Source organism: Hippichthys cyanospilos, chromosome 19 (genome assembly GCF_059441005.1).
Source record: "Hippichthys cyanospilos isolate Australia breed blue-spotted pipefish chromosome 19, RoL_Hcya_1.0, whole genome shotgun sequence".
Classification (NCBI taxonomy): Eukaryota; Metazoa; Chordata; class Actinopteri; order Syngnathiformes; family Syngnathidae; genus Hippichthys; species Hippichthys cyanospilos.
In genome coordinates this window covers 3,795,194-4,083,551 of record NC_142387.1, presented here as the reverse complement: position 1 = coordinate 4,083,551, position 288,358 = coordinate 3,795,194, and the positions used below count along the sequence as shown (strand labels likewise).

General features: G+C 38.9%; 3 protein-coding genes and 1 long non-coding RNA gene across 6 annotated transcripts in view; 2 read left to right on the top strand and 2 right to left on the bottom strand.

The window, feature by feature from the left end:
• The window catches only part of zfhx4 (zinc finger homeobox 4), a 92,096-nt gene extending 942 nt beyond the window's left edge, over nt 1-91,154 (top strand). The window contains exons 1-12 of one of the 2 annotated variants that reach the window (XM_088401649.1): nt 1,805-2,180; nt 23,042-25,577; nt 25,722-25,934; nt 26,144-26,438; nt 28,336-28,877; nt 46,331-46,565; nt 71,016-71,114; nt 79,122-79,255; nt 80,181-80,381; nt 80,627-80,744; nt 80,887-86,247; nt 86,725-91,154. In XM_088401649.1, the coding sequence (XP_088257775.1) occupies nt 23,088-25,577; nt 25,722-25,934; nt 26,144-26,438; nt 28,336-28,877; nt 46,331-46,565; nt 71,016-71,114; nt 79,122-79,255; nt 80,181-80,381; nt 80,627-80,744; nt 80,887-86,247; nt 86,725-88,283 (11,247 nt within the window). In that variant the 5' untranslated portion in view covers nt 1,805-2,180; nt 23,042-23,087 and the 3' untranslated portion in view covers nt 88,284-91,154. Of the gene's footprint in view, nt 1-1,804; nt 2,181-23,041; nt 25,578-25,721; nt 25,935-26,143; nt 26,439-28,335; nt 28,878-46,330; nt 46,566-71,015; nt 71,115-79,121; nt 79,256-80,180; nt 80,382-80,626; nt 80,745-80,886; nt 86,248-86,724 lie in introns of those variants that run through there. The other variant, XM_088401650.1, reaches the window with a different exon arrangement.
• A 27,735-nt stretch (nt 91,155-118,889) lies between these two features.
• pex2 (peroxisomal biogenesis factor 2) lies at nt 118,890-130,435 on the bottom strand. 2 transcript variants are annotated; one of them, XM_088441883.1, is made up of 2 exons: nt 130,365-130,435; nt 118,890-121,622 (listed from the first exon to the last, which is right to left on the bottom strand). In XM_088441883.1, exons 1-2 carry the CDS (start codon nt 130,366-130,368, stop codon nt 120,655-120,657), a joined length of 972 nt encoding a protein of 323 aa, XP_088298009.1. In that variant the 5' UTR covers nt 130,369-130,435; the 3' UTR covers nt 118,890-120,654. The 2 variants fall into 2 exon arrangements, with proteins under 2 accessions (XP_088298009.1, XP_088298010.1); XM_088441884.1 differs by having other exon boundaries at nt 118,890-121,619; nt 130,365-130,413.
• A 21,272-nt stretch (nt 130,436-151,707) lies between these two features.
• On the top strand, nt 151,708-261,241 carry LOC148407660 (uncharacterized). Its single transcript, XM_088402018.1, is given in 19 exon segments — nt 151,708-151,731; nt 171,781-171,864; nt 197,254-197,433; nt 204,504-204,734; nt 204,814-205,044; nt 207,486-207,587; nt 207,762-207,838; nt 208,166-208,310; nt 212,184-212,400; nt 222,128-222,212; nt 226,374-226,421; nt 228,444-228,534; nt 244,978-245,087; nt 245,774-245,866; nt 247,457-247,550; nt 247,620-247,660; nt 255,163-255,265; nt 259,687-259,815; nt 259,817-261,241. Coding segments are annotated over 17 exon segments (2,046 nt in total). The 5' UTR covers nt 151,708-151,731; nt 171,781-171,864; nt 197,254-197,271; the 3' UTR covers nt 259,904-261,241.
• Nucleotides 261,242-267,905: 6,664 nt separating this feature from the next.
• On the bottom strand, nt 267,906-284,946 carry LOC148407659 (uncharacterized). Its single transcript, XR_015863693.1, has 3 exons — nt 284,860-284,946; nt 284,463-284,600; nt 267,906-268,276 (listed from the first exon to the last, which is right to left on the bottom strand). It is a non-coding gene; the product is annotated as an uncharacterized LOC148407659 (long non-coding RNA).
• Nucleotides 284,947-288,358: the final 3,412 nt, after the last annotated feature.

The following is a 288,358-nucleotide window of genomic DNA, read 5'->3' as shown; positions in this document are numbered from 1 at the left end:
TTTAGCCCATTCGCTCAAAATAAAACACCAGTGTTAATACTTAAAGATACAAATATCATCAGCGCTTAGTAATGAAAAGCTGACGACTATATATAGTTTTACGTATCAATACAAATGAGATCTATTTATTCTAAACTTCACATTATAGCCTATATCGAACGCGCATGTTTTATTGGAGCAGCGTTTGCAGATAAATTATGAATTATGAATTGAGGATGCTAAAAATATGCAGTTATTTTTTAAATGCACACCGGAGAACGAGCATCGTCAGCAGGCAGAGAGAAAGCAGACGAGGAGCAATCGGGTGGGAATGGATTTGTGTTCAAGATCACTTTCCTAAATTATCGATATGTCCCCTCTTTTAATGGAGGAAAAAAAAAACCCGAAAAAAAGTCGAAACGAGGAGCGAAAGGAAAGACCACCGTTTACCTAAAGGATGCGCCTTTAAATTAAAGGAGAAATCGATGTTTTATGACTATACCGTAATCCTCCGTTTCGCTGTTAAATTTATGCAATGAAGAATAAGTCCACGCTTGACAAGCAAACCAACGGTGCGCTATACTTGAACATCCATCACACGAGCGATTCCACTGGACTCTCGGGGCCGATTGTGAAGGTAGCGTCGCTGGGCTTTTGCAGGCTGCGAACCCCCCTGGAGGACAGGGAGGCAGCTGCAGCAGTAGCCTCGGTTCCGGTGAGAAAGTGACAGCTAGCCCCCCCCCCCTCTCTCTCCCTTTTGGTGTCAAAAGACCTGTCTAAAGACAGAATAACCAAGCCTGAGGTCGTGTGGCTTCTTAAGGGTCCGGTCCGGTCGGTGCATGGCCGCAAAGTGGAGCAAGTATAGTTCACTTGCCAGTAGCAGCCTTATCGTCACATCCCAAGCCCCAGTTCACTTCACCCCCCAGCTTCGATTTTTCTCCCCCCCTCCCTCCCCCCGAACCAAGGAGAACCAGATCTCTTGATTTTCTCCTCTATAGAGAAACTCTCGCCTATAAGCCGACATTGTGCAAACTCAAAGTAAACAGTTTGCATTGAAACGCTCAATAGGGGTACTTTGTGTTGCATCTTCGAATGAGGGCGGGAGGAGGGATTGTAAAACTTGTACAGTATTTTTTTGACTCTTGTGAACCCACACGGGCCCCTTGATGGTCCTGAAGGGGCGACACGTGTACGTACAGTTCACACACACAACCCTTGACACATAAAACACAATGTTTGGCATATGAAAATATGTCTAGTGTCTTCGGACATATTTTACCCACGCAACATTGTGTGCATTTTCAGTCGCGGATCCGTCTTTTTTAAAAACGCATCATATTTACTCACAGCAGGTGCTAAAACATGTTTCATATTGCTAAGCCTCTTCCAATTTTTTATTTTCTCAAGTATCATTATGCATGTCGCCTATTCTTGGCAAAACACGTTTTATCAGTATAAAAATAAGCCTTTGCTTGTCCATCCTGTTTATTTCTTCTATTGTTCTGCCTGCGCATGTGTCATACTGTACTTTGGATTAATATACACCGATGTTATTTAGTTTTGCTGTTGGATCTATATTTCGCTCCGTTTCCTCTCCGTGGACCTTCTGCGGTCGTCTCATTTGCATTGCGGGGACTGTTGATCAACTCACTAATTACACTTCTTTTTTCCTCTCTCCGCCTCCTCTTCCTTAGCACCCTCCCTCTCTCTCTCTCTCTCTCTCTCCTCTCTCTCTCTCTCTCTCTCTCTCTCTCTCTCTCTCTCGCTCTCTCTCGGTGTCTCTCGACCCATTCCCAGAGTGCATATCGGGAAATGGACACACAAAGACATGCGCACTCAACTTAATCAGCCATTTTTAAAAAAAAAACAGGGCTAAAACGATAATAATTAGCAGAATAAAGACATATCGGATTTTCATTTCCTTCTCAACCTCGGCTTTTGGTGAATCTCCGTCCACAGGAGAGACCGCGTTAGCAAGCCCCGTCTACACGTCGACTCACCGCCACCGGAACCAAAATAAGGGACTCTAAGACCGCTTGACGTTTGTGATTTTTACCCCTCTCCCCTTTCCCCATCATCAAGTGGGAGGATTATTTCAATTTCACCTGTTTTTCGTAATTGTCTCCGTGAGCTGGATGTGACTGTTTTGTACGAGCAAGAGCGAAGAGGAGCGGAGGTGGCGGCTTTGGAGGGGGAAGAAAGTAAGTTCTCTCCTTTAACTTTTATTGAGTAGTTGGCTCGGTGTGTGCGCTCCATCTACCGCTCGCCTATCGATTATCTATCTGGCTGCTGGTTCACTGACATCGGGTCAGTTTGGAGAACAGGTGTTGGATGCCGTGTCATTTTTGTTCTCTTTTTACGAGTCCACAGTGGAGGCGAATGTGGACGCCGGTGTTGTCCGTGCATCTCCGGCAATTTGGCTGCGGTCACTCTGGGTGACTGCCAGCTTCGAAAGGGCTCTTTACGCGCGGCTCTGATACCACGGCGGACCTCTTAAGGTCCGATCCCAAGCCTTCTGGGACTAGAGCCGGACGAATTACTCCCGCAACTGAGCCGCTACACCGGAACCCGAGCAAACGTTTCGCCGCTTTTCTGAAACATTTTTTTTTCAATTCATCGGCTTCCTCGGCTCTGATTCCCTCCTTCCCTTCTCTTCCTCACGTTTGATACCTAATTTTGGACGCTATCGCGAAAAGCGTCTCCCGATGACACCGCGCGAAAAAGTGCACAATTTAAACATTTTTTTAATAACAACCGCGTATACAACCTCATACGTTCACCTGCTACGAATAAAGTACACGAAAAAGTAGGATGCTTCCACTATCGCGACTTTGAGCTGCCTGTGAAGGAGAAGCGATTGTCCGGCTGCCGGGGGAAGAGCTCTCACCACCCCGGTGTCAGCGTGAGGTAGATCGGAGACAACCAAGCACTGTCCACAGGCTTAATTGTAATCATTTTATAAAATAAAACATTTTATCTACTATTCTCCTTAGGTTGTACTCGTAATTAAATTCTAGTCTGCGTATTCATTTATAATCTCACAGAGCATATTTTGTAAAACTGTCCTTTTATCAGTTTGTTTTATTCTTACGTGTTTTTTTCAATTAGTGTTTTTTTTTTTTTTCTTGTAAAAAGACGTCTCAGAATGGGACACAAGTGACAGGTCGTGGGATTGGGTGGAGGTCATCGATCGCACAGAAAAAAAAGATCAGGGCCAAGGGGCCAGTCTGTCTCCAAACCGAGTTTATAACCGTGTAGCGTGTGTGTGTGTGTGTGTGTGCACGCGCGCGTGTGTATGCGTGCGTGCATGCGCGCGTGTGTTCTAAGTGTATTTTTCAATGCAGGAAAATCTTTTTTGACCTAAAATCTATTTCGGTGTCTTGTTTGTCTTTTCTGAATTTAAGCGTGATTTATTTTAGATTTTAATTGGGATTATTCTATTTCTAATACGTTTAAACGGTTTTGACTGAATATTACTTGCAAAATAGTATTCGTACAATTTGCTCATTTAGTGTGAATTAAGACAAGGGAGGACTAATGCTAAAATAAAATGATAGTATCTTTATTTATCTTTGTAAAAACAGGTTTTTAAATAAAAAAAAACAATGTCAAAAACAATGTCATATTAATTGCTGACATTAATTATATTAATTTGTATATTCAAATACACATTTAATTGCCCGTAATATAATTTTTTAAATATATTTTAGATATTACATATAATAAAGGCCCATCTGGGTAAAAAAAAAATCACAGTATGACATGAAATGCTTCTCTAATTGCACTGAATTTCATCAGTTAATGATTCCATTGTATCACTTATTTCCTCGTCTTGCAAATGAGTTCTTTTTTAAGGTTTGTTTGCAAAAGCGAGTCCCTTGTTTTTGTTTTTCCTTTTTCTGATGTCTTAGCTCTATCAAAGGATTGAGTGTGTATGTCTGCATGTTAGTTAAGCTGCTCACTGTATTCATTTTACCCATAGAAGTGGAAGAGAGCAATGAGGAGGGGGCAGAATTAAAAAAAAAAAACAGTGAGAGATGGGCTGAGGACAATAGCTGTTGGCTTGAAAATGCTTCTTGATTATTAAAAGCTAATGCATTTGCAGTATTGCAGCCTTCATTAAGGGTGCACACGCCAGGGGAGGAGGGGTGGGGTGGGGGGATGAGAGGTTACAGGGAGGAGGAGATGATGGGAGATGGAGAGAGAAAGAGCAAGAGAGAGACAAGGGGGGGCCAGTCTGTCCTATAACTCCTGGGCCCGAGACACATGCAGCAAGAAGATTGGCTCGAGCCTCTCCTAGGGGTCGACAATGTGTCATTTCCACCCAGCTAGATTGCCCTCTGCCTATCTGATATTAATGTGCAAATCAATATTTCAGGGATTAAATTTCCCTTCTTCATTTTTTATGGTTTCTACCTCAATAAGTCTCCCGTCTAATAGAGGAGGCAGGATGATTTAGAAGCCTTTGCTGCTGCTGAGAGAGAGAGACAGAGAAAAAGAGTGAGAGAGGAGCTTTGCAACAAGGCTATCGCTGCATTTTAATGTTCATCTCAGTGAATCCCCATAGGCCTCCAGTAAGGAGGGCTATATCACTGCTTTACACTGTAAAGACACCCAATTTGCCTAAAAAAGCAGAAAGAGAAAATATGAGTCTGGTTGAATACATAAGACGCCGTGTAATCCAAGTAGCAGGTATTAGTAAAAGAGCCCCCCCCCCACACACACACACACACGCACACACACACTCACCTTCTCTTTTCCTATAGTGCTGCATCCAAACTGTCATGGCTGATCGAACACTATAGCTTACCACACGGCGGCAATGCAATTCTCCATCCTCTCACTCATCCTCTTTGATATTTGCATAGAATAGCGTGTCAAGAACAAGCAACATCTGGCGTATGTGCCCGCTGCCACACAATGACCACAACTGGTGATTAGTGAATAGAGGGGCATATTATTACTCGTCATAATGCTGCATCTCAATGAAAGTCAACTAATGAACCTTTGACTTCTTACAGACATCCGTTAAGGAATATATGCGCCTATAGGTGTGTGTTTATTCAATCCTCCTTCCTCTACCATCTGCTGGTTGGATGCATATATATGTGTCCGGCACAGTGTGGGGGGCAAATATTTTCTCCCTGCTTATTCAGCCTTTTTTTTTAAACATTCACTTGATAGGGAGTGAGAAAGCAACAGAGGAAGAGGCACAAAGGAGCTCTAATTGTAGCACGGCAGCTTGGCTTCCTCCCGATTCACGGCTATTACATACAATGTGAGAGGCACAACCGCCTTGTCCTGCATTATCAAAACGCAGAGCCACCACATAGGTACACACAAACACACTCAATTCCAACCGCTTTTTTCTGGACTGTGTCACCCAGACCCAAATGTCAGCAATTCTCACTTAAATAGACAGAAGTTGAGGTTAATTGAACACTCTAAAAACAGCTGGGTCAAAAATGAGATAAATTGGGTGAAAATGGTCAGACTCAGCATTTTGGGTTGAATGAATGACCCCAAAATGTTGGAGTGGTCACTTTTCATGCAATTTAGGATGCTGGGTTAATTTATGTTCGGTTACATTTTGACTCATTCATAAAACCCAAAAGGATATGTATACATGGTGAAAAAATACAATATAAATTACATTTTTTTCACTTTGTTGCTTTGTATAAAACAATCCCATTATTTGAGAGAAAATAATTGTATTAAAAAAAAACAGTGTCTGGTCGCTTTATTCAGAACAATTCCCAAAATTACAAAATCCAATCACATTTTTCTGGGTTGTATTGTTGGTTATAAAAGCTTTATTTTTATTTTTTTTTTTACATAGAAATTATTTTTGGGGGGTTTGTTGAGCAAAATACTAATTGACAGTTTTATTTTTTTAATCTTTTGGCCCAACTATTTGTGTTAAATGAATGAACCCAAAAATCAGTTGAACCCAAATAACCCAATATCCTAAATTGGGTGACCTGAACCACCCAAGTTTTTTTATGGTCATTCATTTAACCCTTAAAGTTGGGTGTGTCTCTTTTTAACCCAATTTGGGTTATTTTTTACCCAAATGTTTTTAGAACATAATTGTCACTAAATGGCAGTTGGGCTCAATGAGGTGTGTGTTATACTGCAGGACTGTATGCATTGTATTTCCTTGTTGTGAGGGGCAGAGGAAGCTAAGAAGTGTGCTGCAACTCAGCATTACATTGCAAGGAGGGGAGGGCTGGGGGCGGCGATGGTGGTGGGGTTTCCTGTGTCAGGCCTGGGGCACCACCAAGCGAACACACATACACCCACGCACACGTTCTCCCTATCACTGAGGAGGGTTAAAGACTTGGAATAAGATCAAGCCTCTCCGTAGCTCCTGGGGAGGGTGCTTGTGAATATGCGAGTTTTAGTGTAATTAGCACTTAATTATATTAACATATGCAAATTGTCAGGCGTGAGGAGGGCTTGTAGCGCCAGTGGGTATGTGGGCTGGGATACAAGTGGTTCTATTGTAGTGCCACGGCAGGGAGAAAGAATAATGGCGAGTACATAACCAGCTCGCTTATGTAAATCTCTGGCTGGCCGCTTTGCCAAATTTCATTAGTCGCCATGACAACCTGCTTAATTGTGCTGACTAATGTCCCATGATCTGCTGCCAGTCAGGATGGATGTCACCCTCACCCCCCACCCTGACACACACAAACATGGGAAGGTTAGAGTGCGAGAGGCCCAACTGTCCAGATTAAAGCAACTCCTATTTGCACACACGCTCTTGTACGCATATTTGCATATTCCAAAAAAAAAAAAATCCCCTACCATGTCTGCTTGTCTGTGCGTCGCATGTGGTGTCAATGTGTGGCGGGTGGGTTTTGGGGGGCGGGGGGCTTTGGTTGGACGACAGCGGTTCAGTGGTGTGTCACATGTGTAACGTCTGCTCAGACTGGCACTGAGACATTGCTGAGTTTGTTTTTGATTAGGGGACACGACTGGGATTCTGTCAAGCCAAACAAACTCGCATTAAAAACAACACATGGCATTCTGCCTTTTACAACTTTGATTCCATACAAATATATCATTGCGACACATTTTTTAAGTGCCCCTGACTTTTCTTTGGTGGACAAATATAGAAGCCAAAGGTGGCTAAAGATTGGACTTAACTGCTGCTACTAGTAGTTGCATGCTAATCCTGTTTTTTTGACAGCAACGTAAACTGATATAATTGCTTTTTAGAAGCAGGATCGGCAGTTTATACAAGTGTGAAAGCACGGGAAAGGGGATTAGCATTATTTTGCATAATGCTGGCCGAGCGCTGAATGGGGCATTGAATGCTTGACTGGGTGACAGAGATGAAAGGGAGATGAAATGCTCTACCCCTCTCCTCTCCGCGCCCCCCCTCCCCCCCTTTCCCTCAGTCCTGCTGTCTCTTGACGCTGTTGTCGGTCAAGTGCTGGCAACATGGAAATACCAAACCAGCGTTGTCTGGTCTCTTCCTGATGCCAATAAACGTAAGCTGTCATGTAAGGCGTGTATTAGACACCCTTTTTTAAAAGCTCTTGTGCAATTATGTCAAGTCTCAGGTAGCATTTACATGAATGCAACGTTCTACGATAGATTCCACTGTTGCCTCATTGAGGTGGATTTGTTGGGATCTTGCCTTGTTACTGTGGACGAGAGAAGCAGGTGTGTTTTATGTGAATACCGTATGTGTGAGCGCTTGTGGTGGAGGGGGGGGGGGGGGGGGGGGGACTGTCACAGCTTCAAATTGCCACTGAGACTTCCATGTGACCCAACATGACTTTTGTGACTAATTTATGACCAACCGTCATCATCGGCCATTGCGTCTGCGGTATGGAAATAATCTTGGGATGGCGGGGGGGTAATATGGTGGAGAACATGCAACGGCACAAAGGCCGATGCGGCCTGTTTTTGTTGCCTGTTATTGGACAGGATCCTCTTTCTTTGACCTTTTGCACGCCTATGCTCGCCTTTCATATGCAAATGGGGGCCAGGCCAGAGGAGGAAACATGCTGGAGCCGAGTGGAGGACAAAGACTTCCTCTCTCTCACTCTTTTCTGCATCTCCACTTTTCCCTGCCTCTTTCCCTTCTCAAGCAACTTGACAGACTTTGGCGTGAAAGGAAGTGAATTCTGTTCGATAGCAATCTGGCTGTGACCCTTTTGCTAGGATCAAGTAGGCTGTAGATACCGAGTGTTTTAGGTGGAGTGGGCCCTTGTTGTGTGCCATACACACAGGTGACCCCTTAAACCATGTCACCAGTAGCTGTATGGTTATGTAAAAGAGCAAGGGCTGAAGTATTTGAGCTATCATACAGGCTGATAGTAATCTCTCAGTAGTGTGTAATACTGCAGGAAGACTTTGATATCTTCACTCCTGAGTCCTAGCAATTTTTTTTTTTTAATCAGCAATAATAAAGTTATAATTTTATGTGGTGATGGAAAAGTTGTTTATTTATATTTTTTACTGATGTCATTATTTGTTTTTATAATGTAATGTGAAGTAAATAATGCCTCAGGACTGAGATGTAATTTCCATACGAATGCAGATATTGTTTGTTTAAAACATACTGTATATTTTTGCTGTCATTTTGACTTTTACTGAAACACACAAAAATATTCATAGAGTAAAATCACACATATGACCCCCATCATACATTAACAGTTTGAAGTTTATGTATATTATTTTGGCATGTCTTAGCTTTACTTTCAAATGAAAACATTTTCATTCTTTTTTCTGCCGTTACTCATGTTGGATCTCCAGTTCCTCATTGTTGTTCATCCAAGTGGTGATCAAACTTTTTTCAGTGAAATGTTTTTCCTGCCAAGCACTTCCTAACCAGCGCTAAGTATTTTTGATTGAAAACAAAAATGACGTAAATCACGTGATGTGCCAACATAGTCTGAGCCATTGGAATGCAGTTTAGTGCTCTCTTCTGAAGTTGTTGAAAATAAAAAGAAATGGCAAAAAAACAAAACAAAAAACAAAACAAAACGGATTTAATAGTAAAGATTTGTACACATAAAAAGTATAAACATAAAGTGTCCTTTGGGATGATAGTAAAAAAAACTCAGAAGAAACAGAAGTCCATCCATCCATTTTCTATAGCTGCTTATCCTTAACCTAACTTTAAATAAAGTTGTCAAATGACTGACAGGTGATGCTATTGATGGCATTTGACAGATTTTATAAGTTCAGCTTTCACAAAATATTTACTTAATTTATAAATTATATTTAAAAGACTCTTTTACTTTTGAATTATAATTTAAAATCCTTTGTATTACTGGAGTCTCTTCCCCATGTGAAAACCACATTTTCTTCTGGCTTCTGATTGGCCAAAATGATCTTTTTTGGGTTTATAGGACTGCTTGTGGCCCAATACCCCTTGTTGTAAAACACCACTGTGTTGAAAGGGAAAAAAAAACACTTATTATGTGTGGACATAGCCTAAATCACATTCTCTAGTGGGGTAAAAGGATACTAATGCAGTTAAGACAACGGCTTGCTAGCTAGCATAACACGCCTGCACAACGGTGTTTAGCGTGACATAGTTTCAGGACTCCTTTTCAAGGCTTTGTTATGGGAAGGGGGCATGTTATCTGTAGGAAATGTAATTTTTGTCCTCATTGAAATCGTACATTATTGAGCCCGGTTATCTAAATGTTTTTGTTGCTGTTGGTCTCTCGCCAGTCAGGATTGTGTTACCCCCTTCTCTCTCTCATCTCACTGGGCCTTCATCAATCTCTTCAGGGAAAACAGAACGAGGGGATTTTTTTCCCCCTCCTTTCCTTCTCTTGCACTATGTTCTCTGTCCTTTTTCTCAGGCTCTCCTGCCTGCTCAGCATCTACTCCAGGATATTAGCTATGAGCCTGGCTATTTAATGCAGAATAATATGCATGATTCTTTGCGTCTCAAAGTGGAAGTGGGGAGATTTCATGGACCCACTGAGCTGTGGTTCTTAGTTTTTGGTTAAACAAAATGGACTACTGTGAGGCAAAAAAAAGTGGCTTCTCCCTTTATTGTCTATTTGCTGGTCTATTTCCTGGTGTCTGTCGCATGTTTGTTGTCATTTTTCATTCCGTGCCTTGCAAGTTTTTCCCCCTGTTGACAGCCATGACATGTCACATTGGCAGCGGCTGTTAATGGCAAACACTCATCCACTTCTCTCAACTTTTTCTTCCGTGCTGCACATTTGGCAGACTGCTTTTCTCACTGTTTGCCTTTCGCACAACAGACTACTTTTAAAGAAAATGTTAATTCAGAATCTCCAGCTGTTGGGTAAAGGTCAAGCCAACAGAGCCCCGGAAAGATGCCTTAAATTAGAATGGGAAAGAAAAGCTGCTGAATGAATGACTAAGTTTGCAGAAGGTTGGATGCCACAATAGCACAAGATTTCTCATGACAAATGGTACATTCTCCTCCTTGTTTGCCAAAGACAAAGACGCAGATTGAAGAGCACAGTCACAGGACATTCGCACATTAGCGAGGAGAAGATTGCGTTGTGTATCAAATTAATAGAAAATCCACACATTTGTATATGCCATTCGCGTGAAATCAGTTAACCTCTCTGCGCGTTACTCTGTTCTTGTTCTACAGTGTTAATGTAAGTGGCCACCATGATGATTGGCGTTTGCTATTCCTGCAGGCGATTGCACTGGAATACCAAGGCCTTCGTCAGGGAATAAGTGGCTAATTAATTATGCATGACTGGTGGGTTTAAACAACAGTGTAATGAAAAATGAGTCAAGTTTACAAACGAATTTACCCTGAGCTGCATGAAGACATTACCACTAATAATGATAAGAGTATGAGAGAGGTAATTAAAAGCAATATTTCCTTCAAGGAGTTTTCATTGAAATATACACTATATAGAAAGAAAAGTTACTGCCAGTGCCATTTTGTTGTGTTAAAAAATGCCAGAAGATGTCTTTTTTTTCTTCTTCTTGTTTTTTCTTGTGGAATGATCTAAAACAGGCAAGCATGTGTCTCCACATCTCCCCTAGGGAGACTCCAGCCAACACTATCCCTCACAAACCCGGACTTTTCCTGCCTGGCACCGGCCATGGAATAATCTTTAATTATTTGCTTTTTAAAGGGAGGAAAAAAAATTGAGGCTTTTTGTGTGACTGGAGAAAAAGAAGAAGAGCAGAGCGGGCGCAGGAATGTTCCTGTGTATGAAATTGTAGCTATTAACAGGGGTGTATTTTGTCAGTGGTTTTGGCTGATGAATCAGCTCTCTGCCCCTAGACTAAATAAGAGAGGGGGAGCTTTGTCTTGTTTCATCCCTGTGTGGATGAGCAGATAGAAGAAGGCTGTGCAGGAATTGTTAAAAAAGCAAAGCGTTTCTTTTTTGTCGAGCCCTAAACCAAACAAGTGTCAGGAAGTGTTGATGGATCGCCCTGAGTTTTTATAATGTTATTATAAAAGAAAAAGCTGCCATTATTACAGGGTAACCTTTTAGAATTGTATTATTTTTATAACCATTTCCAAACATTTTCTTTTTTTTTTTTTTACTAATGTTTCGTAAATATATTGGAAAATGTACGGCAAACTGATAGGTTGACCATTGTTTCTATTTTTGTCAATATATCAAAAAATAGCTCATCTTGTGTTTCTTTTTCGACATTTAATACATAGTGAGTAAACATACATATTTTTTATGTCAGATGCCCGTACTTTTTCACATTACTTGTACTTAATAGCATAATTTCTCAGAACGTGCTGAAAGGTAATGGCTCCATTTCATTGAGGTTCTCCTTTCCGCTGGCTGGCCCTCGATTTTGCGTGACATGGTGTTTATTTGATAAAGGGATATTTCGACGCTAATCTACAAACCACACTTACTGCATCTGACAGTTGTTTGTTTGTTGTAAAATCAAATTAAAATGTATTCCTTTTTTCCATCTCAACCTTCACCTCTGAAATTCTCTTTACTCTCTAATGGTAACCAGAAAATGTGAAAATGTAACCATGATGGACTAAATAACAACTGTGCTTTCTTGTGTTTTTTTTGTGTGTGTGTGAGAAGAAGGCAAACTAACAACAGCTGTCAGAAAGAAAAAGAAAAAAAAAAGGGAGGGGGGCATCGGGTTGTTTAAAAAGCAAATGGCTTTGGTCTAAAGTTCATTTGGAGACCTCTCTAATTAAATATAGAGCCAAAAGCTTAAGTTAATTAGTAATTCCCTGGGTCCAGAAATTAGACTTGTCACGAGTATACCAGGCAAAAGGTTTATGTTGTTTTGTGCGGTATCCTGTGCTGTGAACTATCCAGCAATTCATGTGAATTGTTTTGCTTAATTTCTTTTGGATTCAGATTTTTAAGTTTAGTGTGCATAGCTTTTGACATTGGTAATGGTTCCATTATTGTATTCATGAAGAAAATAGCAAGAACTGAGCAAAGGCAAGGGTGGTTGTTGAACCAATATTAATGATAACATGGAAAATAAATAAGGATTCATCACTAAGTATGAGAGTTAGTGCTAGGGCTGCACAATTAATCGAATTTTAATCGAGATCATGAATTGGCTGCCACGATTAATTAATCTGATCTTTGGCGATGATAACGTTTAAAAAGCCAACACTATATGTCAAATCAAGCACTTTGTCATCCTACCACAAGGGGGCAATGCTTCCCACATGTTTGCATGACAAAAGCTTCTGCTTTACCAGTGTGAAATGGCGTTCAGTTTCTCACCTGATCCCTTGTATATATATATATATATATATATATATATATATATATATATATATATATATATATATATATATATATATATATATATATATATATATATATATATATATATATACAGCTAACTGTCAAATGAGACCAATTTTGGAATTGGAATAAATTTGGTTTAAAATGACGGAAAATTACATTTTAACTGCTAATTGATTAAAAGTTGCTTAAAAGTAAATAATGTTCTTGGTTCTAAGTAGGCTTCATTTCTTTTCATTGGTTTGCACTCAGTAAGTATGTTAGCTGTTTTGCCCTGTGTGTTTTTGCCATAATTATTATTTACTTTATTTGTTTATTTTAATTTATTATTATTATTTTTAGGTATCAAGTCTTGTTTATAAACTGCTTGTTTAAAAAGGGCAATAAATAGACATTTGCCAAGAAATGATGAATAATCATAATTAATAATAATAATTTAAATATTGATCAAAGTTACTGTGATTATTATTTTGGCCGTAATAGTGCAGCCCTAGTTAGCGCTAGAAGGATTTGGACAATAGCTGTCTTTTTGTATGTTTTATTTTGCTTTCATATAATACTCTTGTATCTTGGATTCAACATAAATTAATCAAGATGTGAATGCCAATTATAATTTAAGCGTTTTACCGTTGAAGAATTAGACTAAATTTGCAGCACCTCAAACGGATTTGTACAATTGATTTTAGAGCTTTCTGAATAAACCAATGAATCAACATGTAATGTGCAATTGACAATTATTTTAATAATGTAGTAATCAGTTAGAGCTCATTTTTTAATTAAAAAATGTCCAAATCGTGTGGTTTCAGTCTCTCTTCAGCATTTTTTTTCCAATGACTGTAGTGTTTCATGCTCAGAATTTTTAAAATCTCACACCTTTGTGAAACCTCTTAAATTCAGGAACTCTCCACACCAATGACAGGATTTTAAATTCTTTTTAACAGGGTATGAAGCCTAAAAGTTATCGTCCAAATACTTTTGGACTCAAGTCTACTTACCTATACTGCTATCTCTTTTATCTTCTCAGGATTTTTCCACTCTTAAAAAAATGCTTTTTATCTTTTTTTTTTTTTTCTTCACAAATCAATGAGTCAGAAATATGAGTTGTTTCACAAGTGGGCCAGTTGTGATAGCACAAAACAAGCAAAGAATTTGGGGCTCTGGCTAGTTGATACAGTATAACCGGCCTTTTATATTTGCCAGGTGGATGTGAAATGCCTGCGTCAGAGACTGCTCTCTGTGTCTGTCTGTGAGTGTGTGCTATCCTTGACTGACGTGGACACTGTTTGCTTAACCTCTTCTGCGCTGCGCTGCCATGGCCTTGTCAACTTAAGTGTGTGTGTGGGTATGCATGTGTATTTGTGAGAGCAAAGGTAGTTTTCATTTTTTTTTTTTTTTAATTCCCAGCAGTTTCTTCGCTAAACAAACCTGCTGAGAGGCTGAGTGAGAGTGTGAGAGGGGTCTGAATCAACACAAATGAGTGATATATGTTGTTTTTTGTTGCTCCCCCTCGTGCTGGCACATAATTGTGTGCATCCACACACCCAGAAACAAACATTTTTAGAGATTTTTTTTCAGCCTCTGTATTTAGCAGGATTAATAATTTCACTTGACAAATAATCCCAGTATGGGGTATGTGTGTGTGTGTGTGTGTGTGTGTGTGTGTGTATGTTGCCCCTGGTTTTGCTTCATCCAAAAGATAAGGCCATGATTTATGTAACGGCTAAGCTCTTTCATATTGTGTATGTTGTACCTTACAAGAGCATGATGAGCATGCTAGATTAATATTTATTTAGTACGGGCAAATCAAGGATTAAGCAGTCATCGTTTTAGCACTAATCCACATCTCTGGTGAGATACAGAGACAAAGCCAGGCAGATTACCAAAGACAACGCACCACCAAGTCACAATTAGTTGTCGACTATAACGAGAAATGGACAGAGGATGTGCCAACGCATGCGAGAACACAATTTGCCATTTTGTGTTGTGATGCTTCGCATTCTTTTTTGTTCTGTGCCTCACTCATTAATAAGATCACATTGACATCAGCAGTCTTTTGCCTGATTCACACTTATATGTGTCTCATGATCTTTCCACTGTTGGCGCATAGACACTCACACTCTCAGGCTGACACACATGCATGAGCAATGAATACTTCTTTCTTAGCTGCAAGCACGTGGGAGCAGAGGGATAACTCGCTCGTATAGTGTGAGAGTGCAGGCGAGTTGCTAAGTTTCATGTTGAGTCTGCAAATCAAATTACATTCTTTGCTAATTTAGTTAAACTGCTGTGGTAGAGAAATGTTGAAAAAACTGAGATGAAAGTAATGGGTGTGTTTTGTATCTGTATTTTTTTTTTCTAGCTGCTAATCTTGTTAGCGCTCAGCACTCTAAGGTGTTATTTTTGAGAGGTCCAGCTAAAAAAGTGACATTAGTTGCTTGTTTGTATAATAACAGCTCAGTGAGTGTACAATGTGTTTTCATTATGTGTTCAATGTGTGTACAATTTGTTTTACGTATACACACACTGACTGGAGCTATTAGTACTGGAACTGCAATGTGGAATAAACATTTTTGACTGGCAAACTCGTTCAAACATATTTGCAAACTAATGACGTCACACATACTGTATGTTCAACCGTATTTAGATATACATTTGAGCAGGTGTATTTGCAAATACATACATACATGTAGATTAAATGCTAAGAACATTGCATTTTTTTCTTTCTTGTAATGCCACATGGTATTGGCATGCATGACTTGCATGCATGTTTTTGTAGTATTTTAATTACATTATACTGTACTATGTTTTTGAAAGTACCTTATAACATATTTGCAAGTAGGTTTGAACATATGTACAAGTGCATTTTTGGGTATTTGTAAGTTTGTTTGAACAAATCTGTAAACTAAATGCTAAAAACAGTATTTGTCCCAGAATGCCACAGTATATTGTCTGACATATGTGCAAGAAAAACAATGCTAATTTTAGCATTCATCCTACATCATACCAGTACATTTCTGCAAGTACATTATGAGATCATTATAAGTATAATTGCACATATTCATATAAGTACACATATACTTGGAAATTCATTTGTATATAGTATATCGACTATATGCTAAAAACAACACAATTTCCTTTAATGCCATTGCAAATTCCTTGTGCATGCTCAAGTGAAAACAAAAACAATATTGCATTTGTCCTAATTTAGACAAATCTGTTTGAAAGTTCAGTATACATAAACATTGCTGAATTTTCATTTTGATTGTGTCATTATTTCAGTATGTCTATTGTACATGATATCTATCTTTCATTTTTTCAACTTAATTTACAAGTCAAAAGCACATGGCATTGTGGAAAAAAAAACAAACAAACTACACAACAGATTATAACAGCCAACCTGTCCTGGTGAGGGCACTGTTTTTTGTTTTGTTTTGCTTTGTTTTTTCAAGTATATACGACAAGAGGAACATCCTTGTAAAGTAGGCACTGCTTGAACAAGGAGGGTTACTCCAAGGAACAGTAAAAGGGCAAAAACATGACCGTAGGGCAGATGCTGTGTACAAGGGAGGGGGTGCAGGATTTGGGATGGAAAGAGGGGGTTCCAAAGCAGATGTGAGCGAAGCCTTAAAGAAGTGAGACACACAAAAAAGATGCACAGACGAGTCTTGCTGCGATTAGAGAATAGACGGGGAGAGCAAAAGAAAGAGAGAGAATGCCATCCTTACTTCCCCTTTGCCCTCTTTCCTCTCGCTCACCCGGCCGCTGAATGTTAATGGATTTTCTGCCCCCTCATCCAAACACATACACACACTCTCCAATCCCTCCCCATGGACACTGCTGCATTGTTTGTGGTAGTGCCTCTATTCTTTCAAACTTAATTACCTTCTTGCCTTTTGTGGCATCAGGGGCTGGAAGTTTTTTTTTTTTTTTTTTTTTTCTCTGTGGCAGTGGAGGTCGTCACACATTCTTTTGGCTGTGCATTCCCTTAATCTGGGGGTGGGTGGGCGGTACAAGTATGGCGGGGGGTTATCAGGGTGAGGGTCCAAAGAGGGTAGCTTCTTCTCTGCTCCCGAGGTGGCTAAAGCAACCCCATACACCCCCACCCTCATACACGCGTGCATACATGTGTGCAAGTCATAATATTCAGGGCATAGGCTGCCCTTTGTTTGTGCGGTTCATTTCCAATCAACCTTAATTAACTGGAGAGTGTTTCCAGATTGCCAGCAAAAGAAAAATCCCCTCTTCCACCCCCCCCCCCCCCCCCCCCCCCCCCTTCATTCCACCTCCCTTTTACCCTCAGCCTCTGCTGTTTTGAGTTGGAGGACGGAAAGGGGAAAAAAATTGGAGGCATTAGCTATGTAGATTGGCTTCTCCTTTGATGCTGAAGAAAATCTTTAGCAAGGGCCATAATTGCAGACTGTGACCCAGCAGTGTCTAACTATTTATTTTAATATTTCAGTTTGGGTTCAGTTAGAAATAATAGAGTTTTATATACATATTTAGAATGGTCTGTGTAAGCCCATCCGAATACAAAATGAAATGTAGTTAAAATTGTCTTGTATCTGTTCAGCCACCATCCAAAATATCTTAACAGTAATACTTTGGACAGAGCTCAGATTACAAACACAAAAGTGATTTTGGTTGTTACTCTTAAGCAGTAACTGCTGGACCAAAGAAGTATTTTCCCACCATAATGGTTAATTTTAGGTCGACAAATGAAAGGCTCGTGAAATATGACCCCTGGTCAGCTTTTTCACCTTCTATCTCCTAATGCATCTACATAGCCACTGGTCATCAAGTTTAATTTTGAGTCTGACTTTTTTAGACAGAGGAGGTTGGGGGTTATTTCCGACATCAGCCAGGTATTGTTTTTCACTAACAATGACTTATCAGGTATAGACCTGAGGGCAGTTTAGTGTATTGTTACCTGAGCATTCTGTCAGGCCAATCTACCTGTCATCAAACTGAGTGATAGGTGCTGCATACTTGCTCCAGGGGGAAAATAAGGATCCCCTTTGACCACTCAATCTTCTTTTGCTCCCTATCACTCTCAAAAATACTTAATTTATGGCCTGTTTCCCCTGCATGGTACTTGAAAGTTGACACTTTTCTAGTGCCGAAAGCAGATAACTAGGGTTCAACACATGCAGATTGGTATTGTTGACATAAAACCCAGCCGGTTTTAGATTGGTTAAGCTTATTTATTTGTACATTTTGGCATACACATCCTGTTGTCTACTTCACTCTAATATTTTTTTTTTACGATTGCCAGTATGTTGAGTGAATAAACACCCTTATTTTCTGCAATTGTTTTCATTTGTTGTGGATCTTGTTCAAACCTATGCACTCAGGGAAGTATGGTTTTTCCTATCTAACATTTTGAAGTTGACAATCTGATCAGAGCAGTCTACACTATACTACTGCTACAGTACTAGTGCTACTTTACAGTGGAAAAGCACATCAACTGTGGCATGTCACCAGCAGGGTCACGATCAAAGATTCAGCTACTTCTTTTGTTACACTAATGGCCCTCAACTGTAAAAAAGCTTGTAAACATACATCTAGCGAACCTGAAGTCAAGTAATTAGCTCCAGATTGTACCTTTAGCAAGACTCATTTCGCATCAGTTTGCTTGGTGAATTTTGGATTTGGTGCCTCAATAATCACATGAAATAATTAAAACTGAAAATCAAATGACTTTCGACGCTCCCAAATGGTTTTTGAGCAACAGTTCATTTATGTCCAAGAGTGCAAGTTTTCTTAGACTTAATGCGTTATCCGAGTGGAACAATCACTATGGTTCAGGCCTTATATGGTTCAAGGATTGCTCAGTTAAAAGAATGTGTGCCTTCTCGAGAAGGATGCATTTTCATTTGTCATTGCACATTTGGTGTCGGAGTAGGAGTAGTCATGTAAAGCACAAGTAGAAAGAAACAATCTTATGTCATTTATGGGAGGGTTTCAACAACTATGGGTGAAATGAGTGGGTAATGTGATATACAAGGATTTTTTTCAATTTCATATTCATGTTTCTTATTGTTTATGTTTATTTGATGTGCACTGACATGCCAAGCAAGCCGCAACAACATGATGTCATAACACACTAACGCGCTACATAAGCCAACCTTAAAATAATTACACCAAATGACATGCATGTCAATGCAATAGCTTTATCAGGCTTTTATTTTGAAGTTTTTCCTTGGGGCTCTTTTTGACTATATCCCAAATTATTGCCATCACATTGCTTAGCTACCAACAACAACACACCGCAAGTAATAAATCATAATCAATCACTGATTAAGAATGCTAAGAAACTGCTTACTGTAGTGTGAGATGAGCCATATTGTTCATTCAAATGCTGTCTAACATTTTGAAATTAGACAGAAAAAAAAAATCATTGGTGCACTAAACATTAAAAGCTGTAATAACAACAACAACAACAACAACAACAACAATAATAGTAATAATAATAATAATAATAATGATGATGATAATGTTATGTTATTATTATTGTCTAAGCAAAAATCATTGCTTCAGATCTTTGGAATTAACCAGCAAAAAAGCTCCACAAAATTAAAAAAAAACTGCTCCTCAAATTTAATCAATGATTCATTAAAGTGCACTGCACTTAAAAGCTTTGCACTATGATCTGACACTAATGTTTCTTTGGTCAAGATATGTACAGTACCCGAAAGAATGAGAGATAAGTCATATGTTTAATAATATCAATAGGTGTCTTTTTTATATGAAGACTTTGCAAAAACACAAACAAACAAACAAACAAAAAACAAAAACAAAGAAAAAACATTCCCAAGCTCGAGCTATTTTGTTAATCAAAGATTTGCGGTGCATCTCCAATAACTAGGTTGTCTAACTAGTTGCATGCAAATTAAAAATATTTGATCAAATTAATGCCATTTCAATTTCTAATTTGCCAATGGTTTCACTTTAAGACATGAGAACTAGACATCATACATGCACGTGTTTGTCTATTTAGCCAAAGGAAGATCGTTCTCTTCCGCCTTCATCCACTTTGAGCTCCGTATTTACGCATGGCAACAAATAAACTAGCCTAATTAGACTAGAGTTGGCCTATTCATGCCAGTGTCAGTGGGAGATGGATGCATTGGGTTTCATAGCAACCTTGGCCTTTGTCTTTGGCTAACACTTTTTGACATTTTGATAGAAGGTTTGGTCCTTGATTGTGGGGCCACATGGTGAGAAAGGATGACCTTTTGGAAGACGTCATCCATATATTTTCTATGGCGGCTTATCCTCACTTGGGTCGCTGGCGTGCAGTAGGAGGGGGGACACTGAACTTTTTGCCAGCCAATCGCAGGGCACATGGGGATGAACAACCACTTATGCTCAGAAATACACCTAAGGGCAATTTGGAATGTCTAATTCACCTACCTTGCATGTTTTTGGGGTTGTGGGAAGAGTACCATAAGAAAACCCATGCAGGCACAGGGAAATCACGCAAACTCCACACAAGAAGGCCAAACTGGAATCAATTGATATGTCTTCTTGGAAGATGTTAAAGATTGTATATATGGGAACTACTTTGACTTTTTAACTTTTGGAATCAAATGAACAAGGAAGATGTTGCCACTGTTCACCACAGTTTAAGTTGTAAATGGACAATTTGGGCGTAAAACTGATTTGCACACATGCAGAGGTGACTGTGTGGCGGCAATGTAATTACAGGTTTTGTATGCAACAGGCTGAGACTGCAACTTAGCCATGATTGTGTGACAGGAGGACAAACCGGAGGAGACTATGACATCAACAGGAACTCAGTTAGTCAAGTCTGAAATTCACTGTTATCTTTTGGGTTGTTTTTGGGTTTGTGCTGTGGTTACATGATGTGATTTATGGCAAGCCTCGTAACAAACAGATCACATCCTTTTGCCAACTTTTGTGAAACACGTCTTCTATGTTTTGAGTTTGAATTGTGACTTTACTAAAAAAAAAAAAACAATATTAATAATAAATAAAAGAAAAGAAAAGCTGGACAAAATAGGGAATTAATAAAAAGAGACTGACTGTCCCAGAGATGTACAGAAAGATGAATGGAAATGACTTGAGAAGTGAGGAAGAGAGTGGGAAAAACAATACAGCCTAAAGACTTGAAGCCCCTCTCTCTCATTAGAACCTTTAGTATCTGAGGCTGAAATTCCTGGCCTATTATTTGCCTCTCACTGGAGTTGATCTGCCACTTTAATGACCTGAATGTACTGTACTGTATGTGTGCATATGTGAGCAAAAGACAGAGGTTGGTTGTTGTGAGAGTATGAAGGCATAATTAAAGAAAACAAAAAAAAAACAACATATATATATATATATATATATATATATATATATATATATATAAGCAGATGCAGGCATGCATGCATACAGTTGTTTTATAAGTTACTTTGATTGCAGGCTTATAAACAGCTGTTAGCCTTGGAGGCTGCCAAATGATCAAAAAGGCACTGGCTTATTCACAAGACATAAGTCCACATTCAAAAGTAAGACATACATCTCATGTTGGAAACACAACACAAGCGGTTGAAATGACAAAGTTTTAATACCAATTCGTATGTTTTTCCAACATTCTTACACGTATATACAAAGCTTGCAAAGAGCTGAAGACATTTCTTTTTTTTTCTTTATTTGTCAGTACAGCAATTTCAAAATTAGAATTTGTGAAATCAGTTTAGTTTTTTACTCTACTAATTTGTTTCATATGTTTTTCATTACACCAAACATATTCAGTGATGTTCCATAGCAGCATTTATAAGTTCATTACATTTATTATTCTTCCACTGTCTAATGCATGTAAAACACAAACCATTGAAAAACAGCTTGTTGCATGGTTTGAAAACGTCATACATTCCTAACACATATTTATGGCCTGTTTTAACTTGTGGCTTGTTTAGAAGGTAAAGCTGATTGTTACTAATTTTTTTCACAATTACAAGGGTGCTCTCGTTGGCAGACGTGTGCAAGCTTGTAATTCATTTTTATTTGCAGCCTTGTGGAGGTCAGTGTGAGAAAGTGTTGCTTCTCATAAAACCAAACCACAATTTGAAGTCTGAGATAAAATAATAAATGCATTTTCATAATCAATAGGCTCAAAATTTCACCATGGCTCAAAATACAGATGAAAAATGATTAATACTTAAATTATTCAATTTCTCCTTTCCCCTTCTAATCATACACTTTGTTTAAAATGGCAGAATCTGAGTGAGACACACAGAATGAAAAGATAATTTCTCTTTTTTAATCTATCACTATAGTCCCCATGGAATCATCTCTTGGATATGTCAGATTAGAACTGATTATAGCGTGTGCACATGCACATGCACTTACATGCAAACGCACACACAAACACACACACACACGCACATGTTTGATTTCATTCCTCACGCTTTCACTGTCCCTCCTACTGGCTTTGTTTGGCCTTGGATTGGTACAGATTAATCCTCTAATTGCTTTGTAGCTTTGTTGTGCAGCAGGGAGAGTAGCAAAAGCAAGTCAGAACTAAGCGGCAGGTGGATGGGGGTGAAGGTCAACATAGCCTTTTAAAGCGTTCTTTTAATGTCAACTCATTTACTTGTAACCTACCTGAGGAGCTGGTACTGTATCAAGTAAAACTACACACTACTGTTTCTCATATAAAGCTTTTGACTGATGAAGACAGCAGTTTCTATTAATTAGGAGTCAGTGCCTTTTTGGATGTTATTTTTTTTTTTAATATCTTTCTGATTACAAAATTTAACAGCTCCAAGGTCTGCCATTACAATTAATATGTTACTCATACAAACACGAAGAAACAAAAGCACTTGGGAGTTTTAAGGAGCTTCCACAGATTTGAATCAAGACAAGTTTAACCCAAGAAAGATCTCATTGCACAACAGTATAAATGGATGACGGAAAATTAACGTACAAAAAATGACGATCTTGTCAAAATGTTGTCACATATCGACTTTGTCAGTGAAATCTGGTCTTATTTATTTGAACGCAAATCTACGGTATCAGCACAAAGTCATGATCTATTCTATTATACAAATGGCAGCCGGTGGACACGCACGTTAAATGTACTTTCTACCATCTAAAGGGAGATCATTTCATTTTTCTGCCTCACTATATCTTGCTGAAATAGCTAGATGAAGGGATATATGCATTTGTAATTAATGAATCACTCAATAAAAATAATTTTCAGAACAGTTATGGTAATTGAATTTGACAACTTTTGGGTTTACTCCCGTTTTAAGTTTTGAAGTTTAAGTATTTTCTGATGATTTATACCTTACCTGTTTTCCTTTCTTCTTTTTTCTCCAACTCAGGTCCCTGCTAGGCTGGATGAGATGAGATCCCTATGTAGTGGACGTCATGGCAACTTGTGACTCTCCCCCAATGGTCTCGTCACAGCAGCAGGAACATGGTGGCCAGAGGCTCAGTGCTGCTGAGGACAACTCCGTTGTGGCCATGGAGACTGGTGTCGCCAACAGCAACAATGCCAATAACAACCAAACGTCACCTGTAGCCAGAGAGATGGAGAATGGCCTTAGAGAGCCCACTGTCAGTCCACTGAGGTCCACAGCTACCCTCACCTCTGTCAGTTCAACCATTGACTCTATTACAGACCAGAGTCGGAGAGAAAGCTTTACAACCAGTAACAAAGGGAGTGTTACTGGGACTTTACCAGGAGTAGGAGGAGGAGCAGCTTTGGGGTCAGACTGTTCTGCCCCTGCCACATCCCCTGTGGCACCGGCAAAAGAGATCCCCTGCAACGAATGTTCCGGCTCCTTTTCCAGTTTACAAAAATATATGGAGCACCACTGCCCCAACGGCCGACTGCCTACCACCGGAGGTCAAGATGTTGGAGAGATCGAAGGTATGGTAGCGGAGGAGAGTGAAGACGATGGAGAGCGTGGGGGGCGTGGGGGGCGTGTGGGCGATGGAGGGGAACTAAACAGCGAGATGGAAGAGGAGAGCGATGTGGAGAACCTGTGCGGTGAGATCATTTACCAGCCGGATGGCTCTGCCTTCATCGTGGAGGACTCCAAAGAGCAGCGTGGCAACCAGGAAGGGCTCCCTGGGGCTCTCCATTTCAGGGGCCTGCTATCCTCCCAGACCTTCCCCAATGCCCAAACTACCACTGGCCAAGGTGGTCTGGGGCAAGGGGGGGAACGTTTGGAGCAGCCTGCTGCACCCATGTCCTTCTATCCCCAGATCATTAACTCCTTCCACATCGCATCAACCTTGGGAAGTAAATCGTTGGTGTCTGACCCCCCCTCCATGTCAAATACCTCATCTGGAGGGCGGGCTGGGGCGAGTCCAGTGTTGCACAGTTTTCGTGTTTATGACCTCCGCCACAAGAATGACAAAGACTATTTGACGGGGGACGGTGCAGCCAAAAACTCCTGTGTGTCCAAAGATGTCCCCAACAATGTGGACTTATCCAAATTTGAGGGCTGTGTGGCCGACGGACGGCGAAAGCCAGTGCTCATGTGTTTCCTGTGCAAGCTCTCATTTGGTTATAGCCGGTCATTCGTGACACATGCTGTCCATGACCATCGTATGACTCTGAATGAGCAGGAACAGAAGCTGCTGAGCAACAAGCGCGTTTCTGCTATAATACAGGGCATCGGCAAGGACAAAGAACCTCTTATAAGCTTTCTGGAACCAAAAAAAACCCCTGTATCTGTGCTATCCCACTTTCCCACACCTGCCAACTTCCTAGGGCCAGACACTGGGCTCCGCGGCTTGTGGAATGCTTTCCACAGTAGTGGGGAGAATGCTGAGTCCCTTCAGGCAGGCTTTGCGTTCTTGAAGGGCAGTGCCAGTAGCTCCTCCAATGACCAAAATCCCAGATCCCAAACCATGCCAAAGGCTGAGACCAACCCAAACCTCGGGGGTGGGGCTGGTGCCCTTAGAACCTCCAGTGGAAGTTCTGCTGCTACTGCCACTGGTGGCAACCTGGATGGCCGGAACTCTGATCCCGACAGTAAGGGCCACATTAGGGACACATGCACTTTGCAACCCAATGGGTCGGACCTGAGCCACTATCCACCCATCAAGCGGGAGCCCGGCGCAGTGGGAGAACAAAGTCCAGAAGATGATGAGGACAGTTACTCCAATGGTGGCGGAGAAGAAATTGAGGCAGAGGATGAAGAGGAGCAGGCAATGAGTGTAGTTATCAAAGACCAGAGGGCCAACAGCACCAGTAGCAAAGATTTCCCTCTTTTAAACCAAAGTATTTCCCCCCTTTCCAACAGTGTGCTAATGTTTAACAGTGACAGCAAAGGTCCTGCATCCACCTCCTCTTCTTCCCTGCCTATATGTGAGAAGCTGGAGATGGAAAAGAATCGTCTGTCCATTGCCCTGGCTGCTGCCAGAGAGCGGGAGAGCAGTAATGACTCGACCACTGAACTTCTAATGGGGCGGGATGGGTCATCACCATCCTCCCATCCCCTTGACATGATATTGATGCGGAGGGATGATGAGAGTCCTGGACCTCCTCATCCGCACACTGGAAATCCTAGTACCCCTGGCACCCCAGGTACACCTGGTACCCCAGGCCCAGGTGAAGGGTCACCAGGAAGTGGTGTGGAATGCCCAAAGTGTGACACAGTCTTAGGATCCTCACGTTCTCTTGGGGGCCACATGACTATGATGCATTCACGGAACTCCTGCAAGACGCTTAAGTGTCCCAAGTGTAACTGGCACTACAAGTATCAGCAGACACTGGATGCCCATATGAAGGAGAAACATCCAGAGTCCGGAGGATCATGTGTTTACTGCCGTACAGGACAGCCTCACCCTCGTTTAGCCAGAGGGGAAAGCTATACCTGTGGATACAAGCCTTTCCGCTGTGAGGTCTGTCTAACTTTACCTCATTGTCTTTTGTGTATCTGACAAGGACATAATTACAAAAATCAATCTTCATAAATTGCACATAGTGTGAATTGTGTCACTTTTCGTGTACAGTAGTTGCATATTCTAACAAATCTTTCATTTTAGGTATGCAATTACTCAACTACCACCAAAGGCAACCTTAGCATCCACATGCAGTCGGATAAGCATCTGAACAATGTCCAAACACTCCAGAATGGTGGAAGCGAGGCACAGTACAACCACAACCATGCCAATCCAGTAGCTAGTGCAGGCCTTGGGGGTGGCTGTGGGGCACCATCGCCATCCAAACCCAAACAGAAGCCGACTTGGCGATGTGAGGTAACTAAATGATGGTGCAGCAGTGGTAGCAACATGGATACTTGCAATGCAAAAACACGATCATTTCTCCCCTTTTCATTGAATTTTTTGCCTCCACAAAAGTCATGTGACCTGATTTAAAATTTGTCAATTCTATTTGTCACGTTTATTTGCATCTGGATGAAATCGATGTAACCACATGTTAAGAATGCAATGCTTTCTTTCTTCAGGTTTGTGACTATGAGACAAATGTGGCCCGAAATCTGCGAATTCATATGACGAGTGAGAAACACATGCACAACATGATGCTGTTACAGCAGAACATGAAGCAGATCCAGCATAGCCTTCATTTGGGTCTGGCACCAGCTGAGGCTGAGCTTTACCAGTATTATCTGGCTCAAAACATTGGCCTGGCGGGTGTCAAACTGGAGAACCCCAGTGGCGCAGGAGGCCCAGATGCCCAGATGATGATCAACCCATTCCAGCTTGATGCTGCAACAGCAAGTGCTCTTGGATCTGGTCTTGGTAAGTGACCCTTCATTCATACTAAATAAGTGATTGCTTTAATAATGTAATAAAACTTTTTGAAGCCTCTTTACAAAACAACCGACCCTACTTAAGTCAGTAAGAACACTCAAATGCCTAGTTTTGAGTCTGTATAGTAGCATGTGAGTTCTCCAAGCCAAGCAGTGAATTTTTAATATGGGAGTGATTTTCATATATTGTATAAAGTCAGAGTTAATGTAAACGTTCAAATAACCAAGCTAGCTTGGCTTCACAATTCACACAGCAAATTTACCTGCATCTGGCAGGTGAGGCTAAACGTAGTTTAGATAGATTGATAATCCTTGATAATGAATGTATTCATCTTTGGAGCCTCTTCCATGGTTTGTTGTTTCCCACACCTGCCAACTTCCTAGGGCCAGACACTGGGCTCTGCGGCTTGTGGAATGCCGGTAAACTGTGCCATGGTGGATGCACATTTTTGACAAGCAAGTTGCAATTCATAAAATGAATGGGGGGAAAAAAAAACAAAAAAAACAATTAGTCTTCCACCTCTGATGTATAATACGTATAATAAGTGCTAAATAATATAATAATAAAATTATATATATATATATATATATATATATATATATATATATATATATATATATATATATATATATATATATATATATATATATATAAAGCTTTGTTTCTTCCCATTGTATCTCAACCCTTCTTAACATTATTTACCACTCCCATTCTCTTTTCACAGTTCCCTCTTAGGTCCAGCTCTTTTTCTTTCCTCTTATCTCGCCTCTCATATTGTGTCTCTGTCAATGTCTCCTTGCTTTGACCCCACACTGATTAAAAAGATGATTATGAGACACCACACGAGAATTATTCTTAATCTTTCATTTGTAATTTTCTTAAATCAGCTTAATCCTCGCCTTCATACGCGCTACCCCACCTTTCCACACCACAGAGAGAACACACACACACGCACACACACACACGCACACACACACACACACACACACACACACACAGTGGCACGCAGCAGGAAGTGGATTCCCGTAGGAGTGAGGGAGATTTAACAATGACCCTGCAGAGTTACACACACTCCCTCTGCCAGTGTTGAGGTCACAGCCCAGCCAGCAGATGTACTCACAGTGATTTACACCGATAACACCCAGCTCCCTATCGTGAGCGCAGCTGTACATAGGTTTCGATGGTGCGAGTGTGATTGTTTTATATTCAAATACTGAAGAGGCTCATTGGGAATATGCCCTGCTATGTGGCATAGACCCAGTGATTAAAACAATAGATTTCCCTAATATAGTTCAATCAATCGTTTTTGGGCACCAATCAAAGTGGCAAATTAGGTAAAAAAAAAAGACAGACATTTTATGCTTTGATATCATAAATGCAGGGTCAATGAAGGAATCAAACAAAATACTGCAGTTTGATTTCTATGGTTGGCAGACTTTTTTTCATTCCTCCCAGGTCTGGGTGGGCAGAGAAAGAAAATATTCATTCTTTTCACATCTTTGTGTGTGTGGCTGAGAGAAAATCCCGCGCTTTAAAAGCGTTGCCCCACCACTGCTGAGAGGAGTAATTAAAGCTACCTGATGAGCGAGTTAGCAAGTTGAAAAGGATGATTGTAATTGATCCTGATTCAATCCTATTAGGGCTTTTTTATAGACGAGACTTTGTAAGGAGCCCTAGTCGTCTGTGAGGCTTTATTTTATCAAATCCTTTTGTGTAAAAGAAGCCTGAATGGAGAACTTTATTCTACCGCAGTGTCTTTTTCTTCAATGCTTTCTCCAATTTCATTTTCATGCCCTTTACAAATTTTTGTTGTTATACATGATCCTCCCAGTCTCACCTTTATCTCGTTAATACTGTATCAACCTCCCATTCACTTTCTTTGCAGTGAACAGTGACCTGTCGTCGGACTTGCGTCTTGCTGGTGGCCAGCTGATGGCTGACGACCTCTCGCTGGTGTCCTCAGGTGGAATGGGGGCCATGTCCTCAGTGGACCCTTCCCTCTCCTCCCTGTCGCCGCCTATTAGTGACCCCTCGCTGCGCCTCTACCAGTGCGCCGTGTGCAACTGCTACTCCACGGACAGCCTGGAGGCGCTTAATGCCCACGTCAACACGGAACGCTCGCTGCCGGAGGAGGAGTGGCGTTGTGTGGTCGGCGACGTCTACCAGTGCAAGCTGTGCAGCTACAACACGCAGCTCAAGGCCAACTTCCAGCTGCACTGCAAGACGGACAAGCACATGCAGAAGCACCAGCTGGTGGCCCACATCAAGGAAGGAGGCAAGGCCAACCAGTGGAGATTAAAGTGTGTGGCCATTGGCAACCCTGTGCACCTCAAGTGCAACGCTTGTGACTACTACAGCAACAGCGTGGATAAGCTGAGGCTACACACCACCAATCAGAGGCATGAGTCTGCCATTCGACTTTATAAGGTAAAAATACTCTTATCCAATCTCAATGTTTTTACACATCACATAGCAATCATAGTGGTCCTATTCTTATCCATTGTGGGGGGGAACTTGATGTGTATTAAGTTTACGTTCTGCAGGTTTTTGTTCATCAAAAGTTTGACTCATAACTGAGACTACCACTGCCATAAACCGTTCCCATGATAATGAAATTAATAACTTTTATCATTGAAAAAATGTCTCTTTGGATTGATTCCAATCAGATATGGGCAGACTGTATTTCCTTAGTATCAGCTGACATTACTATTGCTGTTAATTGCTCACATGCTTCAAATTCTTCAGCTTAATCTTTCAGATGTAAATAATTTAGGACTTTGTTTTTGTTCCAATAGCTCACAGTCATTTAAGACTCTTTGATGATTATTAAAAGAAAAAAAAAGAAAAAGTGTTTCGTAAAAGTGGTTCAAGGTAAAATACAAATGTACAATATTTCATTTTATAAAAGCCAAATTTTATTTTAAACACATAGTTCAACAATTATATTAAATATATTACATATTCGCACATGCATTTCCGTGGTGGTTTTAAGAGGTAGATTGGAAGCATGGTGGTGTGGGATTTAACTCTGTCCCCCTCCTCATCAAGTAGATCCTAAGCAATATGTTCCTAAGGTTTGTTATATTGCATCATTCCACTGAGTGTATCACATGCTGATTTGATATGCTGTGATGACGTAGAGTGGCATTAGAGATTAGGACAAACAATAAAGTTAATAAATACCATGAATAAATAATTACAATGACGCAATTTAGACAATGGGTCTGTGCGTGTCAAGGCATGCGTGTGCTCCTGTGTGTGTTTAAAATTGTGCCACTCTGACCCACCTCCACGCCCACCACCACATTAACTCATCCACTTCCAATGATAGCTGGCACTAAATGCGTTGATGATATAACAAGAAAAGTTTAAAACTTTAAGTCATTAAACCTTTGAAATATATTGTCATTAAAGATGTAGACTCTGAAATGATCACGAATGCATTTCACTATAATCTTCTCAGAACTTTCTTTAGAAATGTAGGGCAAATTCAAATTTACTGTGCTCAGGATACAAATTATTAAATATGTCTCTGTCCTTAGGAAAGCCAGTTGACATTAACAAAGGACTGTATTCGTTGCAGCACAGGCTAGGTTGAAGACTAGATTATATTGGTTTACATTCATTTTATAGAAATTGCTGTTTTTTTAAAAATGACCATATTTCTGGGTAAATTTTACAATAACGCGATTATAGAGACATTAATGGTTACAATTGGATGTCCAATTGTAACACTTGGTGTGTCTTATTAAATATAATAAGTCATATAGAAAAACAAACAGGACAATTGTTTGACACAAGAAGAGCTTTTTGGTAAAAACACTTCTATTCTAGTCCTTTTTTCTCCCTCAAGATAGTCTACAAAAGCTAGGTCTTTTAACTATGGCAAGTGAGGGCCAGCCCAATGCCCGCTCTGTGCACCCTGAGCTCCGCAATACCTCATCTACCCACCCACCGACCCCTACAGGCCTCAACAAATGTGTTGCACAGATGAGGTTTTTAATGCCTCTGGCACAAGTCCCAATATTTTACCCTTTAGACATGTGGTACATGTGCTAGTAAAGCCAAGCAAGTGGGAGAGAAGGCAATGAGTGGTAGAACTGTTGAGGAAAAAAAATCATTTCTTTTATTTGACCAGAAAAAAACACCTCCTCTTTCATGTATTGGCAGAGGTGAAAAGCACATGGGAATGGAGGTAGCTTGGCCCCGTGCATAAAAGATCCGAGTGTTGACGACTTTACCATCTGTTTTTTTGGAAACACAGAAAATCTTTATGGCACGGGAAACCATTTGAAGACACAAAACAAAAAGCATATTCAGGAGATTTTATGACCGCTTTGTAGCAGAGATGGAGCACTTCTAAGGGGAATTTGAAAGTGTCTTATTTTCCAGACTTTGTAAAAGAGAGAGACAAATGACATTTGCAGCACATAGGCATGAAGTAAACGGGTGTCTCGGGACCGGCAAGTGTCAAAAGTCATAGGCCTTATTTGAAGGAAAAAAAAAAAAAAAGCCCTCTCAGCTGGTGCTTGGAAGAGAAACAATTCTAACTACTGTACAATTTAATACGCTCTCATGTATAATACAATCACCCTAAATCACTCCTCAAAGGCCATAGTTTCTATTTCCCCATTGTATGGACTATATGCTGAATTGTTCGTACAGCATTTTGTAACAAAAGGGTGTAGCAAAATCGGTTTATGAAGGGGAGAATGTTTTGTTTTTTTTCTTTTAAAAGCTGCAACCGCATCTAACTGAACCAAATCTGATTGCTCCACTTTGAAATATATCAAAATACGATTGAATCGTCTTCTACTGGACCCATATTATTTTAGAAGGACATGTTAATTTAAATGTCGGTAAAACGAGGACAAATAATAATTGCATCATACCCGCTCCAACTGCTTCCTTGTTCCTTGGCCTGATACATTTGGGACCCTATTATTGTGATGAATCCATTCTTAACACACTTCAAGCCAGCTAAAGTTATGCTATTATACATACATTTGTAACACTGAATATTATACTGTATTTCCTTTTGGAATAAAAGTACATTTATTTTTTACTATCACAAAGTATCAGCACGCATTAAAACAGCAAACATTTTCTTCTTTCTTCTTTTTTTTTGGTTGCACTCACATAAACCAATAACCAAAACCAAAAACGACAAAGGATTTTTTTTTTTTCCTTTTTATTACCCATACATTTATGGCTACAACTTTATATTTATGACGATAGTCAATAGGAGACAAATGCTTGAAATAATATTCATGCTTCAAACAGTTAATCAATTATTGAACAACAATTATCATAATATTTATTTAACTCTGAAAACGCTACAACTGATGCGGCAATCAATACTTGGACTGAATGGTTAGTAAGGAAGGCCTACAATCCGCGGTAAGTAAGCATCCATTTAATAATTTGGTGTGTGGATATCCGACAGAAAATTCAAATCAAATGTCAAGTATTCACATTAGCAACACATTGTTTTCCTCTGTCGAAACATTATTTTCTATACAAATTTCTTCCCATTAATTTTTGTCACTTGAGACGGTACGACTTCAGAACATTTTTTTTTTAAAATTCGGTGCGGCAACGTTTTGAAGTAAAACTATGTTAACGCCCATCTTTTTCTTTCTTTGCGCCAATGTCTTTCTGCCACAGAACGTTGATCGAATTGAATTAACTGACTTAATTTAATGAATACTTTATAAAATTGAAATAAATACTGTATATGAAATTCCTGTATCAAACAATTATGTATTTCTATAGTTATGAAGTTATAGGTTTAGTTATAGTTTATAGTTCAGTTATTATAAGTTACAGATATACTGTCCAAATACAGTATTAGCACAGCTGCTGCGTGTAAATCTTTGTGCACACTGTGCCAGTAGCCTGTGTGGTTAGCATAATATTAAACACTGTCATAGCATAGCATGTCTGTCGCTGACCAGAGCTTGTGTTTAGCTTAGCATTGAATATGATGATGTATGGTTTCGTTTATGATTTCTAATAACAAACAGTGGCCTTTAATACGCACATGAGACAGGAGTAAATCTGTCAGTGCCATTCACTAGTGTAGCAGGGCTAAGTAGGGGGGGTCAGTTTGTAGCCAGTGCATGTGTGTGTCCACTGGGCTTTGAGGTTGCGATCAGGGCTGTGCCCTTGGGTCATTAGGAGTGGAGAATGTTCATGGTCAATGTTGCATGGTCAGGGACCACACACACACACACACACACACACACACACACACTCACATACACATCCAAACACAGACATTCTGTCTCATAGGCCATCGCACCTGTTTCTCACATGGCTGTCTGAATAAATCTTCAACTGTCCTCAGTCGCCATTACCCCTCCCCCGTACGTCCCGCTGTCTGCCTTTCTGTCTGTCTGTCCAGTTTTCCATCATTATTCAAGCAGAAATGGACATCCGGGATCCACTCTGCATTTCCATATTTCTGTTTTTCTTTTCATTATTTTCCCACTCGTCTCTTTGTCCCCTGTGTCCTGCCTTGAACTCTGCTTTGTAAAAAAAAAAAACGTCAATGTTTTTATGGGCACTGTTAAACGAGAGGGCAGAGGACACCTAGCTTGAACACCCTATGCTATATCAATGTCTCCATACGTGTTTGCTTCCAATACTCATTTTCCCATCTTCATCACTTTAAGAAAGTGCAGATAGGCTTTCTCTTTACTCATAATCTCCCTGGCAAGCAAAAGGTGCCAATTAAACAAGCAAATGCATGCAGTGAAGTCTCTTAAATCACTCTTTTTTAATTTTCTTATCAACTCTCCTTATTTCATATATAGTTTTGCCTTTCTGTCATACATATTGTATTCTGACCATCTCCTTAGTATGTAAGTCAAGTGTGAAGATAAAAGATGTATATTTTTTTTAAACGGTCAATTTTGAAAGTGTCAGCCCAATTGAAATGCTGTAGTTCCTTCTTTAAAAGCCTTGGTTTTTATATATATATATATATATATATATATATATATATATATATATATATATATATATATATATATATATATAGAGAGAGAGAGAGAGAGAGAGAGAGAGAGAGAGAGAGAGAGAGAGAGAGAGAGAGAGAGCGTAGCTTTGCATTTATCCATGGAGACATACAGTAATATATCTACTGGTTTAACCGTGGTCTCCAATATAAAGTTTTACCACTTGAGCCGTATCCCTTTCGCCCATTCACTCAAATAGTTGTTCCCTTCCTCAAAACGGAGCGCTCACCGATTGAGCATCGCATGAAGGCCCCGTTAACTGACCTACCTTAACTTCTTTCCCTTCATTTTTCACCTGCTCAACCCTGCCTTTCACCTGTCGCCATTACAATGGATATCTATGAGAGCTTTGGGTGAAATGGGAGGGGGGTGGGAGCTAATTAAAGTGTAAATGCAGGTGCTTGTGTGTATGTGTGTGTACACTGTGGCTTTGTGTGCTTGAGTTGACAGCCTTTATTCCTCAATAATCCTCCTCGATATTAATAAGAGTTTCTCCTTTCCAGGCTTCAACCAGATGGTTAGCAGAGCTTTAGTGCTCATGAGTTTTAAACATATGGTGTGTGCAATTCAGTTTTTGCTCTGATGACTAATTTTTACTCCACTTTTGCCTTTCAACATGATATGATAATGAAGAGAGAATTTACAGTCACTTATCTTCGTCAAATATATGCTAATTAGTAGCATTGAAATTTTCTTCCCATTTTGCAATATAGGTATTTAGCACCTCACTCTTCTACACTTTTCTCCTCTTGTGCCATAAGATATTGATGTGGACAAAGTTGAGCTGAAATACTCCTCACCGCCCGGACCAAATCAATAATCAATCGATTTGGAGGTAATTGTGCCTCCCTTGGACCGGTCCCAAGTCTCTCTCTCGCTCTCTCCGTCATTATCAGCATGTGTCCCAGTATTCGGCATTTCAGCATTCCAGCTCTAATTGATTTTAACCATTAGGTGCTCAGTGAATAGATAAGTACTGGGAGATATTCGATTATATGGTGGAAGCGAAGGCTAGAAAGAAAAGAGAGCTAGAAGGATTGAGGAATGGTGTTGGTGGGCCAGTGGAAGGAGGGGGAAGAGGAACCAGCTTGTCCTGTGGTCCATCCACCTTTACCCGTTGGCCCCCTATGCTCCCAGCAGCAGTACTATTCTCCTGACCTCCTGTGAGTTCAAGCAGCTTAGGTTCTGTGAGGTAATCCCTAATGCTTTGAAATAGACCTGATAGAAAGCCCACTTACTTGTTCGGGATTAATGTGAGACGAATGATGGGGAGGGGGCTTGATTCGATGGTTTTCTGCACATTTAGGAATAATGACATTCTCAATTAATTATGATTGAGTGGTGGCCTTTTTTATAAATGCACAAGGGAAGACGAATTGTTAATGTTCTGTCAAATGTTATATATATATATATATATATATATATATATATATATATATATATATATATATATATATATATATATATATATATATATATATATATATATGTAAAAATTGCCGGCTAACTGTTGAAAATGAAAAACACATTTGTCAATGAATTATTTCAAGTTGGGCTTGTATTGTAGAACTACCCGTATTTTAAAGTTTGGCGTCAAGAAAAATGTCTCACCATGGTCCAATTCTGTACAGCGGATGCCAACCATTAGTATGGTACGATATAGTGAGATAGAATCCCGAGTATTAAAAACACACAAAAAGGCAGATCAATAGGGGTGAACTTTGTGCTCTGTTGTCATGCGCTATTGTGAAAGAGAGTTGCTCAAATGCTAACATGCTTACAGTGCTTTTGCTAAGTCTTAGCAAGATAGCAACCTGAGTGGAGAAAGTGCTGATATAGTGTACATAGATAAGGTTACATTTTCCATGTGCTTTTATATTATTTTGAGAAAATTGATCTCATGCCTACATGCTCTCATTTATTTTGCAAAACCAATAATATTCTAGTAGAACAACTTGAGTACAGGAAACAACCATAAGTCAGAACTCGAGATACGAATGAAGTCTGAAATTTGGTATATTGTTACCGCCCTACGAGTGAATGTGAAACGTTAACTGTGGAAAATTTTAATTGTTAACAGCTGCATCTTATACTTGGATATTGAATTGAAGTTCCAGCACACACATGACCCTTGTGAGAATAAGCAGTTATGATGGATGGATTTCCTTGATATGCACTAATGCCCCTTATTACTAATTGTGCCATATAACCTGATGTGCCCTATATATGGAAATTTCCAAAAATGTCATCCGTTCACTTCATTTAGAACTTGCCTTCAAATGCCAGGGGCTTCATAGTCTGAAAAATATTAATTTATCGAGAACATTTATCTTGAACAGATTTGTATTGCGACCAACCAATGCGGAATTAAATCCACCTAACATTTGTGAACACGCAGGATTTGAAGAATCCATACATATATGGTTAAGTCAGGTAGGAATAAAAAAAAGACATTATAATAAAGAATAGGACAAGCAATAGTAATGGGGACTGCTTCGCTCTTCTAATGCTTGCTCTGCATAATTATCATCGTGGCATGTCTTCCATTTTTGGGTACGTGCCAGTAAGAGGGGGCCATTTCGTGAAAACTGAATTTTACAAGGGGGATGAAAAACCAACTTTGGGGTCACTTAATGAACAGAGGTGTATCACCCCCCAAAAAAAGAAAAAAAAAAGAGTGGTTACATTCTATTACCCATTTGTGGAGTTCGTGTGGACTGCTCACCTTTTTGTGTGTTCTTATTATTTAATTCCATTGTTTTGTTTTCTGTTAGTTTCCGTGTCTAATGAATGTGCATCCTATGCAGCGGCCATATGATGTTTCTTTTTGTATATTTTCTCCTCTTCAGTCAAGCAGGAGCCTAGGTTAAGGCTAGTGGATGGGGCGGTGGGGGGTTGGTGGGGGAACAAAGGCAAACATTTGAGTAATCTTCAAAGAGTCCATTGGTATGTTGAGTGGACGCTGGTATGTGGACTACGACAGAAGCTTTTTTTTCAAGGGAAAACAATATCCTTCCTTTACACGCCGGGGCTTGGGCAAACACCACCAGCCGGGCAACTCTACCCCTATGGTGCCATCGCTATCATCTTACTGCACCCTGCTTACACTGCCTCCTCTATATTTGGGAAATCAACTTTGACTTTATGGGGTTAGACAACGCTAATCGGGTTGTTTAAAATGTGGTTGGTTGAGTTTATGTGACATGCCAGTAATTGTTACAGGAATTATCTATGTTGCTCCCTGACGCAGTTTCTATTTAAGTCTCTGTCTACTGATAAGATGGCAGACAATAGAGTAGACAAGGTCCAAGTGTGCCATCTTTCCAATCACTTGCAAGGCACAATAAACAACAACAACTCCTTCTAAATGAAAATTGAAAGGTGTGACTCAAGTATGTCATGTGCATAGCGTTACTGCATGATGAGCGCCTCATTTAATTACTGCACTTCATAGAAGAAAGAGACAAGCAGTCTGACATTTTTTGACAGTTTCAAAATGAACTCCCTTTGTCCTGTAATCACCACCCGATTTCTCACGAGGATCCACCCCAGGGATAATTTCTCCCATTTCTCTTTCATAAGCAGGACCCTTGGTATTAGACGTGTTTTGTTCCCTGTACCTTTTGTTTTGTGCTAAGTGAAACCATGTGACAGAGTAGGGGCTAACTGGAAAACAATACTCCCTTCACAGGCTCAGGAATGTGTAATTAGTGATTTGAACCCGACTACGCTTGTCTAGATTCTTCCCTATCATTCTCTCCCCCTTCTGTCTCATGTTCTTTTGTTCTCACCACTTATAGTTTCTCACTCTCTTTGTCTCTCAAACCAATCAGTTGGTTTGCCTTAGTATGCCTTTTTACTATTCCTCTTTTCTAACTATCGCTAATGGATGTTTTTTTGCAGGCATGCGTCATAAAAAGAGCAAAGAAAACCAAACTTGGCGAAAATAAAAATAAAAAATGCAGCCCCTCCCGGCATCGAAATTATTTTCCTTTCTCGTTCGGTTTTAGTTAAATATAACATCAGTGTAGTACAAACCTCTTTGATGGTACCAAGCAATTAGCTGAAGCCCCAGATTTCCATTCCTTTTATTTTTGTTTTTCTTGACGTTGCTCACAGATCCTGTCAATTAGGCCTTGCCTTGATTTTCACCCAAAGCATCTTTGCATGTTAGGAAAACTGGAAAATGATTAACCCTGCCCAGGAGCATGTTAGCATTTTAACAGAATTCCTCCCCCTTGCACAGCATTGGGAAGAAAAAACATAATCCTGTGAGTATGTTAGCATTTCAACCGACTTGATCTTGGCAATTTATGATCTCTGTCTTATTGTGAGATGATGAAGAAGATGGTTTAAGGCTATAGGGAGGTCTGGTCAGAGTCACCTGGCAGCAATGGAGACAAGAGGGAGCTTTTAGACCCTAATGGGTTAAGGTCAGGATAGCTAATAGGGAATAAGTGGCTGAGCCTTGCTGTCTAAATCTAATGCTAATGTAAATACTCATCCATTTTGGTGAGGGTGGAGGTGAACTGGCTTTTAAGACACCTAATACACATACGCACACACTCACATGAACGCCCACACACACGCGCTGATGAGTAAGTAAGCCTTCTTTTGGCGTCACTGTTTCTTTGAGTCTGTTATTCCCAACTGCTGGCTCACTACAATGTAAAATATGTGTGACTGGGCTTCATTGACTAAAACCAGAAGAAATGGATCATGTAAATCCTTAGCAAGGCTGTTTGTCTCCTCCTTTTGTGAGGGGGTGGCTGTGTGTGTGTGTATGGGGGGAGGGGGGGTCTGCTTGTGTAGAGGGAGAGAAAAAAAAGAGAGCTCAGGAGACTGAAGTGATTTTTTTTCCAAGAAAAGGGGTCAGAAAGGTCAGGAAGCTGTGAACTTCAGATTGACCTTTGGCCCATATGTCAGATATACTTACATCAATGACTGCAAGTGTGTAAAATGTACGCATGTTTGTGGAAGTGAGCAAAAGGGAAATCCGGTTGGTAGGCCTGGGGAGTTATATGTGTGTGTGTGTGTGTGTGTATATATATATATATATATATATATATATATATATATATATATATATATATATATATATATATATATATATATATATATGTATATATATATATATATATATATATATATATATATATATATATATATATATATATGTGTGTGTGTGTGTGTGTGTGTGTGTGTGTGTATATATCCTCCAACCTTTATCGTCTTTACGACCTCATTGTGTCCACTGACAAGTAGCAAAGAGTAAAGGCAGAATGGAGACGATAAGAGAGAGTGGACGCTTACCAATGGATGGCAGGAGCCTTTATATGAAAGACTCAGTGTGATAATTCATTTATTTGCCTTGGCAGCCATTATGCAATGGATGCTTATTATTATTGGGTGACCTAAGTTAAGCTCGCCCACGGGCCCTCATACACCTCATGGACGGGCCTCAGAGCTGTGATTACAGGGGACGGCCATCAGCCAGGACTGAGACACAAGAGAAGCAATTTGGCTTGAGGAAATATTTTTCTTAGCTTTTATGATAGTGGAAGCTTTGCAAGCAAAACAAGGAATGAAGATCTGCAAGAAGGAAAAAAAAAGTTTTTTTTTTATTGTTACTATTTAGCTTTTTTTATTGTCAGAAGCATAGCTCTTTCACAGCAGGGCACAGTTGCCTTGAGCGAGTGAAAAATAAAGCAAAAAATGTGCATAGTGTGTAGCTAAAATACGTATTTGATGCCTGATGGATCTGGTGTTTCATGTATAAATGTCACTGTCGCAAGGCAAGTATAAGGCTATCTTTTTGGAGTACTTAATATTTTCAAATCTTTAGGTATGCTTTTTCAGAACTTCCATTTATCCATGTTTTGAAGCCGCTTATCCTCACAAGGGTCGCAGGCTTGCTGGTGCCTATCCCAGTGGTCTTCGGGCAGTAGGCGGGGGACACCCTGAACTGGACACACAGAGACAAACAACCATTCACGCACCTAATCACACCTAAGGACAATTTAGTCTAGTTTAGTCTAGAACGCATCTTTTTGGAATGTGGAAGGAGGCCGGGGTGCCATGCAGACTCGAAAATGCAAACTCGACACAGGGATGCCGGAGCTAGCTGGATTAGAATTCAGGTCCCCTTAACTGAGAGGCGGATGTGCTATTCACTGTGCCACCGAGCTGCCCACTTTTCCAGAGCTTAATATTTTAAAATCTTCAACCATACTTTTACAGAACGATCATGTCTGGCAAAGGCCTTTTTTACCCTTGAACAAAGTTAACATGCTTCCAAAATGTATTGATATTTTATACAATTTTTCTTAATATATCACTCTACTAATCCAAACATGTCATTGATTGGTATTGCCTATCACTAGTAATCCAAACATAGTATTGATTAATATTGCCTTTCTAGAATATGAAAGCATCAATACCTACACATTTTTAATCCATCTCTAGTGTTGGCCATTTTGCCATTTAATCTTGACGAGAAATTAAATTACGATTGCTCAGGGCTCAGGTAACTCTCCATTATGGCTTTTTATGGTAATGTGACCTACCTTGTGTAGGTCAGAAAACTGGTGTGCCAAAATTGGTTGAGACTAAAGATACTATGATGTCATTTTCCGCAACCAACAGCAAGTGTCAACCTTGTCACCCCCTGAAATGGTTACTATCAGGTCAATTTTACTGCCTAATTTATATTCAGCAAACACAATATTCATCAGAATTATGTTTTTTAGGATGGCGACTTGCCCTCTAAAATGTAATTATCATATTACACATATTATGAAAGTTATTGTTCATTTTGTTATTTTACGCAGGATGGTGCTGAGATGTCAGCCAACCAATGCAATCCTGATTTGTTTATGTGGCTCCAAATTTACCATACCATTCCTCAGTGGCAGGAGTAATGCATTACAAAAGTAATGTAATTACTGTAATGCATGTCTTTCTGCTGTAACGCCGTAGCGTAATGCAATACACACACAAAAAAAGAGTAATATTTTATTCGGTACAAATGAGAGTAACACAATGCATTACAACGCATCTTTAACCTGAAAGTGGAGGGTTTTTTTTCTCTCTTCTCTGAGGAGAAATGTCAAGGGCAAAATTCCATAGTGGTTTCGCCAGCATTTCAAAACCTTGTCCCAACTAGCAATAATGACAAGGTAAGCTAACACTAATTTTCACTATATAATTGCTATTAATATGAGTCGATAAATAGCTCTGCGCAATGTGTATAAAGATGAAGCGTACAAAAACTCATGTTAAACTGTACGTTAAGCACAATAACGATGATGTAGGCTAGCTGCTAACGTTAGCCCCTCCGAAACCATCTATTCTTGAAACGTCTATCCCTAACGTAGCTGACTGAACTTGAATTTGAATATTAACATTGAAATTGTGGAATGCACTGTTTCTGCCAAAAGGATTCACAATGCAGCACTATGATGAGAAGCTAAGTAGTAAAGGGATCAAAATATTAAAAACATTTTGTGTCTTGTCTTTAAAGGTTTACAGTACAATACAGAACAAATGATTTTTACTGTTCCAACCTTCCACTGGATGTGTGTTATGAGTCTAATGAGCTACATTTAGAATGGCTAATTCATATAATAATGGTAGTGCAATGCCTTACACTTCAAATACAATAATATTGTAATGTAACATATTACTTTGAAATAACAGTATTAAGTAATAAATAATGCATTACAGTTTTGAAGTAACTTGTCCAACATTTCCTTTACTTACTTTTGCTACTTTCGCTAATGGTGTAAGTAAGGTGGCACGTACCTGGGTGCCTTCAGCTTCTTTTTTTAGTGCGACAGATTCATCTGCAGTGATCTTGCTATTCATTCGCCTTTGTCCCGCGGGCTGAGCAGGGGTAGGAAGTAATGCATTTGGGAAATGGTAGCACAGGTTGGAATTCTACATTTGGCAGCCTTCCAGGCAGCGCTGGTATGTGTTTAAAATACTTTCAAGGAACAAAACATGCTTTTGTTGTTTGCCGGGCCAAGTGGGGCTGTTTTTGTCTCGGATGGCTCCCGGGGGCCCATGGGAGAGCACCGGAAGCCGGCGACGCTCCACAAGGAAGGTATAGCCAACTACCAGCTCTCCGCGCTCACAAAAAATAATGATGGCATAAACTATTTTTTTTTCTTGTCAGACTAAGATGGGTGCAAATTTGTATGTGTGCCCCCCTTTTCAATGGACACGAATGTACGAACATGTAAAACATGTATGCACATGCTCTGACACAGACCTAGCCGTTATTAAGCCATAGCTCCAGTGGCAGTATGTGTTCATTAGTGGCCTGCTTCTACATTTAATGACAGGAAAGAGTCATGTTTGTGAATACCATAATTTGTCGTCTGGTTTATGGAGGAAATAGCGAGCCTTCTGCTTTTGAAATATTTTTGTTGTTACAAGTTGCGCACACAATCTGAGGTGAAGACAAAAAAGGAACCGCACAATTGAAATCATATAGGCAGACACAAAAACACATGCAAAATGGAAAAAAAAAGTGCTCTGGAAATGACTGATGCATAAACACACACACACGCACACAGGGAGAAAGATGAAAGAAGTTTTTGCAGGGATGTATTTTGCCTTGCCTTATTAAGAATTCAGTTAATGAGACAGCTTTGCCACCACAGACAGAACAAATGAATGTGATGCAGCGCGGCCGCTTCCCCTCCCCACAAACCAAGCAAGTGCGCACTGAGGTGTGTGTAGTTGTGTCTGTGTGTGCCAGAAAGGTGTTTTGTAAACATCTCATTCAGAATAATGAATGTAGTCCTCTGTCAGCCTCTCTTTCACATACACATGCATCCACAAGCAAAAACACCACACGGGAGCTTCCCACACCTGTCAAATTAACTCTCCTCCACCCTCTCCCAATTTGTGTGTGCGTGTATGCTTTATGGACAAGACTGACAATGTTGTGTTTTTGACAAATAAACAGTAAGTCCCCCGTGTGGTAATTTGCATTCCATGTGAAGGGGCTGGGGGGAAGTGAGCATGCACATCCGACACTATCCAGAGAGGTTTGTGCGTGTGTGTGTGTGTACTACATTATGGTGTACTCATGACAGGGGGCTGTTTACGAGCTTGATTGGCCCACTGGGAATGTTAGCTTATTTGGTTGTTTGCCAAACACTAATTCCCAACAATTAACCACCACCAGGAGCTGTGATGAGGTGCCATGAGCTACAAGGGAGTGTTTGAGTGTTTTTGTAATTCTGTGGAACCACGCAGGCAGTAACGTGGCACTAATACTTATTTGTGTTAATTCAAAGTGCTCCCCTGAGAATTTGATAGAAAGTTGTATAAACAAATACCAAATTGTGTCTGTTTCTTCAGTTTGAATGAAGTTTTGACTAAGTTTGTCAAAAGTTTCCGCGTCAAATTAGGAGATTAACTATTTTAGGTTTTATAAAGTGTTTAAAGAAACAACTTAGTTAACACAGTTCTATTTACTTACTGTGGCACTAACTTTGCAACCAAACTTAGGGGCGAGTCACCGGCACTAAGGCAGACAAAGAAGCGTTCACGGTATTTTGCTTTAAAAACTTGCTCGATTAACTCATTGGAAACGTTTTAAACATTTCCCACTTTTCAAAATTATGTTCAAATCCCAATTTAGTTGAAAATCTTTAGAAAGGACACTAAAGGAATTCAGAATAACACACGTCATGCACTTACTTCAAATAACACAATGTATTAAACGTGTGTTCAAAACCCAAGGATTTTCATACTCACAGCACTTTTCGGCGCATTGATTGTTTTTTTGTTTGTTTTTTTACATTCTATTAATCTTATAAACGTGAGAAGCCAAAATCTAAATCACAATTGCATTTACAATTACAATTACATCGACAGCCGCACTAAGGTAGAATTAGTGATCATTATTTTTGCTGCATCCATTAATCTGTCATGGTCATCTTCTTTTCCACATCACCCCTAAAGTGTCAATATCCCACTAATTCAAAACAACTAAATCTCGCTCATGTCTCCAGAAAGCAGGTTCATCCATTATATCCACATTTAAATGGGATACAGACAAGCGCAAACCCAGGAGCAGGAACAGTGTGTTTGTGTGTTTGAATATGCATTACACAGCCCACGCCTGGCAGGAGTCAAAGTGCTCCTTTAAACATTCATAAATCATGGATATTCTGGCCTGCGATCTCCCGAGCGCCTGCTGAGTGCCAGAGCGACAGACAGACAGCCCTCTAGTTTAGGTCTTAAACAAACCCTCTGGAATGTGCTGATGGTGAGAGAATTAATATTAGGTCTAAACCTAGCTGGCAGCCTGCTTCAACCCCAAGTGTATCATTCAACTCTGTCTGCCTGAAGCTTCATATCCCTAAAAGCAAATAAGTCAAAATGTTGAACCACGTGAAATATTTTTGGGGCCGCTGTTGATTTGTATGAGTGTTTTAATTTCCAACCAGTTCAATTACCTGAATGGCTTTGCCAGAAGAAACATTTGAAAGCCAGTCAAGGATGACTCCAATGAAACCTCACTCTTTTTCACAGAGTTATCAGTGGTTCAAGGCTTAGAAAAAGAACACAGGCTTTGTCACATTTACATGGCATCTTTCTTCTTTTGCAATTGTTGTCACTGGACAAAATGAAGGCCTTGTTTGAGCGCTAGTTTGCTATTCAATGCTAAGGACTTGTATTCATTGTACGCTAGTTCCCATTTATGTACAGAATAAGTAACTGGAGTGAAATCCCGAGTGAATCAAGAAAGAACAAAAAGGAGGGCGCGGTGAAAGGCAGCATTGTTTTTACACTGAAGTGCTAATGATTGATGACAGAATGAAAGACGTAGTGGATCTATAGGGGCTCTTGTGCATGCAGCATAGCATATGGTGTGATTATGTAAGGCCATTATGACAGGCCAGAACATGATGATTGGTATCAGTAAAAAAGGTTTTGGAAGAACTGTTTCAGTGGAAAAATACATTTTTCATGGTGTGTGTATATATGTATATATCTATCTATCTATCTATCTATCTATCTATCTATCTATCTATCTATCTATCTATCTATATATATATATATATATATATATATATATATATATATATATATATATATATATATATATATATATATATATATATATATATATATATATATATATATATGTGTGTGTGTGCGTGAGTGTCCACACGCACACACATGTGCGGTGACTACAGCTCAGTTGTCTCCTTTGATGGAGGGCTAGAAAGGGGAAAAAAAACACATTTAAAAAAAAAGGGAGCGAGAAGGGGAAAAGAGTGCACGGGAGGCCTCCTTTCACAGAGAAACAAAGATAGCTGTAATTAATGGCCCTGAGCTCTGGTCTAGGGGAGCTTTCTTCTGACAACTCGGACTTAATTAAAACTTAAGACTTCTGAAAGGGCCTCTGACTGCGCAGGGACGTCCCACCGCCTCATGAGAAAAACCTGGTCAGATTTCTGACAAAAGAAAGAAAGAAGGAATGAAGAAAAGATGTGTTAGCAGCTGTAGCTAAGTTGCTAATCCCTGTTTGTTAACGACGGAGGGGGAAGATGGGAGGGGCAGGGGTTAGAACTCACACACACCTGCAGCCCTCCACAGACAAACACACACAGCCACACCTTTGTCTCCACCTGTTCAACCGCACTGTCCTTATGATTATGCAACAATGTTTGGATGAAGCAGGAAAGAGAGATGGTTCCACACATTAACTGATTCCATGCCATTGACGACCATAGATGTCAGTGATGAATTTTCACAAACCTGGTAGTGCATGAGTTAAAACCTCACATGCACAACAGAAATGCAACATTTGCCCTGCGTCACACACACACTAACCCCTTGTCCCTCCCTCCCACCTCCCACCACAGAGGATCAGATAATAAAAGCCTGGCCTGCTCTTTTGTTTTTGTGCATTGTTCATTAGCCCGCCAGCAACAACAGAGGCATACTCGATATGCTTGGCTTGACCGGGTGTATGAGAGCGGGGCAAGGTGGGTTGCTATAGACTAGGGGGGGTCGGTTTGGGGGGGGGGGGGGGGGGTGGAGGAGGTGGGTGGGTATACAGTGCTTTGCGTGCATGATTGCGAGCTTGCGCAAATGCAGGCACTGAGGGTAGGGTGAGAGGTAGGAGGGCAGCTTTGCATGGCTGCAGTGCCATTAAAGAGGCAAGTGGAGATGCAGGCCTTGCAACTGACAGAACACGTTGAATGAGAAACCCCTGCAGCTGGCAACAATGAAGGGAGCTGGACAATGTGAATGTTCAGAGAAAAACAGCTCTCCCCTCCCAGCCCCTTATTTTGACTTTCTCTATGTGCTGAGTCTGCACGTCACCTCAGACTTCTCCAATTAATGACACACAGGCTATGCATGAATACAGCTCTGTTTTTCTTTGCCTTTTTTTTTTGTTATCATAGAATATTTTATAGCAGATATTTTTTATGTTTAAACCACCACATGATGCTTTCATAAAATGCAAAATTAAGCACAAAACCAAAACTGGCTTTTGGATTTTTTTTTCTTTATTGAGGCTGCTTCAGCTCACATACTGCAATGTGTAGTTAACATGTATTGCTGGAAATAATATAAAAAGTGGCTGGGACATTATCCATTGATCTCTCTCTCTGGCTTGTTTGAAGCCAGGGAAGTGGGATTTCTGGGCTTTGTATTATTGGAACTGAACTAGTACCAGAGCAGAACAAAAATCTTTAATAGTCATAAAGTGGTTAGTGATATACGTAGGCATAATTCAGGCAACTTATTATGCTGATGTTCCCATGTTCTTTTATATGATTGAGGTCACTTCTAAAAGTCTTTCTTTTCTGCCTTCTTCAACAGCACTTGCACAAGCTGGACAGCGCCTACAGTCCAGAGTCGTGTGTCTACTACTGCACACTGTGCGACTATTCAACTAAGGCTCGCCTCAACCTGGTGCAGCATGCCCGCTCTGCCAGGCACCAGCAGAACGAAGGCCTGAGGAAATTGCAGCTACACCAGCAGGGCCTGAGAGGGGACGACGATGGATTCAGCCTCCATGAGCTGTTTCATGTAAAGGAGTGTCCTCCCGGCCAAGGTCTGTGCTATAAAGTACTTTTTTTTTTTAACCTTGGGTCAAGGAGAGTACAACAGGAAGACCCCATTGCATTCTGATCGATTTTTTTGACAATGCACAGTGGATAATCTTCACATGCAAAAGATGCAGTCAAAATTTGAAGTAAAAATATAACGCAACATTGGTTAAAACAGTGCTGATCCAAATGTTTAGGTCATTCTTTTAAAAATTGGGCTCAAATAATATTGTAATTATGAATAACTTACAACAACCCAAACATTGGGCTGATTTGTACAAAACCACAAAATTGGGTTGTTTTTGCATTTTGCCTTGGTTATAGCCTACTTAGCAAATGTTGAAAACTACTTGGTTATTCATTAGACCAAACATTTTAGTTCATTCCCTTTTTGACCCATGTTAGATTATTTTGGATTCAAGTGTATTTTATAAAAGATTTCACCACAATCAAGATTATCTGGCTAAGGTCTTTACAGTTATCGGACACAAGTACGTGGAATATTTACTTCTGCAACCTTTACAAAACTTACATTATTTTTCCACTTGTTATTTTTTTCCAATGTGATTGCCCTTGGCTATAATTACATTCACCTTACTTTCCTCCCTAACAGTCCTGCTATCTCCTTTTTCTCGCGCCACTCCCTCTACATGCTGTCAAATCTTTCGCCCTCCCTCTTGCCTTTGGCCTTCCTATCCACATCACGTCTCCCGATACAGAGCCGTCCTTCCCTCCTAATCTCTCCAAAATGAGCATACTGTTCCTATTAGGCTGCCGCGCTTATATCTCCCACAAACACACACACACACACACTCTCACACACACATAAATACAAGCGGCGTGCACAGGGACATCCCAGGCAGGCAGGCAGCTTATGAAATTTCACCTTGGGAGGATCTCGCAGCCTGTGCACACTTACAATCAACACACATTCATATACACACACACACAAACACACACATATGCAACCTCTCCCTGGAGTGAGCTTTCATTTCCTTTCTCATGACCAAAGCAATTTGGCTTTCATTTAAGGGTCTCCGTCCTGCCAGCAGCTAATAAGTGTAACAGAACTGTAAAACATTCAGAGAGCAAAAAAAAAAAAAAAAGAAGAAAGATTAATCGTTTTTCTTTAGTGGGGGGTTTGATGGTTGGTGAGGGTGTAAAGAGGAGGGGCGGAGGAGGAGAGTGGGGTCTTGTGGTGTAATTTAAACCAGAAGAGTCAGGGTCCATTATTTAGTCATCCTTATGTTAATGCTGCTGGGAGAAAATGAGCGCTTAACTTGTTTTTGCTTTGCCTGACCTAAAGGAATGAGTGGAGCTGGGGGAGAAAGGTATCATGCTTTGAATAGCATTCCAGCATAGCATTTGGTTAGACGTCCGTCAGTGTATGTGTCTGTTCATGTGTGTGCGTCCATGTGTTTCCCAAAGTGTCCTTTCTTGACCACACACTCCCCACCCTGACATGGACATTCATTACTGGTGTAAGTTTGGTTTTAATTACACACAGATCACATTTCTGCAAGATTTGGAGGTGCAGTATTTCAACGCCGCTTCCTCATCTCATTGCTCTATCTGGCTCCTTTTTTGTCTTGAGAGATTCTGCACTCTCCCACTAAGTCTGTGTGAGTGCAACCAGATTTTTTTTTTCAAGCATCATTCCACCACTGCACCTAATTCAAATGTTCTTCTCCTCAAATGCACCATATTTGTCACCGCTGCAGTCCTTTGATATGCTGGATTTGACTCTCAATGGGGAATTTCCAAGGGAAACTACGGGAAAATACTTAAACGGAAGCTGGCAGCATCCAAACCACTTTTTGGCCTTTTTTTTACCCCTCCCTTTTGCCCTCTTTTTTGGGCAGACTATATATTTTAACTACATGGTTGATATGTCAAGAGGAGTTTCTTTCATAGTCCCGGCATCAGCACAGTTTTTTTGTTTTTGTCAAACAAAGTTCATTACTTTGATAGATTTGAATAGGGAATTGCAGTTTTATCGTTTTATAGTTATATAAAGTAATAGGAGATTTTATGAGGATCAAACTATGCATTGTAAAAATGAAAGTATCAGCAAATGTAATATGTTATTTTTGTTGCAGTGCCAGGAAACCTACTGGTTTCTTTTCAAATTAAGAACAAAGTAATTGGAAAATGAAGTGAGCGTGAAATAAAACAGTTGAGGTTGATGTTCTATCGTTTGGAAATGCTAAATAAAAGATACCTAATGATACTATTACAATGCAGTTCAAAAGTTGAATTCATCAGACTCTAATGATGCAACAGTCTTCAATCCAAAAATGCATTGCAGTGATTAGTCCTTATTGGGAAGAAAAACACAGGTGTTATATCATTGAAAAAGGTCAATCATCTCTGATATAGTTGATTGCAAAGGACGTTCGATACAGGGTTGGGGTCAGGGCTCATGAAACTGATAAAAAATAAACTAAAAATACAATGATTGTTAAGGATTTTACCAGAATAAAAACCTTAGAATTGCCCACAAAGTCTTGGAAAGATGAAAAGTGAAGATTTGAGGGAAGCTAAGAGGCCAGCATCTCCAGAATAGGAAACATTTCCAGTCAGCGGTCTCTTTAAAGAGCCTGTATTCATCTGTATGTGTGCGCATGCTATTATTTTTCTGGGGCTACAATTCCTGACTCGAGCACTTTCGGTTCATTAGAGAGCGGTATGAAAAAGATTAATTTAAGTGCTGACCGGTATCTTTCTCTTAAAGCCGGGACCTGGCGCTGAGCCAGATAATTACAGGCCCATTTGGGAATAAGGGTTCTAATGCTCCAGACTTTATGTACATGTGAATGGCTTTCATTAAACAATTTGGGTGCTGATTTTATGGCCTAATTAAGGGTACAGCACTGCGGAGCCGCAACATAGGGGAGGAGGTGTTTTGACAGCCAAGCAACACTTCTCTTGCTTTGTTACCGCCTCTCTTCGCCTCATTGCACAGGTTTATTTTATTGGTTTAATGGTAACAATAATATTTATGTCAGAGTGCTAATCAATATATTGGGAGAAAATCTTAAAAAAACATGATATCAGAATGCTTATTAATCACATTCTGGCAAAGTGGAGGTGTGTTTGTAACTCTCTGTGTTATTCTCTTTCAATTCAAAACAGGCATGGAACTAGGATTCAAATACATTCTTCCATTCTTTAAAACAAATAAAACACAATCGAGTTATTAGTTGATTATTTTTCCCATAGTTAATCGAAACCTGTAGTCAAATTCCCATCCTTATTACTACACTTTTCCATGATCCTCTAGTGCAGGGGTTCTCAAACTTTTGGGAGTCAGGTACCCCTTTAAGAGAGAAAATTTTCCAGGGACGACCATTGAAAAAACAACATAAAAAAATCATTTCTAATTTATTCACGTTATTAAATTAAAAAAGTGAAGTGCCCTTTTTAGTCACCAACGGATTCAATTTGACAAGTATATTTGTCACTTTTCAGCTATACTGAAGTTTAGAAAATAAAAATTGAAAATTGCACGTCTCCTTATAATAAACCGGGTCAATTTTCCCAAACAGCTTCCTACCAATTATTTACTCAAAAACAGCACTATAAAAAAAAATACCTCTTTAGTGTTGCTGGCTTCATTGCCTCGTTAGCAAGCAATTGTAGACACAAAACACATTTTTACAAATTTCAGAATTATTATATTTTTAAAAATATATGAACTCATTCAATGACAGGGACGTATTTTCACATTTTTTAAGAATCCCGACATTGAATCCCAGATACCTTAGCATTAAATACGTAAGTGCATTAAGGACATTCATTTCCAGATGCTTAAGAATTAAATCGATACTTAAGTATCTGGGATTGAATGTCTGGACTCTTACAAAAACTTGAGAATACGTCCCTGGCATTGAATGAGTTAAACTGATTGAATTGATTGTTTTATTGAAGAGTAATAAATACAGTCACAGTTTAATAAAAAAAAAAATAATCACATGGAATTAACACAAATAAGTGGGGTCCGCAGACCCCACTTTGGGAAACACTGCTCTAGCGATTTGACTCAAAGACAAAAAGCTCACTGTCTTGGTGTCCTTGTGATGAATTGCACTCCAGTGTGCACAATTAGAAGTGTTACAGATAATTTAGTTGATTCAAAAAAGGAAAAAAAAGCCACTTTGCACCATAAGAATTAGTTTAAATGAATTGCCTCTCAGCATGGAAGAACATTGAAAGCTATTTTGCTATGAGGGTCATCCAAAAGTGGTTAGTAAAAATCAGATCTTTTTGTGTATGCTCTTCTCCAGTCTATAATGAAATTATGCAATAAATGGAACTGTTTAAAGTGGAAAAAAACAAAGAAGGAGAAACATGTCAATTTCACCAAAGAAAGGGATTTTGATCCGCCGATTCCGTTTTGCTGTTCAGCCTCAACCATACTGTAATGTGCAGGCATGCAAGTGTGTGTTGTCACACATTAGCCAGCCGTGTGACCATCATGTGTGAAGCTCCTCATAAGTCAGATCAAGCAGAAACACAAGAGCACACTTTTCTTCCCCATACATACTTGTTTCTTTTTTTTCTTCACTTCCCTCTGCCCTCTATAAAAAAGGACGGTGGATGGGATCTCATGGAGGTAATTACTTGTGAGAGCCAGGCTTGTCATCCATAGCCACGACCTCCCCCCACTCGCCCCACTGCATGCCCCCACCACCACCACACAACATGCATTAAACACGAAGGGAGAGGACCTTCTTTTGTCTGAGTCCCCCTTTTAAACAAAAGACCTCTTCTAACTTTGTGACCGAAATACTCAAATCACGCGCGCGCGTGTGTATAATATTTGTGCCCTTTTGTTTTCTGTTGAGTGATAAGGCTCTGGGACATGTTTTGATCCTAGTCAAATTATTGTACTAACCTTTTTCCTAGCGGCTGTAGGCTAAAATGAGCCTAATGGACACTTATCCCTCCTTGATGTGCTTGTAAATGGACGGAGATGCGAACTTGCATGAGGGGCTGGTTCCTTGGTGAATCTTCACTTCACCAAGCTGTGTTGTGTGAGAGAGCATTTGATTTTCAGCATGGAAAATAGATCATTTCGTATGTGTTTGTGATGACATCAAGATATCTTTGAGGCATTTTTGGTTTGTCTCTTTCACTTTCATCCCTTTATCTTTTTTTCTGCTCGGTGGCAATGGTTTTTCAATTCCAGTGGTTCTCTTTTATTTTCAGGAAGGTCTCTCTTTAGACAGAAGTCTATTTCCAGGGTTTGTCTCCGTAATTTGTGGCCATCACATAAACATTCACGGATGGTCAAAGGAGAGAGAGAATGGATGCAGCACGCTCACACACGTCTCTTCAGGTTTCCACAGTAGGCCGTATTACAACTGGTTAGACTAACTGATTGACTTATTACCTTCTATGCTCGCACACATTTAACATTGGTAAACCTGCACAATCTGCCACTGCATGAGTAACACTAAATTAACAATGAGTTCATTATATATATATATATATATATATATATATATATATATATATATATATATATATATATATATATATATATATATATATATATATATATATATATATATATATATATATATATATATATATATATATTGTGTGTGTATGTGTGTGTATATATATACAGACACACACAGCCACACACACAGTTGGTTTACGAGATTAAGGTTGGGATCGTAAAGCGAATTTGCCATATGGCGGGAAATCCAAACCTAATTAATTACCTAATTAATTAATAACCTAGTTAATTAGCTAATGCGTATAAAACCCCAGGTAAAAAAATCAAAATTGTACAGACATAGTGAGGGTAGCCTAGCCTAGGCTAGCTTAGTCTTCTTCTTATTTCTTGATTATTTCCAGCTTCCATAATAATCATCTTCTTACTTCTCACTTTAACATCACTAGAAATCTTGGGACCCGTGGTTAAGCAATTCAAGGTTGAATTTAGCACTAAAATGCACAATAAGTACAATGTTGAAAGCACTCTCACATGAAATAAAGTCTTTAGGCAGCCATCTTTGTGACCCCGTGCACCGACCAATAGCAGACCAGCATCTTAGTGACCCTTGACGCCGACCAATAGTAGACCAGTATCTTCGTCCTAACCTCGACCAGCATTGTAGTGATGTAAGCAGTGACACGTGTAGTGGCGTATGCGTGTGCGTTGTCCCGAGTAGACACACACACACACACTGACCACTATGTTTAAGAGGTGAAGTATTTTTTTATTTTTTTTTTAATGTCGTAAAGTGAAAAAAATGGCTCAAAAAGGGGACTAAAAAACATCGCGGCCCAAATCGTAAGGTGATATAATGGGATGTCAAAGCTTTGGGTTAAGATTGGATTCGGATTTGGATGAGAATGTGAGTGTGAATGTGAAGATAAATATTCATCCATTCATCCATCAATCCATTCATTTTCTTTAGTCTCTTATCCTCACTAGGATGGCTGGCTTGCTGGTGCCTATCCCAGGCATCTTCGGGCAGTAGGCAGGGGACACCCAGGACTGGTTTCCAGCCCATTGCAGGGCACACATAGACAAACAAACATTCACACTCACAATCACACATAAGGGCAAATTTGAAAATACCATTCTACCTACCATGCATGTATTTGGAATATGGGAGACCGTAGGGGCCGGAGAGAACCACGTGAGCACGGGGAGAACATGAAAACGCTCCATAAGAAGGTCAGGGCAAGCTAGACTTGAAGACATTGAAGGAATTGAGGCAAATGTACTAGCCAATCCTCCACCGTGCTGCCCGTGAATGTAAATAGAATTATTAATTTAAAGATGACAAACTGAAAAGCCAACATCCGTGCAAAAGGCTTGCCTTTTATTTTGAGAAAATTAAAAGACTTTATTGAGCCTCATTGTCTGAAAAATATGGTAATACACCATTGGGTAGCTGAAAGTAGTGCAATCATTTGGATCCAGTTCCGCCCCAAAATATACGGCATGAGTTAAGCTATGATTTTGCAAAAAGAGATTAAGTCAAACTCAAATGTAGAATATATGTATTATTAATATAGTTTGGGTAAGCAGTAATCTACCCCAAAATTCCCCAAAACCAAGCTCTCTTAGGCCTTGTGGTCACTTTTTGAATAATTCCGTGCAAGCAAATGATAATTACCGTGTGGTTTGTGTGTGCACATACTGTAGAGAGTCTGACTGAAGAAATGAGTCTCGTTCACCATAAACTATTTTTGAAATGGTGTGTCGGGGGGGCGGTCAGAGCGCAGCCCGATTGTTTTTCTTTGAGTGGAGGCTGCTCTTTGGTGGAGGGGGTATTACCCTTGCTAAATTGTTCCCTCATGTTTTCCGCCAAGGATTCTGCGCTCTGCCACACTGACAGTTATAATTTACAAAAATTGCGCTGATTATCTGAATTAGCATAGCTGACCAATGCCACATTAGCCTTATTTACAATACAAAGCCGTAGGGTTCTGAGGACGCATACTTAATATGACTTAAGTTTTTAGAAGAAAATATCTCATATGCCTGTATTGTGATGGCCTATATGGACCTGGGAGCTTCTGGTTCAAGAAGAGTTTAATATAAAGTCCGTTTTTATGAAGAATATTTTTTACAAACTTATGTTTCTTTCTTTCTTTCTATTTTGTTTCACCCTTTTTTTCTCCAATCCCCTCCTTTTTTAGCCCCTACTCTTCTTTATTTCATCCTACTTCACCTCACTCTTTTCTCCCCCTGATCCCCTCATACACCCTCTGTCCATTGACTCTTAACCACAGATGGACAAAACAATGGGCCGTGTCACACAGCATTAAGACAAACAATCAGGTGATGGGAGGGGGCCAGTGCGGGGACGGAGCCACGGTAACCAGGCAATGCTCGGGCTTGGTCCAAGCAGCCGCTAATCTGAGACGGCGATGATACAATTCGCAGATGGACATCGGAGGCGGCTGACACACACACACACGCACATGCAGATCCACATGATAAGTTGGTATTGTCAGACAGAATTTCTGTCATCCCTCCCTCCTTCTTCACTCTCCTTTACCTCATCCGTCAGTGGGAGGTATGGAATCGATAGAGGCTATTGATTACCTATAGCTCAGGCTAATCGTCACTAACTAGAGGAAGCTTTGCAGCGTTAGCCCTTGTCAATGGCTTGTCTATGCGTGTAGGTGTGTGTGTCAGTGGTCAACATTTGCATACTGAAATGAAGTGTAAAAAAATAATATAATTTTGGCCTAGCGAGTGTCTAGAGTAAAGAAAATGCAAGTTGTGTCTGCCAAATAGTGAATCCTGCCAAGTTTCACCTCCCACCTACAAGTACAGTATGTGATGACACCCCCCCCACCTCTCTCTTTCTCTCTCACACTTCCTCATCTCCCTAATAGGAAATTTGAGCGCCCGATGTGAGATTAAAGCTCAGAATCAATGCCTTGTGAGCAATCATTTCCAGACAAAATCTCTTTCATCTTTGCCGCTCCCCTTTGCACCCTCCCCATCCTCTCCTTCATTCTCTTTCGTTTTCTCTCCCACCTCCTAATGCTTACCGGGGGTCCCGTGTCATGACATCCCTTTTTGCTTTTATCATGCACTAATAACACTGTGAAAATAAGAGAGATCGAAAAAAATGTGACACTGAATCAGAAAAGGATGCTGGGAGAGAAAGGGAAGAAAAAAAGAATAGAAAAATCCACAGAATGATCCCGGGGTCTCGACTTTGATGTAGGATGTCTTTGTGCAAATTAAACAAATATGCCTCCTTGGATTCATCTCGGAGCTCTTCATAAGATGACATCTCCTCGTTTGCTCTTTTATAACAAGGGACAGAGGGGAGGATTGAAAGAGGAAACATTTCATTTAGAAACATATCTACAGATCTGAAAAATGAATAAAGGAGACACATAAGAAAGAATGGAGTAGGATGGACAAAAAACATGTTGTATTGTGTTTACCTCTCACAGTATTGATACACCATCATCATATAGTACAATGTATCTAGTCTTTAAATATTTGCATTTGCTTCCCACCAATGTTGTTATACCGTCAGAACAATTGTAACAACCATTCAATCTTTGTGCTGTATTTGATCAACTATCACAGCATAGTTTCATTTAGTGTCTAATTGAAACACATTAGTTGGTGGAGTGAAGGCAGCATTCAGATTTTAATAATGCACATTTATATGAAGAAGGGTTTCGTAAATTCGGAACTATGAGTGAGCAGTGACAACAAATAACGATACGTCAAAAGACACTCTATGAGTTTCTCTAATTTTAAACTTCGTATATCTATTTCAGTTTGCACCTGCCTTTTCAGTGGCATCATTTAAAGTGATACTTTACTCATTTATCTGCTCGTATCTGTAAAAAAGTTAATAGTTTGTCTGTAATTAACTTGGTAACATCATTACTTTTATAGCCTACTCTATATTGTCAAGCACTCTGCATTTCTCATCCTAAGACAGGTGTATGTCGCAGTTAAAGCCAGCAGTCAGATTTCGGCTAGAAAACACACAAACCCTGAGACACACAACTTGGCCAGGGCTTTGTTTCCGAACACAGGTTAATGGGGAGTGAGGAAGAGGAGCATTGCAATTTTCTGCTCTTTAGGCACCAGAGAATTCTCTCCGGTGTAAGAGGAACCACACTCTCAATGTAATAGGCATTTTGCACCCTCATCACCCCTTTGCACACACACTCACTCACTAAACTCACGTACTCTCACACACACACACACACACACACACACACAGCAGAATCATGTGGGAGTCAAAGAGGCCAGTCCCGAGAGTGTTAGTGAGTGTTAGACATGCATGGAGTCGGCAATGAGACAATCAGCATGCTGAAATTGAAACCCTGTTTGGAGTCGCATGGGAAGGGAAGAAGAAGTGCCAAGTGGGAAAGGAGGAGAGCATGAAGAGCCCCCCCTGCTTGCAAAGAAGAAATAGGAAGTGATGTTTTGTTTAATTGCCTTGTAAGTGATGACAGGGTCGGTTATGGCCGCAGAAACGATGTTGTTCATAGACAGGGGCATTAAGCATCTGTGTGTCCATTGTCCCCCCTGGCCACATCAACTATAGGACACCATTAAAGTATTACGGTTTGTGCCATTCCACATCTTTCAGCTTAATTAGCAGGAGGACGCACAGCTCTCATCATTTATAATCAGAATAATTACTCTGTAGATTCCTGTTTATTAACTTCTACGCTTCACATACCTGAGGACATAAAGATGAGCGTGTTCACTTATTTTTTTATCTCTCTCATCTCTAATTGTCTGTTTTTAATGACGATATTCTACTCTGTGCCAGCTACACGTAACAATGACTCAGGTTGTGTCAAAGTCCGGGCCACGGAGCTGTCCGCATGAGTTAAGCTCTTCCCGTCTTCTCTAGGAGCCTCCAGCATACATGCACACGCGCACATGTGCGTGCACGCATATGTGGCACAGACTCTCATTGAGACAATATCAATGTGGGAGTTCCTGTATCTGACATGAGATTAAGAAGGCCAAGTGGAACAATGTCGCAGAACTGCCGTGTTGCATTTGTAAGGAGGAGAAAGGGACCATCTTGTCACACGCACACACGGCCGCAAGAGTCCTGTGCTGTAAGTGAGCAAGTAGCCTCCCTTGCATTATTCACAGCGGCCAAGTGATCGAAGCTTGGTTCAATAGCACTAAAGCGACGCGCGCTGGAGAGATTTGTCTTACAAAACCTTGACACACACACACACACACACACTTCCTAGTCTGCTCTCACAAACATTGATTTTCAGTGGTGGGATTCTCCCAGGCTTTGGATAAAACGAGGGGCTTCCCCTGTCAAACAGTCACAAACACACATACAGGACAATGAACTGTATTAAATCTTATTGTAAGTCTTTAAAGTTATAATTCAATAACGATGGAGTCCATTGTTAAGGGCTGATAAATATATGTCACTTGTAACATAGTAACATTTTTTTCTACGTTCTTGCCTGTTTCCCCACTCAACAAAAATTAAATACTCCACCATTAAAATACCTACAAAATTAAAACATTAGGATATAATTTAAACTATTAGGCTTATCCCTACCTCCCATCCTTTACATCAATATTTTTTATCAGTTCAAACCATTCCAACTTTTACATGTTCTGCTCATTCCAGGTCATTGTAGGTAATTTTAGGTCATTCAATTTCATTCCACATCATTTGCTATCATTCCACAGTTTGTCATTCAGCACTTCAGCCTTCACATGCAATTCCCCTGTTTATTGTAGGTGGGTATTTAACGTTTTTTTTTTTTTTCCTGCTAACTTTAAGTGTGATTTAATACGCAAGGCCTTGCATATACTATATCTCACATTGCATATACATGTGTGTCTCTTATTGTTTTGGATGTCATTAACATGTATTGACAAGTAAACACTCACATCCGTAAATACAGATGCACTAATACAGAGATAGAAACATGGCTGTCCCTCTAAGACATTTGCACCACTCATCCCAATCCCCTGTAATTATCTGCCGGACCCCCATCTAACCCACACACACAGACATTTTCCCTTCAATCCCAGGTAATGTTTTGGGGCAGAAGGCTTGAAGCGGCAGGCCTTTCTCCCAGTGCCCCAGTGTCTTAAGCTGCCATTGATTAAATGTTAACTGATATACTCGGCCCTGGCAATCTTGTTAGAGCCGGAGCAGGCAGCCTGCTAGACAGACAGTTTAGGACCCACGCACACTTCCCTGATCAATAGCACAGATAAAGATTTCATCCATCAATGGGCTCCCAAAACAAAAGGTATCAGATACCTGATTAGCCCCGTGGGGACATACACTGCCATGTGGCGAGATGCCGCTAAAAGTCGCAACAAGCACCTGAGCCACCAATAAATATGTGCACACACACACACACACATGCACACACAAATCACAACCTATTTATTTTTCCCATCCTGCAGCCCCACCTGAAGTCAATCAGCTCCTCACCTAATAATGTAATTACACCTGATGGGCATACACACACATACACAGTTCAGTTTGCAGATAAGCCAGCTCTGACTTTTCCCCAATGAAGGTTAATTATCCTGTGTAGTTCACTTAGATTTGTGTGTGTATGTTTGTGTGTGCATCCAGGTGCACAGTCGTGTGTGTGTGTTTACTCAATTGCCTGTTCATTTAAATCCTCGAAGCATGCCAAAGGCACCGCAAAATGTCTGGATCAATGTCTGGGCGACCACTGCTGTTAAAGTGTATCAATAATGCTCTCCTATCTTCTTTCCCGCTATTGTGACAGCACAGTTTGAATGTCCAAGCCCAGTTGTAATTAAGACTTAATTATAAATCAATAGAACAAGTCATTTGAATATAGATTTCTCTTCTTTGAACATACACCCCACCACTACATTTTTCCCATGTTTTTGTTCAAAATTTACGGGGAGTCAATAATTCCATGTCCTGTCATCACTATTGATATTTGAAGAGAAAACAACAATCAGCGCTTCTTGGCAGCTCTGAAATGGTGATTAAAATAAATTTTAAACACAAGAATGCTGTTTTAGCGTTCAAAACTTTAATTTGATGTATATTTAAATGGCATTCACTTGCATAGGGGGGTAAAGGGATAATTTACCTCTTTAACTAATAGTTCAAATACATTTGAAATATTATGTTTGACCTACATTTATTACCTTTAAAATGTATGTTGCCTGTTACTTTTGTTTATAAATAATATGTCACAAGTGCTAAACAATCTAATAAGTAATCATGGCATATGACCAATTCTAGAAACAGGCGAGCTATAATTGGTTGTTGCTTGTACTCTGAGCTAGAGCTAGGCAATATATCAAATCATTATTTTAAAAATAAATTATTTTAAAATTTGCTCAGTCATGAAAATGAAGTTTTGCACAAATGTCAACATGCTGGAGATATTGTTTAAAAGACGCGTTTACTGCTTAATGTTGGCATTTAAGCAAGTCATGTACATGCTGGGAAAAGCTTTTATTTTTTTGCAAGGTATGAATATGAAAAAGTTTACATTAATACTGATTTTAAATGAATATATATTATTATTGTCTGAATATATTTTTTTCATATAGTTTTATTCATCTATATTTTCACATTAAACTTCAAATTTTAAAGTGAAACCCATTTATAGTGTTGTATGCAAAAAATATACGAATACGGTTATCAAATTAATTTAGAAAAAGTTTTTATTATTAAGCTTTTTATGTCAACCCCTTAATTTATATGTTTTATCAATATGGATTTGTGCAAAATAAGAACTGCTTATTTGAGCATCTTTGAGCCTTTGCAAACAAAGTATGTATGTAATAATACTTAAGACTATAAACAAAACAGACGATTTTTTTAAACAATATTTTGCCATTAAATTTTGTTTTGACTCACACAAATCGTATTTTATTTGCAGACCATATTAATAATTGATGTACATACATATTAACAATAATAATAATAACACGAAGAAAAACAACAATACTAATAATAATAATGTTCCTGGACCAATCCAAAAGAAATACTATCAAAATGTAAGATGATAACCTGCCTTTCATTTGATTAAATCGTATTATTGCACTTTTGCTAGGCCGTTTTGAGGAGCAGTGGGGATTTTCAAGTGGCGTGTCAGGAACTGGGAGTCTAATGCATGGAAACATAGAGCTTTCTGTTTTCTGACGGCTAGCAGCGATAAGGGAAAGATATGGCTGAAGCTCTGGCGCAAATCTAAAACAGATCCCGCTGCAGGAGGGAGGGTACTGGGACGGAGTTGTAGTAAAGGAAAGTGAGGGTACGCTGGGAGGGGTGGGAGGGGGGAAGGTAGCAAGAAACAGGAATATTGTCAATCCTCTAAGTGTCTGGCGGTGTCTCCCTTTCTTTCCTTCTTTTGCTCCCTCATTCTCTTCCCCTCCTCGCCCCCGCTCCCTGGGTAATCTGATTTATTCGAAGCATATGTTTGCTGCTCTGTCTTTGTCTGCCTCTATTAAGGCCGGTGGGGCCCATATGACATTGTTTAGCTAGTAATGAAATGGACATTTTTTGCATGTTTTTGAGAAAGGTCTAAGGAAAGCCAACACTCCTACTCTATACCCATTTGGGAATACCATCTCCGGGGCATTTGCCCCAGGTGTGTGTGGGTGTGTTGCAAGATGCCACATGTGCCTGCGTACTACAGGTTCCAAGCAGTCATTTTGGAGCTGATTCTGAGCAACCCTAATGAATATTTGTGCCTGGAGATATTCTCATGTTGAAAAGTCATGCCGCACTCCAGAGCACATAATAACACAAGGCATTTTTTTTGTCCTTCTATCTAAAGGGAAGCGACATGTCACATGAGGATGAAATTGTTAAATGGTAGTGCCCATTATTAAGGAATGTTGCCATGACATGAATGCATTCTCTGTTAATGTGATGACCACATGTAGCCAGGCTTTTTTTTTAAATCCGATATTACTCGCCTCTCCGTGTTGAAAGAAGTTTTGGTCACACTGCCTCATTTGTTTCGGTTTGAAAAATAGAATAACAAATATCCTGCAAATATCTATGACAACTGATTCCCTGAAACAAGCTGAGTTTCAAAATAATGACATATGCCACCAGATATGCATTTAGAACCACTTCACATGATGCCTGTGACAATGTACACTAGAGTCTACAGGTAGTGTAACACTAAGTCCATAATGGACAGTCTAACTAGATAAATGCCATATGGCCTCATCAAGAATTCATATAGTTTAACCGTTAGGTTTGAAGTTCTTCATTTTAGAAAAAAAAATAGAGCAATTTCCAGTCACCACCGTTTTCCTATGCAGCTTTTATGAAAATTCTACATACGGATACCATCGCTGGTCACCAAAATGTATTGCACATCTGTCAGAATATTGATTTACATTCTCTGACAATATTAGAACGAAACTCCCAATGTTTTTTATTCTATTCACATCATATTATGTTTCTTAACTGATCAAGCGACTGATGGTCACCAAAATGTCTGAAGATGTTACAACAAAACTGACAATTATATGGATTATTTAAAATCTGAAGTATTAATATACACTGAGGCATCACTTCCAATCTTAAAACTATTAAATATTGTGGGTTTTATTTCCAGACTATAATTAAGATAGCCATATCATTACCATTTGCTACTTGTGTCTATGTTGGCTAACTGATCCCAATTCCAGGTAGGACGTATTTTCAAAAAATACATCAAATTTGACCTAAATGGTAAATGGAAGATACAGTACTTATATAGGTCACCATACAGCGTCCAAAGTGTTTTACAAAGCACAGCATTCAATGATTTGAAAATGTATGCTCACACATTACTGACACATTGTTGTAACGAGAAATTATTTTTTTTAGGTTGGTTATTGTACCCCTTGTCTTACAAATTGTGCAATTAGTCCCCAACTCACTGAATTCTTTAGCATTTTTTTTTCTATTACAAACATAATGTATGCAGTTATAATTCAACCCACGTGACATGCGTCATTTTACAGCCACTTGGAAAAAAAAAAGATTTATGTATTGCTATCCCTGCGGTCAACAGCTTGCTTGATACTATGAGAAAGTTTTTGTTTTTCGAACGATTGTGCAGTATTTAAAAATGCACATCAAGAACAATTTTATGTCCGTTCTTACCTTGTTCTTGGTGTGGGTGCTCAGCTTTGTGGTAGCTGCGCACTGATGGTGGCCCACTTGCTCATTGCAACTTGCAGTCTGGTCACTACTTAACGGGTAGTGAAATAGGATTGAGGAAGTGTTGGGTTGGTTATACAAAGCACATTTCAAGATGCATCAAATGGAGTTTCCTTCTAGTTTAAGTTCATAACTATCAAATTGTGGCTTTTTTAAACCGGTCCACCCCAATATAATATTGAGAGTGGCGGACTTACATTAATCTGTAGTTACAACTGTCCTTAGCCAAACATCCAAATGTCCATTTTGGTTGTTGTTTTTGAAGAACTTTCCTTTTGCAGTGAAAAAAAAAAATCCACGGGGAAGTGTGAAGGACCATGCAAACTGCAGAAAAACATCTTCCTTTTACAAAATACCATTCTATGTGTCGACACATGTATGGTAGATAAGGCCGTAATTAAAGCAGTAAAATCAACATTTTTCCTCCTTCAAATTACTTACTTTATACTGACTGTCACACATCATTACGCCGTTGTGTGTGAAGGCTCTGAAAGCAGTCAGTTTCTGAGTTGCTAAAACAATACAGAAGCCTAATAAGATTAAGATCTTTTTAAGCCGTATCTATTAGTCCCCTTGCCATTACAGGCCCTTCTGAAAGCATAGAGACACACACATCGACAGCAGAGGACATATGCTGTTAAAACCCCTGTATTTTTTGTATTTTTATTTTTTTATTAGATTTCCTCCTCTTGGCCTGGTGTTGGTTCTGAGAAGAAGAAATAAACCCTGACTACATGACAAGGGCCACTCTGGGCAATTACAAATGATATCTGCCTTGCTGGTATAGCTCTTAACCAGTGTTGCGATGGATGTTCAGATAGGAGGAATAAATGGAGGGACAAATAGGATGTATGTGGTTGACTAGCTGCGTGAAAAGATGGATGGATGGACGGACAAATGGACTGACAGACAAATGTATTGATAAGATCTTGTGGGGTTGATAGATTCAGGCAGGTATGCTGAGAAACAGCTGCTTTCTTCATTAGGATCATCTATCGATCTTTGACTCTCGCTGTGCATGATCGTGTGTGTGTGTGTGTGTGTTTGCATGTGAATGTGTGTTTGAGGAGGAGAAGAGCGGCGACACATGGCAGCGTCTGTAGATAAGAGCTGGTAATACAAGCGAATGAATTCTTATCACAGAGATTGGAACACCATTAACCCTCAGCTCCTTGTTGCATGTTTTTGTCGTCGTTCCTCCCTCACGTCGACCTTCTTTCCTCTCTCCTTCCCTCCATTCGCTGGACCAGACAGGGTCAACCTGGTGAGCGTGTGTGATATTTCCGCTTTGTGTGCCACCTCACAGTGTGTGTGTGCGAAGTTGGAGGGGTAGGGGGTGTTTGGCCACTGCTATACAGACTGCCTCGTCGACCAGATGTTTATAATGGGGCCTGAATAAATATTGAGCCGAGGTATCATAAAAGAGCCTGAAATAAAAGAAAATAGAGCAAAAGAGATGAAACAGAGGAGAGGAATTCCTTTTCAGATGATTCCTAAATCTCCCAGTGAGCTTGTCGTGCCGCCTCAACACTCTCGCCCTTCTGCCCCAGGTGATCCAGGCTGCCGAAATGCAATATGGGTGTTGTGTAAGACACAGGTGTTTATGTGTGTGGGGGTGTACAGTTGTATAAGGCCAGGTGTTGTACCGGAGAACCTTTTGAAGCCATATTGTTATCCTGTCTTTTGTATTTGGCATTAAAGAATCATATACATTACCTCTTGTTCATGCGGAACTAAAAATGAGCCTCCCCCTCTCTTAACGAGCAACAACAGCTTATTTCTGCATAAGCAAGCCTTTAATCTAGGTTATGTTTACTCAAATGCTTTTCCTTTTTTTTTCTAAACATTAATACGTGTTTTGTTAGTTGCCCGCAAGACAGCAGAGTGGGCAATTTGAGGGAAAATGAAATACAATGCGGTGTCTCGGGAAGTCGTAATTGACAACAACAAAGCAAATTTGAAGCTGCTGATAGGAGAATTTTTTCCCCCTCCTCTGCACACAAAGCGTCTTCCATCATTGACAGTCACTCGCACCAGGAGTGTGTTAAATGTGACAATGCTATTGTCAGACACTCCAGTTTGAGCTGAAGCTAAATACTTTTTTTTTTATGTTGTGTTTTTAGCAATAAATATTTAGGTGTGGGTTGATGTATTTGAGCGTGTATAGGAAAACAGGTGTGTTTACATGTAAGCATGGGGGCTGCTGAATGCTGCATTAAATGCATGAATCTCTATGTGGGCGTAAATGTGTGCATATGAAAGATGTGCATGTGTATGTGAGTTATTCCCAGGCTCTCTTGTGCAGGAGCTGCAGCCCCTCTCTGCTGGGTTGATGTTTAGTATTTTAGACATGCTACATTAACAACATCTGGTTAAAATCTAAATGCTTGTTAAACGCGCTGAAAATCGGGGGGGGTAAAGGTACAGGGAGAATGGGCCAGGGGGGTGGAAAGAGGGGAGAGTTAGGTAAATAAAGATTTGAGGGTGAGAGAACAGGAGAGAAGGAGATCAGAAAGTCTATAAGGTTATTACTGTGGCAGTATTACCATTGGCCCTTGACTCGGTGTGTGTGCGTGCGTGTGCGCGTGGAGTGTCTGTGTGGGATAGTGTAGTGTTTCAAAGCTTTCCCCTTTAGAACCAAAAGGCTGAACTGGACCAACGCGCACTGCACAGAAATGTGACATCACAGAGCCCCCTTTGCATTCGTGCACCCTCACATGCAGACATTCTCACAACTGACATAACTAGGAATGTAAGTACAAATCAACATCAACATCAGCGTTAAGCCCAGGAGACATGATGGTTGTGGGTGTTAAGGCTGCAGTACTTTTGCATATTGCACTCACATAAACTATTTATTTTTTTTTTTTTTTTCTTTTTTAATGGTAAGAATAATGTATAAGGCAGGGGCCGGACAACCAAAATGTTAAAATAGCCATATTGAGTCAAAATAATTAAATCTGTCTGTCGTCACAAAAAATTGAAAGCCATCCATAATCTTTATAATGATGGCAACACATGCTGTATAGGCTCCTATAGCTAAGTAGGGTACAAAAAGGAGTGTTAATGATTAAATGTTTAATTTTCCTCATTGACGCACCACATGGCGATTATACAATGGCGATTAATTTTAACTTCAATCACAATATTAATACTAATAACATTAGTACAGTGGTACCGCTATGTACGAACGCCTTTTAGCTTGCTAAACATATATATATATATATATATATATATATATATATATATATATATATATATATATATATATATATATATATATATGAAATGCGCACACACACACGACACATATGTACATATTGTCCTCATTTTCTCCTTTAATGAGCACGAGCAGAGACCCTAAAGAAGCAAATTAGTGGCAGCTTGGCCCCCCACTAATGAATTCAGCCATTTTGGAGTCTCCGAGTCCAGTTTGTTGGCGTGTTATTGCTCTGTGGTTGTTGTGCTGTGCAACGGAGTCCTCCACCGGGCACATAATGACCCGGCATGGTGGTTATGGGCCCTTAGGGGGAGACAGAAGGGGGAGCAAGTGGTCTCAGAGCAGGTCATTATACAGCCAGAGGACACACACTCACATACACACACTATACAACCTCCATTGGATCCATCTTCGACATGTCTATTCTTCTATTTTCTTTCCAAACATCTTTTTCTAACTCTCCATCTTCATGCATCATTTTTGCCTGTCACGGTACTGTAAAATAATACTTAAAGATGCCGTTAACTAAATGTTGCTTTTGTAGAGGCCATATGTACTGTATATAGGCATTTGAAAAAAAGAAACTTGAAGCTCCCTATAACTTTAGTAACATTAAATGGTCACATTATCTGTCAATTAAGCAATTGCGTTGACTGCGCACTATAAAACAGCTTTGTATGTTAGGTATATACAGCATTTAAAGACTCATACACTTTGGCATGTGGACAAAAGGTAGATCATTTTTGTTTTTAAAGATGTTCAATGTTAACCTTGTGGATTTCTTATTTATTCGTGGCCACGGCCAGTGCTTCCAATTAATAGCTAAACGTAAAACCATGTTGACTTGGGTGTGGAGCTGATCAAGAGTCACTTAATTCTTCTTCCTCTCCTAACAGTTAAATATAGGCTGACGTTGGTCACCCGCGGTAATCGGACACGGGCTGTGTGGTTAGAATCGAGCTCACCGGCCGGCTTTAATGTTCTGAGCGAACCACATCAAAGGAGGATCTCGCCAGGCTGCCAAATTCTGAAATCACACCCACTCCTGACCCACTGTGCATGTGGGTGTGTTTTTGTGTGTGCAAGTGTGTGTGTGTGGGTGTGCATTTACATGCGTGTGTCCATGCGTGTGCACAAGGCGGTGGAAGATGGCTGTGAAAGTTTTGCTCTGGTTGTGATTAAGTTGATAGTCACTGCTCTTTCACTCACGCACACGACGCACATACACACGCATGTAATAGACACACACACTTGCACATGACAGCTCATATGCAAACACATGCAGTCACTGTCTCACTCACTTGATCAATAGCACACACACACACGCACGCGTGTACACACACGCACGCGTGTACACACACGCGTACGCACACACAAACACACACACGGTCGTACGTAGGTTGTACATGATCTACACAATCATGTGGTGTGTAACTGTCAGGGTCAGTCAGAGGGCAGACACTGTGCTGATGTATTGAGAGAGTTCGTCTGGGAATGTCCTCAGTGTGAAAATGCATTCCCGTATGCTCACGCACACACGCAAACACACACACTCTTGCCACTGATCTAACCGATGCAAAAGTGAGAAGAAAAACACTGATGAGGCCCAGATGATCGGCCTTCCCTTCCCTTTCTTCGCTTGTGTTTTCCCACTCCCTCGACTTTCTTCTTTTTGCTGTCCCTCATTTTCTGTCACATTCTGCTCACAGATAGAGTGCCCCCTAGAGGTTATTCTTAAGACCCCTATTGGGAATTGTAATGATCCAAGATTTCCTGCTAAGCACATGTGACATGACAATATTCAATCTTGCATGAAATAACTAACATAGGATAATATAGTAAAGTGGATTTAAAATATGTTAATATCATATCTATTTTGATTTTTTTCACCTTCTGATTCTTTTTAAACAACACAAACATTCAGAGCTGCAGTTAAAGCACATGAAAACACACTTTTTTTGGTCTAAATAAATGTGTGTAGGTGTGCGTGTGCATGTCTGTGTGTGTGGGTGCGCGTTGGTGTGTGTGTGTGCGTGTGTGTGTGTGTGTGTGTGTGTGTGTGTGAGAGGAACACACTCATCGGTTAAAATTGCTGTTTCGGCAATTGGGACTCTCTTGGCTGTCGTTCACATATTCATAGAACATCAGCAATTCTATAGTCTCCATGCATCTTCTCCCCAAGACACATACTCACACGCACACAAACACATGCATGCACAAACAGACATGTGCTAGGCAATATATTGGACACAAACAAAAATATTATTAATATACCTGTAATAGAATTCTCATTTGGATGCTCATTCATATCCTTGCAATTTCTTTTTTTATGTATTTATGGTGCTTTTCATATATTTGCTGAAATGATTATATGGAAATTTCAATCGTTTGGCTTATTTCTATGAATGTGTGCATGCCTGTGTGGTGTGGTGTGGTGTGGTGTGTGTGCGTGTGTGTGTGTGTGTGTGTTTGTAAATATGGTTACTTTTCTATTATACATATTTCTATTATTATTATCATATTATTTTTTGTGATACTTGTTCATATTAATATAAAATACTATATTTTGTAGAAGATTTTCCAAATTAGAGCATTTTAGCTATAATTTCATTCAGTCTTTAAAATAATGTAAACTCATTCTTTCCCATGTTGTTTTACATGTTTAATAGCTGATCTGCTGGATCCACGAGTAACAACCCAAACTAGTGGTTGCAGATCGGTTTAGTGGTATTCCGCTGAGCTGTTGTTACAGATTTCGTCCTTGTTTGGAGGAACTAAAATGAGCTAAAACAGCCGCAGCAGACATGGGTGCCACCATTTTGATAATCCTTTCCTGCTGACTGTCAATCAAAAATCTATCACTGATGTTGGATCTGTGATTGAATGAGAGCGTATGACGCTTGGTGCATCGATGTGGAGCTCCCATTGAGACACAAAACAAACTTCTGCCTTCGCAAAAGTTCTGATCAGCGTATGTTTGTCTTCTATACCTTCCATTGTCAAGAGTAACAAGAGATGTGCTGGAACCAATCCCAGCTGGCTTTAGTCCACCCGGGACTACATTTGCAGGGCATATAAAGACACAAACACACAAAACACAAAAACACAAAACACACTAACATTTAAAACACACAATATGGGATGCATTTTCACAAAATCAGGTTTATTTTCCCGAAAATGAAAATTGAGATATCCATCCATCCACTTTCTTTCAATATACAGTGGGCCCCAGTGTTAGGAGATTAATCCGTTCCGCGGTTGGACTCGTAGGGCGAATTCACCGTATGACAGGCAATCCAAACCTATGTTAAATAGCTAATGTGTTTAGAACCCCAGGTAAAAACATCAAAATTGTACATACATATTAAAAATTGGTACCAAAATAGTATAGTAAGTGCTATGTATATGTAATATACATGTAAACAATCAGAAAATATCATGAATAAAATATATAGAAAGGATTTATTTACATTTGAGTGGTGCTTGTTATGCCCATATTCCCTAATATGGTTAGGGAATATCTGGGTTATCTCCAGCATCTTTTCCATAGAAATCATCTTCTTACTTCTCTCTTTAACATCACTAGCAATCTTGGGACCCATGGCTAACCCTTTCAACTTTGAATGCACTATAAATACGGCTTTGTAACCACTCACAATAGAACAAAGCTTTACCGTTCCGCCCCTTTGAAATGAGTGAGGCCGACCAATAGCAGACCAGCATCTCCTTGAGGAGACGCAGACCAATAGCATACCGGAATTGTGTGACACTTTGCAGGGAGGCAAGTGTGACAGCAACTTAAAATAAGTGTAATTACCTAAAAACGCCTGCAGATGGAGACGAAACAACATAAATACAGCCAAGCTCCTAGGGTCATGACAGTTGTTTTAGTCGCAAAACCGGGAAAATACCATAAAGAGGGGATGAAAAATCTCAGTATTCCACGTCGCAACATGTAAGGAACATAAGCCGGGGACGCTGTAACACAAGGGTCCACTGTACAAAATTCAGCAATTTGAATGTTGAAAAGCTGAAATACTTTTAAAGTTTTTACACATTCATCTTTCACGAATGCACATCATCTAGTAATCTCTTATTTCTCATACACCTACAATTTCAACATTTTGGCTGCATTGTGGCTGAAATGAAAGTGCAGACCTTAAATCTCTCATTCCGTAAAGCGTCCCACAGCTTTTCAAAGCTGGATATATGAATGGCAATAAGAAGAAATCGCACACACACACACACACATATATATATATATATATATATATGTATATATATATATATATATATATATATATATATATATATATATATATATATATATATATATATATATATATATATATATATGTGTGTGTGTGCGATTTCATCTTATTGCCATTCTGTTTTGTTTTTTTTTTGACGTCCTTTTTTTCTGGCAAAGTTTGGAGGTTTACAGTGTAATAAAACCCCATAGAATAGTTACCCCCTTGTACCCCTTCTCCACAGACATTTGAAAGACATGACAGTTTTTTTGTTTTTTTTTATAATATGAATTTGGTTTTGCGTGTGTGAAAGCATGTGTTCATGTGTTTGAGTTTGTGTGATTTGATGCCTGGCTGCAAGTGTTTCACTTTGGGATTTTTATTCATTTGCTCGCTCTGAAATGGAGGAGGGCTCTGGATGCGGAGATGCACATGCGTATGTGTTTGCGAGTGAGTGTGTGTATGTGTGCGAGCGTACCCGCATGCCTGGTTATCTGGCCTCTCTCAGACTGCTCAAAATTCATTACAAAGTGACATCAGCCCAGCCGGAGACAAATGATGGCTGGATGAAAGGGAGCGCTGGAGCTCGGCTAGGATTAGTGTTAGCTTGTGCTGGCGACACATATACACACTTACACACAAACGCATACACACGCACACACACGCACACTGGCTTTAATCCACTGGCAGAACACTGCAGATACACAGAATTATCAAACAAGGGGCTGAACTCTCAGAGATGGCTAGGCTAATCTGCTAATAGGAGTGAGCGCGCATGTGTATGGTATATGTGTTAACGCACGCACGTTCATGCTAGAAAGGTATACGATGTAAACTGTAAACAGCCTAGCGTGGAACATTTTATTTTTTTATTTTTTTTTGTCCAAAATGTCTTGGTAATATCGATAATGTATGGTGTATTTTACTAAGCAGAGTGGAATTTCATGTTAAAAATGTTCAAAACCTGAAGAATATTAAAACAACAAAAGAAGTAATAGGTGACAACAATGACCGCTTCATCTTATATTTTAAATTATATTTTTTTCACGTCACATTTTAAACTTGGATGTTCACCATCCAGCACGACAGGGCTCAATTTAACAGGACTCATCTCAAAGTATTTCTTCAGTTGATATATACTGTGCAGTGAGTCAAGTTGACTTATGTTGCTTTGGATGATAATTGTTTGTAACGCATGTAAATACATCATTCAATGTGTCATCTTCCTGTCAGATTTAGTGCCATTTCTTCTACGTTCATAGCATCATGGGTAATTTACTCTTTCCTTTGCTGCATTTTTAGAGGAGACCGCTGAGGATGGTGAAAGACCTCTTGGCTCTTCTTCCAGGCCCGCATCCAACCTCACTGACCGAGACATGACTGACAGTAGAAGAACTGACCGTGAGTACACATACACACACACACATACGTGCATACACACACCTCTTAGCTTCAAGCATCCCGTATTTCCCAAGTGATCATTCCCTCTCTCAGGAGTTAGTTTTAAACATGTGTGTGTAACATGTGAACGCTGCTGACTAGCCTCCATGTGACCTGCTTTAATCGTTTCCATCTGTCAGAAAGCGAGAGTGAGAGAGCGAGAGGGAAAAGGAAGAGAGAGAATTAAGAGAAAGAGGAAAACAGAGTAAAAAGGAGAGGGACAAGTTGTGGTTATTACAAGGCAATGTCCAGGCCTCAGATTATTTTTTAATCAAATCAGTTTGCGTGCTTGTAATTTATAAGCGCCTTGCATTAATCTTTTCCCGTTCTTGTGCCCTCTCCGATGACATATTAATTTTTCATAAGCCCAGGATTAGATGGGGGGATGGTTGAGGTGGCTGCTGTGTATGTTTTTTCGAATATTGCAGCTTTGCAACCTCTAAATTAGTTTTTATTAATGCCACTGTCCCTTCATTTTCTTTTTCTGGCTAAATCTTTCCTTCAATTGTTGGCCAATATGTACTCGAACACTGTCACTGGATCATAATTTGGACATAAAATAGCAGAAATAGTTATTGGTTTCCAAGAATTAGAAGGAGTGTCAAAAATCACATTTTGTCTGGTGGTGGCAACTGGGTGGGACAGTCAAACTTTAGGGCTTTCGGAATCAGGGTAACCTTGCCTCTTTTCCATCTGATTTACCCAAATAAAAATTCATAGGTCTTTTATGTATGTATTTCGCTGCACGGAATTTTCCCTTTTTTTCTCTCTCTCTCTTACACCTTAACCATGCAGAAACCTTCCAAGTCCTACCCTCCATCCATCTCAAAGTAACCCCCCCTTCCTTGCCCGCCTCCTGCATCCGAGCATGCCATACCTTGCTCCATAATGTGAGGCTCAATGAGGCAGAAGGCGAGCCGAGCGAGACTGGGCCCTATTAGTTTGGCTCGTCATCTATCTTTAAGCTCTATCTGTCTGACAGTCCTATTTGAGCGACTGGCGGGGGGAACCACCATCCATGCGTTCACCACCGTATATTACCGCTAATGTCATTTAACACCACTGCGCACATGCATAAAAAAAAAAAGGACCAACGAGTGCAACAATGTCCATGTTCTATCCATCCATCTGTCCATCCATCTGGCTAGCTAGCTATCTCTTTTTCAAACTTGTAGTTGTGCAATTTAGCGACTCCTTGCTCAGCCTCCAGTCTGTGGCACGCTTCAGATGTGTGTATGTGTGATTCCCTATGGAGAGGTAGGATTACATTGTGGCCAAGTGAGCAGTCTTCTGCTTGCACACTTCATCTCAGAGACGCTTTAAACAAAGAGGGGGCATAAAGATGCAGAGGGGAAGCAGAAGATGGCAAAAAAATAAAAAGGGGTGATATGAGAAGGGGGAAGGGGCGTGGAGAGGCAGTGTGTGCTTTTCCCTAGCTTCATTTACATTGTCTTTTTAAATCCCATGTCACTTTAGATTAATTATAATCCATGTTACATTCTCCATGCAAATGTCCCTGATGTGGATTACTTCCAGATAGCTTTGTGCTGTGTGTGGAGACTGAGTATGTCATCATGGCTCAGGGGCCTACTTCTTATAAATAACCAACTAAACAAAAGGCCTCAGCATGGAAATGATCCTGTCGCATGGTCCAAGGAAATTGCAGATATCTACCTGCTTCAAATTGGCAGAGCTATTACTCATTGCTCCTGGAGTCAAATTTATTAAAAGTACGCAAGGTTGGATCGCACAGATTAAACGGGAAAACAACATACAACTGCAAACAAGATTAGATTTTATGTATTCCATATTTTCTTTTTTTTTTTGTTTAATTTGCATCCGTCTTCCAAATTTAAGATGAGGGTTCCACTTGTTTTCAATCTCTTCAAGATAAGATTAAAATATATTAAAGAAATTAGCATGTTTAATTACAAGCCTGCAGCTATTCTTGCATGCATGTTTTTATTTTTTATAGCGACAGCTTGTCGTGCGTCATAGCCAATTTGTCAGATGTGACAAGGCCCTGTTCATATTCATCTCTTTTATCAAATGCAACTGCAAAATAAAGGAAGGCGAGTCATTAATAAACACACACAAATGGCAAGATTGTTGCTTTTAAACATTCTCTCACACTCCTGCTGTAGCCCGCTGTGTGCTTTGGTGGGAGTTTGGGGTTCAGAGTGTGTTGTTGTAATGTTATCAAGTGACCAGGGGTCAGCCTAATGCGTAACCTCAGAGTAAGAGACAAGTAAATCATGTCAACTGACCCTCCCTGGCCTATTTTGGCCAGCGCCCCCTCGTAGATTTACTGCTTCATAACCTTAGCCAGTCTGCCAGGGCTCAGCAGTGCTAAATTGAATACTAAATCCAAGCTGCCGCCACCCAGCCGGCTTGGAACCGTACGCATTTTCGTGAAATTGTCTGGAATGGACTCTAATTGCGCAGTCACTCGCACAAGGTCAACGTAGGTAAGTTTGCACGAAAGAAAAACCTTTTCGTCACAAACATAGGCATGCAATCAAGTTGTATCCTTTAGTGGTGGTTTTACAAAGCCACTAATGTCCAAGTTTGATGCCAGTAAGTTTAGTTATGTGGTTGTATTAGTGTCTAAATGCCTTGATCATGCATGAGGTGTAAGTAATAAATTGCATTCAGCCCCACGAAGGAATAAAATAATAGAAAATAAATGTGCAAACCACAATAATGAGATCATGATTATGTCAATATGTGGCATGCAGTTCTTTAATTGATTCACATTACCTAATTTAACTGCATCCCAACCAAGTAAAAGATTTAAAAAAAATAATTACTGTACAGTAAATTGGAAGCCAAAATGTACTGTTTCTTTTTTTGTGCACAAAAGTTTAGAAATGGACAAATCCAGTTTTTCACTTGTGGTGTTATGTAGGAAAACCTTCTGTTGTTGGATTTGCCAGTTATATTGCACACGGAAATATGGATCGGAAATATGAAGCTGCCAATATCGAGCAAACATTTTTTGACTGGCAAACTAGTTTGAATGTACTTGGAAACATGTTGAAACATATTTGCAAGATTATTTAAACATACTTGAAAACGTATGTACTTTTACTTCAATGTGTGTCAAATTAACATTAAACGAGATCTGTTAATTACAGCCACAGTTAAAGCATTTTTAATCGCATTAATCTAATTTTTAATCTCTAACGTAATGTTTTGTGTTTGCCGATTCAATCCTTTTTATGCGTAGGGTTACTGTGCTGGGGTTGTTTGGGGTTGGAAAGCTAATGTCAATCACACCTTCAAGGGGACACTTATTGGCTGTCAAAGGGCAAATTCAGGATCAAAAAGAAGACATGAAAATGGAAGAGTACGCGAGAGTTGTCGGTTCAATTTCGATAAATTTAGCTTTAGAAAATGCCCTGACGGCACCTTTGATAGAGTAACAGGCATCCTTTGTAAGAAGAAGTTGATTTAACACAGATGAAGCTCGCGTTTAGCTAACAACAAAAATGTAAAACACCCAGCTGTGACTGTAGCCACAGCTAACGATCATGACAAAGATAGTAATGCAGCGAACTATAACAAAAGTCTCAAAAATACTCCACATTTAAGCGAGGCTACAATGCATTGGGTTGAGGTTGTTTCATTTTAATAAATCTTTCTAATTATTTGGCGAGTGACAAAAGAACACAGTACCATTTCTCTTGATGGTCCAAACTTGGGTTGCATCGAGCTCTAGCTAGGATTGGTCTCAAGTACAACAGAAAGGAAATGGTTACAATTGCATCTGCTAAAGCAGTGGTTCTCAAACTGGTGTCTGCGGACTCTCGTGGGTGCATGGGCTCACTGCAAGGAGTCCGTGAAATAATTTGGGTATTAATAAAATATACATGTGTATATATTTGTATTTTTTTATATCATATTATAAATTGTGAAAATATTCATGACTCTTCAATGACGCAAATAATTCAACCAGTTTCATATATTTGTAAAAATTGAATCATTTTGAAATTTTTCAAAATGTGTTTTGTGTCTACAATTGATTGCTAACAAGACGCTGCCATAAAAGCTAAAGCAGCATTTTATTTTATAATGCTGTTTTTGACAAAATAATTGGCAGCAAAGCAAACTGTTTTGGGGGATTTTTTCTTTTTTTGGAGGCGTGCAGTTTTTATTCGTTAAACGTCAGTATAGCTAAAGAGTAACACATATACTTGTCAAATTGAATCTGTTGGTGAATAAGAAAGGGCACTTTTGTTTGGCTTAAATGTTTTTTTGTTTTGTTTTGTTTCTGCAAACATTTGCAATGGAGGTCCTTGAAAAGTTGCTTTCTCAAAGGGGTCCCTGACTCCAAAAAGTTTTAGAACCCCTGTGCTGAAGTGTTAAAAAAAATGTCTGAAGCCACTTTTTTGTAGTCGGGTTAGGGTTGCCTATCAATCTATTCACCTGACACAATTACACTATGTATCTAAATTTAAAAAAAAAAAAAAAAAAACTGGTTGAGGACTTTTTTTTCGCAGATAATTTTAGGGGCAGTTGAAAAAAAATACATTACATTAGATCAATTGATGAACCTTATTTTTTGACACCACTAGTGAATAGATTCAAACATACTTGAAAATACATTCTTATATATTTGAAAATACGTCCAAGCATACTTTTAAATGTGATGTGCAAAAGTACTAAAGTAAGCAAAATAAAAGCCTTTTTAATTATTTACCAATATGTTCAAAAGTGAAATGAACATTTGTCATGAGTCATTCTTAGAGTATTTATTATTATTATTATTATCATTATCATTATTATTATTGATTTTGATATTACGCGGATGCACAAGGTCAATACTTTGCATGCAAAAAAGACAGGCTTGCATGCTTTCCATCCCTTCTACCCCTATTCTTTTTCTTTCTCCCCCCCTCCACTGCTCTTTACTTCCCTCGTCTGAGAGCACACTTGCTTGTAAGTGCGCATCCGTGACACCCTAAACACCACTGACAGTTGCAAATAAAGATGGGTGGCGAGTGTACAGCGCTCTCCCCCCTGAAATGCAAAAGGGGGGTGAGTGTCATAAATCTCCTTTTGATTTATCTAATCAAGCCAGGTCCTGCAGCATGCAGACATTTGTCATTGGCAGGAGGTGGGAGGGATGGGTTGCAGTGGTTACGCCGTGTCAAGTTTATTCGGCCCCGCCGCTTCACGAGGCTGCAGCTGGTGGAGTCCACATGAGGATGGAGGGAAGATAGGAAGGCAAAAAAGAGGGAGGAGGGGAAAAAGGGCAGAGTCATTAAGTGTTGGATGCAGTCTCACCCAGACAAAGGAAAACGAAGGGGGGTGGTTGCCATCTTCTTCTGGATCCTCCTCACCCCGTTATTATTTTTTAATGATTCTTGCTATCCATGTAGACTTTGAGAGCAAAAACCGGCAAATGGATATTTGATTTTCTCTCATGAAATCATAGATGGTATTTGAATTGTGCTTTTACCCCATTGAGCGCAATTGGGTTTCAGGTATGTTTGAAGGACACTAGACTTTAGAAGGCATTTCTCCAAACAGCTTCATTATGCACTGGCAGGGCTCGCCATTTAAATCTTCTAAGTGGCCACAGAGCGATCGGCTCTCTCGGCATTCAAGGTTAGCCCAACTGTTTTTCTTGATGAAAGCACCAAGACAAATCTACATCAGAGAGACAGACACACAACCCGAGCGTGCAGCCGTTACGCAAACATACATTTGCGTTTGCCACGACAGTAATCAATGGTGATGTGTGGGCTCGCTCCCATCCGCCATGTAAATGTGTTTGCGGCCTCTTGTCCGACAATCGCCTCATCTCCTCTCGCAAGGATGCAATTTAGTTGCAAATTGAGTGAAAGACGGAGGCAAAAATTGAAAGTTGAAATTAGAATTGGTCATAATGAATGGGGGGCGGGGCAGGAAGGAGCAGAAAGGTCATGTTATATGATGGCTGCGATGAAGTGTCAGAGGCCTGTCATGGAAGACATAATGTGCACACGCATACATGCACAGCAACACACATGTAAGCCCTGCAGGGGCCGTAGAAGGCAGCGTACGACAAAATTACCTTGCTATTCTGAGCCGCAGTCCAATTTTCGGATGTTCTTGGAAATTCACATTGTGCCCTTGTGTTTTTTTTCCCCCTTTCCACCCTCCCTCCTTTTCTCTTGTCACTTCCCTTGACAGGCCAATATTTCAGGCTCCAGATATAGGGGATTACAAATAAAATAAGTGGAACGCCTACTTAATGCAACAGAATTAAAATGCATGAACGGGCCAGAGGAATTGATATGCACCCAATAAAAACATGAGCCACGGAATAATATGAAATACAAAATGTTTTTTTTCTCTCTCGCTCTTCTACCCCCTCTCCATGTATCAGTGCTTTGATTTCTCCCTTTTTTCCCTTTGTGCATCTAGCGTGAAGCGTTGATTCGCAAGAGTGAGGCTCGCATATTGCCTTGAGTGACCAGGCGGGGGGGGTTGTGGATGATGACTTGGAGGAGGAAAGGTGGTGGTGGTGGTGGGGGGGGGGGGGGGGTTGCTGTGAGAGTTTTCTGTTGCTGGGTCTTTGTTTTGCACTGTCTGCATTGAGCTGCAGTGGCTGTATGTGAGGATGAAGCTAATGAAAGATTTATCACTAAATACAACCAGAGGCTGATTTCCCCACACCAGGCACTGTTGGTTAACGTCACACACACTTACACATGCACGTACAAATCGACACGCACACTACTGTACCACCAGCCGTGACCACCCCCCACACACACACAGACACCACCACCACCCTCCCGAAAATGTTGCATCTCGTGCAGACAGAAGTATAGTTGAAGCAGCTGGGGAAATGTATATGATCTAATGAAGTGTATAATATTACCATAACATTTAATGTATGTCGTGCTGTGATAATGAGCCTGCCTGACTTTCCTCCATTTCACATGGCCTCGGGGCAGGAAGTATGTGTGTTAGTGGGTGTGCATGAGTGATACAGCCCGTGCCAGCTCACTTATGTTATGTCGATGTCCAAGCCTTGGAATGATCCCATAAAGATCCCGCTCAAAATTTGGTTGTATGCTACTCTTTAAAAATGGTTCAGTCAAAAATAACATAACTTGACTTTTAAAAAAAAAAAAAAGACGGACTCAATTTTTTCGGTCATGTATCTAACCCAAAAAATGTTTAAATGTAATGGTACAGTTAAATATGTGGTATTTTATACTTAACATATGGTGTAAGAGGGGCAGTTATCATCATCAACATCCCTCTCTCAAGCCATTTTTGAGAAACCAAGGAATTCTTGGAAATGTATTAATGAAGGAAAACAGCACTTTGGGGGTGTTTATGGTCATAAATTAGCATTCTGACATGGTTAAAAGCTCCAAATTGGATATCCATGATATGGGCCCTGTGACAAAACAGGATAATGTTTTGCATTATGTGTCCTCCAAAAACTGTTGTGTAAAAAATAACACAATGCGTGCCAAAATGGACCCATTCACTGTTTGGGTAAAATATTTGGGGTTGCTTTATACAAAATGAACTTTTTTTTTTTGTTACTTTCATTAAAACAGCACAACCTGGAAGTTATTTGTGCGAAACAACCCAGAAAGATGTGTCAGTAAATTTTTACCCAAATTGTGTTGTTTCTTTACCCAGATGTTTTTGAATAAAGTAAGGAGTGTATTATTTTTGGACTCAGAGTGGGTTATTTTTACATAACTGGAATGTTTTGAGACTATACAGTACATGAACACACACACACAACAAAAGCTCTACAAAACATCATTTAATTTTTTTATTTGAAAAATAGTCCACAAAATGTTTTTTTTTTTTTTTTTTAATTTGGATAGTACCAATATTTCAAAGAGTATAAATAAATGCAGTTTATAAATTCATTTTAAAAAAAATTGATACCCTTTATGACTTTTTTTCTTTAATGACTTATCTTGTTTCGCACTTGTTTTTCCATTTTAGGAGTAAATGCCACATCCAAAGAATCGACAGGACAGAACACCACAGTGAAACACTCACTCCCGCACGATCAACAAATTGAAAGCCCTCCCAAGAGGCCCAAATCTGTTGAAGCGAGGAACTCTGCCGCTGAACAGGTACGAATCTGCAGAATCTGTCAGATATGCAAAAAAAAGCTGTACTTATATTGGGAAAATTACCAATCAGTGTAAGAGTTTAATCAAACTTTTAGGGTTAGTAATTGTTAGCTCTGGTTTTGAGGCCTTTGGTTGTGTAGTTGGCCACTAAACTGACTTTCACACAGTTGAATTGAGAAGAAATGCCACTCCATTCACAACCGCTATTATTGACTGCCAATCAAAAGAGTTTTTTTTGTCATTCACCCTTGTTCTTTTGGGACACCGTCTAACTCCTGCCACAACCGTGAACAGAATAAACACTACAGAAAATGGGAAGATGGGATTATGCAGTTTCCTTGGAAAAGGTTAAAAACAGCCCTTCATTCTTTACTTGGTTGAGCTTTTATCATCAAGAACACTCATCATACTCTCAAGTACAATACCTGCACTCACCTTGTGGCTCCCACCCTCCAGCTCCCCATTTTGCATCTACTTAAATTATATGTGTTTTTAAATTAGATTATGAAGTATTAGCCCGTCTGGCTCCTATTTGAATGGAAGACTTTGTCATTTCAAAAATGGATTCTATTAAGACAGGTGGTAGAGAGGCTGCATGTTCCGCATACTCCCTGTAATGAGCGCCAGGAGATGTACATACACAAAATTGTCAAAGGTAATTTCCTGATTAAACATTTTGGCCAGTGGTATTTTCAGTGAACTAAAGTAGAAGGAGTTGATTTAAAATAAGTATGATAAAATATTGTAATCCTACATTTATTTATGTTACAAAGTTCACGTCAGGAGATTCTATGACCCAGATTAAAGGGGATTTTCAACCCGAGCAGTGCAAAAAATATTGCTTTTGAAAAACTCGATGTTGTATTATTAGTTGCTTTATTTACAAGCACATGTAACTCAACTCAACTACATTTTTTTGTTTTAGGTTCAGCAATGTCCCTATTGCAACTTCAGCAGTAAAGATGCCAACCGTATGCAGCTACATGTGATGTCCCAGCATTCCATGCAACCAGTGATCCGCTGCCCACTATGTCAAGATGTTCTCAGCAACAAAATTCACCTGCAACTGCATCTCACCCATCTTCACAGTGTGGCACCTGACTGTGTAGAAAAGCTCATTATGACGGTACGTAAAGACCGTGTGCATGTGTGCGTGTAATTGCCTGTAATTGCTTGGCATAATTTGATCAGGACGACAGAGTGACCTCGCTGTCCTCATTGTCAAGTGCAAACGTATTATGGAACATTTGCCCTTGAAACTATTGTCCCCACTGTCAAAAACTGGAAGTGACCCACCTTGTCATTTAAGTTTTCATGCTGACGAATTTGAAGCTGTTTTAATGAAAGAAAAAAAAAATCTGGTCTTGATAGGTTGTTGGACCTGATACCACAGGCTCAAATAGTGCAGTTCATCCCCAAACTGGACAAGACAAGGGATTGCCTTCAATTGATTCATCAGCCACTCTTGATGGTCCTGGAAAATCACAAGGTAAACAACATGTTAAGCATTTACCTCAAATACTTTATATTGGTAAAACTTAAGTTTGTAATCACATTAACTGTGCATATATAGTCTTTTATAGTTTTAAGATAGTGAGTTAACACATTCAAATTGTGCTGTCTGCTTTAAGGAACATCTTTGAAAGATGAATTGGCAAGTCAAGATAAGAATGAATTAGACCTCCAAGGTGAGGAAATGAAGCCCCCAAAGGAGGCCTCAGAGGCTCCAGACTGGAGAAGAGCAAGCAGTTTAGGGCATGACAGCAAGTCCCCCGATACTCTTCAGGATCATCTCAGCGAACTCCAGAGGCTCCAACAGCAGCAGCAGCAACTGTCAGTGTCTGATCGCCATGTCTACAAGTATCGTTGCAACCACTGCAGCCTGGCCTTCAAGACAATGCAGAAGCTGCAGATACATTCCCAGTACCATGCCATCAGAGCAGCCACTATGTGCAGCCTTTGCCAGCGGAGCTTCAGGACATTCCTGGCCCTCAGGAAACACTTGGAGAATGGACACCCTGAACTGACTGAAGCCGAAGTGCAGCAATTGATTGGAAATCTCCCACTGAACGGTGATATCACTGAGAGCGAAGCCAGGGCTTTGGAGGAAGCTCACGCTTTTGAGCACGATTTGGACAAGGATGATGAAATGGATCAGGAAGAGAAGCCTAGTCCTACCGGAAGTGACAGTAGCTCTCTGATAGATGACATGGGAGCAGAACCAAAACGGACTTTGCCATTTAGGAAAGGGCCAAACTTTACAATGGAGAAATTTTTAGACCCCTCTAGACCTTACAAGTGCACTGTATGTAAGGAGTCCTTCACTCAGAAAAATATTTTACTTGTTCACTATAATTCAGTTTCCCATTTGCACAAGTTGAAGAAAGTCCTTCAAGAAGCTTCGAGCCCAGTTCCCCAAGAAACAGGCAGCAACATTGACAACAAACCATACAAATGCAATATTTGCAGTGTCGCATATAGCCAAAGTTCAACACTTGAGATTCACATGAGGTCGGTACTCCACCAGACTAAAGCTCGAACAGCCAAATCTGAAATGAGTGGCAATAGCACTGGCACTAGTGGTCCAGTACCAGCAAAAAGTCCTGCTCCTAGCACACAAGGAAGCAACAGCAACACAGACTCTGCTCAGAGTGGACCACCATCAGCTAACAAAGAAAGTACCGTGGAACCCAAAGACACCAATAGCAACAACGCAAAACAAGGTACTGACCATGTGTCCTCTCAGTCAAATAGCCACCAGTCAGCACAGTCCTCAGCGCAGCTGCAAATGCAACTTCAACATGAACTTCAGCAGCAGGCTGCTTTCTTCCAGCCTCAATTTCTGAACCCAGCTTTCTTCCCTCATTTCCCAATGACGCCAGAAGCATTGCTGCAATTTCAACAACCGCAGTTCTTATTCCCCTTCTACATCCCAGGAGCGGAGTTCAACTTAAGTCCCGAGCTTGCCCTGCATTCAGCAGCAGCTTTTGGAATGCCAGGTCTTACAGGAAGCTTTCTTGAAGATTTGAAGCAGCAGATGCAACAGCAGCATCAACTGCAACAGGCTCAGCAACAGCAGCAGCAGCAAGTCTCCCAGACACAGTCACAGATTCAGCAGCAGAAGAATCAACAAATCCTAAACCAAAAACCTAAAATGGAGCCCAGCAATGCATCTGTTTCTGATATTCAAATGTCTAAAGAGGCTGAAGACCACCTTGATAAACAAGATAGCAGATCAAAGTTGGAAAATGGATGTGATGCTTTAATCGATGGTGCAAAAGACAACAAAGACAGTAAAAAGTCCAAATTCTCCGAGCCATTGATTCCTCCCCCTCGCATTGTTTCAGGAGCTAGGGGTAATGCAGCCAAAGCACTGTTGGAGAATTTCGGATTTGAACTTGTCATCCAATACAATGAAAATAGACAGAAGAACCAAAAGAAAAATAAAGATGGAGGTGAACAAATGGATATTAGCACTGATAAGCTCGAGTGTGGAATGTGCGGAAAGCTCTTCTCCAATATGCTTATCCTCAAAAGCCACCAAGAGCATGTGCACAGTCAGTTTTTCCCATATGGGGAGCTTGAAAAGTTTGCCCAGCAGTACAGAGAGGCTTATGACAAACTCTACCCAATTAACCCTGCTTCACCTGAGACGCCACCACCACCTCCTCCACCTCCGCCCCCTCCACCTCCTCCTGCAACTGCCTCATTGACAACACCTCAACCAACTTCAGCATCAATGACCAAGCCCCAAACGCCAACACCATCACCAGTGCCTGTCCCCCATCAGACATCACACCAAACTACTCACCAGACACCACCACTGCAGGCACCACATCCTCCCCCAACACCCACCGCTCCTCCTGCACCTCCACAAGTGCAACTTCCTGTTCCTTTGGATCTACCCCTTTTCCCACCGCTCATGATGCAATCCGTCCAGCACCCGGGATTGCCCCCTCAATTGGCCCTCCAGCTGCCCACTATGGATTCTCTCTCTACCGACCTTACACAACTCTGCCAGCAACAATTGGGGCTCGATCCGAACTTCCTCCGCCAGTCTCAGTTTAAGCGACCGCGAACTCGTATAACTGATGACCAGCTTAAAATCCTCCGTGCCAACTTTGACATTAACAATTCCCCTAATGAAGAGCAAATTCAGGAGATGTCAGAGAAGTCTGGTTTGCCTCAAAAGGTCATAAAGCACTGGTTCCGAAACACCCTTTTCAAAGAGAGGCAGCGGAGCAAAGATTCTCCCTACAATTTTAATATTCCTCCCATTACTACTTTGGATGACATCCGAATAGAAACTCAGCTAAGCACCCATGAGTACTACAGGACTGACTCAGCCATCAACAAGAGGTCTTCAAGAACCAGATTTACTGATTATCAACTGAGGGTTCTTCAAGATTTCTTTGACACCAATGCCTATCCCAAGGACGATGAAATTGAGCAACTTTCCACTGTCCTTAATCTACCAACACGAGTCATCGTTGTGTGGTTCCAGAATGCACGCCAGAAAGCTCGCAAAAGCTACGAAAACCAGGCCGATTCTAAAGACAATGAGAAAAAGGAGCTGACAAATGAACGTTACATCCGGACGAGTAACATGCAGTATCAGTGTAAAAAGTGCAGCATTGTTTTCCCACGTATCTTTGACCTCATCACTCACCAGAAAAAAATGTGTTACAAAGATGAAGATGAGGAAGGTACTGAGGAAAATCATTGTGAAGAATACACAGACGATCAACTGCCAATTAAAATGACCCAACAATCCTTAGAGCCACCCAAACATTCCCAGGGAACTGCGACCAGCTCTGGCTCGAGTTCCCCTGTAATGGCTTCGCCCCGCACCAGCATTGGAAAAGCCTCTCCAAAGCCAGATTTTGAACCTCGTTCTGAAAGCGACACAAATAAAACTGAGACTGCACCCTCGCCAGTGGTCAAATCACTGCCAGAGCCAAGGCCATCTAAAGCTTGCACACCTCAACCACCCCCTCAGAAAGTTGCCCAGCCCCCTATATCAAGACCCCATTCCCAGCCACAGGCTGCGGCAGTGCCATCTAGTCCTCTCTCCCTGGCCCTTTCTTCGCTCACAAACAGCCTCCCCCACCAGATGCTTCAATACCAGTGTGAACAGTGTAAGATCGCATTCCCTACAGTGGAACTGTGGCAGGAACATCAACATATGCATTTCTTGGCAGCCCAGAATCAATTTCTGCACTCACAGTTTCTTGAAAGACCCATTGATATGCCCTATATGATATTTGACCCAAATAACCCACTCATGGCTAGCCAGCTGTTATCTGGAGGCCTCTCTCAAATCTCCTCACAAGGTAGTTCCGGATTGGCCTCTGCCGTAGGGTCAGGGTCAATGAAGAGAAAATTGGATGATAAGGACGAAGGTGTCAATGATAAAGATGGCGGAAACAGTAGTGAAGAACACCACAGAGATAAGCGCCTGAGAACCACCATCACACCTGAACAGCTTGAGGTCCTTTATGACAAATACCTAATTGATTCTAATCCAACAAGAAAAATGTTGGACCACATTGCAAGAGAGGTGGGCTTAAAAAAGAGAGTGGTGCAAGTTTGGTTCCAAAACACCCGTGCTCGGGAACGAAAAGGGCAGTTTCGAGCAATTGGACCCTCGCAGTCACACAAAAAGTGCCCCTTTTGCAGGGCACTGTTCAAAGCCAAGTCAGCTCTCGATAGTCACATACGATCTCGACACTGGCATGAGGCAAAGCAGGCAGGCTTCAGTTTGCCACCAAGCCCAATGATGAATCAAGACAACGACCGGGGGGATAGCCCCAAGTATAACTTCTTTGACTTCTCACAGCTGCCTACCAAGACTGAGCCAAACGACTATGAGTTGCCTACTGCATCGTCAACCCCAGTAAAACCATCTGAAGCTCAACTAAAAAACTTCTTAAGCCCTTCATCATTAAAAGCTGAAAACTGTGATGAAAATGATGGGCCTAATGTTAACTCAGCAGATCTTTCATCTTATGATCTTAGCAAGATGGACTTTGATGAGACATCATCAATTAATACAGCCATTAGCGATGCTACAACAGGAGATGAGGGCAACAACAATGAAGTTGAACACTTCACAGCTAATGGAGGGGACAAGTTGAATGACAACAGGAGTGGCATGGCGTCAAATGCTGACAGCGGCAATGATCGATTCCAATTCAGTATGGTGAGTCCAGCCCTCAGTTTCTCCGGAAAAGACTGCGACTCTTACTATAGCTCGCGAGATGATGATCTGGATGACACCAATGACAGAAGTGAGTCCTCAAGCCTTGCTGATCCCAGTTCTCCAAGTCCATTTGGGGCAGGTAACCCCTTCAAGTCTGGTAAAGGCACCAATTCCGGCGATAGGCCTGGTCATAAACGATTCAGGACTCAGATGAGTAACCTGCAACTCAAAGTCCTCAAAGCATGTTTTAGCGATTACCGCACTCCAACGATGCAAGAGTGTGAGATGCTGGGTAATGAGATTGGACTTCCCAAGCGTGTTGTCCAAGTGTGGTTCCAGAATGCCAGAGCTAAAGAAAAGAAGTTCAAGATAAACATTGGAAAGCCATTCATGATCAGTCAAGGCTCCCCAGATGGGCCGAGGCCAGAGTGTACTCTGTGTGGTATAAAGTACACTCCACGCATGTCCATCCGCGACCACATCTTCTCCAAACAGCACATCACCAAAGTGCAAGAAACCCTGGGAAATCAGGTGGATAGGGAAAAGGACTACCTAGCACCAACCACGGTCCGACAGCTGATGGCCCAGCAAGAGCTGGATCGCATGAAGAAAGCTGGTGAGGGACTCAATCTGCCTGGCCAGCAGCAACAGACGGCAGTGGACAACAGTAATGCACTTCATGGCCTTAGCCTGCCCTCAGGCTACCCAGGGATGTCTGGCCTTCCGCCAGTGCTACTTCCCGGGGTCAACGGACCATCATCACTTCCTGTTTTCCCACCCAACACACCTGGTGAGTTAGTATGACAAAAAAGACTACAAGCTTTATGAACTGATATTTTCATGCACTGTTATTCTCCAATACTGCTGTTTATTCTGTATCACAGAGGTGTTAGTCAGAAAGTCCTATTTTTGAATACAATTTTGAAATTACAAGTGGTTGGTATAATGCATGTGTGATTTTCATCATCAGGGTTGAACTGGTAATGAGATTTTTGTACAACATATGTATATTTATCATGGCTTTCCTTTTTGTCTTTTGTTTTTTTCTTCTAAATATTGGTTCAGCATATTTATAGTATTATATGAAGACTGAGCGATGTTGTCGTAAAGCACATGTGACAGTTTTGATCCATAACAAAATCTGAATAAGAGATTTCTAAAAACTAGACAAAAGACAAATGAAGTAACTTTTCAAAAAGATTCCCCAATTTGTGATTGAATATCTAAATATTGAATATTTCCATATCTATATACTACTGTATTTCAGCTTTAGCATCTCCTGGTGCTGGCATGCTTGGGTTCCCTACACCAGCCACCCCATCTCCTGCCATGTCTCTCAGCACTACCCCAACCAAGACTATTCTGCAGACTCCTCCTCCTCCTCCTCCTCCTCCTCCTCCTCCTCCTGTTCCCTCCACACCTTTGGCAGCAGTAAATAACACAGAGCAGCAAGGTAAAGACCCCGAGAGAGACACCAGTAAGACACCAGGAGACAAGGCTCCACAGATGAAGACGAAGGGCAGCGAGAGAGAGAGCGGCTCACGGCCCGAGACCCCCGGCACAGCCAAGAAGAGGGAGAAACTAGCTCCAGGAAAACCGGGAGGTGAGCCTCCACTGGACACGGCGAAGCTGCAGGCCCTTCAGAGCGCTCTGGCCACGGGTGATCCCAGCTCGTTTTTGGGAGGGCAGTTCCTGCCTTACTTCCTTCCTGGATTCCCTAACTGCTTCTCACCCCAGCTTCCCAGGGGTGTTCAACCGGGGGGCTACTTCCCACCTCTGTGTGGGATGGAGAACCTGTTCCCATATGGCCCTGCAGCGGTCCCACAAGCTGCTATGGCTGCTGGCCTCTCCCCGACCGTTCTTCTGCAACAGTATCAGCAGTACCAGCAGTCTCTCCAAGATTCTCTCCAGAAGCAACAGCAGCAACAGCAGAAGCAACTGGAGCAACAGCAGAAGCAGCAACAGAAATCAACCCCTGCGAAGGCACCCCAGAGCGTAAAAGGCACCGCAAGCAACTCTTTTAAACCAAAAGAAGCTAACAATACTAAGGATGAAACCAACACAGGCTCTTCAACAGAAAGCACAAAAGAAGAACCGAAACTAGAGAGCAAAAGTACCAAGGATTTTCCAGACGCTTTTATCGTACCGTCCATCAAGCATGAGTTTATTTGCAGGAAGTGCCAGATGATTTTTGCCGACGAAGATTCGGTGGCGCGTCATCAAAAATCCCTCTGTTACTTCGGACACGCTTTGAGTGACCCGCAAGAGACGGTGCTTCGAAAGGCGGTGAGCAACTACACGTGCGTCGCCTGCAACGTGGTCGTCAACGGGAACGAAGCACTTGGCCAACACCTTCAGTCGAGCTTGCACAAAGAGAAAACAATCAAACAAGCAATGAGAAATGCCAAAGAGCATACTAGATTATTACCTCATTCTGTCTGCTCCCCTACTCCTAACACCACATCTACCTCGCAGTCTGCAGCTTCTTCTAATAACACCTTTCCTCATCTGTCTCGCTTGCCCATGAAGTCCTGGCCTAACGTCCTGTTCCAGGCCACCACCACAGCCCAGAAAGCTGCTTCCTCCTCCTCCCCGTCAACCTCCCCCCCTCCCCCGCTGTCCTCGCCGTCAACGGTTACCTCAACTTCCTGCAGCACCTCAGGGGTTCCAACTTCACTACCCACCGAGAGTTGTTCAGATGAGTCTGACAATGAGCTAAGCCAGAAGCTGGACGACTTAGATAACGCGTTGGAAGTCAAGGCAAAGCCGGCCTCTGGCCTAGACGCGAGCTTCAGTAGTATCAGAATGGATATGTTCAGTGTGTAGGAGTGACAAAAGGATCCCTTGCTTAAAGAAAAAGAAAAAGGAAAAAAAAACAAGACTTTTTAAACTGCAGTTCCAAAGTTTCTCTTAACCCAAAAAAAATTCAGTACCAAATGATTGACTCAGGATTGTTTTTCCCATATTGATATGCTGGCAAGATATTGATTGATGTTCTATTCTTTTCCTTTCTTTTCTTTTCTTTTCTTTTCTTTTTGTTATGGACAGAACTGTTGCAGATGCTTGACTGAGCTTATATTGTATACAAAAACACGGAGTAGGAAAGAAATTTCACAGGCTCCTTCAATGAGGGAGCTTGTTTCAAGCCAAAAACTCTCATGATAGCAAATTGCACCTCAGCTGGATTGTTTTCCAAATGCTAGCATGTACTGTATGGGATGACGATCCAGAACCCTCAAAGAGAATCTCTCTTAGTTTTTAGATAGGTGTAATTCAGTAGCTTTAAATTCTCAGGTCAGATAACATAACATTTCTCATTTGTTGAAGCAGCAAGCCTGGGTACACTTGGCTTTTAACCAAAATATGTCAAGCTTTATTGGACGCATTTCCTTGGTGTGTATAGAGGGTACCAAGAGACAATATAACTGTTACCATGGACGATGTGCATATTCTTTTAGTTGTGCCCTACAAAGACAGTGTGGTTCTGCCATGGAGGGGATTTAGAACGGTGAAGTAAATGTGTACGACGACCCCGTGTTTGCCAGTTTTTAATACGAGCTGTAACTATTTCCTTGCCCCTTTTTGTTCTCGTATTCTATACTAATCTGTGCCAACCTTCTCACTTGTACCTCTGCTCACACCCTTTTCTGAAGAGGTAATAACTCTAGTTTTGATAGACTCTCTGATCATGTGAATAGAACTTTTTTTTTTCTTTGGTGAATTGCTGTACTGTTACGGTACCTGCTTGTGTCTGGACTATAGTGCACTTATTTTGGTTTTATTTGTCTTCATATCATATTAGTAGGCCATCTGTTAATTTAATAGAGATTTTGTTTGTTTGTTTGTTTTGTATATTTGTTCGAATGTGTTTTAATTATTATTCGTGTCAGTTGCAGCAGCATAATGGTCCATACGTGTTACAGGATTGATGCCTAACAATCTATTTAACAATTGGTGCATCCATGAAAGCAGTACTGTATACTTGAAACTGTTAAGGTACAAGTTGGTCACAATGTTTTAAGAAAAAAAAAAAAAAAAAAGGTATGATCATTTGTTTGCAAATATGCTGCTTTAAAAAACACAACATTTGTGTTGTATACTCAATTTCATGTACCTGTAGGACTGAAAACAGTGTTACACCCATGTTCTGCTAGCGAGTACACAGGTGGGCAACCTCCCATCCATTCTCTGGGCACTTGTGATCATCCGCATTTAACGAAAGAATTTCAACATTGCAAAGTATTACCATACAAAAGTTTTGCTGCTACTGTGTAATTGTATTTTGCCTGCCATTATTTCTCTCAAAGCTTCAACCAGACAAAATACTGATCCATGAATTAATTTGCTTCTGCCTTTTTTTTTTCAATGTTACGTTATTAATTTTGCTGTGGAACTAAGAATGTGAAAACCGTCAAAGGGTGTTCAATTACTTTTTCTTTTGTTTTTCTGTTTGAAGAATCACGTCGTAGTTTGGTCATTGAAACTATGTGATTCATTCCAAAGTAAACGGAAGGCTATTTGTATGAAAGAAAAAGGCTTGTGAACAAAAAGAAGCAAAGCTGTTGTACATATTCATAGTTGGCTGTGCATGGTACAAATTTATTAATATGAAGAAATGCAAAAATGTATTGCTTTTTGGTATTTCCTATTCTGAGATGAGCAAGTAGCATGTAATGCAACTGTTTGACAGGTTAAATCAAATCATGCTTAGTTATTGTTTCAAACAATTAAATCAAGTAACATTTCCTCTTATGTTTTATTATAAAGGTGTTCTTTCCCAAAGTTTTAAAACAAATGTCTGTTTTTTTTGGTTTTGTTTTGTTTTTCTGCGTGAGCTTTTTGTCCGTTTGGATTTTTAGTATTTTATCAGTTACTTTAATCCTGAAGACACTTTTTGATTGTTTTTCCTAAGAGACATTCTGGCCTCCCTAGGTGCAATTCTGCCATTGTACAAACATGAGCGACTGTCCTGATTCCAAAGGCTTTCACAACTCGGCTTTTTGCCTTTTCCCACTCGGTGGCTCAGCATTTTAAGACTGAACTTGTCGCTTGCTAGCATCATGTGCTAAGATGCTAGCATCACAGACAGGACACTTTCCACACCAAGGACTGGTAAAAGCTAACTAACCAACAAAATGGATGGTCCAACAGCAACTGTACATAGTTATTGCAACTGCACAGCAGCCAAAAACAAAAGAAGTTAAAAAAAAAAAAAGTACAAAAAAAAGTGGACGGATTGTGTCATGTTTCTGAGGACAGCCTTCAAAAGGTTGACAATTGGAATTGTTCTTCTGGATGTCAAAGGGATTTTCATGGCGCAATCATATCCTACTCAATATGTACTCTTCAACATCTGGGTAACATAGGAAATGCACCCTAAGGTTTTATTAAGAAGAAGCCCCTATGGCTAAAACTTTAAATAAACTAAACCAAAAATGTTATTGATGTTTTATATATAGAGAGTAGTCGCATTAGTTTTTGTTACTGTACTGTTTGAGGTCTCAACTGTACCGTATCACGGTAATAACATGGTTTTGGAACCTTTTATTTCATTTTTTTTTTAATTTGTCACAGACCTGTTGTCATAGTTGAAATGACGTTTATTGTAGATGGTATTTGAACAACTTCTGGAAATAGTTCATCAAGTATGTTTGTTGCTCATTGTTGTGATACATTAAAAACTGTATCTGCAAACCACTTTTGTCTTAATTTTTTTGGGGCACACCTCACATTTTATTTGTCTAATTACAAATTATGTAGTTTAGAATGTACACAACATCACAGCATGCTCTTCCCGTGCTTGCGTGGGTCTTCTCTGGGCACTTGCATGATAGATACCCTAATTCTAGAACTATAATAAGCACGGGTGAATAAGACACATCTTTAATTTTGGTGTCAAATTCTGGTATTTTAAATAACACAGTGTATAAGACACACCAAAACAGGATACATGTCATCTTTTGTAAACTCTTAATATTTTCTCGTGTTCATATCCTTAAGTTATATATTTGTTGCGCGATAAGTGAAGCTTGGATCAGATTTCCTACATTGTAATAAGAGAGTGAATGCCTCGCCAGTGTAATGTTGAATGTAGGGATTGTAGCGAATGCCTTCAAGTTCATTTTACCAGAAATAACGGGAGTTGAGCAGCATCCATGTGTCACCAAGTTTATGATTGTAAGTATATGCCAAAAGACTGCAATTAATGAACGTGTCAAAGAAAATAAATACAGACATTCTCTGATTGGTGCACTCATACTTAACCGTATTTCTCCAAGTAGAAGTTGAGCTTTTTTCCTCATTTTCAACAACCATATTAGGGGGGTCGACTTATAACTGCATAAATCAAAACAGACCAATTTTTCCACATGTAAAAAATTGATTTGAATACAAAATAAGTAATATGTCATTTACAAGGCTTAGAATGATTATATATACCACTAGTTCGAAATAGTATGCATCCGTTTTAAAGCGTATGCACAGAACATGCACTTTCAACAAGCACCGTGTAATTACCTCTGTTGTCAACAACGAGGCTGCATGGCTCATTTTTTTTGATGAACTTTGATGCATTATGAAAAGGAAAAAAACTACTTAACTTGTCTCCTTCAGCCCGTGGACGTGTGCTTGAAGCTGGCATGGATATCGGCAGGTTGGGGAAGAAACAGCAAAAGGCTACTTGGGTAAAGAATATCCCAAGGAAGATGATCAGCAAATTATCTCAGAAGACCTCCATTTTAAATGAATCGTACGGGTCTGAAGATTACAACCCGTGGAAGAGTATGTTTGAACAATTGATTGAGGGGATAGGAGAGGACGCCCGGGAGATAAATGCTAGTTGGCGTGTCAGTAATGATGACTTTTAGGGCTGTTGGACAAATTAATATTCAGCTGTGTCAAAAATAAAAAAATAAAGCATTAAAACTTCAAATTATTTTATTGTTGCAACATTAGTTTCAGCATTTCTGTCTATGCGTACATTGACTCACAGTCTTGTCTTGTCTAGCCCCCCCCATAACCACAACAGTATGTTATTCGACATACGATAAAGAAATATGTCTAAAAGTAACATAATTTTGTCTTTTTACTAACACAACATATGTTTTAATTGAACAGCCATGATATATGTATACCCTAAAGTCAGTAGTAGACTTATAATTACATTTTTGTTCAAATTGAAGTGGATAAAGGTGGGGTTGACTTATAAGCGAAGATGACTTGTACTAGGAGAAACGTGGTAATTGAATCAACTGGAGACATCATAACTTTTCCATGATCCTCTCCATTTTAGTAATATCCCTGTGTGTGAAAAAGGATGGACTCGGACAATGGGTTAGCCTGCTTGCTTCTTTTATTGAAAATAATACCGTAAAAACCTCAGCTAATACAAGCCATACATACCATTAGCTGCAATAGGCACATGCTAACATCTAAGTGATGTTTCCCTATAGCTCGCCCTGTTACAGAATTTATTGTAAGTAAGAAAATGGCCAATATGAAAACTCACATCGGTGCGTCCAAACTCAGTTTATGTAGCTGACAGATCAATCTTCCTTAAAAAAAAGTATCTTATGTTTGGGAAATTACAATTTTTTGAACACTCCAAATTGCCCTTAGCTGTTATTGTGATTGTGGATTGTTGTTTGTCTCATGTGACCTGCGATTGGCTGGCAACCAGCCCAAAGATGGCTGGAATAGGTACCAGCAAGCCGTCGACCCGAGTGAGGATAAGCAGCGACAGAAAATGGATGGATGTTTTTACAAGAAAAACAGCGAGTAATGCACACCACCACCATGGCTAGTTAGCATGCTCACCACACACAACCACATTGCTGAAAAAAAAGCATGTCAAACCTTATTTAAAATTTGCTGAGCAGCATCCGGACAGGCTGGTTAAACATTGGGAGAATATCATCGGATCTGATGAAAGCAAATTTTAACTGTTTGTATGTCATAATGCACACCACTCTTGGAAGAAGAAATGACACTGAACATCACTCTAAAAACGCCATACCAACAGTCAAGTTCGGCGGTAGAAACATAATGATCTGGAGCTCCTTTTCAGCAAATGGAACAAGTAAACTACATTGTTAAATTAAAGATGAATGGACAAAGGTACAGAGACATTCTTGACGAATACTTTCTGCCATCTACGAGGGTGGACATTCCAGTAGTATAATGATTCAAAACATACTGATACAGTAAATTCACAGAAGAAAAAATAAAGCTCCTGAATTGGCCTAGCCTCAGCTGACTTAAATCCAATCGAAAACCTGTGGAAAGGACTGAAACTCAAGGTCCATCATAGAAGCCCACTGAATTTAGCGTATCTTGTTAAAGCTTGCTTGCTTTTGGTGTCACATTCTGTCTGGGTTTTTCCTGTTGTGGCTTTATTTTGTGGCGTTTGACTATTTTTTTCTTATGGGTTCTATGAGCAATCTTGGGACCTGTGGCTAACCAATCAAAATTTGAATTAAGCACGAAAATGCATAATAAATACGATATTGTAAGCACTCGCATAAGAACAACTCTTTAACATCACGTGACCCTGTGACGCCGACCAATAGATCAGTATCTTAGGGAGTCATGACGCTGACCACGCTGACGCGTCCACCATGTTTGAGAAGAGAAGGGTTTTTTTTTTTTTTTTTTTTTTTTTTTTTTTATGCTGTAAGGCAAAATAAATGGCATAAAGAGGGGACAAAAAAAGTTGTGGTCCACGTCGTAAGGTGGAAAAAAAGGTAAGGCAGGGACGTCGTAAACCGGGGGTTCACTGTATATATATATATATATATATATATATATATATATATATATATATATATATATATATATATATATATATATATAAATAAATTATATGATAGGTTTCAGATGGAAAGTCATTCAATGCTGTCACCCTCAGAGTTGCAGGCATGAAACACCTCAGTAGAGTAGACCAAAAAATGTCCCACACCTCTGTCAGGGTCACATAGAGAGCAGACATTCACAAGTTGCTACATCCAAGCTAATGAAATTTCACAAGGGCAGCAAAAATGAAGTGGATCTTTTCACTTCAGCAGGAATGGCTTGTGCCCTTTTTTGTTCAACGCTAACACTCTTGGTTCTGTGACGGCGGAGCAGCCATGATGTGTTAAAATCTCCAAAACATTGTTTCTTTTTTTTCTTTTTTTTTTTTTATTTCAGCCCCCTTCCGAGTTCACTCGTCGCCCTTGACAAATGCGCTAGGCTCACAGCGGGCAAGCGTTTTGCTGAATGGTCCTTTCCCGTTGCCCACCCTTCAAGTGCAAGCGGTTGCCAAGGTAGGGCTCCCCCCTGCTATATTATGGGATTGAATTGCATTTGACCTTTGTGGAGAACAATGGCTTAAGGCCTTTCAATGTTTCTGGCCTTCTCAGACACCTTAAAGAAGGACCCCTGTACCCTGTGTGTTCACTGCGATCTGCCATTAAGTCACACTGTGTGATCCCGTGAATTAAAACGTATACAGTACATACTATATGTACGCGCAAGTATCCAGTACTAGAATGTCACTTTTCCTCTCAGTCAAATTGCACGTGTTTTGTTTATTTTTTCCCACTGCATGATAAAGGGTTTATCGTCAATTCGAAATGGCATTTTCTTCCAGCCATACATCACTCATGATCATTAGGTTCCACCCTCACTGCATGGTGCGCCCTTCTCGGCTCTCTCCATGATACAGTGCAGAGGCTGATCTGGCTTTGAATAGCCTGCAGCCAATGGATTTTCTCTGGATAATACAATGTTTGGGACAGAGAGGCAGGGATTAGTCCAGACGGATACATCCAGCACCCCCCACATGGCCAATCTAATTAGACTGGAATCAGTTTAAGATGAAAGCAAGCCCTAGCATCACCACACTAAATACTGGAATTAGTATTCCCCGCATGGGAATTTAATGACGGAGACTGAAAATCCAATCACATTTACTCTCAGTTTAGCCCATCGCGCATCAGGCCTGGACAATGACGGAACCAAAGAACAACACCGCTGATTTGCCTGTCAATAGATATTGACTCGCATCACATCTGAGGCCAATTGTGTATTGGCATTGCTATGTTGTCAGGATTTAACAAGGATAAACAGCTCATCATCACATATTTAGTCTGTTTCAAATGCACACCTTTGTTTGACTATTAGTGAACTGAACTAGAGAATGGGAGCAGTGAAAGGTGAGGATATTTAAATCCCGTTTGGAATTTTGATTGTTTGTTTTGATTTGTTGGTGTGAGGACATGAAGTGAAAAATAAAGAACCACAACGGAACCTGAAATTCAACTCACTGTGGAGGGGAAAAGACGTGAGAAAAAACATGTTTCTGTCTGACTGATTGACTAGTACAATATGGGTAAAGTGACATCAAATCGATAATATATAAATCATAATAACAACAAGCGAAAGGAGTGTGCAATGCAGTCAGCTATATCCAGTGTTCGGCAAGTTACTTCCAGACTGTAATGCATTATTTATTACATATTACTGTCATTTCAAAGTAATTGTTTACATTACAATATTGTTAGAGACAGTCGTTTCAAAAATAGATAGTTTTGGTGGGGCTAAGGTAAGCAGCTATCCTACATCATCGTTATTGTATTTAACCTACTGTTTAACATGAGTGTTTGTCTGCTTTATCTTGATGCACGTTGACCACTACTATTTATAGATTATTCAGTCTTAGCTTACCTTGTCGCTTATTGCTATTGCAACAGGGATCTCTTTGACAAGGTTTCGGAAAGCTGGCGAATCCACTGCGGAAAGCGACAACATATATTCTACCTAACCTCTTGAGATCAATCATTTTGCCTGATTTTTTACACCATTCTCAATCCTCCACGTGTTTTCTTTTCGCTAACGTCACGTTTCTATGGCACTGCTCTAAATGGTTTGTCAAATTACTGGTGCTATTTGAGGAATTGGACACCTCTTAAGGGGTCAAGCACCTAACTGTTCTATTTTCTTGTCATTATCTCTGACGAACTGAAAATGATGGGCGTATGTCCATATTCAAGCTGCCGTCTGCTGCCACACTCATCTCTGTTAGAGTCGTTACTAATAATAGGAGGTAAACATTTTGCCCCGGACTTCTCTCGTCCGATCTTGGCGAATTTGGGGTACAAATCATCACTTTCATCTTAAAAATACATTGTAATGCATTCCGTTACTCTCATTTGTACCGAGCAAACTATGACTTTTTTTTTGTGTGTGGAACGCATTAGAGTAATTACATTACTTTGTAATGCTTTACTCCCAACACTGGCTATATCTGGAAAGGGCATCATATCAGCACAAACACACTTCCATCTGGATATTTCTTAAATCAAGTTAACAAAGAGTCCATAATTGAATTATTTCAAGGTATGATTAGGTATGCTACGAAGTATTGTACAATTGATTTGTTCATCTCCGGTGTCTTGAGTGATGACTTATTTTCGGTTTGGGCACACAGCCAATGGATGCTCGGTAAAAGCCCACAGCCAAAGGTTTAAGCAAAGTTACAATTAAAAAAACAATTTAATTTCCTATTGGGCTCTGGTCCTGCTAAGTGCCTTCTGCTTTTGATGGGAACCTGCCCCTTCCAATTTGGCCATCATGTTTTCACGGAAGTCACCATATATCATTTACAATTACTCATTTGGTCACTATATGATGGGCAGAGATGTATGTGTGATTAAGTCACAGGCAAGTCTCAAATATTCAAGACTTTCAAGTTACTGTAGAAAAATAAATGAAGCAAGTCAAGTCACCATCAAGCAGGTTAAGTCAAGTCATTGTTTCAAGCAAGTTAAGTCATAACTTAACGGTCACAACAAAAATTGGAGTGAAAAAAAAAGTAATCATAGCACAGGCTAATATATTTCTTAAACCTTCTGAAAAAATCAAATCAACAGAGATTAATATTTCATTTATTGAGCTGAATTGTTTTAAAATTGTATTTCAAACTCAATTTAATTTAATTTATGCTACGTTGATTGCTTGGACTGAGAAACAAGAGATGAATATGTATTGCAGTCAATGAAGTTTGTGCAAAATGATGCGGAAATGTTAGATGACACGAAGGACTTGTATGGGGCGGCACGACCTGGAAAAGGACTTGAAATTTCACTCATTTCACGTGTTTCTAACGAAACTATGACATTTCAAATGTTTGCACCACAAATGTGACTTATAATTGCTGACACATAACTATGCTTACGAAACAAAACAAAATGAAATTTAATAATCCTCAGGATTCCTTCCTAGTTTAATAATCCTCAGGATTCCTTCCATCATCATTGGTGTTCCTTGTAGCCAGTTCACACTACTAGCTAGTGCATGGCAATGCTGATTGGGTTGCTAGGTTTGCATGAAGAAACAAAACCTCCATTTTGATTTTTTTTTTTCATTCCTCCCTGAAAAGACAAACTGTCTAAAAATGAACATTTCCAACTATTGAAGGGTCCATATCACGCAAAGTCATCTTGTAGGAGCTTTTAACCATGTTCGATGTTTCCTTCTGTGATGCATTTCTAAGAATCCCATGCTAAAGTGGAAATATTTTGCACCAAAATATAATTAAACAGCAGCATTTCATTTATTAGTCACACACTGGCGAAAATGTAGATTTGTGAGCACAAAGCTGGACAATCAGCATCAGTAGTAAATAATTCACTCGTGAGTGGAAAGTTTGTTATGAATACTGGGTTCCCACAGGGACTGATTTGATGGGAGGAATGTGTGTTACTGAGAGCCGTGTATTGACGCTGTTTGCATTTTAATGTCATTTAAGTCATTGTGAGGATAAGCGGTAAATATGATGGATGGATGTTATCTGGCCGACCAGCAAAGAACAACATCAGGGGAGGAAGCATACGATAAGAGGTGCAGTCTCCGACAAAAAGGCGTTTTACTTTCTGGTTAGAAGTATCCTGCACCATTAAACTCACATTTAACTAGAAAATGCGCAATTCCTGAAGAAGGAACGTGAAGGCGAAAACACTGAAGGGTGAGGCGTTGAATGCTGGAATGTTTGAAAGGCTTTAATCTGTGAAGTCTTTTGAATATGGAATGATTTAAATAGGCCACATAATGTAGAAGATACAAGGGAAAAACTGAAAATAGTGGAATTGGGGGAAAATTTTGAATTGTGGGAAGAGGAAAATGGATACACCAATGGAATGGCAGGAATCGGGGGTATCGATTCAAGTTGGAACGTGTAAATCCGATGAGTAATGGCAAAGAAGGAAGGTAACAAAATATTTGGTGAGAACAGTGGGAATGAAGGAGGAATTATGGGTAATAATATTAAAATAGTTACGAATTATTGGAATGTGTGAATATTAGTAATGATGAAAATGTGAAAGGAATTAATTGAATGATGTACATGTGAAATGGGGAAACTTCAACTAGGAAATGTTAAATATGCCATTGGGAATGAATTATGAATTATTATAGGTGGAAAATATGGAATTATGGGGAAATATTAATATTCATTGGAATTATTGGACGGATGGCAATGGTCCCTAAAGCAAAATGAATGAGTTAGATGTTGTGAATGTGCAATGGGAAAGCTCAAAATGGGAAATGTGAAATCTCCCATTGGATATGAATATTGGAATATTGAAGTGAAAATATGGGATCATGGGAAATATTAAAATGTATGAATTATTGGAATGGTGGGAATGATCCATGAGGTGAAATGAAATAGTTCAATATTATGAATGTGAAATGGGAAAGCTCAAAATATGAAAAGTATCATCTTTTACTGGGAATTAATGGGGAATCATCTCATTGAAAATGAATTGTGAAATAATAAAGGGTGAAAGATATGGAATTATGGGAAAATATTGGAATGTATGAATCACGGGAATGACGGGAATGATCCCTAAACCGAGATGAATGAGGTAAATATCGAAAATATAAAATGTAAAATCACCCAATGTTAAGTCAATGGGATTTTTGGCGTGGAAAACAAGGAATTGTGGGAAATCTGTAAATATTTGGAATGAGAAAATGGAAACAGTCTTTGCACAATTAATTGGAATAATATGAAGTTGTAACAGTGTGAATCGGATGAACTGGGAGTGAGTCGAAACACGTCAAAAAACAAGCAGAATAAAAAAGAGGAATAACATATGTGTGAAGGCATTCACCTTCCGACAAAAAAAATTAAATTGCCAATGTGCCAAATGTAATTTATATGCATATATTTAACCCTGGAAAATGGAAAACACCATGGTGTAGGCCTTTTACATGAGAATACGCGTCCAGTCATGTACTGTAGCTCAAGTCTAAATCAATTCAAATTAGTTAGGTACTAAAACAAGTCATTCCCTAGAGCAGCCCAAGTCAAATTCTTTGTCACATGACTCGAGGGCCTCATCGGTCCCATCAAACTGTATTTTGCTATTTCTTACACATTCTCGAAGTTTGTGCAGTCCTTTCTTTTTCTGAAGTTTAGCAGGAAAGCTGCTAAATACATACGATTTTGCAGTACATGACATTTTGCACATCTTCCTTATATGTATGGTCTTTTCACTCAATCTACTTCATGATATGCTCAAAATGTTAGTCTATTAATTTATTAGTGGTTCCCTATTACTTCCCTTTTTGCTCTATTACGTTTTTCTTTTATTGCCTACCTTATTATTTGCTCGATTATGGAATACAGTCTGCTCGGGGAAGTCAACAGAACATAAATTTCATTGTGTGGTATTACTATGCATATGACAAAAAAACTCTTGAATCTTGAATTTTTATCTCAAAACTTAGATGACATTTCATTTCTTTTTTTGTTTTTAAAGAAAAGGACATTTCATTTTGAACATCACAATAACATAGCATGTGACCTGATGCACCTTCAACGATGGACTACTAGGTCTTTATGAATTGTGTTGGAGTACCCTAATTCAGACACTTATATTGCACACCTGTTTCTAATTATCAGTATAATAATATAATTATTATATTATTAAGTGTTATTATGCCGCATTCAAAGAAAGTGGTAGTTCGGATTCATCACGCTCAGATTGTCTCATATGCCTGCTTTATTACAACACAATTTTACCTTAATCACAATTTCCTTTTTTATGTAAATAAAGAAATATCTGAACTTCAAAGCATTTCATACATTTCACTGAATATGTTCATGCAGGGACATAGTGGAAAATCTCGTAAATAATCACATTGCGTTGTGTGAAAGTATTCGGAAGTGCATGAATTAAACAGACCATATTCATAGTCATGTGAAAATCCATAGATGTTTTATAACTTATTTTAGTTTTCTTTTTTAAAATCTTTGTCCTTGCTTCATGTGCACATAAAACTGCTCACCGTGAAGTTTGTTGCTAATTACCTCCCTGCCTCAAAGCTTTGATTTCTACACAAGAATTGGATCAATCAAATCAGCGTTGGAAGCACATTGCATCTGATATGTTTGAGTTTTTATTATCTTGCAGAAGCTCTCTTGCAGACCACATTCTTTTGAAACATTTCTATTGTCTCTGCCCTTATTATTAGGAGTACTTTCTGCACCAGAATCTGGGGGAGCTCCATTTAAACCCAACTAAAATGTGAGAGCTCTATTTCGGCATCTGGTCGGTGATTAACAGAAGATACCATTAATAACTCCACCACCACCATCTGGGTTCTGCACAAACATACATCTACTCCACCTGCAATCCATCCACCATTTTACACATGAGGAATCGGGAAACCCCTAGCGCTCACATGCAAGACACAGAATACTTTTGTTATTTATTGCTTCTTTGTTTGGGGTGAGCTCAACATGCAACCAGGTGGGGTTTGCTGCTAAAAGCGCCATTGTCACCACCGTTATTTGATGAGTGTAACTGCATAGAGTATATCACAAGAGTTGCTTCCTCCCTCACATTTTAGAAAATATTTTGGCGTATATTTTCATGGGAAAATACTGGGGTGAAAAACACTTTGCTATGATTCCTTACGCTTGTCTTCCCTCCATTTGAGTATGCACCATAAATTCTCAATAGGGTTTAGGTCTGTAGAGACATGCTTGGCCAGTCTATCACATTTACCCACAGCTTATTTAACAATACAGTGGTTGTCTGTGAGATGTGTTTGGGGTGCTTATTATGTCAAATTACTGGTCTGTGGCCCAATTTCCAAACAAGTGTCTTTGTACTCCTCACCTGGTTGTTGACGCATGTTTGATACCATCGGTACCAAATGAGGTTATCAATATGACATTTGATAATCAGTTTTTTTAAGAACACCACCTAGTACGGGGCGATGACTTGCAAGTGATATTTCTTCCTGTATATGTGTCTATTTTTGGCCTATCACTTTACTTATTTCATGAAGCGCCGACTAACTTAAAAAAAAAAAATAAGCAGGTGGGAAAATCGAGTTTCAGACGTGCACCGCCTCAATATCGCCATGTGCTTTACAAGATGCAATCACTGCCGGTATTTTTCTACACAGACAACTAGCACATATTTTGAAGTGAAAGGAAAAGAGGTGTGAGAAGAGGCCCGTGAGGAGTATACAGAGACAGACAGGCCAACAGACAGAAAGAGCGACAGAAAGGAAGAAAGGAAGTAGGCGCTACAGACAGCAAAACGAGCAGGCGATAGAAGTGAAGTGAGAGAGAGAAAGAAGAGGGGCGACCTGAGAGGAATCAAACAGGGGCTCCGAGCAGCAGAGCTATGTCGACAAATGAGCGTGTTATGGCTGCCCGCTGGGACTTCCCCGCCAGATCGTTTGTGCCGTTTCCCAACGTGTTGTGAGGAGCACCACAGCCCCGCATGGGGAACACGTGAAGGCGTCAAGATGGGATTGCTTAAGACACATGAAACAAGGTGTCTTTTTGATGCCATCTCCAGCGGACAAAAGCCTGATTTCCTGTTTTTTGCTCGTGACACAAAGGATGCTGTGTAGTTTGCAGTTTGTTGTTGTTGTTTTTGATTGCCGGGGCTGTAAATAACTAAACACACAAGACGACAAGAAGTTGTGGGGGGATGGATACAGGAGAGCGATCTGAAAAATCTGACACATTTTCTCTTTCTTCACCTGTTACAAAGAAGCAAACAGTTTGCTCGTTTTTGTCTCTCCCTATATTTGCCCTGTGCTTTCCCAGCAACCTGTCCAGTGTGGAGTCACTTAAAAGTCACCTGTGATAGGCTCCAGTTTCTCATCGCCATAAACAGGATCATTTGCATAGAAAATAGATGGACGGATGGATTTCACATCTGTTGTGTTCTTATCATTTTATTATTCTTGTTAATGTAAGAAGACCGGGGCTATTTCATGTGACGAGATGTAAAGTACATGCTGTCTTGGTGGGCCATTTTCAAAAAAATAAAAATAAAATAAGCCTCTGAAATTTACTGATTATATCTGTTGTTGTTTACGAACCCGAAAAGTTGAGTTGTTTTATGCAAAATAACCCCCCTAAATTGTGCTACCTGTTGAAACCAGTGGATTGGTCTTTATTATTATTTTGAGCCAACTGTTTTTTTTTTGTTTTGTTTTTTTTTCATTTTTACACAAATGGGCACCTTTATGTCTTCACAAAACCAACTCTTTGGATTAAAAAAAAATTATCGCTTACTGACACTCGGGTCGATTTGACCCAACTTTCTGGGTTATTTAGTTTTTGGAATAAGCTGTGTGAACCAAATAATCCATATAGCAACAATATAACGTTTGATTGCTCAGTGTGTTATTCAGTCGACCCAATGTTTTGTGGTATTCATTTTACCCAATAAACTGTGTCAGATGAATAATTAATAAGCCAAGATAAATTTAAGTTTGTTTTATATGCTGTTTTGGGGGGGTTATTAATTTAATGTCGGAGTGTCAAACTCATTTTTATTGTAGGCCACAGTGTAGTTATTGTTTCTGTAATAGGGCTGGAATGACGCACGTGGGTCGTTTTGAAAGTCAGAGGCAGGTAAAAACCGTTTGAAAGAGAGTTTGAGAAGAGAAAAATTTTTGTTTTCTTTCCCCCCAAAATTTCAAAAGTTGAAGATAAATTTCAAGTTTGGTATTTTAGCCAGAAACCTGAAGTTAAACCAGCATTTTGCGGGCCACATAAAACGATGTAGCCAGCTGGATCTGGCCCCCTGGCCTTGAGTTTGACACCTGTGATTTAATGCAACTTTATGTGTTATTCATTTCATCCATAAATTGTGTCAAGTGTAAAACCGATCCTAAATCATTGGGTTTTGTACAAAATAAGCCCAAAAATGGATATAGTCTACAATTTTATTCATTGGACCTGACGGCTAAAATGAATAACCCAAAAAGATGGCCTAAATTGACCCAAATTGGAGCTGGACCGTTTTTAATCTATAAATGTTACTGAACCAATCCTTACTAAACCAATCCTTATTTAGCATGCATGGTCTGAAATCGTTTCTACATAATTCAGCCACCTTTTACGATGAATCTAGTCTTTGGAGAAATTAGGAAACAATGGTGAAAATCATACACAATCATGTTAAAAGGTGAGGGCACATGTCTTTGCACATATCCAGACGCACACACCTCACAAACTGAAATTATGCCACGTGCAACAAAAGAGCAGCCGGTGAAGAAATAGAAGCTAAATTCAACGAGACACTATGCATTCCCCAGGTCATTCACAGAGCCTGCACACAATCACAATGCTGCACAACTGCTCATTCATCACTCACACAAAATCACACATGCACATACACACCCAAAAACAAGGAGTAGCAACCAAAAGCATGCCTTGTAATTTATAGAATCTCTGATGAAGGGCCAAATAAACTCATTACCATTAAAGCAGATACCGTCCATTCTTACAGTTTTGTCTCCGTATCAACTCGGCATCTTGGCAGGAACATTTGTACCAAAAAGCTTTTTTAATGCTTAAATGAAAATTTTAATGAGGCCGTGTCTTGCTGTTCTCGTCGAGCCTTTAAGAGCCCTCTAAATCATTAAAACTTGCTCTTTCTTTGATTTCAAGGTCATTTGAAGAAATAAGGCAGGCTTAAGTGGCCCTCAGACCAAAAGTGGCCTATATGCCTACGACCGCAAACGAATGCAGCCTAATGCTTTTTAATTTGCATTTGGAAAAGAAAAAAAAAAAAGCTCTGAAGAGTCATCTCCAAATTCTAGCAGGCAGAGATGGCACTTGAGAGGCCCGGTGGTCATTAGCAGCAATGCAGATCCTCGAAGAGAGAAAAAAAAAGGAAAATGAAAACAGAATGCCATTCTTGTCTTGTTTTATGTTAAGCCCATTAACCTGCTAGCCAGCCGCTCTTTGTTTGCATACAATATTTCTGTCTAGCTTTGAGTGTGCTCGCATGTGCTGCCTCCTCAGGCCAAAACACAAGCAAGGATGCCATTCAACATCCAAAACAAGAGAACAAAACGCTTGATTTAAAAACTCAATAGGAAATATGGTTTCTCTCCTTTTCAACTTTTTTTTTTTTCATTACAAACAGTATAACAGCTAAAACGATTTCCTCAAGGCGAGCGGTCACATAAAAACTACCCGGCACTACGAGTGCAAGGCCACAGATGAACATTTTAGGGTAACACGTTGAACTGATGAGACAGCGAATAAAAGTGCATCCTATTAAACACAGCAAGGCAAGTCATCCATATTCTCATTTTCTAGACTATCTTTCTTTTTCAATTCGCCATCATGTGTCCCTCTTCTTTCACTTTCATTTCCTTCTCTCTGTGTATGTGCCTGTGCCTGTGTGCGTGTGTGTGTGTGTGTATGTGTGTGTGAAAAACGGAACATCTGCAGTGAAATTGGTTTTCCACAGAGAAGCTGATGGATCACTCTGTGCTACTGACGGGAGAAAAAGATTGTTTATGCCATACGGCCAAATGCATGTATGCATACACATCCACGTACACACCTACACGCACACACGCAGGGGTGAGAGGACAAGGGGAGTGTTTATGCTGAAGCAGAGTGAATTTTTATGAGCTGTAGATTGCTGTTTATAGGAAACTACACTTTTAAGCTGCTGAGATGTAATCTAGATTGTAGCGTTCTCAACAATGACTTATGGTCTTCAGCCAAAAGCTCCGCCGCTGCTCTTTCTTGTCCTCCATTTTCTCTGTATACACAAGTTGCATGCAGATTACTGAAAAAAGAAAAATAAAACATTATTGCTTTTACAAACAAGTGACTTCATATGGACAGCGAATCAGAAACATCAATGTAAATGGAGGCTGTGGAGCATGGACATGAGCGGTTACATGTTGATTTTTCGTTATTTTTTTGCATCTCTACACAATGTCACTCAGTAGACACAGCATTGGACACACATTCAAAATTTAATAAGATCCAATTTATAATAGTTGATCAATAATTCTCTTGTAAGCTTTTTGTCTGTTGGTTGTCTTGTGTAACCCTGCGTTGGCCCCTGAGGTGTTTGCCCCCCCCCCCATTCTTCTTTAATGCTCAAAATGTCTACATTACAGTTTTTGTCTGTCTCTCTTTACAGGTACCGTACTTTCCTGATTTTTTTCCTCACTCATGAAACCCACATTCAAGATTAAAGAGTTTCATTGTCATATGTATCGTATTATTGTACCACACAATGAAATGTTTGTTCTGTTAATGACCAAACAAGTATGAAAACCTTACATGACCAACACAGGGTTAAATGCAATACTGGGTTGGCAATTCCAATTATATATATTATATATTATCATTGTCAAAGCATAACTGCTGGCTGTGATCTTTGAATGTTTACAAATTTACAGTTCAGTCCAGTACAAATATTGAAGATCGTTTTTATATTGTCTTTTAGAAAGACAGAATCTTGCCACAACTGCTTAACAGCATTCTGCAGTCACACTAGGTTTATGATGTCAACCCAACAACAGGAGAATTTATTGTATTGTGAAACCTCACAAACCACTCAAGGTAGAATACTACCCGATTTTCTTTGTCTGCGAAATTTGGACAGAAAAGAATTCAGAACATGCAGAAATTTTAGTTTTTCACAATGTAAAAGCACTTTGTTTATGTTTTCATCAATTGAAATTATCCCCCCAAAGCAATCAGAAACGTTATGATGATGATGATGATAATTAAAAAAAAAAAAAAAAAAAAAGCTCTATCGCTGGCCGTTTTAAATTTGGGCTTCCCTTTCTTCCAATAACAAATTCAATTCCAAGCTCAGTCAACACAACAGCATACAAACAGTACAAAACAAATATGAAGAACGAACATGAATTTGCACACATAATAATGCTCTGGGGAGTGATACATGCTTATATTCATTAGCATCAACTGATGATCCAAAACACAAAAAAAAGTAAACCTTTACAAATATAACATGCAGTAAAAAAGCTTAAGGATAATATGCTACTTTTGTTTTGTAACTGCAACCTGTGTGCTGACCTGATTGGGGTCCTCTCAGCAACACTCAAGTATCATTGGCAAAAATATATGCGCAACTAGAAAGCCATGTCTTCAAAGTAAAAGCTCGCCAGAATGATAAGATACAGTATATACTGTAACACAGCTTGCAGCTATGCACTAAATCTGATTGGGTGAAGTAGCTGTTAGCTGATACACGAAGGGTGCTAATGTAGACGTGGCAACAGATGTGGGCTTAATGCTAAGCTAAAGCGCTATAGATACAAGACAATCACTTCTTCGCCCGCTGCTAGTCACATTAAGTGTCAAAACAACGTGATAAATAAACTGAGAACCAGCAAAACATTTAATCTTGTGTTTTCAAATGATTCAAATACTAATTCATCAAAAAAAAAACAAATCTTTAAATCACAATTGATTTAACTACTTTCTTTATAATCCATATTAACTTGGTATATAAGGCACTGAGAACCCAATTGTCAGTCTTGTCAAATATTACCTATATGACAGAATAAAGCAAACCCAAATCAGTCACAACAGTACATACGCAGAAATATTTGACAAAGGTGATACAATAAAACTGATAAGGCTGACAAATACATGAACATGCAAATGCATAGCAACTGAAAACACAACAGTTTAGTTTAAAAAAGAATCTGCGAATAAGCATGACAAACCAGGGATCAACGTTACAGACATTTACGACTTATGACTTACATGACTGCTTGCCAATTTGAGAGAGCTTCACATTTGGAGAAATATGGAGAATATGTCACTGTAAACTGAGATCCTAAAAACTGTCAGATCGATCCTAAATGACAAAATGAAGCAAACCAAAACGCCATAGCAACTGCATAGCAATTGATACATCAAGGAACAAACCAGCCAAAACAGTGCATACACATACAGTATCATACAAATAAAAATGACATGGGTAACCAATAACTGACAATCCAAACTGCATAGTAACTGATATCACTGCAGGTTAGTTTAGAAAATACTGGTAAAATAAGGAATAAGTGTCAATCACCAGGGATCAACGCTACATGTTCATTTACTGCACAAGACTTAGAAAATCTGATGAAAAAAAGATGTATTTAACAATAATGTTCTAACCATCCTTGCGGACCTGTTCAAAGCTTTGTAGCATGCCCATAAATGTTTATATGGTGTTGCAAGTGTCGCCCTCCTCGCTTGCCCTTCAGCATGGATGCATGAAGCAAATGCGCCAAATTATTGATCTTCAACAAATGTCACATAAATGCCGTTATCAATGACATGCAAGGAATAAACACTTTGGAGTGTTTTAATAAATGCCATTCTCTCTTCTCCAACGCTTCACAACTCAATCCTAATAAAAGATACTCTCAATGACTGATGAATGAACAATATTACGAATGCATAAAACTCCATTGCAGGCAGCCTTTATGGAATAACAGCTCAAACCCATTCTGTGTAGTGTTCATTCTCTCTTCCATTTTTTTCTTTTATCAACACCAAGGCGGCGATGGTGCAAATGTATTCTAGCCAAATGTACCAATGGATGAATGTGATTAAGAAGGCTTGAACCTTTTCAAGGACAAACTGTTGAGCGTGTTCTTGTCATTGTGGATGCATTAGTGCACATTTTATAGTACTTACAGTATATAGTAATACCTCGTTTTTTGCAGTTAATGGAGACTGGAACCCTCCCACGATAAGTGAAAAACCGCAAAGTAGCGTCACCGCTACGGAATTTTCATGCATGTATACTGTATGTGGGTATCTAAATTTTTTTTAAATTTGAAAAATATTTTTACTTTACATATTACTGCATATTACACATATTAACTTAAATCTTAAATTCTTAAACCTTATACAGTAACTGTACTGTTATCCCTTCCTTTCCCATCCCTTTGGCTGTCGTCTCACAGAGAGCCGAGGTTGTATTAGATGCGCCTTGAAGTCTAATTAGAGTGAAGCCTGCAGCTGACCAACCATGATATCAGAGAAAATTGAAACGTGAAATTCCAATTAATTCCAAAAGAAATCTAGGTAAGAGATTGAAAACACTCAGGCGCAGAGCTGCTTTTTCCTACTCTTCCTTCGCGTATACCTAACAGCCTTGTGAGTTCTATGAGGGAGACAGGCAAAACATGTGATTGGCTCCTGGTGTGTCCATCGACCACTGGGAGTAGTTGATGCAACTCCTAAGCGGGAGTAGATTACAACTTGTGCTCTCATTGGTTATTATTATTATTATTATTATTATTATTATTATTATTATTATTATTATTATTATTATTATTACTTACTGTATAAGGTTTAATAGCGTTTTTTTTGTCACACTAAGTGAAAATGTATGACAAATATTCATTTGCTTGTGGTGAACTCATCTGGCAAATAATGTAGTTGTGGTGTCTTTGTATGTTTTTAGGGAGTGTCTGCAGGATTGTGTACAGTATTTCTCGTTTTCTCGTACTGCTTTTATTCGAGTGCAAGTTGACCTCGCTAATAAGTTGACGCCCCCTTTTTTACTTGAATCTGGGTGAATTTTAGAAAAATGTGTGTTTAAGTCTACCTCTGTCTTTAGTGGTTACATAGATTCAGGCAGTCCAACTATAAGTTATTAAAATTATGAAAATTACGCTACTTTAAGACCAAGTGTCTCCACTCAATGCCCAAGGGTCAGATTTGGCCCATCAGATCATTTTATGTGGTCTGCGAAATGTTGATTTGACTTCAGGTTTCTTGCTAAAAAACAAATTCACAAGTTGCCTTCAACTTTTAACAATTTCGGGAAAAAAATAAAGCATTTTTTTGTTCCCAATCACATTTGAATAGATTTTACCAGCCTCTGATTTCAAAACTTGATAAATGTGTGATGAACACACGGGTGTCAAACTCAAGGCCCGTCACATCATTTTATATGGCCTCTGAAATGCTGATTTGACTTCAAGTTTCAAGTTGAAATACCAAATTTGCAAGTTGTCTTAAATTTAAAAAAAAAAATCAGGAGAAAAAAACAAGCATTTTTGGTTCTCCATTGCTTTTGAACAGATTTTACCAGCCTCTGATTTCAAAACTAGGTAAATGTGGACAAACAGAAATGACTTCACAGTCATACTGGCCCTCTGACAAAAGAGTTTGACACCCCTGTTTTACACGCATTTCTTTATCATATTTCGAATAACACTGTTGCTGTTTTGGGGTGGGGCAACAGAAACAAAGTAAGTATGAGGCAAAAATGCTGCATGCTATATTGAATTAGAGGTATGTTTAATAATATCAAGCTTTGTAAATGACATGATAGTACTTATTTTGCCTTCAAATCAATGTTATTCAAACTGATGTTATGCCAAGTCAATCCCCCAAATATGGGGGTTGGAAAAAACTCGACCCTTACTCAGAGAAATACAGTATTTCTCTATTTTTTATTTTTTCACTCTGTGTTGTGGTGTAGCTGCTGATTTTGCCACAATCACTTACCAAAGTCAGCGACTGAAGTGGGGGGGTGGCTAAATTGGACTGGTGGCGGCTACTATTCAAATGTAAAATCGCCAACTCCGTTAAAGTGCAGCGGCGGTTCACTCCTATGATTGTCTAGGCGGCGGCCATTTTAAAATGGAACCACTGTGTGTTTGATGGTGTGTGAATGTGCATCTGTGTGTGTTTGATAGAGTGTAGAGTCGAGCTGTGGCGAGAAATGGTGAGATGGCGTGAAGTTGGTGTGTGTGTGGGTGAGGCAGGGGGTGATAAATCAGAGCAAGGTAAAGGCTTTTTAATGCAGCGGACCCCCTCTCCCAGCCTCCATCTTCTGTCAGGGCTCAGTAAAAGATGAGAGCCCCCTGGGGAAGTGCACTAGCCCGCAGCATAGTACTGTTACACCGCAGGTCAACACGCACGCGCACACACACACAACCGTAAACACACACATGGGGGTTTTACACATGGGCCTTGTGAATGAGTGAATAAATGAATAACTGAATCCACTGAATGCATGAATATATAAATAAAACTTGTTTGAGCCACATTTATTGATGAGCGCACCCCCACAAATAAATGTGTTTTCTCAAATGAATTCCTAAATGATTTATAGCCTGTGATATTGCATTTATATTGGGAAAATATTTGGGAAGAAAACAGGAATGGATATTTGGCGCATTTCTGCTCCCGAGGTCAAGCAGCTTCCTTGTTGATGATGTGCTTTGAGTCGGCCCCCACGTTTCAAGAGCCGGATATGAAAAATATGTGGAATTTACCAACATCTGACAATACTTAGTCAGCAATATATCTCCTGTCTGATAGAAAAATGTGTTCTGAATTGGAGATATGCTCCTTTTTACAGCATGCCTTTTTTAATTCGACTTTGAGGCAGAGCAGCGTGGACGTGCACAGATGCTGTGTGGCTCTTTGTTGATGTAGAAGACTCCTGCAGCTTGGCACAGCGAAGAAAACACTTTGTACTCAACCATAAATGGTGTTAATTGAGGGTGCTAACATCAAAAGTTTGGCTTGTTTGTAATTATCAATAACATTGCTGCTATTGTTTTTTTTGTTGTTGTTTTTTTTTTTTTTGCTTAAATATGCTTTCTTGCTGAAAATTTATTGTCCTGAAGATTGTGTTGTTTTTTGACAAGTACCATAAGCTCTCAGCACATTAAAAAAGTATGTTATTTTATCTCCCTTTATTAATACAAACCACAACTACAATGGGTTTATGTACACAATCAGTTAAAAAGTTTAAGTAATGAAGTAATATAGCCAAGATATTAGATATATACAGTATATCACCCTTTGGATCTCATTGTCTTGTACAGATGTACTACAGTAAGCTGAAATAATATTAATAATAACTACATTACTTCATGACAGAGTATAGTGTGAAAATACAATGCATGTCTCTTCACTGGAGCAGGTGCATGCAGGTTGACACAAATCTCCTGGCTGTTAAGATCTCACGTATCCATGGTAACCACACATGGTATACACTGCATAGGTGTCGAACTCCAGTCCTCGAGGGCCGGCATCCTGCATGTTTTCCGGTTTTCTTTCCCCAACACACCTGATTCAAATGATTAGCTCATTAGCAAGCTCTGCAGGAGCTTCAAAATGATCCCAATCATTTGAATCAGGTGTTTTTGAGGGAAAAGGTTTGAAAACATGCAGGATATCGGCCCTCGAGGACTGGAGTTCGACACCTGTGGTATACAGTGTCTCTTCCTTTCCTGGAAATCCAGATGGAAGTGTCCATGTGCTTTAGAATTAAGAAAAATATCATTGTGTTATCTGCAAGGATCTGCGTTTGAAGTACTAACCATCCAAAAGCCTTCCATCCATCCATCCAACATTTATCCACACCATTTAGTTCTGAGCTACCTCTAACAACACCAATATGTGTTTATTGAAGATATGACACATGCGTGAATAGATTTACAGCTGACATGGCAAGATGGGCCAATCCTTTTGGGCCTTTCTGTCACGGGCCGGCGAGGCTGGGACAAACACCTGCACGTTAGTGGGAATTGTGGACCCAGGTGCAGGGATGCTCCGAGACAGGGAGTGAGTGAAGTAAGCTATTTTAAATTCGCAAAAATAAGGAAGGAAAAACAAGATTCAGAAAAAAATTGAACAGCTAAACTACGAAATTGAACAGCTAAACTACGAAAATACTGACATATACACATGACACGTGGAACAGATCACACTAACAAGGACAGACACAAAGCAAACAAAACAGGTAAATAGAGCATGAAATAAAAATGAATAGAAACCACAATGTTACCCCACAACCTTCGACGTAGTTATACAGAAGCCGAGAGGAAGTGGATTTTTTTTTTTTTTTCATCTATCCACTTTCTAAGCCTTATTTTAACCATACCGATTGAAGATTCTGAATCGTAGAAAATTAGAATCACAATTTGTTGGCAAATCAATTTTTTGGGACACACCCCAAAAAATTGACATCTACTTTTCCAGTTGACAATCTCCCACAATCTACCACCAGTGTAAACACCATACAAATGAAAATGCAGAACATCTGGGCTGTGTCACTCCCTTCTGTAGATTCGTCCAACTGCAGCGAGAGAAAGTCTTACTCGCTTAGCTTACTCATGCTTGCTGTATTTATCACTTCGCTTTTCAGGCAGGGAGGTGTAAAATTGAGGCCGAAGATTAGACTTATTTACTAAGGAAGGAAGGGATGAGATCTGATTCTTTTTTTTTTTACATTGTCTGACAGACGTGCAAATGCATTGCCTCTCAAGCCACTGTAGCAAAGTAAAAGAGCCCAACGTTCAAAATAATATGTACCAATTAATGTATGACATAAACAGCCCAGGTATGCTTTTATTTTAACCTTCTGCCTGAAAGCATGGTTGCACCAACAGTCTACTAGTTGATAAACTTTGGCTCCGAGAGGGTGAGCAGCTTCCAATGTAAACACCACAGTGCTGTTCTGAAATCACGTTCATTTTCTATTGTCAACTCTATGGGTTATATATATATATATATATATATATATATATATATATATATATATATATATATATATATATATATATATATATATATATATATATATATATATATATATATATTTATATATATATATATATATATTATATATATTATATATATATATTATATATATTATATATATTATATATATATGGTCTAAAATAGTGTACCAAACACTTAGCCTTATTGCCAGCCATTTTTAGACACAGTTTTAGCCAAACATTGGAAAGGTTTTGAAAACTATACAAAAAGGTACCTGGAATTGAATGGCGGTACTCTTAAAAAAAATAAATAAATAAAAAACGTACAAATATGTTTTTGGTTATTGAATGAATAAAGAACTGGAATGGGTTAATAGCATATTAACAATTGATTTGACGTATGCATATATATCCAGCAATTTTCACCAGAACTACACTCCTTATATAAAACATCTTTCAACACCATACTTAAGATGTGAATTGTCAGAGTTATCAAAAGCAGACAGGAAACAGAACACGGCCAAACATTCGACATTCTGCAGAAGGTAGAGTGGTTAGATCAGTGAAGTCTCACTCGTTCTGAAGAGAACTTTTCTGCTTTATTTGTATTTTCAGAAATTTGCTAGCTCTTCCTTCATTGACCTTTGGGGCAACAAAGTGACTTGAAACAAAGTGATGCAATCAATACCAACAAAGTGACCCAATCATGACATGGCACAAAGGTAATACAATCAACATCACCCTTCTCTTGAGCAATAGTGAGAATACATGTGTTTGAATGAGATTACTTGTATATTTTTTGCTTAAATAAGGTAGTCTGCCATACAAACCAAACATGTGCCATCATTTAAGGGCAAAAAGGAATTTTGAGCCATGCACATTCCTGAACAAATGGGGATTGAATCACACATGCAGAAGTTATCAGGAGTTTCACAAAGCTGAGCTGCTGCTTTAAGTCACAGGAAATTCACTGGGACATCTGGAAGTATGCATGCAGATTATTGCTCATTTACTTGCTGCAAGACATACACCTGCAGGCAAAACAGATGGCCTAAAACAGTGATTCTCAAACAGGGTGCCGTGAGGGATCATCAAGGCCGCAATTATTCAATTTCATTTCATCTGTTCCCGCCAAAAGATTTATTGATCTACAAGGCAGAACAGTTAGATGATCCTCCGTTAGATTGACAGCGGTGCCACAATCTGCATTTTAGAATTTGTGAGACTTTTGGCGGCTTGACTCAAAGTTTGAGAAACACTGCCCCAAAGCACAAACAGATGCAACCTTTTGCGCACTGCAGTGCACCTGCACATAATCCGTACCACGATGCCCTCTGGTTGTTCATCCTATCCCTATCCCTACGCCAGTTGTGTTCTAAGTCTAATAACAGGATGGGTCAGGAAAAGTATGTTACCATGTCTTATGTCTGCTCGTGAAAAAAGTCAGCCATGTACAAACTAAAATGCATTGTGGCATCATATAAAATGCTCTGAAACAGTCATAAATGAGACTGAGAATCAGATGAACAATGCAAATTTGAATATGATTTACAGGATAAATATGTGAATAAATATTATTTACAAAAGCAATGTAACTGAAATGACTCATTCTGAAGCAAACCTGATTTGTAGGTTGAGGTTCTTTTTATGCAAGAAAATTAGACAAACAACTGTATAAAAAAGCACAAGGAGAATATATTATTAGTTTTCATTTTAAATAGGAAAATAATACAAAAAAATCAAGCAGAAATGTCAATATTGTCTCCATTTTTTTTTCAGGATTGCACCAAAGTCCTTACTTGAACTCAAACGGTGCCCATCTTTAAACTCAAACCATGTTTTAATGCCTCAAGCTGCCAGATTCCAACTGTGGTGTTAACACATGATCAAACATGACTTTTCATCTGAGGTTGTCAGACGTTAAGAAGGCACAATATTTGACATATCTGCTGCACCCAGTGGGTCCCCGAAGGAAACATCAGAAGGTTGCATCAAGATATTCCAAAGCATTTGGCTTCCTCATAAATGTTGTGGATGTCCTACACAGATTGCTGTATATCTAATTGACAACATTAGGAAATGAAGCAAATTCGAGCGTACTCCACATTCTATAAGTACACGCCAAAATATGTTGTTTCTTCCTGAAGGTCAGAAGATGCAACCACGGCATGGAAGCAGAGGAAATGACTTCCTTATTTTGGGTGTGATTGATTGTCCCCCTGACCTGTTAGACTGAAGAGGTGCTTAAGATGAGGAGGAAGACGAGGATAATTGGGCCCGGTGGTATCCAAAGCCCGGCAGGTGTGCAGAGATCTCACCAAGCCCTGAACTCTGCAGCACACCTAGGATTTAAACTACCTCGGAGGAATGTTTTGCCGTTTTATTTCGGGCTTGTCTTTTATTGAGCAGATGAAACACCAGTGATACAGTACTCCTATTGACAATTTAGACAAGCCACAAAATAAGAAAAACTACACGGGTGTCAAAAACTCTAAAGTGCAGACAAATAAGGACTTGCATGTGAGGTGGTTTTTTTTGTGTGTGTCATCAGATACTACGGATATGCATTTTTCAACATCAGTCATTTTTTTTAATTTTACTGTATTTAAAAACAAACACTTTAAATAAACACACTGAGTATATAATTGTATGTAATGCAATAGTGGTATAGTACACTATTAGTTTGAGGTTGGCCTTTGCGGTGGTGGTTGCTAGCTAGCGTTATTCCTGACAACTCCATATTGCCATCACATCGCACCTCTACCAGCATTAACACACTGAAATTAAAAACGTCAAATTCAAATCACTGATTAATGACGCTCACTCTTTCAGTGCCATGGATGAGAATTCTCGTCTTTTAAAACAGTCATAGAAATGATAAATAACACATTTCTCATAAATACGTTTTTTTTATGGAAGGTAGCTGAAACACTTGAAGAAATCATTGGTCAATAATGCTGTTATTGAACAATACAAAATAAGACTCCAGTTGTAGCGCTAGTCACAAACTCTGTACTGCATTCACATACCTGCAGTTGGGAATTTCCAACTCAAATAGAAAAAATGGCTGTGAATATCTAAACAACGTGGGCTTTCTCTCAATGTATGAAAGCTGATGAAGCATCATGGGGATGAAATGACTTTAATCCCTGGGGGTCCGGGGATTTTTCACTAACCTGTCCTTATTATCACCCAATTTGGGCTGACTTTGAAAGGGTCATAACGCCATCAGGTATGAATATATTTTTACTTTCAACCCCCAGCCCTTTGTTCAGTGGCATCAGCCCTAGCCATGCATATTATATACATTTTGTTTTTTGGCAGGGGGTGCAAACTCCCTTTATGTACAGAAATTATAAAAACATGACAATAGCAAATGTAACAAGGCTGTAGATTTATATATTTAGCTAATTGAAATAGGAATATTTTATGTGATAATTAGAGTATTATAACTTTTGAAGACTTTTGCATCATTGGGAGTCCAGGCTAAGCCAATCAGTAAAGTCATTGCAAGGATGTAGTTACATTCGATTTTTTTTGTCCAAAATCTGATCTCCTGATTTAAATTTTTATTTTAATAACTGATGCAATTATGATGCACTTTTAAAATAAGTACATTTATTATATTCACATCTACAAAAATACAGTATGCACGTGTCCATTATCATAGAAAGAAGGAGATTCTTTTCACTCTTTAAAAACTATTTAATCAGGAAAATCAGTGACTCACATGAAAGAAATGGAGATGAGGTACAAGCGGATAAAGAGGCTCATCAAAGAAGGAGATCTAGTTAGGGATTCAATGCCCTATAATTCCCTTTCTCTTAAAACCTTCGTCAGTGGGGGCACATGGCCAATTTGCTTCCTAAATGGCTACGTGTGAATGTGCAGATTGCTTTGCATAGCCGCTGGGAATGGGGGCTCCTTCCTTTTTTGCTTCCCCGCACGGAGCCTGTGAATTGGAAAAGATCCAAAGACAGATAGGCTTAACGCGGCCTTCGTTACCTACCTAAGTCCAAGCCTTTTCCAGCATGCGGCTAATTCAATCCATGCTCTCACTCAATTAATAGCCTTTAATATACTCCTTTGGCTTTATCTTTCCTAGGGACTGGGGGACCTCTATTAAGAGTTGTAGAATAATATCTGCAAAAAAGGTTTATGGTGTAAGTCTCGTGGAATGTTAAGACAATGACATGTCCCAGTGGCATTAACGCTGATCATGTATGCATCCCTCATCTTTCTTTCTGGGACTTGAAGTACATGAATGTAATGTAGTGCATAAAATATTGACAACCAGCTGCTCCTGTCTCTGGCTTTATGCACATTACTACAGGCTTCATTAGTCAAAATGTCCCTGATGGGGTGCTGGGTGTGGGGGGCAGGTGATTTCCGAGCGTCCGCCGAATGATGGTTTTACGTGCTAGGTAATTCAGAAATGTTCCAGGACTGGTGTCATGTGGAAATAGTTCAAACCGAAACTCCAAACTAAGCATTTACTGAATTATTGTGGGCCAGACTTTGAAGTAGTATGTCTTACTAGTATGTCTTAAGATCTTGAGCGTTTCACCACTTGCGATCAACTGAAATTGACATCACAGTCGCTCAAGTCTTTTAGCTCACATGTTCTGAGTTTAGTTATGTGATGATCGCAAATTGTGCTGTATTTGTTCATTACCTGAGCCCTGAACAGCAAGTTGCAAAATCGCTACCACCTGAGATGGACAAAAACGGATAGATTTTGCTGCTTAGTAAAATTATTGGATCGGCTTCTTCTTCCAACACTATAAACCGCTGATGTAAAAAGTTTTTCATACCGCTAATATATCTATCGATAAAAACAGTTGAGCTGTAAATGTAGCATTTTCCTGAACTTTACGTACATTACCGTACCTAATTATCATTAGACGGCGTTTAGAGATAACTTAGAGATAACCATGGTCGGTTTCTGATCATTGCGGCCAAGATTGATGGTTTTAGCGATCATCAATTACACCCCAGTGATCAGAGTGTCAAATGGGAGGAAGAGGGCGGAGGGAAGGAGAAATGGGAGGGAGCATCCCCCTCCTCAACCAGAACCCTCCTTCTTTGCTCGTCAGCCAGGAAAGGCTTCACTCAGCTGGGGTGCGTTTCGCCCGGGGCTAGGCTCACTGGTGGAGGTTAACTCCAGCATAAATAAGCATCTTTGGACTCATTACAGGGATTAGAGAGTAATTCGCCTGCGAGGAGGAAGACGACTGCCAGGGTTTTGGTACAGTTTACGACAGTCTTATGGGGGCAAGGGCCCAGGAGATTACGAGTGGGGAAGAGATGGAAAGGCAAGCAAAAGAGAAGGGCCAAGGGAGAAGAGAGGCTAGCTGTCAAGTGTGCGAGTCAATCCAAGCCCCCGGCTGCCCCCTTGATCTTGAGGATGTTGGGGTGCTGTGAAAATGGATAATGGGAGTTAGAACGACCTGGCCTGTCTAGAGAGAAGTGTGATGATTGTTATAACTTTCCCTCATCTCCCTCCTCCACTTAACCGAATAAACACCCAAGAGAAGGCCCTAAATCAATTTTAATGATGTTGAAATACAATTTAGGCACAAAATACACAACAAATGCTAATTTGGCCATGATGAGAGGCATCAGGAATTCCTCCCATTATTTATTCAGCTGACTTTCTGCATTTTTCATCAGAACAAATATTCCCATTTCAACAAACACACACACATACACCCACTCCAAGAGAATTTCAAGCATAAATCAACACATTCTTGATTAATTCTATGCTCTGTGGGGTTCTCGGTAGTCTGTCCAGTATGTCAAAGACAAATAGTTCTGTTGAAGTCCAGCCAGAGAAATGGAGGACTGTCAACACACGTGCACATTCGTTAAACATCGACAGTTAATTTCTATTCGGAAAACATACAGACATCACAAACGTGTGAAATCAGTCATGGAACAAAAAGAGGCTGCAAAAAAAAAAAAAAAAACACTGCATCGATCTCATTTAAAGAAGTTAATCAAATTTGAATTTAATTTATAGATCGGCTTTTTCCAACGGAAACCTACAATGTCCACAAATTGATTCTAATGGTCCTGCCCCACTTGTTATTTTCACACAATATTAATGGATCTACGGTCTCTGTACCGGTCTGTCGTGATATGTACCAGTAGTATTTATCTACGTTCCTGTTCTCACCTACGGTCACCAGCTGTGGGTTGTGACCAAAAGATCGAGATTCCAGATACAAGCGTCCAAAATTAGTTTCTTCCGCAGGCTGTCTGGGCTCTGCCGTGAGGCTCGGCCATCCAAGAGGGACTGAGTGTCGAGCCGCTGCTCCGCCGTGTTGAGATGAGCCGATTGAGGTGGTTGGGTCTCTGGTTAGGGTGCCTCCCGGGTGAGGTGTTCCGAGCATATTCCACCTGTGTCTGAAGCCAGAGGGCAGCCATCTTACGGTTGTGTAAGTTTGCTTTTTGACCAATCACAGTACAGTGTATCAGTATTGTGATTAGCTTCAGTTTACATATCACATTCTTTTTAAAAATGAGCACATCTCTTAGGACCTTATGTGGATTAAAATCAACACCCAACCAACTACCATCATATTGTATATGTCATATACCACATAAAATATAATTACTGACAAAATGTCAACTTTATAGGGGGTCCAAAAAACACCAGCTTGTTTGAGTTAGCATGGACAGATTTTGTTTACATTTTTTCATACCTTATACATTTTGCTCTTGTGAACTCAAACAAAACACAATCATGTAGCTTGTGACTCACTACAAAACTAACAGTTTCTGCAGATGAAAGAGTTGCCACCATTGTTGCTGCATACATCTTGGAAGAACCTCAAAATAAAAGCGTTCAATGTGTTCATGATAAAGTATGATAAAGTATATTTTGAACCATTGGCTGGCCTTCTCACGATGTTTCTCATGGTGTTTTACTGTCAAGCAGTGCATATGCACATGCTGTATATTCCATTGCACTCGAGATGACACAACCCCCCCCATCCCCATTTTTAACAAATGAGCCAATTTAAATGTTGCTAACTTTACTATGTCATTGTAAAAAAACAAAACAAAACAAAACAAAAAAAACCTTCAAACGTTAATCAAGACAATTAATGCCACACAGTTTCTACAGAACGGGGACATAAAATAGTTTTGACACACTTTTCAAACACAAGTTGCATTCAAGAGTGGCAGTGTATTAGTTTTTAAGATTCAAATAGGCTAAAATGGTGTAGAAATGATACACGAGGGGCTAGACCAATGATTTCAATTTGTAAAAAAAAAAAAAAAAAAATCAACAACAAAAAATTCACATTTGGACATACAATGTTTCTGACGGACAGCAACGACACACTCTATCTATTTAATCATGTCTGACAAACGCCTCTACTTTGGCAGGCTCAAGTTGTCTCGCCTCCATCCCACATTTGGGACAGGCCACGCAATTGTTTACAATGCTATGACTTTTGATACAGTAGTAGCAGAAGACGTGTGGACAACCAACTGTATGAGGCATGGTAGGCCACTCGCCACACAATGTGCACTTTTGCCACTCCTCCCTTTTACCCAGCGCAGCGTCCTCCCCGCTTCTGTCCTGTCCGAGCACAAAAGAATATACGGCAGATTTTAGTTTGCTCACATTGATGAGCGGCAACAGAAAAATAAGGAACTCTGCAAAGCCGTGCCACAGCAGTTCGCGATTCATAAATTGGTATGTAATGTCCCGGGTTACATTAGGCTTGCTAAAAACCGCTTGAGCGCCAACGATCCTTTCAGCCAGGACTGGGTGCTGACCTTTCCTAAGGAACACAAGAAAGTTGATGAGGCTTGCAAGACGGGTAACGCCTGAAAATATAGTCAGGGAATTGCGGAGGGCCTTTTGAAATCCTTCAGAATCAGGGCCTCCTGAAGTCAAACCGAGGTAGCGCTGGAGATTGTGGGATCGCTCTTGAAGCCAACGAGGACCTGCTGTTAGCAGAACTAGAGCCAACTTCTGCCTATGAGACAGAGGTTTGTAGAGGTTCGATGAAGACAAGGTGTTGTGGTAGTGTAGGCTCAGTATAGATTGGCCAACTGTGGATCCGGCAGGATACACCGTGAACCTCCAGAGAAGGAGCTGGAGAAAAGCCTTCAGTTCAGGCTCCAGAGGGGTGAGAAGGCCTGGGCGGAAATTCTGGAAGCAGTGGGACAACTGGGTCCATAGAAGCTGCTCAAGGGCTGAGTCAAGCTCAAGAGAATCCAGCTGGCTGATGCGCAGGGCGGGGATCAGCGGGTCACAAGTGGTTTCTGTGAAAGGTCCTCCTACCTGAATGCTCTCCTTTTCCATACCTGCTAAAAAAAAAAAAAAAAAAAAAAAGACACACACACACACACACACACACACAAAGTCAATCTTTTTTTTTTTTTACAAGATAACGGCTTAACAGCTAACACTAGAAACAAAAACAGAACAGTGGCTTTCTTTAAGTTTATTGTAGATATGCAACATGTACACGATTACTCATAGTCAAGAAAGATACTGAGAGCAGAAAATCTTGCATAACTTGATATGATTAGCGTTATTAAAGACTTATATGATTTTTTTTTCATGGCCGATACCAATTATAAGTAGGGAAGAAAGAAAAGAAAAGAAATTCATCTTCGGTATGAAAGTGATGAAAATGATTCGAATTCCTACACCCTTTTTGTTGAAATCATCAAAATATATTATATATATATATATATATATATATATATATATATATATATATATATAAAACACACTAAAAATGATTAGCACGAATAACTATACCTTTATGATTCGTTTACTATATTGCAGATATTCTGCTTTGGGTGTAAATTCTGCACATTTACAAATTTGATATTTTTTTTCTTCAAATCTCAAACATTCTTGTTTCAGAATTCTAATCAAGTTCAGGGAGCTCAAAGTGTAATCAGTTAAGGGAATGTTAAACTTATTTAGCAGTTTCCAGCAGTTAAAAGGATCTATTTAATTTTTTTTATGTATTATATTATTGTTTTGTCATAATTATTTGAGAACTACCTGATTTTTTACATATATTTAATACCATGGAGTTTGAGGCTCAGGTAACAAGCAATTTCTGGATTTGGTCACGTGACATTTGCAAGCTTAGCCGTAATTGGTTGTTACGAGAGCCTCAAGTTCATGTAATTGTGAGACATGGGAAAACGTGTTTTAGGTATTCATTTTACATGAAAAATAATTTAATTGAATGAATGAGTTCAGTCCACTTAGTCCACCAGTAAACGTCTAAATGAACATTGCGCATTAAAAATAGCTGCGATGTAAAACTTTCTTCAACAGTATTGTTTTAATTTCAACGACCCTGCCAAAAAAAAAAAAAAAATGGTGCATTGAGTCCCCAGGGTCATGTCTGAAAATTTTATATATATATATATATATATATATATATATATATATATATATATATATATATTTTTTTTTTTAATTGATCTTTTATTTCAAAAAGAAATGCTGACATGTCAAAATGCAGAATATTAGAGACAGTAATCGGCCAACTTGAAAACCGGTCCATCCCTAATTATCACACCTGCATCGCCACACCATAGCAGATCTATTTAAGATTCAGTACTTGAGAAAGTACCGGCAGAGTCAAACAAGTATAACTTGGTTGTTGGGAGGATGAGGGCCCTTGAGGTGAAGGCCATCTTGTTTGGGAGCGCTATTTTCTCCTCATACATACAGAGGGAAATCACTTTTCACATTTAAAAGCCATCCTAAATGCAACCTTTGAGCCGCGCAATGCATAGGAACGGGTAGGGACGGGTATTCGTCTCCCTCCAGTGTATAAACACACACAATCCAAGAAACACACACGGCGAAGCCCGGGGGCTCCTGGTGCCTGCACCCTCTGGAGATAGGAGTGTGTATACAAATCACATCATGAGGGATTAGGCTAACGGCACAGTCTCTGGTACACCGTAAACATCTGCCAAATGTGGAACAATCTTCCACTCCCTGGAGTCAACTCCATACGGGATCGCACCATTGTGACGTCTGGGCTATTTTGCGCTGCGAACCGCTCTCAGTTCCCCGGTTTTTTATCTGGCCTTTCCTCAACTGAAACGCTTAGGAAGTGGGCGACTAACTAACACAAGGAGAGACAGAGCAATGGAGTGACAGAGTGAGGGGAAAAAGAGGCCCTTTTTGACAGTGGCTTTTGTGTCTCGCTGAACAGGATTTGTCATGAGGCTTTTGAGATTTCAGTGGGGTAAATATGGCAGTTTTGACAGAAAGAGTGGGAGATGATGGTCATTTTAGAAGGCTCAGAGGTGGAAGGAAAAAGAAAGACCTAATGTAATGTGCGGCAATGGTTGACTCCTGTCTGTGTATTCATGATGTTTCAATGGATGGCGGATTCGCCTTCCAACCCAGTCAGAATTAGCAAATCAATAGGAAAAAAAAAGGGTGAATTTGTGTTGAAATAAGCAGGTGTGACAAATTCATTGAGTTGCATTTGAAAGGCTTCCATGTTTAGTGACTAGAAGTTGGCCTGTGACGGAAGAGTTTGGATTACAAAAAAGTAGCCTCCGAGTATGTACTCACCAATAAACAGGCTCCATTTGTTTAGCTTAATCTTAAAAGTTTTGCCTCGATGTGAAAAAAGGTGCAGATTATGTTTGCCGACTATTTACTGTGTGTATGTCAAGAGTGGCCGTGATCTATGTGGAACGTTAATACGGCACTAAGTTAATCTATCAGTCCGTCGCTATTCACACACACACAGCCAGGTGCCAAAAATCCCCAGCACATCAGCAACAACAGCACTCCCGGGAGGAGTAAACCCAGCCGGGTCCAATATTCTAGTCAAAGCCTTTTATCGAGCAGTTTACAAGATATGAATGAATATGTTTTATTTGGGGAAACACCGTATTGACAGCCACCTATCAATAGTAATGTGACTATTGTCAAGGGTCTGTCAATATTAATGTAATTATGATGTAGTGAGATCCGAGCGATAGCGCAGAGTCGGGGGGCCAAGTTACATCTCCGGCCCACTTGCCATATCAATAGCTGGGATTGCTATTGACAGTTTCCTTTCAGACTTGCAGCACTTGCCAGATATATAACAAGCAGACACTTCAGTCAATGCTGGGGTGCCTATAAAAATTAAGCATTTGAATTTACAGGGCTTATACTGTGGACAGCTAGAAATCCATGGTTCTTGTGTAGTCAAAAGTCACACACCGTGTCAGAGTACAGGGCTTAGTGTGCACGAGCCACACTTGTGTAGCAGTTGTGCGCAAAAGTGGAAGCTCACAAAACCCACACATGCATGTGGTCTATTTACTTATTAATCCACTTGCGGGTCAGCCAAGGCAATCAATCAATCCAAACACAAAACACCATTCGTTGCAGTCACAAGGCCAGGTGGAAAAGTTCAGGGATGCTAAACGGGATGAAAAAATAGAATAAATCTGAGTTCTTTCTTTGTCGAGCAGTGTTATGAGAAACCCTTTTTAAGCATTGATGTTACTTTGATTCACAACTGATGAGAGAAGTCTCCCTGCATGCAGACTGTTCAAACAAAAGATGAGTGTTAGAGACTCAAGGCTGAATGGCATGGCTTACTGACAACAAAAACAACACTCAATCTAGCGGGGGAGACAGTGCAACATAGCTGCAAGCTAAACGGGGCTATGACCAGTGTGGCCCAGGCACGACACGCAACAAAAGACACAAAACCCTCCCAGCTGCCCCGTTCCTCTAAAACGTCTGCTTCAGTCACCCACAAGAAAAATGGAACGACAAAAGGACGGATGAAAAAGACAGATATGTCAGACAAGGCATCATGAAACCCCCATCTGTGGTGGGTCGCTACTGTTTTACTGATACAGTGAAAGTGGAAAAACTGAGCGCCAAGATAGCCAAAGAGAAAATGGGTGGGGGGCAGATAAGCACAAATGTCCATAGGAGCTGACCTTGAGAATGACGGTCACAATAAAGGAGGAGGGAACATCCTTGAAGCATATCTGCCACAGTGAGGTGCAAGGCATCCAGGGAGTACCCTATAGACAGTGGAAGACACCGCTTTTTTTCTTGACCTTCGCTTTGGTGTCGAGGGAGGGGATAAGGGTGTTAAGTGCAGAGGGTTAAAAGAGGGGAGATGCTAAAACGCTGACTGCATGGCGCTTTACTACAGTACACAAATGCAACAAAGCTTGATTATATATATGTCCCACCGTCACACTCTGGACATTTGGCTCCACTAGTTATTGATGTATTTCCATTAGCAAAACCAGGGACCACTAAGTACTTTTTCGAGTAGACCACACTGAACAGGTTTCTGTGTTACATGCTATAAACTAGGTTTGTGATGAAAACAATGGTCGGCCATTCGTCAAATAGATTTGTCATCATTCACTTGCACAAGCATATTTGAAACACACACGCAGACACACGCGCACCAGCCTCTTGTTGGGCCTTATCTCTCCACATTTCAGTTTTATACTTCACAGTCTCCATTTTGCCTTTCACCCTCAGCCGAAAAAAATAAAAATCATGTTTTCACTGTGGCCACAAACTGAGGACATAAACTGTGGAAAACACATTACAGAATTGATACTCTATCGGTATCCGGCCAATATATGGCCTGGTTTCAAGGTATTGGTACTAGAGATGTGGGCCGATACTGGTATTGGGCCTCGATCGGGAACTAAAGGCATACGTGTCCAGCTGGGCGTTTGGATGCAATTTCAGTAAAATATTGTATAAAAATTAGTGGCTCAACTCATCATCTTGTACATGGTTTGCGAAAACGGCATGGTCGATGAAAGAAAAGTGCATGTTCACATAAAGGCTGCGTGTTCAATCCACATTGGCTAAGGCGTAGTCAGAATGAGAGAAACTAAGGACATGGCAGTTACATGTATGGGAGTATTTTGGCAAATTTGGGCAAAACAAGTTTTTGTAGAATGACAGTAATTAAAAACAAATATGTGAGGATTCTTATTTTCTATTAACATAATCGTTTTTGTTTATCTGATGCGCATCGTTTAAAAACAAAAAGCCGAGGAAGCTGTGACAATATAATGCAACACCTTGCTAACACACTCCAAAGGTCAACTTCAAAATAAACACACCAAAGAATAAATGGACATACAGTACTTACAATAGCCTTAGCAGGCCTTTATTTTTAAGCAGTCCGCAGTGGCAGTTTCACAACAGTTTGCTTGAGTCGTCTTCATGATTCAAAGTGGGCTTTTGAATTTATGACATGCATCCTTCATTCTAGTGGTTGTAATTTTACAAAATCACGATAAGATGTAAAGTTGCCTTTGCTATATCTAACTGTCTAGTGTGTACTTTGAAGTCTTTTCATTTACGGTCCATGTACATAACATAAAAAGTTCCCTGCCTTATGCAGTATTGCTTTTTCGAGTTATGTTCCTACAAATTAAACAACAATCATTTTGGGTTTATTTATTTTACATAGGGCGAAAGTGTTTTATAAAAAGAACCAAGACTAAGTTCTATTTATTGTTATAACTTTTGGGGGCTGATCTGATCTGTGATTGTAATCTGATGAGAACCTTGGGTTCTCTAAAATAGAAATAGAAAAAAATAAGAGAAAACTGCCATTAAATTAATGTACTCTGAAAGGAAAAGGAAAGACTGGAATGCATACATCTTTCTTTAAAATGATCAGTCATTGGATGAAGGTAAATTTTATGTATCACAAATACCCACTAGTGGTAGAGTTGAGTAGTCTTAGTAGTATTGGTCTGAACAAAAAAATTGTATTGAATATCCCTTGTAATAAGTAAGGTGTACCAACTTTATGGCAGCACTGTAAGGTAGCACAACAAAACAAGAGCAAGTTATTTGTGCCCAAACATTTGCAGTTATTTTTAAGTATATCTTTAACTTGGGGAACAATTAATTCTGTAAAATTCTTTTCATTGTTCAAAATGTGGGAAAGCCAATTCTTATTTTAGCAAATAGCTTTTTTTTTTTGATTGCTCCATTTTATTGACATCACAGGTAACAACCAATCACATGCTCAAATAACCAAACAAGTAGCAAGGTGGCACCAGGGGGGCACTTGAAATTGTAAATAAAACAAACAAACAAACAAACAAGCAAGCAAAAATCCCTCTTTTTTAATTGTTTAACTGTTAATTAAATGTTTCAGGGAAAAAGAGTCAAAAAACAAATTCAATTTCTTATTTTTTTAAAAGCCAGATTTTAAAAGATAGAATAGTTCCATCCAATTTGTCACGTGCACCTGTTAATTAATTACTGTGAAGCAATTTCTACTATCATCCCAAAAGTTTAATATTTTTCTGTGGACAAATATTTATTTAGAAATATTTCTTTTTGAGGACGGGTCTGACACTTTATGTTGAGAATTTTTTTTGTGGAAAAATATTTACTAATAATCAAGTTAATTTATTTAATTTATTTTTGTCAGCAGATTTCTACTGTATTCCCAAACAATGATGCTTTATATTGAATATTTTACTACATTGCAGATATTCTGCTTTGGGTGTAAGGTGGGGTGCTTGTACAATTCTGGGCTACTCTTGGGTAAAAACATTCAAGCATCTAAATCAGTGGTACCCAACCACCACTCTGTGAACCAGTACAGCATTTGCGATGAGGCAACAGACACAATGAAACTGACCGAAATTGGAAAAAAAACAAAACAAAACAAAAAAAATGCAAAGCATATACGTCAATACCTCACCACTTCCACTCGGTCGATTACCTTCTGATGGGCTACATTTGTGAGAGCTGGGTGATAAAATGATTGTGAATTGTGATATAATTTGCCCATCTGCAAACTGTGAGCACATTTACCTAATCAGACACAGCAGAAATGTAAATGATTTCAGTCAGTCAAAACAGGGTTTCTGCCAGCAAATGAAAGAAGAAGCTGTAAACAACTGTATAGCTAAACATGTAGCTGAATTATTTGAATAAGTAGCGCCCAAGTGATTAAATAGGAAGCATGAAAATGCGAGGAGTGTGAAAAGCCTATTCACATGAATATTAGCTCGCAGTTTAGCTGTTACTAAATAGTTGTTCAGCCACATGAAAATTGCAGCAATCAATTGAATCTTGATTTGATTCATCACATATGCAAGTAGCACTGATGTTAATGCTGTTTTTATTTATTTACATTTTAAAGTGTATTGATTAGTCCAGTGCTTTCAAATTTGTCACATTTCATATGTTTCTCAAAACTGTTGACGACATTACTTATTAGTAATACAGTGGGCCCCCGGGTTACGAACTTAATCCGTTCAGCGGCTACGCTCGTATCTCGAATTGCTCGTATAGCGGGCAATCCAAACCCATGTTAATTCGTGAATGCGTGCAACGCGCGCCGAAGCCTTAGGTAAAAACGTCACACCTTAGGTAAAAACGTCACACCGTATACATATATTAAAATTGAGTGACATAATCTGCTGTACACTTGCATTATGTAATATAAACAATGGATAAATGGCTTTTACCTTTGAAACGACGAGACTTGAACTAGGTGTAAGCAGAGGGGGGCAGAGGCCAACGCTCAAAGTCAACACGGTGGTAGATATGCTATTGGTCTTACAGTGTTACAGTAACTCTTTCAGTCAGGGTGCAAATCACGGAGATACTAAAACATCATCCTCTTATTTCTTCCTTTACCGCTGCTAGTAATTTTAGAAGCTATGTCTAACAGATAAAGTTTGCAAAGTCTTCACAACATTCCGTTTTTCACTCATTTTCTCTCCTTCCTTCCATCCTGTGCCATCAAGCTAGATAAAGGCGTTCGGCCAATAGCATATCGGCATTTCTGTGATTGACATGTGACGCCGGCCAATAGCATCTCCATGAGTGAGACCGGGTGACCTTAATCGACCAATAGCATATTCGCATCTCCGTGACTGACTGATAATTATTCGCACTTTTTTTTTTTAAACGGTTGGAATGTATTGACAATTAATTAAAAAAAAAAACACACATTTAAACCAATGACAATTCTTTGTCCTGCAATCGGCACATTTAATTTCATGTCAGCTGTTTTTCCCTCTAGCTATACAAACACTACACTTAAATGGTAATATATTTAGACACCATGAGTGAGACAGTCAGTGTGACGTTCTAAGAGCAATAGCGTTCACGTTGCTGACACAAGTATCTACTGGTGATTTAAGTGACGCATCTGCTGAAATTAATGACGCAGTTAAGCGAGAACATTTTAACATACTCAATGGCTGGCATGTCGGATTGCTCGTAAGGCGAAAGGTTTGTTCGCAAGTGGGGGACAAAAATCTACGTGATCCACGCTCGTAAGGCGAATTGTTCGTAAATCAGGGTGTTCGTAAGCCGGGGGCCGACTGTACTATTAATATTATTTTCTTTTAGTACCGGATCTCGAAAAATTCTAAATCTGATCCATTTTGACAATAAGGAATAAACATTATTGGATGATCACAGGGCATTAGCCAGTGTGAGAGAAGACACACACACACACACGCACACAAATTAGGATTAGAACGTGATGACGACTAGGATGAGAAAGATGAATGCGTTCTGTATCCTATACGTACAGTTTTCCGGATATTTTTCTCCGACACAACTTTTAAAATGAGCAGGATTGTTATCAGGATTCTGTTGGGCTTGCTGATGAGCTGAATGCGTGAATCATGTGTGTCGGGAAAAGAAACCTGGAAAACATGCAGAATGCCTGACCTCGATTCATTGTGAGATGAATTTAGTCTTAAAGCGAGATGTCGAAGACATTAACTCCTTGACAGTGATTGTTCAGTTGAATAAAAATAATCAGATGGGGAAATGCGACATTGCATGATGCATCTTGGTATATATTAACTCGTATGTTAGTATATTCAATACATAATCTTCAAAAGTAAATTTGACATGACTGACAAAATGATCGAAGCTGTGGACACGTTGAAACGACCAATGTATAACTACAAACCTTCATGCCATTCGAAATAAGCGCGCGAAAGCAGATGACGCTTGGAATTTATTAATATTATATTTTTTAAAATGTTTCCGAGCGACAGAAGGAAATGATTTACCCATTTCGTAGTCTCAAAAGTAGTCCGGACAGATACGCAAGGTATTTCCGGGATGCAAAAGTAGATCCCGCCTTGAAATAGTTACGGATCAAATAGTATGAGGGTACGTCACCAAAACGCGCCGAGCCGGAGAAAGATAGCTAATCAGATCACGCAACGTCATCAGAGCGCTAAACTTTTGACACTGAGTCTCGTAAAATAGAATTTATTAAACAGTCTGTTGTGGTAACCGTCCACAGAAACCTTTTTTTGTAAACGAATACAATGCACAAAAGAACATCCGTTAGAAACACACAGTAACTGTGGGATATTGATTTTCCTTAGTGATGCATTTCTGTTGTTTTTCCACTGTGGTTCAGTAAACTAAAGGGAAAGCCCAGGCACAATATTGCAAAAGAAGTGTACGCTCATTAGCATTTAAAACAGCCAGAACAACGCCCAATGGATGTGGTAGAGGTGTTATTTTAACTCTGTCCGCATTTTTACAAGTTCAATTTCTCCCACAGACTCAAAAACACCGGCAAACCCATACAAACAACATTTTGAAGGAATTCAAAACTCTCCACGAGCCAATGTTGAGATGTATGGAATTGAACGTTACTGCAAGTCCAGCGATGATGGTCCGGGTGAGAAAACTCCATTACTCATGGGATACTCCATTAAGAACAAACACACAATGTGATTCAGTTAAACGTTTTGCTTTTGCAAGCGAGTGCAATGCTGCATTGTGACATTTAAAAGTAATTAGACGATGGTTGTGTTTTTTTTTTTCTGTTGTTAGGAATTCCCTAGACAGGACCTCTACGGGTTTCTTGTAGTCAAACAAGAATTTTACCTTCTCCAGATTTCCTTAAACCTTTAAGGTACCAGAACACAAAATATGTTTTGCTTCATTCTCCTTCTTTCTCCGTTTTGGTAGAAGTGAACAAATCTACTTTAAAACTAAACGTACTTCCTAATTCCATCCCATTTACCTAACGTGGGTAGGAGATTTTTTCCTATCACTTTCTAATTCTGGTATTGTATTGTCTTACAAAACTGTAACACATGTTTTTTCTCTCAACATAATAATATTAATAATAATCATAATAATAATAATAGTTTGGGAAACATGTACCTCTTCAAACTACTAAAAAATATCGTTTTAAGAAAAGTACTTAGTAAATAATACTTTATGATGTGGCAAATCTTTTATTTTAACACATTTTTTGATTAGCACTTAGCACTTAAAGTTACTTACAAATGTGTCATGATGTTGATGTCCAGTTGTAGACCAGTATTTAGTCCTTTCAAGGACATTTTCAGTATAAATAAGTAGAGGGAGAGCTAGGCTAAAAAAAAACAAACAAACAGAAAACAAAACAAATAAAAAAAAAATCATAGGTTTGCATGGTTTTCATTAAATTTTATTTGCTTGGGAAGATTTCTACTAGCCTACACTTAAAAATTTTTGTCCAGCAATGGGGATGTTTTGTTTGTTGTAGTTTACAAAGTAGTTCTAAAGTACAAAATATATTCCAACTCATTTAGTTGAGTTCAATCCAGGCACTTGTCCATTGATTCAGATATTAAAGAGCTATGATCTTTTTTTGTAATAATCCATTCATTGGGTCATAATTTGGTGGACTGGCGTTCGTCCGTGCGCCCAGTGAAAAAAAAAAAACGGGCAACCTAAATTTGTTGCCAGCGCAGGTCAAGTCTGCTGTTTTTAGGCCGGCGTTGCGGCAATTTGGGCGTAACGGACCCCCTATGATTGTTGTGCTCTGAGGTACCAATAATTTGGTCACAGAAAGTAGACAGTGCTTGTCGGAAAATGGGCACATCTTAAATTTTGTATGAGGGCAAGTTAAGTTCAGTGTGTTTGTAAATCTGATAGACAGACAGGCTATGTCCCACTGGATGTTTTGGCAATCGTAGCGGAACTCACCCCTTGGCGCAACTACGAACTTGGTTTGAAAAAAGCCAACTAAGTTTTAGACTACCTAAAAGATATTCTATTTTGCGACGCAAGGTTTTCGATGTGATACAGGTAGTGTAGAAAAAGGAGTCACTTTTTGACGTGCATGGAATCGTAATCCTCTGAATTATTTTGTAATCTAATTATTAAATGAATTATAAACATTATAATTTGATACGTGTTTTGATAGCACATTGTGTCTGCTTTTGGAGACTTTGGGGATGATTGGTGAAATGTGGTTTACATTTGACAGCTGACAATCCTTCTGAATTATTTAATCATACAATATTGTATAAGTGTATGTAAATCTATCAAAGCAGGTTATATAAATTAGTTAATTAAACTCTAAAATATTTGAATGGAATGTCATTATTGGCATGTCATGGGATTGCAAGGAGCTCTTCAAAGCATGCAAATAACACATACACAGTCATCATCCAAAAAAGTGTAAAGCTGTGCAAGTGCGTGCCGTTGTGTTATGCATGGACCAGCGAGTCCTCTTGTGCAACTCAGTGTACGCTCCCCATGCCCTCATTCCTAATGCAAATGCAGGATAACGTCAGGATTGGCTGGTACTCGGCTAGTTTCGACCCACCATGGCACAATTTTACAGTGTGAAAGTCTGACAAATTAAAACGAGAAACCTCCACCCAGGCGAACATTTTGACTGCATACTGTCCCATACCTTTGCCTAAACACCAAAATATGGCCCCTTATGTTATAATTTGGAAATACTGCTGGATGCAAAGTTTTTTCTTAACCATTTTTTTACCTTTACCTTCATTGACTTCAATTTACACTCCAGGCATGCGAGGAGAAATAGTGTAAAGGGACCTAAAAACATTAGAATCCATCTTGACCTACTGTGATGAGGTACATTCGGGTTAGTGTCTCAAGAGAAAAGGACAGAAAAAGAGACAAACAAAAACTAAGAATTTGATACTTGTTCAGGTACGGGACACTGTAACAATTGCTTCCAAACAACATTATGATTCCGCATTTATTGAAAAAAAAGCATCCAGAGCACAGAGAAAAGTACTAACTGAATTAACTTAATTTTGTGTCGCATAATTTACTACCATCAAGTATTGTTATTAGGTTACCAAGAGTATCCACTTCCCCATGACATGGTCATAAGTAGATGGCCTCTGTTCTGTCAGACAAATAGCAAGAGGAAGTACAGGGGCCGCTTTTATAAAGCTGTGGCAATTGTAACAGGTGGCAAATTGCATTATCTTTCAATCTGAGTGGCACAAATCGGGAACACTGATCCAAACTCATATAAAAAAAAGCTAGCTTTGTAATCATCAGGATTGTCATATGACATAATTTAGCAACAGAACGTAGTCTGTGTGAGCTGGGCTGTACATCAACGCAAGTGTAACAAGATTTTAGAAACGGCTTTTGGTCAGTCGAGCCCATTCAAGGGTCTTCTTAATGAGGTTATACGTTTAGAAACCAGCAGCTCCCTTGTCCTGAAGGCTGATGTGAACACTTTGTCATAAAGCTTGCCTACTGAAAAAGATGCAACCATGCAACCATTGTAGATTTGTCCTCTTCCCTAACTTTATTACATGTACGGATTTTCCTTGTGCCATATGGAAATTATGCATGTTTGTAAAAGAAGCCTAACTTGAAGCTTTAACAGTATGAAAGCATTTTAATTGGCTGATATATCAATTTACTCTGTGTTTGTAGCACATGGACACATCGCCAAATATGAACACACCTACTCTAGCCATCTCGACTTCCTCACCGAGCCTTCGAGTGTTGTTTAATTTATAAATACTTTCACTTTTCACAAATTTTGGTACCCACATACACATGCATGAACATTTTTGGGGGGGGTTGATTGGGGAAAGGGGGGCGGGGCGGTCCTACTTCACGCATTTCACTTTTTTTGGCATGATTTTTTCTGTACAGATATTTTATTGGCTCTCATTATCTGGCACCCCTGTCATGCAAGGTGGTTTGTTTATCCTATCTCTAGGCCATGGTTTTGGCCAGTAGCAAACATTTAAAACATTAATGCCAGTTCAATACCCGCTCTTACACATGATAAAAGTAGGTCAGTCATTTTGTCAAGAAACCAGCAAAGTCCTTCTAACAACAAGCCTGCGGATATAATGATGCATTATTCAATAATACAGAGAAGGCACCAGTGGCATCAGCTTTGCACTCTGAGATCTTGATGTTTTTTTTTTTTTGCTGTTGTTGATTTTTTTAAATTGTTTTATTTATTTATTTTTTTGTCTAATGCTAGATTTACAGAATGTTTGGACAATTTTCATTCTATTATCAGCTTCTGCTGTAAGATCTACTAAACTTGAATATGTCACTCTGTACTTTGGAGAAACGTGGCATCACATGACCCTTCTAAACTGTCAGACTAGTAGAAAACAACACAACACACTGGGCCTGTTATGGGATACGCTTGTCTGATTTAGAAATGAATGAAATGAAGGAAAATGTAGTTGGGGCCTTTTATACAGCCCGTGCAAAGCACTTAACTGCTTTTGTAGTGGAGGTCAGAAGGGCAGCGATGTGTCCTCCATATTGTTTGCAAAGCCCGCTAATACAATGTGCTACTTTTCTTTGCGTTCAATAGCTTTCCACTTTCACCTTCGTAGGGTTTCTTTTGGTGGATTTCTCAACTGGGGTTGCATAATAAACATGTTTATTTTGCAAAATACATGCCCTCTTAAAGTGATAATGACCAAGAGCTTCTTCTTGCTGTCATGGAGTAGACAAAGACAAAATTGAAGAACAGATTAAATTACATTTTCTTTCTTTCTTTTTTTTCTTCAAAATAAAAATCCTGCCTATTCAGTTATATGGAAAAACAGTTTTGGTATTGATCGTGACAAAAAGAGCTTCTCGGGGCAGCCAAAGTAAATGGTGTGAAAGATTATAAGCATCTCCATTGTGTTAACTCATTTTAAAGGTCCATTTTCACTCAGTTTAAATAATACTCTTGCTGTGTCTTCATGCTACTTTGGACGTTTTCGCCAGCTCAATTGGTCAACAAATACAAACAAATCGAGTCACTCAAGCAACAGTCTATTATAGTCATCAGGAGACAACAGTGTGTTTCTGCTCTGATGTCCATAATGTGAAATCCAATCAAATGAAGAGCATTTAGAGCTACTTATGGACCTTTCTAGCATGTAAACAATGCAATGAACTCTGTAATAGGAGCTTGGCTAGTATCAGATTGAATTGTCAAGTAAGGTTTTGTTGAGATACAATAGGATAGAGGTGTAGGGGACAAAAATTGTGCAGTTTTTGTATTCCATACATTCTATACACTAGAAAATCTGAATGTTCTTTTGTCTTTTGGTTGTAAATAGGCAGGTAGATTTATGTCATCCTCCTCTCTGATTTAATACTTGTATTATAGATAGTAGTTTGAAAATAAAGACATGTATTTGACCTGGTGATGACCTTTAGCTTGCTGAATGTCTGAAAGGTTTTATGCTTTCTGTAAGATTGGGCACCCGGATTCCTGTATCGATTTTTACTGGGACTGGCATGTCGGTTCTCGGGGAACTGTTAATATTAGAACATTTCGGGAACTACGTTTCGAGACCTTGGCTGCCACACTGAACAAGCCGGACAAAACAAACAAAGGCGCTCGGCTATGAAGTCACCACGGTCTTCAAGATCCTTTGTGGATTAATTAAAACTACAACCAATTGGAAATGTTTGGTCTTCGCCTGTGATTACGATGCTCTCATGTTGTTCCAATGATGGAGGTTTAACAGAGATCGGAAGTGTATTTGTACTTCTCTTTGAATGCCTCAGTTGAAAAAAAAAAAGTATAGGCAGTAATCCGAGCGGTAGAAGCACGAGTGAAGCAAGACATAGGAAAAGTATCTATCTATCTATCTATCTATCTATCTATCTATCTATCTATCTATCTATCTATCTATCTATCTATCTATCTATCTATCTATCTATCTATCTATCTATCTATCTATCTATCTATCTATCTATCTATCTATCTGTCTGTCTGTCTGTCTGTCTGTCTGTCTGTCTGTCTGTGTATTTTTATTATTATTTTTATTGTACATATATATATATATATATATATATATATATATATATATATATATATATATATATATATATATATATATATATATATATTCTTGCTGTATTGAGCAACATGTTTTTTTATTTTCTAGGAACAATCTATAAAGTCCTAGCAATTAACTTTTTTAACTCATTAACTGCAAGCCCATTTAAAATTGCTCTTTCGTGTTTATAGTCATCAATAGCAATGAATGAGGAAAGACATTTTTGAGATGTTGGTTTTATTAAAGGCTCTAATACACCTTATTCAGTGAGGACTGTCCGTCCATCTATCCGTCCATCATGACCACTTATCCCAGTAAGTGGGTGCATCCTGAACTGGTTACCAACCAATTGCAGGGCACACAAAGATGAACAAACATTCACACTCAAACTCAGAGTGTCTAATATGTTGTACCTAAATTGCATGTTTTGGAACGTGGGAGGAAACCGGAGTACCTGGAGCAAACCCACGCAGGCACGATGAGAACATGCCAATGCCTCACTATTAGGCCCAGCCAGAATTAAACTCACAACCTCTGTAAGCTGAGGTGGACATGCTTACCGGTCTTCCACCATGCCACCTGAGCACAATTTACCGACAGCAAAACACTACTTCTGCATGGTTGTAGCTGACACCTGTACAAGAAGTACCGATTAGTCTAATACACACATACTTTTAACATTTTCAAAGTTCAAATTGCCACATGCTGGGGCTCTGGCTTTTACCTTATGAACAATTTTTGGGATGCATGTGCAATTGGTTGCTCTTTGTACTCATATGTACATAAACTTGCCTCCCTATGGGAGGCCCATCCTCACCGTAGACTCTGTGTGTTTCGTTTTACACTCATTCCTGCATTCTATATTTGGTTTATTATTCAATTGTTATATATATATATATATATATATATATATATATATATATATATATATATATATATATATATATATATATATATATATATATATATATATATATATATATATAAGTTTTTGCAGAGCAGTTCTACATCAGAATATGGTGTTTATCACCCTACATGTAAAGACTGGTTTAGCATGTGTTTAGTGATGTTTTCTCTTGGATGTCAATCAAAACCTCGCACAAAAGTGAACTGTTGTTCGAAAACCATTTGGGACTGTCTCTGCTTGATTCTCGGTTTTGTGATCCCCTGTTTTTACATGGCACAAAGTCCAAAATGTAACTTACAAACTGTGATGAAAAACTACATGCAATGAGACATAAGTGTGACAGTTGAAAAAATGGTCACATATACATGGATATCAGAAAACGAGGGGAGAAAATAATACATGAGAACGGAGAAAAAAAACTGCTTTTGAAAAGTGATTTCAGGAAGGTTTAATATACACAGGTTTGTGCTATTCTTGACAAGTTATAGAAAATTATCAGCAGTCTAAGTCTTTGTCTTGGTTTTTATAGAACTAGGTTTAAACTTAACAATAACTCACCCCTGATAACAATTGTTCAATTATTGTTGGAGGGTATGTTCTGATTTGAATGACAAGTAAAGAGAACGACTTTTTTTGCACTCTGCTCACAATCGAATATATCAATTTATACTGCATTCACTTTATTTTCGTTTTATTCACCCTTTTTTGTCATGTAATTTCATTTCTTTTCGCACCTGCTCTTGCACATGTGATCAAGGGGCCGGGAATCCAATTTTAGCATGCACATTGACTTGAAACCCTCAAAAATTCAAGATTCAAGAGTTTTATTGTCATATGCAGAGCAATACTACACAGTGAAATTCTTATTCTGTTTACCTTTCCGAGCAGACTACATTCCACAATTGAGCAAACAATAAAGTAGCAAAAGTAGGCAATAAAACAAAAACAAAAAAGACAGTAAGAGCAATAATAATGAACCACTAATGAATGAATGGACTTACAGTACATTCCGAGCATATTATGGAGTAGATGGAGTGGAAGAAACTGTATACACATGAGGATGATAGTGCAAACTATCATGTAATATAACATACAAAGCTCTCTCTAAAACAGAGAATAGATTGGAATGGCAATAATTTTCCAATTTTACTATAATGTGAATGGATAACTTCAAACAGGCAACAATAACTGTGCACAACATTGATGATGATTTGTAGAAGCAGTTTAAAGTTAAGTTGTCATCTGGTTTTCCAAGCCTTTGAACAATATTGTTGTATTGTTGAAGTTGGCAAGGTGGTAGTAAATAGCGATCCTCCCCACAGTTAAGAGACCCGAGTTCAATTCCGACCTTCCTGTGTGGCATGTTTTCCCCATGCCTGCATGGGTTCTCGCCGGGCTCCACAGCTTCCTCCGATATTCCCAAAAGATGTAGGACAGGTGTATTGAACACTTTTGAACACAATTGTCCTTAGGTGTGATTGCAACCAGTTCAGGGTTCAGCTCAGCTGCTATAGGCACCAGCAAGCCAGTGACCCCAGTGAGGTTAATCAGCTATTGAAAATGGATGAATGAATGTTGAAATTAAAGTGAGAAATGCAAATTCAGGTGTATGTTACGCATTAATAATGCTCATTTGTGCAGCCTTTCACACATATGTACTGTATGAAGTGGCAGCCGCTTAGGTGGAAAACAAAACAGATGTGTGAGAGAGCACTGGAGGTCAAGGGGGTTGCGGCAGTTGACTATGCTAATGTTGTTGTTAATGACTTTGCTGTGAGTGATAATTGATCGTCTTCATTACCATATTAACTCCACTGTTCCACCATGACCAAAGACACCCCCCCCACTACCGTACACATACTCACACAATTCTCTCACTGTGCAATAATGGATGCACTCCATCTGATCCTTGAAATAATTAACTAATTAACTTAATTAAAATCAATAGAAGTCCCTATACCAGCATAGACATTTCAGGGACGTTGTCTTTATCTGCCGTCAAAGGAATTTTCAAAGTGTATTAGGTGTGCAAAATAAACCACCGGTTGGACGGGACATTTAAGGACACTTGGAGAAGTCACGGTAAAAAAATAAACACATTACATTACATATTAAGGCAGAGTTCAGACTTTCCAGTGGTTGTGATGTTCAACTGTTGAAGCGTTAATCTAACAATGACCACTTTGGGGAAACAATTAGAGTGAAAGACAAAAAAATGGTGAAGATTTTCATTAGACTGATACAACGGAGAGAGATTCTTAATACTGATTTACAGTATGGGTGCTTGGTGGGCTTTAGCTAAAATAAATGGCTTGTGGGAGTGGCTGCAGCATTACTCCCTGTACAGGATACTAAGTGCATTGTAAGGTCAGCCATAAGGCCAAGCTTACACATGTACTACTCTGCCCTCATAAACCTTTGTTAATATATCAGCCTCAGAACGCAACAGTAACCAGTCCATCTGAAAAATTGTGACTACAAGTGCTGCTTTATTGGCAGAATTATTGTTTGTAACATTTAATAATTCAGTAGATACATTTTTGAGGTAAGGTTTGGTAAACTTGTAATTGAAAATTGTGCTCGCTTGTTTACACTATCATTTTCTTATATTGTATGTGATCGTTATTTTGTTGTTTTTCATTTCCAATCATTTAAGTGTATTTGAAAATTAAAATATATTAAAATACTGTTTTATAGATTGGTTCCAGAAAACAAACGAAAAAAAAACAAGAAATAAACGTGCACATACCTGTATGTGTCTTGTCTTTATTTAAAAAGACTGTTTAGGAAGACTATGGTCCGATGTAATCCCCAAGTAACAATGTTGAACAACTGCGACCGCCACCATTGTTTGGGTAACCATTCCTCTGTAGTTTGTCATCACTATTGCATTATACATGCCTCTAGCTTATAATGGACCAAACGAACATCTACATTTGTGCACATACCCAGTTTTAACATGCAGGCCTTGACATTTTCCAAAAGGCATTTTGTGTGTGTCGCCATTGCTCTGAATTGCGGTATACATTTTATTTCCAACTTCTAATTTTTATTCCGACACACAAACACACACATTTCTGCTTTTTTTTCTCCTCCATTGACCTAGCTCCAGACAAAAGGCATGACGATTGGAAGAATGAAATGACTGTATAAATGGATGGCTATTTTCTGACAGAGAAAGAAAAAAAAAGAGATGAAAGGGTGAGGGTCAAGTACATGACAAAGGAAGAGACAGGAGAATATTACAAGGTTGGAATCTGCTAAGAAAGAAATAGAAATGAATAGTAAATGGAAGAAAATATGAACAATGACGAAAAAGTAAACTGTTTCTAGACAAGTCAGTGTTTATTGCCATGTGCACTGTGTAGAAACAAGTTTCTCCATACAATGACGTTCTTACTTTGCCTTCCACATGAATGTCATAAAATTAAGTGTGTTAAGTAAGTTAAACTTCTTTTCTACAGATTCTAATAGTCAGTACATGATGATGATTATCATGCAATTTATGGTGCACAATATGGAAATAAAATCTTCTTCCATGATATAGATGATTTTATCTCACGATAATGATGACCGCAATACACTTTCAGTTATTTTATATGAAAATACACAGCACAATGATGCTGCAAAACACTGCTTACCATTCCTCACTTAATTTTGAAGTGACATTAAACAAACCTGTGTCAAATGGGAACTGCATCCGGTAATGTCATAAAAATCAGTCCGTTAAGTAAGTTCAACTTCTTTCCTGCAGATTCTAATAGTCAATATATGAAGATGATTATCATGCAATTAATGGTGGACAATTTGGAAATAAAATCTTCTACCATAAATGATTCTACATCACGATAATGATACACCATAATACACTTTTTAGTTATTCTATATAAGAATATACAACACACTGATGCTGCAACACACTGCTTACCATTTCTCTCTTAATTTTGAAGTGACATTAAACAGACCTCTATCAAATGAGGAACTGCATCCAGTAGTGAGGCTATACAATTATCACATATAAGCAGAAGCAAAGTAGCCTACATATTTTTGCACATGTGTATAGCTCAATCTAAATATGATGCATGAAATAATTTTTCTCACAGGAATTTATTAAAAATAATAATAATATTTTATACAAAGTATTATTTTACTCTGGCAGAATTTCTCCCATGTCCCCAGACCATGTTCCGCGGATCTGTTGTTGAAGTGGCTGATGGTAGTTGTGGCTGTAAGGTGGTTGGTGCCTGTCGTGGCGGAAAATCCTCAAACCCAATGGTAGACACTAGTGGTAAGGAATTCTGTCAAGCTGAAGGAGTCCAAATGGGCCTTTTTGACCAGTGGGACTACAAGGGCAGCTGACAGGTTGCCAAATCGCTGGCCAAACTACATGCGTCCCCTTTTTTAAGAGTGGGACCAAGGGTGTATTCCAACTATAGCGGGATTACACACCTCAGCTTCTGTAATAAGGTCTGTTCAGGGGTGCTGAAGCGGATGCTTCTTCAGGAAGTCAAACCTCAGATTCAGGAGGAGCAATGGTTTTCATCCCTCAGCAGCACCTCCAAATCGTAGACTATGTTCCTCAGTCGAAAAAGGGTATAGCAAGCTCCCCGGGTCAGTGATGAGGAGTTTAATTATCCCGGGTTTTCGTTCACGAGTCTTTGGAGTGCTTTTGTTTCCTCAAACCTCCAATTACTGTACAGTATTAGGTATTTATTGGATCCAACAAAAATCCAATTTCTGATGTATTTTCCCACACTACTTTTAATACTGAATGGTAACTAACCATTCTAACCAACTAGCTACCTCACAATATATTTTAAGTCGACTCCAGATAAAGCAGTAAATAATGGATGAAGGGAATTTTACAAAACCAAAAACTGCTCCAAACAAATGGTTTCCCATGGGCTTCATTACAATGTAGGTCTTTTTATGTGACTGCAACCGCTGGTGAAAAATTACCAACAAAATGCACATGCGCACCATGATCCATAATGAGACCTTATTCCGGACACCCGGCTGAGCTGCCTGTAAATTATATCCATCACTCTGCATGTACATACTTAATCAGCTAATGTTGTTTGATTCCTTATTATTAATTTGCTCCCTTTTCTGATTTATCTAAAGTGCTCACACCAATATTTTGTCTCCTTTACAGTTGAGAGCAGTCGGGCATTAGGGAAGCGGTGTGTTATTCATGTACTTAAGGGATTGCATCTGTAATGAATTGACTAGCTGTTTAGGCCGCCCTATGCAGCCTACTACTCACCCTAATAATGTAAGCAGGTCATAACTCCTTCTAACCCAAGGGTATAAGGTATTCTTATAAAGACATGCACATATTCATTCAGTCCATTTATATTAGCAACTGACCTCTCCGTGTGCCAAGTCCTCTCGGTGTAGCTGCATTGTAATATCCATTTATATGTTTGGGGGAATAATTTTTTTTGTCTTGCAAGAAGCACATGTGTCTGTTGAAAATTGTTAAATTAGTTTTGGGTTTTTATTTAGGTAATGCTTTTGTACCACAAAATATAAATGCCAACATCATTAAATAATGCTTGTCAGATGTTAAATATTTTGAATATTATCTATCGTGTTTGTCCCATCCAGGGTTTAGTTTTTCATCTCTACATGATCGTCACTAGTCCTGTTTAAAATCCTATACAGTATGTTGAATTTTCTGCTAAAATACCTATGAAAACAACTTGCACGTATGCACACAAATGATGCACATACAGTGTATAATGTACAAGCACAAAAAAACGTCTCCAACACACATAACACACACACGCCCAATGAGTCATTGCTGTCAGTATTGATTTCCTTTTCTCTGAATGACCCCTTTCACCCCAACGATAGAGTGCCTGATATTTCACCACTATACTACTGGATCTCTCTCTTTTTCATGCAGTCCACTTCATTCTGTTTTTCATTTTAATAATAATGTTATTATAAATATCTATACCAAATGAAAATTGAATAATAATTGTATACCATATCCTTTAATTCTTTAGTTAAACTTATCTCTGACCAGTAACACATACTGGCAATTAAGAAATCATGTTGCAGCCAATTAAAATGGCGTGAAGGTCCTGAGCCTTTGCATTATTTCTCTTTTAAACTTTAGTTATTCAGTGACACGTTTTCTCATGCCTTCTGTCATACTCTGCAATGCCCAGCTCTAGTCACCGTTGATATTTAGGATTTTTGTGTTATATATCCCAATTCTCTGTTGTTAATTGATAATTTTGCATAAAATACTTTTTGCCCCATCCATGTCAGGTCTGCATCTGGACCCAAGTGATGCCTAGCAGATTGTATCACAGAAAACATAACACAACCAGCTGGGGTAACTGTGCTGGTTAATCCCAATTTCTGTTTTATCTTTGATTTAATTCAGTGTGCTAGAGAAATTTGGAAGACTATCATAATTCCCCGAACATAAGACAGAACCCTGTGTATAGAATGCACCCTTGGTGTGATGTCACATATTGGTATTTTCAATGTTGCCATATGATGTATGATGCATCAACACTGGCAACAGTGTACAAACCATAGCCAAACAGAAAATATCTAATTTTCCCAAACCCTTCATACTTTCTTTCTACGTTGCGGTCAGTTGAACAACCGCCTAGCCCGTGTAATGTTGAATGAGGTCAAAGCAGTTGTTTTTCCTTTTCCCCGTGACACGGCTTGAGTTCATTTTGCTATATCTACCCAAAGTTGTGCAGCATCCGAGTTTCACCAAGTTTCCGGTGGGCATATGCCGAAAGACCGCAATTAATAAATTAATAAATGTTCTTTAACTGGAGCGCTCGGCTGTTTACCTTGCCACATTCATTCATTTTTGGGGAAAAAAGTACATCTTATGTTTGGGGAATTACGGGACTTCTTTTTAACTCTTTGATGAATGTGTAATGTTGAAATTTGTATCTAAATTTTATGTCGTTTTCATTCTTCCATCCTTTTGCCGCTGATGCTAAATTAGAGATGCTAAATTAACTCCCTATCTCATTGGGCATTGAACTCCTGCGACCTTAGTGAAAGTGCTGAGGAAGACTTATTGGCTCGATTTTTTTTTTTTTTTTTAAGGATGTTTTACAATACTGATGTTTTATAATGCCAGTTTGGATGAATTCAAAGACAGTAAACAGGCGGTTGTGAAACAATTTATAAAGAAGATTTTTGAAGACAAAGGCAGGCCAGCATCAACCTGTAAATAAATAAATGAATAAATACATAAAAAAATAGCAGCTTTCAGCATTCTTTGTACTACTATTACTAATACGACTATACTTTAAGACTGTCGTCTTGTTTTTCATTTTCATCAAATCATTTCATTGCACTGCATTTTTTTATTTATTTTTTTTCCAAGCAGATTGCACCCTTGCAGACCTTAGTTAAAAAAACAAACAAACAAACAAACAAACAAGCAAATAAACACATTGCCTATTTTCTTCATGTACAGTCTAGGCTGTGTCTATTCAACATATTTATTCTTGTTCAATTTGTACTAAGATGAAGACATCATTTGGTGGAATGCAATACACTAAACTTCAGTCATTTCTATCCAAATCTTGTTTGTGTAAACTAAACAAATGTTTTTCTGAGCCCTGAAACTGTGCTATTTGCTTTATCTGCTTGTAATACACATTGTTCATATCTTTATTTGATTGCTTGTTTCGTCTTCTTGAATTTTCTTGTGTATGATATTTGCAGCAGCAGCCAACCACTGCAGCACCAGCACTGTGAGCCTCTGACATATTCACTGGCATATTCAAACAAACTGAAGTCCATATTCCATCAGTGAACACCTGATGTTGATCTCGAGCTTGATTTGGTGGAAAACCCACCTTTCATATAAGTTGGGGTCCAAATTTTCTTGCTACCCCAGGCGGTCGCAAAAAGTCTCAATCAGTCACAACAGAGTGGTAAACGTTTGCTTATAGTTGCTAAAAGTCACCATATGTGGCCTCGCATAACGTTGCAAACTTGACGATATCAAAAGAGCTGCTACATTTGCAGACACTCTCCAGCGTTCCCCCCTCAGTGGGATGCTAGTTTTAGAGTACGAGGACAGGAGCAGTGCAGTTTACGTTTCAATCCCTGTATGTGTGGTCAAGCTTGATTGCATTTTACAGCACCACTGAAAATCACTTTCATTTGCCTAAAAAGAGCAAAATTACCTGTCTGTCAATATGTCAGAGCAACTGACTTACAATGGGAATTTTCTTTGTTTTTGCACCAGTGCCTGAGGTTGAGCTGAGGACTTTGTTATTTGTCGGACTTCCCCAAAAGAATGTATGGTCTTCATTTTTCAAAAGTGTTAACTTTATGCAGACTACATACATACAAACACAATTCTCCCCATGCAGCGACAGAGTGGGACAATATAGTTGGCCTCAGGGACTGACTGCTCCTCCTCAGGGAGTCTGAGCTCCACCGCAGATAAGCACATCAGCAACGCACCCCATGGCAATATGTAAATCCCTAAATGATGTTTCTCCTCATCATGCAGTGCTGCAAAAACCCCTAAAGACTTGCTAGGCCTCTTGTTTTAGACCCCCCTTTGAGAGGGTGATTTTTATTAAGTTACACCCGGAACAAGACGAGACAGCAACAGTAACTTTTCTGAATTGAAATCTTAATAGTCATGTACTTTAGTAATAGATTAACACAACTTTAAGGAGTTTTCTTTGTATTTATTGTAATTGCAAGGAATCCATTAGCGAGAACATTTAAGTTGTATAAGGGGCCTAATTTAGAGGTGATTTTTCCACTTAATGCAACATTGGAGTGTGATGATCCATTTATATTACCATGCAACTGTTTTATGAGCTTGTGAAGCCAAAGTCAAAGTTTTGTGTGGCGCGTATAAGAAACTGTACAATGTTTATGCAACGTGATGTCCTTACTGTACATAAAAATGAACACACCATCCAATAAGTTGTGCCATCAGCAGATGTCATCTGAAAAATTAAGAACATATCCCATTATAAAGGGAGCGTAACCACTGGGTAGCTTGACAGCCTACAAGTGTAGCCAATTAAAGCTCCAAGCTAAATCAGGGTTGTGGTGCACATCAAGTTTGTGGCATTTCTGCCATATTTGAACTGAGAATAGATCTGTAGTCAACATGCGCGCTGTCAAATACACAAGATTGGGGTGGGGGATTTACATCACACCTTGAGCACTTTAAATGTCTGCATACATAGTAATGATAAAATAAATGAAATGAGTAAATCAGGTCTCATGAAATGGAATGACAGGCAGGTTGAAACAGCGGGTGAGTTGTGTGTGTGTGTGTGTGTGTTTCTTGCCACCAGCGTCAACATTAAACACATCAGATTGAAGCCACCCTCTAGGGTGGCATCACTCAACCAGGTGTGTGTACTTACGTGCGCGGCTGTGTGGTAAAATCGTCAATCTTTTATCTACTTTTCCATTCCCTCAGTTTTTTGTTTATCTACTTTTTAGTTTTATATTTATATGTTCTGTTGAAATCATATACAAAACACATGCACACGCACACACTGATCTATCAAGGTATTGATGTGTGAGTGAATGTCATTTCTTTCCCCTCTTTCTGCCACCATCACATTTTTTTCTTTTTTTTTTTTTTTTAATTTCCCTTAGTAAAATCTCCGGGAGAGTTTTTGTCGTTATCTTGAGTGCTGTTTTTCCTTATTCAAAAAGTGTTGGAAAGTTACTCAAAGACAAAAATCTTTGATTGAATGCATAATCTCACATGGTAAAGGTAGAAGCATAACTTGTTTTACTCCCTGACAGTCACCTTTGGTGTAACTTATCATTTTTAAACTCCAGATATTTCAACTCCAGTCATTTGCAAGGAAGAGGTTTTACACGTTCCCCTATTCCCTGTCGCCACCATGCACCATTCTCTCAGGACAGGATGCGGATGTGTCTCTTTTTCTCCATATTGACTTTCCCAGGTCAGGCTCCTCTTCCCCTATTAGCTCAAGCTAACTGATCAATACCCGGCCCTGTGGTAGGCTGCTCATGTGGGGACCCATGCATGCACAAGGAGCAGGATATAACCACTCTCCCCATTGCATGATCTCATAACTAATAATCAGATCATATCCATAATGTTACAGCTGACCTAGCCTGTGCTACAGCAACTCTAATGACTACATCAATCAATCATGACTGCTTTAGAGCATACTTCTCAAGAAATGCATCCTCTCTTTGTAATTCAACTCATCTCTTTTCCATCCCTGCTGTTTTCCCCAGCAGGTTAGTCGTGACGTGCGGTGATGGGTCATGGATAAACAGCTGCTGGTGAAGAAGGGAAGCTGAGTCTGTAGAAAGATGGAGCACCATGAAAGGCAAAGAGACCGCTGGGGATCTTCAACAGTTAGGTGTGTAAGGTTGAGATGTCCGTACATTTGCCATAAATTTCTGGGTGTGAAGCGGTGTGTACGAATTTTCTGTGGCAGCGTGCCAGCCAGTGCCATCTGGCTTCTTGACCGAGCTTCTCTCATTAACAAGGGGGTTAATTGCTGTGGCAGCACCCAAGCTGTGTCAAACATCACCCTAGGGAGAGGGAGGCAACAGACCATCTACTTGTTTGTGCGTGCACATTCGTGCGCATGTGTGTGTGTGTGTGTGTGTGTGTGTGTGTGTGTGTGTGTGTGTGTCAATAAAGTGTGCAGGATGGAAGTCACACACATACAGTAGAAGAATAACCTGTTGTACATTAACCTTTAAATGTGAAGTGAATAGTGAGGGGTACCATTTTTGTGTGTGCTTTTGTGCAAATGTAAGTGCTGGTGCATATTTGCCAGTTAATTTGAATGCTACTGTTCTTATGAATTATGCCCTATTGCTGTAATGGTGTAGAAAGAATTAGGTTTACAAAGACAATGTCTATAGCCCTGAGGGCAAACACACACACACACACACACACACACACACACACACAAGCATAAGGGGCAAGGGCAGTGAGGAGCAATTTGCATGTTATTACTGCATATTCATGACAAATTTTGTTAGCTTTTGCCTAATAGGGCCGAGTGACAGGTTGAGAAATCGAGAGTCTGCTTTAATAAAACACAAACACACACATACACACAAGCACATGCACACTCATCCTTACCCTCTGTCACACAATAATCATCATGACACTTATGACTGTAAGTAGGAATCCCCCTTTCATCTGCTGTGATATTGCAGCATTTTTTATGCACAGGTACTTTATTATATATAATAGGTGTCATATAGCCTCATTTGTCTTATGCGTAATTGGGAACATAAACAAACAACAGCAAACATTCACTCATAATCACAGCAGCTGTGGCGTCGGTCAACATGATGACCTTGTGTTAGAGTGATAATATCGATATATCGCTATATTGCAATACAAAGTGATGTAATTCGCATATTGCAATATGACATTAATTTTCCAATATATCATGATCATTTTGAAACGTTCTATTTTCATAATATTTTGTTTTGTTCTTTTTATCAATCAGCTGCTGAAGGGCTTTCGTACCATGATTTTTGTCATAATATGAATCGTGTTTTACATATAAATAAGTCAAAGCGCTTCAAAAACACCACATTAAGTGTTACAATTGTCTTGCGTGTATGGTATGACTGGAGACTGAGAAATTGGTCGAGCGAGAGAGAGAGTGGCTTCATGAGAGGAAGTTCTTGCGCGACGGGACAGAAACCGTAGGCTGCTGTGTTCGGTTTTTAAATGTAATGAAAGTGACGGCTAATGTCGAGATTGCCTCCCTGCTGCCCATTTTGTCGGCTGCGGGCTCCAATTCGAGCCAATGTGTGAACGCCATCTACCCTGGAGGGCAACTCCGACCCTGGAAGAGCGATGGACAACAATACATTACTTTTCGCTAAACTGGCAAACAGCAGAAAAAAAAGTTCAATAATATCTAAGCAGCCATATTAACGAACAGTGTAATTTCACTGCATTTAATTTAAAAAAAAGTTTTGTTTTGTTTTGTTTTGTATTTTTTCATATGCAAACTGATTTAAATGTACAGAAGCGACCGTATCAGGTTTCACTGTATTTGATCATTTACAATAGAGTTTTCCTTGGTTTTTGTCATATTTTTTTCACCAACGTGATTGACATCACAGATCTGTTTCATTTACGGTTTCATGAGCACTGTCACCAGTATCCTGTGCTGGAACTTGTGGCAAAGTGCTACCTGTGTATTTCTACCACAGAAGTGCTATGGGAAAGAGTATTCCCAAGGACATGCTTTAAATGAGAAAATGTTACTTGCTTTTTTTGAAAAAGAATGTTTAATGTGCGATCAGCGATGCGAATGGTGTTTGGTTTCTGAAAAAGAAAAAATAGAATGTGTCTAGTTTATTAATTTCCTTCTGTTTTTTTTCAGTCGTTTTAATATATATGCCATAGAACTTTTTTTTTCACCAAACATTGCCCAATATATTGCAATATGCATTGCAATATGCCTTTTCTGTATCGCAATTATTTGCAATACACCTTTAAGACCCAATACCCAGCCCTAAAATACATATATTTGTATATGTACATAAATAACTGGTGTAAACAGCAATCTAAAAAAATGTTCATTTTCTTTTCAGTTCCCTTTTCAGCTTGGTTATGCTCAAGCTCGTGTCGAGATTGCCTCCCTGCTGCAGGGATACATATATCCTCTTGTTCAGATGAACACATTAGTTGTGTACGTTGTGTTTTTCTTTTTTTTTTGTTATTTTGAATGAAAAGCTCTATAAAAGTGATCACCCAAAACAAGGGCACCTTGTGAAATCCTGATGGAAAATGATAGCGAGACACATTCTTTTGCTTGGAAAAGAAACCAGCTGTAATCTAAAGTCATCTTTGTCTCACACCATTTGATTGAAAAGTTTGTTTTGCTAAAGTGAAAGATTTAACTCTCAATGCTCTCAATCCACACTCTTGTCACTTTTGTCAAACGCTGTCTTTCCCTCACTGCTTGCCATCAAACTTGCAGACACGCTTGATCAAATGTGAGTTTTAACATTTTTAATCAGCGGTTTCAACGAAACCTGCTACTAAATATTAAATTGCGTGTGAGTGTATGTATGTGTGTGTGAGAGTTGGAGAGAGAGAGAGCGAGAGGGAGTTAGAGGGAGAGAGAGAGAGCGAGAGAGAGAGAGAGAGAGAGAGAGAGAGAGGCATACCTCTTGATGCCTGTGTGTTTGTGAACTGTAATGTATTTTTTTTCTCCTTTGCCATCTCGGGTGTGTGACAGCTGTCACTGGTGACTTAAAGAGTTTTTTGGGCAAAGTTAGCATATTTTTACTGTTGGGTCTCATGCACACACACCCACACCCACACACTGGAGCACAAAGAAATCAGATTTAGTTGCCATCATTTGGTGCAACTTTAACATTTTTTTGCACTATTTGAATCAAATTGGAACTACTGTACATGGACAGTTTTCACTTTATAACTATTGTAGGTCTTTTTGATCAGCAAATCCTACAGAATATTTTAAAATCCTTAAATATAACAGACTATTGATGACAGGCTTGCCCTGACGGGTCTCAATATATCCTAACACTAACATGATCTGATTTTTTATACTCCTATAGCATCAAAAATAACCCAAATTAGGTAAAACAGAAACCAACCCACCTTTTTGGGTTAAATAAATACATTTAAAAAAAAACCTCACCCACCCATTTTTAAAAAAATGTTTCTCTTCCGATACAACCTGATTTTAGGGTGTGTGTGTGTGTTTTTTTCAAAGCACTTCAATTTTGGTGGCTTTGTGGGTTATTCATTTCACCCAACTTTTTGGTTAAATGAATAACCCACAAATACTGTACAGTATATTGAATATACAGTATTATGACTCATATTATGTATATTCTGGTGCCTGTCAGTTTGTAGTACATATTTTGCTCTTTGCTACGGATTATGGAAACTGATCATGCAATTAAATTGTACTCAGAGATACCTCAACTTTAAAACGTAAATAACTAGTACACAGTTGTCCACGAGCTAGATCCAGCCAACCACATCATTTTATGTGACCTGTGAAATGCTGATTTGACCTCAGGATTAGAGCTAAAATACCAAATTTGAAAGTTGTCTTCAAATTTTAAAATTTTGGGAGAAAAAACAGCATTTTTAAAATTACCCATCTCTCTTTTTAAAAACTGGGTAAGTGTGTGGCGAACACCCTTAAAATTTATTTGAGTTCACAGTGATACTGGCCCTCTGACACAAACTATAACTACAATATGGCCCATGATAAAAATGAGTTTGACACCCATGAACTATTGTATCTGTTTTTTTACAGCTCTGTTTCCCTGGTACATAACACCTTCGATACAGAGGATCCAATGAGCTGTGTACAAACCCAGCATACAGCGTTGAATTTGGCCTGCAAGCCGAAGGACAATATTTGGCAAAATGAAGAGGTAACTGACTCATTCTAACTTTACATTGTTATGAATAAACTGCAAGAAAATATTGTCTCCTATCTCACTGGTAGTTTGAATAAAAAACAAACACCAAGTTATAATTTTGACAGATTTTCTCACTCACCTCACTCTGAGTCTGATTCAAAGATTACACAAAATCAAATGGCTTTTTCTGCTGTAGTTCTTGTTTTGGTGTGCTTGTTATTGTTTAGAAGGTTCGCTTAGAGGCAGAGAAGTCTTTTTGCTTCTTACGATATTGGTTTGGTAGCTGTGCTCAAAGCACTCCATGTGAAACGAGGTTTAACAAGAGGCTAAGACTTGTGTAATGAATTAGCAGTGTATCTCCTAGCTCCGGGTAACAAAAATGGCAGTGCTGAGCTGGGTACTGCTAAATTGTTCTTACCGCGTTTTTTTTTTGGGGGGGGGGCTTCTATGGCTAATGGCTAGAGGACGCTTCAATTTTCATTTTTCTAACACAAAATACATTTAGTGGATATTTAACCAAAACAATGACTTCCTATCTGTCATCCACATCATAAACATGATTCACAAAATACCAAGCTGTCATAATATTTCGTTTAATATGAATCAATTAAGTATTTCTAAGTACCTTCTTAGGTTTCTGAAATTTTTAAATAATGAAGAAGCAATGACATAAAGAGTGCTTCCCATCTTTGACTTGTTTCGTACATGCTGAAATAAAGGGTTTTACACGGTTACACAGTTTTGATTCTGTTGCATCAAGGCACGATTAATCCATCAGTGTCACAATCATTTAATTTTTATGACTATCAGTAATAATAATGGAACATTAAAGTGACTCGGTGACTACAGTTTTTGTACTTTACACTAACGCACACCATAGAAAATGCAGCAAAATGAGTCATTAGGTCTCTACAAGCTTCATGAAGGAAGACATGATATGTTTTACTCTCACTGACTTGAACTCAAGCAACAAAAAAGAAAAAAAAAGTTTTTAAAAACCTAAATTCTCATGGGAACAAACTCCCTTCAAAACCATCACCTTTAGTCTGCCCTTTGAGCACATCTCAAAAATGTGAAAATTCACCAACATGCTGTTTTTCTTTGCATGGAGGCAGAATATGGAACCTTTTAGCCCCAATTAAAACTACTTTATACCCTTAGCAATGCAACCAATGCAACTTGAATTCCTCATGCTACTAAATGTTTTCATCTTCATTGACGTGAGTAGCTATCATCTGTGCAGTTTTCATTTCTTTACACACACTATTACGCAGTTGTGTAAGCATGCATGTTTATTTGTTGAGGCACTACATTCTGCAGCTTGACCTTGTGTCACCTGTGTCAGTTTGACAGAAAACCACAATAACATTCATAACTGTGCTTTACTACGTTTTAATGGTAACCTTTTTCTCTATAGCAAATAGGCAATTTGCACAAAGAAAATGAAACAGGTCATGGTTTCAGAATATTTCTTTTTTATTGGTGTTCCCAAATCTTTTGGAGCAAACAGCAGTATTTTGCTGTGCAAAGATAAACCATCCTTATGTCCTAATATATTTCCCTATTTTATTTCCGTATTTTAGGTTGCAAATCATATGGTTGAAGGCGACGTGAAGTTGACATACTTGCAGAGTGAAATTTCTTGTCTGCGAAGCCTCCAGAGAGACAACATGAAGGAAATTGCTGAGAAAGACCTTTGCATTACTAAATTGCAAGCAAGCATTTTACTGCTGCAACAGGAGGGTGTCAACACCAATGCACAGGTGGGTTTGCCCTATTGCATATATAAAAACAGGACAAAAGTACCAGAATACTTGAAGTGAGTATGGACTTAGCAGCCAAAATGTCATTTTTGGTCATTTCAAACCCAATTTATTCAAAGTTTTGCCAATCGGATTTTCTAAAATCGGTCTCATTTGACAGCTAGCAAAGTACTGCATATATTAGGATTCAGGTGAGAAACTCAATGTCATTTCACTCTGGTGAAACGCCTTACCGCTCGCACAAATATTTGAACAAGCTAAATGCCAGCAGTTAACACCTGCCGACCAAAAGCCTACCGAATGAGCATAGCGACGCTGTTTTTCGCATTCGGTGTGAACGTAGAATAGGCTTCGTACAGAAAGATGACGTGCGGTGTGTGTGTATGTGTGTATATATATATATATATATATATATATATATATATATATATATATATATATATATATATATATATATATATATATATATATATGTATGTATGTATGTATATATATATATATATATATATATATATATATATATATATATGTATGTATGTATATACAGTGGGCCCCTGGGTTACGAACTTAATCCGTTCAGCGGCTACGCTCGTATCTCGAATTGCTCGTATAGCGGGCAATCCAAACCCATGTTAATTCGTGAATGCGTGCAACGCGCGCAGAAGCCTTAGGTAAAATCATCACGCTGTATACATATATTAATATTAAGTGACATAATCCACTGTACAGTTGCATTAAATAACAAATACAAGGGAAAAATGACTTTTACCTTTGGAAAGACGTGACTTGTGCTGAGATAAGCAGAGATGAGCAGAGATGAATGCTCGAAGTCAATACGGTAAATCAAATATGCTATTGGTCTTACAGTGTCACAGTAACTTTTTCAGTCAGGGTTTTCTCTACTTCCTTCCATCCCAACCAGCTGTGCCATCAGGCTAAAGGCGTTCGGCCAATAGCATATCGGCACTTCTGTGATTGACGTGTGACGCCGGCCAATAGCATCTCTGTGAGTGAGACCGGGTGACCTTAATCGACCAATAGCATATTGGCGTCTCCTTGACTGACCTATAATTATTCGCACTTTTTTTTTAAACGGTTGGAATGTATTGACATCTTATTGATTAAAACACATTTAAACCTGTGACGATTTTTTGTCCTGCAATCGGCACACTTAATTTCATGTCAGCTGTTTTTCCCCACGTGAATTGAGCTGGGTGGAGGCGGAGGGGAGGTTGCTTGTGTTGTATTAACTAGGCACCACAATTACGGCTTGTTCGAGCGTCAGTTCACTGTTGGTTTCAACTCACAGAATTGCAACAATGGCGCTGTCCCAAAGCATGTCGGGAGGTCGCCGACTAACATGACATGCAGTTTTGTCAAGCAACCATTATATAGCACTGTAATACCACCCGTAACAGGGTGCAGAGATCAACGTCTTGAGTAAATAACGCAACGCAGATAGGCTATTGGTCTTACAGTGTTACAGTAACTCTTTCAGTCATGGTGCAAATCACGGAGATACTAAAACATCATCCTCTTATTTCTTCCTTTACCGCTGCTAGTAATTTTAGAAGCTATGTCTAACAGATAAAGTTTGCAAAGTCTTCAAAACATTCCGTTTTTCACTCATTTTCTCTACTTCCTTCCATCCTGTCCCATCAAGCTAGATAAAGGCGTTCGGCCAATAGCATATCGGCATTTCTGTGATTGACGTGTGACGCCGGCCAATAGCATCTCCGTGAGTGAGACCGGGTGACCTTGATCGACCAATAGCATATTGGCGTCTCCTTGACTGACTGATAATTATTCGCACTTTTTTTTTAAACGGTTGGAATGTATTGACAATTAATTAAAAAAAACCACACATTTAAACCAATGACAATTCTTTGTCCTGCAATCGGCACATTTAATTTCATGTCAGCTGTTTTTCCCTTTAGCTGTACAAACCCTACACTTAAATGGTAATATATTTAGACACTGTGAGTGAGACAGTCAGTGTGAGGTTGTAAGACCAATAGCGTTCACGTTACCGCCACAAGTATCTGTTAATGATTGTAGATGACACAACTGCTGAATATGTTGACGCAGTTAGGCGAGAACATTTCTACATACTCAATGGCTGGTTTGTCGGAATGCTCGTAAGGCGAGAGGTTTGCTCGTAAGCGGAGGACAAAAATCTCCCTGATCCACGCTCGTAAGGCGAATTGTTCGCAAATCAGGGTGCTCGTAAGCCGGGGGCTGACTGTATATATATATATATGTATATATATATATATATATATATATATATATATATATATATATATATATATATGATATATATATATATGTATGTATGTATATATATATATATATATATATATATATGTATATATATATATATATATATATATATATAATGTATGTATATATATATGTATATATGTGTGTGTGTGTGTGTGTGTGTGTGTGTGTGTGTGTGTGTGTGTGTGTGTATAGATTTAGAGGAGAGGAGGTGCAGACACGCCAAATGTTAGTGTTTAGAGTGTAGAGTTGAACATATTTATGTAGTAAATTGATCAAGAGCCTTTCGCCAAAATGGATGGCAATGTGTAAATTAGGCTGCGAATAAGAATATTAATTCTCCTCAGCATCCTTTCATTTTAATCGACTTCCACGGTGAAAATGAGTAACTCCATCATAAACTGAGGAAAGATCATTTTAACTAATTAAAGAACAACACGGTTTTCCCATTACAAATTGATTAAAATTGTTTAAACTTGCATCTGTGCTAGATCTCTTGTGTGTACCTCTCCCTCACCCCAAGTCTCCAATTTTCCTCATGTTGAATCTCTTTAACTTACATTTAAAATGTGATTCTGTAAGGTATGTTTAACCCTTGTAAAACAAAACAAAAAACTATATTTACATGCTGGCATACACCTGTGATTGGTGAATAAAAAATATACATCAAAACACTTCACCTTAATTCAGACCTCAAACCTCCACCCCCACCCCCTTTCCTTCCATCTGCCATCTCGCCACAACCGCTTCAAATTAATCTGCAAAATATTGATTTGAGGAGCAAGGGAGTGAGGGGGAAGTGAGGGGCGCACGATTGCGGCCGCATATTAATAAGAACGGGCCGCTCTTCATCTCTCCTCTATACTTTAAGATCCTCATATCTTCATAATTGATTAATGTTCCTTTGTGAAGTGGGAATGAATAATACATTAGTGGGCCTACTGCACCCTCAGGCTGATGAGAAAATGTTTAATTTCAGTAAATGTAACGCTCCCTCTCCTTCCCTCGCTTTCATTTTCCCCTCTCTGCTTATTTGTGAGTGCTCAAGTTTGTTTGTGAGCTGAACACTGGAGCAGTGTTGTGGATTTGCTTCTTTTCCCCCACTGTTGCCTTGAAGGGTATGTTAACCATCAGAAACAAAAGACAGCAAGTTGTCTTTAAAGAGAAAAAAAAAAAGAAAAATCACCCCCACGGATATTTTTTGCACACATTGCATCAGGATGCATCATTAATTTCTGCTGTATCAGGCAGCAATCAGTGGAAACATGCAAGCAACCTGGCACTAACCTCTTTAACAGCTTGGATAGGTGCTATGAGGGTGACGCGCGATGTTATGACTGGCACCACTGCTCATCTGGCTGACAGCGCTAATTATGCTAAACAGACGTCTAATGATGATGATTATGGGGGATTTGAGAGCTTTAGTAGTGAGAGCCAGACACGTGTATGTGTGTGTGTTTGTGTGTGTGTTGGCTTTGGTGGGCACAGTGGGGCATCTGGCACCTGATGGCGAGCATCTGTGTATGTTGAATAGATAAACTATGAAGTGAACACACAAAGACACCCACAGGTCCCACTTCATGTCTACTTAACATCGCCTCATTTTCATTTGAACGCACACAAATGATGAGGGGACTCAGCACAGCGCTTCATCTATGCGAACAAATTGAATAAACAATACTTATCTTTTAACAAGGATCCTAATTAGTTATGCTAATTAGCCCAGATAAGCCAATTAACCCCGTGAAGTGGTTTTATTATGGGTGTGCCTGAGAGCATATCAGAGACACTTAAGAAAACACATTTGCCTAATTAGCGTTCATAGACATAGACACACTTTTATTTTTTTATGTCTATTGTTCTGTTTTTCAACACATCGTAATTGGCTTTCCCCGTTCTCAAGATGTAATAAATGGGAGGATGTATGCACACATCTGCCCTATGCCAGTCTTTGCAGTTGGATCCACATGGATGTGTATATTTTTACAAGTTTTATGGTAGATTAAACAGAGTGTGTATTTTTTCAGCACGTGTCTGCCTGTTCCATTAGTTTATGTCTTTGGAAGTACAATTTGGCCCCAAGTTCTCTCTATTTATTTAAGAGCTTCAGCCTGCGTTCCCTTTCTAATAGTGAGCCGTGTTTCCTCTCGTTTAGCTTTGCCACTCATTATGTGGGCCATGTGGAGGAGACAGTGTTTAAAGAAGTCTTGGACAGGGGATGAAGTTGGGAGGGAGCGAGGGAGAAAATGAATATGAGTGAAAGCCAACCAGAGAGAAAAAGAAGTAAATGACTGGGTGACTGAAGGGGAGAGAATGTAAATTGTCTTTGAACTTCACCACAGCTTCTTGTGTGTCTATAATGAATGGTAAGAAGGGAGGGGGACACAGGACAAGACCGTCTTTGTTACACCGATGAAAGACCGTGGTAACAGGACGTAGCCCAGTTGCGTGGTGCCTTAAAATTCTCAATTTGCTCCAACCTGCACCCACTGACAACTGAGGTGCTTTAAAAATGAAATTATGAGAAATGTAAGGAAGATATTAGGTTAAATACAGCATGTCTGATCAATGCTTTGTATGAATACAACAGACAAGCTATACTAAAACAGTTTCTACTGTTTTTTTTTTAGGGTATTGGTGCCATTCCAGAGAAAACTTTGGTTCTGTTCTTGCATTAACCACAGTGCAGGACTGTCGTACCTAAGTCCGAACTCAAAATTGTGTTCTTATTTTTTTTGGATGAGTTGGACTCCTTGGCATTTGGCTTGTCTCAGAGCTTGAATAGACCAATGCAAGGTCGAAAGTTTGACTTGTGCTATCTGATTATAATAGTATACTGTTGTTATGTCGTATCCGTTGGCAGGGCATCTGGGGATGTTTTTTACGGATACTAGACATGGGACGAGATACAAATCTGACGAGACGAGATATCTCATGAGACTGAGTCCACAAGAACAAGATCTGACAAGATTTTTGCAGAAATTTTAAAATAAAAAAAATATTGATAATTTAAACTTTTCAGTTTAAAAGTGATTTCATTTTTATTGAGCAGCCTGCAATAAAGTAAAGTTTTTTTATATGCTGCTGCAATAAAAAAATTATTCTGCTGAGATCTCTCAGACTAAGTGAACATCAACTAAATACAATTCTTTCTTTTCACATGCTGCTTCAAGAAAAGTTGCAGCTGAAGTCTTTCAAAGTTGAACATGGAAAAAAATCACGTTTAAGTGCCAAACAAACAAAAAAAAACATTTTAAAGATAGTTAAATGATGACGGATGATATAGACTGTGGAGGTCCGTGCATTTCACACTTAGCCCTTAAGTGATTGGACCCCCACGCACATACATACGCATTACTGGGCTACGGAGGCAATTTTTCAGAGCATTTAAATATCAATAAACCCGCATCAGCAATTAAAACTTATTATTCCATGTGCCAAAACTTAAAATAAGTAATAATAATTTCAAATTATTTGTCAGAGGTTTTATAAAGTCCATGAAGAACAGGCAAGCTGTAACAAGATTGTACGCTAAATTACAAATGGCAATTTAATGTAACGTTCACGTCTGGGCATGGTGAGTTGGGAGCAGGAAGTAAGGGGACCCCAAAAAAATGCAGGAAAACTGAGAAATTTGTGGCTCAAAAAAGGGATTTTTAACAAGGAAATGAGGCAGAACCGAACCGGGAGCAAAACTCTACAAACTATCACCAGACAGATGGACCAAATCAAACTAACAAGCACGCAGACAATAAAGACAGACACGAGTGGAACAGAAACATGAACGAAACCCCCAAAACAACCAAACCCAACCATGAAAATTGAATATGAATGACATAAAATGATAAAAACATATTAACTCACCCAAAACGACTGTCCCAAAGTTGTTTCAGTACAAAATCCATTTTTCTTTTTTTCCTCAGAAAGACTTTCATGACTTGAATGTCGAGTTTGTCTTCATGTTTAATTTCCAATAATAAATCCTTTTGTATTATGCTGAAAGTCACGTTGGTCAGATTTCCGTTTTGCTCTTCTTCAGACGTTGTGGGTTTAAAAAGAAAAAAAAAAGCGTCTGCGGGAGTAACCTTGACTAATTCCACCGTTAAACATGGTGGATAAGTACAGCACTGCTTTCCTGCAGTGAGTGACCAGTTACGTCACGTTCTACGTGAGTTTTCTTGAAGGTGTTTTTATGGGTCGATTGCCTATTGCAGCTGTCTAACAAAAATATGGGCTCGCACACAATATGTCATTGCACACTGCACAGAAGCCTTCAACTGTTCAAGCAAATGCCCAGCACCTCCAGGCTCAGACATACATGAAGTCTGCCAGGAAGTCTGCCTGGCGACACACGTTAGCTGAATTCTAATTGGCTAAAAACTCTACACTCAAACTGCAGCACGTAAGAGGAGTTTATGGTATGGATATAGTATGATGCGAAAAGAACAGAATATGGAGAATCCACACTGCGGAAAGAAATTTTTTTTTTTAAAATGAGGAGTAGTGACTACCTCCGCCAGTGGTATCGAGTATTACTTCTCACACATACGCAAAAAGTACTCAGTCAGCATCGTTGCAGTGTATTTACGTCATATTTCCTTCACGATGTGCTGTCCCAACGCCACTGGGGGTAGGCGTTGCTCAAATTCAACCTACTTCAGATAAGTTTATTCATCCCTTCATATTTCGCCACTGGATTCACTAAATATTATTATTTACTTGACCGAGTCCACTATGTTTTTATTCCTGAAAATACTGTAGTGCCGTCTTACCTGAAAATGAATTTGACATACTGCCGGCAATGAGGACCAAACACAGACAATGTTGAACAGCCCGTATCAGGGGGTTTGATAGCCCATATTCTCAAAGCATCAAAGCATTTTTCCCCGAGGGAAAAAAATGCTGTTTCTAACTCCACAGAAAACATGCTGACCAGTTAGGTGAACTCACATGCAGAGGTTCAGTGGCCTGGACGAAAAACACACTGCTCCTCCTGAATCCCAGGTTCGACGTCCTGACGGATCATCCTATCCAGCACCCCTGAATAGACCTTATCCGGGAGGCTAAGAAGTGTGGTAGCCACCACCCTGGTCTGCTTATTCAGAGGCACTGTCTCCAATGTCCACAGGATGTTGCAGAGGTGTGTCAACCAGGATAGCCCTACAACATCCAGAAATTTAAGGAACTCCAGGCTGAATTCATCCATTCCCGGGACCTAGCCACCAAGATGATTTCTGACTACCTTGATGACCTAAGCCCCAGAGATAGGAGAGCCCACCTCTGAGTTTCCAGATTTTCCTCAGAAGGCTGTCTTTTTGCTTTCATGGACAGAATTTCTAGTCACAACCAAAGTGTTGAGGTGTTTCAGTTTCGGGGTCTCAGTATTGCATCTCTGCTATTTGTGGATGTGCTGTTGGCTCCTTTAAGGGTGTTACCTCCAACTCTCTCTAGAGTCGAGTGTGAAGTGGCTGGGATGAAGATCAGCACTTCCAGATCTGAGACCATGATCTTCAGTTGAAAAAGGATGGAATGCCTTCTCTGGGTCAGGTATAAGGTTCTACCACAAGTGGAGGAGTTTAAGTTGTTTAAGTGATCGTAGGCTGGATCAGGAGATCAACAGGCGGCTCAATGCAGCGTCCGCTGTGATACGGACTCTTTACCTGTCTGCCGTGGTGAAGAAATAGCTGGCGAAACTCCATTTACCGACAATATATGTTATGGCCCTCACCTAAGGTCACGAGCTGTGGGTCCGAAAGTATGAGATCCCATATAAAAGTGGCCGAATGGGATTCCTTTGCAGGGTGTCCGGGCTTTCCCTTAGAGATAAGGTCAGAAGCTGGGTCATCCAGGCTCTGTGTCGATCTGCTGCTCCTCTGTGTTTAGAGCAGCCAATTGAGGTGGATCAGGCATATGGTTAGGATGCTCCATGTCCCACTGCAAGGAGGCCCCAGCAAAGACCAAGGACACGTTTGAAAGATTGCGTCTCTTGGCTGGCCTGGGAACGCCTGCTGTTCCTCTCGGAGGAGGTGAGCAAAGGGGCCGGGGTAAGGGAATTCTGGGCTTCCCTGCTGACGCTGCTGCCCCCACGACCTGACTCTGGATAAAGCAGTAGATAATGGACGGCTTGATGAATAATGCCACCCTTTAATAGAAGCTTGAAAAAAAGTATTGAAATAGGCATGTGGTTGGTTAAACTGACCATGAGCACCAAAACACGCAGTCCTTTTCTTTCACTCATGTCAGCCAACAGGATGTTCATAAATGTTGATTTTACCAACCATCAAGCTTGTGTTAGCCACAAAATCGACACAAAATTCACCAGCAGTTATTCTTTCAGAGGAAAGCCAATGTGATTTGTGTATTTGTATTAGGAAATGAAACACGAAAATGATCACATCCGGACGACATGGACTTGGACTCAAACTCGGCCCTTGTGAACTCAGACTTGACATGGATCCAGACTTTTGTAACTTGGCCTCAATAAAACTGGCTTTGACTAAAAGTACAACACTGGATTGCTCAGGTATCACTATCAGCTATCACTTTTGAAATGTTTTACCTGCACCTACAGGAAACTTAAAATGATCTTTTTGGTCACGTAGAAGGCATACACATTAATAGTCGCCCGAAGGGTAAGATTGGTGCAAATTTTATGTAAAGCAATTTAGATGTACACTGTACTGTATTCCTATTTCTTCAGGAGTCTATGTCAAATCAAATGAAATAGCAATTTTAAAAAAAGAACTTAAACTTCTCACTTTGAAAGCATATTCCCTAGAGGACTGCATTCCTACCTCTAAATGCTGTTTTACTTGGCTTGACTGAAGTTCTTAGGTAGCTTGCTTATCAGAGCCATTCCATAGTTGCTTTTATTTGCATTCTAATGAGGTCAGACAAAATGATAGAAACCATTCATACACAATCTAGGTTCATTTTGATGATCTTTTATGACTCATAAACTCCCTAACTTACATTTGCCCTTAATTTGGTATTTTACTGTGTTCTGGCCTTTCTCATTTAGGCAGTGAATTTGTTGCCAGCAGCTCATAGCCCAATTGCTGGACCTGTTGTCTTTAGAGACATAAGATGGGAATTGACTGACCTGAGTACCACCATATTTTTTGTGCTCCTTAGCCGATTGTTTTACTCTATTTCTGACTACGGTCTTTGATTTAGAACCTTTTGAAACAACACAATAAACGACCCCGGAGAGTTAATCTAGGGCTGACTCACTGCTGAAACAACAAGACTGTTTCTCTTGTGTGACTGAGAATAAAAATGTATACTTTAGAAAAACAACGATGGTGTCTTTTTGTAAAATACATGTTCAGCTTGTTCAAAAGCCGTGGTTCTCAAATGGGGCTCCGTGAGGGTACTTCAGGAGGTTCTTGTGATGAGTTTCTGCAGGCATGTACTGTATCAGCAAATCTAGTGTAATGTTTTTAATGTCACAACCAGAACAATACATTTTTTCACTTAAATTAATATTACATTCATGGTAACATGAAGCAATTTATTGCTTTATTGTATTAAAAAAATACCATCCCCCATCATATGCTTTCCTCAGTTTGCTGTTTGCTGCCGTCTGATTGGCTTGGTCCATCATCACGACAATCTGATTGGCAAGACACTTGTAGCGTATAAGCAGCGTACAAGCCTGCCATGTGCTTTGTTTTCGCAATGAAGAAGCCCGCATTGCGACATATGGTTAACTCAAAATGGAAAAAACTGTGGTCTAAAGTCATTCAAGACAATGCAGGCTTCACGCCCGACCAAGTCCACCACTCGGCCATGAATAATGCTGTAAGGCTAGTGTGGTTGCTAGCCACTTAAGGGTTCTCCGACATGACATTGGTTGACATTAATGGCCTCATTGATTGTCACTCGGAGCCGCTTACTGACGAGTTTCTCATCAAAATGACAATGTCAGCTAGAGAAGAGAAAGACGAACATTCACAAGGCGAGGTTGACGAAATTGCACTGCATGTCCTTAACCTAGAGAACCTCCATAAGCTCTGCAGCACTGCACTGACTCTTCCACAAAGGTCAGAGGCGTCAGGTTCAGCAACCATGTGATGGATTTATGGTATTATATAGATGCATTTTGGCCAGAATGAAGAAGCACACTTCCCCATCAGGATGTACCTCATCCGTCAGCAACACTAGTCTAGTCATAGGTAAGGGCCTGTAGCGTTTTTGTTCGTGTGCACGCATCATATGAGAGAATGTGTGTGCAAGTCAGGGAACTTAAAGTCAAAAGGTTTTATTAAGAGATTCTTATTAATTAATATTTAATTTAACTTTGTTCTGGGAACATCATTGTGTATTTGTGACGATCTTTGTGATGTTCTCTGTGTTTTTCACCTGCGAAGGTCTTGAGACTGTGGTGATGCAGGGCTGTACAAATACATTTGACTTATTAAATTCATTTTATGGACTTAAATTATGTAGGTGTGATGTCCTTAAGGGGCAAATCATACTTTGTGAATTTGACTTATCGCAGAGGTTTTCTCTTTAATTGCAATGAACGAGAGATTACTGTATATAGTAAAAAACAACAAAAAATATGTCAAATATTTCAAACTGTGATATAACTGTATTTTCTGCGCTATAAGGCACAATAAGGTGGATTATAAGGCAAACCTTCAACAAATGGCCCGTTAAAACTGTTTTCACATACAGGGCACACTGCACTATAAGGCGCATAGAATAAAAGCTACAATAATGGCTGGGCTTGCACTATGCATTCACTAAATGGAGCTGCGCTAAAGGGACAAATATAAGATGTCAGTCAAACTTTATTAATAGACAAAGAGAAATTAAGAATAAAGATGATTTGTGGAAAGTACTACCTGAAGAATGGGGAAGCAATACCTCTTGATTGCATTAAAAGACTGTTTAGAATAGATCAATGTCAAGATTAATTTAAAATAATATAATTATGATTCCATAAAATATGAAACTATGTTTTTAAATAAATTGCAACTAAAAAAAACTTAAAATATTATATTGTTTTGTTGATTAAAAAAAATGATTCTGGATGTATTTTATTTTATTTTTTTTAACAAAAACTCAAATTTTTTTTGCACCTTGTCCCCATATAAATTGCTTAAAAATTGTAGCATTATAGCATATCAAAATTTCAAACAAGCTAATGTAAAAAAAAATAATAATACAAATAAACATTTATACCTGAAATGCAGAGGTAAACATGAAGAATTTCCATGGCAATTAAGTTGCTTCATTTTTTTCCCGCAAAACGAAAATCCGCGGTTTATTCGGCATTAACAGTCAGGCACACCGGATTATAAGGCTGACTGTCAGTTTTTGAAAAAAAAAAGGCCTTTGTGTGCCCGTTATAGTGCGGAAAATACTGTAAGTTGTGTGTCGAGTCATAACATTCAGATAAATTTCACAACTTCCTTGTACTATGAGCATAAAAGGCCATGGTAAAGATTTATTTGTAATAAATAATGACGTAATTGTTACCTATATACAGTACCACTGCTGTAAATGGTAAAAAGATCATATAATCGCCAAATATCGTACATTTGGACAATTTTTTATTTTTGGACATTGTTTGAAGGCGTGTGATCGGCTGGCTTGATTGGCTTGCCGATTAATTGGTCAGGCCCTAGTTTTAAGTCATTTTTTAAATCTGACATTCTATTTGCTGGTGTACTGCAGATTTTTTTTCTTTTTTTTAACAGGGGACATCATAAAAATAGATAGAGAACCACTGCTCTAAAACAACGCAGTCGAAATTCAACTTGGCCTTTTGATATTGTATAAATAAACCGTTATTAGTTTAAATTAGTTTCAGTGGTGAAATATACTGGCCAAAGCTTGCATTGTACAATGAGGAAACTATAATACTCTGTACAGGCCTTCAATGGGTACAGGAGGCTAATATCAGTTCATGCTCACATCAGCTGAGTCATCTCCTCTGTGTCCTTGACTTATTAACTGATTTAAAGCTGATTAGATCAGTCTTGCACAGACATGCACTGGTACACGCACACGCATAACGCACTAAATTTGAATATCAAAATGGAATTGCTCCACCAGTGAAAACTCGATTAATTCAAAAATGTTTGCATCAAGGTGTAGGTAAAACAGATGACCACGCATATTTTTAATGCACCTTGCAGCGTTTTAAGCCATTTATGACATTAACTAATGCTCATGTTATGCAAACACACTTTTGCAAGTCAAAGCCATTTATGCCAGGCGTACTTGATGCTCCCTTTCTCCTCCTTTGCCTTGATTTGACTTCATGAGTTGATCAGCATAGCTATTGATTTTGCACTCTATATGATGAGCTGAAATGCGTATGGCGTCTCCATAATAACATGCCACAATTCTGAAATGATGATGTTTTCGTGCCAGAGTGCTACGCATGCTAGATTCTTCTAATTCCAGCAGACATGCCTCAAAAGAGTATTGGAGTTTAGCAGACTTTATGGACATTGTTCACTTTAACGCCTGCTTCCTGCTGTTTGGGCTGTGTCAGTGCATCATCAGTGTACAGCTGCAACTTTAGATGCAGCATTACTCAGAAGATTCAAACACACCTTAACTACTGGAAAACATCTGTACATCATGTAGTCAAGAGCACATAAAGAAGCCAGTTTAGCACCACTACTTTGACGCGACAAGATCGAGCCTGTTTTCAGTCTCTGTCAAAGACCGATTTTGAGATAAATACTAATTGAAGACAAAACAATTTTCTGCGAAAGAATCCTTTCAACGTTTTAACTTCTCCTTTCTGTCGTCATGCCTTCCACCAGCAGAGTCTGCACTTGGGAGATGAAGACACATTGGTGTTAATGAAAAGCCCTACTAAACTCTCTTCGATGCATGAATGTTTAAACATGCTTGTCATAACATTCATTCGCTCACACATGACAGCTAGCATCTGCACTGCCTTTCTCACCCCTCAATATTTTATCACGCCAGCCCTCCTAGTCCGCTTACGAGCACAATGACTGTGTGGTGAATCATTACGACTAAAAACAGAATGTGTTCTAGACCAACTGGCAGCGCACATAATAATGGATTGAGCTCATAATAGCACAACTAGTCATATTTAAATATAAACAAGGGCATGTTAGGCCAAACAAATAAAATGTTTTTGCACATGGAGAAGTATATCTGCAATGGTGAGTCAAAGTCTTCTAGCAGTTTGAAGCACCTGAGAATTCAAATGTCGTTTGAAAAAAGTCTCACAAAATGTTGGTTTTCAAATCTTTTGACGTGCCACAAAATAGTCAGCTACTGCTATGCGTGCTGTTTTATGTGCAATAGGACAAGTCCAGTGGCGGTCCGTGCATTTCACTCTTGGGCCTTCACTGATTCGGCCCCCTTAGAAGCACACGTACACATTACTAGGCTACACAGGCTATTTTCCGGCGCATTTGAACATCAATAAACCCGCATCAGCAATTGAAACTTATCATTATACGTGATACTGCCAGAACTTAAAATAATAATAATTTTAAATATTTGTATATGGATGAATGGGTGTCCACAAAGTTTTATGAAGTCCACCAAGTGTCTTGTCGGTGCGGCATGTTGGCGACGGATGTGGGAAGGTGGATCCAAAATACAGGGGGGCAGGATGAGATGAGCTCAATAAAACGTTTTATTACTCGCAGAAGCTGGGCGAAACACGAGAGCTACACTAGAGCTGGAACACGCTCATGACAGGTGACACAATTTACACTAACGACAGACGCCAGGGAAAAACATCACAAACCCAAAAGCAAAATAACTCCACAAAACTCCACAAACCCCACAAAATAAAGCCACAACACGAAAAACCCAGACAGAACATGACACCAAAAGCAGGCAAGCTTTAACAAGATTGTATGCTAATTATGTAGTCCCCAACCTTTTGATCACCTCAGACTGGTCAATGCATTAGATTTCTATTGCCGACCAGGGGGAAACCTTCACATCACCTCTCGCCGCAATATAGCTTTTTTTCCAACCCCCCTAAAAGAAAAAAAAATCCACGATACTCTGAGGGCACGGATTTTTCGGACTATAAGCCGCGACTTTTTCCTCATGATTTGAGCCCTGCGGCTTACAGTCCAGTGCGGCTTATCCGTTGTTTTTTTCCCACCAGTCAAGAAAATGTGTGTATCGGCTCAAGAAGTCAGTTTATGGAACAACTATGAAATATAACTGCAAAGATGTGAATCAATGACTGTGCTCAAAAATAGTTTTAAAATCTATTAAAAATATTTTAAAAAATGTCTAAATTGAATAAGATTATTCTGCCCTTCAGAAGTGTTATAACACCTGTGTTGTTCTAGATTTGTACATAGATTTAGAGCACCCTCTTCTGGTTACTTTGAAATATTGTTTTTTCTCAGTAGACGTCAGTGGCAGCACGCAAAGACGACACGTTAATGTTTGATGATTGCTAATCTTATTTTGTTTTGCCTTGGACGAGAATTGTTCGTGAGTACAGAAGTTCTCAAAATTATGACTGTTCATCTGTTTTGTTTATCGTTAGAGACATTGGAAATAAGAGTATTTTTTCGTTGTGCAACTTGCTTGTTAGCTCGAGAGGTGCTATGTATCATTAGCTGATTACGTGTTTTACGGCAACCTAAAGAGGGTAATGGTCAATGGCCATTGTTCAAATAAAGCAGAGCAAAAGGAAAGACAGTCTGCTTGTTTGAAACATCGTTAACCAGACGTCTAGCTGGCGAAAACCCAGACGTTTTGGAGTGAGGACGGCAAAAAGATCTTGTATAAAAGTTTGTGTTTGATATACAGTATAAAGTATATATATGATTGTATTTATAATGTTATGATTGTATATGTTATTCATGTGCAGTGTGTGCAATGTTCAATAAATGAATCAGTCATTTAAACAATGGGAGACAGAATGCTGTTGGTACGTTGCATTGGTAGACGATTTAAAAAAATATGTATACTTTTTTTTTAAAAAAAAAAACTTTCATATACCATCTTTTTGGATAAATATCTGATGTTATGACCTGCGGCTTATAGTCCAGTGCGGTTTATCCTTGGCAAAATGTTTTTTTTTGGGTCACTTTTTGCTGCTGCGGCTTATATAAAGGTGCCACATATAGTCCGGAAAATACGATATATATATATATATATATATATATATATATATATATATATATATATATATATATATATATATATATATATATATATATATTTCCTATATATACCCATAGTTAACTCTATACGGTTTAAAAATGCATGATGCAGGCAATTTAACAAGCATTCTAAAAAACAAAAAATAACTATTGCATAAATGAAATCTAGAAAAAAAAAGATTATTAATGGCCTAAATAGGCAACTCTTTGTACAGGATATGCTATTCAGTTTAAGTTTTATAAGACGCGGGGTTAGCAGTCATGACCTTGGTGTCTGACAGAATGGAGTTCACCATGGTAACGGTTGGTCAGTAACCTACCTAACACCCCTATACCACCTTTCATCACACCCCACCACTTCTCACTGCCTCACGAGCAATTTGATTGGATGTACAATTGAAATGTCATGCCTCAGTAACACATAAGCACACTCACCGGACTAACTAGACGGAAACATTGGGGTGAAAGAACAGGACACATCAAACGATCGAAAATGAGAGAAACTCGAGACAATAGAAATGCAGTAAAATGTTTGCAGGCTTTCTCGACTGAAATATGAGTATTTTCTTGCAAGAAATATGCTCTATCTGAACATGTTAGGTTCACAGTTAGTAGGTTAACGTGTTGTGGCGGAACTATGCTCAGAGCGTCAATGTCGAGAGGCTTCTCATAGATGCTGAAAGCAGAATCAAATGAATATCAATGTAGAACCAATTACCTCAGGGAAATGCTGTCTGTAGGTTAGCTTTGCGAGTGCACACGGCTCACCTTTAGCAAAGTGGAAGCAGACAGCGCAGATGTATATTCGTTTTTATTCCCTCTAACAAGCCTGTCTGCCTGGCTAAAATAGAAATGTCCAGGAGACATGTCCTACCCCCTCCTCACCTCATTTCACCTAGATACACACTGCTGTAAAAATATAAATTATGGAGGGAACCTCTGATGCAATTTTTAAGAATTTAAATACAAAAGCTGGTTTCAAATTTGTAGCATATTCAAGGATAGAAAAATTATCAGTTTATGTTCTCAAGACATACTCCAAAATGTCTTTTGAAATATTTCAACCAGCCGTGCACAACCAGCCCTGCACAACCAGCCGTGCAACCTGACACAAATCTCAATGCGATTGGCTCAAGCTAAACCCTGTATTGGAATTATACTCAAGGTTGAAAACGATATGGTGTTTAGGTCATATGAAGAGGATAATTTAGACCCAGAAGCAGACAGGGCAAAAAAGTGGAAAAGCAAAAAGTCTTTCTGGACCGCCAATGAATTGGAAGCTAGACTTGGAAAATAGGTTCGGGAACTAGACTCAGAAATCTGTCTCAAAAGAAACTTGGAAGACACATTTATGTGTTGGTTTGATGATCTGTCACTGAGAGCATCAAACTCAAATTCCATCAGACATAAATCCCTTTATGAAAGCCAACTAAAGGACAATAGCCACTGCATGGCGACTGATATATCATCACGAAACTAACCAGTCACCACCAGTCACAAGAGTAAATACATTAAAATGACAAATGTGACAAATACATGATCATCATGATGGTGACAAATACATGACCATAGCAACGTCATAGCAACTGATATCACAACAGTTTGAGATATGATGGGGACCGAAATAAATATATTTGGACTATCATTCATCTCAAAGATACTAGTCTGTTTCTCTCTGAAACCCATTACATGTCTGCAAGCCTGTAAATTTTATGTTTATGAGCATGGATCTGCATGTGCAAAATTTGCCTTAAATCATCACAAAATTGACAATACTTTGAGGTTCTAAAAGCAATTTTGTTATGCTGCTGCATGAGCAATTTAGCTGATCCAAGCTACTGCTGATCTGCATAAGTGACCGTGCCTCTTTCAAAGTCTCTAGCTCCTTAAAGCCCCTTCTAAATCAGTGTTAAGGCCATGATAATAGACCCCTCTGACCAATTGATTGGCCTTCGTATGTTTACAGCTCACTTTAATTGCTTCAAAAATACCATTTATCAGGCATGCGCATCTGCGTACACATGACTGAGTGTGTGCAAATGCGCCTGTCCATTGACAAAAAAGCCCATTGATTTATCAGCATCAGGATTTGTCCCGTTCACCGTACATAAAATCCCCGCGTATGTGCTGCTCAAAATGGGAAATGGTTCCATCGATTCCCTTAAGTTGGAGCCCAAATGCTAAAGATTTTTGGATAAGCTTTCTCATTACTTAAGCTGAAATCAATAGGGGCAGCATGGGTCTAATGAATGAACGGGCCACAGATCAGATGGGGTGTGCTCATCCCTGGCCTGTCCTGGTCGATCTGCGCGCCAGTGTGTGTGCGTGTGCCGCGTGGGTACAAGCTTGAGGGGAACCTGCTTTTCTGATCACTAATCAGAAAATGCACCTCCAATACCTATTTGTGTCTTATTTTCGTTTTGCTTCATTAACCCTATTAAGTGTGGTGAGACTACACACTGCTTCTATTTGACATATAACTTGGGTGGAATACATCCCAAAGATGTACTCCATTTTCTTTAATATTGGAAAGTAGATATTTTCTTGATTAATATCACAGAGTATACTGTATGTGCACCTTCATATTGCAAAAATCGTAGCATATCTTGAGTCCTTTTTTAATATTCTCTGCTATAATTCTTGATTATTTTGATTTTGCCTGCACTATATTACTTTCATCTACAGTTACATAATGCTAGGTTGTTTTTTGCCTTTAAAATAATTTTTGCAGCAAACAATATTTGGACTTGGAATGAAAAACTGCATAATATCTGTGAGGCTGATTTGTTGCAGATAATTAATTTGAAGTGTTACGCTAGGTATTAACATGGTCCTGCTCACAAAGTGCAATGTGTTGAATTTGCATGCAGTTGGCGCTCAGCAGGAAGCAGGTGGAGGATCAAAGTTTGGAGCTGTCAGTGTGTCAACAGAAAGAAGAAATTCTTCTTTGCAAGGTAACAGTAAAATAAGATATCTACAGTCCAGCACTATTTTCTTTACATTCATTTCGTTGCTGTTCTACATCACTTGTTGGCTAGAGAGTGAGTAATGAAAATTCATCAACAGGCCTCATCTAGCATCACATGCACCCATATCCCCATTGGGGTCAATCAATTTTGATCTTATCTTTTTTCTCAGAGAGGGTTTGAATTAGCCTGGAGAGAAGATAAGAGACACAATTAAATGACTTCCCATTGCCAACATCTACAAATATTTTAAACAAATCCTCTGAACAAAGACACAGCACACACACCAAAAACGTTGACCCGCTTTTCATCCATTCAACATCATAATGAAGCCAAGGGTATAGTGAGGAAATCTCTGAATTATCGGGCCAACATCATTGACTCAACATCTTTTTGTGGTTTGGCCACCATGTGAAAAAACCTTTATTAATTGTTTTAAAGTTGCCAACTGCCATTTGATTAATGATATAGCTGACAACAGTCGCCAGTTGGCAAAATGCTTCTCAGCTGAATAAAATATGTAATGGTACAGTTAAATTAGGAGAAAGGAATATTACTTTTTGTGGATTCTCCCCTATTTTGAGTGTGAAAACACATTTTCAGCAAAAAAATATTTAAAAGACACTTAAGACAATGAAGTTATGAACACAGCTGCAAACAACACCAGCAATGGTGTTGATTGTAAATAATGTCTGATTTGTTCATTAAAATGCATCGGGTCCAAAATTTTGGACGGATGATCTTGTTTGCCTGCGTCCATATGTCCTAGACACATCATTTTTGACGGGAGCACATACGTTCAACATGCGTCCATTGAACGCATTGTTTTTTATACATCAAAATATAAATCATCATCCATCTACTGTTTTATTCAGCAAAACTTGACCACTTACGAACATTTTTGACATTTTTGTCCGCCATGTTTGTTTTGATCTCACAGGGGAAAAAAAAAGTCAAACAAGAATGCTGCTCACGCTGTGAGGTAGATTATCAAGTAGTAGCCTGATAGTGGGAACCTCAAATCTATTTGACCTGAGATTTACAGTAGACTGAACAATAGTGAATGTGGAGCAGATGTATCGAGGGAAAGTACCTGAAACAGCTTTATAAGTCATGTAATATCTGTGTGATAATCTTTGATTATTGAAGGATGCTGGTCCTGTGAGAGAGTAAAGGTAGAGCATTGGGATCTAAAGATGTTCAGGGCAAAGTGATAAATGGTATACAGTTTTGCATGTGACATGCACTTCTGTGGATTGTGTTGCTATAGTAGAGTTGCAATAAAATTATGCTTTTGACTAGACAAGTATGTTTTGTTAATGTGGCTTGTGAAAAAAAGGAGATCTATAAAGCTAAGTATGAATTTGAATTTTTTGCCTAGTGGGAGATATGATGTTTGACACTTAAGTCTTTAATCAACCAGGTGCCGCATCATTTTAGTTTTGTTTGTGATGAGGTTAAGTTTTGCCTTAATTAGGGCATGTTGCAGATAGATAAAATCATCTTCAAAATTTGCAAATGCTGACTAGAAAAGTTGTAGAGGTGTAAAGAATGGGGCCATCTGCATACATGTGTTAGTATGAGAATTTGAGATCATCACAGATATTATTAATATAAATTTGAAAAAGTAATGGTCTTAATTCTGACCTCTTTGCTTATGATTATTGGATCGGACATTTCTGTGCCCAGCCTAACTTACTCGACAGTCTCAGCTAAATAACTTTTTAACCGCATTACTGACTGATTATCACATCCCCCTCATAGTTCAGAGTCTCGAGTTAGGGTTAAAGGCATGTTTTCCCGAGCCCGTGTGGATTTTCTCCACCAAAAAAAACATACTTGGCAGGTGTATTGGACACCCTACATCCCGGGGACCCAACAGTTATCAGAGCTAAAACGAACATTGTATGATTAGAAGCCCAGACCAGCTATATGCATCATTTTGGAAAAGGGTGACATTTGATCTGTTTATTTTTAAAGGGTCGAGGTCTGTATTTTTTTTAGCAGAGCAATGAGACACGGGATGCCTGCCAAGATTCAGGAGTTTTTATTGTCATATGTATAGTATATAGTATATTATTATACCACACAATGAAATTCTTATTCCATTCACTCCCCGTGTAGCAGGCTACATTCCATGTTCGAACAATAAATTAATAGATGAATAATAAAACATAAACAATAAATAATAACACAATAAACAATAAAACAACAGCAGAAACAATGGTGATAATAATAGTATGCAAATATAATGTAGTGAAAAATATTACTTATGCATGAAGTAAGAGAGATTTGTTGAATTTGGACGGCTTGTGGGTAGAGGTTGTTTGCCAGCCTGGCAGTCCTGGCCCTCAGGCTTCTTTGGCTTCTACCTGATGGCACCAGTTCAAACAGCCACTGTACCATAGTAAAAGCCAATCCTTGTGAAAAAAAAACTGCCAATGAGTCAAAATCAAAGATATCTATGGTTCAAGTACAGTGGACCCTCGGTTTATGACATCTCTGCTTTGTGTATTTATTCACTTTACGACGTGGACCATGACGTTTTTTTTTTGTCCCCTCTTTATGCAAATTCTTCAAATAAAATATTTTTTATATAGCCCTGAATCAGTGAAGTCTCAAAGGGCTTCACAGGTGAAAAGAAGTCATATCAAGACTTGTTTTGTAAAAAACAAGATGACAGAGACCTCTTTTCATCATTACTACACAACAGCATACCCTGCTCAAAGCTCCCAGAAGTGGAAGGAAAAACTCAAAAACCCCAAAAGATTGGATCTAGTCTTGAGTGCTTAAAATAACGTATTTATTGTGCATTTTACTGCTTAATTAAAACTTGAATGGGATAGCCATGAGTCCCAAGATTGCTCGGGATGTTAAAGAGAGTAGTAGGAAGATGATTTTTACGGAAACGAAGCTGGAGATAATCAAGAAATACGAAGAAGGGTAAGCAAGCCTAGCCTAGGCTAGGCTGCCCTCCCTAGGGAATATGGCCATCACGGGCTCGTCACTCACTCATAGGTAATTAAATCCTCTCTATATTTTTTATTTCTGATGTTATTCAATTGTATACATGTGTATTAGACATATGTAGCACTTACTATACTATTTTGATACCATTTTCAATACACTCATTAACTATATAACATAGGTTTGGATTGACCGCCATACGGCAAATTCACGTTACGATCCCAACCGCGGAATGGATTAATCTGGTAAACTGGGGGCCCACTGTAATGTATGACATGAAGATCGTTGAACGTATTCGAGACACTGTCAACTATATTGATATTGTTCTAAAGTGAGCAGGCTCCGACGTGAACAACATGGTGTTGTTCTGAAATGTTTAAACTGTCAATTCAGGGCGGTAAAGAACAACAAAATCAAGCGACATCCAACGGTCTTTCTTTTTTAAGCAACTGACCTTCTTTTCTCGATAGACATTCTTTTTTTCGGCTGAGTTTTTTTTTTTTTTTTTTTTTTTTTCATGCAATGTCATGCAGGCGACCAACAATAGCTAGGTGGTAGACTGGAGGTAACTCATTAAGCATCCCTGCTGAAAGACAATGGTGATGAATAAATAAATAACAAAATTGACAAATATGTGACGATAGCAACTGTGATTGATATCAAAACAGTTCTGCTGGAAGTCTTTACACAATCTGATGGGGGAACCAGGTTGTCCATAATTACTGAAAGCCAGCGAGCAGTGTTTTAATTGATTACTGTGCTAATAACGTCTAATATGTTCATCTTTATTTTCTTTACATGATTAAGAGGAGATTTTTGTAAATACTAGTTCTTATTAATGGTTGTTGAAAGTCCCAATATCACATTCATATCAATTTCCAAACAGTAAATTCCCAGTCCCTTATCCCCCCCCCCCCTGCCCACACACACACACACACACACACACACGCACACACACACACACACACACACACACACACACACACACACACACACACGCACGCACACCTCCAATGTGTCCTGTCTTTTAAGCTCATAAATATGGAAAGCAAAAGATGATGAGATTCACCGACAAGAAAAGAATCAAAATCTGTTGTTGCGTGTCCTTTTCCCCGTGTAAAGTTTGAATTAAATGTCACACATTAGCATGTGAACTTTTAAATGAGCTTGTTTGCTCTCAGTGGGGCGGGGCATGTAAATACCCATTTTGAGTATGGAATGTGGTGTTACTGAGAAGGGACTGGGGTGGGTGACTGGAAATGTAGAGAACTGTGTGACACTACCAATTAGGCCATTTCACAGGTTGATATTTTATAGGCACTGTCAAAATGCGTCTTGTTTGAAGGGGACTGAAACCCTAACCTTAGGAAAGCCCGGAAAACCTGCCACGAATACTGCTGACTTTATACTGCACAACCTGTTGCTGTGGGAGAGTTGTGAGTTATGACTCGATGCTAACAAACACAAACTGGTCCTTAAATCACGATCAATCATAATTCAGAGCGCTAAAAATAATGACTAGCATAAATTCTCTAGCTAGCAGTGCTCGATTGTTCTATATCGGCTGGCGAGAGCAGTCAGATTATCTTTCGAAGGCACGAAAATGACTCTTTGATGCTTACAGCTTGACAGTTGCATACGGATCACGTTTAACAAAACAAACTCAAATATGTTTACTGTTGTTCTGAAATCACCTCACTTTGATCAAAATGCATAGGGAGTCACCTAAAATCTCAGTATATATATCATTTTTAACCCCCCCACCAAAAAAAAAAAAAAAAAACACATTTTGATTATCAAAAGGTTTGTCATTCACAGTGGAAATATCTTATTTGACCTTTTGTGTTCATATTAGTGTTTCACCAAAAAAATGTGTGTGTCTGTGTGTGTGTGTGTGTGTGTGTGTGTGTGTGTATATATATATATATATATATATATATATATATATATATATATATATATATATATATATATATATATTCATATATATAATAATATAATATAATATAATTATATAATTTTCCGCACTATAAGGCGTTCCTAAAGGCCTTAAGTTTTTTTAAAAAGCTGATGGCGCACCTTATAATCAGGTGCACCTTATATATGGAACAATATTGATATTGGGATTCGTAGATGGGAATGAAACTGATAAAGTAAGCTTTACCTGTTTCCTCTACAGTTGAACAAGGTTGGTCATATTGACATTGAGTTATTTTGCTCTTGAGAGTTGCACTTTAGAGTTATTATTTGAGTTATTATTGGTATTACTTTGAGTAGTACTATATCGTGATTGAAAAAGTTTTAAAATATGTCAGTAATTGAGGGTACGCTTTATAATCCGGTGCGCCTTATATGTGGAAAAAAGTTTTAAAATGTCATTAATTGAGGATGTGCCTTATAATCTGGTGTGCCTCATAGTGCAGAAAATACGGTGTGTGTGTGTGTGTGTGTGTGTGCGTGTGTGGGTGCGTGTGTGTATATAAATATATATATATATATATATATATATATATATATATATATATATATATATATATATATATATATATATATATATCCATCCATTTTCTATCGCCTGGGCTTGTTAACAGCCAATTGCAGGGCGCAAAAAGACAAAAAACAACCACTCACAATCATACCTAAGGGCAATTTGGAGTGTTCAATACACCTACTATGCAAGAGTTTTGGATGTGGAAGGAGAATGGAGTGCCTGGAGAGAACCCACGTGAGAACAGGGAGAACTTGCAAACCCCACACAGGAACGCCAGAGCGGGCTGGAATTGAACCCGGGATCTTTGCACTGTGAGGCATACGTGCTAATTAGGCTGCCACAGTGCCTCCTTGAAAAATAAATATTTAATTTAATTTGGACCCAGTTTGACTATATATGTAGCCTTGCAGAGGATATACAGGATGCTGCAATTCATGCTTTCAATTCACCTGATCTATATTTTGTTTTTCCAATTGAAGAAAAGGGTAGTAAAATATTGGCAAGTAAAACAAAGACAGTATGTAAACACTGCCCAAAAAATAAATAGACCACACACTGCAGCAAACAGTTGATGTATGTATTTCGTTAAACTATTCAGTATTATTAAAGATCTCAGCTGTACCTGAAAACGGAGTCTGGCTCTTTTTTTATATTTGCATCAGCACACACAATTTTCAAACATTTTGAAAAACTGGAACATTTATGTTAGGCAATCTCATGAGACTTCGTTTCTTGGGATTTGTGTCTTGTCCCACCTCCAGTCATTACTACTAATAAAAACATTGTTAAATTACAGTGTTAGTGATTTCTTAGCAATATCCTCTGTTTGTTTAAGATATCAAGAGAGTGTGTGGGTGGACCCAAAGGTTTTTTGGCAATTTAACATTTTAAACTGTTAAAATTGTGCTCCACAAGTTCATATAAATAATAACATGAATAACCATGTTTTCCTGAACAACAGTACATAACTAAGCTCACATATACGACTCTGCATGAGTATTTATCAATATCTGTGAAAAATATTTGATTGTAACAACCAGTATTTTCTACCCTTACCTTTTATTTTTCTTCATTGACTGCGTCCCCCTTTGTTTTAAAGCGCGGGACCACATATTTATTGTCACAATTTCCTCCCAGTGAAGGGCTTATGTCTGTAAAACACATTAAAATCATAATGCAATCTCGGCTAACCCGGGAGCAACGTTATTGTTCCATTAAACCTGGCGAACAACCCAGCAGCCCAGACTGTTTATCAATCCAATATCTCATAATGTGCTCTCTGCCTGGTCATTTTGAATATAGAAATATCTTCCTTTGTTATTGAACCATATTTCCTTTATTAAGTATTAATCTCATGTTCTGACAAGAATCTGACACAACCAATCTGATATTTGATTATTTGGGCCTTTTTTTTCCCAATTTTTTTTTTTGTCTCCATAGTCTCTTGGTGATATTGGATACATTACATGTGGAGAGCTGTTTTATCTGGGTATAAAAATGATTTAGTGTGTACTCAGCGCACAGTGTCATTGACTAGCTTTAATTTCACTGCAGAGGTGGACTTTATTACTCTGCTACTCCTTGGACAAGTGTATGTGTGTGCATGTGTATGTGTTTGCCCGTGTGCTGTGCCTGCGAGCACATGCAATATCTCCCATATGCTGCCATGTGCATGGAACTGCCTTTTAATGGAGTATACAGCTAAACAAAATCGAAATCTCTCACATGATCCTAGAAATGGTCCTAGTGCAAGAAAAGCGATCTCAATTTTTGTTCCCAATTTTTATTTTTTGCTGTGACAAACCATACTTTTGATCAAAAGCTACATAGCCAAAATCATGTTTGTGCCGCTGAATTCTTTAACCTTTCAATGACCCTGCTGAATGCCAGTGGCCCAATCATAGAACCTAATTGAATCTGCTCGGCGGTAACCCCTAAACATAGCCCCCACCCCGCCAACACCCTCCCTGCTGTCCGACTGATGAAAAAATAAAATTGCAGGTGAAAAATGAATACTGCAGCGGCGGAGTGAGAGAGTGAGATGGAGGTGAGACTGGGAGGGTCTGATTGTGGAGCGGCATTCGAGGTTTCATTACACATTTATAAATACTCACATTGCAAACACACCATTCTTTTTTTTTTTTTTATTTCAATCCTACACCAGGATGAAGTAAAGTGTGAAGTGGCAGCAAGAGAGAACAAGTGGGAAAGTGCACATTTCTCATTACCCCAGCCACCATTTCTGAGCTTATTCTTTTAAAATAATCTGATTTAGTTGCAATTTTCCTCTAAGCGGCTCACTGTTTACCTGCAAGATTAACATTCCCCTCTGTTATTAATATCAAGACTATAATTAAGGGTGATGTGTCCGACTCAGTACTACTTGGTGGTGTCCAGGCCCTTTGCTGCAGGACTCTTGGAATATTGTGGAGCTATGTTACAACACAAAGACATTTTTTAAAAGGAAGGTAAATTTGGCATGCTTTCTATAAAAATACAAACCTGTATATCTCTACAGGTGTGTTGGTGGAGGTGGGTTGGGGGGCATATTTCTTTCGTTTGTATTTGTGTGTGCATGTGCCTGTGGTGACAGTGTGATGGTCCCTTCTGATTGATAAGGTGTCTGTGCAGGCTGCAGATTGCTCTGGCTGATTGCTTCTGAGAGCTCCAACTGATTTATAATCAGAGCAGGATGAAGGATTGAGCTGTGGATTGCTTATCTGTTTAGCCCCCATTGCAACATAAACGGACAAATTATCATGTGGGACACATACACACACCCATACACATGCATGCACACACATACATAGCCACACTCTCATAGAAATGGCTACTCATGATCAGTGTTACTAATCAGTCCAGTCATATTTTTGTGATGGCCTCAAAAAGTGCAATCAGTCCCACTTGTTTGCTTGTGAAAATGAAAGATGGCAATGATGGATAGAGATGCTCCAAAAATGGGAAATTCATGAAAACGCAGGAAGAAGACATTCAACAAAAGACAACAACTACATCATCCAGAATGCATTGGCCCCCTTCCCATTCAATGCCATATTCCTTAAATAGGGTCAAAGCACCCATACACTGATTTTGTGTTTAAAAATGGCAATAAATACAGGATCCTGTACAGGCCAGTGAATTGTAGCTCCATTTTGCTATCATGCAAAAAAAAAAAAAAAATCCATCTCAGAGTGTGTGCATTTTGCCTGTGCTGCCATTTGCTTTCAACTGAAAATGATGTCTTGTGAATGTGAATTCAGAACAACATTATGTTGCTTACATTGGGAGCTGTAGAGAGCATGGGAATTCACCCAACCGGTCTACATGTTTTGTGGACTTGGAAAAGGCATTCGACCGTGTCCCTTGGAGAGTTACGTGGAGAGGTGCTTTGGGAGTACGGGGTACCAAGCCACTTGCTAAGGGCTGTTAGGTCCCATCGATATCAGAGTTTTGTTTGCAATGCCAGTAGTAAGTCGAATTCATTTCTAGTTAGGGTTGGATTTCGCCTAGACTGCTCTTTGTCACTGATTCTGTATATTATCTTAAGAAACATAATTACTCGACACAGCAGAAAGGGGTCCGGTTTGGGGGTTTCAGCATTGCATCTCTGCTTTTTGAGGAAGATTTGGTTCGACTGGCTCTTCGGGCCATAACCTCCAATTGTCACTGGAACAATTTGCAGCCGAGTGTGAAGCGGCTCGGATGAAGATCAGCACCTCCAAGTCTGAGACCATGGTCCTCAGTCGGAAAAGGGTGGAATGCCCTCTCTGGGTTGGGGATGACGTTCTGCTCCAAGTGGAGGAGCTCAAGAATCTTTGGGTCTTGTTCACGAGTGAGGGTAGAATGGAAAGGTTGATCGACAGGCAGATCGGTGCAGAGTCTGCGGTGATGCAGAAAGAGTTGAGCTGAAAGGCGAAGCTCTTCATTTACTAGTCGATCTACGTTCTTGCCCTAACCTATAGTTGCAACTGGTGGGTCGTGACTGAAAGAACGAGATTCCATATACAAGCGATGAAATGGAGTTTCCTCAGCATGTTTTCTGGGCTCTCCTTTAGAATAGGGTGAGAAACTACGTCATCCAGGAGGAACTCAGTGTTTAGCCGCTGCTCCTCCATGTTGAGAGGACCCTGTTTAGGTGTCTCGGGCATCTGCTTAGGATGCCTTTCAGATGCCTTCCTAGTGAGGTGTTCCAGGAGCAGGCCAGGGGATCATCCAGGACACACTGAAGAGACGATATCTCTCGACTGGCCTGGGAACACCTGAGGATCCTCCCGGAGGAGTTGGACGAAGTAGCCGCAGAGAGGAAAGTCTTGGCTTTCCTGCTAAAACTGCTGCCCCTGCAACTCGACCATGGACCATGGAGCTAATGGATGGATGGTTGGATGGAAGAGACTTAACACAGTGGTTATTGATATTTCCTGTTGGACATGTATTATCTGACCCTATTATGGTAACCACTCGAGCAAATTTCTGTTAGAGGATATGATGTTTGCATATAAATATGTTTGTTTACAGCAGCTGTAGAATTGGTTGTTGTTAAAGGGGTTAATAAAAGTTCTTTGATAAATCATTTGAGACTAACTCCTCTTGGCATAGCAGAGTTTATCGTGCATGGTACATCCTGACAGGTATAACATGGCCTTTGGCCCTGTGACTGCTTTGTACGTGCATGTGTGTATGGGTGGTTGTGTTGTGTTTGTGTTTATACCTTATTCTCTTGCTCCCCCTTCTTACCTGTCTGTCTGATGATCCACTTCCTCATTTTTTTTTTTTAACACTATGTTAATGCACAGTGAAAGAAAGACAAAATACACACACGCAAATACAAAGTAAAAATTTAAGCACTTGGAATACTGACTCACACAGATACCCATATACAGATGAATGGCAGCAATTAGATGAGGAAGCCAAGCATGTGAGGACAGAGCAGCGCTGAGGGGGCCGCGACTGCACAGTGGAACGTGTGTATGCGTTTGTTTTATTTGTTTGGGTGTGTTTGAGAGGTATTCATCCTTCTAATGCTCTATCCATTTGTCTAAATATCAACACTGTCTCATATGTCACTGGACAGTGGTTGTTGGAGGGGGCGTTAACGTTTTCAATCTGGAGCCGAATAAGGAAAAAAAAAAGCAATTACAACATTATCACTGGAGTTGACAAAAATGAATTGCTCCTCAGGCCAAACACTGGAATGAAAATCATTGTTCTTGCTTTAGTGATTAAGAAAATAGGGCAGACAGTAAAGGTTAGAACTGGTGTTTTCTTAATCGCTGGTTCCATGTCTGTTCAGTTTGTTCTCACAAAGATTTTAGATAGATAGTTTAGTACTTAGATGAAAACTATCATTTTGTGGCAATGATTTGAAATGTGTCTACTTGCTTAACTAATTTGTTACCCCATATGCATCACAACCGAAGGTTCTTGTTTTGAATCTCAGGCCTTGTGGAGATTTCTTTTTCTCTCTGGGGTTACAAAAGGTATAAAAAGTCCACACACCTTTGTTCAAAGGACTGTTATTTGGAATATGAAAATTATAACAATATATATAAAATAATCAAAACATTTTCCAACATACACACAACTGAGAAAGTCTATGTGCAACTGGTGATGTGTCTGTCATCGGAATTAACCAACCGTGTTCAACCTCATGTGAAAGTGGAGTCAAAGTGGAATCCCAAATACCGTTCAGATTAACAGTGAGAAATGTTTCAATTGAGTGTATGCATTTCTAGGACATAATTGAAACTGGAAATAGGTCAGGCTATGGCTTTGTCCTGAATTCTTGTAAGAAAAGTCTAGAACTGTGAATAAATTGTTCTAGAGCATAGGTCTCGAACTCCAGTCCTCGAGGGCCGGCATCCTGCATGTTTTCCGGTTTTCTTTCCCCAACACACCTGATTCAAATGATTAGCTCATTAGCAAGCTCTGCAGGAGCTTCAAAATGATCCCAATCATTTGAATCAGGTGTTTTTGAGGGAAAAGGTTCAAAAACATGTAGGATATCGGCCCTCGAGGCCCGGAGTTCGACACCTGTGTTCTAGAGAGTCATCGTCACTGAGTGAGAAAATTTGTCTTATTTCTTCATGCAGTCCATTTACTTGGGTTAAATGTAGTCGATGTCAAACAAGTAAAGCACTTAGGGAAAAATACATACAAAACCAAACACAAAAAAAGGCTTTTAAGCACAGACTTTTGGGAATTAATACAACACTTCTTGGATGGACGGAAATAGAAAAAAAAAACTTTTATTTTTTATTACATACGCTAACTGCTCATGTATAATGGTAATTAATTTCATTTGAAGCTTTTGCAAGTCATATGAACTGTTTATTAAATGCACATGATGGATTACTTCGCCAAATTGCCTACATCACAGATCATGTGATTAGATCTCTTCTCAAATGCTTGTGTGCACTAGCACAAGCCATGTTTGTGTTTCCAGGGATAGGAAGAGGCGACAGATTCAACAATGGAGGCTTTTGTGCACATGGCTATTTCATATACTGTAAGGGTATGTGTGGGATCTACACGAGTTTTGAATGAGTGTGTGTTTGCATTAACTGTACCACTGGTGAGCTCATTTCTCTCAGAAATCAAAATTAAATGGGTCATCTATCATGAGAATTATGTGACTGGGATACTTGTCTGCCACCCTTTGTGTATGTGAGAGTTCAAATGTGCACACAAAAAGTAAGGTATAAGGGCAGTGTGTACTGTATGTGCACATGTGTATGTATGTGCACGTATTAATGTATGTGTGCGTGTGTATGTGTGTGTCCCTCTGTGCATGTGTTGGTCGCTTGTCTTTTCCTGCACTATGATTAATGGTTTACATCGGGCTGTTCAGTCATGCATGTTTCTTGGTTTATCGTTTTATGCTGTCTCCAATTAAAGGTCCATAAGTTGAGTGATGGCTTAAGGCCAGTGTCCATCAATAGAGGCCATCAACAGCCTTTATGCACCCTGGATACGGAAGCTACACATTACTAATATCCTCTTGTTTCAGTGCCATCACGCAATCCATGCGTGTGAATACTTGCTTGCAGATGTGTGTGTGTGGGTGTGTGTAGATGTGTGTGTGTGTTCAGGCAAGTGCAGTGGATATTATTGATTAAACTGATGTATTTAAATCTGGTTGTAAGTCTTAAAAGCATAGAGCTCTTAAAGTTAGACTGGGATGATATAACACCATTGCTTTATTCATCCATCCACCCATGCATTTTAAATAGCATTTTGTCCTCACTGGGGTTGTTGGCTTGCTGGTGCTTATCCCAGCTGTATTGGGGCAGTAGGTGGGGGACACCCTCAACTGGTTGCCAGCCATTTGCAGGGCACATAGGGACAAACAACCATTCACACAATCACACCAAAGGACAATTTACAGTGTCCAGTACACCTAAAATGCATGTTTGTGAAATGTGGGAGGAATGACACAGTGCCCAGACAGAACTCATGTGGACTTGAGTAGAACATGCAAACTCCACACAGGAAGGCTGGAGTGAGTTCGGATTGAGCTCGGCTTCTAAGCTGCGAGGCAGACGTGCTAACCACTCTTCCACCGAGCCGTCCTTTGCTTAATTTTACATATTGATAATATCTTATTGAATGGGAAGCTTGGAATAAGAACCATACTAAAACATGCATTTGTGCATTTTAGATGCTTTAGAACCATGTGCACCATTATGTAGCACGTTATGTAGATCTAATGGTATTTGGTTTTTGTACCTCACGATCTTACAAACATATTAAAAAAAAAAAAAAAAAGATTACTGTGCAGCACAGCGTGGTAGGATTGATAATCCTACACTGTTTTCTTCTTCTACTCTTCATTTCTCATATATATATATATATATATATATATATATATATATATATATATATATATATATATATATATATATATATATATATATATATATATATATATTTAAATGGCTGTTATTTTAAAACGTCATTTTAAGTTGCTACTATATTTAAATTTCTGGATGTCCTTTGAAGTTATACATTATACAAGTTATACAAGTTAAGTTCCAAGTTCCAACGATTCAAGGGATTCCAACGCAACAACACACTTGCCTAATATGGCACAAAATACCTAAGGTCCTAGCTTAGCCCAGTAAATCTTTAGACTTAAAAAAAAAAAATCACAACAAAATAAAATATAGTAGTAGTTTATGTATTCAATAAAGAAATAAGAGAGACACTCTTTTTTTGTTTGAATATGTACAAAGGTACAAATAGGCAAAGGTGTACCTATAGCAAATTTAAATTAATTTTACATGTTATAACATCATTTTTTAAACTAAAAGACACCACCTAAATAGAATAGTGTTCTAGAATCATAAAAATAAGTGCAGGGACAAATGGGAATAAGGTTATGATTGCATTTCTGAGCAACTGAGTTTTAATAGACTAAATGCTAAGTTTTAAAATCAGCAAATATTTTTCAATCGTGAGTTTAATGCCAATCAAATTCAACATTTCAAAATAATTATGCTTATTATATTTTACTTAATTACATAGCCCAACACATCTCCTTTTAATTTTGATTTTCTTATATTGACTCATTTATTCAAATCATTTGCTACCTTTTCATCTTGGATGAGTAGTTATCCAGTAATTGTATAAAGCAAAGCAAAATTCCCATTCGCATGTAAACATAATACAACATGAATGTCACTGACAACAATCAAGCACTAAGCCATAGCACCATGATCATATTTTTGTTTCTTTTTATGTTCTGTGTCATGTGCTGAATAATGACTTAAGCCTGTATAGTATCCAGTCAGGAACACAAGTCAACAAACAAATAAATATGAAAAAAAAGAATGAAAAATATGACAGTAACAATAAGTCAGATTGTCTTTCCTTTACATGGAGGCCGCGCTACCCTGTCATCACTGTGAGAAAAATGGAATCATGGCTATCCAGAAATTAAAAACAGGAGCCGTTTTAATATGCAGCAGTAGCTGATGGCACATGGGGGAATGAGTAGAGCACCAACTGTATGGAAAGGGGGCAGGTGCAAGGGCGATAAATATGAGGAAATTAATCAGTGATATCATCTCCATGGCACTTTAGCTTACCACTGACCTCGGTGCTTTAGTCAGCCCGGAGAGCGACCTGCTCCCGTAACAAAGCAAATGCAGCTCACACATGCAAGGAGCTACAGGCATCACACTTTTTTACAAGATCATCTGTCACTATGGCTCAAACACTTAGCAACGTAATTGAGTTTTTGAAGTGTAATGTGTTTTTTTTTTTTTTTTTAATCTTAGTATACAACAAACAATGACTACTTAGAATGACAACATGGCAAGTAAATGCCAAGAAAGTATGATGCAATATGAATGAAAATTCATAAAAGCATTATACAAATGAATTGGCCAATGTACTGATTGTGCAATACCCTACTAACTCTTGTAGTGCCAGGTGTTATCAGAAAAGGCAACCTATAGAGTGGCTAGTACAGTACATTTAGCATTTTCGCTCGTCTTTCAAGGCCGACAGAATATAGTTTGTTTTGGCTATGTAAACATGGGTGGTGTCATATGAAAGCTTGATTTCCATTCCTTATTTAGAATTGCTAGTATGTAAAATATTTGTTGTATGTATGCCATCCAAACACTGCCATCCAAAAGTCACATTTTTAACTACAGTGTTCAATTTGCTTAATATTAGATCAGCACTAGTCAAGGGTGGCAGCTACCCTCCAATAAAAAAAACACAAAAAACAAACATTTGATGAGAATTGTATTACTTATTATTGTTATTACGATTTTCAAAGATGAGAATTCTCGTCCATGGCAGTGAAAGAGCTAATAGCGATGGGACAAACTCATTAAATGTGAGACAAGAATGCCACATGATTTCTCATCCCTGCCCAGCATTATAGCTTTTATAAACCATCCACTGGTCACAGTTCTTGCTACAGTGCATAATTGGCTTAATATTAGACAAGCACTAGCAAAGGGTGGTAGCTACTCTTCATTAAAAAAAAAAAAAGAATATATATATATATATATATATATATATATATATATATATATATATATATATATATATATATATATATATATATATTAGTAGTAGTATTAAAAACTCAACGTTCTGTCATTCCTAGATGGTTTCTATCGCGGTAGACAGTGAACAACAAATGAGTGTAACTCTTCTTTAAGTTTCTTGTGCCTGTAGTACAGCTCTCATTCATTTATATTGTAAAACTGAAAAGAAAATAATACTATGCAAAAATTATATATCTTAGTAAATGTACACAAACTGAATATATTAAATCAATCATGTAATGGAATTAATCACGATATTCCTTTCAATACAAAACTTTAATTAGATATAAATGAATATGGTTATTAATGGTTATTAATGCATCTGCTAACATATATCAAACGGATATACCTGGCACAAATGAAAATGCTGACGAGCCAAACACATACAAGGCAACACTATATAACATGCTGAAGATAAAAAAAATAACATTAGCTAGCATGTTATCTACAGTCACAAGTTGGACCAACAAACAACTAATTTAGGACATATTAGCAATAAATGACAACATTCCATTGAATACAACTCACACACACACTCTTGAGCCATATCTCACAAAGAGAAGGAACACTGCGTGTGCACTGACAGCGACTACTCCACACCCTCCTTCCCCACCACAAAATGCACTATCAACAGTAACCAGAGGTGGCACCATAAAAAACAAAGACTAAACCAAAAAAGGCACAAATCCATAACTTTTAAAAGATAAAATGAATCAGTTTCAAAACACTGAAATTATTTCACAGACCCCCTGCAGTCAGGTCACGGACCCCACTTTGAAAACCACTGTTCTACAGTATATAAAACAAGACAGACATAAAATAGATTTGTGAAGCTATGACTAATATTAATATTTGAACCCTAATATTAATTTCACAGTTTTGCTTCTTGTTGGCCATAGCTTGTAACACCTGTTGAGCCGAACATTGTGTTCCAAGGCATTCAGCCCCACTGATGCACTCGCTTAGATACAACACTCCACAAACAATAGCACTGTCACTTGATCTGTATATCATTACAGTTTGGTTCAAATGACGAAGATTTTCTGAGATAGACATCAGAGTCAAATGGAAAATGTAGTCCTGAAACACCTGTAGAATTGTTCTCTCTTTCTGTAGGACGCAGCTGTGAAATCTGTACCTGCTTAATTGAATTACCCTCGTTAATGTATTCATACAGGCTGCCAAAAAAAAAGTCATTAAATGAGCTTGTTAGCGCAATTAGTTAATTAATTGTCTGAACAGCAGCCGCCCTTCAAAGAGCTGCTTCCTCATTATCTGATGACTGTGATCCTTGAATGAGGGCTGATAAGGCCCATCTGCCAGACTCTTGATATGTGTGCATGTGTGTGTGTCCTCAAATGTCACATATTCTCTTTTAAATGTGGTGTGTGTTCACATGAGTGATTGTAATTTCTATCCTTGAGTCTCCTCCCCTTACAATATGGTGGCCAGTGTCATTGTACATTGTGCACTGAGAGGGTGCCATGGCTCCCTCAGGTAAACGGAGCAGTCCTCCCTGTCACTTTCTAATCTGTCTTTTATTAGAAGTTAATATCTCGCCTGCTCCTTCTCACTTCGCACTCCCACCTGCTTAGAAATGGCCCCGCTCCATCTTTTTAATTCAATTATATTGAACCCCACTCTCGCTCTCTTTTCTTCCTTGGCGTCTCTCTCACTCTGTACCCACAACTGTTTTTCCTTTTCTAAGTCTTTTCCCACCACATTCTTTTGTCCTCAAATGTTCCAATTTTATCACTAATGCTAGATGGAAGATAGAGTTTGGCCAATCAAGGATTTGCACAAGCGGCTCCCTCCTTTGCGAAAAATCATGACCTCGGAGGAATGAATAAAATCAGGGAGGTGTAAAGATGGAGTTGTGGGGGGGCGGGGGGGGGGGGGTACTTTGATCGCTAAAGTAATGAAAGTTGATCAGATTGGGGTTTCTTTCTCAAAGGGGGTTCTTTCTAATAGGCAGGTCTAAGGCTTAAGTACTCACATGAAATAAAGTCACAAATCTAGTATTCTCTCTTATAGACTTCACGCAAAGACCCACAACTCCTCCAATGGAGAATTAAGATTTCCCACAGCCCACATGAGAATTTTTAATCATTTCCTATGGAGGTTTTTAAGATGTATCAATTATACAACCATTGTACAGAGTTCTCAGTCAATGCTGCGAAGAAATTATATTTTTGACATGACTACTTTTTGTTGTAGCCTACTATTGAGTCAGCCGGAGTTTATATTTTTTGCTCCAAAAGTCTTTAAATTGTCAATTTATGTTTTTTTGGAACTTCATCAACTATTTTGGTTGTGAAGATCAATAACTGATTTTAAATAGGGTCAGATTTAAATCCCCAAATTTATCAATCAAATCAATACAGTGTGGTAAACAATCCTCAAATGGCATTACAACTATCCCTTTGGGTATGTTAACACACTTGACGGGGTATGTGAGATTTAAACAGTGTTTGGCAGCTCTAATGCGTTTTAGAATTGTGACAGGAAGTTTTTTTTGCTTTTCAAAATAAGAGCAAATTAATCGTCGAATGAAGCAACCTATTGCTAACTTGTGTTATACTTTCAGCCTTTACAGAATGGTGTTTGACTCTATTTTTTTAGGTTTTATTCAGATACACATTAGTGACGCAATATTTTGCAGACGAGCCAGTAATGAACCGATGATGCTTAATGATCTATTTTCTAGAGTTGCTGAATAAAATATGCCTCAAGATGCCACTACAAATGTAGTTTTAAATCTATAGTTTAATAAATCAGACAAGGATGGCCACTGAACACTGTAGTTTTTTTTCTGTTTTAATCCAAAATTGCTTTGTTCGCATTAGGTGGTACCTGGTTGAAAAAGTATTTCACAAGTAGAGCATCACTGAAAAAGGTTGAGAACCACCGATGTTGAATATATTAACACTTCAAATATAAGGTATATATATCATTAACTCATCATATTTTTCTGATGAAGAAAATAATGACCGTTCTATTGCATCGTCATATTCCAAATCCGTTGCTGACTCCACTAAATAGTCCATACTGCACACAATATGCTTTCAGATACATAGAGTATACGTAAAGAACTAAAAATTAGGATCTCTATGGACATTTTTTTTAATTGCCATTATTAAAATGACACTGCAATTAAATTCATACTTTACTGTCCCACTTCCATACAACACATTTTATTTCCCAATAGTGAAACTAAGATTAGTTGGAGTATGCTGACGAGTCCGTTTAATTCAGTCTTGTATCATCTACTGCCTCATTTCTAATAATGTTACCAGCCATTAGGCACACAGTAAATGAGGTAACTGCGTAAAAGACCATTAGCTCAATGTTACAGCATGTTGGATGATGATGTACTGTATCTATACAGTGTATACTGAATGAAGATGATCTCTGATTGAGGTATGGAATGGTTTTGTCAGTGCTAAAACACAGGGTCTTGAACCACAATCTGCATAAGAACTGATAAGAAATTGCATGACACATTTGCTTCATAAGGACGCTATGAACTAAGTTACCCATGCGCGTGGTAGTGTACGTGTTATGTACATGTTTTGCATATGTTAATATGTTTGTTTGTGTGTCTTGACTGTCTGCGGTGGCTCCCGCTAATCTAACGCAGAGCCCTATTAACACAAAACTAATGAATAAGGTTTTTGGTTTTGGCAGGAGGTTCTGAACCACAGACCCACACATGCACGGGGTGAAAAGTTCAGTCTCTGTCTGCTTCCTTGCCATAGTTAGTCTCTTTCCGCAAATAATGCCTTGATAATGACAGACAAATATGCCATGTCATATGGTGATGTGATTCTGTTGTTTTCGGATTCAAGCATGGGATGGTTTCATTTTCAATGTTGTTTTGCTTTTTGTTTTGATGGCTCAGTGAAAAACATTCTATACACAAGAGCCCTAGCTAAAACTCATCTTAGAAAAATAAATAAATAAATTTGATGCATTTTCACAAAACCATGCGCGTCTCTGACAATAAAAAAATAGCTATTGATATATTCCAATTCTTATCTCATTTACACTTCATCCCAAATAAACGAGCATTAAGTGGAAATTTGTATGTGTTATGAATTATAATGAACTTGATGTATCATTAGTAGTAGAAGGTAAACATCACGACATCATGTTTTGAGCGATAAAAACATTATCTAATTTTTAAGGCATTTCAAAATTTTAACCTTTTTTTGTGTTTAAAAAAAAAAATCTTACCCAAACGACTCACTGTTTCCTCTGCAGTGAGATGGGCAGCTTTCATCACATGAGTGTAAATCCACCTGGATTTTGTTTGATGGAGGGTCACATCATCGTGCTTATTGGTTACTTACAAAACCAAGTGGCCTGGGTCACATTTGAAAAAAAATCAGATCTTTGTCGTTCACACTGCCGTCAAAAGATCTGATACAGGTCAGACAGTGACGAAAAAAAAGACTTTCTACAGGGTAATACAATAAGTATTCTAGTAAGTAAGTACTCTAGTAAGGAATCCTATTTGCGTTGTCCTATCTTTCCTTATAATGGAATTTCCTTATGTTGGAAACAAAGGTACATGTCCTGCGTGAACGTTCAAGTATGTTAACAAAATACAGTACATGTGTAACAACACGAGCAATAAAATGCAAATAATATATTGTCCAAAACCTGTTTATTAAACATAAATATAATCCTTAGAACGTATACTGTATATGAATAGGAAAATAAAAAAACATGGTCCAAAAGATGTTCTGTTTCTAAAATAATACCAATACCAAACAGTACTGTACTTAACTTCAGTGTTGTACACTGAAACTTATTTTTAATGTTGAGTTTGAGTTTTGACCATCTTCGGAAGTACATTGGTGCGTTGGCTTCATTTCTTGATTTATGAAAATGTTTGCCTGCATATCATCTTGTTGTGTTGCTAATTGTAAGTAATTGTGCTGATGATCATCGCTGATGTCTGGTGATTCTTGTGCGTTGAGCCACAAGCAACTTCCTCTGAGAAAGTAAATTGCCAGAATATTAAGCAAGAATTAATTCCTTGTTTTTTAAAGTCACGTAGATTTGAGTCTTTCCGACTCCGAGCGCCGCTACGCTCAATCAGATGCATTTCACGGTCACTCTTCCACAGTCATTTCCATTCTATTTCGAACCGACGCCATGAGCTACAGGATGTAAATGAATAACATTTAAATTGTTCGTAATTACAGCCAAACTCATAACAATAAGGAGCCACTTACATGTCCCCGTTTTGGAGCCGATAATATTAAATTTTAAAAAGGAGGAGCGGATACTCCATTTGAACCTTGGAGTGGAAATTGGAAGTTCCGTTGCAAGTAATCGATTGTTAATATAATTTAATCGTAGAAAATTTAATGCATACATTATTTTATGCATTTTATGGTCCATAGTTGGGAATACTTAGTGTAAAACTAGCACTCAGTTATTGATCAGGAACTGTTATTTTTTGATGACTAACTATGAGCATCAGCAAGCGAATATGTGGGACAAAAGATGGAAATGTGTGGGACAACAGCAGTCGTTTTTCATCATTTAATCAATCAATCAAATTTTGTTTGTATAGCCTCAAAGGGCTACAGAGGTGAAAAGAGGTCATGTTGAGACTTCTTTTGAAAAAAGAAGTCATACAGAGACATATTTTCGATGTAAGGTACACAACAGCATCCCCTGTCAAAGCTCCCAGGAGGGGAAACTCAAAAACCCCAATTTGGGGAAAATCAGAAACCTTCAGAAGGGACCACAGGTGGGAGGAGCCCCCTTCCAGGCCCACAGGTTGAAGTGGATCCTGCATGTACCAAATACAGACAAATACAGACACACAATATGGATTACAGAAAACATATTGTGCTTTATAGTGCAATGATGCACAAAGGTTGGGAACCAGATATGCAATCCTGTAATATTTGTTTCAGTAGTAATTCTGATTTTGTATAACTTCTGTATAACTTCTGGTTTTAGTTATGAGACAAATTCTGTAGTGTCTGTGAGCATTTTAAAATTGCACACATTCATTTCAGTCATGTTTTAGAGGATTTCAGTCTTATTTTGTGTCTGTCTTAGTAGTGTAAATGAGAGTGTTTCAGGACAGAATATGAGAGTGGATTCAGTAGTGAATAAAACAGCCTTTAGTTACGTATAAGAGGTAATCCTGACGGACTCTCATACATTGTTCTGTCTTCGCTTTAGCTTAAAAAGAGCGACACAAATGTAAAGCAGCTGGAAGAGACCCTGGCGTCTTTACAGGCCACGCAGGACTCACTGAAGAGAACCTTGGCACACAAGGTGAAACACACACAACAGCTGCTTGAAGACAATACTCAACTTAAAGAAAGCTTGGCTGTACTGCAGAGCCAAGTAGGTAACAAACACACAAAGAGAAAGGTACGTTGCGCTTAAATAAGGAACAGATTCAGACGACATTATCTAAATCAAATCCAGTCAGGTGCATCTGGGAATTCTCCTCATTTTTTACTTCCTTCACAGTTAATCATCCCTTGTCCTGCCCCGCCTCCCGCACTCCCTCAGCTTCCCCTTGTCCCTCTCTCACCATATTTAATAACTCTTTGCCGCCATCTTAGCTCCACAGAGGCTATGCTAGTTGTACTATAAGAAATCAGGCTCCTGTCGCTGAGGCATAAAGTAGATTTGTTTCTTTCCTTTGTATTTTTTTCCTCCCTAAAATTAGTGTGTCTCACCTCATACTTACTTTTTTGTTTTTGTCCACTGTGGCCCTCATCCCAGAGAGAACCAAAGTAATGAATGGGAACATTAAAGAGTCATACGCATGATAAATGGAATGGCCTTTACAATTTTAGCTCCCTCCGTTTTTTCTTCTGGTTTCCCCAAAAACATTTCTTCTACCTACTCTGGTCCCTCCAGGTATTTTTTAGACTTGAATAAAAGCACTTACACTGTCATTGATCAATCATCCATTACCCCCGTACATGGCACATTTGCTCAAACCAACTTTAAGGGAGATTTTATAGTGATATTTGTTTAAACTGCCATTTCCTAAAACAGTTTTTCACAGTTCATGGGGACCATTCCCAAGAAAAGAGAAATCCGCGAAGTAGGACTACCCCAAACCCACCCAACACGCCGACCCTCAGAAATGTTCTTACGTGTATGTGGGTACCAGAATTTTTTTTAAATGTGAAAAGTATTTATACTTCTTATATTTAAAACTGAGGTGACTGCAGTACACATACTTACTTAAATCTTTAATTATTAAATCTTATCCAGTAACTGTACTGTTATCCCTTCCTGTTTCCATCTGTTGACCTTCGTCGGGGAACACGGAGAGCCAGAGTTGCCCTCGTAGTAACGGCCCTCGGACGTCAACCTAGAGTGGAGCCCGTAGATGACCAAACATATTAACAGGGAAGCCGAGTTTACACATAAAATTCCAATTTATTACAGGTTACAGTTAGGTAATTTTCCCAACACTTTATTTCGTCCATACCACTCTCCTTTTGCTGTGGTTCTCACTCGCCGTGTGAGTCAGAGAATGCCCCAAGTTTTGTCCTCAATAGCCAACATCTTGAATAAAACTGGCCAGGCAATCCGTCAACTAATACTGGGCACTCGTACAACTAATACGACAAATGAGGGCAGGAGTGGATTTTGACTCTTAGGATCAAATTACAATATTGTCATGCTCAAACACTTTTTTTTTTAGTTACTACCGTTAGTACCGTTTTTTTTAGTTAGTTAATTTGTACTCTAATCCCTCAAATAATGGGACACACTTTTTTTCCGTAAAATGAGGCCAAACATATGGGTGAGTCCTTTTTATGGTAACTTAAATATTTGATTTTTTTTCGACAACATTTGAGGACGATTGCATCCGTCAGTCATATAGCCAAGTTATGATTTACAGATGCATATTAATATATAGGATATCATCTTATTTATGGTATGGTAATTAGGGCGATGGGACGAGCTCGACTAAAGGCAATCGGTTTGTTGCATTAGTGGCAGCTACCAAGCCTCACGTGTTAGGCGAGTGTTTTACCGCATTGTTTTCAATAAAAGAAGCAAGCAGATTGAACCAGCGTCAGTCCATTCTTGTTGACACACTGGAATTTTATAGTAGCTTTCAAGAAAGAAGTGATTCTAGTTGCAGAGCAGGTTAGGTACCATGAGGCTGCCACAAGTTTTGGGCTAACAGGCTAACGGTCCTCGCTTGTCGACCTGGAGTGGATCCTGTAGTCGATCAACAGGATAACAAGGAGATAGGGTTTATTTACATTTATTTCGATGGCACTGGGTGAAAATCTATCCATCACTTGCTTTCACCCTCAAATCCTTCTTCCAATGAGCAAAGGTGCTGGACTCACTCTTTCACATGCTCAGCCACTCACTTACCTGCAAGCCACATACAACAGGAGACAGGCAACATTACTTCAAAAAACATATAACTTAGAAGTATAAATACAAGAAAATATGAAGAAAATACAAAGATGAGATTTATCCTGTTTTGCTATAGTTTTTACATTGTCACCAAACTGTTGGTCTACAGTCCAGGGGTGTCAAACTCATTTTTATTATGGGCCACATTGTAGTTCTAGTTTCTGTCAGAGGGCCGGTATGATTGTGAAGTCAAATCTTTTTAAAATGTTTTTGTAAAACACGCACCAAGTTTTGAAATCAGAGGCCGGCAAAAACTGATTGTGAATTTAAAAAAATGCTTGTATTTTCTCCACTGATTTTTAAAAGTTAAAGATAACTTGCAAATTTGCTATTTTAGCCAGAAACTTGAAGTCAAATCAGCATTTCACGGGCCACAAAAAATGATGTGGAGGGCCGGATCTGGCCCCCGGGCCTTGAATTTGACACCTGTGTTCTACGCGGTCTACGCTGTACAGTAACACGGTAACATCGAAAATACCAGAATTTTACCCTAAAATGAAGGGTGCGTCCTACACACAGGTGCGTACTATGTTTGTGGAATTATGGTAGTTATATTTGTAGATAGTTTTATTAAATAAAAATATGAGGTTAATTGTCCATCTGATAAAGTTAAAGTAAAGCTGAGACAGTGAGACTTATTGTATCGGAGAAGCTTCTCGTTATAAATAAATGTGATAACATATTTTTTTTCCTTGATTCGATTGGGAAGGACCTAATCAGATACGGTGTCCTTTTTGTAATGTCAGGACTGAGGACTAATTACTCTATATGATAGCAGTGTGAATCAAGAAGTGAACTTTTCTGTTTATACAGGCAACAGCATGTTTGTTATTCAAATAGTTAATCTAATTTGCATTATGCTGCTTTTTCTACTTCTAGAAACAATAGTAATGATAATAAACATTACAAGCTTATCTTATTAGTTTTTATTGTGTGACATCACTGACATTACATGAAGGACCTGTGGTTTTTCATATACCAGAATACATTAAATCCAATTGTTATTTTAATTAACTGAGATCCAGACGGAAAATAAGCCACCACAAACCTGTCCCAAAGTTTCTGAATTAATAGACTCAAGATAGGCTCATCATTGTTGACTTGCACTTTTATTGGTTAACAGTCAAAGCAGAAAGTTTTGGCTTCCAGGGCCTCCTGGCACAATGCTTTTGTGATCTTCCTTTTCACTGCTATGGAGACAGAGCAGAAAAAGCTGTCGCAAGCATGCTTAAATTTTACTTTCCTCTTGTATCAGTAACTGTTCCGTACATCATTTTGTGCCTCACCTTGTTTGGATCACCCTCTCTGCGGCTGGCTGCCGGTTGCACTCTGAGCTTTTTCAAAATGCTTCAGAAGCACACAACCTAACAGAGCGAACTTATTTTTCAGCTGCCTATCTTTATCTGTGGCTGCCCTCAGTTACAGTCAAGCGAGCGCATGGTGAACGACATTCGAGCAACCCTGGATCGGGCCCGTGTCAGTCTGGATGCAGAGAGGCTGATGAGACAGCAGATTCAGGAACAGTCTGAGCACACCAGTAAAGAGGTTGCATGTCTGCAGCAGGAGCTCTCTTATATACGCTGCAACACTGAAAAGAAGGTAATAACTTCAAATGCTTTAAAAATCCTTCAAATGTTTGTGTAGATTTGCCATCTGATTAGAACAGTTAAACAAGGCAACGGTTGACATTCCCATTCTTACCTATGTATTGTTGATAATGATGTTCATCCGTTTTTAGGTATTCATTGGGGAATGGACAATGGTTTCGATAATGTCACAATAAAATGACTTCAGCTGCAAATTAAAAAGTTCTGCAGAATTCACATGAAATATAATATTCACTTTAATGCAGTCAACTATCTTTTGTCACAGAGGTACTGATAAGAAGGTCGCACAGGTGCAGTAATTCACTTAAATATTTAATTTTCCAATGTAATACTGACAGACATTGTCTATTTCTAAAGTGGGGATGTTAATAAGGTTTTAGATAATGGCTAATGGAATGTACTGATATTTAGAGCCATTATTGAATAAAAAGAAAAAAAAAGATTTTTCTACCTTACCAATTTTAATGCCACAGCACTTTTTTTTTTTTTACTTTTTTGTAAATGAACAAATATCAATTGTCATGCTGATGATTCATTTTTGAATTTAACCTAGAATTGCATTTGGGTAGGTACTGTTCTTTAACCCATTTATGTATTTTCATTTTTTTTTTTTTTTTTCTGGGGGGGTACACACACAAGTCCTGTACTTTTGTGTGCATGGACAGTAAGAAGTGTCCTTCATGTTTAGATTGTTAACCCTGTGGATGGACCATTACTTTCAGTCCTGAGATCCAGTTTCTGCTCCACATCTGGCACTGCTTAATGCGCAAAACTGCTGTTCCTCTGATCTTTCTGTAACATGTCAGCCATTCACACGCTCTGTGCCTTCTTCATTGCATTTTTGTACAGACAGTGGTCATGATGGCAAAATGTTGAGTTTTCCACAGCAAGTCTATTTCAGACTCAAAGGTTCATACAGGCAACGCTCAACATTAGATTTTACTGATTCACGTTTATAAAAATCTAAGCCTAGTGAAGTCATCTGCATGCTCTAAATTATGTCTAAAATGTTTTTAACTATTCTTTTTTAATGGTTCACCATGCACTCTCCCAGTATTAATTTTGTCAATCATCTTCAATCACTGGGTAATTTTTTAGAATATATTGGTTATTTAGACTCTCCTGATCTAATCGATCCATCTACTATGTCGCTTATCCTCACTCGGGTCGTATGTTTGCTGTAGCCTATCCCATCTGATTTCAGGCTAGAGGCAGGGTAGATTTTGGGCGGGTCAACATCGGGCACATATACAACCATTCATGCTCACATTCACACTTATGGACACATTTAATCTTCAAATAACATAGGACAAGAATACGATGAAGCTGCCTGGAGAAAACCCACACAAGAACTGGGGAAACATGTAAACTCTATAAGAAAGGTCCAGGATTAAGACTCCCACTCGCAAAACTGTGAAGTGAAAATGCTTTTTAATTGACTGAGAGAGAGAGGCTACCCTTTGGGCAGTAAGAAATTAACGTTATTGCTTTATGGCTCAGCTAGGCAATGTTGATATTGATAAAACATTACAAATTTAATTTAGGTTGCAAATTGGCTATTTATAATTTCAATATGGGAAATGGGAACAATAATTACTAAACTCATCATAAAGAATTTGCCAATTATCTGAAATACTTTATATGAAGCAAAAGTTCCATACCGAGGCATATTACTTTGTTGTCTGTTCATAGCCAAGAAGAATAAAAACAGGATCAAAGCATCTTAAGAAAAACAAAAACTGCATTTTCCAAATGTACAACTTCTTATATATATATATATATATATATATATATAATCATCAATTTGGCTTATAAACCAAATATTCTATATCTAAGTAATTCCTCCACAAGGCACTGTCTGCATTATGGGGTGGAGACTAAAGGGGCAGGGAGTATAAAAGGCATCAGAAGGAGCATTGTGATGGGACATAAGCGCCATTGTTGAAGTTTTGTTCAGGTCTTCAAGGCTGGACTCGGTGCTGCTCACAATAATTATATTCATCAGAATCGCTTAACCGTTTTTCCCTTTGCTTACCTCTCACGTCATCTTTGTTGTTGCTCATTTCTTTTCTTGCCTTGACACTTTTCCCTTTTATCCCCGCCACCACCCACTCCCCCAACTGTACAAATATTATTACCCCCCCCTCGTCGTCGTCCTCTACCCCACCTTTTTTTCTACTTCCTTCTCTTTATCTTGTCATTGCCTGTCAGTAGGGATTCTGTCTTGCACTGAGTGTTGTGTACGTGTATACGTGCAAACACACTGAGACCGAGATACACTTAAGAGCTCATTGATTTAAAAATACCTTCGATATCGGCGGTCCCCTCCCGCCGATTCGTTCAGGAGCTTATCATGCGCGTAGACATCCGCACGCAGAGATATGCATAAAGCAAAGCTCTTACTCCAAAGTTTCTCCTTAAACTTTGTGATTGACCTAGTTAGCGTGTCATTTTGACAAGGTGTCTGTTTTGACACGACATTCTCTGCTGTTTATCAACATTCATTCTGCCTATCATGCGCTCACATTGGGAATTGGCACACACACACGCTTGTCTCAAAGTTAAATGAAGCTGAGATTTAACATTTATCAGAGATTGTGCACATTGTATTTGCAATATGGAGTTGTAATGCCGCATACAGTACTGTAAATTCCTCGGTCATTTTTGTTCATTTGCCTATTGCGCTGCCAATATGCAAAATGTGACAAAACACTCACCTTCCTCCCCCTCAAAAACCCATTAAGACTAAAATGATGCCTATCATACTGAATTTTGTTCCAATTACCCCCCCTGCAGTAACTGCGGTTTAGTGTATCGCAAAGTGCCTGGTTGCTGACTTCTAAAGGTGAGAGGTCAAAGAGCCACGTTAACTCCATCAATCCCCTTGGACAGTTACAAATGAGCCCTCAACTCTAGTCAAAACAATCCCTGGATCACTCCGAACCAGCGGGAGATGGAAAGTAGAAGGCAGTAGTTTGCCCCATTTATCACAAACAATCGTTTTGAAAGTGTCTTGTAAATTTGTTCACCTACATTAAATGAATTCAGTCTTCATTTACGTAGTTTTGGTTCAATGAAATGTATGCCATTTAATAATATCTGCATCAAGGAAATCTCCCCTCTAAGCTTGAAGACCTTTTGAAAAATATGTGGAATTAAAAATACATTTAAAAATTCATTAATGGAAAAATGTTTTCAATACGTAGCTGCTGTCCCCCGAACACCGATATATCTTGATAACATGCAGACTAGTGAACTCGGTTAGATGAAATAAAGAAATCAATAATGTTTCCCAGTGAAGTCAAGGGTATGTAGCTATGCACAGACGCACACTTGCTCGACACACACGTGGCGTCCTTCAGTAAAAGTGGGTAATCAGGGGAGCTCACCAAGGAAACAGACATAATGAAATCAGTTGTCAGAGACACGGTATTTCAAGAGAAGCATAAACACCAGTTCCACTGCATATATTGTCTTCCGCACACCGCTGTGCTTACCTTTATACGCAAGTCCAATAACAGAAACATTTGATCCCAAATTGTGCACAAAGCTGTGTATTAAGATTTTTATACAAATATATATATATATATATATATATATATATATATATATATATATATATATACACACACACACACATACATATACACAGTTAGTATTTTGTATACTCTTAAGGAGTGAAATGAGTGAGAAGCTGACTGACTACCAAGAAAACATACCAAGAGAACAGGCTTTATCTTCTTGCCATAAATGACTGTGAAATCAATGGAATGATAAATATATTCAGTGGACACTTTATTAGGTAAGCCTCGACTATATAATGAGATAAGGGTTGCATCATTATTTTATATTTATTAGTCTTTCTTACTTATAAAAAACATTCTAATTAAAATGCAGTACACTTTCGGCCACTGCAACCACAAAAAAATATGCATAGTTAAATTACCACCTCAATTACCGAAGCAAAGGCTGCATATTTTAACGTGCAAATAGTAGTGCTGTTGAGATTAAAAGAAAAAAAAAAATCAAGATCTGTAATTGATCTAAATAATCTTATTTTGAGCTCACCTAAACATTTTTGAGAAAAACCCTGAAGCATAATTTTTGTTCGTTTTATTTAGATACATTGCGTTATTGTGGCAGACCAAAAGATTTAGAAACAACCAAAAAGTGACCTCAGTCATTTATTTTCTGTGGCATTTATCAGTCCCAAGTTCTGGCCGCAACCCTTAATTTTGACTATCAGGCAAAAAGCTGTGCAATGGCTTGCTACATTAGCGTCTTTGTTGCTATTGTTAGCTGTGGCTGTAGTCACAGCTGGCTGCTTTGCATTTAGAGTGTAGGCTAAACGTGATCTGCTTTTGTGGTAAACAAACTCCTTCTTATGAAGAATGCAAAATGCTACCTCTATCAAAGGTGCTGTCGGGGCGTTAAAGTTAAAGTTAATGTCCGAAGGGTTGGGAGGTTGGGAGGATGGGATGTTCTTAGTTCACTTTTCGCTGGAGGTTTTCGGTTTCCATTAACGGTGAAAAATGAGAGAACACTGTAGTTGTTTTTTTCTTGTGGCGAATTTAATGACAAAATGACATCCTAGATTTTAAATACTTAGTCACAATTAATCGTTGCAATTAAATCATTTGAATATTAAATTTTGACTAAAATTGGCTTGATATTTGGCATTTTATGCACAGTCAGTAATCAGTTGTAATGTCAATTAAATCAAAGAATCATGTTTTATGAATGTTTGGAGGAGCAACAGTGCACTTTTTGTTATACATTATAAGTGTGACTTATGGCATTCAAACACCAGTCCCTATATCCTGCATGTTTTTAATGTTTCTCTCTCAGGCACACCTGATTCAAATGATTAGGATGATTTTCAAGCTCCTGCTTAGCTTGCAGATGAGCTAATGATTTGAATCAGGTGAGTTGGGGAGAGACACCTGGAACACATTCAGTATACCGGCCCTCGAGGACTAGAGTTTATCATCTGTGCGTTAGGAGATTGTTTGCTGGAGCATTAGTTCCTCATTTGCATTATTCACTTGGAACTGTAATATAATTTAACAATAATACAGTAATTTAACTAAAGTGAGTTCTTGCATCCATACTTTCTGTCTGAAACAGTTTTTGTTATACCTGTGTTAATGTTCACTTTTTATCTGCCCAGTTCTTGAATTATTTTATTTATTTTTTTACCAGTGCATCTCAGTTTTTTGTCCATGGCAAAGATTGTTAAACCTTAGCAGAAATGTTTTGCTTGATAAATATTATACAGGCATTGTTGTTGATAAGTTATAAACAGTATACAAGATTATGCAGGAAAAAAAAAAAGATACATTGCCCCATCTTGCGATCAGATTGGTGATCTGTTATTTTTAAACTCCCTGCTTGGCAACTGTGATTCGTCCAAAAATCCTTATTGTGTAAAGTGTCCCTAAAACAAAACAAACTCTTTTACCAATTTTCTGTCTGTTGAACAAAAGCACAGTGTACTTAACTGCTATGTGCTTTTTTTCATTACTCGAGACTTGAATGCAAATCTTTTTCTTCTGTAAAGTGTGTGTGTCAAATCATATCTTTAAGAGTACTTCAAACAGGCAAAGCTATTTTTCTTTTTTCAGTCACCATTTTAAGGCTGTGCTAACACCTTTGTGGGTTTGTTGGCTTTTGCCATCTGACATCAACCTGCTTTACACCCACATGGACTTGAGGGAGGTGTCTTTTTGTGAGCTCTTGAAATACAGCAGTGGGATGTGCTCCTCAAAAGTTCTGAGCAAAAGCGAGGGGAATTATTAGTCATTCACGTTGTCCAATCTGGTGGTGAGACTAAACTGGGAAAAATATCTGACTTAAGCTTGAATCATTGACTTTGAAACTTTCTTGCAGATCCCTTGCTGTAGTTTCTCTGTGCCTATGTTTATTACTCAATTACATTTCTCGTTCCATCATTTGGCCGTTTCCTTCTTAAGTGACAGCACTAAGGAATGAACTCAGAAATTTGACCTTTTAGTTAAGCAAAACAGGCACAGAGATTGAGAACGCTATTATGAAAAAAAAGGAGCAACAGATACACAATTAGCTTCAAAGCACTTCAATACGCTTGCATGCAACTTTTAAGAAGATCAAAATCCAAAGATGAATCAAAATTCTCCCGCACAATCAGGCAAAGTGAGCAGATTTGATGATCACAGACTAATGAACGTGAGACTGTGGAGGTCAAAGTGATGTCTTCTATCTAGTTTAATGAGGCTCGTTTGTTTCATGAAAGCACAAGCCTTCTGATTATGGTCACAAGACAGCCATGGTTTTTCATATTAAGCCTTGTTAAACACATTTTCATCCAGTAATGAAGAGAGATATACTTAAATAACAAAGCAAAGCACATGCTTGGACATTTCAATAAGGAGAATACATTATTGTAGTTAAATGACAACACAATATGTTTATGCTCTAAATTGTACTCTGGAAAAACACATGGTCCCTTTATGTGAGCTGTCTCAATAAATCTGAGTCACACACACACCAAAAACTTTCCTTAGTTTTTCTGTATTTTTATTTTTTTTAGAGATTTAAAGTTTGTGGTGCACTTTGTCTTCTTTTTTCTCCCGGATGTGCCCAGAGTTGATTTAAAATGGGGACTGAGCAAATCCATGGTTAAACCAAGCTGCGAGGAACCTCTGCAATTTAACTAGTTGGCTGTCATTAGCTGTAAACCGTCAGGTTCTCATCCAGATTACAGCGGGATTAACATGGATGAACTCAAGATGAGTGTTCTAGAGACGGTTTAACTTTCTCAACCTCTCCCCTCGAGAGGTGAGCTGTGGCGGGATTCTTGGTGTAAAACCAGGATTAAGCTGAGTTTCACCTCCTGGGTTCCCCTCTGTCATTATGATAGGGGTGATTTAAGAGTAACAGTTTCACCAGTATTTTAATTGCGTTTTAAACAACTGTCTACTATCGATTGAGCTCAGTTGTCCACTTTCCCAACATTTCACTTTTCCATGTAATTAATGAACCAAGATTTGTTCTCATCTGCATTCATGTTCCATTTGCTTTCAGTTTGCGACATCAGAGGAGGGGTTACAAAAGCAGCAGGTGGATCTGGATCTTCTCCATCGACACCTCAAAGAAGCCCAGGAGGAATTAAAAGGGGTCTACTTGCAAGCAGAGGAGCAGAAAGAAATGGCTGTGGTTTTTAAACACAAATACACTGCTACAATGGAAAAGGTGCACAAGGTGCAAGGGGAGGTGAAACATTTGACTGAGGAGTTAGACTATTCCCAGCAACAGGTGAGAATGCTTGATTGAATTTTTTCGTTCCATATTGGTGTTTGTTTTCACTTAACGGCTCACTTCATCTAATTGGCAGCTGAAAGAGTCCCAACGAGCAAACCATTTACTGGACGAAGAAATATCAGAGCTGAAACGTAGCCATTATGACAAGGTGGTCCTGTGGGAAAGCTCACAAGAGGCCCTCAAACAATTGACAGACGAGCTCCATGTCAGTCACAATCTGCTGAAAGACAGCCAACAAAAGGTGGATCACTTGGGAAACCTGGTGTGCAGGCTGCAAGGGCAAGTGGACACACTTGAGCAGCAGGTCAGGTCATGACAGCCTCATGTTTCTTTGTACATTTTTTTTTAGCACCAAGCATTTCGATGTAAACTCTCACTTCATTGACATGATTATCCTAAGAGGGGCACAGTATAATTTGCCCCTTATTGAGCTCACCAAATGAGCCGCCGCTTTAAAGTTAAAGATTAGATGAGCAGAGATGGGAGAGGTGAGCAGTTACACACACAATAGGGAGGAAGAGAGAGAGAGAATACTTGCACAAGCCATGAGCCATGAAAACAAATACAATAGATACATTCAGTATCACTTTAATATACCAGATATTCAGTATTGTTAAAATAGATTTTGTTCAATTTGGGAAAAATGCTGTTTTTCTTTTCCCAAATACTTCCAGACAATATTGACTATTGATTAAGTCGTTGATTTGGGGAATACCTTCTCCTTAATTTGAACTATTATGTGTGTATTGTACAAACAGTTTATGAAAGCCCATTTTCTGTTCACATAGGAAAGTCTTTACTAAAGAAGAGTTTGTGTGAAGGTATATTAAAGCCCTGACCTACACACCACCATTTAAAAATTCCATGGTCCAAAACTGAATGCACCACACATCACTGTACCCATGCGCATGTGCACCTTTGCTCGTGTGAACACTGGCACATGCCACATAATCATTTACTGACTTTTTCAGATTTTTTTTTTCTTTTTAATATAACTACATCAAGCAACAGATGAATCATCTTTATTACAAAGAAATTTAATTTGGATGAACTTAACTGCTGCTGCCAAGGTCAGACGGGAAGAATGTCATTTTAATCCAATCAACTTTAATCTGTTGGTTATAAAAGAGTTAGGCCGCTGAAGAATGGCAGTATCTCAGGCCCTTTATTACGCCGGCTAATGACTTTGATTGTGAGGCGCCTATCAAGAGGTTAGGAGTTCTTATGGAGCTTCTCTGCACGTTGCCACTTATTCACTGCACTCTGCTTGATGCATCTTACCCTGTTGTCTGTGTTTACAGATCAAACATGTATTAGGAAAGTGAGATACAGTGTACATAAAAATAAATGACGGACTGTCCATCAGTCCGTCGCGAACGGATGCCCGTTTTGCCGACGGACGGACGGACGAGTAACGGGAATGCGCAAAAAAAGTCGTGAGTGTAATTTTCATTCGTCGTAATCGTCGTGGCAGACGTTGAGGGGCGACGGAAGTTTCTGAGGGACCAGCCGTCATCTGACGGACAGACAATTACAATATTCAGCGTGAAAAAATAATGGAGGACCAACGAAGACGCAAGGGGGCGGCGCACTGACGGCTGAGGACGGTCGTACCAGAAAAACAATTTAAGTTGCTCACCTTTGATTAAACATAAGATAAGACATGCAGAATACGAGTATAAAATGGATTAAAAAAACCAAAACAACGACAAGGCCATTCACTGTTTTATTTAATTCATATTATAACATTTTCTGAACCCAAGTTTAAGGAGACATTGTTGAAGACAGTTTACCATGTAAGGCACAGGTCGAAGATACAGCTGTTCATTTTACGATCCTATTGCTTCAAAATCATGCCTATGGATTTACTGCATAAAGGAATGTCATAATTTACTGGAATTGTCCCTATTGTGTACTTATGTTGAAGTTACACATTTGCCAACTCGCAAAAAATCTTGGTGCAAATAAATGCAACACATACAGTTTTTATGCATCACTTTTACCAAACGTATCAGTTTTCAAATCCATTCCAAGATGTGTATCTGCATCTCAGATCTTACATAGATGCGTTTTACTATAAGGTAAACAGTATTTGTGGCATTTTATTATTTACTATAAGTTTCTTTTTTTTCGGTCAAGCCATTTTTGTACACTAAACTACCGTAATCATTTTTAACTAAATAAATGATCCCAAAATCACAAAAGAACTTAAGGCAGTGGTGACCTCTGCCGAGGTCAAACAATCCTATTTTGGATCATATTTGTTTTTCTTGAATCTCGTCCTTGACTTGCATTATTCAAATCTGCACTTCCATTTGTTAAACAGTACACTGACGCACTGATCATTTAATTTTTGTAGTTAAGTACTTTGGTTTGGTTGCACATGATAAAAACGTAGTAAACAGACATATTTTTAAAATAATTTTTCCACCTCAAACTGCATTACGTAGTTTACAACATTCATATCATGTGCAACCATTCATGTTCAAATTAGGTTCATTCCAAGGATTTTATTTTTTACAGCATGCATATTCCAGTTAAAAACAAACAGATAAAAATGATGTCCTAAATTGATCTACATTTCTGCAACGATATATGTAGTGCTCCAACTTGAGTGCGATCTAACAAAACACATTTCCAAAGGCAACAAAACATTGCTTTTCAGTGTAGAGATAAGAAACTATTTGACATATACTCTGAACCACTTTTCCTCCTGTCTTTATCTCTGCTCTCTTCTGCATGTAGAAAGTCGTGTTGGAGTGTGACCTGCGAATTTATCAACAGAGTCACTCTCACACGAATGAGGACTACCTGAGCCTGCAAAGTCATGAGCAGAAACTGCAAAAGGTAAGGCCGCAAATTCCCTATCATCTCATTGAAATAATAGCCTTTTTGTGTTTTTGATAAATTCCAAAGTGGACAAATGCACACATCTGTAGTTTATAGTTAAGCTTGACAGTGACAAATATAGTGATGTACTCAACTTTTTTCTGTGTATGTGTGTTGGTGGCTGGGGTTTAGCGCTGCAGTGAGCAAGTGGAGCGTCTTGTGGAGTGTGAAAAGGTTATTCTACAGATGAAATCAGAGCTGGAGAGACAGTAATAATGGCATCTATATGAAAACTCTTCACTGATCCCATTTCTTCCTTGTCCTTCTTCTCATGCCCTTCCCATTCCCCTCGGCCGCCTGCCCCCGACTCTCTCCTCTGCTTCTGCTTTATAGTCTACTTACTAAATGGCACACTATAGTGGACTTTATGAAGCATGCTAAATTTAACATAATCTCTTTAAATCTTTTAATTCTGAGAAGCGGTTCGAAGGTTTAAGCTCTCATTTCAGTGTGTTGATTGGGACATAGTGCCGCCATGCTTTAGGTGATGTTGAGACATTTGGAGGCTCACGGTGTGTTTGCTCTGCTCACTTCAGACATCAAGAACAAGCCAATCTGAAGCAAAGTTTTGTCACATCCTGTCGTGCACACTTGAACCGGTGTGGACAACTGGAAAAAGAAGTGGCGCAGCTGAAAGAGGAAATAGCGTACTTCAAATGTGAGCTTGCAAACAGCCAAAAGGTATTTCCGCAGATGTACAGGGAATCATTCAGCCATCCATTTTCTATAACCGCTTATCCTCACAAGGCTTGCTGGTGCCTATCCCAGCTGAATTTGGGCAGTAAGGCAAGGCACAAAGGGACGAGCAACCATGCATGCACCCAATCATACTCAAGGACAATTTTGTGTGTCTAATACACCTGCTGTGCATGTTTTTGGAGTGTGGAGGAAGCCAAAGTGCCTGGGTAGAATCCACGCGAGTTTGGGGAGAACATGCAAACTCAACATAGGAAGACTTTAGCCACCTGGAATTGAACTTGGTTCCCTTAACAGAAGTGCTAACCGCTCATCCATGGAGCACCAGTGTGTGTGCGTATAACTCTGCGAGTTGCACCACGCTCATACGTCATTACACGCACCACTGCATACGTCACTAAAATACTAGTATGCTTATGGTCGGCGTCACTAAGACTTGATCTCATGTGAGTACTTACAATATCTTATTTATTATGCATTTTAGTGCTTAAAGGTTTGACACCTTTTCATTGTGGACTGCAGGGGGTGCTGTATTTACCATTGTTTGTAGCTATAACAAACATGGAAGCCTCCAGAGAAGTGCCAACCCCCATGTAATATAATTTAATGAGAACTAGACCTACAGTTATATTTAAAACATACTATTGGTTGTTAAGAACACATTTATCTGCAAGTTTTTGAAATTTATAATCATTTAATGTATTCCTTAAAGAAAAACTGTCTAAATATTACACAGTGTCTCTTTATTCAACTTTAATTGGTTAGCCATGGGTCCCAAGATTGTTAGTGATGTTAAAAGGGAGAAAAAAGTAAGAAGATGATCAGTATGGAAACGAAGCTGGATATAATCAAGAAATACTGGAACGGATTAATTTCGCACGGCGATTAGCTATTGCTTCTCGATAGCTTGTGTGTTAGCAATAAGTTGCCCTACATTCGCATGCTCTTTTCATAGTTGTCAAATAAAGGATGAAAATATTTGACCCTGTATTAACATACCATTTTTGTCACTTAGCTGAGGACATGAGCAGTAAATCTTGCACCACATTTAAGTGTGCTTTAAATCAACATATTTGAAATGTTCTGGACTGCACTTTACTGCTCTGAATGACAGTAAACCATGCTGTCAAATGTGGTGATAGTTTCAAATAAATGTTATCATACCAAATAATATATGAACACGAATGCTTTTATTTTGACATGAAGTCTTTTCATTTTAGGATGTTCCCAGAAGCATGACTATTTTGCTTCCAGAGTCAGTCACGAGTTGCAAATGGTACAAACAATCCAATGTTGTTCACAAATCACATTTACCCACCACTTCGGGGCTTTAAAAACAACTTAATCACGGTGACATTTTATTGCATGACGCCTATTGCCAGCTTTGAGCGCAGTCACCAGCGTAAATTGGCCACTAGCTAAAAGCAGTTAAGTGACGGGTTGGGTATCGTTTGAATTTAGATGATTCTGGTTCAGATACAGATTGTACTACTGTATATACGACCGGATATGTATTCATATGTAATATGCTGCAGCTCTGTATATATTAAGCTAAATGTTAACTGGATATATTTGTGTGTTGAATCACTTCCACTGTAAATTCCTCATAACCGCTAAATCAATGCAAGTATTTGAATGATGCTTAATTTTTTTATTTTCCCAGGCATGTTTGGTGGGCAGCTGAGGGGTTATTTGGCTCGCTAATTCATGTTAGGAATGTTGTTGGGCAGGGAAGCAGGTCCTGGGGGAGAACATAGTTTGCCCGTTTGCAAGGTATAGACAGGAGTTCTTGCCGTGCACTCGTACATTGGAGCGGCCGATGTTCAAGAGAATAGAACTACACCAAACGTCATTAATATACGTACAAAACAACTGGTACATATTGACATTGCCAAGTGCACTGAGTGAAGTGTTGAGTTCTGTAAAGTGAATTGTGTCGAGATTGTTGCATTATTCTTCCACACAAGTCCTCACTCGTTTCAAACGGCTTTTAACACTTTCAGTGCCATGCGATATTTAAAAAGGCTTAGAGTGCCAGCCAATTTCGAATATAGGTAATTTTGGTGACACCAAGCTCTTTTGGACAAAATAAGGAGAACATGCTGTGTTTTCTGCACAACGCGATTTTGACTTGTCTGTCTGTATGGCACCATAGCATTTGCATGGAATTCCTCCAATGTCATTGGAGGCAGATAGAAAAAGACAGTTTGCCTTCTTTATTTTATTAGGTTTACATTTGGACAGTAGCTGGATGGATGGATGGATGGATGGATGGATGGATGGATGGATGGATGGATGGATATTAAAGCAACCAATTACATTAGTAGTCAACTATTTTAAAAGTTAAGTATCTTACTACTAAAGTTATCGGTACTCTTTGGACCAAATTAACCTAAATGAATCTGTTACTTAAGGTACTATATTATTAACTTCAGTTACTTTGTAAATTCGGTTAATATTAGTTTTAACCAATCTAACAGGAGGAGTAATTGGATCTTTAGTTTTATTTATTTATTTATTTTTTTAATATAATAGTGAGCCCAAACGTTCACTAAAGGGAAACGGTAATATAACACTCATAGACACCCACTGTACACACATCTGCACACGTACACACAACTCAGCAATCATGTGATTGTCCCATGCTCGCCGTGCCAGAAACAAATTGCCTTGTTATTAATTAAAGTACCAAACACTGCCAAAGCTGATGAAATTGACTTCAATTACGAGCTCAATGGGACACTTAATATTTAAATTACTCAACATGGCGCCCGTAGCCTGGCAAAGTGCCAACATCTCTGCCAGTCATGCTGGTGCCTGCTCGAGTATATCCTTGTGTTGCAGTGGCATATTGATGAAAACATTTATTGGCGCGTCCTCTGGCTAAACACAAGTGCAACAAAAGCATCATATGCTCAAGCATTCGTTCTTACATACATGCTGCCCATATGAGAACATAGTTTGTCTCTCGTTGTCAACACAAACAAATTTATTTAGCCTGTAGAGTTCCCCTGTAATGAGTTTCTGCCTTGTAAGGACATGTATTAGAGCCATGCATTATGTATATACTACTGATCATTCTTTATCATTACTAACATGTACGTAATTACACATGAGGGGGGGTCTTTGCATGAATGCTCCATCATGCACATTCCTGCTCAGCTCGGAGCTACCGGAAAACTAATTACATGCACCGAACTGTATATTCATTCATTCATTCATTCATTCATTCATTCATTCATTCATTCATTCTTTCATCCATTCATTCCTGTTGCATTTGTACACTGAGGTTGTATATACATACATATATATATATATATATATATATATATATATATATATATATATATATATATATATATATATATATATATATATATATATATATATATATTCGTGTGTGTGTATACGATGGCATATTAGATGAATCTGTCACAAGTAGATGGGTCAGCTTAGAAAGCCACACACTTGAGAACCTGATCTCTATCAGGAGCGACTAATATGTTCGAATAAGATGTTCTTAAGTGGCCGGGAATGTGTGCAGGAAATTATCCATATAATCACCATAAAAATGAACATACGTATTTCAAAAGCTAAAAGATTTTTTCTTGAAAAAAAAACAACACCAAATCCAGTATTGATTGTTTGATATATTCAAAAGGAGTATAATATACAATATTTACCTTAGCTGAACAACATTGTTATTTATAGGACGCTTCACTAATATTTCTGTTGTTGTTTTGTTTTTTGTTTTTTGTTTGTTTTTTTTTTACAGGGAAAGTACTATTTCTTTAATACATTTGCTCTATGGTTTGTCTTTGTCAAAACTTGTACTCCAGTGCTGCATTTTTCTTCCAGCAATTAGAGAAGACGCTCCAGGAAGCCATGCATGAGGCCGCGAGGAGTAGCTGTGAGGTGGATGTTCAGAGGGAGGAGGTACGAAGACTGGAAGATGTGATACAGAAAAAAGAGGAGAAGCTCAAGACCGCTCACAGAGACAAACAGGGTTTGAGCACTCAAGTCGGGCAGCTGAGTCAAGAGCTTGAGGAGCTGCACTGCAAACATCAAACAACAGGTAGCAGTCTCACATTGTGACAATTGCTGTAATGCATTAGCCTGTTCTCAACTGACTGTGTGTACGTAGGCTGTTCAATACTCTCTATAGAACAATTGAACGCATAGCGTCATTGAAAAAAGTACTTTAAAACAACAGTTGGAACAAGAAATGATGCAAAACAAGAATATTAAAATAGAATATAATAGAATAGAAGATCATCTTCAATGAAACTCACCTTTATTGTCATCTTACACGGATATACAACAAAATGGGGAACACTGTTCTAATTAAAGCATATTAACAATCCATCATTTCATTATCTTCTACTTATCCCTGGTCGGGTCGCGGGGGCAGCAGCCTCAGGTGGGAACCCCAGACTTCCCTCTCCCCGGCCTCTTTGTCCAGCTCCTACGGGAGAATCCCCAGGCGTTCCCAGGCCATCCGAGAGACATAGTCCCTCCAGCATGTCCTGGGGCGTCCCCGGGCCGCTTCCCAGTTGAACATGCCCAGAAAAGCTCATCAGAGAGGCGTCCGGAAGGCATCCTAACCAGATACCCAAACCACCTCAACTTGTTCTTCTCAACGCGGAGGAGCAACAGCTCAACATTGAGTCCCTCCCGGATGACCGAGCTTCTCATCCTATCTCTAAGGGAGAGCCTGGACAACCTGTGGAGAAAACTCATTTCGGTCGCTTGTATCCGGGATCTCGTTCTGTCGTCACGACCCACAGCTCGTGAACATAGGTGAGGGCAGGAACGTAGATCAGCCAGTAAGTAGGGAACTTTTTGGCTCAGCTCTCTCTTCACCACGACAGACCAGGACAGACTCCACATTACAGCAGACGCTGCACTGATCTGCCTGTCGAGCTCTCGTTCCTTCCTACCCTCACTCGTGAACAAGACCCCAAGATACTTTAACTCCTCCACTTGGGGAAGGACCTCATCCCCGACCTGGAGATGGCACCCTACCCTTTTCTAACTGAGGACCATGGCTTCAGGTTTGGAGGCGCTGATCTTCTTCCCAGCAGTTTCACACTCGGCTGCGAACTGCTCCGGTGAGAGTTGGAGGTCATGGCCAGAAGAAGCCAACAGCACCACCTCATCGGCAAATAGCAGAGATGCACAGCCAAGACTCCCAAACCGGACCCCCTCAACGCTAGGGCTGCGCCTAAAGTTTCTGTCCTTAAATGTAATGAACAGAATCATACCAAAGGACTACCATGGGGGAGTCCAACCCACTACGAAATGGATTTGATTTACTGCTGGAAATGCGGACCAAATGGTGGAGGGACCGAACAGCATGTATCAGGGCGTTCCATACCCCCCAAAGACCCCCCACAGAATTCCCCAAGGGACATGGTTAAATACCTTCTCCAAGTCCACAAAACACACGTAGACTGGTTGGGTGAACCCCCATGCATCCTCAAGGATCCTGCCAAGGATGTACTGTTGCGCTGGTCCACTGTTCCTCAGCCGGGATGAAAACCACACTGCTCCTCCTGAATCCGGGGTTCAACTTCCTGACGGACCCTCCTCTCCAGGCTTAGTGTAATTCCCTGATAGTTGGAGCACCCCTTCTTAAAAAGGGGGTCCACCACCCCAATCCTCCAATCCAGCAGTGCTGTCCCTGATGTCCAAGCAATGTTCGAGAGGCGTGTTAGCCAGAACAACCCTACAACATCCAAAGCCTTCAGGAACTCTGGGCAGATCTCATCCACCCCCAGGTTCTTGCAACCAAGGAGTTTTTTGACCACCTCTGTGACTTCTGCCCCAGAGATGGGAGAGCCCACCTCAGAGTTTCAAAACTCTGCTTCCTCAAAGGAAGATGTTTCGGTTGAATTGAAGAGGTCTTTAAAGTACTCTGCCCGCCGCGAGCTTTGAAATTGTGAAATTCAATCATTTTGACTTGCTCCTTAATTTCTCAATGAGAAACTAAAATTGATGGCACCATAAATGCCTTCTAAGAACCCATCCAGTTGTGGTGCATAACCAGAAAAAGAAGCAGAATGTTTGTATATATTATCAAACTAAATAATGCACGCTTGCAGGAGATGAAGGATATAAGGATATATATTTGAAAGTGTCACATTCCATGCAGGTCCAGCTATGATTTTTCTTTAGCCTTGGTTATGCACACAACTTAATGCCAAAGCTTTTCTGTTTTTTATTTGTTTTTTTATATCCAACTGCTGCTGAAATTTGGGGTCCTGTCGCCAATCAGACCTTCACCGCATGCAAATGAAACCATGCAGTGGTCTCCTGTCATGTACTGCAGAACTTCACTCCCTCTTGCGCTCGCCAATGCCTATCTTAAATTAGCCAGCGGTGCTACAACCATGAGATTTGGTTGCAAGCTGCCTGCTTTTAAAAAGCCACTAGCACACGCACATATACACACACACGCACTCACACACGCACGCATATGCACACGGTGGTGAGAGGTTTTATTTAATGGCTTTTTTAGCACATAGTAATAATGTGCGTGCATGTGCATGCATTGCAATAGCCTTTGTAGTAGCATGTCATTGCAGGAACTGGGATGTATGGTTTTTCTCCGGGCACAGAAATGTCTCATTAAGAATTAAGGTACACATCTTCGGTCATGCCAGGCAAACGCCTCGCTTGTACACGTGTACCCGCGCACACACATACACACAGAATAACAGCCATTTTTCCCCAGTCCCACTGCTTTAATTAGCACATGCACACTTGCTCTCGGAGGTACAAACACACACATCCAGACAATCACCTATTGTCCGCCGAGAGATGAATCTGAGGTCTATGTCTGTGGCAGCAGGCTCGCTAGCTGAACACTGCTCATTAACAAGATCGAGACAGAAAGACAACGCTGTGTGGCTTGGCCTTTGTCTGTGATCAAAACATGGCCCCCGACTTTTCGCTCAACACAAAACCGCATATTATTTGGCTTTTATCCTTCGCAGACACAATCTAGCAATATAGGCCCCCTTTGTAATGACTCTAGAAGAATAAATATGTATTATTGCCACAAAATACTGAGCATTGTTTACCTGGATGTAGCTGGTTTGAATAGACTGAGTTGAAGTGTGAGCAGGAGATATTAGCCTTGTGAACAAAACACCTATTTATGAACAGAAGGCCCTTGACAAACTAACTTTATTGAACTACAGTATTAGGCAAACTTAGTTTTCTTTCTTGATTAGAGAGGTCAGGTCAGAACTCCCATCAATCCATTCACTTTCTTAACCGCTTTTCCTCACAAGTGTGATATGTTTGCCGGTGCCTATCCCAGCTGTTTTGGGGCATCAGGGTTTTCCACATTTCACCATGGACGCTCAGTTCACCCTGAACTGGTTGCCAGCCAATCACAGTGCACACAAAGACAAACAACCTGTCACACTCACTAAAATATAAGGACAATTTAAATGTGCTTTTCTCAAAACAAGGGATTTCGACCTGGCTATAATTCCTTCCTTCACCATTCCAAAAGCATGTTTGGGTTGCAGAAACCTCTAAATTATTCTTTTGTATTATGTGTGTGCTGCCAATTGTTGAAACGTTCGCTGCCTTTTTTTTTTTTTAGGAGGTGGGGGGGGTCTCAATGAATTATGCCATATTTTGCATGGCCCAGTTGCGGTTGTTGCTCTGTAATTCAGACACCCACACAAAGTCACGTTGTTGTATTGTTTAGTGAAAGTATTGAGACTTGAGAGCTCATGCAGAGCCAACATGTTTGATGTGCATGAATAATTTGATAACTTTTGTAGCTTCCTATACATTTATAGGAAAGAATGAAAACCACCAGATCTCCTCAATCATTATTATTATCTGTAATTATTTGGCAGGATGCTCAATATTTATTTTATCCACAGTGGTCTACAATATGTAAAATATAATATGTAAAATTCACTGATATTAAACAGCTCAGACAAAAGAAACACTTGATTTATTGTGAAACATATACACATCCCATTCGTTTTCTTGAGTTGCTTATCCTCACTAGTCAATGGCTTGCTGGTGCCTTTCCCAGCTGTCTTTGGGCAGTGGGCGGGGGACACCCTAAACTGTTTGCCAGCCAATTAAAAGGCTCACAGAGACGAACAACCATTCATGCACCCAATCACATCCAAGGACAATTTATTATGTCTAATACACCTGCCATGCATGTGTTTGGATTGTGGGAGGAAGCTGGAGTGCCCAGAGAGAAGCCACAGGGGCTTGGGGAGAACATGCAAAATCCACAAAGGAAGGCCGGAGCCAGCTGGAATTGAACACGGGATTCCGAACTGTGAGGAGGACGTGCTAACCATTCATCCACCGAGCCACCCAACACATACACATTTGATTCTAAATCAAAATACACACAGCAAGTGTATGAAAATACACCGTAGCTAATTGTTACGATGAAAAAATGTTAGCATTTACCCCCCAAACAAACAAAATCACCGACCTGTAACCTTAAATTACATTTTCAAATGTCATTGTTTCTTGTCCTAAGTTGTGCTGGGTGCTTTGCGCTAATGTGAAATAAATGTCTGATGACATCAAATGCACAAACAGCTTAAACAAAAATACAATAACCATATTTTCACACTTTCTCTAAAACATATTTGTGATATTAACCACCCTCTGTGCGTGCTGCCAATTCGCATCTGCGTAAAGATGATGAAATCATTATGTAGTGCATATGCTTGTACGCACCCATGCAAGCGTATGCGTTTGTATGTGTGTGTGCTTTTCTGTGATCGCGATCCCTGGGCGCACGTGTGCACAGGCCTCTCTCCTTCAATTCACCTCTATTACTAGCTATAATCCCATTTCACACTCTATCGATCCCCAAAACCGTTGTTCAACGGAACCGGCAGCAAACACTGGAATTTCTCCCCATCATTTCACCGCCATTGTTCTTTATTACACAAAGAGGCCACTCCTTTTGTGCCAGAGCCTTACAGAAATATGAATTATAAATGTATGGCTAATAAAATGGAGAAAGAAGGGGAGGAGTCATAAAGAGATGTGAAAAGCGTGAGATAGAGAGAAGTGGTTGGTAGAAACATCAGAGAAAATGACTCCTTTACAAGAGTCTATTGATCAGTTTCTATCAAAGGGGGATGTCAGACATGAGATTACCTGGCAGTTTGAGCATTAGGTGCCGTGTGTTATAGCCCCGGGCCCTTGTACCGCTGCCAGAGGATTGTAAATAAAGCGGAGAGGAGAGAGCAAGAGGGGAGTTTGTTGGGGCGGATGCTTGTGCGAGTTTTAGATCCTATATGTGTGTGTGTGTGTTATTTGTCTTTGCGAGCGTTGTGTGCGCTACCTCGTGCTGTATTTGTGCGCATAACGGTGTGTGCAGACACCTATTGGCTTATACCCAAAAGCAGTGTTGCAAGTCCGTGAAACTTCTGAAACATAGCGAAAGAGTCTTGGGAGGCTTTGGGCCGTCTCCCGGGAGCACCTTAGCCCACTACCAATCCCGCAACAAAGCCAAAGGAAGCTGCTATGAAGCCTTTTGAATCTTTTATGCAGGCCCGGCCCTGCCCAAACACTGACTTTGGGTCAGATGGGTTTTCATCCCTGTCATGTTAAAGGTTAGCTCAGAGTGTTTGGTAATCTGACCGCGGATCTGCAAAGCCACGTGATGGGCTTTGAAGCTCGCGCGGTGCAAGTGATGGAGAGAGTGTTATCTTATGGACTAATGTCAAAATGTGTAGCTGGTATTACAGGGTCCAAAATTGACAGCATAAGGAAAACCGGGATCTTAGATTTTACTGAATATAATACACCACAGGAATACAGGAGAAGCACCTCAAGATTCTACACATTATGCTACTGTACTGTAAATTATTTGTTGTGGCATCTGTGATATGCTATGAATTCTTAAACCTTTACTGGGTACAGCGGCCGCTATCGGCTGATAGTCCAAACCGGCAAAAATGGCCTTTATTAAGCACATTTTTTCTATTTTGAAGTCCTAAACAGGCAGAAATTTTCAGGATTTTAGAAAAATTTAGGGGTACGTCAGAATTTAAGCAATGGCTGTTACGGACGCTTTCGGATGTTTTTTTTTGCCTGTTGAGACTATCGACAAAGTCGCTGCTGTGCCCAGTAAAGGGTTGAATATTGTTCTTTTTTGTTCTTTTTCTTTTATTGCCGTTTTTTTGAAGGACTTGATCGGCATGTAATTTTTTGGCCAAAGCTGATTTTTGGTTGAAAAAAAGGACAGCTTAATTGGTTAATGAAAATATTTATTACTTTGTATGTTATTACATATTGTGTAATATAATTTATATTGTAATTTAAACATACACTATGTATTCCTCCAACTGAAATTCCAATGCAAAAAATTATAATGAATAAAAAAAAAAATCCCTCCTAATGCATTTCAATGGACATCAATTATATACGGCTTTTTACTTTCACAGGTTGACCTGGGACCTATTATAATAGTGGTCACCAGTAAGTATGTTATTTACAATGAGAAAAAGAAAAAAAAATATTCCTATTTGGTTTGCATAATATGTTGTGTGACACAATGTGTTTAATTGAAATTAAAAGAAAGAAATCCTTGTCTAATGTGTCTCTGTAACGAGTAGATGAAAGTATGTCATATGTAGCACATTTATATTATTTGTGTTTCACTTTTTGTTTGTTTTTTAACTGTGACTTTTTATGAATGACTTTTGAATGCACAATTGTGTTTCTAAGGACATTGATCCCTGTCAAATATGTGTTGCTAATAGTTAAATGGGTGTCATATTTTACACATAATCTAAGTTGCACTACGTATTTTCTGATTTTTTTTTGTGTGTGTAGTAGGTTCAGGTCAATTCCTTGCACAATGAGCTCGCATTGCGCAGTGAATCATTGCTTGTAAAAAGTACGATTTGTGTTGTTTGGAATGACAGGTCCACAGAATAACCTTATCAACGAGTTTCATGAAATGTTCATGGATATTAAGCTATGGTATAGATTTATGTGTAACAAGTAATGACACTAGTGTGACTTGTATACAACTGTAAATGGTTCGAGGAAATATGGAAATACGCCTAAAATAATTGGCAAATTGTGATCGTTTGGTCCATTATTTTTAGCTGGGCCCTATTATTATTATTATTATTATTATTATTATTGTTATTATTATTTGTATGTGGCTTTTAACGAAAAGATTTTCACCGTTGGAGGCAGTGTGGTTCTGTTTCAACTCATTCAAAGTGTGACTGGGAATGTAAATGATTGTCTCTCAGTCCGTAATGTAGTTTGCATGAAAACATGATTGGCAACAATAAAGTAGCACAGACATCCACAAAGTACCTACATGCATAACTTTGCCATAACTTACAAGACTTAATGACAGCAATGCTTGTTTTGCTTTTGACTTTGGCTTTTGACTCTTTCCCCCGATGGCCATTATAACACTATGAATCAAGGTTTTTTTCTGACAATGTGGCCATGTTTTGTCAAAAGCTGAACACTCAGACCATGTCTGGTTTAATATAGTTGAAAATAATAAGAAAATAATAGAACGTGCCACAGAAAATTAACTGAGTTTAGTGTATGTAAAGTCGCGCTCCTCACATGCACATACATTAAGGTTGTCAAATCATTCATGAAAAAAGTTATAGAACAATGCAAGCGGATAAAATTTTACATCACAACTTGGCTTTATGATGGCAGCAGTTTTGGGTCTGGTTAATTCAAATGTATTTGTTTCTAATTGACACATTTTTATCCCAACTCTGTAAATTTAGTGCCGATGCTGTCTTTTAGCATTTTTGTGATGGACCAGTCTTTGCTGCTAATTGTTCTGTTCTCATTCTCATAGTGAGTTTCGCTAAGGTAACAACCCCCCTCCCCCAAGCTTTCACTTCTCTGCTTATTGATCATTGCCACTCAAGGCAAACCTTCACCTTGAGCTGAAATAGTCAGTGAAGCACACATGCACACATTAGAAGGTGTATTTGTGAAACATTAAATATTTAATAGCGGTGCTTCAATTTCTCCAAGAACCCAATTTTGATGGTTTAAAAAAATTTCAAAACCATAAATTACACACACTGCAAAAAGTCAATTTTAAGAAAGTACAAAAGGCTCATAATAAGAAATAGATTGACATTTTTATTCTAAAAAGGAAAATATCTTGTGAAAATATTAAATCTTTGCTCTAAACATTCAGCTTGGCCATTTTTCTTCATTTAGGAAATAATAGCAAAAACAAAAGCTTCTTATCTTACCTTATTCTCTAATCTTAATATAAGAACAAATCTGCTCATGAGCATTGTTTAAAACATTTACAGCTAGATACCTACGTTTTCCTGTAATTTAAATTAAATTATGTATTATAATTGTTTTCTCAAATCTGCAGCATTGCAATCATTGCTTAACAAATAAAATCCTTATAAATATTTTTGGCGTTGTTTTAAAATTAATATTTTACATGAGTTTGATTTTAAAGTAATTAGAACATATTGCTTACATTTGACAGATTTAAGCAATCTTCTTATATTTAGACTCAAACGAGGAAAAAAAATGCAACATTTTGAAGTGTTGCTCAACAGATTTTTATTTTTACTGATTTTTATTGTTGGCATGGTCAGTGTGGGTTTGATCCCAACACTGTTATGACCTTGTTCAGCAAGACACTGTACATCTATAGTTGCTCCCGATGTTGTAAACCGCCATGAGTACCAAATTATAAAAGTTAATTGTAAATGCAAGTCCATTAAATATATATGAAAAACACATTTAATTAGGCCTTATTTAGAGAACTATTTGCTTAAAATGAATTTGGAACTTGCTTCAATACAGAATTTCTGACTTTTTTTTTTTTAACTTAAATCGTTCCCGAAAACATGAAGAAGAAAGTCTTTTATGAGGTTTTCTTGGCAAGACAATAATTCTTAGCCCAATGGCAGATGTTTTGCTTGAAACAAGAGAAATTGCCTGATTTGTGTGGTTTTTTTTCTTAGTTGGCACTTTTCGCAGTGTACATATTTATACATTTATATTTTTCACACGTTTGCTGTGTGGTTTCAACTCTTAAATCAAGATGGTCTGCCCATCGCAACATAGCGACCGGCACTAAAAGCATCACCCCAACGGCTCTATTCCACATACACTAACACACATTTATTTTCCCAAAGTCAAGGTCCGGCCTGTAAATATTCGGCACACTCTTGCACACACCTGCATATAAAGCGCGCTCTCCTCAATATTCAACAGCCTTGGCCACTGACGGCTGACAGTTTATGTTGTGTTAAGTGAATAGTGAATTTAGTGAAAAGGTTTTAAAGACCTACCAGGGAACATTGACTCACAAAACAGCATATAGCACACACAAAAATGAGAGAGGTAAGGAAGGAAATTTCAGCTACAACTGAAAAGGCTATGCAAAGCAAAGGCAAGCAAACTGACCGGGGGTTTATTATGCAGCCACTCAGTGTGCCGCACCACTAAGTGTGGGACAATGGGGTTTTATTGCATGTAGACGGAGGATGGAGCCCGAAAAGGAAAATGATTGAAGGGCGGCAGTTGCAGTGTGCGACCACGATTTGTGTGGTCAGGTTAAAGAGTGCCATCTATTGACCAAGCACGGGATTGCGTCTTTTGTCTACTTCAAAAAGGCTACTACTTCAAGTTGTCATTTCATTTATACACACATGTACAGTACATACACACCTTACCACGTTTTTTAATACATTTAAAACCATACCTTATCTCATTTTTTTTTACCTTATCTTCACTTTTTTTTTTTTCTATATCTGCTGAAGTGGAGGTGTTGGCAGCTCATTCAGAGGAGGCAAAGCGCATGGCGGCGTGTGTGCATGAGGACAAGCAAGAACAAGTCAAAATACGGTAGGGACCGAGACGCTTCTGTTACGTTCCCATCCTCCCTTGAGCATGCTCGGTAATCTAAAACATACATTTCATTATTTGCAGTACACAGTAGGCAGATAAAGTGACCAGTAGAGTCTGAACTCAACAAAATGGCCAAGCGTATTTTTCCTGTCAAATCTCAGAATATCATCCATGGATTTGAGTTTGACGTGTGTGATGGGACATGCTGGCTGTACAGATATGAGTGCACAGAGTTCAAAGTTCAGCCTTGAGGCCCCTAGTTGACCCCATAGTCGTCGTTAAGAGCTGTGGGGATGACATCAGCAAAATATGAATCGTGTATGTGTGTGTGTGTGTGTGTGTGTGTGTGTTTATGCGTGCGCTTGTGTGAGTGTAAATGTGTCGTTGTGGTTGTGGCTTTGGCTTTGACATAACCTCACTGCAACAAGAGTGCACGAGAAGCTTGTGGAACTTTTTTTAATAGTCAACCGGCAATTTAAAAGTCTGCGTGGAATCTTTCTAGGTTTTCATTGTGAATTATTACACTTTATTAAGGTCCAAGCAATTTTAGGTGAAACGATTGCTCTGTCTGCAAAGTACATTTACAGAATGGCGCCGTTTACAGTTAACTCAGTATTATCTAATAACAACAAAGGCATGAAAGGTTTTTTCTTTTTTTTTTAAAGCAACAACACCATGCTAATGGCTTCCATGTGTGCAGTGGGAAATCCCCTCCTTTCTCCATGGGATGCCTATGTCTCCTTCCCTTTCTAGCTTTGACTCTCTTCTTCCTGTCATATGTTTTCTCCCTGGACTAATCTATCAGCCTCATGCTTTCCTTTTTGTTTTGTCTGCTTTGCTGCTGCTTTTACCACTGCATTTATGCTACTAATCGCTCACAAGCATATGTTGTGAAGAAGCCTACTGTGATTCTTTGTGATAGAATATCATTGGACAACAGGAATACTGCTCTCAATTTGTGCCCTTTCTCTTGAAAATGAGATTCTCTGTAAAATGATCTTGATAAACATTTTAAATAAAAAATGAATAATTTGCAGGTTTCAGATTGGATACACTAACTGCCCACAACATTCAATAAGCTTGATCAACATGAAAATTCTTTTCATTGTGGGTTCAGTTATTGGGCTACTCTGTGTTGTTTGCGTAACTTTTTAAGTTACATGAGGGTAAAAATGAAATACGCATCAGAACGATGGTGGTTAGAAATATTGCAGGTTGACAAATTATTGAATTACTCATTTTAATGCTCGTATGACAATATTAATAAATAGTGACTTTATAAAACTTTTTTTTTGAAAAACGGATTTTTGCTCGCTTTCTTATGTGTTTAATTGGGCATCGTATGAGTAGGTTTTGCACTTTGCTACTTCTCATTAGGATCGAGCGAGTACCGATACCAAGTTTTGGGTCAGTACCTGGCCTTATTTCAAGGTATTGGTACCTGCGATGGCAGTCAGTGTTAGGCAAGTTACTTTAAAACGGTGACACATTATTTACTACTTATGACTGTCATTTCAAAATAATTTGTTAGATTACAATATTACTGTATTCGAAATGTAAGGCATTACAATACTATTGCATAACTGTTTAATTCATCTCACCAACATGACTGGAAATGTGGATTTTCCTTTCCAAATGTTGCTCATTACACTCATTACATATTCAGTGGAAGGTTTGCTGAAGACTAAAAACTGAACAAATTCTTTATATTGTAAACTTTTAAAGAAAAGATACACTTTTTTTGTATTTAAATCTCTTTATTACTTTTGTTTGCAGCATAGTTTGCATTGTTTATGATTTAGGCAGAAACGGCAAGTGCATTCCACAATTTCAATGTTAATATTCAAATTCAAGTTTAGTTGGCTAGGTAAGGGACAGACGTTTCAAAAATAGATGGTTGCGGTGGGGCTAATGTTAGCAGCTAGCCTACATCATCATCACGTTATTGTGTTTAACATGAGTTTTGTAGGTTTCATCTTGAGACACATTAACCACAACTATTTACAGCCTATTAATAATAGTAATTGTACGGTGAAAATTAGCTTACATTGTCATTATTACTGGTGACGACAGGGATTTTGTTGACAAGGTTTGGAAATGCTGGCGAATCCACTGTGGAACGCGACGCATATCCTCTACGTATGACATACTCCGCCACGAGTCTCCTAACATCTTGGGGTGGAAGTGGCATCCCTGAGCGGGAAAACAATCATGTATCCCTACTCTCAATCCTCCGCATGTTTTCTTTTTGCAAACTTCATGTTACTACAGTATTGCACAACTCTAAATGGTTTGTCAAATTACTAGTGCTATTTGGTGAAGTGGACAGCTCTTTAGGTGTTGTGCACAAAGTGCACCTAACAATTATATTCTTCTTGACTTTATCTCTGCTGAACTGAATGTAATGGGCGTGTGTCCATCTTGTATACGTATTGTCCATATTCAACCTGGTGTCTGCTGCACTAATCTCTGTTGTAGTAGGTACTAACAACAACAAGTAAACTTTTTGCCCTGGACTCTTCGCCTCCGATCTTGTGTTTTTTTTTGCCAAATTTGGGGAAAAACAGCACTTTCAGGTTAAAAACACTATGTAATGCATAGCTTTACTCACATTTGTACCACAATACCGCGTTATAGCAAAAAGTAATGCATTACAGCAATTTCATTGCTTTTGTAATGTATTACTCCCAACACTGTTGGGCAGTTTTACAATCACACCCTTTTTTCATTTATTTTTTTCAAACATGTGAGAAAAAAATATGATTACTGCGCAAAAATGAGGAGACACAAAGCATAAAGAAATAAAGAAGAAACCATAAATCCTATTTACATGCCTGAAAATGAGTGGGAAGAAGTCCAATTTTGTTTAATCCTACCCCCTCTTAAGAATCCCGAAATACCCTAGCCACAAATCATCTTGCCTCACATCCAACAAAAATACTAAATTATATTCCACCTTCTGATCGCTGAACACTCAACATGTACCTCCACAATGGTAATACGTACATACAGAAACATTTAACATACACATACCTCTCATTCAATGCAAAAAATCTCAGACTGTTAAGATTAAATTAATAAAAACACAACACAAACAAAACATTGGCAAGCAGACAAAGAGAACCAGCAAAAAGTCATGAATAAATAAATAAACAAACAAACAAACAAATACATAGATAAATAAATACTAGGCACCACTGTTATTCAAACACCCTAATTTCTGTACCTTGTATCAATAATTTCCTTTATCTTTTTTTAAACGTTTTTCAAATACTTGATTGAATTTTGCAGGATTTTTTACAAATGATCTGTCATTGTTTTTGGGCGGGGAAGTTGTGAGGAGTAAAAGTGCTGCAGGTATCAGCATTTGGCATCTGTGACTACTCAAGCATTGCATACTCGTTCACGTATCAGTCTGAAAAGTGGAATCAAACATCCCTACGTTTTACGATTTCAAGCTCAACGAGGAAGTCAAAAAAAAGGTTTTCTTGTCAGTAATGTTTTCTACGCACTAAACCAGGCATCCTGATTAATTATGTGTGTATAGAAAATGAATTATGCAGCAAAATCTATTTTTTTTGGGGGGGGGGGTCTTTTACCTCTTGCTGTTGTCTGAAAATGGCATCAGAGTTTCTCAGTGCTGTAACAACCAATAATGGCTGACCTCGCGCGACATAAACTCAGTCAACAGATGAGCTGTGATTGTATATTTTCAGCCAGTGATGAAATAGGACTCCCTGAGATGGAAAAAAACCATTATTATTATTATTATTATTATTGTTGTTGTTGTTGTTCTTGTTTGCTTTTCTTAATTCATATTCAACAAAAACAGATGAAAATATAACTTTTAGGTTGACTTTCATTTTGAGTGGAAAAAGAAAAAACTAACAAAAAATTATGCAATTTAATTGTTTTTGTAAAGTAACAACTTTGTAAAGTAACAACAAACAACAAAAAAAGCACCCATCTGACTTTTATTTTTTTTTTTAACAGAAAAATCCATAAAACGTGACTTGAGATCACTAAGCCAAAGATGTTTATGTTCAAATACATATAATTCCTTACAGTCTTGTTGTTTAAGGCTTTGTATAACGATTGTGTGTGGCTTGTTTCTTCGTTTGTGTGTGCTTGTGTATGTGTGTGTGTGTTTGGATGAAGGGGCGTGTTGAAGCCCACTGATCGGCCGGAGTCAGGCTGCGGAGGGAGGTTAGTGGAAATGGTAATCATTTGTTGTATTGATCCCGCTGTAGCCGGGGCAGCTGACGAACACACAACACACACACACACACGCAAACACTAACTGACTCGCATACAGACAGTGGGCCCACAGTAGTGTGGCAGGAATGGACCCCTTCGTATTGATCCCCTTCACATTCTCTTACCTCGACTGCCACACGCACACACACAGGCACGCACCCACACATACTCACACGCAAACACAGACATTGTGCCCAAGCAAGTATTTACTCAAACGTTTTTATTCTTTAAAAGTTAACATTAATGCATTTTGGAAAAAAAGAAAAAAAAAACAATCGTCAAATATACGATATGCTATCAGTAGGGCTGTCTCTAACATTTATTTCAATAATCGATTAATCTGTGGGGGGGGTTTTCGATTAGTCTACTCATCGTGACCATTTTTTTTATATTTTAGTTTTTTGCTTGAGATCAGCTAAAGCTCTGATGCTGATTCCAAATAACCTCACGAGCTCTTGCTACATTACGTAGGATAACCATGAATAGTGACTCCGGTGGGCCACACCTGAAATAATGATGTTTTGGAACTAATTTAGTTTATCCTTTAAAAGGTAATTCATATGTGCTTTGTTTGGTTTGATCTTTGTTTTTGGCAGTGCCTCTGGCCACTGTTGATATTACATTTTGTAGTGAGGAAGCACTGCGTGGTTTCAATTGAAAGCAATCATCGTCAGTGACGCATACGTTGATCTGTTTTTCTGTCAAATCTGGCCCGCGAGTGTAAGTTGTAATCTTCCTCACCAGTGACTCCACATTATCAAGGAAAAGGCTGGATAGATAGAAATGGTGCAATGTTAGCTTTAGCTTAGTTCTCAGCCCGACTTGGCTCAACTGCATGGGCCACCCCCGAAATAATGACATTTTGGAACTAATTTTGTTTGACAGTTCATAACATCCTGGCTAATGTTATTTCTTATCTTCAGTGTTATATTGTGATGCCATTCGCATTTATGTTTGTGCCAGTTATTTCCCTTTGTTAGCATATGCACAAGTTTGCATTGATAAGAACTCATTTGCATCTAAATAACTTTGTGTATTGAAATGAATATGGCCTATTTTTTTTCATATATAGGGCGCACCGCATTATAAGACACATAAAATAGAAGCTACATCAGTGGCTGGGGTTGTGTTATACATCCACTAAATGAAGCTGCGGTAAAGGCAATGTCAACCAAAAAATCAGCTAAGTCAGTCAAACTTTATTCATAGATAACCAGAAACTTAGAATAAAGATGATTTGTGGAAATTATTATTTGAAGATTTGGGAAAAAATACCTCTTCTCTTGATAATATGAAAACAATGTTTAGATCAAGGGCAAGACAAATCAAAAGTTTAAAAAAAATATAATTATGGTTCAATAAATATGAAATTTGATTTTTTTAATAAAATTGCAACCAAAAACCTTAAATTATATTGTTTTGTTCCTTTAATAACAGTTTCTATAAAATGGCGCTTTCTTTTACAAAAACTTGCGTTTTTTTGTGTCTTCTCCCCATGTAAAGTGCTTCAAAATTGGAGCATATATAGCATATCAACATTTTAAACAGGGTGTTAAAAATTATTCTAAATTCTTATTTAGTGACTATTGAGGCATTTAAATTTCAAAACAACTTTAAATATGATGTAGTGCAGTTCTAGTACTGTACATCTCTGCAAACTACAAATGCAAAAATGAATGCATGACATTGTGTCTCCCTGTCAATCAAACTGATTTTCTCGGCCATCTATTTCTGTACGGCTTATCTTGCTCTGGGTCACGGGGAGCTGGAGCCTATCGTAGAGGACAAGCATTCTCACCAGCATTCACTCGATAACCTTAACACATGTTGCCTTCCACGAAGCAGGCAATACACTATCAATGATCTCAATCAAAAACTAAGCCCTCTTAGCTTGTTCATGCAATAAAATGTCCCATGAGTGCATAGTAATGTCTCATCAACTTCACCAAATCATCACGTGCATTTTTGCAGGGCCATGGCTCGGAGACTGGAATTGGAGGTTGCACAACTCAATAGGAACCTTCAGCAGGTAGACGTGGAGAAAAAACATGCACAAGCCCAGGTACATTCAAACAAACTCTTGAGAAGTCATTGAAAATGAAATATCTCTCATTGCAAGGATGTAATCATATCTTTCCTTGTTTGCTTACTTATTTTCGATTAGAGTCCTTTCTCTCTTTTGACTGAAGGTCTTTGCCTCACCTTCATTGCTTCTTTACTTCTCTAACTTTTGATGATTACTGGCATAAATCCAGTGCTAGAGCCCGGATTATCTTGTCCAAAGATGGAAGGGGTGTGTGCAAGGTGATTTTGAGAGTTAATTCTGGGCGTAATATTCCCTGATATTCCCTAATGTTCTGACTGGAAGCAGGTACAATCTCTGAGGGAGAGCAATTGTCAAAGCTGAGCTGCTGTTGTACAAAGGCAGAATAGATAATTAAGGGCAAAGTCAGAAGGGGCGAGGCGATGTTCATTTACATTCAACAAACTTAAAATTCTGTCTTAAGCGTTCATGAACCCTGCCACTGTCTTCAATTTTACATTTGGTTCCATATCTGTTTTTTTGTTTTTTTTTAATTTTACCTTTTTCCTTTTGTTCTCACCATTTTGTAAACTCTACACTTGCGAATAATGCAGGCTCTATATTTTCTCATCAACTATAATGACAGCATCATCCATATGTTTCCTTTGCTGGACAGAATTTCACCTTTCATTTCGATTAGGTTATGTATTTTATGTGGAAAGAAACTGCCTTACAAAATTTAAGCGCTACTTTTTTTTTTTTTTAAGTATCGTAACAAACAGGATGCTTCAAAACAGTGCTCTAAATAGCAGTAATCTATTTGCACCCAACAAAGTTAAAATCTGTATTTTTTATATAATTTTTTTTACTACATATTGTCTCAAAGTGTGGACTTAAATTAGACTGCATTGAGAGTCAGATATTGGCATAAACAATATCAAATCATATCCACGTCCAAAGTATCCAATATTAGCACATTCAAGCAGTCCCTTCCAGACTCCGCTCCTTTTCTTCTATTTAACAAATTGGTAATATTTTCTCATACATTATTGTTTTTGTTTTTTTTTGTTTGAATAGTATCACTTGATCAAGTATTATCTACTAGCATTTCAAACTAAAAACTGAAGGGTTTGATACCACTTTTTTTTCCAGACCAATACCAGTGTGAGTACTCAAATTTTGAGTAATCACTAATACTGATACCAAGTACCGATACAACTGGTACTTTTGATACACAAACGCCCTCTCCCTGACTACAATATAGCTTACAATTTGTTTTTGTTCATTTTAAATTGTAATTTCTAGTTCAGTATTCTAAATATGTACCAACAGAGTGGCTGATACTAATGCCAGCTTACATCACAGGAACCAATATCTTGAAAAAAGGTCCAGGTATCAAGCCCAATACCATTATGGGTACCCTCAAGGCAGGGGAGAGAGTGACAAAACACATATCCCACAAGTCTGGATGTCTCATGAGTTTGAGTCAACAAGACAAGACGAGATTTTGGCAAAACCTTTGATTCAATATAATTTTCGAGTATTCAAAATGTTGTATATTTATTGAGCAGATTAAGAAAAAAGCAAACTTTTGTTAGGGTCAAATGTAAACATTAAGGCTAGTTAAGCTTATTTTCAGCTACAGTTGAGATTTTTCCTTTTACTGAAGTGCTCATATTAGCTGCGATGTAGGTACTTTTTTTTCTCCAATATTTACAAAGACTCAAAAGATTAACAGGGTAAATTGCCCTGACCCTTTTTCCCTCCACTATACTGGAATGTTGCCAACATGTCACCTGTCACTTGGGGGAGAAAAAAAAAATAGTCGCCAAAGGGGTCAAAAGTCGCTTCACCGAGTCAACAACACAAAAGATACAAGTCGTTGTGATTGCTTACCAATATACTCAAACACGTCCTCATCAAAATAAAAGAAATCACACAAAGCAGAATATATTCCATGTTGGATTTTTAATTCATAAAAAATATGAAGGCGAATCAGAAACCGTAGACAGGCAAGGTGTGGCCCAAGAGCCTGAAATAAGATCTGCAGTCAAAGCATGGCTTAGGGTCTGCATGATGCTAATGTAATAGATTTAGTTCATATTTAATGGTCTGTGCTTTTGCAATGAATTGGATTTACTGTAAGTGTTATATTATTCACAGTGAATGTGTTGTGTGCCGATGGGCTACATCCAGTCAATTTGCTCTTTACAGTCTCATTGGCAGGTATACACAAAATGGTGGCTTTTCATCCAAGTTTGTAAGAGGTCTGACATAATATATAGATATTCAGTTCTATGAATGGCTCTTTTTCTTTTTAGATTGTCATGACCCACATCAAAAGCAGGTCAAATGAGAAAAAATATCTGAATCATCAACCGTGTCAATACAGCCTATATTGAACTGATGTGCGTCAGACATTGTTCAATAATACTGTATACTGTTTAGGTAAGGTGCAAAATGAAAACCTTATTATAAGTTTAGTTTTTTTGTGTTTTTTCGACAAATGATGTATTTAATTAATCTTGCACTTCTTGATTTTTAAGGCACCCACTTGTAAAGAGGAATTGTGTGTGTTTGTGTGTTTATGTACATGTGTGTGTGATATTAGATTGTTTTCTATGTATTTCTGCATTTGATGGCCACACCTGCACTGAAACACAGCCTCCTTTATGTCCTCTTATGCATCTACCCTGCCTTTCATCATCTCAACAGTCGTTGAGTTTTTGCCGAATATGCATTTGGAAAAATAGTGTTTAAACACTAACATGATGGCTGTTGTGAATATGGCTCCTTCATTCGGCTCCCACTTTTTTATGGACTTTGAAAAGATGAATTGTCTGCTGGTGGATCAAAAATAAATAAATAAAGAGAATCAAAGGGTTTGAAATTGTAAATGGTACGCTGCAGTCGCATATGGAGAAAATCTGTTACAATTGCCCCGGTGCACAGTCACTGGATTTCAGATAGTTCTGTCCTCAATCACATGTGTGTGTGTAGATTTTTGAGAAAATTTAACGTTTTTAGTTGCACCTTTTCCAAAAAATACCTTTTCTCATAAAAGTGAGTACACCCTTCACAATCCTGCAGATATTAAACTATGCCTTTTCTTGGGACAACACTAACAATATGACTGACGCAATATGTCAATGTACAGCTTATATAAGTGTAGATTTGTTGTTCCCTCAGAATTACTCAAAATACAGCCCTTCATTTGAAAACTATTTGCAACAGGGTTAGGGTTAAATGTGTCCACCAATAAGTGAAAAGCCACAAAATTTCAGTATTTTGTTTGCCGACCATTATTTTCCGCCTCTGACTAAAGTCTCCTGGGCGTGGAGTTCACCAGAGCTTCACAGGTCGCCACAGGAATCCTCTTTCAGTCCTCCATGATGATATTACAGAGCTGGCCGATTTCTGGGCCTGTTTGAGGCTACGGCATAGATGTTCAAGAGGGTTTATGTTTGGGGACATGCTTGGTCAGTACATCACCTTTAATCACAGCCTCTTTAGCAAAGCAGTGGTCATCTTTGAGTTGAGTTTGGGATCATTGTCATGTTGGAATACTGCCCTTCAGCCTAATTTCTGGAGGGAGTCGATCATGCGTCAGTCACAGTACATGTAGTCATTCATGTTTCCCACAATAAACTAGCTTTCTGATGCTGCCTCACCCATACAGCCCCAGACCACGACACTCCCACCACCATGCTTTTGGTCTCATCAGACCACAGGACATGGTTCCAGTAATCCAGGTTCTTAGTCTGCTTTTCTTCAGCAAACTGATAGCAAGCTTTCTTGTGCATCGTCTTTAGAAGAGTCCTTCTTGGGTGGACGGCCATGCAGACCAATTTGATGCAGTGTGCGGCATACGGTCTGAGTACTGACAGACTGTTCCCCTCCTCCCCCAATATCTTCAACCCCTTCAGCAATGCAGCGGGCACTCCTACATCTACCTGTATGTTCGAAAAAAAACAAAACAAACAAACTGCTGGATAGTCTTGGCCAATGTGCCCTCAGCTCTGTTTCTGGGTGTTGGAAAGCTCCTAATAGCCAAGGCCATGCTTATGTAGATCAACAAATCTGTTTTCCAGCTATTTAGAGCATTATTTCCCATGAGGTGTCATGTTGAACTTTCAGTGACCAGTCTTAGTGTGTACAGGAAATGTAATACCAAATTTAACACACCTGCTACCTATTTACACCTGATACCTCGTAATACTAAGAGGTCGTGTGACACTGGAGAAGGAAGATAACAAGGTGAACTCAATTTGGGCATTTTCATTTAGGTGTGATCTAACTTTTGTTGCCAGTGATTTAGAAAGTAATGGCTGTATGTTGAGTTATTTTGAGGGAACAATACCCTGGTAAATAAGCTGACTCCTTTTTACTGTGTAGTCACTAATACTGATACCAATCCTGATCCTTTTTACTATAATAGTTTCTGTAGGGTGGTCCCATGAAAATATGTAATTATTTATTACAATATCTGCAAAAATGTGAGGGTGTCCTCACTTTTATGAGATGCTGTACAGTACATGTGTGTATGCATGGCCTCACTCTTAGTCTCTTATGGGTTTGTTAGTCTGGCTCTCCTCTGACATTATCAGAATGATAGAAATGATTTGCAAGGTATCGGCTATCAGCATGTCACTGTTTTAATGCACACATAGTACAGAAATGCATGATGCATTTTACATACAAACCATGACAACATGGGATACGTTGTGTGCCTCCTCCTTCAAACACATTAGCAATCATATTTTTTCTCCTAAATCAGCCATACACAAACAGGCCATTAGTGTGGTCACCTAAACTTTTTGGGGGTTGCAGGCAGTTTTAATGAGAATTTACCAAAACGATTTCAGATGGCAAACAGTTGATAAACATGTCTTAACTGCATCCAATAAAAACGTTGAAGTCATTGATCTGACCAGTGACATTGATGTCTCTGTACAATTTGACTTTTAATCACACTAGGGAAGCTACAGGGAAAGAGCACAGTGATTAAAAAAAAAAGAGCAGCCCAGCATATTTGCAATATGTACACGAAATGCTCCAATAGATGTGTCATGGACTACTGGATAATGGAGTTCGTGCCTTTACTTGGACAAGTCCAAAACTTTAGAATTGCCTTCCCCTTTCAATCTTTTCACGCTTTTCAACCAATAGTTAAGGCTACTTTTTAATAGCTTTCAGAGGCTGTTGTTGGGTTTGAATATAAATGTTGCCCTCCGTTCACTGCATCCAGGACGGCTTACTTGCTATTTACTTTAAAATCTGCATGGTCTTTAATACAGTAGTTTCCCTACTTAATTATTGTTAAATGTCTTTGATTTGTGACACTGATGGTTTAGCGATGGTAATCAGGGTTTACATAAAATCTTTTGTAAGGGACAAAAAGTACTTTCCTTAAAGAACAATATTTTAACTGTTTACAAGAAATAAACTTTGTTTTACATTATTTTTCCTTAATGTAAATGTGTTAGCCAAACCATCTACCTAAAATTCAAGCATATACCTAACCGTAGGTTTTTGTTCTACCATTACTTCACCAGTGGTTATTGGCCTCACTCATTATCACCGGGCCCTTAATGTCAACCATAACTACGATGCGGCCCCTGATGAAGATTAGTTAAATGCTCTCATTCTAGACCAGAGATCCCCAACTGTCGGTCCTGCGCCCGGTACCAGTCTGTGGATCAACTAGTAACGGGACCCATGAGCTGCACCCGAAATAACAATGTTTTGCAGTGCTCATTTTACCTCTGAAAACTTTTAGGTCCCTGGAACACGCAATACTAAAAAACGATGGGTCCTGACAGAAATGTTTGAGGTTCAAGGTTCAAACTGCATTTACAAGATACAGTATGAGGAAAAATCAACAAATATTAACAAATGTCACAGTGAATATATGTACATGGCCCACAACTTGATGATAGGGAAAATGCTTCACGACTGAGGGTAGGAATTCCTCCTGAAGGAATTAATCATATTAATTAGCCACTTATGCATTGTTTATGTGGAGTGAATACAGTAGCAATGAATAACTATCCTAAATTTCATGTGCCATGTGTGCTCTGAAGTTGAGCTGATTTCTTTTTATTGGTGAAATCTTTACCGGAGCAGCATATGCCCCAGCTATTGGAGCAGCTACCTCAGTAGCATGTGCCCCAGTGAAATCTGTCTAGCGAGACAGCTGTTTGTAAAGTAAGTCAGACAATGCTTCAAAATAAAACGTGGGATATCAACTAATGTATGAAATAAACGGCATTGGGATGATTTTATTTTGAAGTTACTCCCAGAAGCATGGTTGTGACAATGATCTAGTTGTCTACTTTAGCGTTTATTTAACAAAGCTGTGTTCTTTTTTTTTCGATTAACATTGATATTTCCGCAAGCTCAAAACAAACATTGGGGACGAAGTTGTCAAAAATGTTCATCAGATGTCAAGAGATGTTTGATGATTATCTTTTTGATAAAAAAAAAAAACGATGCGTTCGAGGGGTGCACATTGATTTGAAAGTATGCATCCCTGTCAAAAATGATGTCTCTGGGACGCAGGCAAACGAGAGCACAGTTTTGGAACTGATTTAGTTTATCCTTTAACATATATGCTGTAGATCTGTGCTTTATTTGTGCTTTGTTTGGCTTGATCTTTGTCTTTTGGTGCCACCACTAGTCACTATTGATATTACATTTTAGAGTGAGAAGGGATGGTGTGTATGGGGTCACAATTGTAGCTAAAGTATTCACACATGAAACAGGTGTCCTGTCAAGAGACAGGTGACGAGCCTACAACTTTGAAGAAAAACAAATCTTTTAACAGGCAATACCAGGAGTTCTTCTTGAAATAATGACTTCTTCACGGTAAGGGCTTTGAGCGCTACTTCATAGCTAAAAGAACCCTTAAAGTGACAAGTAATGGATTCTCTACATTTTTGTCACCAAACGAGATAAGCTCGCAAATGACGGCTGCCACAAAAGTATTTGAGACTTACATCACATCTGTGTGAAAAGAGAAACAAGCTGAGGGCTCTCATTCGCTTGACGTAAATGGTGAGCTCTCATTTATGTGTACTTCATGTTCGCCATTCCCTCTCAACAATAAAAATCTCAAGTGTTGACCAGTCCATGGTGATGAAAAGGTTGGGGACCCTGTTTTAGACCCTTTCCTACTGTTCTTCACTACAATCATTGATACCCTTTTGTGGTAAAATCACAAACAAACAAAAAAGTTCCATAAAGAGCAAAACACAGGTGGTCTTGGTATAGATGCCTACAAATTCCACAGACACCTCATGTAATGTCACATCAAGAATTACAAAGTAATTAATTAAAAATGAATTTAACATTTTAGGCATAGTTTTCCAGAACAGTTTGGTTTTAATTAAAACATATCTGGGGCTTTTAATGTTGAAGGTTACATCGTTATTCATTTAAGGAGCAGTTTTCATTGTAATACTTATTACAGATATCAGCGGCTAAACTGCTGTTTTTGGGAAAAATGAAAAGGCTTTTCTTTCGATGTGACACTTGCAGTCAAAATGGAATGAATAACTGTTAACCTTGAACAATAATATCCTTATCCACATTCTCTTCATTAAAATCATTTTCACAGACTCCGATCACACATACACGCTGTGTTTCCAAAATTTAACCACTTAACATCAATTTAAAGTATTAGTCTTTTCTCCGCATGCACTTATGCACACTGAGCACCTCTCATCAGCCTTTGAAAACTGATTCAACATCTTACACATGAAGCTGATGCACTGGTTTCACAGAGAAAAACGTATAATACATGCATTTATTAAAGTAGTCTACATTAGAGAAACTAGGAAATGATACAAATGACTGTACTTGAGTTTAATGAAATGTATGTATTTATAAGTCTGCACAAGAAAAAGTCAATGCTAATCAATTTGAAATGAATTCACAGCAGAATTACGTATATGTACTTTGGCAATGATAAATGGCATCAGCTCAAAGAGATGTTACAATTCAAAGTCCTTTATTTTTTAATCCACAAAGCTAAATGGGAAGATTTTTAGAGATAAAAAGAAGGATTCCATGGGAAACATTTTAGCATTTTCTTAAAGTTGTTAAAAAAAAAAAAGCCAGAGAAAAAATCCCTTCGAGTTAGCAAGACATGAGCCCCTACGGCGTGACGGTACACTGAGACCTGCAGAAATCAAAGCAAACAGAATGACCAACAACAAATCCACCACATTGTTACTTAGTCACACAATCAGACATTTTCCCACCATAATCTAAAAAAAAATAAAAATAAAACAATATTTCACATCTTTTAGTCCTGCTCTACACCAAGCAATGCAGCTGAACTCAACAAACTGAAACTGTTGCGCCGTCTGCGGGTGTTTGCAACTATTTTTAATGAGCGGCTAACAGATGATCACTATTTTTGCTATAATTCTAAGTTTGACTTGCAGGAGAATGGCATTACAAATAACTAAATTACATCATGTCTTACCAATTCATGCATATGCGATGTAAATATAGTAATAATCCTTAATAACGTCTTATGTACGTTTGGCCAAAATACTGTACACACACACACTAAGTCTTGTGAGTGCTGCTGGTATATTTAGGAGGGTCAATCACCTGGTGTGCTGTTGCTCGATGCCAACTAGATTATTTCCGAGTTCAGTTGGGTTCAGGAAACGTCACAGAATTTGTGCCAAGCCACACACATATGTCACACAGTCATGAGAATGAGAACAACTGGCCTTTTTTTTTTTTTTCATTCCACTTACCAGAATGGAAGCACGTCATATTTAAATATGTCATTTAACATATTAATGTCAAATAACCTGTTGATTAATGCATTCTCACTCAACAGCAGCTGTTGACTGTTAGCTACAACGTGTTCAATAACTTAGTGTTGGTCTTCTGCTGCTTTTTCTTCTTCTTGACGAGTAGACTGGGCACAATTTGTTATTGACTGCCTTCACTAATTTGAAGACCTAAAGTTGAGCCACTACAATTTTTTTTTTTTGTGGGTACACGTAATACTCTTGGATAATTGAGCCCCAGTGCTTTTGGGAAGTTCAAAAGTTTCTTCTTCTTTTTTTTTTTTTTCGGCAGCTACATGTGCGAATATTTTCTTCAATGAAAGCTCGGTAACTACTAAAGCAATGTGGTTGTACCACCCAAACATCCATTCAACCACTATGTGGTACACCAAGACAAAAAAATGGAGCCTTGTTTCAAGGGTGTTGTCGCATGCGCTTGTTTTTGTTTAAGTCAGGCATTATTTGATGTATTGCTGTGGTATGCAAAATTAATAGTTGAATATTACTTTATTTTTTTTACTCCTCGCTTTTTTTTTTTAATGAATGCTGGCCTAACATAACCTGACATCCTTTCCATCTAGATAATACACTATAATAATTATAATAACTACAAATGTAAGTCAATTTCATTTTACATTCATTTTTACTAAATATATATATATATATATATATATATATATATATATATATATATATATATATATATATATATATATATATATATATAATTTTTATTGATAAAATTATTATCCATATTCTGTTCTTTTCATATCTTGTTACATCTATTTGGTTACTCTCCTTCTAATGTTGTAGTTTTAAATAGGAGTTTTTAGCCAATTAAAATTCAGCTAACTGTGTTGCCAGGCTGCATGTAATCCGCCTGCTCCCGGAGGCGCTAGGGCATTTGCTTCAACGGTTGCCACCCTTCTGTGTCATGTGCCAAGACACATGAAAACAGGCCCATATTTTTAATAGACTGCTGCAATAGCCTATCGAGTCATAAGATCGCCTCACGTTGAACGTGACGTGAGTGGATATTGGCTTTGGCTGATTGCATTAAAGGCGTAGCGTAGCTATTAGCTAACCTGTCCCGACATCTGCTGGGAGTGACTTTTGTTTGCACAAGATCGTTTTGGTGTTTGGAGCTCCACTGGATTTGCAAACTTTAATTGTTTTACCAGGGCAACAACGAGACACAAAAACACGGGTGGACACACACGCTACGGTGCTTTGAAAAACTTCTTGGGACACCCGAGTGGACATACATTATCGTACATCTCAGGTCAAAGGTAAAGAGAGCTCCACACAGGAAGGCCCAGAGCAGAAATTTAACCAAGGGCTTCCGGTCTATGAGACAGACAGATTAAACTTGTAGAACGATTCATCCTTGTCAAACGGTCCAAGATTGAAAGAATCATTTTCTTATTGAGTCTGTCTACTTCTTTCAATTGTTTTTGCATTATCGGTCTATATCTGAGCTACAACTGAACGGTATTATTTTGTCAAATAAATACAATTTCTGAGCTAAAAGCTCATGTTAAAATGTAACCTTATGGCTGCTTTCCAATTAAATATTGGTTGTGGGACATACTTCTGCTGAACCCGGGTAAAGTTGCATCCCAGCAGGCGGGACTCAAGTCGACAGGGAGCCTCAGTAATGGCGGCCGGCTGACAAACAAGTCGAAAACACGCATAGGGGAGTGTGTGATGAAAGGACTGGGAAAATGAGCGGGGCCATACAGCAGTAGCAGACGACGATAATTAAAGAAGCCATCATCAGCATCATTAATATGCTAGATCTGCTGTGGTCCACTGACTAGTCTAATGGAGAACATGTCATCATCGTCGCCATTAGTGAGAGTAGGACACACACAAATACACGCACTCACAGACTTAATGTTGGGTCATGGCATAATTATCACCATTAGGCTTAGAGTGGGAAGACCTGCTTTGGAAGCCTCATTCTCTGCTTGCCAACCTATGCACATATTAAGTGTGCGCACACATACACACGCTCACACACATGCAACGCGCGCCTGTGGATCTTTAATTCAGACCCTGTGAGTGATAAGTATGCATATCTAAGTGATGTCAGGCCTGTTGGGCTTTTTAATTAGACAGAATGAATTAATGTTTTATAAAAATGTGTTTAACAATAAATGTGTTCATTAATTTGATGAAAGGATGTGCTCTGATAAGCAATGAGTTGAAAAGACTAATGGGTCGTATTCGTCTCTGATGACCGCAACACACCGGTTGAATGTCTCGTTTTATGCGCGTCTTCAGAACCGTGTTAAAAAGTTGTTTGTTTTAGCAGCCTCTAATGACGGATAGCTTTTGAGCAGCTTTAGTTTTACACGTTTTGCTTGGAATGTTATGGTGTCTCCCCTAAAATTTGCTGGTTGGTTTTTTTTTAGACGGCATATCAAAAGCAGCTCTATTCTTTCCACTACACAAAAGGCTCAAGTTCAACACAGTCCATGTTGCTTTTGCTCTTTTTTCACTTTCCACAAAAGGATATTTCCATATCCATCTATTTTCTATAGCCGCTTATCCTCACAAGGGTCGCAGAATATTCTCATATCACAGATAATGTTATTGTCACGTGACGCTAGTGTCACGTTAGTGTCTAACTACCAGAATATTCCCTCACTCATAGTTGTGTTACTTCCACTGTGTACTACTATATACATATATGTTTTTTTTCGAAGAGCTGTGAACCTTTAGATTATTTTATCAATTTGGAGCACTTTAAGGAGGTTGAAAATGATCCTAATCCTTTTAACCTGTGTGTTTCGAAGGGATGCATCGAAAACGTGCATGATACCGGCCTTTGAGGACTGGACTTTGACATCTATGGCTAAACAACTGTTCGTTATTCTACATCAACGGAGTCATAGCATTTTCTAAGGGCATTTTGGCAACAACTCTTCAAACTTTTATGGCCAGTGTGATTGTGGGTGTGATTGAGAGCTGTGTGGGGACGTACATTTGGAGGGCAGAGGATGTGAGTGGATGCATCGGGAAACAACAACACAGGCTGGCCCTTTAAAGGGATACTTTGTAATTTTTCGCATGCGCCTGTTGGGGCCCTAGGGGCATTACAGTAAATCACAGACATGGCGACCTACGTAGGAGTGACACACCCATGTAATGTAATGTATTGATAACTAGGCCTGCGATTATATTTCAAACATACTGTTGGTCATACATGTACAGTGGTACCTCGGTACTCGACCGCCTCTATACTCGACCAAATCGGTGCTCGACCAAAAAATTCAAGTAGATAATGCATCGGACCTCAAACAGATTTTTGGTGCTCGACTAGCCGAGCCTAGCCGAGCCGAGCCGAGCCGAGCCGAGCCGACCCGAACGCGCTCCTCGGCCCTTCTCGGCCAGCGGGTAAGCGCCAGTTCAACTCAGACCGCCAGCGGAGTAAGACGTTTGTTCGAGTATTTCTTCCCGGATTTAAACTTTTTCGTGTTGCTCTAGCCCTTAATAATGGGTCCAAAGAAAGACAGTGATAAGGGGAAGGCAAAGAGGAAAACAATGAGGACCACTATTGAACCGTAGAAGGAAATTATAGCAAAATATGAACGTGGTGTACGAGTGTCCGACCTCGCGTCGCAGTTAGCTAGCGTCATCATGGAAGGAGTAACTCCCTCCCGTCCTCTCCACATCCATTCCTGTATGCCATCAACCACTCTCCAAAACGTAAGTAAATTATACAAAATGGTTTATAATGCTTTATTTATCTTTATCTTTATCATGTACTGCTTGTGCACATTTACTTGTGCACACATACTTTCCATTATTTCTTATGGGAAAATTGCTTTCGGTGTTCGAACAAATCGGTGCTCGACCACCACCTCAGAACGGATTATGGTCGAGTACCGAGGTACCACTGTATTTGCAAGTTTTTGAAATTTATAATAATTTAATGTATCATTTTTAATGAAAAAGGGTCTAAATCTTAAACACTGTTACTTTAAGAAAACTTTCATTTTGGGGAATGGCCAGGGTGTGGTGGGGTATTACTCGGTGCTGTAGGGAGAGTTAGCGGTCGCGCACCATGCTTTGATGCACTGAGGATTGTAAAAGAAAATCAATTTTGTGCCTTTAAAGACACGTGCCTGGTCACACGCTGTACTGTGGCTAGGAGATCACTGGGGATGGGAAAATAAGGCAAGCAAGGTTTTATTGAACATATTCACTTTATTTATGTACACATTTACTTATTAAGGGTTTTTGTCCGGTCCTTACTACCCACAGAAAACGACGGAACAGTGTACCATTTTTCATGTACAATTGATACCTTTTAAAGGCACATTTTGACACTTGTGGTCGACTGAAAATCACATCACATGTACTCAGAGCTCAGATAGTCACGAATTGGCTGAGCTTGCAAACGTCACATGACCGGACTCAGAAAACAGGTGAGCAGTCGTTGGTCTTACCTAAGCCCTGAGTACTAAAATTTAATTCTCAGTCGACAACAATTGGCAAAGTGTGTTTTTAAAGATATTGTACATGAAAGAATGTAATAGTGTAATATATTAAAGGCAAAATGTGACATTTGTATTGCCCAAAAGGACTAAATAGATGACATGTTCCTTTAAATTTCATGGTTGTTTTGTTCAAGATATTCTGTGCAATTGTATGTTTAAAGTTGTGTGCACAGTAAAAGTGTGTCTGTGGTCATTTACTTTACAGTATTATACAATTAATTGGTATGAAATATTTACTAAAGCAATAGCATTTCTCTTACTGTACTGATATATTTTTCCTAGAAAATGTACAGTGGTTGAACTCCAAATATTGCCGCAGTTGTTTCTGGATTTGGAATTCTAGTCTGATCGTGGCAAGTCAAGTAAAAAGATTGTATGAGCCAATTAAAAGAAACCTATCTATTTTCAGTTAAGAGGCTTGCCCTGTGCACCGGTGGTATTCAAAATGATAAATACACTAGCCGTGACTATTGAGTCCAAATCTTCTACCAGTCATCTCAAAATTTCAAGCATAAAAAACAGAAGCAATTGCATCTCCAGACTTGCTTGTAAAAGTCTCCCAAATGCATTTCAGTGCCCCTTTTAGCCCCTATCATCTGCTAAAATATTTGTGAACAAAACCAATCTAAATGTTAAGCAGATTTGCGTCCTTCCACCCACCCCCGCCTGCAATCGCACCTCCTTTTGCCCCTTTCTACTGTTCCCGTCCTCCTTACACACACACACACACACACACACACACACACACACACTCGCACACGCAAAGAGGTTGTTCTATCATAGAGGGGACATCCCATTCGCATAATGCATTTTCTAGCCCCTAAACCTAACCATCACAAAAGATTGCCTCGCCCTATACTTTAACGAAAAAAAACAATTCAAACTTATACTCTAAAAGCAATGGCCTTCAAAAAGAGGTCTGAACGTGTAGGGTACAACAAAAGGGCAAGAGATCCCCACAAAGATAGTCAAACCTGAGTTTTGGTCCCCACCATTTGACAAAAATCAAAGGCGCGCACACACACATAGAAACACACATTTTTGCGTCACCTCTCCGCCTCCCTTGACAATGGTGAAAACAGAGGGACGGTGTGTAATTTAGTCCTAATCACAGCATCAAACTGGCGCTGCGATTTACATCCTAGCACCGGCTGACTGAGTGAGACAGTCAGCAGGGGGGTCTTAATGTGAGACCGTAGTAATTACTGTCATTACAGCACGTTACAGAGGTATGCCTGCCTTTGCAAAGTGAACGTGTGTGTGTGTGGATGTGTGTTTAGGTGTGGCTGTGTGCGTGTGTGTGTGTGTATGTGTGTGGATGCTTGCATGTGTGTGCACATCCATGTATTTGTGTATGCAAGTCTGGATATTACTGGGATGGGGTTTAACCTCTCCCAAAGTATGTATTATAATTACGTATCTAGTTTCAAGTTGCATCACCAAAGGTACAAAGGTAGAGATGGCAATTGTTAGTGCGGGTATGTTTTGTTCTTTCCTATTCAAACTGGCAATTCAAAATAAAAAAAAAAAAAACAAGAGGGCAATTTTCTGGCTTTGACTGGCTCATCTTGCCAACGCCGCATGACCCAATTAAAAAAACAGGCAAGGTGTGATCATCATCAAAATACCCAATTGATATATTTAGAATTGATACATCAACTCAGTTTTGTCAACACAATGTAATTATTTGCTTCATCTTGTAGCAAAACAGAATGAGTCTCATCTTTTGTAAACTCTTCATACTTTCTTGTGTTCATCTCCATAAATTATATATTTGCTGCATGTTAAATGTCATTCAGAATTCCTACATTGTGAGTAGTCATTGAACGCCTCACCAGTGTAATGAATGTGCTCGAAGCAGTTGTTTTTCCTTTTTTTCGTGATGCAGCTCAAATTCCTTTCACCATAAATAGTTGTGAAGTATCTGTGGTTCACCGAGTTTATGAGCATGTGTGTATGCCAAATGATGATCCCAGAAAAAAGGCTTTGTTTTTGTCATGTGGAATGTAATTGCTATAAAGTAATAATTTTCATCATTTTCTTATAGTTTCAGGCACTTTGGTGCACTTGCTTCTTTTTTTTCCATTTTAGACTAAGCTATAACCCGTATAAACGCGATAAAAATAATTAACACTTGTTGAAAGTTGATTTATATTGTGTTTTTCTGTTGATAATGTTAAAAAGGATACATGTGTAGGTATATTTAGACAATTTTCAATAATAATAATCTTATTTACTGTATATTCAGTGCATCGACTGGGGGGGGCGCGAAAAGTTTTCTCTTTTCTAGGTGGGGCCTGGCAAAATATAGCCCAACAGGCACCTGTTGCTAACAGCCAATGAATTTTCGCCCTTCAGCTTGTTCCGTTACGGCAAATATTGTAAGTAAGAAATTGGCCGATAAAAATGCACATCTGTGCCTCAAAACTCGACTTATGTGGCGATGGATCAATCTTCCTTTTGGCCTTCATTTTTGGGAGAAAGAAAGTGTGACTTGTATTTGGGGAATTTATGGTAAATATTCAGACGAGGTTTTGAGTTGTGAATTACTTTATATTGTATTTTGCAGTTTTTTATGTGGCATCAAAAAATACATATGCGGACAGTCAATATTAACTTTTTCACTGATTACGTTTTTGACATGATGTCTTTTTGGGGATGGCCGCTCTACTCAAAAGTTGTTTACATCATGGCCTTTTCATGGTTACAACTCTTTGTGGGTAAAACGTGTGGCATATCAAGGTGTTTCCAGGCCGATAATAGCAATGGTCCCGGAGTTTAGGCACCTAAAAGGACCAGAGTGATAAGAATGAGAAAGTCAGCAGTTTTACCATCCCATCCCTGTTAACCCCAAACACCCTCCACCGTCTTTCCTCTTAAGCACCATCTAATACTGTATCCTGCTGTTTATATACAGCATGTGTCAGCAAATGCTACCTCTGTCATTTGTCACTATTACCCAATCTCCAAATCGTAATCTTTATTTCCTTGTTAAGGGCTACTCTTCTATCATCACTTTCTGCCTTTTTTACTTGTTTTTAAAAAACATGTTCCATATTGTTGGTATTTGACTGTGATTATATGTTCATGGGTGTGTAAAAATCATCTTGCAGGGACAACAAAAAAAAAAAAAACAGCAAAGTTATTTCCTTTGATTGCAGGTGCACACACTCCAGTCCAAGCTAGCGGCATCATGTTCAAACAACGACAACCTCCGACATGAGAGCCAGCTGGTCGTAAATGATCTCAAACGATGGATCACTGAGCAAAAGTATGAAAACGTAATGCGATTACATTATGACTTTGATAGTGGAATTTGAAAGTTGCTTTCCAGAGGACCTGTGGCACTGTTGTAGGGAGTGATTAGATGCTAAGACCATCAATTTCTTCTTTCAGAGCATCTAGTCAGAACCTTGCACAGCAGATGGCAAAGCCAAGTTCAGTTCAATGTCACAGAAGACAAACTTTGAATGGTTATTTAACAAAAAAATACCTTTGAACAACTGAAACATGCCCTTCCTCAAAAAAACTTTTCTGCACGCTGATTTTTCATCATATGTACATCAAAAACTGAGGTTTTAATGTGTACCAATTACATATTTGAATTATTAACTTTGACATAAAGCAGCATAACTGTCAACAGAGATCTGGAAGAGTTCTGGAACTGTTGACGTCGAGTATACATTCTTGAATGAATGTATTTGCAAATACATTCAAAAATACTTACACATACTGTATGTTGCAATGTACTTTTGGGCTAAATATCTAAAATAGTCTTTCTCAAAATAGATATTGAGATGTGCATGTACAATATTTTTTTTTAAACCATTTGGTCTACATTATACCAATACTTTGAACAATTAGTAATTTAACATTTTGTATTTATATTTTTTTATGGTTTTATTCTTGTCTGCAGTACATGATTTTGGTTCGCCATTTATTTCCATCATTTAACAGGATATTGGGTCGTGGATGTGGATACTTGTGGATCCCCCTTGTGGATGTGGCATTACAGAAAATAATTTGTAATGGAAATCATGCACTGCACAAGTAAGAATGAAATTATTAAAAAAATAAATAAATAAACTATGTTAAATGATTTACACATTTAATCTACCCCCCCCCCCCTCTACTGCCTGAAGATGGCTATAGAAAATGGATGGATGGATTGCAGAAAAGGACATAAAAAACTACTTGTAAACAATAGTTCATTTTCTTTGGTATAACAAAGGCCAAATGCCAAACAAATATATTTTTCCTTTACTAGCCTTTGGCATTTCCACACTTCCGTATGGCAGTGGTTTTCAGTGGGGTCCAGGGACCCCTGGGGGTCCTTGGACTGACTGCACGGGGTTCGTGAAATAATTTGGGTTATAATCTGGGCAAGCATTATCAGAAAAGATTTCCATTCCTTACATAGGATTACAAGTACTGTATGTATAATATTTGTGTTGTATGTACTGCAACACTGCCATCCAATGGTCACAGTTATCACTTCAGTGCTCGCATGGCTTAATATTAGATCAGCACTAGTCAAGTGTGTCAGCTCCCCTCCATTACAAACGTATTTGACAAAAATGTTATTTTAAAAGACAAATTATAGTCCGTGGCACTGAAAGGGTTCAAAAATAATGTATTTTGTGTTTATTTAATGTTATATTAAATTGTGAAAGTATTCACAACTTTTCAATGAAGCATTCAATTCAACCGGTTTAATATATTTTTAAAAATGTACTCATTTTTAACATTGTCCAAATGCGTTTCGTGTCTACAATAGCTTGCTAACGAGGCAATAAAGCGGCATTTTATTTTATAATGTTGTTTTTGACTAAATAATTGGCAGCAACCTGTTTGGGGGGGAATTGACCCAGTTTTGTTATTTTGCAAGCTTCAGTATGTCTGAAAATAACAAATTGAATAAAATGGTGAATTAAAAAGGCACCTGTATTCGGCTTGAATTAATGTGTGTGGTTTTATTTTGTTTTGTTTTGGGGGTTTTTTTGTCACTGTGTGCCCAGCAAGTGGCTCAAGAACAATCCATGTTGTAGCCTATCTGAACTTTTTCGATGCCTGTGGTAAGGAAAAAATTGAGTGCATTCAAATGCGGGTTTGTGCATTTACTAAAGTAATTCAAGTTGTCTATTTTGACATACTTCTACCTGACAGTCTTTCTGTCATGCGTGCATCATCATGACTCACACAGACACGCACGTGCCATATGCGCGGGCAGGGCGTGACATATCCGTCTTTTAAGAGATAAAAGTGGCATCGTCAGATTTTTGTCAGGGCACTGTCATTACCCGCCTCTTCCTTCATTGTGCTACAACCGTTCTAACCATCCACTATATGCGACATACAAAAAACTCACAAGTGTGTTCTGTTTCTGTCCTGATAAATATGAGAAAGAAATCTTAAAAAAAGTGGTTGATGCCGCAATAATTGAAATCAGATGAATAGTTGCATTGTTTCAGTAATAAATGAAGCACACGTGATAGTCACAGACCATGTTGTGATTGTGTGTCTTTGCACTGTTTCTCTGCCACATGAAACAAGAGTCTTTGATGATAATAGCATCTGTCAGCCTGACTGTGTTTATTGTCTGCTTGAACTCAGTGTCTGCATTTTTCTTTGCTTTGTCAGACATCTTCAGGAGGCTAATGACACGCTGAAGGCGGAGGTGAAGCGACTGAAAGAAGTGGCGGCAGGGCAAGAGAAAGAGATGGAAAGTGTCAATGTAAGATGGCAGAACAAAAAATATGCTGGAATTAAAAAAAAATATATATAATTTTCCATTCTTATGCAGGCCCAACTCAAGGACCTTTGTGCACTTCGAGATGAGAGAATGTAAGTCAGCATGTCAGTCCTATCTTTCATCAGTTGATACAGTCCACTTTGCCTTTTCATAGTATGGTTTGGAACAGTAAATACTAATCAAGCTCATGTCATTTAGCAAAGTTTTTTAACATGGAAGGGTGAATACTGATACCAGTCTTTTCTATCAGGCCACTACCTGGCCTTATTTCATGGCTCAATCCCACTTTCATGTCCATTACGATACAAATACTTCAGCCTCAAGGATCAACCGATACGAAATCCGATACTGATCCGATTTTTTTTTTGGGGGGGGGGGGCTTATCTAAAAGTTGATTAATAAAAACGTTCTTGCACTTGTCTTGTCTATTGCCATCTAATCACCAGTCACACGACAACTATTCCAGTCTTCTCAAGCAGTATTTCCCATGTAGGTGTACTCCTACACGTCAGTGTAATGGAGGACATCGCTGGGGTATGTGGAAACACACAGCCGATTCTGGTCCATCAGATGAATGATAAAATGTTTTCAAGTATCCCCTTCAAATGTGCTGACATATTAATAATTTCTGTTTGAGATATTTGAGGTGTCCCACTGTGTTAATGCAATCATCACTATCCAACCTTTGTTGCTTGGTCACGGTATCTATTGGAAGCTAGCTGTGTCATTTACCTGCTGCAGGTCTCGCATTGTAAACTTTAAGCATCATCGTGTGTTGGTTTACCCACAGCCATAGGTTAGTAGGACTACTTTTCCTGTGATTCTAAGTCACAGAAGCAGGAATTACTAGTTGTAGTCCTTGTATGACAAACTTGCTAGCATGTCGCATAAAGTAAAGTTGAGGTTAGGATCAGGCTGGAAAACAGATCCAGTCGTTTTGGCCTCGATTGGTGTCGATACGGATATTGTGCCTAGTATCGGTACACGTAGTGAGAACTGATACTTGTGTCAATCCAGAACAGTTTTATGGTCATCAACTAGAATTTATGAATTTATTATAACAATAGAAAACAGTGACTTTAAGGATTTTCAGCAAATTTTAAGCAAAGGGTTATAGTCAAAATTATCTGTTGTTTGGGGAGGCATGCAGTTGTCATGATTCGGCATGTTGGGAGATGTGTGTGAAGAAGTCAATCAATCAATCAATCAATCAAATTTTATTTATATAGCCCTAAATCACCGAAGTCTCAAAGGGCTTCACAGAATGAAAAGAGGTCATACAGAGACATCTTTTCAATGTAAGGTACACAACAGCATCCCCTGTCAAAGCTCCCAGAAGGGGAAGGAAAAACTCAAAAACCCCAATTTGGGGAAAATCAGAAACCTCCAGAAGGGACCACAGGTGGGAGGAGCCCCCTTCCAGGCCCACAGGTTGAAGTGGATGCTGCATGTACCGAACACAGAAACAATATAAATTACAGAAAACATATTGTGCTATATAGTGCAGTGATGTCTTGACAGCAGGCAAAGCCATTGGGCAGGAACCATCCCGCATTCCAGCCAGGTGGACCGCAGACGGCTAGACTCCTAACCCGTGATGGTCGACCAGCGCAGGACCCAATGGAGGCGGTCAAGTCAACCCTCACCATCTAGCTAGCCCCCTCTCCCGGCCGGAAGAGGGGGGCAGGAAAAAAGAATCAAGAAGAAGTGGACCTAGATGCAGGTAGTCAGGTTGCGCTCACAAAAATAGGTTTCATATTGAGAAAAAAAAAAACAGGATGGGCGTCAGCTTACAAAGTAACAAATAAAAAGCCAGAAATAGCCTCCTACAAAATTAACCTAGAACCAACCGACTCGGGAGCAAAAATAGAACAAAACAAATGGGGACTATCGTAACCTTGACTTACAGAGTGACTGTGTGACATGCGACAATAACCCAACACCAACTGAACGGAACCCGGAGACTAAATAACCAGAGACAACACAAGACAGCTGGACAGGAGACAATTAGCGGATGGAGCTGATTGGTCAACACAAAGGGGAAGGTTGGTAAGAACAGGTGTATGCAATGACACTAACGACAAACTGTCAAGAACAGAAACATGAACAAAAACCCACAAAAACAGAAACTAGAAAACCCAGATAGCCTACAGCAACAAAAAACCCATCAAATCCAAATAGAACATTACAACGGTGAGGTTTTGTTTATCAAAACCACTGGAGGCAGTTGTACTCAGTATTGGTGTCTGTTAATACTCAACGGTTGACTGTATGAATAGGCATTGGTCTGAAAAAAAGTGATATTGAACATTCCTAATTTTTAATATATGGGTAAAAAAAAGCTGAAGATGATGTCTGAAAAGGGAAGCGGAATCAGTGAAATTGATCATGACAAAAAGGCCTCGGCAAATAAGCCATTGATTCTCAATCCCCCTAAAATCAGAGCTCAAACACATTGTGTATCGCTCTCCAAGCTCTATCTAATGAGATCATTAAAAAAAAATAAGGAAAGAAATAAATTGTTTGGGGGGAAGCACTCTTTGTCTTCATCAAATTACATTTTGCTGATAAGAAGCAGTAGCACCACCCTCTGGGTTGAGCAGCCAAAAAGTGTACAAATCATTTATTTTGCTAATGAACTGCATCAAACTTTGCTGCTTAGTGGCAACAGGCCCTTTGAGACACATTTGTAGCGGGCAGCTTCTTCCAACGTGCATATTTCCCACCATTTTTTGTTGTAAGTCAGCATCCTGGCCCGGCAATGCAGCTGATGACAGTAACAGCAGGAGTGCCAGGCTGTGAATGAAACGCCCCGTGGGCTTTGCCACCTGTGTGTGCGTGTCGCGCCGCTTCTCCGATCTGAATATGTGATTCATGCTGGGCCTTTAACAATGATTACGCTCCAATCAAGGGCCCGTCCTCTTCTACTTGCCTCCCCCGTCGGCTGTCAAATAGCATTCATCAATGACTGGGAGATATATTTATTATGTTCATTAAGGCAATGAGAATGAATGTGACACAGATGGGAGCAGGATAGAAGTGAGAAAGGAGTAAGCGCATGTGCGGAGTGTTGTTCGGGGGGCACCTGCCTGAAGCGCAACTCTCCGTACCCCCTTAAGGTCTCCCAATTAACAAATATCCCCCCCACCCTGCCGGCGTTTCAACACCCTTTTGTACAGGCCCTTCCCCCATTTCCTTCCCCTTAATGAACCACCAGGCCGTGTTTCCAAAACGGATCAGATTTGTTTTGACTGGGCTAAGTTCTCAGCACTATTCAAAGCTGTCAGTCATTTTAATGATATCATTAAGAGGCCGCGACAGGAAGATGAATCGCTTTTCTTTGTCTTTCGCTCATAATTGCAAACGAGCGCACGCGAAGGCAGAAGAGGAGGCAGTTCATATAGATGTAGGCATGAGAGGGGTTTGATTGAACGAATATAATAACATGGAAAGAGATTAAAAAAAAAACTGTGAATTAAACCGTCCTCTATAGTGTCTCCTTGTCCTTTGTTATGATGAATCCTAATTTATTTCATTTCATTATCATAATCCTACTCCGATACACACATCTACCCCAAATGCCATATGCATGGAAATCGTACATCTATATGGCAACAGATATGTCATGTTAGTTGCATGGCAGCCATATGCATTTCTTGTATAAATCTTATTACTGGTGGCAAAGGGGGCCCTCATAATGTCTCTATCACTGACAGCAATCAGCGAAATGTGACATTTTTTTTTCATTAGGGTCTTTAATAAAGCAATGTATGACGATTGTCTGCCCTGTGCTTTCAAGCATGGCTTCATATCACCTGTGGTATTTGCCACCAACCCTTACGGGTGAGGAAGAGGGATTCAGGATCAATACTGTAATTTAAAAAAAAATAAATAAATAAAAAATGAGCTGGGAAGCTCAAGTTTTTAGGAACAAAATGTTTATGGTGCTCAAAGTTAAGCTACTATCTGACATTAACATGACATATTTGCCTTTGATTTGCTTTGTGATGGGGCTGAGCAATAATTTAGTTTCTTAATGATTACCCCCTTTCATTTATCTAGCTGTGTTTGCCTGTTACTAAATAGTCACACATACACAAAAAAATGGCATAGTTTTTACTCTGGATGGCCTTGCTGGCACAACCCCCCCCCCCTTTTTTTTATCCAGACTTGGGATTAGCAGTGCAATTTCTGATGCATCAATTATGCAGTTTTTAATTCAATAAAAGGATAAATTATTAAATCATTGAGCATAAAAAATAAAATAATACACCTATTGTAAATCGCTTGTTGTTGAGGCGCCGATGGAAGGGCGAGGCTGTCGATTATTTGCTGTCGGGACCACTGGCTCGGTGGCTATGACACAACTCATCAGGGGGAAGCACTCATCATGCGTGCCCTACTAACGATGTGCTTCCAATTAAGAGCACTCTGTGATCACAGCAGAGGATTTGTGTAAACAGAGAAGCGACGTGGCAGACGAACAGAGCGGGAGATAAGGGAGTCAAGCCTTGCATAAAATATACAGCCGCGCGAGAGCTGTAAATAAAAACGGTGCAAGAGAGATCGGGGAGTTGCGTTGTGGAGAGTTTATTGCTTAGTTTAGAGAATATGGCAGCTAGGCATTGACACTAATGACTGTAATTACATACACGCTGATTGGGTTAAGCAGCTAATTACACACATTCATGTTTGCGTTTAAACGCAGCAGCAGATGTTTACACAGGCGTTTCGCCAAGCATGGCTACATCCACACATAAATCTCACACAGTTGTCTCTGCTCTGGCTATGTCTCATCATCTGCTTAGCGCCACATTAGCATCTGGAAAGGACTTTGTATCATATGATTATTTTGTGTTTGCACATCTGCACAATCTGCTAAGAAGGAATGCAAGGGAAGACGTATTGCATTTGAGAGGCAATTTCACAGATCAAAGTAAATGTGTGCAATTTCGCTCATGGCTGTTGGGTGCGCGATAATTATGGTGTGAAATTAAAAGATCTGGAAGGGTCAGTTGCGATTATTTTCAATTTGATGAATGTCATTTGCAGAAAATTTGGTTTCGTCTTACAAAACTATTTGCGTTTGCCAGGCTAAATTAGTCTGTTGCTTAATGGAGAGTGAGTCAAATGGCTTCCTGTCAAATGGTGGAGATGGACTTGTATTTATTTTGGGACAACAAGGACCATTTATGTTCTGTGCAATGACAAGCTCATGTTTACAACAACATCCGTTCATCTATTTTCAATAGCTGCTTAAGTGTCGCAGGCTTGCTGGTGCCTATCCCAGCTGACTTCGAACAGTAGGCGGGGGACACCCTGAGCTGGTTGCCAGAAAATCACAGGGCACACCGGGTTGAACAATCATTCACGTATCCAATCACACGGCAACCATTCATGTTTTTGGAGTATGGGAGCAAGCCAAAGTACCCGGAAAGAACCTACACAGGCTTGGGGAGAACATGCAAACTCCACACGGGAAGGCCAGAGCAAGCTGGAATTGAACATGTCTCTTAAATGTGAGGTGGACGTGCTAAGCAGTGCTCCATCGAGCGGCCTGTTGACAATAACATCAGGGCTGAAATTAACAATTATTTTAGAATTAATTTTTTCTGAATATTATATTGTAGTTTGCTGTATCAAATAAAAATAAAAACCATAAATTACATCTTTGTTATAATTATTGTATATAGGTATATTGGTAAATTATTAGACATGGATGTTTTCTGTTGGAGTTGTTTGTGAAAAATGTGTTAGGAGATGACACATTCTGATTGATTGTTTGCATTGTTGCCACATGTCTCCCCCAAACCCTTAAGAGAAGAAATGATTTTGTAACTAGGGCCAACCCAAATTAATAAATGAAGAGCGGACAGGGGTGTGACCAGACCGGAAGGAGATCTGAGAAGTTGCAGGTTCCTGTCCGCTCATAAAAGCGTGCTTCTTTCTAATCTCGGTTGCTTGAACTTGTATTTAAAAATGTGACATTATTTTAAATTGATAAAAATGTACTCTGATTTAACTACTGTTTTGATCTAACGTTTCAGAAAATGGACAGAAATGCTAATCATTTCAGTCCAAAGTAATGTGATTTATTTTTTGATTCAAGGTAAAGATAATAAGTCAGCTATCATGGAGAACTATAAAAATTAACAAATATTAATTGTTGAGAAAAGTAAATTCTGAAGATTTAGATTTTTTTCAACTTAAAAACAATATCACAAGAATAAAAATCATTACCGATTACTGGGTCAATGAATTTGTTGTTATTGAATTGATCGTTACACTGTTACAAAATACTTTCAACGTTAGCAACAATTGCAATGCTGACATGATCTTTTCCCACATTTCAGTGAAACAAGTTTGTATTATGGCTGGGTAACATTCTTTTTTTTGCATGCATACTTACTCTATATTGTTTGTATATTACCATTGCAAAACCACCATATTCTTTGAAACATTATTTTTTTGGAAAAACTAAGTAAAACATGAAATGTTTTAAGGTGCCGCTTCATATTTGTGATTTTAATGGAACAACAATGTCCTTTATTAGCATTTCGATGAGCTTGTGCGTCATATCAAGTGAAGCAAAAATAGGGCATTTTTGCATCCTCGCCTCACAGAATATCCCATCTTGCTCCTTTACCAGTACATTAACATAGGGGAGTTACTGTGGTACTTTAATGGCCTAAGAAGTCTTCAATAAAGTATTTAGAGGGTTTTTTTCCCCTCTCGGTGCTAACTGGACAGGTTCACTGAGGCATGAAAGAAGGAGCGCAAGGCGGGGGCAGCACGTTCTTCAGCCTGTACAGAGCGCCATTATCCACTGTCGTTAATTTAATAGGCATTTCTTAGTTGGGTCCTGGCTCTGAAAATAGCAGACTTTCACATTTGTTTGTCCTCTCTTCCAAAAACATTTTTAATAAATGTTAAAATCTTAAATGGCTCCTCGTAGTGTTAATGTTCCCCTTCATGTCTGTAGTCGCGCTCATTTTGCTCTCGGTAACGCCGTAGCAAGATTTAATGATTTCCGAAAACCATTTGCTCACCCATCTTTGGGTTCGGTAATAAGGTCTTATGAACATCCTTATAGTGAAGATCATACACAGCCAATTCTTTTCTTGCCCCAGATTTGGAGGATGTTTGATTGAACACGCTCTGAAAATGAACACAGTTTTAAAGTTTGTCTTGATTGCGTAAAATGTGAGCAACTTTGCAATAGGATTACATTAATAAAATATGTATAGGCTATTTGTGAATGGGTTAATGTTTTAGTTTTGCAAACTTTTAATCATTTATGAATAGTAAAGATAATACCCAAACCGTTGAAATCTGCTCATATACACACACAAACATACATCACTCACTCACTCACATGGATGGATGGAAGGATGGATGGATGGATGGATGGATGGATGGATGGATGTATACATTCACACAAATACATTTACAATTTTTCAGTTTTTATTCGTTAAAAACGTTTAAAATATCCAATAAAGTGTGTTCCACTTTATGATTGTGTCCATGATTGTGTATGTATGTATGTATGGTTTGTGAATATAAATAAAAATATATGTATCACATGTATTTCCAGCCTCGATAAGGACACTTGCCTGGCCCTGAATTTGGGCAGACTAGCTGACATGCAGACCAAACTGCAGTGCAACATGGACGCCATCAGTGTGCTAAATCAACAGGTGAGAGCGGATCCACACATACACACACACAAACAAAATGCTCAAAAAGACTGCAGCCCTCCTGCTGTTGAGCTTGCTTCATAGGTCCAAAAAACAAACAAAAAAAAACAGCCGTTTCCTCTTCCGGGGATAAAAGGTGATGTTAAGGGGTGTGGTGTGAGCTGCGCAAGTAGGTGGTGGATGAGAGCAAATGGTAAAGGGGAAAACGCTATGACATCTCTTTCTACTAGTAAATGTTTTTCCTTTGATGAATGTGAGATAGGGGCATATATCAATACTGCTGTGCTGATTTCTCCATGACAGCGTAGGGAGATGGCCCGCTGTGATAAAACACTGTTGGAGGAGGGGGAGAACACATAGGAATTATCTGAGGAAGAAGCTGACATTTTTTTTCACTGTGTTGAACTTCACAAGAATCAACAAATCACCAAAGGAGGACAAATCAAAAGTACTCGTCAGCCCACTCACTTCTCCGACAAGAAACTCCTGGGCCTGGGGAAGCGCTTTACTGACTTTAGTGTAGTTTTGTGGGCCGGTCCACTGACGACAAGAGCTCTTGAAGCAGGTGTTGAATTTCAAATGTGCTTTTTTACTGGCATGCAGATGTTTTTGTTTTGTTTAGTTTTTATGTGCGCATGAGGGAAGAGCAATTGAAAAACCTGACTTTGTATTAAAAGCTCTTAACCTTCAATGTGAAGCATTATATCCGTACAGTGACCTATTGAAATACGGACACTTACATGATATGTTGGTAATTTTGCAAACGTGCAATATGGCGTATTTAAACAAAGTCTGCACCTTTGTGGGTATGAACACAGCAGGACTTTCTCTTAAGTTTGTTTGAACTATAGTCATACCAAAAATAACTGAGATTCCTGAGCAAGACACTATTAGAACACTGTAGTCATTACCGCATCTTCAAATATAGTTTTTTGTATGTGCCTGGTCATCAGTGTGACAATTACCCATTTCTCATTTTTCTTCCCATAATTACAGATTACTGCTTTCAACATAATTTAGCTTTTCAGTGTTGAATATTTTGCTGATACTGTAATGGAATACTGTACACACAATCTATGTCCTCATTTAGTTTCAAATCTTAAATGATGTGTATTGTAGATCTTGTGAAGCCACATTGCCACAGCTTAACAAATGTATGCTAGTTATTGGTTCTTCATGTCACAGTTACCGTATTTTTTTCTGAGTACAAGTCGATATTGCTTATAAGTCGACCCCCCAACCTTTTTCTTTTACTTCAATTTGGGTGACTTTTCCAAAAACACAAGTATAAGTCTACCCCTTGCTTTAGACATAGATCCTGGCTGTCCAATTAAAACAACTGGTATGTGTTATTAAAATAACAAAATTATGCTACTTTTAGACGCATTTCTTCATCGTATATCAACTAATGTACTGTTGTGGTTATAGGGGGCAGGAGAAACGAGAGGCAGAAACGAGACAAGTGCGAGTCAATGTATGTGTGCACATAGATGCAAATGCGGTAACCAATGTTGTAACAATGAAATGATTTGAGGTTTCAATGCTTTATTTTTTTGACACAGCTGAAAAGTAATTTGTTGAAAAGCCCTAAACTTCATCATCACTATCTGACATGCCAAATAGCTCCTCCCATTTAAATCCCAGACATCCTCTCCCTCCTGCTCATCATTTGCGCAAACATTACTCTGGTAGTCATCTTCAGACCTGTCCAATTTGTTTGAAATGGAGATTTGTGAAATGCTGATCACCTTACTTAGTATGTTCTATATTCAAGTGCCCCCCCCCCCCCCCCCCTCACACACACACACACACACACACACCTGCCGACATTGGCATGACGGCTGGCCCAAGCGCACATCCAAGGGCTGAAGGAGACAAGTCAAGCCGTCTTTTCCTTTTCATAATGTGTCAAAGTCCGTAATGATCCACACAGCATCGTTGCTGACAACAAAGAGGCAATACGACGGCGCTTGATGAAAGCGCAAATGCTTGATGAAGGCGCAAATGCTCTAAAACGGATGCACACTATAATGAATCACAGGTATATAGAATCATTTTAAGCCTTGTAATTGACGTGATATTACCCATTTTGCATTCATATTAATATTATTCCTACACAGATTTGTGGAAAAAATGGTCTGTTTTGAGTTATGTGGTTATAAGTCGACCGCCCCATGAGGATTGATAATTAGGAAAAAAAACTTGACTTGTACTCGCAGAAATATGGTACGTTTCTATGTTTACGATGCAACCCCAAAAATACGCTTTTATCAGCATCTGGCTCAAATTCAAGTTAACACAATGATCACCAGCTAAGCTAATCTTCAAAGTTCAGTCGGAAAATATCACTAGCCAACATCAAGAAATAAGTTTGATTGAATGTAGAAGAACATGTTGTGACTGGTAGTGAATAGTTGGTTCATTTTTTTTTTCATTTTAGCTCTAGGTTCTCTGTAACATGTCAGAAGATCAAATTATCATAGTTTCTAGTTTCTGTCCTACTCCACTTCCTGAGTCTAGTTTTTCAAGTCTAGTTTCTGAGCCTAGTTTCAAAGTCTAATTTCCAAGTCTAGTTTCCGAGTCTAGTTTTTAGATGCTCTTTGTGGTTAGGTTTTTGTGTGAAAAGATTTTGTATTTTCTTACACTTTAATGTCCTCTTTGCCTCTAGGTCCAAATTTAGTGGTAGCTTAGACTGGATATCTGGTTGATAGTTCCATGTATTCATGTATTGCTGCAAGAAAAATAAGAAAATCTCTGTTCTTTCATTCAGGTAGCTACCAATTCATGAATAAAGAAGCTCAGAGACTAAGTAGGGTTATTTACATCTAGAACTGTGATGTTACAAGACCAAAATCTACTAAATCTACTAAAGAAATGTTTCCTTACAAAAGCAGCTACACACACAAAAAAATATATTTGTTTGTTCAATTTCACAGTGGATAGCGAAGCACTCCAGAGATCCAACTGTTTAAGCAATTTAAAAGTCACGTTTACATAATGTGGCCTTTTTAGGTGTCTTCTAAAGAAAGTTATTTTCATTTGAGTTTAGTACGAGATTGGAATGTTCCAAAGCACATGCTAAAAATGAGCACCATGGAAAACAATTTCAAGAGACGTTTTCTTTTAGACAGCTTGCAGTTATTTTCCATGTTTTATCAATGTTTCCTAATCTGCATTTAAATACTTGAATGGAAGTGCAAAAACGCTCTTTTCACGCATACGCACGTACACACACAAACTCTTTCATCCCAACACAAGCATGTGAATTCACATTTTTGTCAGGCGTGAGCCGGAAAGCTTTTTTTTTCACCTCAGTAACCCTTGTAATTAGGCATATTCAAAGATGAAGAAAATTAAAATACACAGCTAATTATAAGTGTCACCCTCAGTTAATTTTTAACTGTATCCCCAAATTTGATTGGATGTTTTCCTGTCAGAGCGACTAAATACTCTTTAAGCGCCTTTGGCTGGTTTTTGACACATGGTGTCATTGGCTCCTCAAGGGTTAAGCCTAAAACCCTATTTGTAGTCATCAGATTAGTGTGTGTTTGTGTGTGTGTGCTAGGGTAATATTAGTGGAACCTCACATAAATGTCTTTCCTATCTCGGTAGACGTACACGGGAGCAAAATTAGTGCGCACACACACACACACACACACACACTGATGATGATGTATGCAGCTGTCACTATCCAGCATGTCTCTTTGTCTCGCCTCTCCTTTAATTTCTTATTTTACTTTCTCACACTGCTAAAAATACATGATTTCAAATTGCTCTCTCCCTTTTATCTGCCATATTCCAACTTTTAGACTGCCACTTTAGCAATGTAATTACCGTGCTCTTACAACAAATGCAAATGTTTGCACTTTTTAAACTCTCACTCTCCATCATGAATGGCCGAACGTTCCAAAACCCTCAATTTAGTTGAACTCGTCTTATTTTTCAGGGCTGAGAATCTATTGTGTCACAGAAGCTTTTATGGTTGTTGGGTTTTTTTTTTTCTCTCATGGATGTTTTGTGTTAAATTGTCCTCTCATGATCGCTAAAATGGATTATTTTTAATGTTCACATTTACATCATTGTGTGACTCCAGCAAGCATCCATACCTGCATAATACACACACATACACGCACACACACACACACACATACTGGCACAAATTTCAATTCCTTTTCCACATGCATGAAGGCAAGTGTGAAATGGCAATTAAGCACATAATGGGATGCCACCAAGTTCATCGCCACGCTGTTTCTGACTTCTGATGATTGATTTTTATCGGTAGCTTTGAATTATAATTTTTAATTTGGTTGATTGGATTTGATTGTGAGGATGAAGCATTTCTTCAAGTTGTCCTTTCAAAAATATCGTGATGGGCCCTGCTCCAGTCTTTATTTCAACCTTTCTTCTCTCCCTCCCTCCAGTTAAACGCTCTGAGCGAGGAGAACAACTACTTGCGTGGGCAACTAGAGGAAGAAAGGGGCATGTGCACACAAGTGGAGAGCCACTGCCCTCACCTTCCAACCTCCGTCCCCACCAGTGCTCGCCCACCTCTCCTCGCCATCTCCTCTCCTTCATCCCTTCCGCCATGCTCCTCCCCCCAAACTGAAACAAGCAACAAGTGGCACTGATGGTGTCTAAAACTTAAGGTGAGACCAGTGGAGCGAAGCTACCTAGACCAGGTGAATCCCAGGCTTTGGATGAAGCCGTACGGGAGAGGCCCCACTCCCCTCAGCTCCCCAGGAGAACCGTGTAGGCAGCCCACTGAATAAAGCCTGCAGAGCACTTTGACCTGTCATGACATTTGACCTCCAAGTCCTCGCCAGGGAGCGTGCTCAGTATAAGGTTAATGTCCTGCAGGTCAGTGTCAAGTCCCAGGGAGCTTAACGTCTGAAGGAAGGAAGGCAAGGTTCTCCAGAACTGAAATATCATGTGATTTCCTTCAATCTTAAAAAGACAACCTTGAACCAGCTACTTCCTGCACTTGGACATTCTTTTTAACAATGCAATTTTTAGAGCTTTAAACTCCAACTCCATTTACCTGACATGTAAATCACACCTCAAAATAGGAGAAAAATTCAAATTTGAGTGAATATCAAATTAGCCCTGTTTGAGATCCATTATTTCATGAATAAATGTATTGAGTTATCCAATACAATTATCCGAATAATGAATAGAATTCCTAGAACTACACCTTCATACAGAATGTGTCAAAATGTTGGGTTCTTTTTCTGCGACCTGGTTATGTTTTGTGGAGGAGGTTTTGTGGAATCCTGCCAACCACCTAAGAAATTAACTCAATTAACTTAACCCCTGGGGGAAATTCTGACCCAGCTCGGGCTTTTAGATGTTTTTGATGAGTGATATAAAGGGAAAAGCATACAAAAAAAGTACTAGGAGGCTAATATATTCCATGGATTGTCAAAACATGTCGACTTTCAATATGCCTTACTGCCGCCCCTTCTAAATGCTTGCAAATGGTAAAGAGCTACACCCTGCAGATATCAAATTTAGCCAATGCCAGGCTCATTTACTGCCATTAAAAATTGGAAATGTTTTCAACTCATGACTGATTGAAAACCTGATGTTTTCATGCATTTCCCCCGATTTTTGCATTAATCCTTTCAACGGCATCTCACCAACAGGGTGCAATAGAAATTTTTGTGTTGAGGCCTCAAAACCAACGGGGGAGCACTAGCAAACAACTTAAGACATTTGCAAGCCTTTCAATGACTTCATTGATGGGCTTAGCCTGACTTCCATAATGCAAAGTTCTTGTATGCATTGTGGGACTTGGAGTTGACAAAAGGCTTCAATCCAAGAACTAAATGTTGCAGGAAGGCTTTTATTTTGCTGCAGCGAAGCGTTTTATTTCATGCAACGAAAAACATATTTGCATATTATCTGTGAAAACCTCAGCGATTAATAGCTGTTGATGGGTTTTTTTTTCCTCATTAAATGAAAATTTTTCAAAACGAAACAGCCTTGGAATATATATATATATATATATATATATATATATATATATATATATATATATATATATATATATATATATATATATATATATATATATATATATATATATATATGGATAGGGCTGATGCCACTGAACATTTTGAGAGGTTGAAAGTAAAAATATAATTATATTTGACAATGTTATGAGCTTTTAAATGGGTTTAATATCATTCCCGTAGCTAAATGAACCTCATCTGGATCAGCACCAAATTCTGCGAATTCTTCAATATTTCTTTCAATGCCAAAATTTAAAATAAACTCCCGGGTCTATATGTGTTGGAGTTAAAAGACTTGTTCTAACTAACTCAAAACTCTAACTAAAAATGTTTATTGTATAACAATAAATCCTGAAATCCTGAAAATTGATTTGATTGATTGATTTGTGGCCATGTAAATGTGACAGTGTGCTTGTTTTTGATTTACTTTCATATTATGAATACAAATGTCTTTTCTAAAGCCCAGACATGGGTTGAAATAAGGGGAATTAAAAAATAAATAAAATGTCGAATTGATGCAACGGAAAGTCCTCCACTTCTGATTTTTAAAACAACAGGTAACCTTTTAAAAATTTTGAATGACTTACTCCGTTTAGGACTAATGGAATGTTTGACCTGTCTTTTGTATGTCTTTTTTTTTTCACATGGCTCCATTCTCCTGTGTGTGGATGCATGCTTGTGCAATGTGTGTAATGGCTCCACTAGTCCAGGCAAGCCAAGCCATGACGAGAAAATGAAACATGTACAAACCTGAACTTTTGTTTGAAAAAAAAAAGCCATTATACCATGATAATGAGATGGTGTAGGTGAAAGCACCCAGACCACAAACTGTGTCCTCATCTCACTAGCCTCTTCCCTGCACACACATGCACACACACCTGTCTTCGAAACACTTTTTTTAAATCCTTTATTGGTTCTGTACAACATTTCCAACATTTTAATGATTTCAAGCAGAACTTTGTCCTTGTTAGCTTGGTTTGTCCTCATTTGCCATGTCACACTTAAAGAAAAGAAAAAGAACAGTTTTCTTTTAAGTGCATCATTTTGCACAGACTACCAAACAAGGACAGAAATGGCAATGTCATTAAAAAGAAAACCACTGGCTTAAAAACAATAAATGAAAAAAAAAAAAAATCCCAAGGACCGATGGGCGTGACAGTGGCACGGCGGTGAAAAGAGTCCCCCTGGAAACAATGAGGAGAATGATCATTTGTTGTTCTTGAAAACCCGGTGAGGTTTCACAGAGGTTAAGCTTCCCTTTGATGTGTTTTTAACTCGTTTCAGCTCTGCAGAGGGATTAGTCAGCCTTTTTCTCTCTCACCCACACACACACACACACACACACACACAAACACACAAGTGAAGTGCACACTTTTTGCACACACTCTTAATTTCCACACCGTGTGCTCTTATCACACTAAGACGCAAGCACTGAACAGGATCCTTCTTAACCTAATTTCATCAATTGAGCGCGTGTGCTAGTCTCTTAGCACTGCATGTGTGGTCCAGCGGTTAAATAAGCAAAACACTACAGTCAGTATCTTCTTTCTATATTGAATTAGCGTTGGGGCCATATTCTCACTGCACATCGCATATTTTTTTTTTTTTTAAGCAGCAGCCAGGATCCAAATAATTGGAGTATTTTTACACAACATTTTCAACAAGATCCGTGAATCACTAACATTTTGAGCCATTCTTTCTTCGCAATGTTTAAAGGTTTCCATATTTCAATATTCTATAGTGTTTATACTCATTTGGAATGCAGGCAGAGTAGGGAGTCCATCGGTACTGGCCGACTGTCCATTGGTCCGCCACTGATGGACAGCCGTTTTGCCCAACGGACCACCAAATGCTAAGAGACGTTTTAAAAATGACGGACTAAGCCTCATTGTGTCCGTCGTTGTAATCATCATCTGTTTCCTAGTTGTATCATCTACCGTATTTCTCTGAGAACAAGTTGACCTCACTTATAAGCGATCCCTCATTTTTACTTAAATTTGGGTGAATTTTACAAAAAACATGATTATAAGTCTATCTCTGACTTTAGTGGTTACATAGATCATGGCTGTCTGATTATAACACATGGCGTGTTTTATTAAAGATAAAATTATACTAGTTTTAGACACATTTCTTCCATCGTTTATCAAGTAACATACTGCTGTGATTATGTGGTGGAAGGGGTGGGGCGAGGCAATGTACGCATGCGCGTTGACACAAATGTTGAAACTATTGTTTGAAGTTTCCTTTTTTTTTTTCTTTTTTTTTGACATCTGAATATTAATTTGTCAAAAAGCCCTAAAACTATCACTATCTGACACGTGAAATAACTCCTCCCATTGAACTCACGGATGTCCTTTCCTTGCTGCTCGTCATGTGCGCAAACATCCTTGTTACTCTTCCATGTGTAGTCGTCTTCAGACCTCTCCAATTTGTTTGAAATGGAAGTCTTTGGAGATGATTTGCTGATCATCTTACTTGGGATATTAGCTTTCTTTACACAAATGACGACTGTTGTGAGAGCAGACCATGGAAGTTGCCTTTCACTGTCCCCCCCCCCCCCCCCCCCCCCCCCCCCCCACCTGCCGACGTCCATGCCAGCTTGTTCAGGCGCACCTCCAAGGGTTAGCGGAGACAAATCAAGCCATTGTTTCTTTTTCATAATGCGTCAAAGTCCTCAAAAAATATTAGAAAGGCAATTAGGCGATGCTTGAAAAAAAAGGGCATTTTGCGATGTTCTGTGCAAACACTCTAAAACAGATGCATACTATATCGAATTAGAGGTTTATTTAATCATTTTCAGCCTTGTAAATGACATGCTATTACTTATTTCACATTCGAATCAATGTTATTTAAACACAAATATAAGAAAAATTGGTTGGTTTTGAGTTATGCTTTTATAAATTGACCCCCTTTTTATGACGGTTAAAAATGATGGGAAAAAAAAAAACGTCCATGTGTCATCATATTAGCTTCCCCTGCCTTTTGTTCCTGTCCCACTGTTTTGTGTTTCCTAGTTAGTGTGTAGTGTATTTAACTCTCGATTTGTATAGTTTTCGGGTCCTTGTCTTTGTTTGACGGTTGTTGTTCCAGTGTCGCTTGTGCGAGTTCCTTGTTTTTTGTCAGTTCTATTATATTTGTTTTTCTATGCCTCTACTTCCGTCTTAAATAATAAGTTTGTTTCCAAGTTTTTTGTACTTTTTATTTTGTCAGATGTTTTTTTTTTGGTCCCTTTTTTATATTAATCATTATTTTTTTGGAGTTCACCCTGTTTCTGACTTCCCTAGCATTTGAGTACACTACCCTCCATGTCTTCACTCACCATGCCCGGATGTGACGGTTGTTGCCAGGGTATTTCGGGGTCTGTTAAGCAAACATCCAATGATTAGCATAGTATAAAGATTAAAACCAGTATTGGTTATCCTATTTACTTTATCCAGCCAAAAAAAAAAAAAAAGGTGACACATGTGCACAGTGTAGTTTGTCTGATTTGATTGTTAAACTTGATTTCTCATGATGGGGTGCATTTGAAGTGATTTTCTGCCATTGTCCATCAGTGAATGTTTGCATTTTGTACTGAATGCAGCAAATTGCTGAGAGTAGAATGACTGGTTCCAACAATAGGCTCACTTATATGAATTGAATACCTTGAGAACATTTACGTACAGTCTAAAGCAAAAAAAAAAAAAAGAAAAACATAGCTACCTGAAATGTTGACCACGCGTATATTTGGATTTGTAATGACAGTAAAACAAAATGGCATAACAACGCAGAAGGACACAATCTTAACTACATAAGGGAGTTAAGGTTTTACTGGAGTTGAAATTTGACTACAGGATAATGACGATGAAATAAATGTGAAAGGTGAGGCTATTATGAGGATGAGAGCATGGATGGTTAAAGAAGGAAAGCTGAAAAATGAGCTGGATGAGCAAAGCAAAAAGTCGGAGAAGATTTGGGGTGTATATGGAAGAGGAGCATATTGTCCTTATCGGCCTGCTCCAGAAATCCAGCTCCCTAATGGGGCCCGTGTGAAGGGGAAATGAGGGCTAGGCCTGATGCTAGCTGATTAGCCATCGACTCCCAACACCCATAAAAGGTTAGACGGAGGGGGAGGGCGGAGCACAATGTATACTGAAGGTGAGTCACCGTCATCTCTTGAATTGACTCTCACTTTTTTCAACACAGACATTGGCCATTTACTTTAACCTTGAAAAAAAGGCTGTTGAGAACTTGGATGCAGATGCAGGGAGAGGGGGAGTAGAAGGAATAATGAGGAGTGCATGGACAAGAAAAAAAAAAAGAGAAAAGCTGCAGGAGGTGTTCGGAGAAAGACATCAAAAAGACTCTTCACGCTCCTTATTAGAAGAATAATGAAATTTGCCTTTTAGCTAATGACATTTCAGGACAGCTCAGTTACTTCACGCATAATAGATTAAAATATTGTCTCCCACCTGCTACTTGGGCTCAAACACACACACACACACACACACGCATAGCCAGCCAGTTAGGCACCTGGACACAAGGACAACACATCCAAAATGAAAAGAGGCAAGGTTGTCCCCGTTTGAAATTCAACGAGTCTCAATGTCCTTTTTTTTTCCTATCCTGCACCCTGTATTCATTACTGTCCGTCTTGCACACATACAATTATATTCATCATGTTGCAGCTGCCTCATTTACCTTTCACCCTAAAATTCTGTCCTAGGGAGACCCAATACGGTGGCAAATGACCTTCATTAGTCTGCTTTTGTTCCTTTTCAGTCACATCCTCGCTGTATTTGTTTTTATTCTCTCCACATGTGTGACACATTTGCCCTCTTCCCCTTTTTAAGGCTTTGAATGACTCCATCACACACCCAGCGTTCCTTTGTGCTCTTTTTTTCTCCATTTCCTGGCTCGTCCCTTCTTTCGCCCTTATTTTTTCCCCATCATTTCTTTTATCTGCCACTCATTTCTCATTACGGTTCTCCCTCTCTCTTTTTTCATTAGCATACAGAGTAAAAAGATGGCGCCCGAGGTAATCTGCACGAGCCGTCGCTTGACAAAATGGAGGGCGTCATTGGAGGTCGTGGTGCTGTCACCAGCCGTCCAAGCTCCGCTGATGACTCGCCTCTCTCGATGCACGCATATGCGGAGCACGGGCGCGAAAGATGCTAACACGTACCCATAATCAGGTGTGACACATCACAGCCTAAATGCTCCGATCTCACCTGACAGCCGGTACACGCGAACATGTCCGCTGTGGACTGCTGCGAATAAAACGTGCACTGACAGGTAGCTCACGACACATTGGTTCTCAAAGTGGGGTCCGTGGCCTTACTGCAAGGGGTCCGTGAAATAATTTGGGTGTTTTGGAACTGATTTAGTTCATCTATTAACAGTTACAGATTCGTGCCTTGTTTGGCTAAGTCTTTGACTTTTGGCGCCGCCTCTGGCCACTGTTGATAGTGCATTTTGTGGTGGGGAAGGAGGGTGTGGCTTCAGTTGGGAGCAGTTGCTGCTGGTGTGCATGTGTTGTTCCTTTTCTTTGTGAGCTCTGGCCCGTGAGTGTCTGTGAGTTGTGTTTTCTTCATTGCAATTTTGTCATTTATGCTTATATGCCTAAAATGGTTGGTCCCTCTTGTGACTGTGAATAGCATGCTTGCTAATGTTGGTTTTTATCTTCAGCATGTTATAGAGTGTTGCCTTGAATGTATTTTGCTTTTTTGTTTGTGGTGAGTCTTTCCTTTTGGTAAATGTTAGCATATGCAAATGTTTTGCATTGATGATCATACTCGTTTCGTATTGAAAGGAATATCTTTTGTAATTCAGTTATATGATTTATTTAATCTACACAATTTATGTACATTTAGTAAAATGTATATTTTTTGCATATGGGACTTACCTGAGTTATGTTTTATGTATTTTCTTTTCTTCACAGTTTTACAATAAAAATTAATGAGAGCTGTACCCCTGACACAACTAAATTAAAGAAGAGTTTGTCATTTGTTGTTCGCTGTCTGACTACCTGGATAAAAGCTATTATAACATTGGGTTATTTATCAAAAATATATATATTTGAGTTAATTTCATTTTATTTGATATTAAATTGTGAAAGCATTCATGGGTCTTCAATAAAGCAATCAATTCAACCAGTTTAATATATTTGTAAAAACGTAATAATTTCTAAATTTGTCAAAATGCCTTCTGTGCCTACAATTTCTTGCTAACAAGGGGATGAAGCCAGCAAAGCTAAAGCGGCATTTTATTTTCTAATGCTATTTTTGACAAATGATTGACATCACAATTTTGGAAATAATTTAGCAGGTTTGTTATTAGGAGGAGATTCGCAATTTGTATTTTTTAAACTTCATTATAACTGTAAGTAACAAATATACTTGTTGTCAAATTGAATATGTTGCTGAATTAAAAGGGCACTCATGTTTGGCTTCAACATTTTTTTGTTTTGTCTCCGCAAACATTTGCTTGGAAAATTTGCTTTCTAAAAAGGCTCCATAACTCTGAAAACTTTGGGAATTCCTTATTTAACAGAAACCTGAATTTGGCTGAAGAACTGTAAAATTATTTTCTATTTCAAGCACTATAAAGAAAACAACAACAAAAAATGAAATCAGACGTACCACAGCATCTCAGTTTAACTTGATTTATTGATGGGTAAACATGATTATGAGATGACCTTGCAATCATGAGTGTAGAGGGAATACAACAAGGGTCTCAGCACGCATCCTTGGGGGGCCTCGGTGTTAAGGGTGAGTGAGGATAAAGTGCGGTCACCACCTGTGGTCTGTCAGGAAATTGATGATCCACCAGCACAGGGACACGGGTACAGGCAGAGGTCATACACTTGAGCATTTTTCCCTCTTGCTATTAAAGTCAGCAAATGCTCGGTTTTTGGATGTCTCTGAATGTTTATCCTATGTGATTATGCTGTGGCGGTGAGGCAGTGGCAGCTTATCATTTGAGGGCGCCGGGGCGCAGACCTCCTCCCCAGCTGAGTCACCTTGGAAAGCACGAAAGCGAAATAATGAAACGGAAAATTAATTTTGGAATCAAATGTTGTATCTTTATCGGATGATTGAAAACTAATCCCTTTTTTTAAAAATATTTACAATTTCTTTGTATGTTTTTTCTTTCTCAATCTTTTTGTGCGAATTCCATGATGCGTGGGAATTTTTTTGTTTGTTTGTTTTCCATTTTATTTTCTTTGAAATTTGAAAGCCTCCTAAAGGGGCTGGACATATGGCCCTACTTACATTTCTAAAGTTTTTCCAAATTGTTGCTAGAGCAAGTTTTCAGATACTCAGAAAGTAGTCTCTTGCCCTCCTGAGCACTCTCTCCCACACGTTTCAAAGCTCAGATGATGTCTTTACCCGCTGTTTGAATTTTGTCTCCAGTGGTCATTTGACACGTCCTAAAAGTTTCGGGTCAATTTCTTTTTCCTATCTTTTTATTAAAGCACTGGAGCCTATGGACATTTGAAAGATGAATGTGCCAAAACTTAAAATGTGTTTTTCTCAAAACTAGGGATTTCATCTTGGTAACATTTAAACTGCTGTTACTTTGTCCATTTTTCAGCCATCATCATGTACGATAGATAATTTTAAAGTGAATTAATTTCACTAAGTTGGAATTACAATACATCAATATCTCAATTTTCATTTCATTCACATTAATCAGATCGAATTGAATTCCATGTTAAAATGTATTGCATCTTTCATTTACTATCAATTGCTTTTTATTTGCACAACATAACAACATTTAAGCAATGTCTGCGGTTGATATTGTACTTACCAAACGTTTTAAAATTGACTGAGTTATTGGTTGGGTCACTGTTTTCCGAAGTAAAAGTAAGTGTTGCAAGTGTCTTATTTTGATTGAACACAAAAGATAATCAGTCTACATTGAAATAGTGCAGAAATCAAAGGATAATTACTCCTGAGAGGCTGAAATGAAAAGATTTTACCATTTTTAAACAATTAGTTAATGGTTAAAAATGATTACTCCAATTTCAAACTGAGTTACCACGAAACACAACGTTATTTACTTTCTGGCTCTGGTTTATATGAATAAGAAACCTACCTTTGACAGGAACTTCAGCCAGACCTCTCTTAGTATATGCGTTTTTTTTTTCTCTCCTGTGTAAATGTTTTCAAACATTTTTTTGAGAGGAGAACCATGGATCATGTACAAAAGCAGGTACCATGGATTTATGAACTTTATCACGCGTTTCACAACAAAATTACACGCTACAGTGAAGACATGTGCCTTTTTTTTTTCTTGCTGGCTTGAAGGGATAGTCATATCAAAATAGCACCTAAGGGCTTTGGGGTTAGCGACCAATCACGGCCCATTTGTTTTTTGGATTTGCTTCTGTGATGTTGGCTACGTGTAAGTTGTAAAGCTTTGTGCTTCAGATACATCGTGTTTAGTCCAGCGGAGAAGGACTTGAAGGCCTTTTCTGCAAGCCACTGGGTATTTAGTGGGTCAAGCGAAGTTGATGTTGCACTAGTGAAAGCGGGGCCCCCAAATCAAATTGATTTTATGGCTCCTTAAAAGCTTGGGTAATCAGTGAGGCATACAATTAGAAATGTTAAACCTGTTCCGTATTTCCACTGTCATCTCCTTATGTATGCGATCAACGCCAAGTTTGGGTGATCCCCAAACTCTTCTTCTATGTTGGTCTCAAATAATAGAAGAAGTGTTCAAGTACAAACAGGATGTTGGTCTCGTATGGAAAATGTTCATGGAAGGAGAAAGGATGATGACAAAAGAGGATAAACAGAGAGCGTAGGATGATTCCCATGTGGCAATGTTAAGTTGGAGTAAGTTGTGTCTGAGCTTGTCACTATTAGTGTCCCCGCCTTGCTTAGGAGAGCTGCAAATACTTTGGTGCTAATAGACAGATTATGGCAAGAAACCAAGCATGTCCCCAAATCCTCTTAGCATGACTTCACCCTTTTTACTTATTTATTTCCTGCCATATTCCTTCCACCCCCCCCCCCCCCCCCCCGCCCCCCACTACCTCGGTGGCCTCGGCATGGTCTCGTGTTTCATGTTTTGTCTGATGCTCGGTGCGTACTGTTGTCTCTGTCGCACTCTCTTGCTCTCCCTCCTTCTCTGTCTCACACGTTTTCAAAAAGCACTTTATTTATTGTCCCGGGGGAGCTCTACATTATGCATTAACCTGTTCAATTATGCATTCATTTATGCAGCCGTTGCCTTATGTAAATGCACTTTATGATTAAACAAATTGTTTCGCTGTTTGCCGGTGTGTTCCCCACATTGAGTGTTTGCCATTGACATCATGTAGTAGTAGCAAGAGACTTTATCCCTCTAGAGTCTATGTGTCTTATTTTTTTGTCCTATAAAACAGACTCCAAGCTAGGCTGGAGTATTACCAAATGTGGGCTTAACTAAATAGGAGGAAGAACTCTTGGGTATATTACAAAGTTTGTGAAATTTAAAAGAGCAATATCATGCTATTTCAAACTTTCCAAGGTTCAATAAATGCACATGAATGATGAAATCTTACCTTTGGCACATTAGCGATCTAATTCCTTATGAAATACCAATTCTTTTTTTTTTCCATTTATTTTCTGGTAGCGACTTTCAAACTACTGTAGGAGGGGAAACGTCTGGTTGAATGAAATAGCACCTGTCACTGTGTATTTGCCACGTCCCTCTTCAAAATGACATTCTGAGACCGATTCAAGGGGACTGGTCACAAAACAATAACAGAAAAAACAAATAGTACTGTGGGGTTTGCAGTCCGCGGGACTCGCAATACTAAAAAACTATGGGTCCCGACAGAAACGTTTGGAGTCCCAAAAATTGCACAATATAAACGAGAAAGTAAGTCCAAGGTTCAAACTGCATTTACAAGACGTGAGCAAAAATCAACATCAGATATTAACAATTGTCACAGTCAAATTTAGAATAGAATCTTTGTCAGGACAGACAAGACCACAGCGCAATTTTTCTGTGAAATAAATGTGAGTGGTTTAAAAATTAGTCCCACAACTTGATAATAGGGAAAAATGTTTTTCCTCTTGAATGTAGACCATTTGAGAACCGATGCAGTAGCCAGAGCAGGAGTGTCAAACTGGTTTAAGATTGCGAGCGTATGGAGGAAAATCTAGTCCGATAAAAACATGGTACAGTATGCATTTATGTGACTTTAAATCAAGAACTTCAGTTTTTAAATACTGTCGAAAACTATTACAGCATCACTATTAATCATAAAATATTAACATTACTATTAATCATAAAATATTTTCTTTTTTTTTTTTTTTATTTGTTAAAAATTTCAGCTCATTTTTACACCACAAAATCATCTCGTGGTCCGGATTAAACCCATTTACAGCCCAGAACAGTTTGACACCCCTGATCCAGACGCTCTATCTGTCAACTAAGACAAGCTCAATGCATTGTTGTCAAAATGATTGTTCCATCCTGTTGAAACTCACTGCAAATTCCCCGGACAGCTCGTACAATAAATGAATATGGTTGTCTTGACACAAGGAATAATGTTAGTTAAATTAGCATGAACTCAAGACAAACTTGTGATGCCTAACTACCAAGGACTTCGTTTGCTCCATTCCTCACTGCTGCAGCTAAATAACTTTCTGATATACATCTCGGGGTTACACTTTAAGTCAGTTCAATATTTATTAATTTATTATTAATATATTTATTAATATTTAATATTTATTAATATTTTTAACATGTTGCAGTGATTTCATCTCCAGCCAATCCCCTCTTGCGCTCACGTAATATACATGAATAAGTTACCATATAAATTAGCCATGTGCACATTGTTCATGTGAAGCAAATATAGTAGCAATTAATTACTATACTAAGTAGTATATGACATGTGCGCTCTGAAGTAAATTTGCTTTTATTGGTGAAGTTTTTACCCAAGCACTACAGATCAGTACTTAGCGTGTACCGTGGTGACCTCTGTCTGGCGACGCACAGGGTTATAACGGAAGTCAAACAACGCTTCCAAATAAAACGTAAGAAATCAAGTAACTTATGAAACGAACAGCACTGGGGCGTTTTTATTTTAACATTTTTCCCTGAAAGCATGGTCGTCACAATGATCATATTTTCATCTACTTAATCATTACCGCACACATTGGCTCACCACTACCAGTATTTTGTGTTTGTGTTTTTGTGTTCCTTTTTTTCTCGATTGATGTTATTTTTTCCGAAAGATCAAAACAAAATGGTGGACGAAGTTGTTAATAAAGTTTGTAAGTCGTAAGGTTTTGTCGAATAAAAGAATAGATTGACAATGATTAATATTCTGGTATTAAAATAAAATAAAAAAATGGCCGAGGGACGCACGTTGATTCGAAACTACGCGTCCCACGGCAATGGTTTTGGCTTGCGGACGAAGGGACGCAGGCAAAATGGAGCACTGGCTATGTGCTTGTACTGAATCCAGAAACTCTAAAGTAGTTCTAAACAGTACTTTCACAATAAGAAACGTAAGAAATTAGTTGCAGAAGAAACATGCCCCATCAAGTAGCAGTCTTTATGAATCCACACTTCATCAATGCGCATACTTAATTTCTGTACAGCAAAGCTAACGTGTGCTTACAGATATGGCCTCTCCATCAAGTTTCCAAACGCTTGGTGATTGTCTGGCTGAATGCTCCCAAAAATGAATCCCATTCAAACCCAGTGAAGCCTTTCAAATTTCCGAAGACCAAGTAGACTCACAAAATATTTGCAGCCAAAAACACTTTCTACCGTAAAACGTTGCAACTAATACATGAAAATGTATTGTTTACTTGGCCAGCTAGGTGTAAAATCTCTTCTCCTCAACAATGCTAAAACGAAAGTGAAAAAGGCGTGGCCGATTGAATAATGTGGGCGTGTATTTTGTCTACACGGTACGGGGGCTGTGTAGAACCGGGACGAGGGTGTTCTTCCTCACTCTGACGTTGTTGAGAAGGACTCGAGAACAGAAGTTCCTTATTATCTGCTCAAGAATATAGTAATGACGAATAATTCTTTGAGATGTGTCAAGGAAGAAAAATAACACTTTATGTGAGAAAGATAGGGTCCCTTTGAGTTTAAAGACCAGACCAGAACCATTATGATAGTTGTCACGGTATAAAACTTAAAAATGGAGTTACAGTCAGATAAAATCTCAAATGGCATTCAGGGAGCCAACCAGAGAGTGATGATAGTTTATATGGTTGCCCATGTTTGAGAGTCAGATACTTGGATTGGTTTGTTGTTGAAGTGACTACAGAAAACCTTTTACAGTAATTCTTCGCTACTTTGCTCCTCACCTATCGCACCCTCACTGTATCGCGAAGCTATATTGAGGAGAGATGCTCTGAACGTTCCCTGCATGCCAGACAGATGGGGTAACTGTAAATGCACACGCAACGGGCACTCCTCGGACGTCGAACGACTGCAGTACACATATTTACGTAAATCCTAAATGACTAAACCTTAATACAGTAACGTTTGTTTTTTTCCCTTCCTGTTTGCAACCTTTTGGCTGTAGTCTCACGGAGAGCCAAGGTTATATAAGTAGTGCCTGGAAGTCTCATTAGAGTTGAAGTCTGTAGCTGACCAAACATGATAACAACCATAAAATTCATACACGTTGGTAGGCAGACGTGGAAGGAGAGCAGCGTGGCAGCAGAGCGTTGTAAATCTCTTAACTAGATTTCTTATTAGATTAATATAGCCACCGCTCTCTGTGACACTACAGCCAATGGAAACGGGAAAGGATAAGAGTACTGTTACTATATAAGGTTTAATCATTTAAGATTGAAGTAAATAAGTATACTGCAGTAATATTTGTCTTAAGTATGTAGAGTATTTTCGGCACTATAAGGCGCACCCTCAATTAATGTCATATTTTAAAACTTTTTCCATATATAAGGTGCACCGGATTATAGGGCGCACTCTCAATTAATGACTTATTTTAAACTTTTTTCTATCACAATATAGTAATACTCAATGTAATATCAATAATAACTCAAATAATAACTCTGAACTCTCAATAGCATAATAACTCTAGGTCAATATGACCAACCTTGTTCAACTGTAAACACACAAAAGAAGGTAAAGCTTACTTCACTTATTTACTTACTTACTTACTTAAGCTTACTTTACTTAACCATTCATTCTCCATCTACAAATCCCAATCTCAATATTGATCCATATATAAGGCGCACTATCAGCTTTTTAAAAAATTAAGGATTTTAGGTGTGCCTTATAGTGCGGAAAATAAGGAATATATATATATATATATATATATATATATATATATATATATATATATATATATATATATATATATATATATATATATATATATATATATATATGAAAATGCATGGGGGGGTTTCGGTCCCCATTAATCGCAAAAAATGAGGGAATATTGTATATGACTATCAAGAATGACAGTGATAATGATGAAAAATGTGCAAATGTCCTAAAATTCTTATTGATTGTTCTAAAATTGAAAAGATATACTGTATTTGGCTGTCGTGCATTGCTAAGCTTTTTTATTTTCTTTTTGTGAAGCCTTTCTAACTACCGGTGAAAGCAATACATTCCAGCCATGGCGGAATTAACTAGAAAGACACGCAATAGACCTCCTCCAACATATCATTTGAATCTTTCCTGGGGACTGAAGTCAGTCATATTTTCGCAAAATATTGTTGCTGCTTAATCTTGCTCTCTATCAAGCTGTCTAGAATGGCCCTCATCAGGAACTACATTCACCAAGGCCAAACATTGCCATTTGTGTTATCACCAAATCGTATTGAACAACTTCAGTCACAAAATGCTGGTTTGTTAATGACCCCGTGGGCTAAAGGAAGTCCGCTGGATCCCGGGCTTTTTCGCTTTGCGTGCCAGTGCTCTGGCATGCCCTACCAATAAAGTTTGTGCAGCCACCTCAGTAAAAATCTTTATATCCTGACAAAAACCACGTTTCTACACGCAAGCATTTAGTTAATGTGTCTGTCCGACTGTAGCTTCCTTCTTCTCCTTCCTGCCCCCTTCTCTTGGTTTGGAGAGGGGTCTTGATGGTGAGAGACGAATTGAATGCTTTCATGCGGGCCTTGTTAGGGTTTTGTTAGGATGGACCCACCAGGCCAGACTGTGAGGAGGATCTTACCTTATTGCCTACCATCAGGGCATCTTTGTACTGGACACTTACTGCTTGATATGGCACGTTTTATTTTCAGCACTCGGCATCTAGTGCAACCTGTTCAACCTGGAAAGGGGGCTCCTCCCACCTGCGGTCTCGTCTGAAGTTTTCTCATTTTCCCCAGATGGGATTTTTTTAGGTATTCTGTCCTCGGTTGGGCACTTTGTTCAGGCGACGCTGTTGTGTATTTGTGATGATCTGTAGGATTTATTTTTTGCTTGTGATGTCCTTTGAGACTGCGGGGATTCGGGGCTATACATATAAACTTGACTTGCCTTGTAATTTAAAAGATACTAACCCCCAAAAGTGTGCTATGTGCCCTATGATTGGCTCAGGGCCGGTTTGTTGTGTGTTGTGTCTCTCATCCAAGATCATCTTGGATTGACTGGATGGCCTGAAGAAGAAGGTTCATCGATAGAGGAGCTGGAATGATCACAGGTACAAGGAAGCAACATCAAGCAATTCAATGAGGTCACGCCAAAAAATGATTTTCAGCTTGAGAATAATAGGACTCATCATGGACAGAATGTCTCATATAAAATAAAAATGATTCCAGAGAAGGGACGTCCGAAAAGCCAGAAACCCCACAAACTAATTGAAACAGTGAGGCATTCAAAGTGTATTGAAGGTAGACAGCGTTTCTCCACACAATGGAATCAAAAGCTATAAATTTCTACCTTTTCTTTGACAAGAGAAATGAGCCGCCGTTTGAGATGGATGAACCGTATTGGGATTGGGGGTCGACTTATCTAAACTGCAGGAACACCTTTTGATCTACGGTGCAATCTTCCATTGGTCTCCGTCAGATACATGCTATCTGATGTGCTGAGAAATAGTGGAGCACAAGGAGATGAATAGAATATGCATTAAGACACCTTGACTAACAGCCACTCTATTTTTCTGTCTTCCCACCCCCCTCTCATCGCCGTTGCTCAATCATGTGGCGCTAACGTCGCAAATGTATTTCCCTCCACCGCCCTCTTTTCTCTCACCCTTTCTCGTCACCTCCTCTACCTATTCCACCTCCATTCGACTGTTGTGTGTGTGTTTGTGTGCGTGCACGTGCGTGTGTGTATTTAGTTGCAGTCTTTGTTCTTCCGTTGCATTCTGTCTCGTGTTTCTCTTTGGTTCCCACCATCTTGTAAAGTCTCTGACTAAAAATACATTCATTGACGGGCATCTCATTCACTTTTCATGCAGTCAATGGGTGGTCTACCTGACAGTTATTGTAGACAGAACTGGCTGCTTATATCTCCATTAATATGTCACTCATTATCAGTACCACTGATTGAGTGGGTCCATCACAACCTATTAAATACAAACAGCAGTACAGATTGAGCACCTCTATCGCTATCTCCTTAGCCATTTGTTGGTCTATCTTAAAAAGCAGTGCTGCGACTTTGTTGGTTCAATTTAATTCCTCATATCAGCATTGTGAATTATTCAAGTGACTAAATGTCGGTTTGCATAAAGATTTTCATACATTGTCAGACTGATTGTCAATTATTTTGAGTAGTTCAGTCTTGGTGTACATATTGTTTAGTTTGTGTAATCATTTCACTTAGTGATAGTCCTCAGCAGTTATTTTGCTCCAGTAGCACATAGTGCCAGTTAAGTACTGGAGAATGATTATATAGTTGACACTGAATAGAAAGACAATTAAACGGACAAATATTATTTTTGTCAGGAGGACTGAAAGTTTTAACTTTGATTTTAATCTGTCGTCTTTTAAGATTATATTGCCACAAGGTACTGCATCTTGTGTAACTAAATGAGGTAACCACATTGTTGCAACATATTATGTTAATATTGTTTCTGTGGCAGTATTAGATTGTGCAAATGGTTCAAATGGCATGATATATTTATATATCATTTCTCATTTGTCTGCATCCCTGCCAAATATTTTTTTGACAGGCACGCATACTTACAAATTACCGTACATCCATCGGACGTCAAAGTAGTAATAATCGTCCATCTACTCATTTATTTCGCAAAACCTGACCACTCACGCACATTTTTGACAACTTTGTCCACTGTGTTTGCCCATTTTCTCCCTGAAAATGGGAAGCTCAGTGGCATGGTGGTTAGCTCGACTGCCTCACAGTTCAGGGACCCAAGTTCAAATCCACTTTGCGCCTGCCTTCCTGTGTGGAGTTTGCATGTTCTCCCCGAGCTCACGTGTGTTCTCCGGGCACTCCGGCTTCATCCCACCCTCCAAAAACATGCATGGTAAGTGTATTGGACATACTAAAATGTCCCTAGGTGTGATTAGGCAAGTGAATGGTCGTTCATCCGTCTGTGCACTGCGATTGGCTGGTGCCTATCCCGCGAACAAGGTCAGGTGGGATAGGCACCAGCAGGCCTGAAAAATGTACTCAAAAGCCAAAAAAGTCTGCATGAAACCAAGGAATTTACGCAATGGCATTTAAGCTAAGACTGATAATAAAATGATGTGATTTGAAGAACTTCAATCCCCACTGGGTGAAACGGAAGATTCAGATGTTTAAAGGATAGATCGTATCTCCCCAGATGATCTTTTCTCCAGTAAAAGCTGTACTTGCATTTTTAAGTTGTAATTATAGACATGGGGATCTTGTTGGCATATGTTGAACATGAGCATAAATATTAATATAGTACTAAGGATATATCAGTGGTGTATTTTTGGCATTACTTCTGACATCAGATATTGTGGCTTTTGAACATATATTTCACAATTTGCTGATGTGGTTTGTTTTGTTTTTGTTTTTTTTACAATTTTTGTTCCAAAACATATTTTGGTAACAGCCGTTAGCTGAAATAATTTTATGATTGAAGATTGGCAGTGTCGCTAATCACAATTACAGACATTATACATATAGCCTCAAGGTGTGCCACACACCATCCACACTCCCTCTGTGATTGTGTGTGTGTGTGTGTGTGAGTATGGCTGTGTGATGTATGTGAATCCACAGATGTGTACAGTACTTGCATATATCAATGCAAAAACATGCCCAAAGCTTGAATTTTAATTATGCTGCTTTATTAAATAGTAATCACTGAAATGCTACATAGGCATAATTTATTACATTTCTAATGAAGGACAAGGGAGAAATATGCACACTCCATGTCATGTTGCAGCTAATTCTTGAGCATTACATTTGGCTTCTACTTGTTTCGAACAGCTGTCGCAACAGAATAATTTATCAAAACAAATTCTCCACTTCATGCTGGTTCCCATTTTAATGTGACCACAAGATGCAATACTTACACATGCAATATGTATGAAATTATGCTAATGTACAACACATATTAATCAACATAAGAGCAACATATAGTACCTGCATCTTTATGACTTAAATTTGCTTATCATGAATGAATGAGTCATATTTTTTTCTTACTGGGAGGAAAAAAACTGTAAAAGTAACATATTTGGTTAAAACAATCAGAGCTAACATCAAAGTTTTTATCAGTGATGCTATGTATGCATTATGAAGTTCCTCCTGCAGTCTACCATTCAATGCAAAAAAAAAAACATTTAGAAAAAAATCTGATTTCACAAATCTAATGATGCTAACTTTTGATTGACAGTGCCAGATTGTGTTATGTTAAATTTGGCCTGTTATTTTGGTTGTAATTTGCATGCCAAGTATGGGTATTTTTCCATCTCTTTAAATCAGTGAGCAAAAGCCTTAGCTGAATACTTCTAAAATATTGTCCTGATCAATTAAATGTATTTTCCGAGTACAAGTCAAGATTTTTTTTCCCTCATTTTCAGGCCCCATATTATGTTAACAAAACATGTTTTCCACATATCTGTTTGAATAACATTCATTTGAATGGTAAATAAGTAATATCATCATTACAAGACTTAAAATTATAAACCTCTAATCTCTCAATATAGTTTGCCCCCCTGTTGGTTTTGGGGTGTCAACACAAACATATCTATTGCACCTTGTTTGTGAGTTGCCATTGAAAGGATTAATGCAAAAATGCATGATAAAACATCAGGTTTTTAATATGTCCAAAATTGACAATATTTTCTATTTTTAATGGCATTAAATGAGCCCGACATGGGCTAAATTTGACATTGGCTGGGTGTACTTCTTGACCTTTCGTTTGCAAGCATTTGGAAGGCATGACAGGACGGCACATTGAATGTCGACCTATTTTGACAATCTATGCAATATTTCCGCCTCCTAGTGTTTTTTTATGTAGCTTTTCCTTTTATACCACACATCAAAAAAACATCTAAAGGCCTGAATTGGTTCAAAATTTCCCCCAGCGGTTAAATAAGCTAAGTTAAATTACAGGGGTGTCTTTCAGTCAGTGGCGCTCCGTGCGTTTCACGCTTAGGCCTTCAGTTATTCGGCCCCCTCAGAAGCACACGTACGCATTACTGGGCTACCCGGGCTATTTTTCCGGGATATTTAAACATCAATAAACCCTCATCAGCAATTGAAACCTATCAATTAAGCTGTATTAATATAATGATACAGCTGACAGTATCATGGTACGTGATACTGCCAGAACTTAAAGTAATTCATAATAATTTTGAGTTATCTGTTCACAAAGTTTTATGAAATCCACCAAGTGTCATGTCAGTGTGGCATGTTGGCGATGGATGTTGGAAGGTTGTTGGAAGGATCCAAAAGGATCCATTTTGGAAGGATCCAAAATGCAGGATAAAACGATTTATTACTCGCAGAAGCAGGGCGAAACACGAAACAATAGAGCTACAATAGAGCTGGAACATGGTCATGACAGGTGACACACGTTACACTAACGACAGACATATGAAAAATGAAAAAAAATCCAAATGCTCGACCCTCCAAAACGCATGTCTCCCACTTCTTTCAATACAAAATCCAGTCTTTCTTTCCTCAGAAAGACTTCAATGACTTTCTTGTAGAGTTTCTGCATTGCATTTCCAATAATGAATCCTTTTGTATTGATATGGATGCCAATGCTGGTCAATTTCCATTTTTTTTTCTTCTTCAGCCATTGTGGGTTAAAAAAAAAAAATGTGAGTAGATTTTAATTTTCTGCTAAATGTCCGCGGGTCTGGCTTTGATGTACACTATGCCTCATGGTTTGCATTAGCTTACGGTTGAGCAACATGTTTTTATTTATTTTTTTGTAAACAATTTTACTGAACTACTTCCAAAGTTAAGCAATGTGGATAAATATGGCACCTCCTTCGTGCAGTGTGCATCCAGTTATGTCTCATTCAACGTGAGGCTTCTAGATGGTGAACTTATGGCTCGATTGACAATTACAGCTGTCTGTTAAGCATTAGGGTCACTTACATATCCATCTGTGCTTGCGCAGAAGCCTGCAACTGTTGACGCGAATGCCCTACCGCCTCTAGAAGCAGGCAGATTACGTATAGCCTGGCGACACAAGTTAGCTGAATTCTAATTGGCTAAAATCTCTAACATAAAACTACAGCACTACAAGGAGAGTAACCAAATGGATATAAAATGACACGAAAAGCACAGAATATAGAGAATAAATTCATATATAAAATATATGTATTTAACAAAAATGAATGTAAAATGAAATTGACTTTTATTATAGTAATTTTAATTAATATAGTTTATTATGATTATGATAATATCAAATTATTTTAGGCTAGCAGAGAAGGCCTTGCTGTTCCTGACGGCCCACCACTGCTTTCAGAATTTAGTTTAAATCTGAGCAGTTTGATATTTGCCAAGGTATATTTGCTTATTTATGCAACCACCAGATTACCTCAGGAGTACCGAAAAAAAAAGGCCCAGAAAATGGCATGCAGGGGCTGCCATCTCAACAAGCACTAAAATGTCCCTATAGAGGAAAATGTGGTGATGGAGCACCGTCGTTAATGTTGAGTTTAGAGATTTAATTATGATAATCTGCAAACATCATGGCTATAATAAAATGCGCAGAAAGCAAACTTTGTCTAACCAGAAGGCGAGGTTAGTGATTTTGTTGTTTGCATGCTATTTATTTTCTCGAGCCATCTTTGGAAACAAACGCACGCTCACATCGCTCACACATTATAGCCACCATATTCCAAACAGTCAGTATGCCGGTGATAGCTCAGTAGTGGCGCATGCGGTTCTATATCTTTGATAATGGCGACTATGCTGATGATCTGGAGCTATTTACTCTAAATGGGCCATTATGAATGGAAGACTGTACCTTGGGATGGCGATGAGGCTTCTGACAGATAGATATATTGCCGAGCGAGAATAGGTGGCGGTGATGAGCCACAGGAGTGTACTACAATTCTGCGCTTTCATTCTCTCCTTACGTCTCTCCACCTCATTGTCACTTCACCTCTTTGTCCTCTGGTTCAATTTTCCAATCACAAGTCAGGAGCAGTCAAGTGCCGCCACTGCAACACGTACACGCACACCAGACACACACATACAACACGTCTGAGGACGCACCGAAAGAAAACACCAAGAGTTATTGCTGAAAATGGGAGCGATTTTTCTTTCTAGATTGAATTATGAAGAATTCATGGCAGCAGTTTGATCCGGCGTATCATATTCAGTTAGGTCGTTGTTTTGCATGTTTTAAGATATAATACAGCACTTGAATGTGCGCCTCTTTGGGGAATACGCGGCTGTGTGATGCGCCACGTACTACTTCATCCCAATCACGCAGCTTTCAGTCTTCAAAGAAAATACAAAATATGACTCAATTTCATATTTGACACGCTGATAATAAAACTGCTTAAAACTATAAAGTCCCCACCAATTCCACCCCATTTTCATAAGCTCAATTATCCTGCCTTCCTATTAATTAGCAACTGGCTTTAATTCCGCCTTTTGCTTTTTATCACCAAACATTTACAAGCTCTGGGATGATCGTGTTAATATTACCGAATTACGGGATACATTCCCGGGGTTAATTGGGTTGTTCTTTTTAATTAGAATGTGATTGGGAGAACTGTTGGATTTTTTTACGCAGGCAGGACAGCTGAGACTGATGGAACCTAAAGACTGTAGACAACAGAGACCTCTAGACGTTGAAAAGAAAACTGCATGGAATGTGCTGAGACTGGAGGGAAGAAAATGATTCAATTTATCAAGAACATATGCATTTATTAAGCACCATATGTGAAAATGAAGAAAAGCAAAAAGGGATAGTAACATGACGTGTTATGTAGGGAAATTAAGGGTGAGCTCTTGGATGCTGAAACCAAATGCAAGCTTTTGGATGCTGATACCAAAGATATGCAAAATAGTTTGGACCCTGGAACACTTGATAAATAAATACATGTAATGCACACACAGAACAGAACACAGGACTGTTTTTTTTAATTTTTTTAAATTTTTTTGTCATATAGGAAAAATGTAAATAGAAATAATCTTTGTTATGTTTCCAATAACAAAGACAAAGGAGTACCATTTGGTTGTTTAAGTGGAAAAATAATTTTCTTTCTTTCTTCTTCTTATTATTATTATCATCATAATTATAAAATTATGTGATATAATATTATAATATTATTATTATAATAATCAGCAATCCAACTTTTGCCGTGTTCCGAAAAAGCCAAAGACATAAAATCTAATCTTACACACAATGTGTGTCTTTTGAGGCAGTTTTTCCAAAAAAGATATTAAATTCTGAATACATAGGGCCTTTGGTGCAATCAACTTCACGAGTTTGGTTTTACAAGGTGTTTTGAAAATGACTGATATCATTTAAATTTTGGTCAAATTTAAATCTGACAGTATCTTTTTCATTAAAACTCACTGATCTGGTTCATTTTCAAACAGCACAAATCATGGATAAAGCAACAAAGAAGGGGGATATAATCTGAGGGGGGAACTACATTTTAAACATCTCTGTGCTCATACAACATTAAAAACTTTCTGTATTTCAATATGCGGAGCGAAACTGTGGAACAGACTGACAGGGGAGCTGAAGCAATGTCCAAGCATGAGCAAGTTCAGACAGCGGTACAAACACATGATATTCACAAGGTATAGCGAAGAAGAAGTGTGTGACAACCATTAGTATTCCCATATAATGTCTGTCTACTCGTTTACTTATTTTATTTGTTCCTTATTTTGGGCACATTCGTAATATACGTATGTGATTTAAAAAAAAAAAAAACAGGATACACAGAAAAGAAACATTAACTATTAAGTGGAGAAGGGGTAGGATTAAATAAGTTTATGCTTCCTACTCATTTTCGAGCATGTTAAGCCAATGTTGTTTCAAATGTTTTCATTTTTTGATTGTTTTTCTGTTTATTTGTTTTTGGTTGTTGTTGTTTTCGAAATAAAGCATTAATTCATGCATTCATTCAAAAACTAAAAGTTTTATGTTTAATGTCAGTTTTTTTTTGTGGGGGTGGGTGGGTGTACGTATTTAGGAGAAGCCGTTGAAAATTTGTGAAATTGTCTGTAAAGTCCTCGTCTGAAGTTTTGAATCGAATTTGAAGGAATAAATCTTTTGTTGTTACACATTAAGCCTAATTTTAATCATATTAAACATTTGAAGACATTAAGGACAATAATTGGTTGCTATTTTAAAAGTGTTGAAAAAAATAATACTTTATTTTATTTTGTATGGATATAAAGTGTTTTGTTTTTGTTAAAAAAAAAAGCTTTTTTTTTTCAAAGCGTAAAATACATATACTTACATTATATTCCCCAAAACATTTTCAGGCTGCAATAATTGAGATTATTATATTAGGTAATTTGTTATGTTAATAATTCATCACCACTAATGCATTTTTATTTTTTGTAGAAAGAACACACACTTTAAATCTTATATCAAGTTTCCCTTTTGTACCTCTTACACAAAAACACATGTGGTAGGTATATCCCTCACATATTTTTGGAGGGGTGTAGGCTATTTTTTTTAATGCACTGGACCAAAAAAAAAAAAAAAGGCTCTTTCAAACTGTTCCTGGAGGCATAACGTATCAGTAAAATAAAAAGCTTCTAGGTCCTGCTACGCAAATTGATGAATTGATTCTGAAATGTGGCTCATTGCTTTTCACTGTAAAGCGTACCTGTGCGATTCCCAGGAATATTGCACACGTGAACGGCAGCCTAGCGGCGCCTCGCCCACCATCACTCCCACACAGAGCACACATAAGCAGGCCTCAGGTAAACACCGCTATCTTTGGGCCAATCCCTCACATGGCAAACTGCAATTACAAACCGAGCGTGTCACCTCACCGTGCCACCTACATTACACACATTCATGAGACACTCATAGCCGTCCCCTAGCATTGGAACACACTGCAAACTTTCTCATCTGGCACCTATTCCCTCTCCCTCCCCTGCATTGCATGTCATTCTCCGTCAATCGCCTCGTGCAAAATTGCATTGAGGCAAGCTGCCACGGTATTGAGGAATAGTGTCATATACAGGCAATTTCCTCCCTCGGTGTCAGGCATACTTTACCTTAATATGTCTGCAGCAACTCTTAATAAAACAGCCTTGTCTATATACATATCTCCACCGCAGGCTGGCCTGTGCCGTACTGCACACGGCACTCAACAGCCGCCTGTTAAATATTTACCTCTACTGAATGTCAATAGAGGCGGAGTTGGTGGCGGAATCTTAAAAAATGTTTTCCCTGCCCGGTTTCAACTGTCTGCATCTGTTGCAAAGCAGTCTGGAAGCAGTTCCCTATCAGCCTCCTGAACGTTTTCAGATATCGCCATACCAGTGTTGTCTGCCTATTGGAAGTAAAAAAAAAAAAAAAAAAAAAAAAAGGATGGAACGGGAAAGTAGTTGTGAGTCAGTCCAGACACAGGAAGTATTTAGATTCTTTGGAATTTCCTCAACGAGTCTGTTGTCTATTCCTGATCCATTAACTGTGATATCATGTCAGGCTCCTGCTGTCTTTTGACTGACTGATTTTGTGATTGAGTAAAACAATTGTGGATTGTAATATATATATATATATATATATATATATATATATATATATATATATATATATATATATATATATATATATATATATATATATATATATATATATATATATATATATATAGATAGATAGATAGATAGATAGATAGATAGATAGATAGATAGATAGATAGATATATGAATATTATATTATATATAATATTTGGTGGAAGAGTGGTTAGCACATCTGCCTCACAGTTCAGAGTTCCAAGTTCAATTTTAGCTCTTTCTGTGTGGAGTTTGCATGTTCTCCCCAAGCCTGTTGCGGGTTATTTCTGGGCACTCTGGCTTTTGCTCCCACATTCCAAAAACATGCATGATAAGTGTGTTAGACTCCCTAAATTATCCTTAGGTGTGATTAGGTGTATTAATGGTTGTCCGTCTCTATGTGCCCTGCAATTGGCTGGCAACCAGTACACGGTGTCTCCCGCCTACTGCCCGAAGACAGCTGGGACAGGCATCAGCGAGCCAGCAACCTTAGTGAGGATAAGCGGCAATAGAAAATGGATGAATGAATAGACCGTATGTTTATATATAAATTAATATATGCATAGCGGCTTTGTGGAAGTGGTTAGCACAGCCGCATAGTGGTAAATTATGGGATTTTGGCTTTGTAATCAGTACTAGCAGAACATTTTTTTTTGTTGGAGATGGTAAATATATTTGAGTTAAATTACAGTATATGAAGGACTTGTAATGTAATCAGCAATGTTTTAGGTGTTTTTCTGTAACCTAAAAAGGGGTGTATATATATATATATATATATATATATATATATATATATATATATATATATATATAAAATAGGATTTTTGCCTTTAGCGCATCTTCTCTTCGGATTGTCCGGCTTCCTCCCACACTCCAAAAACATGCACGGCAGGTGTCTCGGGCACACTAAATTGTCATTGGGTGTGATTGGGTCCGTGAATGTTTGTTTGTCCAAGTGTGCTAACCCTAACCTAGTCCGGGGTGTCCCCTTCCTCCTGAAGATCCCTCAACACGGCAGTTAGTTTTCTAATCAAAAAATCGCCATGATTTACCACTCTGTCTTTTTGTGTCAAAGTCAGCAATTATTTACTCCTGGCCATTTTGGGGGCAAAAAAAGCCTTTCGCCATTAATGATCCTTCTAACATAAGGCATAACATAGAAACACATTTTAAATATACAAATAAATTGCTTTTAACTTTTGTGTGGAGTCTCCATGTCCTCCTTGTGCTTGCATGATGTTTCTCCAGCTATTATTTCTTTCTCCATCCATGTTCAAACTACGTACATGCTTAGAGTGGTAACTAAAGGCTCTTCATTGTCCATTGTAATTGTAATTGAACGATGACCCGCTATTAAGTGACAACCAGTCAAATGTGTACACCGCCTCTTGCTCTACTAGACATGCTGGAGAACTGAACTAATGACAAACTTTCCACAATATCTTATAGAGTTCTACAGCTTTTGTTGCAGTAAAATATCTTTAGCGGTTAATTCGATCAGGATCATTTTGGACTTCGTTTTACTGCGCGTGTATCTTTGCAATGACAATTGGAAGTCATTAGTTACTCTCATCACCAATGTTTCCCAGTATGATTTTATTTATTTGTATTCATGCGAGTAAGCACAGAAGCTTTGATAGTGTTAATTAGAGTACACGATGGGTAAATAGCACCTGCATTTAACTCCTACTTGTCAGGTTATCCTGATCATGAGCTTAAAGGAAATGGGATGCCATCATTTTCTTTAAGTTCAAATCCAGCTCCAACTCACACTCTGGAGGCAGAAATACTCAGCGAGGGAAATGAGAAGAGAAAGCACAAGAGAGCGAAAAAGAGGAAAAAGGGAAGAAAAACGGCTGCTGGGTTTTTAATGACTTTCTGCACATTAGAATAATCTGTCATTTCAATTAGCTGGATTGTCATCTATGAGATGTCTCCCGCTGCACCCCGCACACACCCATTGCGACGCACACATTCACATAGCTATACCTCCAGGTTGTCATCGGCACCCCTCATGGGAGAGAAGTAGGAGTGTCAAAGCAACATATCACCGCACGCACACATACACACACGCAGTGGCACCAACATACCAGCGCAACTACACACACACGCACACAATCCCGAAAAAACAAAGCAAGGTTTCAAGGGAAATTGCTTGACAGCAGCTTAAAAGCCAGTCAGGAATAACTTATCAGGCGAGGGCTGCCATCATGCCTCGCGGGGTCATTTCATTACGATTACCTTACCCTCCTTAACTCAAAGAGAGTGACGAGAGAGAATGAGTAAGAGGGTGGGGGGTGTCGCAGGTGGTAGTGGCGCTGATGACGATGGGGGGTTTGAAAGGGGGGTACACTCTTCAAGATAGATAGAAAAGAAGCCGAAGTTTCAGGAAGTGCTTAACTTTTACTTTTCTTCTCTCTCATGCTCTGCTTTTTCAACTTGTCTCAGTAATGAGCTTACATCTTTTCTCTGTCTCCCTCCTCCTTCCCACTTGCCACCATATACATGTGTGTCATCTGCTCTTTCCTCTCTCCCGCGGCTATTATGAGATGCTTCAGAAGCTGCGTAGAGAACACCCCCCCCCCCCCAAAAAAAAAAAAAAAAGTGAGCGTTTGTCTTTCGTGGCTTTCAGTGTCACAGGACATCATCCGCTTGACCGACGACTTTTGGACTTCCTTGAGAAGCCACCTTTTATATTAGTAGACCAGTGGTTTTCCAACTTTTTTCAGCCATGTCCTGTGAAATATGTTTCAAGCCCTGTACATCTTAAACCAGTATGAAACATTTTTGAAGAAAGAAAAATAAGACGTAAAACATTGCTGTGCCATATGCCACAGGAGTCTAACTCAAGACTCGGGGGCCGGATCCGGCCCACCACATCACTTTATGTAGCCCGCAAAATGCTAATATGACTTCAAGTTTGTGGCTAATATATAAATTTGCAAATTATCTTTAACTTTTACACATTTCTTGCTACAAATACGCCCTGTGAACA